This window comes from Cydia fagiglandana, chromosome 24, assembly GCF_963556715.1.
Source record: "Cydia fagiglandana chromosome 24, ilCydFagi1.1, whole genome shotgun sequence".
In the NCBI taxonomy this organism is placed as follows: Eukaryota; Metazoa; Arthropoda; class Insecta; order Lepidoptera; family Tortricidae; genus Cydia; species Cydia fagiglandana.
The window spans coordinates 1390591-1649215 of NC_085955.1; the positions used below are offsets into that span (position 1 = coordinate 1390591).

The 258625-nt window shown below is 39.8% G+C and overlaps 12 protein-coding genes, 3 long non-coding RNA genes, 3 other non-coding genes and 1 pseudogene across 24 annotated transcripts; 9 read left to right on the top strand and 10 right to left on the bottom strand.

Annotated features, from left to right (window-relative positions):
- Positions 1–2787: 2787 nt before the first annotated feature.
- Positions 2788–27683, bottom strand: LOC134676212 (serine hydrolase-like protein). The gene is made up of 7 exons (XM_063534534.1): positions 27247–27683; positions 9908–10024; positions 9187–9339; positions 8229–8331; positions 6818–6905; positions 5453–5550; positions 2788–4160 (listed from the first exon to the last, which is right to left on the bottom strand). The coding sequence occupies exons 1-7, from the start codon at positions 27299–27301 to the stop codon at positions 3851–3853; spliced, it is 924 nt and encodes a 307-aa protein (XP_063390604.1). The 5' UTR covers positions 27302–27683; the 3' UTR covers positions 2788–3850.
- LOC134676473 (uncharacterized) lies at positions 14250–17020 on the bottom strand. Its single transcript, XR_010099937.1, has 2 exons — positions 16627–17020; positions 14250–16008 (listed from the first exon to the last, which is right to left on the bottom strand). It is a non-coding gene; the product is annotated as an uncharacterized LOC134676473 (long non-coding RNA).
- Positions 22156–24892, bottom strand: LOC134676149 (uncharacterized). The gene is made up of 2 exons (XR_010099879.1): positions 24489–24892; positions 22156–23870 (listed from the first exon to the last, which is right to left on the bottom strand). It is a non-coding gene; the product is annotated as an uncharacterized LOC134676149 (long non-coding RNA).
- Positions 27684–29764: 2081 nt separating the features above from the next.
- On the top strand, positions 29765–35895 carry LOC134676572 (serine hydrolase-like protein; annotated as a pseudogene).
- Positions 35896–38694: 2799 nt separating this feature from the next.
- Positions 38695–46666, bottom strand: LOC134676321 (uncharacterized). The gene is made up of 8 exons (XM_063534697.1): positions 46408–46666; positions 45849–45979; positions 45403–45532; positions 44655–44809; positions 42463–42594; positions 41412–41528; positions 40173–40271; positions 38695–39534 (listed from the first exon to the last, which is right to left on the bottom strand). Exons 1-8 carry the CDS (start codon positions 46487–46489, stop codon positions 39409–39411), a joined length of 972 nt encoding a protein of 323 aa, XP_063390767.1. The 5' UTR covers positions 46490–46666; the 3' UTR covers positions 38695–39408.
- A 3498-nt stretch (positions 46667–50164) lies between these two features.
- On the bottom strand, positions 50165–58169 carry LOC134676294 (large ribosomal subunit protein eL32). Its single transcript, XM_063534668.1, has 3 exons — positions 57980–58169; positions 56361–56470; positions 50165–50364 (listed from the first exon to the last, which is right to left on the bottom strand). Exons 1-3 carry the CDS (start codon positions 58092–58094, stop codon positions 50185–50187), a joined length of 405 nt encoding a protein of 134 aa, XP_063390738.1. The 5' UTR covers positions 58095–58169; the 3' UTR covers positions 50165–50184.
- On the bottom strand, positions 57284–57408 carry LOC134676712 (small nucleolar RNA psi18S-841/snoR66). The gene has a single exon (XR_010099954.1). It is a non-coding gene; the product is annotated as a small nucleolar RNA psi18S-841/snoR66 (small nucleolar RNA).
- A 418-nt stretch (positions 58170–58587) lies between the features above and the next one.
- Positions 58588–87334, top strand: LOC134676316 (single-stranded DNA-binding protein 3). Its single transcript, XM_063534692.1, has 7 exons — positions 58588–59060; positions 62669–62878; positions 64204–64353; positions 69037–69213; positions 71064–71180; positions 77850–77954; positions 80570–87334. The coding sequence occupies exons 1-7, from the start codon at positions 58715–58717 to the stop codon at positions 80701–80703; spliced, it is 1239 nt and encodes a 412-aa protein (XP_063390762.1). The 5' UTR covers positions 58588–58714; the 3' UTR covers positions 80704–87334.
- Positions 87335–88718: 1384 nt separating this feature from the next.
- Positions 88719–111636, bottom strand: LOC134676247 (gastrula zinc finger protein XlCGF57.1-like). 2 transcript variants are annotated; one of them, XM_063534595.1, is made up of 2 exons: positions 111177–111636; positions 88719–91467 (listed from the first exon to the last, which is right to left on the bottom strand). In XM_063534595.1, the coding sequence occupies exons 1-2, from the start codon at positions 111424–111426 to the stop codon at positions 89921–89923; spliced, it is 1797 nt and encodes a 598-aa protein (XP_063390665.1). In that variant the 5' UTR covers positions 111427–111636; the 3' UTR covers positions 88719–89920. The 2 variants fall into 2 exon arrangements, with proteins under 2 accessions (XP_063390665.1, XP_063390664.1); XM_063534594.1 differs by lacking the exon at positions 88719–91467 and adding an exon at positions 96887–98873.
- On the bottom strand, positions 95908–96014 carry LOC134676711 (U6 spliceosomal RNA). Its single transcript, XR_010099953.1, has one exon. It is a non-coding gene; the product is annotated as a U6 spliceosomal RNA (small nuclear RNA).
- Positions 111637–112328: 692 nt separating the features above from the next.
- LOC134676543 (zinc finger protein 501-like) lies at positions 112329–118818 on the top strand. Its single transcript, XM_063534931.1, has 3 exons — positions 112329–112362; positions 113167–113316; positions 115390–118818. The coding sequence occupies exons 2-3, from the start codon at positions 113172–113174 to the stop codon at positions 116415–116417; spliced, it is 1173 nt and encodes a 390-aa protein (XP_063391001.1). The 5' UTR covers positions 112329–112362; positions 113167–113171; the 3' UTR covers positions 116418–118818.
- Positions 118819–119783: 965 nt separating this feature from the next.
- Positions 119784–130443, bottom strand: LOC134676145 (zinc finger protein OZF-like). Of its 2 annotated transcripts, none has more exons than XM_063534424.1 (4): positions 130328–130443; positions 129988–130188; positions 123670–123796; positions 119784–121974 (listed from the first exon to the last, which is right to left on the bottom strand). In XM_063534424.1, the coding sequence occupies exons 2-4, from the start codon at positions 130171–130173 to the stop codon at positions 120722–120724; spliced, it is 1566 nt and encodes a 521-aa protein (XP_063390494.1). In that variant the 5' UTR covers positions 130174–130188; positions 130328–130443; the 3' UTR covers positions 119784–120721. The 2 variants fall into 2 exon arrangements, with proteins under 2 accessions (XP_063390494.1, XP_063390495.1); XM_063534425.1 differs by having other exon boundaries at positions 130324–130426.
- Positions 130444–131567: 1124 nt separating this feature from the next.
- LOC134676573 (uncharacterized) lies at positions 131568–152333 on the top strand. The gene is made up of 23 exons (XM_063534964.1): positions 131568–131822; positions 132169–132328; positions 132507–133939; positions 134783–134904; positions 136251–136480; positions 136931–137077; positions 137993–138110; positions 139070–139202; positions 139509–139568; positions 139997–140056; positions 140952–141111; positions 142083–142259; positions 142555–142690; positions 142894–142986; positions 143208–143282; positions 143508–143582; positions 143783–143875; positions 144076–144168; positions 147660–147739; positions 147913–148035; positions 148463–148598; positions 150195–150406; positions 150719–152333. The coding sequence occupies exons 1-23, from the start codon at positions 131662–131664 to the stop codon at positions 152201–152203; spliced, it is 5562 nt and encodes a 1853-aa protein (XP_063391034.1). The 5' UTR covers positions 131568–131661; the 3' UTR covers positions 152204–152333.
- A 1461-nt stretch (positions 152334–153794) lies between these two features.
- On the top strand, positions 153795–172031 carry LOC134676155 (uncharacterized). Of its 2 annotated transcripts, XR_010099882.1 has the most exons (5): positions 153795–153918; positions 155367–155446; positions 158359–158479; positions 171359–171762; positions 171877–172031. XR_010099882.1 is itself a non-coding variant. In XM_063534433.1 (4 exons), the coding sequence occupies exons 1-4, from the start codon at positions 153899–153901 to the stop codon at positions 171459–171461; spliced, it is 324 nt and encodes a 107-aa protein (XP_063390503.1). In that variant the 5' UTR covers positions 153795–153898; the 3' UTR covers positions 171462–172031. The 2 variants fall into 2 exon arrangements, 1 of the variants encoding a protein (XP_063390503.1); XM_063534433.1 differs by having other exon boundaries at positions 171359–172031.
- Positions 160501–170783, bottom strand: LOC134676231 (uncharacterized). Its single transcript, XM_063534552.1, has 5 exons — positions 170459–170783; positions 167363–167568; positions 164755–165557; positions 163454–163573; positions 160501–162042 (listed from the first exon to the last, which is right to left on the bottom strand). Exons 1-5 carry the CDS (start codon positions 170649–170651, stop codon positions 161910–161912), a joined length of 1455 nt encoding a protein of 484 aa, XP_063390622.1. The 5' UTR covers positions 170652–170783; the 3' UTR covers positions 160501–161909.
- A 17352-nt stretch (positions 172032–189383) lies between the features above and the next one.
- Positions 189384–240060, top strand: LOC134676309 (uncharacterized). Its single transcript, XM_063534684.1, has 16 exons — positions 189384–189521; positions 189884–189971; positions 191114–191226; positions 193748–193847; positions 199316–199432; positions 200098–200274; positions 208471–208563; positions 209450–209545; positions 218584–218674; positions 227422–227636; positions 228780–228958; positions 230768–230873; positions 232839–232931; positions 236493–236593; positions 238133–238261; positions 239876–240060. Exons 1-16 carry the CDS (start codon positions 189406–189408, stop codon positions 240048–240050), a joined length of 1989 nt encoding a protein of 662 aa, XP_063390754.1. The 5' UTR covers positions 189384–189405; the 3' UTR covers positions 240051–240060.
- Trnad-auc (transfer RNA aspartic acid (anticodon AUC)) lies at positions 190937–191009 on the top strand. Its single transcript has one exon. It is a non-coding gene; the product is annotated as a tRNA-Asp (tRNA).
- On the top strand, positions 233466–234814 carry LOC134676325 (uncharacterized). Its single transcript, XR_010099901.1, has 2 exons — positions 233466–233951; positions 234679–234814. It is a non-coding gene; the product is annotated as an uncharacterized LOC134676325 (long non-coding RNA).
- An 11800-nt stretch (positions 240061–251860) lies between the features above and the next one.
- On the top strand, positions 251861–257847 carry LOC134676234 (dihydrolipoyllysine-residue succinyltransferase component of 2-oxoglutarate dehydrogenase complex, mitochondrial-like). Of its 4 annotated transcripts, none has more exons than XM_063534554.1 (3): positions 251861–252170; positions 255259–255385; positions 256113–257847. In XM_063534554.1, exons 2-3 carry the CDS (start codon positions 255272–255274, stop codon positions 257373–257375), a joined length of 1377 nt encoding a protein of 458 aa, XP_063390624.1. In that variant the 5' UTR covers positions 251861–252170; positions 255259–255271; the 3' UTR covers positions 257376–257847. The 4 variants fall into 4 exon arrangements, with proteins under 4 accessions (XP_063390624.1, XP_063390625.1, XP_063390626.1 ...); XM_063534555.1 differs by having other exon boundaries at positions 251861–252161; positions 255252–255385; XM_063534556.1 differs by having other exon boundaries at positions 251861–252153; positions 255252–255385.
- The last annotated feature ends 778 nt before the right edge of the window (positions 257848–258625 follow it).

The window sequence follows — 258625 nt, forward strand, 5'->3', positions numbered from 1 at the left end:
GATCAGAACGGAACTCTTCAACGACGCATAGTTCACGTTTGGCGATTTGTCCTCTTCGTTATGTTTGTTAAGCAAGATAAGTTTATAAGCTGCATTTTTGTCAATCTCGAGTTCTGATGATGGGATCCATGAGGAATCGAGGGAACTCCTCAAATCTTAAAGGCATGCGTATAGTGACTTTTGGATTTTCATTAGAAAATCAAGCATTTTCATTAAAAACTGTCGCATTTGATGAAGTGGAACTGCTGATGATGATTAGAACAGAACTCTTCAACGATGCATAGTACACGTTTGGCGATTTAGATTTTGACTTGGATTGGGACTGGGGCTGGGACCCGGACCCAGACTCGGGCCCGGACTCGGACCCGGACTGTGACTCGGACCCGGATCTAGACTCAAACCCGGAGTCGGACCTAGACCTGGATCCCGGCTCTTATCTAAACCTGAACCCGGACCTAACCTGACCTGACCTTGCACCAAACCTGAGTTCCACTAGGCACTGCGAGGGTTCAGCATCAGCTCTATCTTGGGTACTGCTTTCCCAAGTGCTCATCAAGACGTGTCGAATGACCAAAACAGCGTGTGTCTATGTTGCACCAAACCTGAGTTCCACTAGGTACTGCGAAGGTTCAGCATCAGCTCTATCTTAGTAACCACTTTTCCAAGTGTTCATCAAGACGTGTTGGATGACCAAAACAGCGTGTGTCTATGTTGCACCAAACCTGAGTTCCACTAGGTACTGCGAGGGTTCATCATCAGCTCTATCTTGGGTACTGCTTTCCCAAGTGCTCATCAAGACGTGTCGAATTACCAAAACAGCATGTGTCTATGTTGCATCAAACCTGAGTTCCAGTAGGTACTGCGAGGGTTCATCATCAGCTCTATCTTGGGTACTGCTTTCCCAAGTCCTCATCAAGACGTGTCGAATGACCAAAACAGCGTGTGTCTATGTTGCACCAAACCTGAGTTCCACTAGGTACTGCCAGGGTGAATAGACAGCAAGATTGAATGTTTACTTATTCACAGAAACTTGTTGTTAAATTGGGAATCGAATCGAAGGTGAGGTGGGTCAGAATCCAAAATTTTAATCATCGTGGTGGACAATAAGTTCCCTTTTTATTGATGATGACACATTTTTCGATTCTTTTTAGAAGGCATTGAAATGATGTGGTGGACAGGTGGATGACACTCATTACAGGTGAATGATGACAAGAAACCAGGTTAACGGCAACGGACACAGGTTAATGACGCCTCTCGATAACCTGTCAATATTTTTATTGGAATTTGTACTTATTTCTCGATAACCTGCTTCTACTATCGATAACCTGGAGACAAAATATCTTTCACCTGCCCTTGATATCATTCACCTGAATTTCAAACGCCTATGTCTTCTAAACTAATTGAAGGAATTGCTTCCCTTCCACATTTTCTAATAGTTTAAGTTGCGTTTTAACGATCCCAATAAAAAAAAATGCGAAAATGCAAAATTTTTGAAAAACATAAATTTTAACCTGGCGGTGCCAACTTTTTGAGAAACGACCTAAAAGCGCCAAATTACGCAAAATTATATTGAAATGACACCTGTGTATTGAATTTGAAGAATACTTTAACAAGGGTAGTTATCTGTATGACAATGCACCTAAAATAATTTTCAAATGTATCTATTATTTCTATACTTAACACGATAACGAATTCTACGTAAACGAAACCGCGGGCAATCCCTAGTACATATAGAAATAAATAAGGGAAGGTAAGTTTCCATTAGTGTACTGTATAAAATAACTATTTACCATTGATAATAATTTTATAAACGCTTTGCGTATTTTTAAGGGCACCGCGCTAACCGCTAGCCCGCGACCGTCGATCGCTGCCTCCTGCCACGGCGCACAGCGCGGCGCGCGCAAACGCCGCGCGTTTGAAATGTAACTTGATATAAGCTCGGAATGCATACTTACGTATCAGTATTTAGTGTCGCCGTGATTTTATATTTCTAATCTTTTGTGTGAGAAGTAAGATCTTTATTATGACCGTGTAATATTAACTCTACAAACTTTAATTCAATATTGGCTATACTGCTTAACGAGAAATCAATATCTAGACAAGCACATTGTCTACATTTCTAACTTTTTACATGTATACTAAGTTGATAGATAATATCGTAATTTTGCAATATCAGCTACTCTAATTCTGTATTTACATAATAATTCCTGTTTTTACGTTCACCAGAAAGCAGCTGTTCCAGATTTCTAAAAACCGAATAGTGTGAATAAATTAAAGTGTTATTGAATATGTTAAAGTTTTTTGTAACTTTAATTTTATATTTGCATAGTTATTTAGCAAAAATTGAAAATTTAAATATGGCCGAACGCTCCACCTAAAATTTTCTAACTTTTTACATGAATGTTATTTAACATGCTTACAATAACATATCAAAAAAGAAAAAACTTTAATGTTATCAAAACCCATTTTTGTTCCACCGCTGGTCTAACAGCGCCACACGCCGCTTATGGCTAGCCACCAAAATTGGTGTGGAACGGATGTACTTGTAGCCAGTGGCGTAGCAAGGGGAGGGCGGCGGGTCACCCATTTAGGGGTGACACCCGACCGTGAACATCAGTAGTGCCACTTAAAAAAGTTCGTAAAATCATGTAAAATGAAAGCGATGGAGTAAATCCTGAGCTATTTAACATAAATTACAATTACTCTTTTTAAATATATTTTACAATTTTGATTGAAATTTGGGGTGACACCCACAATTTCCGCACCGGGTGCCACCCATGCTAGCTACGCCACTGCTTGTAGCTACCTGTTGCAAAGCGACGAAATCGCGGAGTGAGCCTCGCCTGCCCATGCCCTAAATTATGATTTTCAGTACTGCACTGGCTGTGTGCGCGACAGCGGCGCATGCCTGGCGGCCAATTATAGTATATTTTTTGTGTTACTTTGGAATGTACCAATTACCGAGGTTTACTCTAAAACTACATCTTTCCGTTCCTACTACAAGTTTAAAGACCATAATGGTTTTGCACTTTTTCTAGATAAATAATACACAAATTCCTCTTAAACATCTTAAAAAGTAAAAAACAAAAATATATATTACATACATAATTTAGGAAACAAATCAATTTTATTAAATATTTTGATTTGTTTTTTAAGTAGTCATATATACAAATTATAAACTGCAAAACATGTCAAATATACTAAAAAAGTGACCTAGCGCCCTCCAGTGGCGGTTAATGTGTAATATTGTTCCTAAAATTTTATTTACAGTACATCTGGTGCTCCATTACGACACCCTGTGCTATAATAACCACATTACGTGACTACGTCGATAATTTAAAGGGCCATATGTACTGTAAAACGTACGATACACGTACGAACAGATAATTCGGGTTATTCCCACTAGTTACCGCCAAGTTCTTAACTACTGGGAATTTTTTTCCCACCTTTTACCACTGGTAACTACTGGGAAAAATAATTCCCACCAACTTGGTGGTAACTAATGGGAATATTGGGTATAACCCGATAATTACTATTTTTCGCACTTGTATCGTAAATAACTATTCTAATACAAATACAGGGTGTTTGGTACATTGTTTGCCAAATTAAAACGGCAGATAGGTTGAGTTTGCTATCATCTCATGCCTATCATCAACAAAATTGGCCATCGTTTTTTTTCTACTACGCAAGTAAAAATTTTAAATTTACGAAAAACTGGCATTGAAGTAAAAAAAAAACGTGCGCTAAATTAAACATTTCTAGGCCTGAGAAGGTAGCAAATGACTCAACCTATCTGCCGTTTTAATTTGGCAAACGATGTACCAAACACCCTGTATAACAACAACAGATATCACAGCTTAGCTTTCCTATCCAGCCCGTCCACTCCATACAGCAAAAACTGCTCAACAAACGCCGCCATCCTCTCCGGATGCATCACATGTACATCATGCTTCCCATCCACTGTGATTACTCTATAGTTTTTGTGTGGGTAACAAGTTTCGTCAAGCGCGAACGGGGTGGCTTTATACGCGCCATTCTCTAGCGACTCCGTGGCGACTATTGTGAGGGTGGGCGTTTTTAGGTTGGTGTACAGTTTTCGTAAGTGTTCGGATGTGTTCGGCGGGAAAACGACCGTTTTGGCCCGCTGGTCGTAGATGTATCTGTGGAAATACAAATACACAATATGGTTAAAGCCCGCTGTCCACATTGACATATACACGGTGTAACATGAGGAAACAGAATAATTTTAACAGCGTATTCCTGATCATATTTAGAGACAAAAATGTCCTATAAACTTTTTAGAAATTCGCCTAGTTTCAGGGATAATATTATTAAAAAAAAAAAGTTTTTATTGTTACATAGTGTTAAAGGCCTTTTTGATAGTGACGTTGCTGCTATGGGATGTAGTCTAAATATCCTTATTGATAGATGTCAAAAAGTGACAAGTAAAAAGGAAAAAAAAAATAGATTTGCAAAAAGTAGGTTTTACGAAAAAAATTTAAAAATCAATTTTAAGTGACAAGTTTACCAATAACATTTATTTTTTATGTACAAATACATTAAAAAAATTAAAAAAACAAAACAAAAATTTTTTTTTTGGCAAATTGGCAACTCATATTACATTTTTTCCTTCTTTTGACCTCAGAAATGCGTGGTTAAAATTATTCGGTTTCCTCATGTTACACCGTGTATCTAAGGACGGGCCTTACACCCTTACAGGCACTAAGAATGGGGCCAACACAGCGGTGTTACTCACACGAATTTGTGCCAATCGTGCAGTCTAACGCCACAACGCGATTGGTTGATGAGTTCGCATCACGCGCGTGATTGGTCGCAACTAGTTGCGTTAGCCCCCATTCGCACGGCATTTTCAACGAGCGTTAAAAAAGCGCTTGAATCTGCCCGCACTCTAAATTCGACTTAACGACCAAGGCTTAAAGTCGAAAATCCAACAACGCTTGATAAAAAGCGTCACCGCTGTCGTGTGAATACATAAATTTTTATCCATTTGTGTTATTCAAACGCTTTTTTAACGCGCGTTGAAAAAGCTCCCGTGCGAATGGGGCCTTAGACTGCACGATTGGCTTGAATTCGTGTGCGTGCGTAATATACGTACCGAGTACAGCGGCGGTGCCCTCGGATTTTTATTTTTAGGGTCCCGTACCCAAAGGGTAAAAACGGGACCCCATTACTAAGACTCCACTGTCCGCCTGTCTGTCTGTCACCAGGCTGTACATGAACCGTGTGTCACATGAACCGTGATAGCTAGACAGTTGAAATTTTCACAGATGATGTATTTCTGTTGCCGCTATAACAACAAATACTAAAAACAGAATAAAATAAGTGTTTATGTAGGGCTCCCATACAACAAACGTGATTTTTTTGCCGTTTTTTGTGTAATGGTACGGAACCCTTCGTGCGCGAGTCTGCACTGACAGTATGTCAAACTGACCTGACGAGCCCCTCCCCCAGCGGCTCGGATATCCTGTCGAGCACCATGCTCGCTGCCGCGCCCGTCAGACCGCGATTTTGCTCCAGCATTGACAGCGCCTGTCAATGTCAACTGGCTGTTATAATGGCATACCTATATATGTCGGCGGCCGATCATAAGATCAGGCAGATCGTAAAGTTCCTGAGTAATGTTTTGACGATAGTCACATTAAACCAATATATAGGTAGGATAGGTTCGTTAGGTTGCTTCGGATGCCCGAAGGGCAAACTGCCCAGAAATAGGAGCCCCGCGTAGCGGGGCTCCGTCGACTCAGGGAACGAGTCAAAGATTTTCACGTTTCACGATATGCCTAGGAATTTCACGATATGCCTGATCTTACGATCGGCCGCCGACATATACATGTAATATATAGGCATATATTCAAGTAATACGTAATTCTGTAGCGACTACGCCAACTGGACGGTAAACTGACGCAATAACCCTGTACAGTCGACTCTCGTTAATTCGAAACTTAGGGGACTTTCTAAATATTACGAATTATCGAGAGTTTGAAATATCAAATAGTTCGAAATTTTTGAGAGAAAAAATATGAAAGTTCGAATTATTGAGCAATAATCAATTAAGATTTATTAACTGCTATTTTTTTACAATATCAAAAGAGGTTAGAGGTACCTACATATTTACATGCACATACATAATGTGAATTAATTATTAGTCTTTGGGAAGAAGTCTCTAATATTAGTTTGCTTCAAAGCACATTGCTGAGACTGATCAATAACTTTTTTTTTAATCAGAAATACCTAGTATTTGCCGAAAATAATTTTACAATAACAAATGCTCGTGCAACAATGAACTTGAACTTGTCTCAAAATGTAGGGTACAAACACTTACCTCTGCAATCTGATAACTTTGAATTGTCGAGTGTTTCACGCCTATTTTGTTACGTTGCGATCATTTTTTTGTTCGAATTACCAAGTGCTTAAAAATGTATTGAGTTATTTCGAAACATAAAGAGATATTCTAGGGAACTCGTGATAACTTCGAATTATAGAGAGGTTCGAATTATCGAAGGTTTGAATTAACGAGAGTCGACTGTATTTGAATAAAATCGAACAGCCTATTCTATTTTCTTTTCAAACACATCATAGTCTAATAAAACATGGTCTTCTCTTCCCAGAGTGACACAAGCCTACGTCACAGCAACATGGCCGCTATATATAGCGCTATCGCATATTATCATATAGCGCTGTCGCATGATGACGTAGGCTTGTGTCAGTCAGGTGACCTAGAAAAGACGGGAAGAGAGTACCAGGCGGAGTATATTATTATACCATGAAACACATTAATGCAATTAAAATGGCTTACCTTTTCTCTCGTGTATTTCGGGGCATTCTCCTTCGGCGAGTTGTAGATGTGGTACTTCTGGTAATACCTCGTGAAGTAATAATGGTACCTATAAAAAACCATATATGTGTTAGTCATAACCACAGAATAAATAATAGTACTAGGTACAGAGGACTCACTCTCTAACAAAAAGCGTGATACGATCAGCACAGACATGGCCGCTAGGTGGCGGCAGCGCGGCTTATAGCTAGCCACCAAAATTGGTGTGGAACGGATGTACTTTTAGCTACCTGTAGCAAAGCGACGAAATCGCGGAGTGACCCACGCCTGACGCAACCTACTTTGTTTTTATTTAAGATTGACATTCCATAACCATAGCCATACCAGCCATAACCTAAATAGCTGCGACCTGGAAACCTATTCGACACGCCAAAATTATTTGCATCTCGTGGATTTTCGAGCTTCTCGCTACGCTCAAGAGTTCAAGACCCCAAACGTCAAATATATGAAAGCCTTGCGCGTCATCTTTTATACTATAACATGACCAGTGGCACAGAATAAATAATAGTAGGTAATACTAGCGTATAGAAATGACACTTCCTACGAAACCGAACTTTGACAGTGATTCAGGGATGAATCCCTGTTCCTTTCTAATTTATGGCTTTATCCCTTTCGGCTATTTCGGGTTGTCAAAATTCAAGTCATAATAATTTTATTTGTGGTTGTGCACGCAAAGGGACGTCTACACGAATAATAGGGTACGTATTTGACTACTATATAGTCAAATCAGTTTCTTTTTTCGTAGGTACTGTCGAAACGATTTCGCTACTATGGAATTTATATGAAACACTAGCAATGTGACGTCACAATCAAATTACCTACTCTTTATAATTTTATGCGGGGTTTAAAATATAAATGATGTCTAAAAATAACTGCTGTCCACGTTTCTCTATTCATCTGCTGCTTTATTTCAAGCATAGTGTAAAATCATTTATTTTAAATGCAGTCAAATACCTTATTGCTCGTAGTGAATGCTGAGCCGAACGGAGCCGAGAATGCCCGGAAGGATCACAGTCAGTCACTGCCAGTGGTAACAAGTCAATTGGTATCCAGACGGGACTGATCAAATCGGTCGATTTGAACAGAATAAAAAATTGGCATCTCAATCTCCAATATTCGATTTATGGTGATATTAGAGCTCCCTTAATTTAAATAATGCCCCAGAACGAAAATACTGGCCTCACAAATTGGTATTCTTGCGTCCGCACCTCATTTTATCGGTAAATATCGGTCATTATCGGCGGTTTAATTCTGGGAGTCAAATTGGCGTTTGCGTCCGAACGTCCTGATTGGATCGGGCAATTTAATCAGGTTGGCGAAACATTTTCTAGTCTGGATGCTCCTTAAGATACGAGAGAAAGGATTTACTCACCATGCAGCGAACTGGTCCGGTCGGACGGTGGAGTACGCCGGTGTGGGGTCGAAGTCCACCACGAACGACATCCTGTCAGGGTACGACAGGTTGTACACTTTACCTGCAACCATATTTTTATTCATTACCATAGTCTAATAAAACATGGTCTTCTCTTCCCAGAGTGACACAAGCCTACGTCACAATAACATGGCCGCTACATATAGCGCTATCGCATATTATCCTATAGCGCTGTCGCATGATGACGTAGGCTTGTGTCAGTCACGTGAACACGAGTAGACGGGAAGAGAGTACCAGGCGGAGTATATTATTATACCATGTTCATTACCTATCATTAATGAAATAAAATTAATAGGGTCAGAGACAAGTAAGAAACACTGACTACGGAGGGATGAATATCTATTGTGAAGATATTATGGGTAATTTTAATTTAAGGTTAAAAAAAAATATTCTATTTTTACAATTATTTAAGTATTTTTTCGGTTTTAATTTTGGCATGCGTTTTAGAAATCTCCCGTGCCCCGCATGCGGGCCCTATCAACCAATGAAGACAGGGGTACAATGAAGGCATGCGGGCCCTATATGGCATGCGTTAAAGGAATCTCCCATGCCCCGCATGCGGGGCCTATCGACCAATGAATGGCTTTGAGTGAGCGTAGCCTGGGCGTTCTTGCCTAGCATAGTCCCTAGTGGGCCATATCGATTAATGGATGACCTTGAATGAGCGTAGCCTGGGAGTTCTCACCTAGCAGAGTCCCTAGTGGGCCGTACCGACTAATGGATGGCCTTGAGTAAGCGTAGCCTGGGAGTTCTTACCTAGCAGAGTCCCTAGTGGACCGTATCGACTAATGGATGACCTTGACTGAGCGTAGCCTGGGAGTTCTTATCTAGCAGAGTCCCTAGTGGGCCGTATCGACTAATGGATGACCTTGAGTGAGCGTAGCCTGGGAGTTCTCACCTAGCAGAGTCCCCAGTGAATGCCCCATGAACCCGAAGGTCTTCCAGCGGAAGTGTCTCCGGACCACCTCCATGGCGTACACCAGGTCGTACACGGACATCATGACTCCGGGTGGGAACCAGTCTGAGTGGGCGTTGCCTGGCAGTTCCATGGCTGTAAATAAAAGCTTTAATTATGGCGTGATTCTAAGGGCCGGTACAGACGGACTGCAACCCGGTTGACTGGTAGAGAATGCCCTATGGCATTAAGTTCGCCTTTTGTACACAATTTTTTTCTTTTGTGCTATAAAGTATGAATAAATAGCCCGACTGCAACTTGTATGGGAATTGCACGCAGTTGGCGTGCAGTTCCCAATGTTCCCATACAAGTAGCAGTCGGGTTGCAGTCCGTCTTTATCGGCTCTAAGAATTATACGCGTCAGCAGGCGTTAGGCGTAGGGCCAATGGCCTCGCGCCCCAAAAATTTAAAAGTCAAAAATTTACTCTGTATAAGTAGGCAAGGGCACAAATTTTCTGTCGTTTTGTGTTTAGCAAAAGTTATCAAAATGGCGAAAATTGGGCTAGAGGACTGGGTCTATGCACTTAAAACTATTGTGAGTTCGCTGTGATAATGATTTAACGAAGTATTTTTTATTTTTACATTTTTTAAGCTTATCGCGAAGTCTGCAACTCGCAGAGTAATTTTTTCAACCATTTTTTTGTGTTGGTGCCTTGGTGCTTACCAATGTAGTAGAACCGGTCCGGGAGTCTCTCTATGATGGGCCTCCAGCTGGCCGCTGAGTCCACTGCTCCGTGCACCAGTAGTACAGGTGGGTTGAAGCAGGAGCCCCATGCCACAACTGCAACATAATGTAAGTCCTCCACTTTATATCAACACATAAACTTAAATTTAAAATACGTACACTGTTTCGTATTTTCGCTATTACACGCCATATGTGAGTGGGGAGATACTCCTGACTTCGGTCGAACTCGGCTCCGATCGGCTCAGCATTGCTCCGAGCAACTATTAGGGTTGGCACCACTTGACTTCCTTGTGCGTGCACGACCACAGATAAAATAATCAGTTGAATTTTGACAACCCTAAATAGCCGAAAGGGATATTGCCATATATTAGAAAGGGATAGCAATGATAGCATGATTCGACCCTGAATCGCTGTCAAACTTCGGGTTTGTAGGAAGTGTCTTTTCTGTACAGTAGTACTATTATTTCTTCTGTGGTAATAGAGTCCCGTTTTTAACCTTTGGGTACGGAACCCTAAAAACTACCCTCCACCCATACTACCCTTTCCTTATTTTTCCATCTATATTTCTTTTTGACAAATAACTTATTTTTAGTGTCCGACCGAAGGTTCGGTTTCGGTTTCGGCCAGTTTCGGCCAAAAAATCATGTTTCGGCTGTAGTTTCGGTTTCGGCCAAAAAACGGCCGAACCTTTCGGCCGGGCCGAAACTTACGAAATGGTACTTCGGAATAAGACTAAAAGTTGGGGAATAAGTAGGACAACAATATTAATACCTACATATTATACTGAATCATGTATAGGTACAGAAATTAATTGGTTTATTATAAAACACAATTCCACTAATCAGGGCGACGGTCGACGCAGTCTTAAAAGAGGCTGTCAATACCTATAACGCACACACTGTCTAATTGTTTCGGAGTGATGAGTGATTTTACCTCAATTTACTATTGGTTTGTGTTCCACATGTCCTCTACTTCAGCTTAGCCTTTCGCCTCGGTGCGCCATGCTCGGCCTGCGGTCTCGCTTTTTAATACAATGGACATTGGTTGGAGTCTGTGCTCAACTTTTTATCCTGAAGCCAAGCAGGGCTTTCACTTCGCATGAAAGTTCGCCTCACTAGGGCACTTCGGACTTTTAGGCCCAGGTGAAGATTGGTATCCGGCCTTGCAATATTGTTAACAAAAAATTTGCGCTCACGTTTTTGGTTGACCCTGTATCTACATCAGTGGTTCTTAACCTTTTCAGTCCGGTCACCCCTATGACTAACTAGGGAACCTGATTTTACCCCTCCTCCCATTGGTAATAAAAAATAAAACGTGTACGTTTGTTGTATTGTTATATTAGGTTAGCTTATTACCCCCGTAAAATACCAGTTTTACCCCCACGGGGGTAATTACCCCCAGGTTAAGAACCACTGATCTACATGTTAGCTTGACTGACGAATGAATAGTTATACCAAGAAGATTTTGCAATGATTTTGATAGCATACGCAGTGCGACTAGTGCAAATGTTATTTATACGTCATAATTTCATAGAAGCTTTGACGTTTATAATTGGAAATTAAACGAACTTACCTGTAAGTGAAGTTCTATTTCAATTATATTAGCTGCACAAACTTCGAAATGATAATTATTTACTTGTAGTAGGCGTAATATCATTCAGCCTCTGGCCATGTTAAGTATTCAGAGTACCTAAAATTTTAAAATTTCTCAACGAGAATTCAAAATTTTGTATCAGATTTCTGAACGCATAGTCGCGCCCCCGCGCGCGCGCCGCTTCTGTCGCCCTCATTTAGTTTAGAGTAACAAGCCAAGACATAATACTTTCACTGCCAGTGACCCGCTACCTAGGCAGGTTCTCTAGTCTTAGGCGCTTGTCGCTACAAAGCGTAAAACGCATATTATCAGCTTCGCTCGTAGCTCGCGCTGGCAGTGAATATGCCAACTGATATGACAGCTTGGCCCGCAACTCAGCAAAGCCAATATTATCTTAAACTTTGACAGGGATTTTTCACTATTAAAATCCCTGGTTGTCTCAGGACAACGCGGGTACTGGGCGGGAGGGATTATCATTTCGAAGTTTGTGCAGCTAATATAATTGAAATAGAACTTCACTTACAGGTAAGTTCGTTTAATTTCCAATTATTATTACGCTGCACAAACTTCTTCATGATAATTATTTACTTGTAGATGTTTAGAGATAAGTATTCAAAGTTTGTTTTGGCTTTGTATTACTTACAATAATGAAATCAATGATTTATGATTTAATTTTCAAAGTAGGTACCTTTTTAGTTATCATCAACTATTTTCAGTATATATGTATATTTAGTTAACAACATTATTTAGAGATCTAGTGATCATTATAGATATAGAGATCATTATTTCATCAAACTGCCTGTCATATGATAATTGAAACAAAATTAATTTGTTTCTTATTAATAGGTATTTCATTAATAGCACCAAGTACCACTTAAAACTCAATTATTATAGGACTATCAAAGAAATCAAATGTTAGCATGAGATGCAATTTTTAACGAATTCAACAACTATAAGCAACTCTTGATAGTGTGTTGCTGCTTACAACCTTTGGTAACACTTATTTTCTCATTAATTAGATAGTAGGATATATCTTTATATAATTATTAGAATTAGATGGAACTATGATTATGAAATTGAGCAAAATTATTAGAAGTGTAATGTTTTTGTAACTCCTAAACGATTTTTCTGCTTGTCAGCCTGAGCAGCCTTGTCAGGCTGCGCATAATGGGTTAAATGAGTGGTGGGATTAAAAAATATCAACACCACTATTTTTTAAGAGTAGGACTTAGTCCATCTACAAATCGTTTAGGAAGAGATTTTTTCTTTGAAATAGACATAGAATTTTATTGCTTGAGATGTAGTAGGTACTTATAGAAATTAGGAGTTAACATGCAATTTTGCATGAGGTTTTTGAAGGCAATAATATATAATCACTAACAATTTTATAATCTACCATCACGAATATTATCATTCATTTATATATAGCTAACCAATGTTTAGCTTAAGCAACCTTACTCAATTTCAATTTAGTTTTATCTTGAAAAATTAATTTTGAAGGTAGCAAAGGTTACTGTAATTTATAAAGCCCATAAAGGTCTTTATCAAAAATCAGAATAAAGTTTCATATTTTATCAATTTGAGGGTTTGCACGTTGCGTATAATCACAATGGCTAATAAAAGAAATAAAGTAATTTTTTACTTTTTCTGTCTGTACCTAATGAAATATTTTCATTAGTTGGTGACATTGTTGATAAGTAATTTAAGACTGATTAAGGTATCAGCTCACACTTTAATGTTGAGGTGGGTGTAATCTAAAAAACGTTCTTCCTAAAATGTTCAATTGTATCATTTGAGGAGAGCCTATTCCCCAATAAAAACCCAAGAACAGATTTACAGAAAATTACACTTCTATACCTAGCATAAGTAATGCTATTAAAACGGCAAGCACTTCTGGAACAGATACCATAAAATAATGTAATTATTTTCACAAAATATACACCAGTATTTCAAGTGTTTAGGCATCATGTTGCTTGACGGTGTTGGGCGCAAGGGATTACACCATACTGTTGGCCTCACCAATCAGAAGTTCCTCCTGTCTCCTCCTCCTCTTCCCTGCTCGTTCAGAGATGGCTGATGACACTCCCCGGATAACACTGGGATAACCATGTTGAAACTTGAAATCGGTTAATAGAATAAGTTTATTTAATTGAGAGCTGGGGCTCTACTCTTTACAATTATATGTAACATATACTCATAAATATTTTGTTAAACTGAGTAGTTTCAGTGACCGTGCCTTCTGGTTTTCCTATAACTTTAATACCTTAGATTTCATTTCAAATTAAAGAAAAGCATAGATAAAATATTTTTTATATTCATGAAAATATGAAAGCATCTACTTATGTAGAAAAAACTTCTGGGTTACTTCACCAGGATATATGTATAGCGTTCACATATTTCATCTGCACGGCTACCAATAACTCGATAGGTATATGAAGTTGCAAAATGTTGCAAGACATTTCAAATTTGTATTAAAACTTTGTATTAACTCTAAAATCCCCAGTTATCACTTAATAGCTTTATAGCACAAATATATCATTTAAGTAGAATATTGTAATGTCTTTTTTCGCACCACTGCAAAATGTTCCTAGCCATAAAAATACAGGATTTAATTTCACCTATTCAGTTTATAAATAATTGCGATAGCTGTGTTGTCAAGCTGTGCTCTCAGAAGCATCTCACAATCTGTTAAACCGGAAAGAAAGTCTTTAAACATAAAAGACCACCATAAGCTGAACAAATTTAATGTAATATATATTCTTTTTGACTCCTTCCATAATCCAACAGCTAACTCATTCTAATCTGCCGCCCCAGCGTGTCAATAAACTATTACTGTAAGTAAGTAAATATCTGCAGAAAGTATATTTATAAATCTTTATTTTAATGAGCCACCAAAAAATGTCACACTAGGTTTCCTTAAAATATATTGAATTTAGTATACTTAAGTATGTATTTTTGTCTTTTCAGCTCTTTAACCCTTAAAGCGTTTGTGTAAACATACAGATAGCCAAACTTATCCTATAACTATACAAACAACCAATTTATATTAGCAATGTACCAATTTATAAAGGGCTTTATCTTTTGATTAACTTTGAATTTTTTCCCTAGTAGGTAAAGAAATAAATCTATATAGTAGCCAGCTTTCTGAGGTACTAAGAAGCTAGTTCCATTTGATTATAACTCCACATAGGTAATGGTACCAAGACTAAAATTAAGTGTGTCCTGTATAAGTACCTACATAGTATAACATTTGTTATAAGGAGTATCAACAATAGATATATCTATCATCTAAACAGTCTGTGTGTGTATGTGATCTTAAACACTTCATAAAAGGTCTGGCACATATATCTAGCTAGAGAGATATCTAGTTTAATAGTCTAGGTATGTTAAGACTAAAAACTGAAATCTCATCTTTCCACATGAAACAGATATGTTTTCTACATTCAAGAAATCAAGTAAAACATCTTGGAGCTAGTGCTCATTTAACAATTTTGTGTTCTTAGTTTCTGGCAATTTTAATATCTTGTTAACTTAAAACCGCTCAGTTGCACTACCTAAATGTGCTTATATATTAATATATGGATCTTGCCTATAGGTACCTATAAAGTGAACATGATTTTATAAGGTCATCATAGGCATATATTTGTACACACAGTATATACCTCAGTCACATATTTTTCTAGTATTCGACTATCAATTTCACAGAAGTGATCATATTTCGGAATACTTGTAGGTGTTGGCACAGATAAAAAAGGAACTTTGTATGAGATAGACCGGACAAAATCCTTATATGTGAAAAAAGGTAGGTTAGGTACATACAATTAAGTAAACCACAGCTTTTAAGAATTTGTTCTAAATGAACACAGGCTGTTGTGATGTCGCTGTGTGCGACCACTGTGGCGACCACATTGTGACTGCAGAGAGGAAAGTCTTGCTCTGCTTCCTCTTCCTTGCTTTTGACCAGGGGTTTTTGTATATTGTTATGTTTAATAAATACTTTATTGTATGAAACAAATACAACAGCAAATCATACGTTAGAAAATATGATTGGTATTTGAGCCTTTGAAGTTTAAAGTGCCAGGCTTACGGGCTGGGCTGCCGGAGTTTAAACTTCTTCTGCTAGATTTTCTTAAAACATCACTTGTCAACAGCATGTTTAAAAGATTTAATAAACCTCTTATGCCATTTATTATGATTCAGTATTTAATTTCAAAAAATGGACAGAATCACTTAGAAGTGACAATACCTTCTTATAGCTGGTACAGTACACAATTTTTGAGAGCTAAATCATCACAGTCAGAGAACAGGAAACTTTATTTTGTACCATTTCAATACTTAGCCTCGTTCCCCACTGGCAAGAATCTCGCCAGCTGTAGGTTAAGTCTGTGGGTTCATCTTTGGAGGACCAATAATTTCTTACAGCGCAGAGTAGTTTTTTGTAATCTTGTCCGGGTCATACTTCTTTTATAATGTTCTTAATTATTTATCTGTAATCAAACAACAACACTATCCTATAAGGATTTTTCCTATAATATCCAAAATTCTGGTGCGTCCCTCCGACAATGTCAAGGTTTGCTCGCTTAATTCTTCGCTTGCTGACATTAGAATAAGTAAGTACCTTCTTAATTTCACCTACTTGAAGATGAGTATATATCAAGAGACGGCCTAATCTGGCATACCACATGATTAACTCATTAGGTTAAGAGCGGTGTCTAGTCTAACACGCCACAAAACCCAGTAGGTAAGTTTATCTAGCAAGACTTGTAGGTGGCTTATAATGCACCCTATTATCAGGTAGGAAATGAGCAATGTCTCAGTGTTGTTGGCAAGGAATATGTGACAATATCCCCTGGCTATTGGCAGTGAACGCACCTAGTGTAGTACGCCAAAGTTGCCAAGTGCGAATATCAAACAGAGATGTCTAGATTAACACTCCAAAATGATTAGCACAGCCATTTTATGCAGTTAGAAACAGAGAATAGCGCTACAGAATGCATATGCACATCATAACCAAGTACAGTCAGCAACCAGTTGGCTAGTTATAACACTCCAACGCACAGCACTAACACCAGATAAAAATAACTTAAACAAATCATATTTTTTACCTGATTATAATTAATGTTCCTTTTCGGAATATTATGTGTATTAAATAATTAACCGAATGCTGGCACTATTGGAGAGCGAGGCTTACATCTGGATACCGAGCGATATCTACTTCTCTACGCCGCTGGCGGAGATAGGGATCTAGATGATGCAGAATTGCAGACCTAGAATAGGTTGAAGACCATGATACATCGATCGGTATGTAACGCGTCTGGGCCTTTTCCAACGAAAGGACGCCGTATTTGGATTTGAACGCGTATGCTCTTGAATCTTCTCCAATCTTCTTATTTTTTCTTCTATTCCGCAATATTGGTAAATAAGATATACTATTTTATTTTCTTCTTTACATATTTCGTCCTTTATTTGATATAAATACTTTATTATTTTAATAGGACGTAATGGCCGCGGCTGCATGAAAAACGTCAATGAGGGCGACAGAAGCGGCGCGCGCGCGGGGGCGCGACTATGCGTTCAGAAATCTGATACAAAATTTTGAATTCTCGTTGAGAAATTTTAAAATTTTAGGTACTCTGAATACTTAACATGGCCAGAGGCTGAATGATATTACGCCTACTACAAGTAAATAATTATCATGAAGAAGTTTGTGCAGCGTAATAATAATAACACTTGCACTGCGTGTGTTATCAAAATGTTGCAGAATTATCTTGGTGTAACTCAAGTAATTTTCTTAAAAAACTGCTTAAGTAACATCAATTTCAAGGATATTGGGTGTTGACAGCCCCATAATTGGAAATTAAACGAACTTACCTGTAAGTGAAGTTCTATTTCAATTATATTAGCTGCACAAACTTCGAAATGATAATTATATATTTACTTGTAGTAGGCGTAATATCATTCAGCCTCTGGCCATGTTAAGTATTCAGAGTACCTAAAATTTTAAAATTTCTCAACGAGAATTCAAAATTTTGTATCAGATTTCTGAACGCATAGTCGCGCCCCCGCGCGCGCGCCGCTTCTGTCGCCCTCATTTAGTTTAGAGTAACAAGCCAAGACATAATACTTTCACTGCCAGTGACCCGCTACCTAGGCAGGTTCTCTAGTCTTAGGCGCTTGTCGCTACAAAGCGGAAAACGCATATTATCAGCTTCGCTCGTAGCTCGCGCTGGCAGTGAATATGCCAACTGATATGACAGCTTGGCCCGCAACTCAGCAAAGCCAATATTATTTTAAACTTTGACAGGGATTTTTCACTATTAAAATCCCTGGTTGTCTCAGGACAAGGCGGGTACTGGGCGGGAGGGATTATCATTTCGAAGTTTGTGCAGCTAATATAATTGAAATAGAACTTCACTTACAGGTAAGTTCGTTTAATTTCCAATTATTATTACGCTGCACAAACTTCTTCAATGATAATTATATATTTACTTGTAGATGTTTAGAGATAAGTATTCAAAGTTTGTTTTGGCTTTGTATTACTTACAATAATGAAATCAATGATTTATGATTTCATTTTTAAAGTAGGTACCTTTTTAGTTATCATCAACTATTTTCAGTATATATGTATAATTAGTCAACATTATTTAGAGATCTAGTGATCATTATAGATTATAGAGATCATTATTTCATCAAACTGCCTGTCATATGATACCCTTTGACCGCCGTTGGCATGTATACAAGACAACGATAGAACGATACACTGGCGCCGCTGTCTTGTATACAAGACACAAATTCAACCGCTCGGTAAATGTGAAAAAACATCAATTGTAGTATTTTTTACACTCGTGTTAATGTTTTAGGTCTTTGATTTTTAAAATAATTGCATTCAAAGCAGATAAATAAATCCGTTCTTTTATAATAAGGCAATCAAAAAAATTGCTCCAGTTTTCAACGTTTTTCATGTTCCTCGTCGCCGTTGTCTTGTATACAAGACAGCTAGGGATGGGAATGTTAACTCGATATGAGAATATTAGAGGTGCAACGGATAGTTGTTTGGCCAGATACCGGATATTCGGCCTGACCATCGGCCGAATATCTGGTATCCGGCCGCCGGATATTCGGCCAGCGGAGCTGCACCTACATTTCGGTTTTTCAGGTGCGCATTCTGCAGTTTTGACCTGTTTCTAAGTGAACGATCACGAGGACACATTTCTAGGTTCGAAATGAGTTCGAAGTCAGTGGAATCTCTAAATTGTTTTAAAATAATAAACAAGTACGATTATGTTATGACCGTGACTGTTTCTTAAATCCAATTTGTTTACTCCGAAATCAAGCAATGGTACTATCCGGTATCCGGCCGGATAATAGGGCACTATCCGGTATCCGGCCGGATATTAAAATACTGGCCGGATACCGGATAGTAACCGAATATCCGGTGCATCTGTAGAGAATATTCAAATTAAATATCAAGTGGCCAATCTGGTTTTATTTAAGCATTTGAACACCTGATGTTAAATGCCAATTGGTGATAACTAGTAACTAGAATACGTTAAACGAGAGAGAGACAGGCATAACTATAGCTGGAGTTCAGGGAACTTGTTCAGCTGTCCATAGTAGAGTCAGACAAGTAAATCTGTCCTTGTGGTCTATTTGCAGAACAAATGATTCATTTTGAGATGATAGTGTATACTGCAAAACGTAATTCAAGACCAAAAAAGTAAGAAATGTTGCCACTTTTTACTAGCGCGTCTTGTATTTATGTACAAATAAATAAATAAAAATACTTTATTAAATAGTAGGAGTAAAATTACTAAGGAATAAATTATCTGAGCGTGATTATTTATCAAAAGGAATTTACTATTTTACAAACAAATTATTGCAATGGCAACATTGTCGTACTTTTTTTGGTCTTGAATTACGTTTTGCAGTATAGTGGGGAGTGATACCCTGCAGTGACCGCTTCGCACAAGAATGGTACCTACAGGCGGACGCTCGGACTTGTCAGTGTCGCCTAACTATGAGAATGTTACCTATGTATTTGAAATTGACGAAAAATTATTATGGTAGGGAGGGTGTAATACGGGAACTGACAAGCTCTTCTAAGGAACATGTCGAATGTGAAACATGCATTCCCGAACATTTCTGATCCCCACCCTTTTCCAATATTATTGTTCTTCACTCATTGACAATTCAACCCACGTGTCATTTTCCCCAATGCAGTTCCGGTACATTCATATCATCGACACACGATGCGCGGCTCTAACCTAACGCTTATAAAGTTTACGTACCGACAAGCGCTTACGCCGTTGACCTAGAGACTATTATTACTTAATCCGCGCGGAAACGGTCCTTGTCGGTCTGCACTGCGGGCAGTCCATGCGCGCCGTTGTCATGTATACAAGACTTCTCGTAGAGCCTAGTGCGGTGATATTACGTCATGAATCGATATTGTTTAGTGGTTGTTTTTAATGATAAAGACCTTTATTTTTAACATTGTCGTGTGTAAAAAATATGTTAATTTTTGGCATTCTAGAAATAAATTAAAGTTGGTTAAGAACAAAGCCAAATTGAGAAGATTTTTACCATAAATTGTAAATATCGATATCACAATTTGCAATCCCTAAACTTTTTATTAGTTGTTTACTTAAAATTTACTCTGGCGTGTGAGTGAGCGTCTTTGCGGACTAGGTCCGGCGGCCAAAAGGTTAAAACAAAATTAATTTGTTTCTTATTATTAGGTATTTCATTAGTACCACCAAGTACCACTTAAAACTCAATTATTATAGGACTATCAACGAAATCAAATGTTAGCATGAGATGCAATTTTTAACGAATTCAACAACTATAAGCAACTCTTGATAGTGGGTTGCTGCTTACAACCTTTGGTAACACTTATTTTCTCATTAACTAGATAGTAAGGATATATCTTTATATAATTATTAGAATTAGATGGAACTATGATTATGAAATTGAGCAAAATATTAGAAGTGTAATGTTTTTCTTCCATCAATATTAACTCCTAAACGATTTTGCTGCTTATCAGCCTGAGCAGCCTTGTCAGGCTGCGCATAATGGGTTAAATGAGTGGTGAGATTAAAAAATATCAACACCACTATTTTTTAAGAGTAGGACTTAGTCCATCTACAAATCGTTTGGGAAGAGATTTTTTCTATGAAATAGACAGAATTTTATTGCTTGAGATGTAGTAGGTATAGAAATTAGGAGTTAACATGCAATTTTGCATGAGGTTTTTGAAGGCAATAATATATAATCACTAACAATTTAATAATCTACCATCACGAATATTATCATTCATTTATATATAGCTAACCAATGTTTAGCTTAAGCAACCTTACTCAATTTCAATTTAGTTTTATCTTGAAAAAATAATTTTGAAGGTAGCAAAGGTTACTGTAATTTATAAAGCCATAAAGGTCTTTATCAAAAATCAGAATAAAGTTTCATATTTTATCAATTACAGGGTTTGCACGTTGGGTACAATCACAATGGCTAATAAAAGAAATAAAGTAATTTTTTACTTTTTCTGTCTGTACCTAATGAAATATTTTCATTAGTTGGTGACATTGTTGATAAGTAATTTAAGACTGATTAAGGTATCAGCTCCCACTTTAATGTTGAGGTGGGTGTAATCTAAAAAACGTTCTTCCTAAAATGTTCAATTGTATCATTTGAGGAGAGCCTAGTCCCCAATAAAAACCCAAGAACAGATTTACAGATTACACTTCTATACCTAGCATAAGTAATGCTATTAAAACGGCAAGCACTTCTGGAACAGATACCATAAAATAATTAATGTAATTATTTTCACAAAACATACACCAGTATTTCAAGTGTTTAGGTATCATGTTGCTTGACGGTGTTGGGCGCAAGGGATTACACCATACTGTTGGCCTCACCAATCAGAAGTTCCTCCTGTCTCCTCCTCCTCTTCCCTGCTCGTTCAGAGATGGCTGATGGCACTCCCCGGATAACGCTGGGGTAACCAGGATAAGACGCTGTTGAAACTTGAACCCAGTTAATGGAAAGTTTATTTAATTGAGAGCTGGGGCTCTAATCTTTACAATTACCTATATGTAACATATACTCATAAATATTTTGTAAAACTGAGTAGTTTCAGTGACGGTGTCTTCTGGTTTTCCTATAACTTTAATACCTTAGATTTCATTTCAAATGAAAGGAAAGCATAGATAAAATATTTTTTATATTCATGAAAATATGAAAGCATCTACTTATGTAGAAAAAACTTCTGGGTTACTTCACCAGGATATATGTATAGCGTTCACATATTTCATCTGCACGGCTACCAATAACTCGGTAGGTATATGAAATTCCAAAATGTTGCAAGACATTTCAAATTTAATTTGTATTAAAACTCTAAAATACCAAGTTATCACTTAATCAGCTTATAACATTTATAGCACAAATATATCATTTAAGTAGAATATTGTAATGTCTTTCGCACCACTGCAAAATGTTCCTAGACATCAAAAATACAGGATTTAATTTCACCTATTCGGTTTATAAATAATTGCGATAGCTGTGTTGTCTTCTCTCAGAAGCATCTCACAATCTGGTAAACCGGAAAGAAAGTCTTTAAACATAAAAGACCACCATAAGCTGAACAAATTTAATGTAATATATATTCTTTTTGACTCCTTCCATAATCCAACAGCTAACTCATTTCTAATCGGCCGCCCCAGCATGTAAATAAACTGTTACTGTAAGTAAGTAAATATCAGCAGAAAGTATATTTATAATTCTTTATTTTAATGAGCCACCAAAAAATGTCACACTAGGTTTCTTTAAAATATATTGAATTTAGTATAAGTATGTATTATTGTCTTTTCAGCTCTTTAACCCTTAAAGCGTTTGTGTAAACATACACATAGCCATATTCATTAGCAAAACTTATAACTATACAAACAACCAATTTGTATTAGCAATGTACCAATTTATAAAGGGCTTTATCTTTAGAATAACTTTGAATTTTTTCCTTAGTAGGTAAAGAAATAAATCTATATATATAGTAACCAGCTTTCAGAGGTACTAAAGAGCTAGTTCCATTTGATTATAACTCCACATAGGTAATGGTACCAAGACTATAATTAAGTGTATCCTGTATAAGTACCTACATAGTATAACATTTGTTATAAGGAGTATCAACAATAGATATATCTATCATCTAAACCGTGTGTGTGTATGTGATCTTAAACACTTCATAAAAGGTCTGGCACATATATCTAGCTAGAGAGATATCTAGTTTAATAGTTAGGACTAAAAACTGAAATCTCATCTTTCCACATGAAACAGATATGTTTTCTACATTCAAGCAATCAAGTAAACACATCTTGGAGCTAGTGCTCATTTAACAATTTTTGTGTTCTTAGTTTCTGGCAATTCTAATATCTTGTTAACTTAAAACCGCTCAGTTGCACTACCTAAATGTGCTTATGTTGATATATGGATCTTGCCTTGCTGTACATATAAAGTGAACATTGTTTTTCTAGTATTCGACTATCAATTTCACAGGTGTGATCATATTTCGGAATACTTGTAGGTGTTGGCACAGATAAAAAAGGAACTTTGTATGAGATAGCCCGGACAAAAACCTTGTATGTAAAAAAAAATAAACCACTGCTTTTAAGAATTTGTTCTAAACGAACACAAGCTGTTGTGGTGTCGCTGTGTGCGACCACATTGTGAATGCAGAGAGGAAAAGTCTTGCTCCGCTTCCTCTTCCTTGCTTTTGACCAGGGGTTTTTGTATATTGTTATGTTTAATAATACTTTTTTGTATGAAACAAATACAACAGCAAATCATACGTTAGAAAATATGATTGGTAGTTGAGCCTTTGAAGTTTAAAGTGCCAGGCTTACGGGCTGAGCTGCCGGAGATTAAACTTTTTCTGCTAGATGTTCCTAAAACATCACTTGTCAACAGCATTTTTAAAAGATTTAATAAACCTCTTATGCCATTTATTATGATTCATTATTTAATTTCAAACAAGACCGAAGTGATCCCATAAGTGTTCCGTAAACAAAGTTTTGTACGGAACACTAAAAATGAACAGAATCACTTAAAAATGACAATATCTTCTTATAGCTGGTACAGTACACAATTTTTAAGAGCTTAATCATCTCAGAGAACAGGAAACTTTATTTGTATCATTTCAATACTTAGCCTCGTTCCCCACTGGCAAGAATCTCGCCAGCTGCAGGTTAAGTCTGTGGGTTCATCTTCGGAGGACCAATAATTTCTTACAGCGCAGAGTAGTTTTTTGTAATCTTGTCCGGGTCATACTTCTTTTATAATGTTCTTAATTATTTATCTGTAATCAAACAACAACACTATCCTATAAGGATTTTTCCTATAATATCCAAAATTCTGGTGCGTCCCTCCGACAATGTCAAGGTTTGCTCGCTTAATTCTTCGCTTGCTGACATTAGAATAAGTAAGTACCTTCTTAATTTCACCTACTTGAAGATGAGTATATATCAAGAGACGGCCTAATCTGGCATACCACATGATTAACTCATTAGGTTAAGAGCGGTGTCTAGTCTAACACGCCACAAAACCCAGTAGGTAAGTTTATCTAGCAAGACTTGTAGGTGGCTTATAATGCACCCTATTATCAGGTAGGAAATGAGCAATGTCTCAGTGCTGTTGGCAAGGAATATGTGACAATATCCCCTGGCTATTGGCAGTGAACGCACCTAGTGTAGTACGCCAAGGTTGCCAAGTGCGAATATCAAACAGAGATGTCTAGATTAACACTCCAAAATGATTAGCACAGCCATTTTATGCAGTTAGAAACAGAGAATAGCGCTACAGAATGCATATGCACATCATAACCAAGTACAGTCAGCAACCAGTTGGCTAGTTATAACACTCCAACGCACAGCACTAACACCAGATAAAAATAACTTAAACAAATCATATTTTTTACCTGATTATAATTAATGTTCCTTTTCGGAATATTATGTGTATTAAATAATTAACCGAATGCTGGCACTATTGGAGAGCGAGGCTTACATCTGGATACCGAGCGATATCTACTTCTCTACGCTGCTGGCGGGGATAGGGATCTAGATGATGCAGAATTGCAGACCTAGAATAGGTTGAAGACCATGATCCATCGATCGGTATGTAACGCGTCTGGGCCTTTTCCAACGAAAGGACGCCGTATTTGGATTTGAACGCGTATGCTCTTGAATCTTCTCCAATCTTCTTATTTTTTCTTCTATTCCGCAATATTGGTAAATAAGATATACTATTTTATTTTCTTCTTTACATATTTCGTCCTTTATTTGATATAAATACTTTTTTATTTTAATAGGACGTAATGGCCGCGGCTGCATGAAAAACGTCAATGAGGGCGACAGAAGCGGCGCGCGCGCGGGGGCGCGACTATGCGTTCAGAAATCTGATACAAAATTTTGAATTCTCGTTGAGAAATTTTAGAATTTTAGGTACTCTGAATACTTAACATGGCCAGAGGCTGAATGATATTACGCCTACTACAAGTAAATATATAATTATCATTGAAGAAGTTTGTGCAGCGTAATAATAATATGTGTATATAAAAGGGGTTTTATGACATTTTTTCAACGATTTTAACAAGTCTACAAAAGTTTCGGTTTCGGTTTCGGCCGAAACTAGAGCCAAAGCCGAACATTCGGTTTCGGTTTCGGCAAAAAAACATGTTTCGGTCGGACACTACTTATTTTTACCACACACATGACCTTTAACAAAATAATATTGCAATAAATATAAAAACAAGTAATAATGTTAGTAATGACATTGAAGAAAACATTAATATTCTCTTTTATAATTTATGCAAAGATTGTGAAAGAACATTCTAATCATTTTTATTTATTTATTTATAGCCTTATTTCAGAAAAGGTACTTTTATTAGGGTTCCGTACCCAAAGGGTAAAACGGGACCATATTACTAAGACTTCGCTGTCCGTCCGTCCGTCCGTCCGTCCGTCTGTCACCAGGCTGTATCTCACGAACCGTGATAGCTAGACAGTTGAAATTTTCACAGATGATGTATTTCTGTTGCCGCTATAACAACAAATACTAAAAACAGAATAAAATAATGATTTAAATGGGGCTCCCATACAACAAACGTGATTTTTGACCAAAGTTAAGCAACGTCGGGAGGGGTCAGTACTTGGATGGGTGACCGTTTTTTTTTTTTGCTTTTTTTTGTTTTTTTTTTTGCATTATGGTACGGAACCCTTCGTGCGCGAGTCCGACTCGCACTTGCCCGGTTTTTTTATACTATATCTACAGTTTTCCTTATTCTACATTCTACGGTAACCGCTTCTGTGTGCCTATGGGCAAAGGCCTCCCCCAATCTTTTCCACTCTTCCTTATTATGAGCTAACATTCTAATCATACTGCTGCATTTTTATAATAAAATTGTTACTTACATTGTAAGTAAGGGTGGTATTCCACCCAGTACCGTCTTTACCATAAAACACACGGGGCCATGCCCAGGGCCCCCATACCAGGGGCCCCGAAGGATAGACAGTAACAGTAAGATAAGATAAGATAAGAATAGCCTTTATTGACCAAAATAGAATTATTACATATTGCATTTAAATAAATTCACATTTCATTTATCATTATATTAGTTTTAATATCTTTCCTATCAAATTTTTAATAAATATATTTTAATGTCATTGTTTTTAGTATTTTAGTCTGCCTTCTTGGCATAGGCCTCCTCCAGTTCTCTCCACGTCTCTCTATCCTGTGCCGTCCTAATCCAGTTTACTCCCGCATGCTTCTTGATGTCATCTGACCACCTCATTAATGGTCTCCCTTCTCTCCTCTTTCTATCTCTAGGATACCATTCCGCCACCTCTCTATCCCACTTAGACGGTAACAGTATATTTATTTTATTTATTTATTTAGAAATTTAATTCAGGCAACAAGGCCCATATTACAAATACCTTACATATATTTACCTTATATTTGATTACCCATAATAAATAGAAGATCATAGTAGAAAAATGTTAGTTTAATTCGCTTTCTTTACTTTCCAAAAGAGGCCCCAAATTCTTACGTGTTGTTGTCGTTGAGCAACACGGAGTATTTGCGGCACTTGAGTGTAAACGGCGCTAGACAGAGAAGCATGGCGTTCCTTAGTGTCAGAGGCCAAAATCCACTTCGGGTCGCTGCACCACGGCAGTAAGTAAGTAAGTGAGTATACTTACTTTCTTATTAATAATTGCGAACATCTTAGTGAAAAATAATTTAAAGTTTAATCTTTGACACACACAATTGAAAGGAAAAAATCATTTTACATATGTATATGACGTAGCATAGGACTGCTCAGTATGGGGGAGGCTGGGGGAGGCCTTTACTCGTGAAGAGGTCCACCTATCATAGCGATATATAGTAATTAAGTTTTCATTTTAATATCAATAATAATGGAAATAAAGGTTTTTTTATTTTTATTTTATTTTTATATGTAAAATTATTTTTATATGTAAAATTATTTTTACATACTTAAAAATATATTACATATGAGTCGCTTAACTTCAAACTCGGGTAAATCCATCTGTCAGATTATGCGATTTTGGTATTAAGAAAACGTAATAGGGTAGATATTTGCTGAGAGGGTCCAATGGATTTACCGGAGTTTGAAGTTAAGCGACACATATATAAATTAAAAAAATGAATAAAATATTTACCACAAATTCTCCCCCAAGGTGCTTCGATAAACCATTCCTTTTCAGTGTCAAGCATTTTTTAATACACTATTTTATTTACACAGTATTTTTCACTAAAACAAATTGGGAATAATTATTCTCTTCCTACGGTTTAAAGCTCTCGTTCTACGTCCTAATGTTTCACTAATAACGAATCTAATCTTTTCGTTTCTACACTATTTATGTAAGAAATCCAAAGATAACAAGTTACGACCAATATTACTGATAATAAACACGAGACACTTAAAACAAATAATAATTTCAGTGAGACAGTAAACACACACTGAACACTGCTAGAAATGTAACTAAAACATGACTAAATCTCAACAAATGTAGCATATATACGTGTTGAAATCGTAAGCTACAAAGTAATTTATTCTGATTAAAATCCAGTTTGTCTCAAAGGACTTTCATCATTGGGTCACAGCACAATCAAAGTTAGTATAAAGTTAGGTTATGATATGACAGCTAAAATTTGACAGTTGCGCGTTATGTTACTGCTAGTAACGTAATTTTTCTTGTAGAAGTAAAAAAATGCGAACAAAAATAGATTTTATAAAGCTTATTTTAAGGTGTAAAATAGAAGAGCAATATTTATGGCTGTACTTAAGAAAATAAATATAAATTTTACACTTCAACTTCACTATATTTGCCTAACCCCCATAACAAAGTCTATGTATACTGTGTATGTATAAATAAATCTGTTTTATGAGACTAAATAATAAAAATGTAATAATTAGCCAAAGTCCAATTTAAGCATAGCTGCCCGGTCAAAAAGTATGCAGTAAGTAAGTAAAATAGTTAACTGTGTTATATTCTGATCTGTTTGTAATCATCTAAGCTTTACAGGCATCTAAGGGTGTTATTCCATCTGCCCTCTATCTTGGTATAATCTCATTGCATCTCACTCTCTTATTAAGCAAAATGTGAGACAAAATATACATTGGATAAACAAATTGGAAAGGTAGAATACCACCCGTATTTACCTACCTATTGAGAGTTCATTGAGTTTAAGTACGTAGGTATTTTAGTATTCGTATTATCATGAGACGTGATGACAATGACGTCAAATCTGGCTGAACTTTAATCCTTTATATAATGTTTATTTTGAATTGTTGAACTTTAAACATTCCACTACATACTATCAAATGTAAACTCGGTTATCATTATCATTATCACATTCCGAATCCGCGACATAGATAATCGCTTAAAAGTTGTTTATGTTTGCGTTGCGAACAAACAGAACAACATAGGTACTTAGATGCAAGGTTGGCGCCACGACGCCCGAGGTTTTTCCGGACCTATAATACCATCTTCATTCAAACCTTCGCGTACTTCTCATCTTAAATGCCAGTAATGCACTTGCTACCCCTGTGGTGTTGCGGCGGCAGTGTTCCTGAGTTATGGATGTTTTATGAGTATTTATATAATGTGTAATGTATATAATATATTGTAGTCTAGTACATACCCACAACACAAGCCTTATCGAGCTTACTGTGGGACTAGGTCCCTAGGTCGAGCCAGTACCGCCTTACCATAAGGGCACACGGGGCCCGTGCCCAGGGCCCCCATCCCCAGGGGGCCCCGAAGGACAGACTGTAACAGTATATTTGATTACTCATAATAAATAGAAGATCATAGTAGAAAAATGTTAGTTTGATTCGCTTTCTTTACTTTCCAAAAGGGGCCCTAAATTCTTATGTGCCTAGGAGCCCCAGCATAGTTTAAGACGGCCCTGGGTCGAGCTGTGTAGCTTGAGGGGCTACCGCGAAAACCGAAATTCGCAAATTGCGGGTAAGTACTTTCTCTTTTACTCCAATGAAGGCGTAATTAGAGTGACAGAGAAAACTGCCCGCAATTTGCGAACTTCGATATTCGCGGTTATAGCCTTGCTTTATTACTTAAAGCATTTTCAAGTTCAAAGAAAACAATAAAATATGATAACATGCGTTGTATAATATAACTGATAAGGCAATCTCGTTAGAAGGCGCTATTGAAGGGTGACCTTCCCCTGTGTCTCAAGCGCAAACTCATCGACATGTGTATCCTGCCTATCCTAACCTATGGTGCTCAGACATGGTCATTGACTGAGGCTTTGAAGTCCAAACTCAAGGTTTGCCAGCGAGCGATGGAGCGCAGTATACTGGGTGTTCGCAGGACTGATAGAATCAGAAACACGGAACTGCGCTCCAGAACTAGAGTTGTAGATGTAGGTGTCAAGACCGCTAAGCTTAAGTGGGACTGGGCTGGACATGTCTGCCGTATGCACCCTGAAAGGTGGGCCAAAATGGTTACGGAGTGGGACCCACGGAACACCATAGATGGTGCTAGCCGGAGTGCAGGCAGACCGAAAAGGAGATGGCGGGACGACTTGGACGTATTTTCTCCGGATTGGCGGGAGACTACAAAAGACAGGGTTGAGTGGAGGAAGCGAGGGGAGGCCTTTGCCCAGCAGTGGGACACTTAATCAGGCTAACAAAAAAAAAAAAAAGGCAATCTCATAAACTCAGTTGAATTTACGTAATTTTTTATGTTGTAAGTATTTGTAAGGTAAATGCGGTTTTGCAGGTAAAAAAGGTGGGCATAAGTTATGAAGATTTCACGTATATTTTATAAGGATTATACGAAAACGTAAGTACCTAAACAATTGTTTGGCAGAATAGTCTAAGGCCGGCGCCCTACTGCTGCGCACGCTATGTAGACGACCCACGTTTTAATACAAACAGTGGGCACAGTATAATAAAGAGTACTAACGTCCGTGGGCAAGCCCACGAAATTTTGTATAGGAACGTGGGTCGTGTACATAGCGTGCGCAGCAGTGGGGCGCCGGCCTTAGAGTAATGATACCTATCTCCTATCTTTATACCTATCTACAGTAGATTTATCACTACATAATATTTGTTTTATAAAGACAAAGTCCAAAGATTTTCATGATGTTTTCACCTATCAATAGAGTGATTCTTGAAGAAGGTTTAGGTGTAAAATTCATTAAGGTTTTGTGTAACCCATGCCAAGCCGAGGCGGGTCCCTAGTAGAACAATAAATAGGTGTAATTAATTTTTAAAATCATCCATGAGCATCTCTGCTGTGATCTGAGAAATTATAATGTTTAATACATCACAGGCAAATTAAGAACTTAATAAAACTGTATTGTATATATAGGTACTTAATTATTACTTATTTATATTTGTAAACATGATTACGATATCTACTTAATCTACTTTAATAGGTTTAACTTATGACAATTAGCGACATCTTTTGTCGAGTAGGATTATTGATCTATAATTATTTTAAATTTACAGATCGTTTAGGGCAATGCAGTTGGCAGAAAAAGAAATAACCATTCAAGCACCATGGGGCAAACTTAGAGGTATTTATATTCTGTATCCTGTAACATCTTCGCCACAATTCCTAATCTTTTCTATACAAATATTCTCCGTATATTTATTACATTTTTTCTTTGAAATATTGAAGAATAAAATTTAAAAAAATACAAAAAAAAATTACGATAAATTACCTTTGAATTACTTGATTACAACGCCATCAATTCAAACTCCTTCTGCTTTTAGTTTTAGTTATTATTTTTCCGTCAGTCGCCCGCGATATCTGGTGTCAAGTCGCAGTACTAATAAATCCGTTACTTGACGCTACATGTCGACTACGAAAATAACCCGCGTCATAGAGAAATATAGTAAGACAAGAGTGCTCACTCCATACATCAGTTTTGGTACCAAAAATATTAGTATTTTCATAGTCGACATCTAACATCGAGTAGCGGAATTATCATTACTGCTACTTGACAATAGATGTAGCGGCGACCGAAAAGTCTAATGCTCAACAATATTCAGCTAATATTATAAACGGATTAACCGGAACTCTATTTTCAGGTTTAATAAAATTTTCGCGGGTCGCCACTCGAGAGACATCTAGTATCGAGTAGCGGTACTGATAATTCCGCTACCTGATGCTAGATGTCGACTGTGAGAATACTAATATTTTTGGTACCAAAACTGATGTATGGAGTGAGCACTCTTGTCTTACTATATTTCTCTATGGTATGGTGTGAGCACTATACTTGTCTCTCTATGCTCAGGACTGACATGGGGTACGGAGGGCGACCCACCAGTCTCCCTTTGCCATGGTCGGATGGACGCATGCTCCGGATTCCGTCCTCTATTGCAGCTCCTGCCGCGTTGTTTCTACTATGTATCTGTGGATCTCCCGGGGAATGGCCGGTGAGAACTAAGAAACTTCAACTGCTAGTGCTTAGGAATACTTGTCTCACTAACGGGGTATGGAGGATCTACCTTAACTCTGCCACTGACGAATAGACTCTAGGTTTCACCCTCTGGTAGAAACGTTTGAAGAATATTTGCCAGCATACTGAATCGGAATACAAACGACGATTAGCGTGGAAGACGGATTTCCTAACGTCATTCCTAAACCTTTAATGATTTAAGGAGTGATTTCCAAATGTAGGTATTACTACGGCAGACCGCCAAGCCTTCGACACGAATCCGAGTGAAAATAATTTCAATGACGTTATAAACTGCTTTTGCGATACGTGTTACTTATTTTTTTGTGTTTTCTTCTTCTTCTTTATATTTAAGAGCTATGTTCTTGTCGGTGGAGCAACCTCCAACTTGTCCGGTCCTCTGCCAACTCCTTAACCTTCTGGTATAACACGACCGATTTTTGAATTTCGATCATTCGATTTCGTGTATTTTGTTAAATAATATCTCCACTACTAGGCATTTAAATTCTACTAATAAAATTGAAATCTAGTGGTCAATACCAATAGATTCCAAATTTCTATCGCTAATATTTAAAAAATTAGCATTTCGCCGTTTTCCACCGATATTCGAGTGACGAAATCGAGCGATCGAAAATCGGCCCCCTGGGGTTTTTCGCTCACTCGATTTCGTCACTCGAAAATCGGTGGAAAACGGCGAAATTCATTTTTTTTTAATACGAGCGATCGAAATTTTGAATCTAGTGGTATTGATTGACCACTCGATTTCAGTTCTATTAGTAGAATTTAAATGCCTAGTAGTGGAGATATTATTCAACGAAATGCACGAAATCGAGCGGTCGAATTTCAAAAATCGGCCCCTGAACCTTTTATTTGGTTAAAATAATTTATTGTTTTGTTATTTAAAACGTCCTGAATAAATTAATTTATACCAAGTTATACTATCGTGTGGCAGGTACTGTCAGGTTATGCGTCAGGGTCAGGTATGGGTTTGGGAGCTTAGGTTCGGATTCTACCAACTGCGACATGTCAGTGATACTCGAGTTGGACTTCAAGACTGTTTATTAATAATCTAGGGTGGGCGCACAATTATTAGTTATCGTGTATACAGATATGATGTGATATACCTACACCATGCTACAGTTTACATACATGCTTGTGCTACAGTTTACTGGACAAACTTAGTACCTATATACATAGATGGACACATAAACTTTTTGTAGTAGAGTCAACACAGGCCTTAAACTAAAGTCGAAGTTTTCAATTATTGATCACTATTTCTCGAATAATGTATTTGAAAGAAACTTGACACTTTTGGTCCTTGAAACTATCCCTACGGTGAACTCATTTTGAACATCTCACCCGCTTAGATGACTAACTTTAATTCCGATTCTACCCCCTTTGTCGCAGGAAAATTCTTCAACATAGCCTACCCTGGCCACATCACGCGCATTGTGGAGCTGGATCCAATCCCGGCCCATGAATGCTGCAGCCAAGACGTCAAGGGCGTCCGTCGGTGGTACCACTTACACTATCATAGTTAGGTACTATGAGCAGTATGGCAAGCTTAATGGAGAAAGAGAGGCACCGAAATATACTTACGAAAAGGTAGGGTATGCAATACCATAGAGAAATATTAAGTAAGAATACTTATTAGCCCTTCTTGTACCATTCCACCAACCCGGGGTTAACCGGTTAAACGTTGAGTTGCAATGGTTACACGTACAATTTGACACTGGGTTAACAGTTTAACCGCTTAACCCTGGGCTAGTAGGACTTGCACCAAATGGCCCTTAGAGTGCATAGAGGGCATGTGATGTGGAGGGATGAAAGTCATGTGACGAGAAAGGAATTACGAATGAATGCGGAGGGAAGTACTGGTAGAGGAAAACCGAGGAAAAGGTCGATGGACTGTGTGAGAGATGATATGAAACGAGCGTGAGTGAATGATGAGATGACGGGCGAGAGAGAGGTATAGAAGAAAAAGACATGCTGCGCCGACCCGAAATGAACGGAAATAAGTGCAAGCGAATGATGATGAGATGAGAGTGCTTACTCCATACATCATTCTTACCAAAACGTGGGTTATTTTGTAGTCGACATCTATCGTCAAGTAGTGGATTTATCAGTACCGCTACTTGACAATAGATGGGGCGACCAACGACAAGACTAATGCTCAACAATTTTCAGCTTATATTATAACCAGATCATCCGAAACTCTATTTTCAACTCCTTCTGCTTGTAATATTGGTTGTAAATTGTTGAGCAATAAACTATTCGTCGGTCGCATTACTTCTGGTATCTAGTTACGTCAAGTAGCGGTACTGATAAATCCGCTATGTACTTTACGCTAGATGTCGCCTACGAAAATAATAAGCATTTTGGTAAAAAAACTGATGTATGGAGTGAGCACTCTATGCTTACTTATTTCTCTATGGCAGCGGTCGCCAACCAGCGGCCCGCAAACCTCTCGCTTGCGGCCCGCGAACCTCCCTGGCTATTTTGTATGTAATACTGAAGAACGACAATGTTTTCTAAAGTCACAAATATTACCAAAGTGCGGCCCGCGTCATCTTTATGTGGCCCTTGGCTGCTAAAAGGTTGCCGACCGCTGCTCTATGGTATGAGTATAGAAATAATTTGGCTATTTATCTTATTTTCTCAGGCTTTGGATCTAGTAATGAAGGCACGTGGTCTACACAAGGAGGCCGCAGAACATGTGATGGAAAGAGTGCTAGTACCAGCTGAAGATGGCCTATTTAGGTAACATAAAAATTTTACAAATGTTTTGGGCACACCGGCCCCAATTTCACCAGGGTGACAAGTGCGACAATTGTCAAACATCACTGTTGCTGACGTCACAGGCATCCATGGGCTACGGTTACCACTTACCATCGGGCGGGCCGTATTCCTGTTTGCCACCATCATTGAATTATTAAAAAAAAGTTTATTATATCGGAAAAAAACAGATATTTCTCTTGCTAAGTTTATGACAATTGTCACAAGAAATACTACAATTGTAACGAAATTCCGACATATAACTCATTTCCTGTCAAGATTCACCGACAATTCTACAAATATGTCGACTAGAAAAAATAATTCTTGTTTCACAACATAATTGTAATATACAATTGTAGCAAAATGCCTGTCATGTTTGTATGTATTTCTATAGAAAATATTTTATAAAATTGTAATATGTCACCTGTCGCTTGACAATTGTCGCTCGACATATGTCACTGACAATTGTAGCCGTGGTGAAATTGGAGCCAGATGTCACGAGTGTTGCGATTGGCGAAAAATATATTGCTAAGACACTTTACAACTAATACTACAAGCAGAAGTGGTTGAAAATGGTATTCTGGTTATAATATTAGCTGAAAAGCCTGAAAATTGTTTAGCATTAGATTTTTGGTTCGTCGCTACATCTATTGTCAAGTAGCGGTACTGATAAATCCGCTACTTGACGCTAGATGTCGACTACGAAAATAATAGGCGTTTTGGTAACAGAACTGATGTATGGAGTTAGCACTCTATCCTTACTTATTTTCTACGCTCGTATTCTCACTAATAATACTCACTTACTTACTACGTTGGCTCAGCGACACAAAATGAGACTTGGCCTCCGACATAAGACAGCGCCACTTTTCTCGGTCCTGTGCGACCTCTCGCCTATAGCCCCCTCCAGACTATGCGCGTGAATCGCGGGCGAAGCCGCGAACGCGAGTGTGGAGTCGATTTCGCTGTCCGCGCGATTCGCGCACGAGTGTGGAGGAGGCTTATTGCTGACTCGAAGTTCGCGCAGGTCCGCCTCCACCATGTCGCACCAGCGATATCTTTTTTTATTATTATTATTATGAATGGGCTTATTACTCGTGGCCACAGACTAGCCGAGGCGTAGACGTGGCCTACGATGTAGCGAGCTCGCCCAGAAGGTGCCTGTTCACTCTTGATTTGAAGGTTGCCGGGTTATAAGAACACGGAAATATAATATCTGGGGCTAATAATACGCAGAAAGTTAATTGATATTTTTTTTCTCATGACAGATTTACTCACGATCAACGCCAAAAAACCTTCACCCGCATGCCTTTCTCCGGCGATGCTTACCGCGCCATCTATACTGCCACCACGACACCAACGTTCTGCGTGCTCGCTCAAGATTCCATAGACCATGGAGAGTATGACCAAACGTCGTTTGTAAAGGACCCCGCGTGCTGGCCGAATGGGAACTACAGTGTGAAGATAGTGGAGGGTGGCCATGATGTGCATATTAGCCACCCGGAGCGCATGGCGGAGGATGTTAGCCAGTTTTTGTTGAAAGATGTTAAAGCTAAAATGTAGTTGTAGGTTTAACGAAATGAAATACATTTTAATAGTTTTTTTGTAAGTTTTTTGATCCAGTACCCACCATATTCCTTACAACAACTTCATAGAGAAATATAGGTAAGACAAGAGTGCTCACTCCATATCCATCAGTTTTGGTACCAATAATATTAGTATTTTCATAGTCGACATCTAGCATCGAGTAGCGGAATCATCAGTACCGCTACTCGATACTAGATGTCTCTCATGTGGCGACCAACGAAAATTGTATTGAACAACATTTTACAACTAATATTAGAAGCAGAAGGAGTTGAAAATAGAGTTCCGGTTAAATCCGTTTATAATATTAGCTGAATATTGTTGAGCATTAGACTTTTCGGTCGCCGCTACATCTATTGTTCTATTACTTGTTGTATTGTTGTATCTAACAATAGTTTATAAGTCATAGTCGTAAGTACTAACAAAAACCGGGCAAGTGCGAGTAGGACTCGCGCACGAAGGGTTCCGTACCATAATGCAAAAAAAAAAAAAACAAAAAAGGCAAAAAGAAAACGGTCACCCATCCAAGTACTGACCCCTCCCGACGTTGCTTAACTTTGGTCAAAAATCACGTTTGTTGTATGGGAGCCCCATTTAAATCTTTATTTTATTCTGTTTTTAGTATTTGTTGTTATAGCGGCAACAGAAATACATCATCTGTGAAAATTTCAACTGTCTAGCTATCACGGTTCGTGAGATACAGCCTGGTGACAGAAGGACGGACGGACGGACGGACGGACAGCGAAGTCTTAGTAATAGGGTCCCGTTTTACCCTTTGGGTACGGAACCCTAAAAATGATCTCAGTTGGTCCTTAAATAAATGATAATTAATTAAATTAATTAATTGTCAAGTAGCAGTACTGATAATTCTGCAACTCGATACTAGATGTCGACTATGAAAATACCAACATATTATACAGGGTGATTCATGAGACGTGAGCAGGACTAATCCTGCACACTCAGTAACTGATAATTGATCGATCACCGTCGTATTTAGGTGAAACATTCACACTTTTTCCTATTTTTAACTTTTTGGCGAGGGCAAATTTAATTCTCTACAATCATGGTCACCCTACAAGACCCAATTAATAAACATAAAACCTCTTTAACCGTAATGACAGCATTATGATTACGAAGAAAATAAACTGTCAAACTTGAGTGAGATACGAGTTTTCAAAAGTAACCAGACCGTGATGACATTCAATTTGACACAGAATATCGGTAGTTTAGTATTCTAATTGTAGGGTGACCATGCATGTCGTAAATAAATTAATAACTTTTTTTTTCAATATGACTAGAAAATTAACGCTATCCTCGCTAATACTGATACGAAACAGTTGCTTATAATTTACGAAATGCGCAGTGCTAGTCCTGCTCACGTCTCCTGAATCACCCTGTATACTTAATATAATTTCGGTACCAAAACTGATGTATGGAGTGAGCACTCTTTTCTTACTATATTTCTCTATGACAACATTGATAAGAGGTGAAGAGAACCACGTGAGTTCATTACGATACAAGTGGGAAAAGTAGGAAATTCGCAACGAGTGGCGATAAATAGAAACACGGCCGAAGGGAGTGTTTTAAAAATTTTAATCGACTGTCGAATCGTTGTTCTGTACTTGTGTATGTTATAGTTTATAACGAATAAATGCGATGATTATGATAATTGCCCTAGAGCGGTAAAGTAGCACCATAATGTGTACTGTAATAGTACATTTCGATGCTAGTGCGGAAGGTATGTCATTACTTCACGAGTACCGAGATATCTTGCCACGAGCCGCAGGCGAGTGGCAAGACTCGGGACGAGTGAAGAATGACATTTCCGCACGTGTATCGAACGACGTTTTTTAATACAGTTGCGAAAAAATAAGAAAAACACTGTTAATCGTACACTAAACAAAAGTGGTAACAGTGACAGCTCGGTTAGACGTCGTCTTTAAGTATATTATATCTATGGGCGTTGGGCAGCTATTCCGTTCCATTCAGTCAACTTATTAAGAACGGAATTTTCAATATTGAATATTAAAAAATAAACGTGTTATAATGATGAAGAGGTAAGTAATTAAATATGAAATATGTAATATTTTTCGTATTCTTACATTAACGGTAGGTTTTTATGCTGATTACGACGTTTAAAGGAAACTAATATTAACACTCATCACTAAGTAGTCGTGAATTGGAACAAGTATAAATTTAAAAAAATTGGAAAAGTAAAAAGCACTAGCACAGAATAAATAATAGTACTACCGTACAGAAAGGAAGCTTCCTACAAAACCGAAGTTTGACAGCGGTTCAGGGTCGAATCATGCTATCCCTTTCTAATACATGGCACTATCCCTTTCGGCCAATTAGGGTTGTCAAAATTCAAGTGATTATCTTATCTGTGGTCGTGCACGCAAAAGGAAGTCAAGTGGTGCCAACCCTAATAATTGCTCGGAGCAATGCTGAGCCGAGCGGAGCCGAGTTTGGCCGAAGTCAGGAGCTTCGCACCCCTGGCACTAGTTCGAGATAACCAACTTTCCGCACGCTAAACAGCTACGTAAAGTAGCACTTTTTGAGCAACTGTATTAAAAAGATTATTCCTTCACCTCCACAAAGTATTTTTTAATATTAGATATTTGTCCTCCGGTATATAGCTGACAATAGATACATATAGTAAGGTATCAAGTAGGAAGTAAAAAAAACAGAGGCGTCCCCTTTATTTCTAATTATTCGGGAAGTAAATACTTTTTTACTGCAGCGATTTTGGTAGCCGTGCAGTGCAAGTGTCATTTTAAACGTCAAATTTCTATGAAATTATGACGTATACATAACACTTCTTTTTCTTCTTCTTAACACTTACACGGCGTGGGCTATCAAGTATCAAATCCGCTGCAGACTTTTATTGGTGCGACTATATATTCTTCTACGCTAATATTAGTACATACTTACCTGATAAATTAAATATTTATATAATTATCTAATGAAAAACTATTTTACTGACTAGATTATTACTTTAATATACTCGTTGTCAAATGTTTGGTACTTATTAAACCTAAATTTTACTAAAAACATTTTACAAATTGTTACGAATGTGGATGTTTTTAACTAGATCGGAAAAATATATAATACCAAATGTCAATACAATTTTCCTCGCTTTTACGTTAGGTTAGAGCTGTTAGAGCATTTATTTAAAAATTTGACTTAGTGGTTATTACACTAGATGTCGCTAGTGGTCAATGTAAAATCCTTAGGTCATAGCGCCATCTATTATATAGTATTGATAGATTGTGTTGTTGGGTGATGGTGTCTTACACAGTGGTGGAAACGTTTGATATAATTATGTGAAGTTCGAGTTCCGCTATGATACTTATGGTAGTACCTCCTCTTTTAATACAACTCTTTCCAATAACTGAGTTTATTACATGATGTCGCTAGTGACGATATAACCACGATAACTCATAGCGCCATCTATTGGATATTCCTGTGGTAACGTTCTCTCTAGAATTAAAGATGTCGTTAATAAATAACAGTTGTGGTTTGTTGGTGTTTTAAGCGAACTTGGAGCATTGCTTGCGTAATGGCGGCGGCGCGAGACGCAGCGAGGCGATGCAGCTCTTCGTGTTGGAGAGTTCCTTGCGCAGGCGCACAATGTCCTGCTCCGCTTGCCGCTTGCGCTGCAACCAGAGAAGGAGCTAAGAATCCTGCTCCTTTGGGAAGAAACTATATGAGATGGGATGAAAAACAAACTGAAATGTGTGGATCAAGTTAGAGTTAGACCAAGAAAAGTTTGCAGAGATTGTGATAGCCCACGCAGTACAAGTGTTATTTTAAACGTCATACTTCTAAGAAATTGAAGAACACTCGCGCTGCGTGGGCTATCATAATCGCTGCAGACTTTTCTTGGTCTAACTCTATCTCTAAACGACTGATTAAACAACCTACAGAAGTTGGAAAAATCAAGAATCGATTATTCTAATTTTGGTTTTGTTTTAAAAAGAATCATTTTTATTTCATTTGAAAGAACATAATCTTTAGCATAGTTAGACGACCGGTCTGGCCTAGTGGGTAGTGACCCTACCTGCGAAGCCGATGGTCCTGGGTTCGAATCCCAGTAAGGGCATTTATTTGTATGATGATACAGATATTTGTTCCTGAGTCATGGGTGTTTTCTATGTATTTAAGTATTTGTATATTATATATATCGTTGTCTGAGTACCCACAACACAAGCCTTCTTGAGCTTACTGTGGGACTTAGTCAATCTGTGTAAGAATGTCCTATAATATTTATTTATTTATTTTATAGTTTACATACCTTCTGCTCGTTGGCGAGCCTGATTTCAACTTGCGCGACGCGCTGCCGAAGTTCCGCGATGTCTCGCATCAAACGCGCTGCCGCTAGTTTGCTGTCAGCCTGGAATATTTATTTATTTATCTATTTAATCTTTTTTGCACATAAGGAAATACACTGTACAAAAGGCGAACTTAATGCCGTAAGGCACTCTCTACCAGTCAACCTTTAGGCAAAGCAGATAAGTTGTAGGCGGTGCAAAAAACATGTAGTATAGATAATACAATTAGGTACCTTTTAAATACACTAACATAAACATACATATATATAATATATATAAATAATATTGATACAAATACATATACCTACTTACATATACATATATTCAATTAAAGTCAATAAACACTTGCTGACCAAGTTATTTTTTAATACCACGTTGGTGGCAAGCATACGGCTCACCTAATGGTAAGCAGTCACCGTAACCTTTGGACGCCAGCAACTCCAGGACCATTGGCGACCCTTAACCACCACCAAGCGTTCCGGAAACTTCATTACGAGTAACTCTAGGGTGGTGGTTTTTCAAAGAAAATATCCTCTCTTGTTGTCTAAAGACTACACTGATCAGGGCGTATTTACCCTAGACCCTAAAACCAAAAAAAAAGGCGACAAGGGGCGGGGGCGACGCAAATATTCAAAAGCCCTGGGCACCCGTTCTTAAAATACTCCACCGACCCCATTCCTACCATGTTAGTCTTCTTTATACCCTGTACTCAGTTACCAAGCTTAAATGGAGCTGGGCGGGACATGTTGCCAGGCAGAGTGATGGCAGGTTGTCCAAAATGTTAACGGAATGGTTGCCGCTTACAAACAAAAGCAGTGCCTGGCGTCCGTTGGCTCGTTGGGTGGACGACATTCGGAAGATTGCGGGTCACTTCTGGATGAGATGGGCTCGGGACCGGGATATATGGCTTACTCGAAGAGAGGCCAATGCTCAGCAGTGGGTGATAAAAGGCTGATATGATGACTAGACGCATAGCTTTTTTAATCGTCTAAATTTGTACCAAACCACAGGAAACGCTCTCAGGAAATTTAACCTTTTCGACGCCGTGTCAAACACAAAAGCTGACACGCGGACGCGAACTTTATGCATATGCACGTAGGTCTATGTTGCTCTGTGGTCTGTGACCGATTAATCAGTCTTTGGCGTTGAACCTGCGGTGCGGATATATCGGTCAAAAGGTTAAAGGTTTGTAGGATACTTACAGCACGGGAAGGAGCGTTTTTGGCGACATTCCTGCTGACGAGATTGGGCAGCTCGGACACCGAACACGTGCTGAAGAGGCTATCAGAAGGCCCCGCCTTCGTCACACCTTGGATCGCCTGTTCGGAAAAAGGCAGGTTAAAATACTGTAAACTTTCTGAATAAATATTGCCTACCATGCAAGACATTGCCTCTCTCCCATTATTAAGGATCAGATTTGGTATAAAATCACCGTTTTTTCAAGCTATGCAATCATTGTCTAGTTAGAAAATGTTACCGGCGTTTAAGACAAGTACCTAGCTATCGTGTAATATAGGCTACATTCCTACTAGTCAAATCAGCTTCTTTTTTAGAACTGTCAAAACAATTTGCTAATATGGAATTTATATGAAAACGAATGTAGTGACGTCACAGTCAACTCACCTACTTTTTACATTTCAATCCGATTTATTAAATAGAAATAGTGCTTAAAAATAACTGCTGTCTATGTTTTTCTAATTATTATCTGGTGCTTTATTCCATGCACGGTGTGAAATAATTTATTTTAAGTAGAGGAAACATCCCTATTAGTCGTTACTGATATTGGCGTTAAAAAATTAAACAGTTTTTGAAAACAACGCCGCCAAAAATACATCAACATTTGATTAGTTAGAGTAAGGAAAAAATCTCAATGATGAAACTTATGTTTATTAAAAATGCTATAATTGCTTTGTGACTCTTCTGAGTCTGCTGATAAAACTTTTCTAAAGCTTTATGAACACCGCCATCTGTGTTTACTACAGTCTAAAGTGTACGGTCCCCGCGTGCTGCTTGTTTTGCAACTTTTTTTCAAGCGATGGCGCGTTACAACTTTAGAGACTACTAAAAAATATTTTATGAACTTTTAATGAACACCGCCATCTGTGTTTACTACAGTCTAAAGTGTACGGTCCTCGCGTGCTGCACGTTTTGCAACTTTTTTTCAACAGATGGCGCTTTACAACTTTAGAGTCTACAAAAAAATATATTTTAGACTCTTATTGAACAGCGCCATCTGTGTTTACTACATCGTACCTGCGCGACCGCGGTTCTGGCGTGCTGCACGTGATGCGCCTCCTCTTTCAACAGATGGCGCTTCACGTGCTCTATCTCCGCGGTCAGACCCAGCTTTTCCTTTTCGAGGCGCAGGTTCGATTGTTTCAACGCCTAGAATTAAACATGGTATCATTAAAAAAAAACAAGTGTGAGTCGGACTCGCCCACCGAGGGTTCCGTACTTTTTAGTATAAATTTGTTGTTAAAGCGGCAACAGAAATACATCATCTGTGAAAATTTCAACTGTCTAGCTATCATGGTTCGTGAGATACAGCCTGGTGGCAGACGGACGGACGGACAGCGGAGTCTTAGTAATAGGGTCCCATTTTACTCTTTGGGTACGGAACCCTAAAAACGTTGACTGGCGTCATATAACAGTAAAATAAAATTAACGAGTGCAAAATATTGTAGCCGCTATTTCTCGAAATTTGTGCTGAAGTAGATGGCGTAACGTATAGCGTTTAGCGCAAACGTTATCGCTTAACGTTTTTTTTTTTTTTTTTTATTATGCATGGGTTTACTCATGGCCACAGACTAGCCGAGGCGTAGACGTGGCCTACGATGGAGCGAGCTCGCCCAGAAGGTGCCTGTTCACTCTTGATTTGAAGGTTGCCGGGTTATAAGTATCGGGTCCTTTATGTGTATCCAAAATTCTCATAGTGCTATTTGTCCATATTAAATTGTCTTTCACCTGTTAGTATCTGATCCTTTCGCATTTTCTCAAAGGTTAGCTGGAAGAGATCCCTTTTAGGGATAAGTTCGCCTTTGTACATAACATTTTTATTTTTGTTTTGTTTTTGTCCATTTTATGTAAACCTGTTTATGTGCAATAAAGTGACATACATACATACATACATATAAGAGCACGGAAATATAGACGCCGGCTCCTTGCCGGTGCGCATCCACTCCTTGGCAGTGCGCATAAGGAAAGTAGAAGCAAAGCGCTTCGTGCGAATTGGCGGAATATCTACCAAGTAAGGATGGAAACCGGCCGTGCGTCTAAAAGTCCGATGGTAAAATGGGGACGGTGGAATGAGCTCGTGTAGCTCTTGGGCACACTCCCCGAAGTGCAACCTGTAGAATACCGACAGGCTGGCGACTTTCCGCCGATGGGCCAAAGTCTGAAGCTTAGCCGTTAGCTTCTTGTCGCCAATCATCCTCCTGGCTCTGCGCTCCACTGAGTCCAAAGCGGCGAGTTGGTATTTAGCTGAGCCATCCCACAGGTGGCTGCAATACTCCATACACGACCGGACTTGAGCTTTGTAAAGTGTTAGAAGCTGTCCAGGTGTGAAGTATCGCTTCACCTTATTTAGGACGCCCAGCTTTCTGGCCGCAGTTTGTGCTTTAGACTCAATGAAGATCACGTTTATAGGCCCCGTGCATGAACTATAGGGGGCAGCATGGGAGCCGTCAGATTTTTGGCGCGAGGCGTAAATGTGTCGATTATGCTTCCCATGTAGCCCACAAGATGGCAGAACCTTCTATGAACATATTATGTAAACGTACCGACGAGAAAGGTTGATAATAGCACTTGCTTTGGCAATGTATATGTACACATATGTTTCCGATTCAGGCCACAAGATGGCAGACCCTCCAACGCGCACGGTCCCTATCGGTTGACAGGAGTTACCGCATGCTTGGAGCCGTATAGCGCTATCTAGTTTTCCGACGCAAAATAGTCAAAACTTTTGTCCTAGTTCATATTGTAACGATATTCATTTATATTAAAGTTGGTCAAGCAGATCTTCTCAGTAGAAAAAGGCGGCAAATTAGACAAATGTAAGCGCGAAGGGATATCACCTTATAGAAAATTTGAATTTCGCGCCTTTTTTCTACTAACAAGATTTGCTTGACCATCTATATCAGGGGTCTCCAAACTTTTTTACCGGAGGGCCATATTGCGCCTCGAAAACTTACGCGGGCCACCGTCGGCGCCGAGGGGGGGTGGGGCGATCTGGTTGCTGGTGTTAGGGTGGAATCCCTGGAGCCTGGCTCCCGCGGGCCGGATTGGAACGCTTCGCGGGCCGGATTTGGCCTCGGGCCGGGGTTTGGAGAGCCCTGATCTGATCTATATCAACCGAGTTACCGCATGCTTGGGGTACAGCGCCATCTAGTTTTCTGAACCGAAACTTTTGACCTAGTTCATATTGTAATGATCTTCATTTATATTACCTTCAACTTTTCTTTCTTCTCGAGATGGCACTCTTCTACCCGCCTCTTCAGCTTCCTTCTTAGTTCGTCTAGAAGCGTGGAGAGTGTGAGTCTGTTCGACTCGAGCTCTGCACGTTGCTGCACGATCGTGTTTATTTGATTCAGCAGTTTTATGCCTGTAACATTTTTATGACTGTCCGTAATTTAAATAAATACAATTACAAACGTTTAGGGTTAACTGGTACAACCGGGAGTTGCCACGGTTACCAGTACAATTTGATACTGGCTTAGTGTTCGTTTATGTGGGCAAAGTTACAACCAAATTAAAATGCATACATTTGTTGGCCGTGGTTCGGGATGCCATAGTGATGCCTACAACGTTTCAACTACTCAGAACAACAACATGGCACACATAGAGTTACTATAAAAATACAAGCCTGAAAGTGTTATAATATTAATTTATATTTGTAATTTGTATCTTATTTAGAAAGAAATAAAGTACATAATACCATGTAAGTTATTTATATTGTAAATATACCTTTTATAATATTGAATTGTTGACATTATGATTTTAATTTCTATTGACCGCAACTTTGCCCAACACAAAAATTCTAAATTTATAATTTCTATAAATATTTTTTCTATTTAAGCAATCTTGTAATTTTTTTCTGGTATTGTAATTCTAAGCACTAACTAAATAAATATACAATTTTTTTCTTAGGTCGTAAAGTTTTCTCAGTGGGCAAAGTTGTAAAGCCTTGTTACTCACGCTGCTCATTATGTCGCAAGCGCTGCGCGGCCGGCTGGAAGCTGGCGGGGAACTCCGGGCTCGGCGCGCCCGAGTCATGGTCGGGGTACGAGCTCGGAGCGAACATAGGAGGGCTGGAGTCGGAAGAGTCCTGGGAAGTTGCTGCTATTTAATTTTACATTTGTGCCTATTTAGAGGGATGGGTCAAACAGAAAACTGTGTTACGTTTTTCCTGAAGACATGCACAAGAGTTAAGGGCTATAAAGGTTAATTTTCTTGTTTAACCCTTATCCACGTGAAAAGGTCCTTCTTTTATTTAGAGAACTATGATAAAATCATTACTTACATGCCCACAAGCTATTAACTATTGCCCACAGGAGAGAAAAATGTACGCGAACACACTTAGTTTTCTCTCCTGTTAGTGTGTAAAGAAATGACTTTGTTTTCTTACAAACATATCCACTTACGAGAGGCTTGTATTTGGGTAGTTCGTCGCTAGTGAAGCGCACCGAGTGGTGCGTGGTGCGAGTCAGCTTGTGCTGGATCGGGTTTAGCGTCTTCATCGCCATCTTGGAATCTGCGACTGGTAGGGCTGGCGCTGCAACACAGCGATTATTTCAGTGGGCAAAGTTACATAACAATAAAAATTTAAGAAAAAATTGTATTTCAATTGACTTAAAAGTAAATTGACTTACAAGTACCTAATTGTGACATGCTATTTCATTGTGGCTTGTATTGTAAGTACTACAAGGGAGTGGGCAATGTTGTATGAAGATTTCAATGAGTGTAATACCAACATTAACAAGTTTTTTATAAGGTGAAGGGGGACAATTTCGACTGCGCGGTAATTTCAACTAATCGAAATATGTTCCATGTTTTACATTATTAACTAAAGTCACACACAACACATACCTACAAGTTGAAATTATCCCGCAGTCGAAATATTCCCCCCTACACCTTACCTACAATTAAATATCAAATCTATTTACTTATTTAAAATAAAATAATCTGCTGTCGAGTGCCTACCTGGGATACGAACGTTATGAAATAAATATTGTGGGAAGTATTTAATCTTGACAACTGTTTGAAACCGTGCGAGTGATGACATCGATATTGGTCGTTTCCACTTGCATCTAAAAAATGATTTATTTGTGTCGCTTAACTTCAAACTCGGGTAAATCCATTCGACCCTCTCAGCAAATATCTACCCTATTACCTTTTCTTAATACCAAAATCGCATAATCTGACTGATGGATTTACCCGAGTTTGAAGTTAAGCGACTCATTTATACTCATGAATATAATTTTGAGTTGGTTATTGAACAGATATAGGAAGACATCAATTTAAAATTTAGGCAAACGCGGTCATTAATAATTTTATAAGTAACTTCTCCTAAGCAGGAATACGAGATATCTTTAGCTAGGGTATTTTAAGACTGCATTCGGTAACCGATAAAACACTTTCCAATTTCAGAAAGAGCGACCAATGACCTATAGCGTCGAATAGACAATCACGTTTCAAGCACATCTGACTTATAGCACAGAATAAATAATAGTACTAGGTACAGAAGACTCACTCTCTAAACGCGTCTGTCACGATCAGCACAGATATGGCCGCTAGGTGGCGACAGCGCCACGCGCGGCTTATGGCAAACCCCAAAATTGGGGCCGAACGGATGTACTTTTAGCTACCTGTAGCAAAGCGACGAAATCGCGGAGTGAGCCACGCCTGCTTATAGCCAAATATTATGATTTGCCAAGAATCCAATTAAGCTGTAACTCACCACCACTCCCTGAAGAGGTCGCCACGCTATGATAAAGTTTCACGTAAATAAGGCACCATGCAAATCCTTATACAGGCTGTCCGGAAAAATCGTTTGAAATGAAACCAGGTACAATATTAGAATGAACACAAAAACTACACTTTTACAAGTTTAGCGGGGGCTAGAAGTTGGAAATTGTATGATACCTAAATGTTATGATAGTGTACTTTATTTACTGTATATTATTGTTATTAGCGTATGTCTAGAACTAAGTACCATTTAAGTACCTACACAGAGTGCTGAATTCAGGGCTATAACCGCGAAAATCGAAGTTCGCAAATTGCGGGGATTTTTCTCTGTCACTCTAATTACGCCTTCATTGGAGTAAAGGAGAAAGATCCCCGCAATTTGCGAATTTCGGTTTTCGCGGTAGACGCTCAGTAGGTACTTACATACTTAATGTGATGGTTATCCTAGAAAGAAAAATGCCGCACGAATAAAAATAAATAATTTAGTAAATCGATTGTTCACATTAAAATATCCTACGGGCGAACGATATGGGTAATCTTAAAAACTGTTTAAATAGAATTCGTTTAAGCAAACTTTGCACCAACAAGAACAGTGCAAAGTTATTATTGTTATTAAACATCATATTTTCATATTAGAAATTTTACAGTAATTATAAAATTGCCATACTTTGTCATTGAAAATTATATGCAGAGTTAGCTTCGTCTGACTCTAATTAAATCTTCAGACAAAATTAAAAACTCCACGGCGTTTTGCATCACCCCGTATCCCTAACGACTCCGTACCAAGTACGGTCGTGTATCGTAAAAAATAAAATCATAACCAACTGTTTTGCCAATATTGTGCCATTCCGAATGGCAGTCAACTGTACGGAACCAACGGCGAAACTTCATCGCAATCGTTATACGGGTTATACCACAGACCTATATCGATATCTCGATTATTGTTCTGTGGGTTATACCTATAAATAAATAAAAATAAATATTACAGGACATTTTTACACAAATTAACTGAGCCCCACGGTAAGCTCAAGAAAGCTTGTAAGCTTGTTGTTGTTGTAGCTATAGAAAACATTATAACTAGTATACTCGACTATTACCATGCATATGGCAAAGTTGTAAATATTATACAGGTGTGGGCAATGTTACACCAAACCCAATATAGCACACATTAAAACCGCCTGTAGATTTTTCATAGCAACGTAATTACCCGTATGTGTAGTTTCCTTTCAAGAATACAGTTTTTCGTATAATTTTTGTTTTCAATATTTTAAATAAAAGTTGTTTCTACTTTATTGTTGACAGCAATATTAATGCAGCAACTATTGGTAATTTCCTTGGTTGTGCAAACAATAAATATATGTGTATACAGGATGTTTGGTACATCGTTTGCCAAATTAAAACGGCAGATAGGTTGAGTCATTTGCTATCTTCTCATGCCTAGAAAAACAAAATTGGCCATGGTTTTTTTCTACTACGCAAGTAAAAATTTGAAATTTACAAAAAACTGTCATAGAAATGAAAAAAAAGTGGGCCAAATTAAAAATTTCTAGACCTGAAAAGATATCAAATGACTCAACCTATCTGCCATTTTAATTTGGCAAACGATGTACCAAACAGCCTGTATACCTTAATTTGCTAATCAATGTGTCCACAACAATATTTTATTGGTCCTATAATAATAAACGAATTCGTCTTAACTTTAGGGAACAACTGCTCCCTAAATACAAAAACAAAAATACTTGATTCTAACTTATTACAGTTGCATTCCGCCGTCCCCTTTTGACAGCGATTCGGCAAAACTTAACTTATTAGCTTTTGTCACGCGACCACGCGCGCAGTTAGCTAACGATCACAATGTGACCTGCCATGCCGTGAGGCAGATACTGATGGGTACTGGATATGTGGATAATGACCTGTCTGCATAGAGTTAGCCCACGATAACTCTGCAGCGATTTTGATTTTACACATAATTTTGTAGCAGTTTGACGGTTAAAATGACACTCGGAACGTCTGTGCTATCTAAATCGCAGTTATCTTGGGCTGACCTTTCACGCCTTTTTAGTTTTTGACCTAATTGGCCATTTGATTGTCCGCTCTGAACTGGCTTTAAATCGGCCTACAGAAATACGATACTACTAGCGCCATCTGCCGACGAGTAGAAATAGTAAATACCATTATGTCTGAAAAAAGATACGCTGTGTCCATACCACAATGTTACCAAGTTATACATGGATAGGAAAGCTACAGTCGCACAAATAATTTATTATACTTTACCTTTCCCTGATCCTTGTCCAAAATTCCGAATTATCCGTTATATTGTAATCCTTCAATTCCGTTTCCCCGTTTGGCTGATAGCGCCAGGAGCGCGATGCCTTAAAAAAAGTCTGCAGCGGATTTGATAGCCCACGCAGTGTGTTATTTATACGTCATAATTTCATAAGATTGACTTGACACTTATCGGCTATCAAAATCGCTGCACTTTTTACGGCCTAACTCTAGGTCTCTGCCTCGTGGACACTATATAAAAATTTAACCTTTTTGACGCCGTGTCAAACACTAAAGCTGTCACACAGACGCCACGTCACCAAAGTGTCAAAACTGAAATCGATTAATCGGTCTTTGGCGTTGAACCTGCGGTGCGGATATATCGGTCATTGGCGTCCAAAAGGTTAAACGTTGTACAATACACATGCGAAAAGCATGAAATTTGCAACTCGTGTCGATTTAAAACACTCCATTCAGTCGTGTTGCAATAATTTATCGCCACTCGTTGCGAGTTTCCTACTTTTCGCACTTGTATCGTAATGTACAGTCGCCATCAGATATATCGGAGCGGCCAAGGTGCTCAAAAATATCTGAACACGCACTTTAACGCCCTGACAATAAAGGCATGTTCAGTTATTTGCGAGTTCCTTGGTCGGTCCGATATATCTGATGGTGATGGTACTAAAATATTTAGCTTGGTAATATAAGTATAAATAAAACAACAAAGTATGTAACTAAAGCATCAGTTTATTCGCTCTCCTGCGTACGCAGACGCGCGCTGGCGTTGGTGACGCGCACGGAGAGCTGCTGCGCGCGCGCGACGATGGCGGCGCGCTTCTTCGCGGAGACTGCGTGCGCGATCTCGGCGCAGTACGTGCGGTTCTGCATCATCAGGATCTCCAGCTCGCGCACGTTGTGGACCAGCACCTGGAATGAACACCGGCTGATTAGAGAAATTATCTCAAATTCTATACTATGGGGCTATTCATAAATTACGTCATTTCAAATTAGGGGGGGGGGGGTCTGGACATCGGATGACGGCAGCATGAAGTAGGAGGAAATGAGGTCATTTGAAGCATGATTTTTGGATGATTATAGGGGGGGGGGGTTTGAAAATCGTCAAAAATCGATGACGTAATTTATGGACAGCCCCTATACTGCAAAACGTAATTCTGGGCCAATAAAAGTTGAAAATGTTGCCACTTTTTTACTAGCGCGTCTTGTATTTATGTAAAAATAAGTAAGCAAAAGTACTTTTTTGAATCGTAGGAGTACAATTACTAATAAATAAATTTTCTTAGTGTGATTATTTATCAAAATGAATTTACTATTTGAGAGCGCTCTTACAAGAAAACTCGAAATAATGCAAAATTGATGATACTAGTCGACGAAATTCAGGACTTTGTGCTCATTATTAGAAACAATGAGTACTTGTTCCAGTAAAAGCGTCTTCTTATCTTTTTAAATATCGTTGTAAATATTAGAAAAAGGACTTATTAAATTAGTAATGAATTTTTTTCTGATGGTCGTTTCCGGAAAACCCCGTGAAGCACTGAACGGCAAGCTCTTATTTGGAAATGTTGAGAAGTTTACTCTGCTAAACCTGGCTATTTTGTATTACTAATACCCTGTACTTTAGGCATATCAAACGATATTTTTCCTACATGCCTTTGAGAAAGAGAAAATCAAAGTAAAACGAACTCAATTTTCTCTCCGAAACAAGTGTCAATTGCTACGAAAATCTACTTAATATCGAAGTCATTTTCATACTCAAGCAATCTGCAACGTTTGCTTATTCTGTTGGTATACATTAGTGTTTATGAAATTCTACTATAATTTTATGGCATTTTTTTGATAACTACTCTATATTACCGATGACGCGCGCTCGCCAGCTCAGTGCCGCGGCAGAGCTTGTACAGGTAGGACGTGTGTCGGTCGGCTCCGCACATTTTCAACGGCGACGACGAGGTTTTTTATCATTGTGTGCGGCGGGCGCCGTGTAAAACGCTATACTGTGTGCGTGTAAACCGCAACGAGAGACTTTGATCCTAGCACTGTTTTTATAGTATTATAATTTATTATGGTACATGGTATTTATTTGACTCAAGATAGTACTCAGGGTCTGATGATGGAGCCGGAAGGTGGTCACCGGTACCAATCAACCATGCAACTAAACCACTTTGTGTTTAGGCTCGTTTTATTCATCTCAACAAGATCTTTGACACAAGATAGTACTCAGGGTCTGATGATGGAGCCGGAAGGTGGTCACCGGTACCAATCAACCATGCAACTAAACCACTTTGTGTTTGGGCACGTTTGATTCGGCTCAACAAGATCTTTGACTTAAGATAGTACTCAGGGTCTGATGATGGAGCCGGAAGGTGGTCACCAGTACCAGTCAACCATGCAACTAAACCACTTCGTGTTTGGGCTCGTTTGATTCGGCTCAACAAGATCTTTGACTTAAGATAGTACTCAGGGTCTGATGATGGAGCCGGAAGGTGGTCACCAGTACCAATCAACCATGCAACTAAACCACTTCGTGTTTAGGCTCGTTTTATTCGTCTCAACAAGATCTTTGACACAAAATAGTACTCAGGGTCTGATGATGGAGCCGGAAGGTGGTCACCGGTACCAATCAACCATGCAACTAAAACACTTCGTGTTTGGGCTCGTTTGATTCGGCTCAACAAGATCTTTGACTTAAGATAGTACTCAGGGTCTGATGATGGAGCCGGAAGGTGGTCACCAGTACCAATCAACCATGCAACTAAACCACTTCGTGTTTAGGCTCGTTTTATTCGTCTCAACAAGATCTTTGACACAAGATAGTACTCAGGGTCTGATGATGGAGCTGGAAGGTGGTCACCGGTACCAAATCAACCATGCAACTAAACCACTTCGTGTTTAGGCTCGTTTTATTCGTCTCAACAAGATCTTTGACACAAGATAGTACTCAGGGTCTGATGATGGAGCTGGACTGTGGCCACGGGTACCAGTCTACCATGTAACTGAACCACTTCGTGTTTGGGCTCGTTTGATTCGTCGCAACAAGATCTTTGACACAAGATACTACTCAGGGTCTGATGATGGAGCTCGAAGGTGGCGACGGGTACCAGTCTATCACATAACTGAACCACTTCGTGTTTGGGCTTCGTGTTTGGGCTTCGTGTTTGGTTTATCACCTAGTGTCAAAGATCTTGTTGAGACGAATCAAACGAGCCTAAACACGAAGTGGTTTAGTTGCATGGTTGATTGGTACCGGTTACCACCTTCCAGCTCCATCACCAGACTCTGAGTATCACCTAGTGTCAAAGATCTTGTTGAGACTAATCAAACGAGCCTAAACATGAAGTGGTTTAGTTGCATGGTTGATTGGTACCGGTGACCACCTTCCGGCTCCATCATCAGACTCTGAGTATCACCTAGTGTCAAAGATCTTGTTGAGACTAGTCAAAAGAGCCTAAACATGAAGTGGTTTAGTTGCATGGTTGATTGGTACCGGTAACGAACTCCCAGCTCCATCATCAGACTCTGAGTATCACCTAGTGTCAAAGATCTTGTTGAGATGAATAAAACGAGCCTAAACACGATGTGGTTTAGTTGTATGGTTGATTGGTAATGGTGACCACCTTCCAGCTCCATCATCAGACCCTGAGTATCACCTAGTGTCAAAGATCTTGTTGAGACTAGTCAAACGAGCCTAAACATGAAGTGGTTTAGTTGCATGGTTGATTGGTACCGGTGACCACCTTCCGGCTCCATCATCAGACTCTGAGTATCACCTAGTGTCAAAGATCTTGTTGAGACTAGTCAAACGAGCCTAAACATGAAGTGGTTTAGTAGCATGGTTGATTGGTACCGGTAACCAACTTCCAGCTCCATCATCAGACTCTGAGTATCACCTAGTGTCAAAGATCTTGTTGAGATGAATAAAACGAGCCTAAACACGATGTGGTTTAGTTGTATGGTTGATTGGTAATGGTGACCACCTTCCAGCTCTATCATCAGACCCTGAGTACTGTCTTGTGTCAAAGATCTTGTTGAGACGAATCAAACGAGCCCAAACACGAAATTATTTAGTTACATGAGAGACTGGTACTCGTGGCCTCCTTCCAGCTCCATCATCAGACCTTGTGTATCTTCAGTGTCAAAGATCTTGTTGAGACGAATCAAACGAGCCCAAACACGAAGTGGTTTAGTTACATGATAGACTGGTACCCGTGGCCACCTTCCAGCTCCATCATCAGACCCTGTGTATCTTCAGTTTCTTGTAACTTGTTTCTTGTAAATAAGCGAGTACCTATAATTTCTTTCGAGTAATATATTTTCAAATGGGAGGAGGGGGGGGGGGGGTCTAACATCGGATGATGGTAGCATGACGTAGGAGGAAACAGAGTCATCCGAAGCATGATTTTTGGATGATTTGAGGGATGGGGGGGTCAAAAATAGATGACGTAATTTATGAACAGCCCCTATGTACATTTGCACTGCATTTAGTATTTTCGTACTTACCAAATAACAGTTTTAGGACTTTATAAGTTAAGTACAGTTAGTGTTGTTATGGTTGATTTCAATATGCTTCGCGAAGGATCAAGAATGTTTAATCCATCATTGTAGTGCGAGTGTGGTAGAAGGGATCGGAATACTGAGCTCGCACGGCCTGCCGCAGCGCTTAAAATACCTAAACTCGCTCAACCCCGAAATGTAATAGCACTCTTAACAAATTATTGCAGTGTCAGGCGTGGCTCACTCCACGATTTCGTCGCTTTGCTACAGGTAGCTAAAAGTACATCTGTTCCACCCCAATTTTGGGGTTTGCCATAAGCCGCGCGTCGCCACCTAGCAGCCATATCTGTGCTGATCGTGACAGACACGTTTTGTAAGAGAGTGAGTCTTCTGTACCTAGTACTATTATTTATTCTGTGGCAGTGGCAACATTGTCTTACTTTTCATAGTTTTAAATTACGTTTTGCAGTATAGTGGCTCTGTCAGCTGTAGACCTCGCCATAATGCAAAAATATTTATAATAGTTACTTTCGAGTAGTTATCATCACAATAGTCTTAAGTATAAGGACGGATCGCATCCGAAACACCACATTGCGCTCCAAAACTCGCATAGCTGACGTGGGGAAGAAGACCGCCAGGCTGAAGTGGGACCGGGCGGGTCATGTCTGCCGCATGCATCCGGATAGGTGGGCTAGTATAGCCACCAAGTGGATGCCGCAAAAGAAGCGCGGACGCGGCAGGCCCAGACGTAGATGGCGGGACGACTTAGATGCCTTCATGAGTGGCTGGCCGGAGAAGGCACTACAGAGTTGTGGAAATCAGGGGGAGAGGCCTTTGCCCAGCAGTGGGACACTACTATAGGCTAAGGAAAAAGTCTTAAGTAGCCCATACTGGAGAAAAATATGCCAATTGGAAAACGCTTTTTAAAAATAGTTTCTATTACTTATGAAAGCAGAAGACTGTAAATTATGGTATATGATTTATAATTGTTACATATTTGAAAGTGTTTTGTAATAAAAATACACGTCAAAATCGCTTACCTTCTTTCTACTTCTAAAAAACCGGGCAAGTGCGAGTCGGACTCGCGCACGAAGGGTTCCGTACCATAAAGCAAAAAAAAAAAAACGGAAAAATATGCAAAAAGAAAACGGTCACCCATCCAAGTACTGACCACGCCCGACGTTGCTTAACTTTGGTTAAAAATAACGTTTGCTGTATGGGAGCCCCACTTAACTCTTTATTTTATTCTGTTTTTAGTATTTGTTGTTATAGCGGCAACAGAAATACATCATCTGTGAAAATTTCAACTGTCTAGCTATCACGGTTCGTGAGATACAGCCTGGTGACAGACGGACGGACGGACGGACAGCGAAGTCTTAGTAATAGGGTCCCGTTTTACCCTTTGGGTACGGAACCCTAAAAATCAGACCTATATGATTTGTGTACAAATGAAAAAATAAAACATATACAGGGCGTCCCACGGCGATGCCACATGGAGGGAAAGTACCTTAAATATCATAGATAGCATATTTTGCTGAAAGAAGACTTCATTTTATTTTTAAAACTTAGTAAAGTTGCATTCATACTTTTTTAATTTTTTTTTTTTAAATGTATGGAAAAAAATTATCGCGTCATTGGAGGAAAAGTACCTTAATTATTGTAAATGAACATCTTACTGAAAGAAGACATTATTTCGATTTAAAAAAACAAGTTGAATTGCATTTTAAATAATTTCATGGTTAAACCGGGAATCGAACCCGCTACACGAGAAAAAAAAATACCTTGTAGCTTTGTCATACCGATCGAAAGGCTTCAATGTGAGAATTATTTTTTTGGTACAAGGTATTTTTTTTTTCTCATGTAGCGGGTTTGATTCCCGGTTTAACCATGAAATTATTTAAAATGCAATTCAACTTGTTTTTTTAAATCGAAATAATGTCTTCTTTCAGTAAGATGTTCATTTACAATAATTAAGGTACTTTTCCTCCAATGACGCGATAATTTTTTTCCATACATTTAAAAAAAAAAAATTAAAAAAGTATGAATGCAACTTTACTAAGTTTTAAAAATAAAATGAAGTCTTCTTTCAGCAAAATATGCTATCTATGATATTTAAGGTACTTTCCCTCCATGTGGCATCGCCGTGGGACGCCCTGTATAATATCAATTTTAGTTCGTTTTTTTTAGCATTAGAAAGAAGGTAAGCGATCTTGACGTCTTTTTATTAAAAATCACTTTTGATAAATACGTCACAGCAAATATGTTAGAATTATAAAACATATACAATGGTTTTACATTATTTTGCTTTCAAAAATATTTTTTAAAGCGGTTTTCAATTATTTTCCTTATAAACATGCATCAAGATTGTTTACCTTTTATATAATGCTAAAAAACGAAGCATAGAATTAGTGTACCTTGCGGAAACCATTTGGGAGCATATGACGGGTCTTCTTGTTGGAACCGTAGCCAATGCCGGGCATCAGGTACTGGCCCTTGAAGCGCCTGCGCACCCTGTTGTCAATACCTGAAATGTTACAACACCAGTGTTATTGAGTCCATGAAAAAACTAAGTCAGCAATATAAAAATAATGCTATATTTTTAAAGACACTTCAAAGGATTTTTTTAAATAATATTTTGATTTATAAAATGATTTTTATGGGTCTCTATTGTTTCCCAAATAGTTTTAAGCCATAATGTATTGTTTGTCCGAATTTTCGTTGGTCATAATTGGTTTTTCTCAGAAACGCGTAACTTTTCAGGATTGCCATAAAACAAACCTAACCAAACCTATCCTATCTATAGAATAACCTGACGAAAATCCTGAAAAGTTAAGGGTTTCAGTTTTATGACTAACGATAATATGACAAACGTTACATTATGACTTAAAACTTTATGGGAAACAAAGGGACCCCGATTTTTATTATACTATGTGTGAGATATGTACTGTATTGTGTAAAAGTTCTTACGTTTTGGCTGATGGGACAGACTTTTTTTTCTTTAATTTGCAAATAGGTTTATATTAAGTTATGAGAGTGACCTGCATATACATATTATATTCCTTGCAGATTTTAGCCAAATCCAATTCATAATTTCATATCATCAAAGATTATATACAAGCAAACTGAAACCATTTATTTTACAATTGATTTTTCTACATTATTTATTTAACCTTTATTGCACCAAAGACAACCCTACAGCACAAAAGGCGGACTTAATGCCATGAGGCATTCTCTACCAGACCTACGGATTATGTACCTAAGATAAGCTCCTATCTAAAAATAAGCTATTACCATAAAAAACGCAAATAAATTTGAATGAAATTATTGAAATAGTAAAAATGTGTCTACCACTATGACCAGATTAACTATGGAGTTATCCGGAATAGGGTTTGGTAGTTCTGATCTAGCAAGGTAACAAATTGTAATTATCATACATAATGAATAACACAGAGTGCCCTTGCAATAAACTCATAGAAAATACTAAACTTAGACACAATAAACCCATAGAAATATTTTACCATAACCAAGGTTTGAACCAGGGACCTCATGATCTAAATCCAGAGTATGAAACCACTGGACCAGACTGGTTGTTAGGCAAGAGGATGAAATTAGCAATGTGATTCTTTAACGTGAAAAATAGTTTAACAAGTAACAGGTTACGTTGACTATCTTTTATACATTGTTATATTATTATAACGGTTTTGAAGTTGTAAGGTAGGTGGAAATGAGTTTATTTCTAATATTACTCTATACAGTCTAAATTTAGGAACAGACTGGGATTTAATTTTAGCTAAAATTCGTATTATAGGCTACAGAAACGTCAGAACTCTTAATAGGATACAAAATATAACCTAACAACAAAATATCAGACATGCATTCTAGTTAGGTTAGAACAAAGTAAATAAATATAATTTAGTTCTTTTGCACATGAAACTGTCTTTAAATGTTTTTAACGAGTTATTTGGGCAATAAAGTTAGTAGGCAGGCATGGTCAAAGTTGGTATGGTTCAATGAAATTTTACACATCTCTTACCTCTCGGTTTACGCCAGTTACGCTTGAGTTTGTCATATCGGTCTGACTGGTGACGAATGAATCTTTTCGTCCTCTTTTTAACGATCGTAGGCCTGTATACTGGTCTGATTGCCATTTTGATATTTTTCACGCGAAACGCGGCAGTGAACCACGCGGTGACACGGCCGCACGAAAAGGAAGAAGGAATAGACAATTATAGACATTTATAGATTTTGAGTGCGTTTTCGATTACACCATAGGGTTTTAAAACAGCGCGTCATGCAATTCAACCTGAAAATTTAAAATCTAATTTAATGTTTCTTAATAAGTTTTACGACATATTTTATAGTAAAATACAATATAAATTTATTTTGTTTCGGTACATGGTTTACAATTTGCGGCTGGACAAAAAAAAATACCTTAATTAAAAACAAAAATTGGTTCAAACAATTATTTTATTCTAATTTTGTATTAATCAGGTAAAAAATGCATTATCAGGTTATCACTTCATTAAAAATAATTGTTTTAAAAATATATTTGCCACTGTAGGAGCGGAAATGCAATTTGTCTATTACTAGTCATAGACACACTTTTATGACAGCTCGCTGTTTACATAGAGAACAATCCGATTTCTCTATGCCACAGACGCCAAATGTCGCCATCGATCAATGACATTTTGTAAAGTTGAATTTATTGATATAAAGCGTTAATGTAAATAATAAACAATTTAATCATAAACGTCGACTTCCAGTCGATATGTATGCCAAGGGCAAAGGCTCTACGGTGCCTTCGGACGCTCAGGCTCGCGAGAAGTTGGCCCTCTATGTGTATGAGTACCTGCTTCATGTTGGGGCTCAGAAGGCGGCGCAGACGTTTCTCTCAGAAATACGATGGGAGAAGAACATAACGCTCGGGGAGCCGCCGGGGTTCCTGCATTCGTGGTGGTGCGTGTTCTGGGACCTGTACTGCGCGGCGCCGGAGCGCCGGGACACTTGCGAACACTCATCTGAGGCTAAGGCCTTCCATGACTACGGCTTTGTTAATTCTGGATATGGAGTGAACGGGATTGGACACAACGCCGGTCCGGCACCTCCTAATGACGGTACGAACCTTTATATCACTTAAAAACATCGTATTTATGATACGTTTTACTAACTTCGTCTCCAGTATGTAGGGCATAGTTTTTCTTATCACAGTGTGTAAATAGTGGTTTGTTCTGAGATAATGCGTGGTTTTTACAACATTGCCATGTTATTCATGGGTTTTTACAAGTTGTAATGTAAAAACATGACTTGTAATATCAATTTTGTGTGTTTGAAAGTAGGTAAATCATATTTTTAACTTTCTGTCTGTTACAAAGATTATGTCTGTTAAATAGATTTGCTTTGAAGTTTAAATGTTAACTTCTGCCTTGTGTACAGTCAACTGTAAAAATATGGGTTTACAAATCATCTCAAAAATATGTCCCATAACTCTTTATATCAGTGAATTAAGAACTATGAGACATATTTTGAGTAAGTAGTCTACTTCCATATTTTTACAGTTGACTGTACAGTAAATAAACACCTTACAGCAAAGGAAATTCAAAATATTCCTAAAAAAATACAAATATCAAGTTAAAGGCATGTTTTACCTATATATAATATCATTTATAGATGCTAAATTATTTTTTTAGGATGAAAGAGTCAAATATTGAATGATACTAATGAAAGGCAGGTGTATCATACTTTTAAATGTGAGAGGTAGTTCTTGTATTGTTTTTTTTATTTAGTGTTTTTCAAACTTGTCTATCACATGACCCCTTTAGTACAAATGAAATGTTTCGCTTATTATTATTACATGTGAATGCACAGGCAGCTTAAAGCTGATATGTGCACATCAATGTCCACTTGTGTTTTGTGATCTACGAAAGTGTTCATCGAGTTTGTTTTTAAAAGAGTTTATGGAGGGTGCACTGATCACTGATTCGGGTAACTGTTCCACACTTTTACTACACGGTTAGATAGGAAGTGTTGTCTGGGGTTGCTTGCTTATGCATTATTTTAAGGCTAGCAGAGACTTCGCCCCAGTTTGTAAACCACTGCTTTAGTGTAATGGGGTTGGCAACTATCAAAGTTTTGCATAGATTGTGCCATCATAGCTTGCCTCTTTCATCAAATTCTGAACTTTAATTACACCCCAAGCAAACTAGAACTAGGCACCCATATAGATCTCAATTCTTTTTCCGGTTAAATCAACAACAACAAATATTCTTAATATTGAACTTGGCTCTCATTTCACATTAATGTTTTTGATGGGAATACATTCTTCTTCTTCTTCATCGTTATCCTCACAGCTGAGGGTAGAGATGGGTAGGGGTGAGTAAATACTGAGTATTTACTCGGTATTTACTCAAAGCACCCGATAAATACCCGTATTTACTCATTTAGGTGGGTAAAAACGATTGCTTATAAAATATTCAAAAAGTGAGATTTAAGAACAAAATTGTCTTTTATTGAAGAGTGCTAACGTGTATTAACAATATCTATAAAATAAAAAGCATAGAGGGCGCTTAATTTAGGAAAAAAAGGTAATTATTAGTGAGAGGCAAATTGTGATAACAATTTTGTTTTAAATAAGAAGGTATTTACTTAAAAAATATGAGTACTTAAATTCTATCGATGTTCTAGATAAGTGCATGTCGCGCAAAAGTGCGTGTTTACGCGGCACTTACGACCTTTTATTAAGGGTTTTTTAAAGAAAACTCAAAAATGGCTCAACCGATGATGTTCAAAATATTGTTTTTTGTACTCTATTATACGGCTAATCTCCCGATATGTTTTCATATTTTTTCTGAACTTTGGTTCGAAAGTTATAGAGAGATAAACATTATTTTGGCCTTTCGAAACGGTTTTTTTCCAAAAATATTCAATTTATCCAAAAATGTTCTTAGAAACATTCCAGTTATTTTTGAAGACCCATTTAATGACGTGCAACACGTTGGTGGTTTATGAGATATTTTTTTGTGACAATTAGTTACATGTATGGAGTGCCCCTCTTAAAAATACATTTCTTACAATTTTGAGTACTTAATCCAGTAGCGGCTTACAAAATACACCTATATTTCAAATTTATATGCCCCTTTCAGCACTCTAAATAGTTTATACCCACCAATTTGGGTATAAACGAGTAAATACGGGTATATTGAGTAAATACTGAGTATTTACTCGGTATTTACCTGTGAGTATTTACTCACTACCCATCTCTAGCTGAGGGTCGTGACCACCATAAGTAGCTCTGTCTATAAGAAGCCTCCAGGCTGCTCTGTTCTGAGCCTGAAGAAGTACGGACTGTGTGCCACTATTAATTGCCTCCAGGAGTGGATCCGTCCAGCGAGTTGGAGCTCTGCCTCTACTTCTTGTTCCCTCGACACGGCCAATCATTATTATTTTCTCGAGGTTGTGTGATTCTCGTCTCGCCACGTGTCCAAAGAAAGAAAGAGCTCTCCTCAAGCAGGTTACAGAGAGAGGAGTGAGGACTTTTAGTTGGCTTCGGATTGAAGCATTGGAATACATTATCAACCAACATTAAAATAGTAGGTTCTATACAAAAACTGGACAAATTAAACTTTTTTATTTTTTACAAATTTTTAGCGATTCAGATTTTTTTCTGCACTTGTAGTATAAGTCGAAATTACATGCCAAATTTCGTAATTCTAGCACACTGATAGCACCCTATAAATTTTGTTTCCCTTGACCACAGAATAAATAATAGTACTACCGTACAGAAAGGAAGCTTCCTACAAAACCGAAGTTTGACAGCGGTTCAGGGTCGAATCATGCTATCCCTTTCTAATACATGGCACTATCCCTTTCGGCCAATTAGGGTTGACAAAATTCAAGTGATTATCTTATCTGTGGTCGTGCACGCAAAAGGAAGTCAAGTGGTGCCAACCCTAATAATTGCTCGGAGCAATGCTGAGCCGAGCGGAGCCGAGTTTGGCCGAAGTCAGGAGCTTCGCACCCCTGCCTTGACATCGTCGGAATATACGTTTATTACGGCATAAACGGCCGTATCTTTTTTTTACGTCAACTTTGAAGTTTCATTTTTTCACAGCTTCAAGGGACTGTAGACATGAGTACATGGTTTTAATTTCAACTCGATACCTTCACGCGTTCCCGAGATAAAGGGTCTTGCCAGACTGACGACGGACAACAAAGGGATCCTATAAAGTATAAAGCAGTGGTCAAGCCAAGCTTTTAGCAGCCAAGGGCCACATATTAGTGAACGAAGCTGATGCGGGCCGTACTTTGTTAATATTTGTGACTTTAGCAGACATTGTCGTTTGTCAATATTACATACAAAATAGCTAGGTTGGCTTGCAGGCCGCAAGTGAGAGGTTCGCGGACCGCATGCGGCCCGCGATAAAGTATAATGGTTCCGTTTTTTTCCTTTTGAGGTCGGAACCCTAAAAATAGCTGTAGGTGGCTTAACTTCGTTGGGTTCAATGTCCTAATACTGGTACAAATTATCTACAATGAAATTTTAATCATAATGAAATGCAATAGAGTTGCTTTTCTTTTGTTTCGTTCAATTGAAAACAAAGCATATTCAACTCTATTTCTTAATACCATTGATTCAAATATTACTGCCAATTTTCCTTGTACGGTGGGCCGGTAGAGACTAAAGTATTGTTAGTAAATAGAAATTATTCTCACCCTTTTATTGCAGGCATGGGCGGCGGAGGCATGCCGCCCGGTTTCTTCCCAAACTCCTCCCTCCGGCCGTCACCGCCCGCGCCTCACCCCGGCTCGCAGCCGTCCCCGCACGGCCCGCAGCCCCAGCTCATGGGCTCGCAGCCCTTCATCGGACCTTGGTACTCCAGCGGACCTCGCCAGCCTGTCAGGATGGGGATGGGCAACGATTTTAACGGACCGCCAGGTATGTTTTGTTTTATAAGTGGATAAAGCATTTTTTTATTGCGGGCCTTATTTTATTCAATAAAAGTTAGTACTACCAAAGATATACCTATATGTAATTTCGTATAAGATGAATAAAGTCTAAGGAAAAAACGTGCCTCGGAAATCAAGAATAAGTCATTCTCGGATAGATGGCGGACACACCTTTAGCCTATCCTCGGCTAGATGGCGTGACGACACCGTTTCATATTTAACAATTTTAACACATAGATATCAGTGAATGAACATGGGTCAAAATGATATAAAAATAATAAAATCATTTATCCATATATATACATTTTTTTTATATATTTCTTTTTGATAATTTTACGTTTTCATTTTGAGTTTTAGTCGTGTGTCGATAGATGGCGGTAAATGTACTGTGACTACAAAATTTACAATGACAGGACCCCTCTATACTATCTATTCTTTTTGGTACTACAGAGTCTAATGCACAGGGCTCGGAACCTTTTTCTTTTAGAAAACCCGAAATAGTCTAATATTTTAATTATTTTATGCTTTATACGTAGGACTGAATCGTGTTTTTAGGTAACAATTTCGTAATATTAAATTGTTCCAATTAAAAATTAAATAATAAACCAAAGAACGAAAAAGAACATAATAATATCGATTTTTTTGTATGAAGGAAAAACTGGTTCCGAGCCTTTGTAATCTAAGTCTCCAAGTCGTTTCTTCAGGGGTCCGGTTTTTAAAATAAAAATGAACCTCGCGGTATGTTTCTCCTTAAGGTTATTAAATAAGCAAAAAAATTAAATAGGTCCATTATTAGATTCGAAGAGCAACACTAACAAGAGACCATAGACTAGGAATCCTCTAGACCGAGTTTAGAGCAATTATTTCATGCAACCGATGATGCCAAAAATGCGGGAGTGCGCGGGACGAGGTGAGCGAAGTCCCGTGCCGTGATTGGTCCGTTCAAAGACACGGACGTCCCACAAAGATACTTTCGACTCGAACATGGAGTAAAATTACCGGATGCGTGGCAGAGGGGGTAGCGCGACTAACTCTTAAATTTACGACGATTAGACGCGGACCGCGGTCTGTCATTTGATGACTCCTGGTTTAATGAATAAAAAGACTATAAGGTTAGTTTTAACACATTCAGTGCCAAAAACCCGACTTGGGTATTTTAACTATTTTATGATTTCGTTTCCAGGTCGGAAGACCCGATAGTCGGGATCGTGGTAGTTTTAATGACGAAATTGTTGTGGCCTGGCGCGGACGTCTAGTTTGGTTGGGTGGCAATGTATGTGTTAAGACGCGGTGTTGAACTGGTGTGGTGTGCAGGTGGCGGTATGATGGGCAACTCGATGGAGCGCGGCGGCGGCGGCGCGGCGGCGCTGCTGGGGCCGCGCATGACGCCGCCGCGCCCGGGCTGCGGGCCCATGTCGCCCGGCGCCTACTCCGCCATGCGCGGCCCCCCGCCGCAGGGACCAGGTGAGTCACCCCCCCCCCCCCCCCCCCACACACACATGCCTCCCTAGTACAACTCGATGGAGCGCGGCGGCGGCGGCGCGGCGGCGCTGCTGGGGCCGCGCATGACGCCGCCGCGCCCGGGCTGCGGGCCCATGTCGCCCGGCGCCTACTCCGCCATGCGCGGCCCCCCGCCGCAGGGACCAGGTGAGTCACCCCCCCCCCCCCCCCCCCACACACACATGCCTCCCTAGTACAACTCGATGGAGCGCGGCGGCGGCGGCGCGGCGGCGCTGCTGGGGCCGCGCATGACGCCGCCGCGCCCGGGCTGCGGGCCCATGTCGCCCGGCGCCTACTCCGCCATGCGCGGCCCCCCGCCGCAGGGACCAGGTGAGTCACCCCCCCCCCCCCCCCACACACACATGCCTCCCTAGTACAACTCGATGGAGCGCGGCGGCGGCGGCGCGGCGGCGCTGCTGGGGCCGCGCATGACGCCGCCGCGCCCGGGCTGCGGGCCCATGTCGCCCGGCGCCTACTCCGCCATGCGCGGCCCCCCGCCGCAGGGACCAGGTGAGTCACCCCCCCCCCCCCCCCCCCCCCCACACACACACATGCCTCCCTAGTACAACTCGATGGAGCGCGGCGGCGGCGGCGCGGCGGCGCTGCTGGGGCCGCGCATGACGCCGCCGCGCCCGGGCTGCGGGCCCATGTCGCCCGGCGCCTACTCCGCCATGCGCGGCCCCCCGCCGCAGGGACCAGGTGAGTCACCCCCCCCCCCCCCCCCCACACACACACATGCCTCCCTAGTACAACTCGATGGAGCGCGGCGGCGGCGGCGCGGCGGCGCTGCTGGGGCCGCGCATGACGCCGCCGCGCCCGGGCTGCGGGCCCATGTCGCCCGGCGCCTACTCCGCCATGCGCGGCCCCCCGCCGCAGGGACCAGGTGAGTCACCCCCCCCCCCCCCCCCCACACACACATGCCTCCCTAGTACAACTCGATGGAGCGCGGCGGCGGCGGCGCGGCGGCGCTGCTGGGGCCGCGCATGACGCCGCCGCGCCCGGGCTGCGGGCCCATGTCGCCCGGCGCCTACTCCGCCATGCGCGGCCCCCCGCCGCAGGGACCAGGTGAGTCACCCCCCCCCCCCCCCCCACACACACATGCCTCCCTAGTACAACTCGTGGAGCGCGGCGGCCGAAACTGCCGAACTGCCGAAATACGACAACCTTCGGCGAAAGATAGATAGTTAAATAGAAACATCATTATAAAGTGGAAATCAAAAAGCAATACCTTTCGATTCCTTACATTTCAATAATTACATAAGTAATAATCATACATCGGACTCCAGCCCAGCGGGCATTTTCGTGGCATGTCAGAATGATAGGTAAGGTTCGCAAATCAATCAATTCACTTTCGAGTATTTGTACTTAGTATTTGGTACCTAGTATTTATAATGTGAAATTCCAAATATCATAGCAACTAACTGCGTTATTTATAAACGTACTTGGACTACACATATAAGTCACAATGGCGAAAAAGTTCGTTTGGCTTTATCCGTCACTCAGACAATTGCAGCTGCGAGAAAGGAACAAAACAAATGAGTTAACTGGGCATGTCAAGTTCTATGAACACGGCTCTAAGGCTGTACGTTAGTTAGGTACATTATAATACTCGTAAGTTAATTTTTTTTTGTAAACCTTACCTTGCCCTCAAACTGCCCCCTATAGTCCGACGTTTGGTAATAATACTTCACAGTCACAATTGCAATGTTAATATATAGCATTTATTTTCAGGCAACTAAAGCCCATAGATGGGAGTTTACAGAAAATAGTGTAGGTACCCAATTAGCGTGAGTTGTTAAAAGTTAATCACTATCAGTTTTGTGACGATAATTAAATTTTAATGAAAAGTGTAAAAAAAGGAAAAATTAACTGCCGTCACAAAACTGATAGTTATTAACTTTTCTTTTGGGTACACTGTTTTCTGAAAACTCCCAGATACATACCTTACAGACATACATTAAAAAAACCGGGCAAGTGCGAGTCGGACTCGCGCACGAAGGGTTCCGTACCATAATGCAAAAAAAAAAAAAACAAAAAAAGCAAAAAGAAAACGGTCACCCATCCAAGTACTGACCCCTCCCGACGTTGCTTAACTTTGGTCATAAATCACGTTTGTTGTATGGGAGCCCCATTTAAATCTTTATTTTATTCTGTTTTCAGAATTTGTTGTTATAGCGGCAACAGAAATACATCATCTGTGAAAATTTCAACTGTCTAGCTATCACGGTTCGTGAGATACAGCCTGGTGACAGACAGACGGACAGACGGACGGACGGACAGCGAAGTCTTAGTAATAGGGTCCCGTTTTACCCTTTGGGTACGGAACCCTAAAAAGGAAAAATTAACTGCCGTCACAAAACTGATAGTTATTAACTTTTCTTTTGGGTACACTGTTTTCTGAAAACTCCCGGATACATACCTTACAGACATACATTAATAAGCTTCCAAACCTAAAAATAATTTTGGCGTCACAAGTATTCTGCTGTTCGTTCAAGATGTGTGATAAGAGAAGATACCTACCACGCATTGGTGGAGTGTGCTCGGATCGGAGCCGATCGCAGGGCATTTGAAACGCAAGCCAAACTTAACCTAACTGACGTTCATCATCATCATCATCATTTCAGCCTATACGTCCCACTGCTGAGCACAGGCCTCCTCTCATGCGCGAGAGGACTTGGGGTATAGTCCCCACGCTAGCCCAATGCGGATTGGGGACTTCACATACACATTTGAATTTCCTTCGCAGATGTATGCAGGTTTCCTCACGATGTTTTCCTTCACCGAAAAGCTAGTGGTAAATATCAAATGATATTTCGTACAAAAGTTCCGAAAAACTCATTGGTACGAGCCAGGATTTGAACCCGCGACCTCCGGATTGAAAGTCAGACGTCATATCCACTCGGCCACCACTGCTTCTGACTGACGTTGGCGTATGTAATATATTGATGTCTAAACCGACATATAAGAAGACTATTCAATTGTACCACTTAGGGCTACTTGCACCATTAACTAACCCGGGGTTAACAGGTTAAACCTGGAGTGTCACCATGGTTACCAGTACAATTTGACACTAGCTTAACGATTTAACCGGTTAACCCCGGGTTAGTGGGATGGTGCAAGTGGGCCTTAATAAACAAATTGTTAAACTCTACACATTTATCATAATTATGTAATTATTATGAGGCCGGCATCATCGCGCAGCGACGAAGACCTTTTTAGGGTTCCGTACCCAAAGGGTAAAACGGGACCCTATTACTAAGACTTCGCTGTCCGTCCGTCCGTCCGTCCGTCTGTCTGTCACCAGGCTGTATCTCACGAACCGTGATAGCTAGACAGTTGAAATTTTCACAGATGATGTATTTCTGTTGCCGCTATAACAACAAATACTAAAAACAATAAAATAAAGATTTAAATGGGGCTCCCATACAACAAACGTGATTTTTGACCAAAGTTAAGCAACGTCGGGAGTGGTCAGTACTTGGATGGGTGACTGTTTTTTTTTGCTTTTTTTTTGTTTTTTTTTTTGCATTATGGTACGGAACCCTTCGTGCGCGAGTCCGACTCGCACTTGCCCGGTTTTTTTTAAATGAAGATTAAAAAAAAAGTATTCTGCTGCGTCACCATTTCCGGCTTAGGATTCAGCAGATTCCCACGGAGTCGCCGAAATGCCTTCGCCAGAAGTCGCGCTCGCGATGGTTTCCAGCAGCGGCCACCATATACCAAAACTGGAGGGCAGTGTGTCTCAAATTTATTACGCGCCCCCCTAATCAATTTCCCTGGCTGCATATGACGAAAATAAATAAGTTTTTGGCAAAAAAAAATGTTGTACAAGCTTTTATCGCTGACTATTCTTTTTTTCCACAGGCAACCATAGAGTAAGTAAGACAAGAGTGCTCACTCCATACATCAGTTTTGGTCCCAGAAATATTAGTATTTCCATAGCAACTTTCATAGTCGACATCTAGCATCGAGTAGCGGAATTATCAGTACTTTAAATAGCAGTAGTAGTGTGTGGCCGAGGGATCCTCTCTCGTATAGGGCTTTACAGCCACGAACGCAAGTGTCGTAACCAGGATGCTGCTTAAAACGTCTGACACAGATGATAAAGGCCTGTTATGAGTAGTACTGTCAAGTGACAATAGATGTAGCACCGACCGGAAACTCTAATATCAACAACATAAGACTTTCCGGTCGCTGCTACATCTGTTGTCACTTGACAGTACTACTACTGCTACTTAAAGTACTGATAATTCCGCTACTCGATGCTAGATGTCGACTATGAAAGTTGCTATGGAAATACTAATATTTCTGGGACCAAAACTGATGTATGGAGTGAGCACTCTTGTATTACTATATTTCTCTATGAGGCAACTAGTAGTAGTAGTAGTAGTAGTAATGTATACAATTTCAGCTCAATCGGAAATCGGGAAGTGGGTCAAATTTAGCTTTCTAGATTTGACCCACACTAAAAAACATACATACTAACAGGGCGAGTTAAACAAAAGCTTGTAATAAAAACACCATTCTTTAAAAATCGTCAAAAATTGATGACGTAATTTATGGACAGCCTCTCGGGAGAACGTTATGGGGTCGCGAACACTCTACCACGACATGAGTACTGGTGTGCTAAACTCTATATTTAACCAGGTATGCCACCAATGGGTATGGGTCCCCGCGGCGCCTGGGCGGGGGGCAGCGGCGGCGGCGCGGCGCCGCTCAACTACAGCGGCGGCTCGCCCGGCTACGGAGCCCCCCCGGGCTCCAACGGCCCGCCCGGCCCGCCCACGCCTATCATGCCCAGCCCGCAGGACTCCTCCAACTCAGGTGAGCGCAGGTGACAAGCGCAGCGAGGTGGCGGGAAACGGTACCGATTTTTTGGTACCGGTACCGATACCGAATTTGCGATTGTGACTTTTGGCAGTTACGCTTTCTGATGGTAATATTTAAAATAACTAGGAACATTTTCTCAGTGACAATGCCTTGTAATTTTGAATAAGGAAAAGGCAACTTTTTGTAGCTGTTTTGTGACATTTCAAACGGCTAGAATTAGCTTAGTTTGTTTTTATTTGTAATTATGGGCTTTTAAATTTTTCTACTAGTGTAGAAAAATTCTTCTGCCCGTAAATTCGTCTCCATACTAAATTTCATCTAAATCGCTTCAGCGGTTTAAGCGTGCAGTGATCATATACATACAAATGGAGACAGTTACTTCCGCATTTTGTAATATTATTAGAAATTTCTATCGCAAAATATACTTTTTATGGATGTGCACCATATTATATCTGTAATTTCTCATAATAAAACCTTTTTATAGTTGGCACTTTGTGCCCCTTGGGTTGGGATATGATTTCGGAAACTTTTCTGGTTTCGAATTCGGTATCGGTACCAAATCAGTCAACCGGTATACCAGCTTTACTGTGACTACTGGCCGAGCCAACGGCGTCTAACCTAACCTTACAACTATACCATTTATTTAGACATTTGCAGGTTTTTGTATCGTTACATCACTAAAAACAAGGTATTTCACTGTGGCACTTCCTTAAATGTATAATGATTTTCTAGTGAAAAGTTTTCGGCGTGATGTAACCAAAAATATTTGTAAGTAACACATTTTTTTTTTCATATTTATGTGTCAAAAGTCCTTAAATATCCGCGCCAAAAACTTTCCGAAAAAAAAATCAATTTAGCGTAAAGTTACCTATCATAAAATCTTATTTTTTCGTTCTGCTTGCTTCACTCTTGCTTAATCTTGGTTCTACACGCTTGGGTCTCTTCTGTATAACGCTTTTTATGTTGTTTTTAAGTTGTCCCAATTTTGTACATTACCCTCTTTTATGTTTGTATCGATTCTATATTTTCGATCAGAAACATTCATTTTGTTACTTACTAAAAATACGTAGTAATAAAAGATAAACAAAAATCGTACATTCAGCAGCAGAAGTTGCTAAGCGGGCGAGGAGTTCAAAATGATCTTGACGCGACTTTATTGTTACTAAGAGTGTGTCAAGGTAATTTTGAACACCTCGCTCGTTTATCAACTTTTGCTGCTATATTACACATTATTTTAGAAACAATAAAATAACTCCACTCAGTCTATAGAAATTATGCCTACATTGTTTTTTTTTTTAGTTTTATTATGACAATGTTTCTGGGCGAAAAATACCTGTGATTTCTTGTCTGTTAAAATAACTCGATTCAAAATAAAATTATTTCCCTTAAAATTTAGAAATCGACTTCTTTAATAAAATACTTGCTTTACTTTCAGAAAAATGCCTAAAATAAATTTTATCTAAGTCTATTTTTAATCGAGTTTTTAATTTTAAAATATTGAAAAATACTCATTTTTGTACAATTAAATAACATAGGCAAAATTATCATTAATTACTTGAAATAAATGTTTGTAATTGTCTTTTTTATAATTTTTGTTTCTGTTCATAACCTATCGCCCCGACATAATTTTGTCTATGTATTTATTCCATAAAACCTAAATAAATAATATTGTATTATGCCATAAAAACGATATCGAAACAAAATGACAGTCAATAAGTTTTAATAACTCTAAATTTTGCATATCACAAAAAAAAAGTTTATTTCGCTATCGTCTAAAGAGACGTGACGCGCTCGATACCAGAAAAACTGGTATCGGCCGAAACCGAAACAAGCGTTTACGGCAGGGGGCGACAACATGTATACACTGATGAAACCGGTCGGCGCAGCGCTCGGGGCGGAGTTCCCGCTGGCGGGGGAGCACCCCGCGCCCCCGCACTTACCGCAACCCCCGGCCACTGAAGGTTAATAAAACATAACCTAATATACGTTGCCAGGCGATAAGTCAGTCCTCGCCTTCAGGGCGTCTGAAAACGTAAAAAAACAAATTAAAAAAAAACAAATGTATAAAAATCGGTATTAGCCGAAACCGGAAAGTCCCCTGCCCGCGCTTTCAATAGTTATTTTCGTCAGTAAACGTCCGTGCGAGGACTGACTTATCATAAATATTCAAAACATATGACATAATTTTATTATATTATTTTAGTTTATTGATTTTTTTATCTTATCCGTCAGGCGTTACTTTGCGGAAATCCATATTAATTAAAACCAAAATATTACTCTGCGAAAAGATCTAGAAGATAAGCGCAATAAAATGTCATAGGTTTTGACTTTTAATTACATTTCATTGACTTAGCTCTATGCAATAGCGAGCTAAAACATGAATAGTACTAGTATCTGATTCAGTAGTCACTGAATGATTAGCGATTATAAGGTAGAACTGATCAAAGCAGGTCTACTCTTAATAATCATAAAGTTGAAGGTATATTTTGCAATAATTTTAGTTTAAAAACTTAAACTTATGAATGACTATACAATGGCCTGCTTTACTCAGTGTAAATTAAATTTAAGCCCGTCTGTTATAACCATAAGCGCCGTAGAATATACAGGGTGCTTCCTGTAACAGGAGCAATAAATTAAACTAAAGGCTGTACTCCTCAAACTGACCAACATTTGTTCAGCAACTTTTAAAAATTATGAATTCTTTAGACTTCCTCTTTTTCATACAAAATAATTATTGCCTTCAATGTACGCTGACATCAGTGTGTTTGGCGTTACTTGTCACGCTTTCAACATAACAAAATTTGCAATACATTGCGTCTTAGAATAAACTTTAAAGTGTAATAAAAATCAAACCATGAGTTATTTTCATAAGTTGCTGATCAAATGTTGGTCAGTTTGAGGAGTTTAATTTATTGCCTACAGTTTAATTTATTGCTCCTGTTACAGAAAACACACTGTATTACAAAAACTGCGTTTGTTTGATCACTTATTTACCCATCCATCCATCTCAGCCATAAGACGTCCACTGCTGAACATAGGCCTCCCCCTTAGACCTGCATGATGGGGGGTGAATGCCATAATCGCCACGCTTGGCAGGCGGGTTGGCGATCGCAGTCGAGTACACCGAGTTTGAGGGACGCTGCTGCCCGTCCACCGGTGGTCTTGGACGTAGTTTAAGGACATACCCGGGTCCACTTATTTACTATCGTTATTTAACTAATTCAGACAAACGTCGTTTTTGTAATCTGCCAATACCGTCATTTTTTTTTAACAAGACTACACAATATTACAAACAGAGACTGATTAAAGTTATAGCCAATTCTGATTTCCTCTATAAAAACTAATCAATTCACGCCTACTATAAATTTTTCAATTGATTTAAGGGTCAATCAACTATTTCTTGTTGTTATTCTGTGTCATCAGCCAGGAGACAATAGTAGCATAGGTTGTTTTTTTTTATTTTTTTTATTTAAGGTTCACCAACGGATAATACATCTACACAATTACATAGGAACAAGGACATTTAACATTAACAGATGCTTAGCCACTTATAGGTGACCACAGCTCACGCATGTACTATATCAAAGAGAGTATACATATAAACAACTAAAATTAACTTAAATTTACATAAAGTAGAGAAATATAAACAAGAGAACATGTAAGCATGCAGACATAGAATTAAAATACTTAGTAATAAAGTACCATGGGATGAAGAGCAGAGGCCATTCCTCTAATGTGACTTATTTAGATGCAAGACATTTGAGTTTGTTAGAAGAACTGCCGTACCATGTTCTACAAACATGCTTAGTAGGTGCCCCATTATGGAAAGGCCTACCAAAAAAATCAAGTTTGGTTCATTAAAATACAAAATAACTAGTATTTTAAAAGTGACCCAGGAGACCGTAATCATGGCAACTAGTGACAAGAAAAAGTTGATTCACCTTTAAATATAGCGCTTATTTCAACCCTTTTTCAAGTCACTTTCGAAAGGGGGCCGAAATTCGTTTTTTTTTTTCAGTATTATCGTATAGATTTTATTTGCTGTTATTAAACCAGTTAAAATAGCAAAGTACTGATAGATTTATTATTTCTATTCTATTTTACCCAAGCTCTTCTGCCTTCTACCGCTCTTCTGCTTTTTAAAAATATGTATTTTTATAGCTAGCATATATATACTAGAAATATCAAAATACAAGTAGTACAGAATGTAATACTATTTTTTGTTTTTGATCTGAATTTTGTGCTGAATTTTTTGCAGTATTTCTCAGTGAATGCTATAAGCTTATGGTAGATTTTTTCATAGAAATGAACAGAATTGCCAAATTTAATCAAATTCTGTTAAAACTCATTGAAATAAAGTCAATGAGTGACATTTTGGCTTGGATTTTTTAGAAATTCGGCACTTCTGAGTAAATTTAGTAGGAAAGGATTTTCTAACGTCACAGGCTATAAGTATTTTAATTTCATTTATTTATAGATTGAAAAAATATTTCTTATTCTTCGCTTTCGAGGTCTTGATAGGTACATATATATTATTGGAATACTTTTTCTGTCATTAGTTTTTCTATTATGTACTTATTGCGTTGAGTAGATATAATCTTAAGTCATTTAGTACCATTGGTAAAACTATTCCGATTATTATAACCTCAATCTTAAACTAACGTTAAAGCTATATTGCGATATGATTTGCATATGTGGAAGAAATCGTTATACCCATGGTTATACAGTAGAAAGCTATAAAAAATATATATATTTTGAATAACCTTTAGCGTCCCACGGTCCAAATACTAGTACAAGTTACCTGCAATCAAATTTAAATCATGATTAAAATGCAACAGAGTTGCATTTGTTTGTTCATTAAAGCAAAACAAATTCCTTTTCTATTTCTAATACCATTGATTCAGATTGGACTGCCGAATTTCCTTGTATGGTGGGCCGCTAGAGTTCAATACGTATAGTCTGTATTGTATCTTTAGGTATTTAAAAAAGAGTAAACAAAATCTACCCTCAAACGGCTTCTTAAGCCAGTTGAGGGTAGATAAAAACATTACATGATCAAAATTAAATAATGTATAGTTCGTTTTTTTTAGCATTAGAAATAAGGTAAACAATCTAGATGTGTCTTTTAATTGAAAAACATATTTTAAAAATAAGTTACGGTAAATATGTAACAATTATGAATACGTATTTTTATATTCTCCTTTTTTATTTTTAAAAAGCGTTTTTCGATTAAAAGACATGTCAAGATCGCTTACCTTCTTGCAAGTTCTTTCTAATGCTAAAAAAACGAACTTTAGGTTAAAGTCAGGTCGTTCAGTGACAGATCCAGGTGGTTTTATACTTGGCTGGTTAATCAATAAATGTTATAACTACTTGAAAATTTACAAATTATTTGTTTACTTTTATTTTAAGTACCTAAAGATACATAGGTTAGGAATATGATCAAATCTTTGTCATCACTTTCATTTTATTTGCTTCCAAAATTAATTTTTGTTTTGATCATATTTCTTTTTTAGAATTATATTTAAGTAGCATAAGAATGAAGCAAACTGAACACTTAGCCCTAGTGCCCAAAATATGCTGGCCTGAAATAAGTTACATTTTTATTTTTTCAGGTCATTGTTAATATCTGGTATAAATTAGTGTTTAGGGCAGTGTCCGACCGAAACTAGGTTTTTTGCCGAAACCGGAGGTTGAGTTTTAGCCGAAACCGAACCTTCGCCAAACTATTTTTATGCCGAAACTAAAACTTCGATCGAAAATTACCGAGAGTACATTTTTGGCCGAAAAGTTCGGCAGTCTTTTGGCCGAAACTGAACCTTTGGCTGAAACCGAAAACTTCGGTCTGACACTAGTTAGTGTTAGAAACTAATAATACCAGAATTATTAATATTACCCTCGCTATCTGCTCGCGGTGCGAATAGGTACATGGGTGGATCAACTCTTTTGAGTTTTTTTGTTGTTGTTTTGTCCCGCCAGCCAGTCGAGAATAGTAGCATAGTTTGTTAGAAGAAATGTTGTACTACGTTCTACTAATATGCTAAGTAGATCGCCCATTATGGAAAGGGCTTATAACTGCCATAAAAATCAAGGGTCTAAAAGTCACCCAAGAGACCGTAACCATGGCAACGAGTGATAAGAAAAAGTTGGTTCACCCACATACAATAACGGTGACATTGTGATTTTTTTATATACCTAATGTAACCGGTTCTTATTGCTCCAATACACTGGCAATAATTAAAAGCGGTCGGTGGACATACAAAACATCAACGTCTTAGATTTTTACTTACAGCTTTTAAATTGACCAATGTTTAAAACGAATATCATCCAAATTGTCTTCGTCTGCGTGAATTATGATAACGCTGGTTGATATCTCTATATTCTGGCTAGATAATCTGTCCTAAATCCTTCCCCAGGTCTCAAATTATCTCCATACCAAATTTCAACTAAATCGGTTCACACAATTGGTTGCTATTGGAGGAACCCAATGGGTTTTACAATGTATTAATGAGGCTAAGAATTGCACACGTACATTTCTCGCCAGCGGTGACATTTTTGCGCGGAACTCACAAGTTCAAAAAGTCCCAGTGTTATATGTTACTGTTACCACAGGGTGGGCAAATAACAGGTGTACATATAGATACTTTATTTTTTACTAGCGACCCGCCCCGGCTTCGCACGGGTTAGCAAATTATACACCTAAACCTTCCTCAAGAATCTTTCTATTGATAGTTAAAAACCGCATGAAAATCCGAACAATAGTTTTTGAGTTTATCGCTAATATACAAACAAACAGACAGATGCGGCAGGGGACTTTGTTTTATAAGGTGTAGTGATATTTTACTCAATGACTGCAAAATTAGAAAATAATAACAGTTTCCCACTCTGTTGTAACCGGCTAGTTAGTGCGGTAAAAGAAAACCAGGTTCTTTACAGTAAACAATATAATATGAAAATATGTACAATAAAATAAACTAATTTCTGTCAGTACTTGAACCTAAACCAAATAAATATCGTCACTGGCCTTAACGTTGTTGAATCCCATGCATTCTTAGTCGAACCGTACGATCAACTGTGGCTGCGGTTGCAGGAATCAGCTTTAGCAATGTAGGCTCCACGCAGCAAGGTCCACAGAGAGGAAAGCTTCAGCAGCAATTATTCAAATAATAAGCAGCAACAGTAGTAGCTCTTCAATTTAAAAGTAGAAGAAAGGGCTGGAACAATCGTACGTTCTTAGACTTGTAGTCGAAACCTAACCCAAGCCTTATTCCGTTACAAGAACCAGTGACGTGCATTACGTACAAATAAGACTTGGATTAGGTTTAATTTCAACATAAACCTAAACTTAATGCTATATATACAATTATACAAACTTTACCTGCATTAGTGGCAGCCCTAGTATTAAACTTTATCACTAATTATAATCATACAGTCGCATTAAAATAATAATTACAGAATTGTGCCATATCAGACAACATTTCCAAAGGAAAATTTTACGAAGAAAAACAAAAGACGGCGATACCCTTAGTTTTTTTATTTACAACCGGCCATTGTGCGCGGTGACTGTACATGCAGGTTTGCCATGTTACACTGTACATACGGCCAAATTCAGAAGCGGTGTCACAGTGTGCATCTACCGTTATTGTTTTGACGCCCGTGTCACGGTATCTTCACCGACCGCTTGATCTGGAAAGTTCACTGACCGTTTACCTATCTCGAGTCTGGCCAAGATGAAAATCGTTGTTAAAAAACGCCAATAGGGGATATTACTGCAATGTTCTGCCGCCAGAGTGCAGCACTAAGCTAGCTAGTAAACCATAGAGTAACTTATACATATTGTGCCTTAAACTGTTTTTTGTCAAGTTTTCACAGACAATAAAATATGACATTGATGCATCAAGGCGGTTTGTTAACAAGGGCCTACCGGGAAACGCGAAAATCCTCTCATTATCGCTCGAATATGCAGTGATAGAGAGGTTAGATAACGAAATTTCGATTTTCTTGTTTCGCGGTAGACCCCCAGATTGTGATGGATTGTGGTAGTAGCGCCCCCTACGCAGTTTCGCGTAATATTTCCTATTGAAGCTTAAATAATGTTTAAAAACAGTCACGTGACTCACCCAAGACAGTAATTTTTTCACTTTTAAATTTATTCTAAGCTTAATAGCATCGCTCACAGACGTTTCTGCTTGTTAAAAATTAAAATTAGTATGGGTCGCACATCGTACCTGGTGAATTTCCAATATGACTTGGAACTCCGGTAGCCGTTTAAGAAGTGTAACACTCTTACGATAGATGTCACTAAGGGTCCCCTTGACCTATAATATGGTGGAAAGATTTGCTGGCTGGGGATGAGGTCTTGGTGGCTCAGATGGCAGAGCGCTGGAGTATCGATCCAGAGGCCGTGAGTGCAAGTCTCACCCAAGACAGTAATTTTTCCACTTTTAAATTTATTCTAAGCTTAATAGCATCTTTCGCAGACGTTTCTGCTTGTTAAAAATTAAAATTAGTCACGTGACTGTCATCCAGATGCATTGTCCTTTACGTTTTGCGTTTGACGATTTTCATGTTGGCGGCCCCCTTGTCTTGTCATAATGTTGTGTGTCGGTGTGACGGTATGCTTGCCGCAGGCCTCGGCGGCGTGGACGGCATGAAATCGTCCCCGGGCGGCGTGGGCGGCGGCCCCGGGACCCCGCGCGAGGACTCCGGCTCCGGGATGGGGGACTACAACTTAAGTGAGTCCTAATATTACGAGTGATGAGTTCAGATGGAAACTAATGACGGTCCGTGTTCTGACCAAAATTGCAATACAGTAGAATCCGTTTATTATGACTCCGCTTATACTGACCAACCGCTTACTATGACGTAATTATTGTGCGTAGTTTGGTTTTCATATAAAATTCTTTGTGATAAATTCGGATAAGATGACTTCGCTTATAGTGACAAACCGCTTACTATGACCTAAAAATCCTATTTCCATGAAATTATGTCTGGTTACACTGACACATTCGCTGGTTTTCGTGGCCGTCACCACATCTTTCCCTGCGAGGACGTTTGGTGCGTTCGTGGCGTGTAAGATATTTTAGTTATAACACGTTGATATTTGTTGCAAGTTTAATAAAACTCATTTCTCACAAAGGAATTTGAGATTTGAAAACATAACAAAAATAAGAAGTTGTATAAGTATGTTTTATATGACATCCGCTTAATATGACGTGTTTGTCACTTCCCTTCGATGTCATTATAAGCGGATTCTACTGTATTTCACTTGGTGAATGGAAAACTTCTAACATGTCACGTTCTAACAAGTATGTAAGTGCGACAGTTACAGGCATAGTGACAGGCGATAAAAATGCAATCATGCTGTAGTAAGATTTTTTTTTTCTTGTGAACTTTAAAGAATTATGAAATTTAAAAACCGGGCAAGTGCGAGTCGGACTCGCGCACGAAGGGTTCCGTACCATAATGCAAAAAAAAAAACGGAAAAAAATGCAAAAAGAAAACGGTCACCCATCCAAGTACTGACCACGCCCGACGTTGCTTAACTTTGGTCAAAAATCACGTTTGGGAGCCCCACTTAAATCTTTATTTTATTCTGTTTTTAGTATTTGTTGTTATAGCGGCAACAGAAATACATCATCTGTGAAAATTTCAACTGTCTAGCTATCACGGTTCGTGACATACAGCCTGGTGACAGACAGACGGACGGACGGACGGACGGACGAACGGACGGACAGCGAAGTCTTAGTAATAGGGTCCCGTTTTACCCTGTGGGTACGGAACCCTAAAAAGGACCATCATTGTTTTCTCTCTAAACTCTCTTAAACCCTTTCAACGCCATGAACTGAAGCATCATGTTGGATTGTACCTATCTGTAGCTCCAAATACGTTTGTTGCATTGGGACGACTAGTGGCGATGAAAGGGTTAACACTGTTCATTGTATCGTATTTCTTGGTTTTATCAGGCATCTTGGTTTCCTAACAAGTTGTAATTGTACAACAATTATTAAAATAAAATATATTTGACTAATTTGTCCATATTTATTTTCCAAATACTTTATATAACTTATGAGCAGCAATTATTTAATATGTCTAAAGTAAACTAACGAAAAGTCTTTTATGCGTTATTTGTTAAGTTTTTTTTGTTGTTCTGCTAAATCCAACAAAATATACTTAAAATAATGTTATTATTGTGTTGTATATAAATATATCTTTTATAATATTGTTTTACAAAGGGGCAAAGTTGTTGTTTAACATCTCGTGCTAATATTAATACCCGAGCAAGCGAAAGATTCCAAAATTTAACATTTCGAAAAAAGATTCCACATCTTGAGCGTTGCGACGGTTTCAAGGCACGATGGTTAAACAAATTTTGCCACCGACATAAACACAAACCTTTTCACCACACCAACACAAACCTTTTCACCACACCAACACAAGGAAAATACTGTAATATGTCAAACAAAATCAAAGCAAATACTTTCATACTATTCAAATCATTTAAAAGTAAATTCTACCAGGAAACAACTCATAATTTGCATTTGATTACTTTGCCTCACATGTGGATAAAATGCAACATTCTCATCAGTTTTTGAACAATCAAGAGAGCCTTTACCAGCTGGTGTGGTGAAAAGTAATATTTATATAGCCCATGATTGTCGGAAGGGGTGCCATTTGGACAGGTCTGATATTCAATAACGACACAACATTAATAAAAAAAATACGCTTTTATGGAGTACTAGATGTCGGGACAACCCGAGGAAGATGATGATGATGATGATGGAGTACTAGATGGGAGGCCATATTATTATATGTTAACTTGCATATCTGACATCAATCCCTTAAACCTCTCCAAGTGGCGCCATCTATACATTCTATGAGGCACACGATATGTTTATTCTAGGGGTCGGAAACCGGTATTTGCACCACACAAAAGTACCTTTTTTTTAGTTCTTTGGTTTATTATTTAATTTTTAATGGTACAACGTAGTAATACAAAGTTGTGGGTTGTGGTTTTAAAAAAAAATACAGGTTCCGAGACCTGGGGACCGATTTTTGAATTTCGATCGCTCGATTTCGTCGAAATTTGGAATCTACTGGTATTGACCACTCGATTTCAATTCAATTAGTTGAATTTAAACGCCTTGTAGTGGAGATATTATTTAACGAAATACACGAAATCGAGTGATGGAATTTCAAAAATCGGCCCCCTGGTTTATTCATCCACCCTTCTCTAAATTAAGCCATCTGTATTCAATCAAAATTCACGTGACATCACAAATTCCAGCATCAAACCCAAACAAGCCGACCTTAGATATAAAATATGAATGTTAAAGGGTACTTTTCATAGGTTTCGGAGGGCCCGGCGGTGACCAGAACGACCAGACAGAGTCCGCGGCCATCTTGAAAATCAAAGAGAGCATGCAGGAGGAGGCGAAGCGGTTCGAGAAGGATCCAGACCACCCGGACTATTTCATGCAGTGAATTTGTTAACGGGCCGCCAACTTGCCAAGATTCGGTATCAATTTCGGTTTCGGCTAAAGAGGTGTGGGACAGCACTATTCAAAGTCATTTTTTCGGTATCAGTTTCGGCTAAAGCAGTGTTGGACTAGACTATTCTAGGTCATACATAGCTTCGCTAAAAATTTTGCTCCTAATAGTAATAGAGAACAGAGATAAATTTGATTTCCTCGTTAAAGCAAATAAAAAAAAAACATTTCTAAGGCAAGAGGTTTATTAAACACAAGATTTATTAAACAAAATTTTTATCAATCAGATATGTCTGCAAATTTATGCAATAAAAAGAAAAAACCTGACAAGTGCGAGTCGGACTCGCCCACTTTTTAGTATTTGTTGTTATAGCGGCAACAGAAATACATCATCTGTGAAAATTTCAACTGTCTAGCTATCACGGTTCGTGAGATACAGCCTGGTGACAGACAGACGGACAGACGGAAGCGAAGTCTTAGTAATAGGGTCCCGTTTTACCCAAAGGTACGGAAACTTAAAAAAACAAAGGAAAATCTCAACGCTTGCTTGGGAGTCTTATTTCAATTTCGAGTTTATTTCAATAAATGAAAAGTAATCTTTTAATTGTTTAAATAATTAAAAGATAAAAGTTTCGTCAGACATATTTGCAAAAATGTAAAAAAAGTCCCACAACTTCCTGGCCCCTGTTTCACCAACGTGACAGGTGCGACAATTGTAAAACATGACTGTTGCTGACGTCACGGGCATCCATGGGCTACGGTTACCGCTTACCATCGGGCGGGCCGTATTCCTGTTTGCCACCATCATTGTATTATTAAAAAAAACTTTATGATATCGGAAAAAAACAGATATTTCTCTTGCTAAGTTTATGACAATTGTCACAAGAAACACTACAATTGTCACGAAATTCCGACATATAAACTCATTACCTGTCAAGAATTACCTACAATTCTTCTAAATCTTTGACAATTGTCAGAAACTTCGCAGGAGAAATATCTGTTTTTTTCCGATGTAATAAAGTTTTTTTAAATAATACAATGATGGTGGCAAACAGGAATACGGCCCACCCGATGTTAAGTGGTAATCGTAGCCCATGGATGCCTGTGACGTCAGCAACAGTGATTTTACAATTCGTCGCACCTGTCACCGATGTGAAATTGGGGCCTGACCCCATTTTGACAAAAAAATATTTGTATGATCTCACATTTATCCCAAATGGTGGGTTGGCGCGATATCGTTAAACTCGGATCTGATAATTACGATATTGTGTAATAGCTTCGTCAAGTTACTTTGCTGGTTTATTTATTTTAACCCTTCACTGTTCTCGGGTCTTGGTCGGGTAACCGCAGTATTTTCGATGCGATTAATTTATTTTGAATCACAGTTTTTAAATATTAGTGAAATTGTACATTGCCTTACGCGTCAGGTGCCCGATAAAGTAATCCTTTTTTTGAATGCGCCAATAGAGGTCATCCATTAATTACATCACACGTTTAGAGGGGGGAGGGGGTCATGTCAAATGTGACAGCTCCCCCCCCCCCCCTGTCTTCTTTCCACAAACTTTGTGACGTCACTTTGACTTATTTAAATTATTTAATTCGCTGTACAGTTAAATAACAAGTGTTTGGAACGATAATCATTTTCATTCGTTTAATTTTCTCTCCTAATAGGTTTTGGGTTATAAAATTACAAATATTACTTTTTTCAGAAATGTTTTGATAAAATATTAATAACATGTAGCAACCTACTTAATTCGGTTTGCCGATTTCGTTGAAAAAATGTGACGTCACACCAGGGGGGGAGGAGTTTGCCAAATGTGATCAAGTATGGCAATGATGAGGGGTAAAAAAACCTACAAATTCGTGTGACGTAACTAATGGATGACTTTTTATGTTTAAAAACTGGTATTTATATTAACTTTGGTTTCGGCTAAACCTCTATCTTATCAGTTATCAGATTTTTAACCATGCAAGTACATGAGGATCGTTTAATAAACTTACTGTGGAAATAGTTTACCCGAAATTCGTTAGAAAGGGATCTATATCTGAATCCCTAAAGTATTTTCTCCTATTTGCATTCCCTAATATGGTTTATATAATCAGTTGTCCTAACACTAAAAACACTAATTTTGGTTTCCCTAATTATTGATTACTTATCCTAATGTTATTAAGCATATTTTCTTTTTTACGAGGGTCGCAGTTCTAACCCTAACCTACTTTTGTGGCATCAAGTTCTAAAACCTAACCATTTTTCAGAACCTTACATTATGGAAAATAATCCTTATGACAATTGATCGTTAGGGCATGTGCCCATTAGGACAAACCAGTTAGGGCAAGTGACTTTAGGACAAACGTTGTTAGGGATTCAGAATGACACCCGTTAGAAAATTGTTCGTGTATTAACACCATTTAGTTTATTTTTATTTCGAATAACATATTATGTAATTTATGTATGTATTGATTTTACATAGGTATTTTTTATCTGTGACGTGATTTCAAGTATTCTCATATTTGAAGTTGATTTTTATAATGTACTCTTCAGTTGTAGCAGGATTGTGATGTGTTAAAACGATTTAGTCAATGCAGCTAAGTTGTACCATTCACTATACAGGGTGGAAAGATAAGTCGGGCCCTGGAGGGAAACTACCTTAAATCCTTAAGCTGGCTCATTTTACTTAAAGGAGACATTCCTTTATTTTTAAAAAGAAACAAAAGTGCATTCAAAGATTTTCTAAAACTCGCTTGCCTCGCCCGGGACTCGAACCGACTAAAAATTCCAAAAAATAAAAACTCGCAATTTTATTCTACTAGTCATACAGTTAATGTTAATGATAACATTTCTCCAAGAAACATTAGGTCTTACACTCGTCTGTCGTACAAAATATCCATAAAATCTAATATTCAGTACTTAAGATTTTTTTAGACAGTCCAAAATGAAGAAAAAAGAAAAAACTTTGAATGCAGTTTTGTTTCTTTTTAAAAATAAAGGAATGTCTCCTTTAAGTAAAATGAGCCAGCTTAAGGATTTAAGGTAGTTTCCCTCCAGGGCCCGACTTATCTTTCCACCCTGTATAGTAATATAAGTAAAGAAAGAATAGTAACTCCATGCATCAGTTTTTTTACCAAAACTAGTGTTATTTCGTAGTCGACATCTAGCGTCATACACGGTGTAACATGAGGAAACCGAATAATTTTAACCACGCATTTCTGAGGTCAAAAGAAGTAAAAAATGTAATATGAGTTTAGGTTAATTTCGCCAAAAAAAAAATTATTTATTGTGTTGTGTTTTTCAATTTTTTGAATGTATTTTTTGAAATAAATAATATATGTTATTGGTAAACTTGTCACTTAAAATTGATTTTTACATTTTTTTTTCGTAAAACCTACTTTTTAAAAGTGTTACTTGTCACTTTTTGACATCTATCAATAAGGACATTTAGACTACGTCCCATAGCAGCAACATCACCATCAAAAATGCCTTTTACACTATGTAACAATAAAAACTTGTTTTATTTTTAATTAATAATATCTCTGAAACTAGGCGAATTTCAAAAAAGTTTATAGGACATTTTTGGCTCTAAACATGGTCAGGAATACGCTGTTAAAATTATTCGGTTTACTCATGTTACACCGTGTATATATACCTGAATTTATCAGTACTGTTAGTTGACAATAGATGTCTCGGCGAACGAAAACTCTAATGCTCAACAATTTTCAGCTAATATTATAACTGGATTAATTGGAAGTCTATTTTCAACCCCTTCTGCTTATAATATTAGTTGTAAATTGTTTTAGTAGTACATTTTTCGTCAGTAGCTACACTTGTGACATCTGGTGTCAAGAAGAGATACTGATAGTTCCACTACTTGACGTTAGATGTCGACTATGAAATAACGCGCGTTTTGGCAAGAAAACTGATGTATGGAGTTACCACTCTATCTTTACTTATATTACTTTATGGTTATACGGAAACCAGTTATAGAAAAAAAAAATGAAATGCCCTTCGCCTATGTATTGATGTACATAACTGAAAATTAACATTAAAACGGATTGTTTTGAAGTAAATTTTTATACATACATGCGACTTATAAATAGTCCAACGCCACTTATAAAGTATTTGGGCTATTGCTATCGTGTTAAATTATACCGGGTGTGGCCTGTAATATGAGCAAAAAATTAAACTGGAGGCTGTACTCCTCATACTGACCAACATTTGTTCAGCGACTTTTAAAAATAACTTGTGGTTTGATTTTTAATACACTTTAAAGTTTATTCTAAGAGGCAATGTATTACGAATTTTGTCGTTTGAGGCGTGACAAGCAACGTCAATCACAATGATATGGCGTGGCGATGGCGTCCATTGACGATAATATTTATTTTGTATGAAAAATAGGGAGTCTAAATACTTCATAATTTTTAAAAGTTGTTGAACAAAAGTGTCATCGTTTGAGGAGTACAATGTTTTAATTATTTGCTCGTGTTACAGGCCACACCCGGTAGATGCAGCTTATTTGTATCCCACATAACAAATATGTTCCTATATTATCTATCGATGTACCATAATCTGTAAAGATCTCAAAATTTGCGTTAAAAATATTTTTGACGTGATTTTTGTTGGTTTTTAGTCGCCCACTACTGGGTGAAAGGTTTATAAATATGTGTTTTTCACTATTTAACCTCTAGCCGCCCAGAGACCTATAAAAAGGTCTCCTGTTTCATTCTAATTTGAACTTTGTGTTGAAGAAATAAAATTTCATTTTGCTTGGCAAGATTTGACGTATGGGCGGCTAGAGGTTAAGCCTGCTACAATGGAAGTATCCTTTAAAGCGCACCGACGTTAGATTTGTGTGTACCGATAATATTTTTTAACTAAACATCTTCCACGTTTTAAATAAATTATTTAGAGTATTTCGTTTTAAGCTCTTAATGTTCCTAGATTTGTATTTTTTATTTTTTAAGTTCACCAAGCGGTTTTAGCCGCGAGTTATGAATTAGGAAAAATGCGCAAATATCCATCATAATATCAAATCAACGCTGAAAAATTATCGTTATTTTATTTTAAACGTATTGCGTCGATATTAAATATCTTTAAGTTTTATAAAGTGCACTTTTTTAACGTTGTTCTTATTCTAATTTAGAATATTCAAAGTAATGTAAATACAATGTTTTTATAACATCATTGTCATAATATGTAGAATGCGCATTTTTTCTCATTCCTTATATCATCTGTTTGAATTTCCGGAATACGGTTTCCGAAAAAAAAAACGGTTTCGGCGAAATAATTTTCGGCTAAAATTCAGCGTCAACGAGAGCTTACGAAAGGTTTTATTTAAGACGCGTATTTGCCGAAAATTGTTTTCGTATTTCGGATCTGCATTTATTCATGTTTATATGAAAATATGGATTGTGGAAGCTATTCTCACGGCTTATTATTTAGGTGTTGTCGAAAAATATACAACTGGCGTTGTCGAAACATATTCATAACACTTAGCAAACCTTTTTCCTTGTCTAACAAAGGCGAAAGTGAAAATGACGGATAAGGACAGCCGATTATCAAGGGTTTATGATAACGTCGCTAGAATTCATTATTCATATAAGGGTTTTGAAATTTATACATCGGCAGAAAATTATTTTCGCCTTACGCACTGTTGAGTTGACATCAGATTTACGATTGCTACGCGCTACGAGCTTAGCCGATAACATGTGTAAACCCGTATGTAGCGAAAAGCGACTACGGATTGAGGGCCCGTCTAGCGGGTTGCTGGCAGTGAATGCATTATGCCTCGCGCATCGCTTGCTGTTCAAATCTCTTATACTCTTTCCGATTTAATAGAAATTAAATTATTAGAAAACATCGAGACAATGAGATTTTCGGCGATTTGAATTCGGCCATAGCATTCAAATTATAAGTAGACGTTGTATGTTTTTCGACAATGCCTTCATCGTGGAGATTTTTATACGAGATAGCGCGGCGGATTTTTTCTGGTATCATGTGTAGAATAGGGTTCTTTTTTTCTCGGGGTGTATGGAAATCTGTATAAATTAGATTATTTCTTAGAGATTCGGCGACGTAGGCGTTAAGTTAGGAGCGTCGGCTCTGTCCATAGTTTGAGCAAGTTTGGGGTCCTTTAGTGAAACCAAAAAATTATAATCCTAAAACCGGTATCGGTTTTGAATCTCGACTGAATGCGGACATCACTATTTTTTATTTTTTTTAATAAATGTAAATAAAATCAATTTGAATATGGCGTAAGTATATTGAGTTTTTTTTTATAAAATTTTACGCGCCAAGAGAAAGTAATATATCAAGTTTTTAGCAAAATTTACACTAAACGGACCCAAAAATTGTAAAATAAATGCAGCGTTAAAAAAAAGAATAGTTTGTAAGAAATTAGATGTTAACTTAAAAAAAAAAGATTTCGACAATGCAATTGAATAATCTGCAAGTTTTTAAAAATAATTTAATTGGATTTTTTTAATTTAATCTTTTTAAAATACGTGTAGTGTGAGGTTGTATGTTGTTTTAAGGTATATTATTTCCTTCATTTTTGTGTTAGGCAAATGAATTATTTTTTTTCTAATCGATGTAATGTTTATATACTTAAATAAATAGTTATTATATATTAGATTAGTGGTTTTATTTTTGACATAAGAGACCATCCGATCCTATATCCCATGGGTCTCCAAACCCCGGCCCGCGGGCCAAATCGGGCCTGCGACGCGTTCCAATCCGGCCCGCGAACCTCCAAAGCGAGTGCCCACTGTCCGGCCCGCGGGAGCAAGGCTCCAGGGGTTCAGCATTCATTGAGAGTGGAAGAGTTCCTAACAGCAGCAACCAGACACCCTCCCCCGGCGTAAAAACCGATGGGTTATTCCCACTAGTTACCACCAAGTTCTTACCAGTGGTAACTACTGGGAATTTTTTTCCCACCTTTTACCACTGGTAAAAGGTGGGATTGTTTTTCCCAGTAGTTACCACCAAAATATTGTTAGAATTCAATACTAATAAAAACAGTATAAATAGTATAGTGTAAATGTAGCGTGCTGTAATACATAATTATGTGTCAGTTAGTGATTCAGTAAACTGCTTTAAAAGTGATCAAAAATATTAAGTTTTACCGGTATAAGTATAAAAACTAAAATAGACGAGTCTTATTCTAGTTAAGTAGAAATTAACTAAAAAAAATTGGAGACCCCTGCTATATCTGATAACACGCATTCTATTATGTCGGTCCGACATGGCTAAAACTATCGGAAGTGCCTTTCCGATCCCAGATGTCGGATGGTGCCTTTGAGAAAAACAGCTGCTAGAGAGTACTCTATGGCGTCGAATCCGCCTTTATTTATTGCATAAAGGTTTTTTATCTATAAAGATTTTTTATTTAATTAATAAAAACAGAAAAACACTAGGTGTTTTATACATTTTATCCGATATTCAATATCGGATCGGACAATATGAAAACACTCTGATACTTACCGCTATGCCGATTGATCTCTCCTCCTTCCTCGTGTTATCCCGGCATTTTGCCACGGCTCACATAGGAGCCTGGGTTCCGCTTGACAACTAATCCCATGATTTGACGTAGGCACTAGTTTTTACGAAAGTGACTCCCATCTGACCTTCCAACCCAGAGGGGAAACTAGGCCGGTTAGTCCGGTTTCCTCACGATGTTTTCCTTCACCGAAAAGCGACTAGTAAATATCAAATGATATTTCGTACATAAGTTCCTAGAAACTACGTTACGAGCCGGGGTTTGAACCCGCGACCTCCGGATTGCAAGTCGCACGCTCTTACCGCTATGCCGACTGATATACAATAAAAAAACTTTGAAACTGACCGACCGAGCTATTTCTGATTATTGGAGCGCGCTCCGTGTAATTCGCTGTTAAATACAAAATAAAACGAAACTGAATGTTTAAAGCATTATTTATTTTAAAATATGATTCTAATAGTGGTAGGCATTGGTATTTAGGAATAATATACCTATGAAATTATACAGTGTGGAAAGATAAGTCGGGCCCTGGAGGGAAACTACCTTAAATCCTGAAGCTGGCTCATTTTACTTAAAGGAGACATTCCTTTATTTTTAAAAAGAAACCAAACTGCATCTAAAGATTTTCTAAAACTCGCTTGCCTAGCCCGGAACTCGAACAGACTAAAAATTCCAATAAATAAAAACTTGCAATTTTATTCTACTAGTCGATACAGTTAATGTTAATGATAAATTTTCTCCAAGAAACATTAGGTCTTACACTCGTCTGCCGTACAAAATATCCATAAAATCTAACATTTAGTACTCAAGATTTTTTTAGACAAGCCAAATTGAAGAAAAATAGAAAAATACTTTGAATGCAGTTTTGTTTCTTTTTAAAAATAAAGGAATGTCTCCTTTTAGTAAAATGAGCCAGCTTAAGGATTTAAGGTAGTTTCCCTCCAGGGCCCGACTTATCTTTCCACACTGTATAATATTTAGACGTCTAATACATACTTTATGACATAGGTAAATTGCCTGCATGTTATAATAAAAAATATTTCGTGAGACAAAGACATATTAATATAGGTACATATAGTTGTTTAAGTACCCACAAGACGGCACCAGCCTTATTAAGCTTGTCGTGTGACTTGGCAAATTTGTTATAATTTATTATAGTATTTATGTAGTAGGTACTTAATTAAATTCCCATCATAATTTTGATATTTTTTTCTCATTGCACCCACAGTGACGTATTTCTTTAAAAATATATAAATAAATTATAAAATTGAGTAATATTGTCCTATAATACTTATTTATATGTTGCCTCAGTTGTCATCATCATCATCAGCCTACTCTCGTCCACTGTTGGACATAGGCCTCTCCTATTGCACGCCATTGAGCATGATTTGCGGCAACTCTGATCCAGCTCTTGCCAGCCGCCTTGGGAAGGTCATCGCTCCATCTAGTCTGAGGGCGTCCTACGCTACGCCGATGCGCGGTCTCCACTCGAGAACTCGTCTACCCCAACGGTTATCGATTCTACGGCTAATATGACCGGCCCACTGCCACTTCAGCTTGCTAATCCGGTGGGTTATGTCAACGACCTTAGTTCTCTGACGGATGACTTCATTTCGAATACGATCCCTCAGAGAGACTCCGAGCATAGCCCTTTCCATAGCTCGCTGTGTCAGTCTCAGTCAGTCGGGCTAGTCTCAGTTGTGTTGTGTGTATATTAGTTTAAGATGATTCAGCTTCATGAGTATGCTTTTTTATTAAATGTTGTTCCAGTCTACCTTTGTGTCTAAACAGTCTATCACACAAATTACATGAATACGAATCTTCCCCAGTGTGAATTCGTCTGTGCTTACTCAAGTAACCTTTAACTGCAAATTGCTTGTTGCATATGTCGCACGTGTAGGGCTTCTCCCCAGTGTGCGTGAGTTTGTGTGACGATAAATGCGCTACTTGGAGAAAACTCTTTTCACAAACATCGCAAGAAAACGGTCTAGTTCCTGTGTGGCTACGTTTGTGTCTTTCCAAATCTATGTTCGACGCAAAATTCTTATCACATATTTCGCATGGAAAAACCTTTGGTGTCGACACTTTTTCTGGGTGCGTTAACATCATGTGGTTGTCAAGCTGGTATTTCTCTGTAAAACTCTCTTCACACGTTTTACAAGAAAACTCTTTAACACTTAAGTGAACACGTGCGTGAGTAACCAATTTGTATCTATGATTAAACTTCGCTGGACATTGTTCGCAATAAAATCGTTTTGCTTCATCTCCTTTGTGGATTAGCGAATGGGCAGACAGATGTGCTTTCTCCTTAAACTGTTTATCGCATTCTTCACAGCGATACGGCTTCTCGTCAGAGTCGCTATGTGTGCGAAGGTGTCTATTGAGACCATTTGAAGACGGATAATACTTTTGGCAGACGTGGCACTGGTAACGCTTCTCCCCAGTATGCAGTAGTTTGTGCACATTTAAATGAGATTTTTGAGTAAAACCTTTTTCACATATATCACATTGGTAAGGCTTACTTCCAGTGTGAGTGTTTTTGTGTCTCAACAAATCGTGTTTTGACAGAAAATTCTTATAGCATATTTCACATGTGAACGGATTATCGCCCGTGTGAACTCGCATATGGTGACCGAGCAGAACATTTTGCGTGAACCGCTTGTGGCATACAGTGCATTCGTATGGTTTCTCGCCTGTGTGGACGCGCTCGTGACGGACCAATTTGTATTTGTGCGTGAATTTCATCGGGCAGTCTTTGCAGGCAAACCGTTTTGCTGTCTCACCTTTGTGAATTAGCGCATGAATATACAGTTGTCCCGATTGTTTGAATTGCTTTTTACAGATGTCGCAAGTGTGCGGTTTTACGTCGTCGTGGATGCGCTCGTGTCTGATCAATTGCGATTTCAATATAAACTTTTTGTCGCATACTTTGCAGGAGTATGTGTTCTCACCTGTGTGTATTCGTCGATGGTTATACAAGTGAGAGCGATACTTGAATTCTTTACCGCAAACATCGCAGCAAAAAGGGCCGTGGTAATTTTTAAAATGCTTGGTTAATTGAGCTTTGTTTGTTAACACTTTATTGCAGGTGTCACAAGTGAAAGTCCCTTTTTCACAAGTGAACCTTGGCGTTCCTTTTTCAACCTTGACCTTGACATTTGTATGTTTTCGTTTTTTCATCGCATGTGTTTTGTTTCCTTTAATATCTGGCTTCGCGTCGAAGTTATGCCCCGCCTGATGCTCCAGTTCAGCTTCATATGAAAGGACTGAAAAAAAAAGATAGACGTAGGTTAATGCTTAGATTTATTTGTGCGTTAGCTCAAACAGAATACATACGTAAATAGAACTGATACAGATGTAGAGTTAGACCAAGAAAAGTCTGCAACGATTTTAAGAGCACACGCAGTGCAAGTGTTATTTTAAACGTCAAACTTCTATGAAATTATGACGTATAAATAACACTTGCACCTTGCACTCCGTGTGCTATCAAAATCGTCGATTTGAAAAGATCCCGTTACACACCCTCGTTGTGAATGTTTTACACATCTCTGGTAGGGTTGCCAGATCGAAAGGCGCTATTATCGGGAAACAATATCAATTTTTCGGGATTTTGGGACTTAAATCGGGAAAAAAAAATACAATCAAATTAAAGTGATTGTATTAAAAACAACGATATTTTACATTATTGGCACTACGTCAGCTCGCTCGCTCGACGACAGTTCGGAGCTTGAAATTATTGTTTTATAACGTGAAGCTGTTTTTCGGGACAGTTTACACTTTGTCGGGAATCGGGAACACATGCTAAAAATCGGGAGAATCCCGCCAAATCCCGACCATCTGGCAACCCTAATCTCTGGTGTAAAACATTCAGAACGTTCCATATCCTCGCACCGTTCGACGGCACATCTCTGGTGGCCAGCCTAACCCTTTAAACGCCACGTCTATCTTGCGCGGCGCGTCATCGACAACCTATTCGGAATGCATGGTATAATTTATTAGTCAAATAAGTAACACATCATTACAGTAAGACCAAGACACTGCGAAACTACAAAGTAAAATACAAACAAAGAAACTACAAATAAAAACCAAAGACAAATTAAACATTAGATTTGGGCTACGACGTAACTGCATGGCTCCGTAATAATAATATACTCCGCCTGGTACTCTCTTCCCGTCGTTTCGTGGTCACGTGACTGACACAAGCCTACGTCATCACGCGACAGCGCTGTATGATAATATGCGATAGCGCTATATAAAATAGCAATGTTATTGTGACGTAGGCTTGTGTCACTCTGGGAAGAGAAGACCATGTTTTATTAGACTATGGTCGGTATGCATGAAGGTTGATATTGGGTTGTAGCCGCGCGCGTCAGTTGACGTCTTTGGCGCTATTCACAAGTGAATTCGAGCGTTTTCAAAAGGGTATTTGACTACTAGCCAAATCAGTTTCTTTTTACGAACTGTAAACGATTTTGCTACTATGAAAATATGAAACACTAGCATGTGACGACACAATCAAATTACCTACTCTTTATAGTTTTATACGGGTTTTAAAATAGAAATTGTGTTTAAAAATAACTGTTGTCTACATTTCTCTATAAACCTTCTGGTGCTTTATTTCATGCGTGTAGTAAAATAATTTATTTTAAATACAGTCAGATACCCTATTGTTCTTAGGTAAAAGAAAATATTGTGAGAAAACCGGACTAACCCCAATCAATAGTTTCCCCACTTTGAAAAGACCTAGTACCTTCGCTGTACAATTGTACCTACTTTGAAAAGAATGCTCTTCTTAGCATCGGAGCTAACAGTAAAATCATAAATAAAACCAGAAAATGTTCTAAAACAATTTATTGGGTATCAATAGGTCGTTGTGCAAAAAGAAGACATTTGTATCGAAATCGAATTTAATAATTTAGTGCAAATAACTAAGATCTCGTGTGGCACATATGTTACTTAAAAAAAAAGAAAAAACAGAGCTAAATCATGTTAAAGCTATACACATGGTGCGACATAAAATAGTACAAAAACTAAATAAAATGGAACTAAAAAAATCCATATTAATTGTTGCCGTGTTTAAGCATTTTACGTCAAAAATGTGACAGTTACGTAGGAAGTGGCGCCCTCAATAATTTTCTACAATTTCTTGTCGGACTATAATGATGATGTCTTACAAACGTATCAGTAAGATGCTTCAGCTTCATGACTATGCTTTTTCAAATGTTGTTCCAGTCTACCTTTATGTCTAAACACCTTATCGCACGAGTTACATGAATACGAAACTTCACCAGTGTGAATTCGTTTGTGTTTATTCAAGTAACCTTTAACTGCAAATTGCTTGTTGCATATGTCGCACGTGTAGGGCTTCTCCCCAGTATGCGTGAGTTTGTGTGACGATAAATGCGCTACTTGGAAAAAACTTTTGCCACAAACATCACAAGAAAACGGTCTAGTTCCTGTGTGGCTACGTTTGTGTCTTTCTAAGTCTATATTTGATACAAAATTCTTGTCGCATATTTCGCATAAATAATCTTTTGTTTTTGGAATTATTTCTCCTAAGTGCGTTATTTTAATATGCTTGTTAAGTTGGAATTTTGTTGAATACTTCTTTTCACAAGTATCGCATGCAAACTCTTTAAAACCTAAGTGAACGCGTGAGTGAGTAGCCAATTTGTGCCTTTGATTAAATTTCGCTGGGCATTGCTCGCAAAAAAATCGTTTCGCTTCGTCTCCTTTATGAATTAGCGAATGGGCAGCCAGATGTGATTTCTCCTTAAATTGTCTTCCGCAAATTTCGCAGCGATGCGGCTTCTCGTCGGAGTGGGTGCGTATGTGTTTATTCATCTGTGTGTTGCAGGTAAACTTCTTTTGACAAATTGGGCATGAGTAAGGCTTCTCGCCCCGGTGTGTACGGAGGTGTCTATTAAGACCAGTTGAAGTGCCGAAATGCTTTTGGCAGAGTTCGCAATAATATGGTTTTTCTCCAGTGTGTGTACGTCTGTGTTGGTTCACGTATTTATGGGACATAAATTGTCTGTCGCAAATGTTGCAGTAGAAAGGCTTATTAGTGCTATGGTAATATAAGTGCGTCACCAATTTCTTTTTGTTAGTAAATACTTTTTTGCATATATCACACGTATATGTTCCGTTTTCCTCACTAGCTTTTGTTTCAGTTGAAGGTTTGCGTTTTTCTAACATTTGCCTCTTTTTTCCTGGCTCTTCTATTTTTGCCTGATTGTCAGAACTTGTGCTAGCTTTGTTTTGCGTCTTCTCTTGTTTGCAAGTCCATTCTCCATGTGGTGTAACTGAAAAGAAAAAAATACTGCTTGTATTTTTGATATAACCACAAAACGAGACCTTGGTTTACGAGTATTTCACTGGCCCAGTGACCCAAAAAGAATCTTGACCTCTGACACAAGAGAGCGCCACTCTGCCCTATTCTGCGCCACTTCACGCCAGTTAGGTACTTCGAGGGCGGACAGGTCTTTTAGGGCTTCGTCACTCCAGTGATATCTGGGACACATAGACGGACGTTTTCCGCCCGGGTGCAATAAAACAATTTAGCGCTAGGTATTTTATTTGTTGAAAAACATCCGTCCGTCTATAACTCTTTTCTTTCTTCCTCGTGTTATCCCGGCATTTTTTGCCACGGCTCATGGGAGCCTGGGGTCCGCTTGACAACTAATCACTAGACTTGGCGTAGGCACTAGTTTTTACGAAAGATACTGCCATCTGTCCTTCCAACCCATACCAACTTAAGCCTTATCAGGATTAGTCCGGTTTGTTCACGATGTTTTCCTTCACCGAAAAGCGAATGGTAAATATATATCAACGGATATTTCGTATTCGTACATAAGTTACGAAAAACTCATTGGTGGGCATTTCTATTCCAAGTTGTATGTTGGATTTTTTATATTATTTCTACTCGGAATCACGGCAAGCTCTTTCGATTCAAATACGAGAAAAAATGTGTCACTAAAATTCATACAATGTTTTTGTCCGTTTTGTTACGGTCATAATCATAATATTTATTGATAATATAAATTACATGTCACATTTTATACAGTGTATAAAGATTATATTTAGGTAAGTATGTACATAATGTAATTAGGACATAGAAGGTTGTATTGAAAACCGTAATGAAACGGCCCAAAATTTTTGGAGACACTTTTTTGCTCAGTAAAAATGGAAAAACCATGATTATTCTGAGTTAGAATATAAAAATGCCCAATTCTATCACAGAAATAGGGTACGAGGCGGGGTTTGAACCCGCGACCTTCGCATTGAAAGTCGCACGCTCTTACCGCGAGGCCCCTAGGCCCCCTAGCGCTCTTAACCATGCGGCTATAATGTAATAGGTATAATCAAAGAGAATTTAGACTAGATTCATATTGTCAAAGTAAATTATATAGTCAGTAAATTTACTGCCATCTTTCGACACAAATGATTAACACTTTCAGAACTAGAATGTGTTGAATTTGTAAAATGTTAAAAAGTATCGCCATCTATTCGAGGATATGCCAAATGGCTCCTCTACACGATGGGCCAGCGCCGGCCAGTCCAAGGGACGCAGCCATGCGGCAGAATTAGATAGCAATATCACTTGCTCCCTCTAACGCATAAATGCGTCCCTTGGAGTGGCCGGCGTTGGCCCATCGTGTAGAGGAGCCAAAAGGCATGGTGCTATCTTTTCGAGCGATGGTGCCATACCTTTGGCCTACTCTACGATTTTGCGTGTCATTCTTGCGCAGGGGCCATGCTAATCTTCTCTGTATCGTTCCAATTTTAGTACATGTACTAGTGCATAGAAAACAGGAAGTGAAACAGGAAGTAGGCATGTACTTGCCGCCTTCCTGCCGCTTCCCCTAAAAACTTCTGTTGGCCAGTGGCGGATTTGCAGCCTTTGCCGCCCTAGGCCCCAGGCCCTGTAACCGCCCCTATCTCAGCACTCATCATATTGACTACATTTTGAGTTATTTCTTGTTATCTTCAGCGAATTTTTAATCACAATTTGCCGCCCCCAAAAAACTTGCCGCCCTAGGCCCGGGCCTACTTGGCCTTAGGGCAAATCCGCCACTGCTGTTGGCGAACATAAGTACTCGTACGAAGACCGGTTGACGACATGACGTCACACACATACGTCACGGCTCCCCGTTCCGCGTACCTACATTAGACTGCACCTTGCAGCCGTAGCGGCTACACATATCTTTATATAGATTCCCAAAAACCTAAACGTTACTTGTATCTAGTTATTAAGTTAATTTATTTAATCGTATGGCGCATATACATAAACATTTCATAATTATAAGTCCACATTCAGGGACCCGATCCACGAGATTGCGTCGGATGTTAACTTGAACAGATCTTCCGGAGAGCCAGAGAAAGAGTGTAGAGGGCAACGCCGAATGATGTGCTCTATAGTCTGAGCTTCCTGACCGCAGTCACAGAGAGCAGAGTCTCGCCATCCCCACTTGATTAAGTTAATAAAAAGAAGATAGTACTATCCTGGAGGTTCTTCATTACCAGAAAAGCTTAAATTGAAGAGTACATCGAACAACTTCCAATCACCAGTGCATAGAAAACAGGAGTAGGCGACTCGTTGTCATGGTTACGAAGAACGCATTAAAAACAAGAGTAAATTAAGTAACGTTTAATATTCATATAGAACAAATATAACAACTCGAATCTTATGGTGATAGAAATTAAATGTTACATAAACCCATCAAACTATATGCTCCAGAACTCGAATACTTGTGATGGTATTAATTTTTGGACTCTGTTTCTAACAATTATATTTGATTTGAAACTCGAAGTCCATATAAATAAAACAAATAAAATAAACAATTTCTTTCTCTATACATATATATGTAGCTTCATATATTATATGTAGTACATAGCTTCTTCTAGTCGGCTTAATCTGATCCGGCATCAATAGATCTATCGACACTTTTACTATGCGTCTGAATATGCCTTTTCAAATTCGATTTATTCTTGAATTCTCTATTACATACATTGCATTTGTGATGCGAGGCTCTAGCGTGGGCATATTCGTGTATTTTCAAGCTGTTTGCTCGCAAAAACTGTTTGTCACATATTTGGCAATTGAACTTCTTACCGTCCATATCATACTTATTGCCAGAATGTATTCTCTGTACATGTTTAACCAAGTAACGTTTAGTAGTGAACCGCGTCGGGCAATTTTCGCAGGCGAATGGTTTCTCCCCGCTGTGAGTCAGTTTGTGCTCCGATAAATGCCCTATTTGGGTATAGCTTTTATCACATAGGTTGCACGCGTAAGGTTTGAGCCCGGTGTGAGTCACCTTGTGTCTTACCAAGTAAGTTTTGCAACTAAAAGCCTTATCACACACATCACATACGAAGGCATATGTGCTGGTGATTTCTCGGTGAGTCCGTCTGTGATCAAGGAGGATTCTTCTTGTTTCGAATCTTTCGTTGCAAATTTCGCATGAATAAACATTGTCCCCTGTGTGTACTCGCAAATGCTCGACTAGTAGGTATCTTTGGGAAAATCGTTGGCTACACAAGTTACACCCAAAAGGCTTGAAGCCTGTGTGAACGCTTTCGTGCTTAACCAGTTGATATCTATGTAGGAATTTCTTCGAGCAAATATTACAATCGTGACGCTTTACTGCATCTCCTTGATGTCTTAGCGCATGAAGAGCCAACTGAGATCGCTGTTTAAATCGTTTTTTGCACACTTCACAAGCATGCGGTTTCTCGTCAGAGTGATTTCTCTTATGTTTCGTCAAAGAACCTGAACATAGGAACCTTTTCTGGCAAATTTCGCAACTGTAAGGTTTCTCCCCGCTGTGCGTGCGCCTATGTCGGGCAATATAAGCGTAACTAAACAATTTGTCGCAAATTTCGCAGTAAAGAGACGACTTTATACCCATGTGATTAATTATATGTTGGAACAGATTGCCTTTATTTGAAAATGATTTATTACAATAATCACAGATAAATGTATTTACTTGTATTTCACCTGTGTGAACTCGGATATGCGCTTTAAGGTGTTGCTTTTGCCTAAATCGCTTGTCACATATTCCACATATGAAAGGTCTATCTCCTGTGTGCAGGCGCTCATGACTGAGTAATATATATTTAAATAGGAACTTTTTCTTGCAATATTTACAACTAAACCGCTTCGCTGCTTCGCCTTTGTGTATTAGCCCGTGAAGAGTCAATTGTGTCTTTTCTCTAAAGTTGGCATTACATATTTGACAGATGTGAGGTTTCTCATCAGAATGAATCCGCTTATGTTTAGCTAAAGAACCGGAGAACGTGAATCGTTTCTGGCAGATATCACAGCTGTAAGATTTCTCCCCGGTGTGTATAGGCTGATGACGATACAAGTAGGTTTGATGGGAAAACGCTTTGTGGCAAATGTCGCAGCTGAAAGGCTTCTTGTCAGAGTGACAGCGCATATGTTGGACAAGTCGCTTTTTCGTTGGAAACGATTTTTTATCAGTGTCGCAGATAAATATTTTTTGTTTCTTTCTTGACCTCTTTCCGGGGGCACTGATATCGTCCAGAACTATGTTGGTAATTGTCTTTCTTCCCACAGGTCGCCCTCTCTTTCGCCCCTTACCAACCGCGGGCACCTCGGCACTTGGTTCATAGTTCTCTCGCTTTACCAAGAGTTCCCCGGGATCTGAAATGAAAACACTCTTTTCAGATACCAAGTGCAATAAATTTACAAAAGTGCACGTCTGTAGTAAGACAGAATTTCGTAGTTACGTCAGCGGGGCGAAACTGATAATTTCGGGCATTCTCGGCGCCGTTCGGCTCAGCATTGCACGGAGCATATATTAGCGTTTGCACAACTTGACGTCACTGTGCATACACGACCACAGATTGACTTGAATTTTGACAACCCTAAATAGCCGAAAGGGATAGTGCCATACATTAGAAAGGGACCGCGTGATTCGTCCCTGAATCTAGGAAGTTTCTTTTCTGTCCTTATTCTATGGTTATGTTATTATCGCAACCAATATATCCCAGCAGACGGCATTGAGCATTTTTTAACGAAGATACAAAGTATATGTAAAGTACCTAAGGACTGTATCGTTTATTATAAATACAGATAAAACCTGGTCTAACTGTTGACGTGTGTATTATTTTGTATTACTATGTTCTTAAGGTATAATCTGGGGGTATTTTTAAGACATATCTGATATAAGAATGTTTTACATTTATTTTATTTTAGGGACTTTATGATGATTTTAATACCTTCTAGCAAATGTAATTCGGACAAGCCTATTGAGCTTAATTTGAGACTATTTCACCGATTCCTTAGTACGATTTAAAGAAACAAAAGGTTAATATGCTGCCAAAATATGCCATCTAAGTGTCCTTTTCATGATTGCTCAATTGAACATCCACAGAATAAATGTGGTGTATTTTATCTTTACATGAAAACGACTTTTTATGCAACATTTTGGATTCCCGTCAATTTCTGACGCCAGGGAAATGACGGAAACAGCTAAAAGAATCTACCGAAATCCAAAGCCTAACGGACATTCATGGCGTTGAACCATGGCTAGAACAGGTCGATAGAAACGCTCCATGATGGTTATATTGTATACCAAAGTCGGGGTTGTCGTAAGTAACATGCCATATTTTCAAAAAGGCCACCAAGCACAGATCCAAAACTTTTTTTCCAACTAAAAGAAATGATTAGACTATGCCCAGATGTTTCGCTTTACGAATCATATGTAATTGCTGTTTACATAGTACGATTTTTTTTGTGTAATACTTATCTTGTTCGCAAACCGTAAATTTTCTTGTAGTATTTGTCCGAAATCGTTGTAGTTACTCGGGAGGATTGGGTAAATATTGTCCAAACCATATGCTTTACGTGATCTCCCAGGACGAAATGTTACTTATTATTAAAGCACTAATTAAACTATATGTGTAATTTTTTAATAAAAACATAATACCAGAAAAAACGGCTAAGTAAAGTTGTATTTATAATAAACGATACAGTCCTTACATAGACTATGTGCCTCATAGGCGTACCCAGTAATTTTTAAAGGGTGGGGCAGAAGTAGGGTTACGTGACTTAATTGTTCCTAAAAAATGTCAGCTTCTCGTCAGACCACAGACCAGGGTGGGGCAAGTTGCCCCACTTGCCCCACCGTGCGTACGCCTATGATGTGCCTAGTGATTTATGCGTGCGGTGAGGTAAAATCCCCCGCGATACCGCGAGCGCCCGCCAGCCCGAGCGCTGGCGGCCGGCGCACCAGGGAGCACTTCGGCGCAGGCCGGGGGATGCCGCCGCGTGTACTCTATCACAAGGGATTAGTGACGGCGCACTCGGGAGGCCTCGGCGCATGCCGGGGGATGCCGCGGCATGCCGGCGCCTACCGCCGCGGTATCCTCCTAACATGCTCCTCGATGCCGCGGAGTAACAATCCTCCGTGCTCCTAGGTTGGTCTCAAAGCATTTAAATTTATACCTGAAGGTAATTGAAATAGGGAAGAAAATACATTGATAATTTTAAAGTGATCTGCGCTGCGCTCCGCCGGTTTGCGCAGGCCTTCAGTGTTACTTGTTCGCTCTTTCCCACTCTTTATTCGAATGAGTCGATCGAGACGTTGCTTCTCTCATACCTCCCTAAGGGAGCCGAAGAGAGATATGAGATGCCTTTCCATCCTTGGTACGATTCTTGGCGGTTGCTATTCGCCGCCCGTAACGACGGGATGAGATGATGAGTGGACCGAGCCAAACAAGCAGCCTTTAAAGCCAAAGCTCATCTAAAAAGGGGCAAGCTATAATGGCGCCATCTATGCAAACCTTTGACAGTTGCCACCCCCATTCGTATTTTTGTTGCCGGCAATCGTTATCACACCAAAGCAAACAAACAATGGCGGCCGATTACAATACACAACAGTGCATTCTGTATTAAGGGCGGTAAACAAGAATTAGCGAGTGAGTGTGAATTGAAGCCCGAAGCAAGGCTTAATTAACACGAGTTCGTAAACATCGTAATACCTGTACCGCCACACAATGTTTTACGTCGCACTTGTGAGAAAAAAAAGGGAAAGAAATAAAACTTCACTATCAAGAAATAGGTTGAGACTGGGCACTTGGGCCTTGACCCTCAGACACAAAAATCTTAATAAAGGATATTTCTGGAAAACATGTTGGGGTGTCTGGCGACCTTTTTAGCATTAGAAATAAGGTAAACAATCTTGATGTGTCTATTAATTGAAAAACCCAATTTAAAAATAAGTTACGACAAATATGTAACAATTATGAATCTAATACGATGATTTAATTCTTCTGCTTTCATAAGTAATAGTTACTGATTTTTAAAAAGCGTTTTTGAATTAAAAGACATGTCAAGATCGCTTACCTTCTATGAAGTTCTTTCTAATGCTAAAAAAACGAACTATACCAGCAGGGTCATATTTTGCCCAAAGCCTCAGCTTAACCATACAGCGGGGAAATGCGGCCAGTGTCCTGGGGACTATGTCCCAGGTGACATTTGGGTTCGTAAAAATTGACTAAGTAAATATTGTAAATATATATTGTAACAAATAATAAATAAAATAAAATTTACAGTAATATGGGCTGAATATACATTGAAGTATCATTGTTCAAGATGGTGAATGCTTAGTAGTGAAGTTTTTAAAGAGAAAGAGAGTGTTATGGGCTTATACATCATAAATATCATAATCGTATCTGATGTGCTCGATGTGGCAGTAGGTATATCAATTGTTCGTGCTTCAGCTTACGACTGCTAAATTGATGTAAATATCTTTAGGAAACAGAGTAAAATATTGTTAACTTGGTATGCTAGAGGTGTTGCGAACGCAACCTTTATTTGCTGTATAAAACTAATGCAGAAGCTAAACGCAGCCGTCGGGCTCGGCTAGTGTTTGGAAGCTTTTTCTAAAGCACCAATAGGAGCGCTTCACATACCATGTATCGCGGCCAATTAGAGGCACTTAACCACCATTTCGTACATTCAAATTATGCAAATCACTCTTTCATCAGCCTCCACACAATAACCACATTACTTTTTTTTTTTCATACACACACACACATTACTTCTACATTTACCTATTTTAGTCAAGAGAACCCTTGTAAACTTTGGAAAATTATAATAGTTTACTTCAAATCGAAGCTTTTATTTGAGTCGTCGAGATCCTGACCTGCACGGCGGCTACAAGAGGCTCCCAACGAAAGATAGGCAGACAATTTGTACTTCTTACTAATTGTATGTTCGATATTAAACTTTCGTGAGACATACGTTTTCAAATTGATTAGACGACAACAGTTTCAGTCACTTGAATTTTTAGTCGCTATTGTCGACATGTTTCGGGCCCGTCGGGGGTCCTTCCTCAGGCTCCAGTGCACGAGTTGCAGTCGCCGTGAGCACTCGGCTCATGTATGTTATTTTTAATATGTCTCTTTTTGTACAATAAAGAGTTTACTACTACTACAATTTTATTTATTTATTTTAAACTTTATTGCACAAAACATAAAAATAATATACAAATGGCGAACTTAATGCCTAATGGCATTCTCTACCAGTCAACCATCGGGCCAAACAGAGACATGTAAAAATGGTGCAAGGAGAACAGAGGCATTTATTAAAAAAATAATTGGAGATTTCAATCAATAATTGAACAGACTTTGTGTTGGTTGCACCAAACCGCAATCGGACCTAATCAAAATCGCTGCAGACTTTTCTTGGTCTAAGTCTATATCCTTACAGGATGTCATGGACCGACTTACTGAATTGTATGTACCACCTTATAGTTCGTTTTTTTTAGCATTAGAAAGAACTCCACAGAAGTAAGCGTACAGTTTTTATCAGGCTCTTTTATTGTTAATAATTATTGAATTATCTAATGTAGCACGGTCAATACATATAATTTACTTCAAATTATTACCGCTAAAAGTGCCGGATTTGGAACCACAAGCTTACTTCTGCGATGTTCTTTCTAATGCTAAAAAAACGACCTATAATTATAAAATGTATGTACATGACTTTACAATCAATAAATGAAATGAACTGTCTGTCACCAATGTCACCAGAAGTGTTCACAAAAAATAATTGTATGGAAGATTTTGAAGAGAGGGACTTTTGACAGAAGCGCCGTGTGAGTCTGTTCATTTTTAGGTTATTTTCCTTTATAAATAACATCCTTTGTAAATTTCATCCTTATTTATTAACTTGGTTGAGGTTTATTTACATAAATTAGGTTATTAATACATTTGTTCTGATATAAAACTAGGGTAAGGCCTTTTTGGCCTTAGGGCCAATGGAGGGGAATGAGAAGGAAAAGCCCCCTGACGAGACCGATGGTAACTCTAATGTTATGGTAGGTATGGACATTGAAAATAATTCTAGAAAAAGAAACTTGCAAACATTAGACTTATCACCGGTCAGTAGTCCACAAGAACCGGCTCTTAAAAAAATTACAACAGACGTCCACAAAGAGGTCTCGGAACAGGTAACAATAGTAAATGAGGATGCCACCAACCCCCATGTAGATAAACAACGCGATGAGAATGCTAACCCACTTTTGTACAAACACCCTGATCTTGACACAGAAGGCCGAGGATACAATGCAGACGACGATGGCCCATTTGTGGTACACATCTCAAAGGAATCTTCTACTGACTCCAGGTCAACATTGAAAGCCATCTACGTAGGTATGCTCTTAACACAGGCAAATGTCACAAATATTAAGAAGGACGGGATAAAATCTGTAGGTCGCAATAGAGTTTCAGTTACATTCAATAAAGCCGTTGATGCTAACTCTATCTTAAAAAACCCTATGCTAGATAAATATAAACTATCAGCAAACATACCAACATACAACATATCTCGTATGGGTCTAGTTCGAGGAGTTCCAACAGATTGGTCCATGACTGATTTTGTTAAGGGTACAAATTTAATAGAAGGTAAAGGTAGGATTTTGAAAGCGCGTCGACTACAAAGGAAAGTGACCAAGGAGGATGGCTCTCCATCCTGGGTTCCAACTTCCAACCCAGACTGTAGTAGTTACCTTTGAAGGTCAAACTCTGCCATCTAGAATATTTGCTTATTATACTTCTCTAGTTGTGGAGGTATACCTACTGCCAACAATTCAATGCCGAAAATGCCTTAGATTTGGACACATCCAGACTCAATGTCGCTCAGATGCCCGCTGCTACAAATGTGCCCAGAAACACCCGGGTGATGGGTGTAATGTAGCTCCCGAACACATATCCTGTATTTTTTGCACTGCCCGACACTATGCCACTGACAGAAACTGCCCAGAACATCACCGACAAAAGACCATCAAACTGATAATGTCTGAAAGAAATATTTCATATGCTGAAGCATCCACACAAGTCCCAGTTGTAACTCGTAGACCCTATGCGGACGTTGCAAATATAATGTTTGGCCCCACAAGAGAATTTTCCCCCCCATCACAATCTCCCGTTGACTTAACAGACTTACCTTCTACCAGTTCTACCCCTCCCAGAACCTCTCACCGCAAGACAGTATTTTTGTCACCTCGGTCAAGACCTTCCTTATCCCCAGGTTATGACCAACAAGCCCATAACAATATAGTCCGACCCCCTCCATCCCAAACCCCTAATGGACAAGCCCTCAATAACTCATACACCAGAGAAACTCCTAATGAGGACCTCATGGAGCTCCTCCTTAAACTGTTAACGAATATCATCGCAAAATGGAGTGATATACTACCGAACGACGTTGCACCTTTAATGTTGACCCTAGTAGAAAAACTCTCCTTCCCTCACCACCATGGACCGCCAGGCCACATTTCTTCAATGGAATAGCCGGAGTATTATTCCTAAAAAACCAGACCTCATCCAGCTGATCAACAACCATTCTGTGTCTGTCGCGGCCGTCTCGGAGACGTGGCTTAGACCCGGGTCTCGGTTTAGACTCCCGGGCTTCTCATGCCTCCGGGATGACCGCGTCGATGGACGTGCAGGATGCGCTTTGTTGATCAAGCAATCCTACCCCTTCTCTCAAATTCCCCTACCTCCTCATGGAAATGAAATTAATGCCGTAGCTGCTAAAGTTATGGGCATTAATTTCATTTCAATATATATTCCTCACCCAGAACTTGACCTTATTCCTGAATTATCTTCGATCCTAACCTCTGTCCCTCCTCCTCATATAGTTTTAGGCGATTTTAATTCACACAACATTTCGTGGGGATCATACCATTCGGATGGGTTTTCGTCACTCTTGTTAGAAATCTTCGATGAAATCAACGTTTGCATTATAAACGACGGTTCGCCCACACATCGAGTCTATCCAGGCCAGAACCCACAATCCGTTCCCGACTTGTCAGCTTGCTCCCCTAATTTGGCCTCATTGTTATCTTGGACTGTGCTTCGTCAGTCCTATGGCAGCGATCACTTTCCCATTGTTATTTCCAAGCCCTCATCTGTTCTTCCATCCCCGTCTCCTGAACCGCTTCTAAAATACAGATTACAATCAGCTGACTGGTCGAAATTTTCACTTTATGTCGAAACAAAAATTAAAGAATGGGACTCTAACTTAAATGACAATACGGAAAATTACTCAAAATTCAAAAATTTACTTTTAGAAGCAGCTGATAAGTTTATCCCCCAGAAAAAAAACAAAAAGGATAAAATTCTTTCACCTCCATGGTGGAATGCTGACTGCACAGCTGCCGTGAAAGAGAGAGATGAAGCTGAACAAAGATTTAATGAATCAGGTGACATAGAGGACTTCATCAATTTCAGGAAAACCTCGGCCCGCACTAAACGCTTATTGTCCAAAACAAAGAAGAAGAGTTGGAAAGGGTTCTGTGAGAGCTTGTCCCCTAGAACTCCCCCATCAGTCGTATGGAAAAATATAAGGCGGTTCAGAGGGTCTTTTAAACCGGATGTCATATGTTCTTCTGACAGGTCATCTTGGCTTTTGGACTTTGCTGACAAACTGGCACCCCCAACTGCCCCAGAATTATCCTGCGTAGAGTCACCACCACTCCCTCCTACGTCGACCTCCTTTGACGAACCGTTTTCGGTTGCGGAGCTCAAAATAGCTTTGGATGGACCACGCAACACTTCACCAGGAGAAGATGGTATTCCTTACTGTTTCATAACAGAACTGAGCTCATTCTCACAGGAATACTTCCTTGGCATTCTGAATCACGTGTTTGACTCAGGAGAGATCCCAGAAGATTGGAAAACTCAAATTATCATCCCAATACTGAAACCGACTAAAAATCCACAAGAGGCCAGCTCGTACCGACCGATTGCGCTCTCCACTACGATGGGCAAGATACTTGAGCATCTAGTAAAGAATAGGCTAGAGTGGTACGTCGAGAGCAGGGGACTGTTAGCAAACACCCAATTCGGGTTTCGAAAAGGTAGGAGCACAATGGACAGCTTAAACATACTAGAGTCTGGCTAGCCAAAAATTGTTGACAGATATTTCGTTGTTGTATCACCAATTGTCTATGATTTAAAAAAAAGCTAAAAGTCAGTTGTCAATTGATGTCATTCATTCAAATTGTTTGCGGTTTATAAGGGGTTTATTTTAAATAAAATTAATAATTTCTATACTGAGCGTGGTTCGGCAACTATTATTTAAGCTCGTAAATAATTACGACAGTGTGCGAAGTCGATGTGTAGCGTTGTATAACGAAAAACTGCAATGTTTACAACTCCTAACCAAACGTAAACAAATTTGGAGGTTGGTGCTCTATAAATATTTTGATACTTTAAGTACTAGTTCTAACATTTGCCTATTACTTTGATTAAGTAAGTGAATTTATTAATGCCTGAATCTCATAAATAGGACAAGTGTATAAAGAAACGGATAAACTAAAAGTTCTGAAAAATATCTATAAAATATTAATATTTGAACGTAAACATATGTGTTTGTCGTTGACTGTACTTTAAATTGTGGTAGAAATTATGTGAGCTGACTTTGAGTGCACGTAAACGTTTATTTAACTTATTTCATTAGGTACCTTACTTGAGCACATAATATCAAAAATATTGTCTAGTATCAAAACTATAATTCCTACTACACAAAGTGTGACCAGTCCAAGATTTTTTGAATTTCCCGCCAAATCTTTAGGTAAAATTTCAGTAGCCAGACTCTAACCACGGATATCAGACTTTCGCTTTCTAACAATGAGGACCTTCTAGGATGTTTTCTTGATATTTCAGCAGCTTATGACAATGTCCTTCTTCCGGTGCTCAGAGCAAAAATGCTACATCTGAGCATTGCCGTGAAGATTGTACAAATTGTCTCCAATCTATTCATAGGAAGAACCATCAAAATCCGTGATGGCAGCTCTTATCTTTCTCCTCGTACACTGTGGCAGGGCCTTCCTCAAGGATCCGTTCTTAGTCCAATACTTTACAGCATATATACATATGATTTGGAACAATCTGTGTTGCCCTTCTGTAACATTCTACAGTATGCAGATGATCTAATCCTCTACACTTCTGCAAAATCTGTTGATACGGCGTCTGCAAGGTTGAACATGGGCCTGAGTTACCTGAAGGATTGGCTTGAAGAGCATGGTCTGTCTTTGTCACCTTCCAAGAGCTGTGCTGTGACCTTCAGTCGCAAAAGGAACATGCCAACTGCAGATGTTCATTATGGTGAAGAAAGCATTCCCAATAAAGAATCAACCAAATTCCTGGGTATCATCTTGGATCGAAAAATGAGTGGAAAACCTCATCTGAAATATATACAGGACAAGTGTGAAAAAGGAATCAATATTTTGCGAGCTCTATCAGGAGTTTGGTGGGGTTCTCATCCATATTGTCAAAAGCTACTTTATAATGCTATTATTCGCAGCCACATGGACTATGGATCCTTTATATTAGAACCATGTAATAAGGAATCCTTACAAAAGTTAGATTTAATACAGGCTAAATGCTTAAGAATCATACTTGGTGCCATGAGATCTTCCCCAAAAAATGCCATGCAAGTAGAATGTGTGGAGCCTCCTCTGGTGCTGCGTAGACAATATCTTGCTGACAGGTTCCTCATAAGAGCTATCTCCAACTCCAATCACTTGCTGATTACACGCTTGCGGGCTCTTGCTTCATTGGTCACTGAAAACCCATATTGGATGCATAAGGAGTTTCCAAAAATTATTATTTCTTATTCTAAATTAAACCGTATAAACCCCATATTATATAAATCAGGAACAAACCCCTTATTTGAAACAAAATTTGAAACTTTAATTTACACCCCTAGTGTTATTTTAGACCTTGGTATATTTAAAAATGACCCGGGAGCTAACAACAAATTTAAAAATCTTTTAGAAAAGTGGGAAGGCTACTTACCAGTGTTTACTGACGCATCCAAAAATGATCCCGCAAATTGTGTTGGAGCAGCAGTGGTGATTCCAAAATATAACATTGTCTTGATGTTCAAGTGCCCTCCTCAATCATCCATTTTTACCGGCGAGGCAGTTGCCATCTTGGAAGCTATTGCATATGCTGACTCTCACAATATAGCAAAAATGATCATTTTTACAGATAGCAGGAGTTGCCTGCAGGCTATTATGGGCAATCAGTTTAAAATGAAGGCAAAATTCCCCTTAATACTTCAGATCAAAACATTATTAAGAAAATGTGACTCAAAGGGGTTAAAAATAGTGCTCGGGTGGATCCCAGGTCATTGTGGCATTCCTGGAAACGAGTCTGCAGATTTGTGGGCAAAGAGAGCTATTGAGATGGGATCACCAGGTCACTACAGGATATACAGCTCTGACCTTCTAAGCCATGCACAGACTGATATGTTTAACACGTGGCAAAATCTCTGGAATTCTTCCAGATTGGAGGTAGGAAAACATTATGGCCACATTCAACCCAATATTCCACGTAAACCATGGTTTTTCAGATTCCGAGTCTATCCTAAATGGGTCACGTCTACAATTTGTCGATTACGCTTGGGGCCAGTTTGTACCCCTGTATTTCTTGCCAAGATACGGGTCCGGGATACGTCACTGTGCGAATGTGGGTTAGACGAAGGCACCGTAGATCACATTTTCTTCTCCTGTCCGAGATTCAGTTACTCTTTGTATGATGTGTTACCTTCAAATATTCCGCGACCCATTAACTTTTACTCACTTCTCACTCTAATGGACCCTCCCCTAACTTCTGTCATTATTAAGTATGTACAAGAACATAATATAAAACTTTAATTATTACAGCTCTTCTATCTATCTATATTTAATTTTTACGTTTTTTTCCTCCATTTCATCCGCTATGTTGCTTGCCTTAACAATCTGTCATCCGCTTTCCGCTCTTTCTCACTAATGTTGCTACTGTGTTAATTGTGTCATGTAATGTATTTGTCTGTGATGTCCACAATAATTTGTTTGTTTTAGGTTCCCGTCTATCCTTCCACAAAAATCAAAATTTTACCGAACATTCTCGTCTCACAAGTCAAAAGTCTATACCTCGACATTGGCAGAATCCACCTTGCTAAATTTAGCAAGGAGTAAAAGCCATTTAAAAAAAAAAAAAAAAATTGTATGGAAATTTATGTATGTCGCTGTTAAGTGATTGCTTAGTCCACTAAATGGGGTTGGTGCGACTGGCTTTTAATTGCTATAACCTCTAGCCGCCCATATGTCAAACCGTGCCAAGCAAAATTTAATTTTATTTTGTCAATACAAACTTCAAATTAAAATGGAACAGGAGACCTTTTTATAGGTATCTGGGCGGCTAGAGGTTAAGCTAAAACTTATAGCCTAAATACTGCCCTCCTAAGCCGAACAGCGCTATCTCAAAAACAAATGATTATAAAAATGAAATTCTCAGTAAGAGAAACTAAAGTATAAGCTAGCGATGAATTTTCTTATGAGATAGCGCTGTTTGGCTTAGCAGGGCAGAATAATTGTTACAGATTACGCAAGACATCTAACCTTCACAGAACATAGAAAGGAACATACCATGTTAGGATTAAAGTAAAGTAAATAAAGTAAATTTTTTTTTACTTCACTCAGGTTTGGTTGAAATTTAAGTTCTTTTCGCATGCTCAATGCCAGTCATAATTTTTGTAACATAGTTTCTTAAATTAGGTAGCTCTGTGCCTCTGTGCACAACTATCTTAATAATATTTAATAAATATAAACTTCAGAGTACTTTGTACCATGCTCCAAAATGACTTCAATAAAAATTTAAGTACTTCTCATAAGAATTTGATTTCTGCCGGGTACTGACTGAGCGAGCAGCCTCGCGAGGCAAATCCTCAGTATTCTCTAGCAGAGGCAGTAGCCGGGTCCACACAGAGCGAGCATACGTTCAAGGCAATTTCCTCAGCACACCTACTCTGGCTGTTTAGTGCGCGAGGAAATTGCCTCATATGCTCGCTCTGTGTGGACCCGGCTTAGGGTTGCCAACCGTACTATATTATATAGTATTACACTATATTTTGGCTCTCTGTACTATATACTTTTGGAAAAATATATAGTACGCTAAAATACTATATTTCCGATTAAACGTATATTACACTCATGTTTAGTATTTTATCTAAAAGTACTATATTTTTTTTAAATGTACTATATTTTTGATGCCTTATTCTGGAAAATACTATATTCCACCAAAAAAAAAGTTGGCAACCCTAACCCGGCTATTAGCACAACATATAATTACCTATACTTCGTTTTTTTTAGCATTAGAAATTAGGTAAACAATCTTGATGTGTTTTTTAATTGAAAAACACATTTTAAAAATAAGTTAAGGCGAATATGTAACAATTATGAATCTAATACGATCATTTATATTCTTCTGCATTCATAAGTAATAGTTATTGATTTTTAAAAATCGTTTTTCAATTAAAAGGCATTCCAAGATCGCTTACCTTCTTTGAAGTTCTTTCTAATCCAAAAATAAGGAACTATAGCTTAAGAGAAGGTTCGATGTTCAGCGCAACCTGTAACAGAATATTAACAAATCTACAACTCACCCCCAACAAATTCAATACTAGGCTGCACAGGCTCTTCCTTCATGTTGTCCACCTCGTGCTTGACCCCACGTCCATCATGACCATCAGACAGTCCAGCATCATCAGACAGTCCAGCATCACCAGCCTCGACCCCCCATTGGTCCCTTTCTTCTTTAATACAGTCTACGAATTCTTTCTGTTCGACATCTCTCTCCACTTTTATTTCTTTTATAAGCACATTAGTAACAGTTTCACGCTCATTTTCAGACATGTTTTGTCTTTTGGAGGATCTTTAGGTCAATAATTGTCGCTTATTCATAGTAGCGTACAGAAAGTATACCATCAAGTGGGTCATACAAAAGTTGGTTAAAACTAAAATCTGTTTTGCCCAGTTGGTTAAACCATCTAAGAAATTCGATTACTCCCTGCTTACAAGTACAAGGAATAAACATTGAAACTCGAACCAAAATGGCAGCCACGTAACGCAACCACGAAAACTAATGACATTGACATTACTGACAAACAGAAATACAGTGTGATTTTTTTTTTTCGTCCATCTGGACAGGCTAAAGCTCTAAGCCATACTGCCTTGTCATGAGTAGGTTTTTTTTGTCTTTTCAGTAAGTTTAATCCGGTAAACGTCTTCAGTAAATAATACAGTGTGAGTTAACCAATAGCTTTGCTCCACAGATAACATACACTTTGTACTTATACATTTCTTTTGATGACCCCTCTACACAGACAATCTTATCATCAGTTCAAATAAAGGCCCGTACAGACGGAATGATCAAATTGACTAATTTGGTCAGAACAGAAAGAGAAGAGTCGTGGTATGTAAGGGAACCATTACATTCTCTTTCCGCACAAACTCTATATGATAAGTTTTTTTCAGTCCTTTTTGCATCTTGCTTACTTGCTTTCTATGACTCTTGTATATTCGAGCAACAGAGAGGCAAATAAGGAAATTGAATGTAGATTTTTTTTATGTTTCGCGGTAGGCCCTCTGACCTGACGAGCGATAAAGCTCCGTCGAAAAAAGTGCCGATTATTGGTCCTGCATTACAGAGAGATTATAATCACTGGTGCATTATACGGCTGGGCATTAATCGATCGGAGTCCTGTCACTGTCAGTGTAGTCAACTGTCACTATCCATTATATACCTATCCCTGTTGGTCGCTGAAAAGAACGAGGTTGTAGAGCATCAAGGTTTGTGTTCTATATAGTGGCAATTCTTAAATGTTGGTGAACGATTCTATATACAGATAGTGTATAGATGCAACTAGTCAAACTAATGGCATGCGTTTTAAATAATTGTGGGTTTAAGTAGGTGTAACAAATACTATCGATTGATCAAATTGCATGTGATTATCATTTATCATTTTTATCAGTGACATTTGTACAAGATATAACTGATATGATATCTTGTACAAATGTCACTGATAATAAGTCGGTAGTAACCAGGAAAACTATACTCATCCTTTTCTTTTGGGTGCTAGTACTGCTCTGCTGAGGCAATTAGCGGTATCTTATGGCTCCTCTACATGATGGGCCAACGCCGGCCACTCCAAGGGACGCATTTATGCGTTAGAGGGAGCAAGTGATATTGCTCTCATTCTACCGCATTGCTGCTTCCCTTGGAGTGGCCTACGTTGGCCCATCGTGTAGAGGAGCCATCAGACACAAAATAGAACTGGTGCGCGATACACGGCCGACGTGAACGCTGCTTGCACTATTCTATACTATTCTATATAGCCTTTTATTTCCGATCTTCGGGTTCAAAAGTTTTTTTAAATGTTATAGTTTTTCTACAAAATGTCCCGCAGTTCGGTGTGCCTCTTGGCATAGGCCTCCTCCAACCTTCTCCACTGTACTCTGTCTTCTGCAACTCTGGACCAGTAGGGCCCCAAGGTTAAGCGGATATCATCTACCCATCTTGTTTTTGGATGTCTTTGTTTTCTACTTCCGTCTCTTGGGTACCACTAGTATAATATAAATTCAACATCATTTCAGAAATCATGGCCTCAGGGATGTCCTGTTCTGTCCGTCTTGAACGCATGCATGTGGACATGGAGCTCCGTACATACAGGATTGGTGACAACCTTTATGAGTTCCTGCATTTCCCCAGCTGCGAAGACACTACAGGAAAGGAAAAGACAAAGGGTAAGTTTAACCCCTGGAGCGCCCCAGAATTACCGTAGTATGGAACTCCTATACTAGTTACCAGCAAACGTTTCTGTGTAGGGCGCTCCACGGGTTAATTAAGCACACTTACCATACATACATTCCACCACCACCATACCATTCCACTGTGCTACAAAAATTTACCATATAAAATGTATTCTATTTTATTCAGAGATAGGGCTCCCCCACATCTAGCGTCTTTCGAGCGTCGGCGTCTACAACTCTATGGCTGCTGCTCGACGCAACGTCGACGCAACTGCGCGGCGACGTCATTTTCCATAGCGCTGACCAGACGCCGACAGACGCCGACGCTCGAAAGACGCTAGATGTGGCGGGGCCCATAAATACACATTCCATTCATGTTATATAGGTTATAGGTTTTCGCGGGCTTGGTTTCCGCAACTCGACGTCATAATATCGCGCCTATTTTGCGTAACGGGTTGGCGGCACTATTCCTGCCAACCCAACTCTACCAAGAAGCCTAGCAGACCCTTGACGTTGCCGACGACTTCTGGGAGAGACCCCGGTGAGCCGAGGTGTTGTGCCCGGTATTTTGCCACCCCTGGGCATTCGAGAATGACGTGGGTGGCTGTCTCCTCCATGTTAATAACTTAATAAAAACTTTTTAATCTCCGTAACACAAAGAAATTAAGAATAATTACACATCTTGGCTATCAAAAAAAAAAATTCCACACAATTTGCCATAATACAATTGTTTTTAGGGTTCCGTACCCAAAGGGTAAAACGGGACCCTATTACTAAGACTTCGCTGTCCGTCCGTCCGTCCGTCCGTCCGTCCGTCCGTCCGTCCGTCCATCCGTCCGTCCGTCCGTCCGTCCGTCCATCTGTCCGTCCGTCCGTCCGTCTGTCACCAGGCTGTATCTCACGAACCGTGATAGCTAGACAGTTGAAATTTTCACAGATGATGTATTTCTGTTGCCGCTATAACAACAAATACTAAAAACAGAATTAAATAAAGATTTAAATGGGGCTCCCATACAACAAACGTGATTTTTGACCAAAGTTAAGCAACGTCGGGAGTGGTCAGTACTTGGATGGGTGACCGTTTTTTTTGCTTTTTTTTGTTTTTTTTTTTTTGCATTATGGTACGGAACCCTTCGTGCGCGAGTCCGACTCGCACTTGCCCGGTTTTTCATTTGTGTGAGTTTGACGACCTGTCTAGTGTCTGGTCTTGTGGGTACATTGCGACTACACATGCCTATGAAGCTGATGATCTCGGGTTCAAATCTTGGGAAGGGCAATTATTTGTGCGATGAGCACAGATATTTGTTCCTGTGTGTTTTTTAGGGTTCCGTACCCAAAGGGTAAAACGGGACCCTATTACTAAGACTTCGCTGTCCGTCCGTCCGTCCGTCCGTCTGTCACCAGGCTGTATCTCACGAATCGTGATAGCTAGACAGTTAAAATTTTCACAGATGATGTATTTCTGTTGCCGCTATAACAACAAATACTAAAAATAGAATAAAATAAAGATTTAAATGGGGCTTCCATACAACAAACATGATTTTTGACCAAAGTTAAGCAACGTCGGGAGTGGTCAGTACTTGGATGGGTGACCGTTTTTTTTTTGCTTTTTTTTTTTTTTGCATTATGGTACGGAACCCTTCGTGCGCGAGTCCGACTCGCACTTGCCCGGTTTTTATGTATTTAAGTATTCATACATATTTATTTATTACATAGATCGATAGATTACTCTAAACACTTTATTATTACAAAAAGAAAGGAATAATGGAATTTTAAAGAAAAACTATTAATTAAAATTAGACTACCAGCGATTGATAATTGTTTTCTGTAGACTACATATTACATAAGATTGATACATAGTTAACATATAGGTATAGTTTATTAAATGAATATATGTCTGTACGGTATTTGTAATATGGGCCTTGTTGTCTGATTTAAAAATATTGGTGTCTAGTACCCACAACATAAGCCTTATTGAACTTACTGTGGGACTTAGTCAATTTGTGTGATAATGTCTATAATATTTATTTATTCCTGTGCGCTATTAATGTTTTCTACGGATTTCAGATCGAGATCAACTTAAAAACAAAATCAGGATAGCAGATGAATCTATAAAGACTGAAATTTCACTTGATCATCAGAAAAACAAAACCGAAATAACAGAAGAATCTATAAAGATTGAAATGGCCCTTGATCTTACAGAGATGCTATATCAATGTGCCTATTGTACTTACTCCAGCAACCAGATGGCACATTTACACCTTCATCAACTTCAACATACTGTTGCAAATGTCGACCACAAGGCATATTTACATGTTGATCAAAGTAAATATACTATCGAAAAAGTCGAAAAGCCTCACAAATGCTCCTACTGCAGCTATACTGCCTGTATTAAAAGCCTTATAAAAATACACGAGAGGATACACACTGGTGAAAAACCTTACAAGTGTAAGTATTGCAGTTACGCTAGTGCCACAAGCAAAGTACTAAGAATACATGAAAGAATACACACTGGCGAAAAGCCTTATCAGTGCCAATACTGTACTTACGCCAGTGCCAAGAAATGTGCACTAAATCTCCACGTAAGAACACACACAGGTGAAAAGCCTTACGAGTGTAAATACTGCGGCTACAGGGTTGCCAATAAAAGTCATATGACAACCCATGAAAGAATACACACTGGTGAAAAGCCATACAAATGTAACTACTGTAGCTACGCGAGTGGCCATAAAAGCGATGTAAATGTTCATGAAAGGATTCACACTGGCGTGAAACCATACACATGTAACTACTGTGATTACGCTAGTTATCTAAAAAGTACTATAAAAGTACACGAAAGAAAACATACTGGTGAAAAGCCATACAAATGTACTTACTGTAGTTATACTACTGCCCAAAAAGGGCATTTAAAGGCACATGAAATGACACATACTGGTATAAAACCCTACACATGTGATCAATGTGATTTTGGTAGTATGTTTAAAAGCAGCCTACTAGAACACAAAAAGGGCCACATGCACCAACCGCAAGTGACGGAAACTGGGCCCCTTTCGCAAGTGCCCGGTGACCATATAGATGTAATAAGCGGCAACTAAGATAATGAAGGCACTAATACATTTACGTACCAATGTCGGCGGCGGATCGTAAGATCAGGCATATCGTGAAATTCCTAGTCATATCGTGAAACGTGAAAATCTTTGACTCGTTCCCTGAGTCGACGTAGCGGGGCTCCTATTTCTGGGCAGTTTGCCCTTCCGGCATCTGAAGCAACCTAACAAACCTATCCTACCTATATATTGGTTTAATGTGACTATCGTCAAAACATTACATAGGCACATCACTATCTGCCTGATCTTACGATCCGCCGCCGACACCGATACCGATACGGGATATAGTACCGATGCACACAAAAAATGTGTTCGTGTGTTAGTCAATCCGAATAGAATAGAATAAAACTTTATAAAGAAACTTTTTAAACTTTTTTTTTTGTTTTTTTTTTTTTAAACTTTATAAGTAAATGAAACAGTCGCTTCTTAGCGATAATACCGCCTGTCGTTGCCTAACTTTCAACTGTAATTCATTTTCTGTGTATTTTTAACTTACATTTACATTTTTAAGGGCCACTTGTACCATTCCAATAACCCGGGGTTAACCGGTTAAACCTCGAGTTACCATAGTTACTAGTACAATTTGACACTGGGTTATCAGTTTAACCGCTTAACCCCGGATTAGTGGGATGGTGCAAGTTGCCCTTAGTTACATAATTCAGACCCAAGTGCAACAGTATTATTTTATATACGTGTATGTTTGACGCATCAAAAAGAGAAATAGAGATAGCTGCAAACCTTATTTTATTAAACATGGCACTCACTCTACCAATTATTTACATTTTAGAATTAGACATGTGTGTCAGAAACAAGTGCGAGTCGGACTCGCGCACAAAGGGTTCCGTACCGTAATGCAAAAAAAAAAACGGTCACCCATCCAAGTACTGACCACTCCCGACGTTGCTTAACTTTGGTCAAAAATCACGTTTGTTGTATGGGAGCCCCATTTAAATCTTTATTTTATTCTGTTTTTAGTATTTGTTGTTATAGCGGCAACAGAAATACATCATCTGTGATAATTTCAACTGTCTAGGTATCACGGTTCGTGAGATACAGCCTGGTGACAGACGGACGGACGGACGGACGGACAGCGAAGTCTTAGTAATAGGGTCCCGTTTTACCCTTTGGGTACGGAACCCTAAAAAAATATAGATGAGATGTTCAGAGGGCTACCATATAAACTAGAACTACCTACGCCAGTATTAAGAATATATTTACTGAGAAAGCCTTCATTACTCGGTCGTGAAATATTATATTCAAGTCCCGATTTTTATAAAGATTTTGTCACTGATTCTTTTGTTAGAATTAGATCGAGGTAAGTCTGCAACGCTTTTGATAGTACACGCAGTGCAAGTGTTATTTAATACGTCATAATTTCATAGAAGTTTGACGTTTAAAATGACACTTGCACTGCGTCTGCTGTCAAAATCGTTGCAGACTTATCTCGGTCTGACTCTCACATAGTAGGGATCTCTTAATATGTACTATAAAACTAGTTAAGAAAGTATTTAGTACTTAAGTTATTTTAATAATATGTACTTAGTTTAAGAAAATGTTTACCATTCCTTTTTAGGCGCCATGAGACTATTATTTTATAACTTAGTTTCAATACCACGATGTATTTTTTTTTAATTCGCTGCTTATTTTCGTAGTCGACACCAGTGGCGGATTTGCAGTCTTTGCCGCCGCTAGGCCCCAGGCCCTGTAGCCGCCCCTTTCAAGGCACCCAATTGACTACATTTTGAGTTATTTCTTGTTACCATCAGCGAATTTTTTGTCATAATTTGCCGCACTAGGCCCGGGCCTACAGTGCCTTAGGGAAAATCAGCCACTGGTCGACATCTAGCGTCAAGTAGCGGATTTATCAGTACCGCTACTTGACACTAGATGTCACGAGTGTCGCGCAAACATACGGATAGCAAAGTAAAAATTATTTATAATTTTATCAATAAATATCTCAATCTCAAACAAAAATTAAAAAATGCGACCTTTTGGAACACCGGTCCAATCGCTCTTAACCAGCTGAGCTAGGAGTTTCAAGTTGTATTGATAATTTACCAGTATGTTACCATTTTTCCTTTAATATGAAAATTCGGAAAATTAATACCAAAATATTGCTTTGGTAATCCGCGAAAAGATGACGTGCTAACCTGTTATACTTGCGTATTTTTTACATGCAATTTAATGTAATTGCAAGTATAACGGGTTAGCACTGGTTGACTAGCATGTTATCTTTTCGCGGATAGCAAAGTAATGTTTTGGTATTAAATAATATAGATTTTTGAAAAGTAACGCCTGATAAATCATTATTTGAAAATTCGGAGATTCAGAGATGTGATGTGACATTGTATCTTTAAAGTAATTAATAAATAATGAATTTTACAATTAATTTGTTTGTATCCCTCCCTCCCCCCATTTTTATATCCCACTTTTTAGTTCTTATAAATTTTCATGAAAACTGAAAGCTACAATAAAAAAATGTCTAGAAGTTTTTGGATATATATTGGACTTATAAGTTCCCGAATAATATTTATAGATTTTATCAGAGATATTTAAAGTATGGTAACAGATGTCATGTCTGTACCGTTTATAATTTTAAAACTCAAAATCATGCAAAATAGTTGACCATGTACAGGGTGGCCAAATAAGAGGTATACACTTTATTTTTGAAATTTTATTCTATAAAACATAAAAAATATTAAGTATTCCTTGTTAAATATAATATGTAGGGTCAGCAATTACACATGGAAAATAATGTCAGACAAATGTTCACCTCTAGCAGCATGGCAGATGCGAACCCTTTTCATCGCGTTTTTCATCACTTTTTCACACATTTCTGGCGTTATTTCAGCGACAGTGTTTTGAATATTTTGTTTTAATTGCTGAAGGTTCGTTGGCCTATTAGCATACACACGTCCCTTTAGATAGCCCCACAGAAAAAAGTCAGGAGCTGTTAAATCAGACGATCTTGGGGGCCAGTCAATGTCACCGTTTCACGAAATTAATCAACCGGGAAACGTTATTTTTAATGTTTCTATTGTGGCTCGTGGCGCGTGACACGTGTCCCCGTCTTGTAAACGCTCCATAACAAATTTGCCGTATCTACACAAAGTAATTTTCATGCAACAACTGTCATATTTGCCGCCAAAACAAAATGGGGGCAAAAAAAAGTTGTATACCTCCAAGTTGGCCACCCTGTACCTACTGAGTTGACATCTATCACTGTACCCATGCTGAGTGAAAAATATTATAGTGATCTGAAATATTATAGGGTTTCTTTAAATAAACTCTTATTTAATAAGAAACATTTATTCCGACTCGAACCAGACATAATCATAACCAGAGCTCGGCAGGGGTGAGCCATTTTGACGTCACTTATGTCAAGTGTAGATATTAATATAGATACACCTTAGAAAGAAATATTAAAATAAAGCTTTATTAATTATAATTAAGCTAAAATGACAATGCCTTATGTACAAATAAACTTTAATAGTAGCATATGGATGGATATACATATTATTTGAAGATGTTTACTAAAAAGGCTTGCTATAAAATTCATTTGTTTTAATGGCGACGTAAAGATCGTAGCGGAAAGGCAGCCTAAATAAAATAATTACTTTAGTTATTAATTTACACCACATATACCATCGAATGACAAGGCATGTCCATGTTGCGCAAACTCTGAAAACAGCTTACCCCCGCCGAGCTCTGATCATAACTGAATTACACAACTTACATGATACTAGTAATTATAGTATAGACAAGATATCCGGTCAACACTAAAAAGTCAAAGCAAGCGTCTGAATTTACATTTAAACAGCGTATATATATATTACATTTTTGAATCTTTTACTTTTTCGACTTAAAGTTATAATAAGGCGCTCCCATACAATTGAAGTTACGCCAGTGGGGAGACACTCCTGAATTCGGGCAAACTCGGCTCCGTTCGGCTCAGCATTGCTCCAAGCCATTATTAGGGTTGACACAACTTGACGGCCTTTTGCGTTCACGACGGCAGATAAAATAATCACTCGATTTTTTACAACCTTAAATAGTCGAAAGGGATAGTGCCGTAAGTTAGAAAGAGATATCATGATTCGTCCCTGAACCGCTGTCAAACTATGGTTTTGTAGGAAGTGTCCTTTCTGTACGGTAGTACTATTGTTTATTCTGTGACTTGGCACGCACATTTTTATACACACATGCATAGTTTTAAAATCGTAACTTCGATTGTATGGAAGCGGGTTTTTGGCGGCGCGTTCGTGTGACTCTTAAGGAAAAATATTTTTTAATTACTCTGGGGCTTCTAAGTTTTGTTCGTTTTCCTCAGTTTCTTCAGTATGCGTCTGCACATGTCTATTAAAATTGTATTTATTTCTAAAGACCTTATTGCATATATCACAAGTGTATACCAAGTGCCCTCTTTGGTGTTTCTTCAACTCCCTTTTGAGGGCGAAATGTTCGTTACACACTTCGCATGCTATGGTTTTGTCTCGCGTGTGAGTCGCTTCGTGCCTCCTTCTGACGCCACCCTGTTTGAATTGTCTCCCGCATACCCTGCAAGGATACGGTCTCTCGTTCGAGTGGACTCGTGAGTGTATAACCAAAGAGGGTTTGCAGCTGAACTTCTTTGAGCATGTTTCGCACGAGTAGGGTTTCTCCCCACTGTGAATTAACATGTGAGAGTTTAAGTGCGCTTTTTGGGAGAACTGCCGCTGGCATAAGTCGCAGCTGTACGGCTTGGTTCCAGTATGTATGCGCTCGTGTCTTACTAAGTCCGCCTTTGTTATAAAATGCTTGCCGCAAATTTCGCATATACGCGGTTGGTCACCTGTGTGTAATCTGTTATGACTGTCTAGTTGGAATTTTTGGACAAAGCTCTGCCCGCATGTCTTACACGCGAACGGCCTAACCCCAGTATGGTTCCGTTCATGAATCGTCAGCTTATACATATGTAAAAATTTCTTTGGACAAAACTTGCAAGGATACTGTTTCGCCTCTTCCCCTTTGTGTAAAAGCTCATGCAGCTTCAGTTGCGTTTTCTCTCTAAATTGCTTTTTACAAACTTCACACGAGAACGGCTTGTTTTCAGTATGAGTTCTTTCATGCTTGATCAGATGGCTGGAGATCCTGAAGGCTTTATTGCAGAGCTTGCAACTGTATGGTTTCTCACCAGTGTGAATCCTCTCGTGCGCAGACGCGTAAGTTTCACACGAAAACGTTTTGTTACATATACCGCAATGAAACGGTTTTTTATACTTGTGATAGTTAAGATGACCAATCAAATATTTTTTGACTGTGAATTTCTTGTCGCATAGATCACATTGATATTTCCCTGTTTCTTCAAGGTCATTGTTAACTTTCCCTTTTTTCTTTCTTTCCTTGAACCTCCTTCTGAACAGAGTTCCCTCGTGCATCGTGGAGAGTCTGGTTATCTGTAGTAACATGCTGTTGTCTGTGGGGCCCCAATTGGAGCACCCTAATTGGTCCGGCACAATGAATTCTTCAACCGGCTCTTGTTTGCAAGTGTTTTCATTGATTGCAGCTGGAAAATAATAATAAATAATTAGTGTTAGTTTTAATTTAGTTTATATTTAATTGTAAGTTATTTTATAAGGTTAGATTTAGATGTGTTAAAATGTATTTTTTTTGTGTAACAATTTTAATCAATAATAAATTAATAAAAAATAATTAAATATACAGAAAAAACTGAGAAATCAAAAACTGTCAGAAACCATATACAATCACTTTAGCACAGGGCTTCGCAAACTATAATATGGATGTGGGTGGCGCGAGACCTGTCATTGTGGCACTCTTTGGGGGAGGCCTATGTCCAGCAGTGGACGTCCTCTGGCTGATATGATGATGATGAAAAATAACAATAATACATCAACAATCCTTATATAGTCTCAGCTCAATTGAATAATGTACAGTAGGTCCTTAGCAGGTAGCCAAGAGGCTGTACACGGAGCCAGAGGAGACCTCGAACAAGATGGGAGGAAGAACTCAAACTCACAGCGGGCAACTGGAGAAGAGTGGCCCACGACAGACCTCAATGGAATGAGCTAGAGGAGGCCTTTGCCAAGCGGCACACTGAGCTTAAAGATATACTTTAACTCAGAACAAAGGGGCTAGATAGATAGGTCCTTAGCTTGCAAGATTTGACACGAACATTCATACAGTATATATAACCTCAATAGTTCAGAAGTTCTTGAGAATGTTCTCTGTTTACTATGGGGAATTTTCTGGTGCATGAACATTCCCCATACGAAACGGAGAATGTTCTCAAGAATGGCACAACTATATTCATACATACACACCAAAAAAAATTTATAATTTGTATTTTTAGGGTTCCGTAACCCAAAGGGTAAAACGGGACCCTATTACTAAGACTTCGCTGTCCGTCCGTCCGTCCGTCCGTCCGTCTGTCACCAGGCTGTATCTCACGAACCGTGATAGCTAGACAGTTGAAATTTCAACAGATGATGTATTTCTGTTGCCGCTATAACAACAAATACTAAAAACAGAATAAAATAAAGATTTAAATGGGGCTCCCATACAACAAACGTGATTTTTGACCAAAGTTAAGCAACGTCGGGAGTGGTCAGTACTTGGATGGGTGACCATTTTTTTTTGCATTGTGGTACGGAACTCTTCGTGCGCGAGTCCGACTCGCACTTGCCCGGTTTTTTTTAATTCACTTAATATATTTCTCTCTCTGCGCCTCTCTAGGTACCTCTATAGGTATCTCTGTTTGGCCCTATGGTTGACTGGTAGAGAATGCCATTTGGCATTAAGTTCGCCATTTGTACATTGTTGTATATATTTTGTGCAATAAAGTTAAAAAAAAACCGGGCAAGTGCGAGTCGGACTCGCGCACGAAGGGTTCCGTACCATAATGCAAAAAAAACAAAAAAAAAGCAAAAAGAAAACGGTCACCCATCCAAGTACTGACCACTCCCGACGTTGCTTAACTTTGGTCAAAAATCACGTTTGTTGTACGGGAGCCCCATTTAAATCTTTATTTTATTCTGTTTTTAGTATTTGTTGTTATAGCGGCAACAGAAATACATCATCTGTGAAAATTTCAACTGTCTAGCTGTCACGGTTTGTGAGATACAGCCTGGTGACAGACGGACGGACAGCGAAGTCTTAGTAATAGGGTCCCGTTTTACCCTTTGGGCACGGAACCCTAAAAACATACAAATATTGCAAGTTAAATCAAATTGTATTATCTCACCATTCCCAAACGCTACTCCAGGGCGCTGCGTAGCCCCTGTTCTGGGCACTGCACTATCTTCAGTTGTGTGGTTGCTGTATAAGCCTGATTGTTCAGTCTCACTCGCTCCGTACCAGTGTGGCTCCTCCTTTTGGTGTAAAATGAAAATGGTTTATTATATTTGTTACAATATACTATTGAATTAATTTGATGTGTTTATAATGTGTATTAATTGTTTTTTTTTATGTTAATTGATGTGACTAGTATGTAAGCGCTTTGGTATTACACTGTAATGCAGCAGTCGGCAACCTTTTAAATTAAATTAAATTAAATTAAATAATTCTTTATTTCAGGCCTGTGGCCCATAAAAAGTTGTTAGTAACAATGCCTTAGTCTATGTTAGTATACAAACATTTAAAATAACAACTAAATTACAATTAAAATAACAACTAAATAAATTCATATATTTTACACAAGCCCGAGCATTATTTGCCTCCATTTGTTATAAATGGGGCAGTCGAACCTATACGCAAACAGTCCCAGGATGCTGTTGCTGCTGCTTCGAACGCGACTGAGCAAGGAGGCCACTTTCTTGCGGATGATGGCGTGGAACCCGTCCGTGTGCGCCTCCGCGAACATAGCTGATGCGCTACAGCAGCCAAGGGCCACATAGTAGATAACGAAATTGACGCGGGCCGCACTTTGTTAATATTTATGACTTTGTAAGACATTGTAGTTTGTTAATATTACCAGGCCTATGGAACTCTCCGCGCGAGCTCGGATTTATACCTACGATTCTGCTCCCGTTCACGGTAGAAAAGCGAGCCAGTTGGTTGCCACACGCGCTCACGCATGCACGTCACCGCGCGCCGCACTGACAATTTTTACGATAGTTACAAGCTACGTAGATACTATTGAATTACTTTAATTAAACATATAGTGTTTATTACGACAAATGTACCTATAGTTACACATCTATTTGAAATAGGTAGCGAACTTGGTAAATGTTCATTTTATTGACAGTAAGATCTTAATTTTACACCGTAAAATAGGTACTCATTTATTATGCTCTGGTTCTTATAATGAATTGCCTGTAATCATGGGTTCTCTATTATTTTTCATTATTGTGTAACATTAATCTATATCTGATTTTAAATTACACGTTTTAAAACTAATTCTTTCTGGGTTTATTGCGTGGTTTATAAGACGGCGTAAACACTGCGGTCACTGCAGGGACATATGACCTTTTAAAATAAGTATTTCGCAAACACTACCCTAACCTAACGCATAAACGGAATGCTATAAATTAAATAAAATAATAAATAAAATATAAAATAAGCCTTTATTGCTGTGTAACATAATAATAATATAAGTATTAAGTTGCACTATGTTTTTTTTTTTTTATACTACACTATATATTTTATGTCTAATTCCTTAACTAAGTGAATCGGCAACCGGTTTTCGCTTCTTCCTTTTTACAGCTTGTCTTTCGACATAGGCCTCCTCTAAACCTTTCCATTTTATCCTGTCTTTTGCAGTTCGTCTCCATGTAGGGCCAGCTATCTTTCTTATGTCGTCTTCCCAACGTTTAAATTGTCCTCCTTCTTTTCTTGTCCCGTCCCTCGGGTACCATTCCGTTATTATTTTTGTCCACTTTTCTGTTCTTTCCCTTAACATATGCCCTGTCCATCTCCACTTTAATCGTTTGTAAACATATTGGATGTTTTTGAATTTAGTTTTATTCTTTATAATTTGTAGACTAACCTTATCTCTGCGTTTTACTCCTAGAACACTTCTCTCCATTCCGTTTTGACACACTTTTATTTTGTGTAGTTGTTGTTCGGTCAGTGCCCATGTTTGACATCCATACGATAAGCATGGGAGGATACACGTATCAAATACCTTCCTTTTCTCTTTGATGGGCATGTCTTTGTCCTTCATAATTTCGCTCAAAGACCAGAATCGTTTCCAGCTATTTGTAATCCTTCTGTTTATTTCTTTTTGCATTGTATCTTCTGGGGCTATTAGTTGACCTAGATATATGTATTCGTTCACATACTGTATTTGTCCATTATTTACTTTAATATCTACTCTAGTTGAGTTTGTCATCACCTTTGTTTTGGAGGTGTTCATTGAGAGACCTACCTTGGCACTTTCATCAGATAGCTGTTGTAACATTTCTTCTAAGTTACTTGGATCTTCAGAAAACAGGACGATATCGTCTGCGAAACGTAGGTGGTTAAGTTTTTCGCCGTTTATGTTGATTCCATTTCGATCCCATTCCAAGTTTCTAAAGACCATCTCTAATACCGCGGAGAATAATTTCGGTGAGATTGGGTCGCCCTGTCTGACTCCTCTTTCGAGTGGAAATTCTTCCCCTGTTCTTTCCAGCTTAACTTGGGCCGTACTATTCGAGTAAATGTTTTTGAGTATTCTAATGTATTTGGGCTCTACTCCCTGTATTGTTAGCGCTTTCCAGATGCTATCATGATATATGGTATCGAATGCTTTATTAAAATCCACGAATCCTAAGTAATAGACTTTATTATATTCCCTGTATTTTTGGATCACTTGTCTTAGGACGTGGATGTGGTCTATCGTGGAAAATTTGCTTCGAAAGCCCGCCTGTTCTTTGGGTTGATTTTCTTCGAGTTTGACCGTGATACGTGATAGTATTATCTTTGAAAATATCTTATAAATGTTTGCCATTAGACTTATTGGTCTATAGTTACTCATGTCTCCCTTGTCTCCTTTTTTATGTATTAGTATTATAGTTGATTTCATCCAATCTTTGGGTATGCTTTCGGTTGTTAGGATGTCGTTGAATATTTCTGTTAGTCTTGGTCCAATCACTGGTAACGTGTGTTTTAGTAACTCGTTTGTTATTTGGTCTGAGCCTGGTGCTTTATCTTGTTTTTGTGTGTTGATTGCTCTTATTGTTTCTTCCTGTAGTATATTTGGTACTGGTTCAGTGTCTGCGAATATTTCCATTTGGGATTCTTCCGGTAGTGTTGTTTGTTTTTGGTATAGTATTCTGTAATAGTCTGTGGCAATTTCTAGTATATCTTCTCTTTTGCTTGTACACTTTCCTTGTCTGCTTTTGATGTTTGGCATCCACGTTTTCTTTTTATCAAGTCGTTTTAATGCTTTCCTTAGTCCTCCAGTTTTTTCAATGGATGTTTTGATAAGGTTCAGTCGTTTATTTTTTCTATCTTGTCTTATATGCACGAGTATCTGTTTGCTTATTTCTGATATCTTTTCGCGAGTTTGCTTGTTTTTACCTTCTTTTAAGAGTTCTTTCCTCTTTGTAATTAATTGTTTAGTTTCTGGAGATAGTATATTTTCTGTTTGTTTGTTTTGATTATTTGTATTAACAATTTGCGTTTTGAGTATATCCAGAAGATTGTCGTATCGTTCTTGAGTCGTCTTGTAGTTTACGGTCGCATGTCTGTTTATTGTAGTATTCAAATTTTCAAGAAGTGACTCCTTGTTTCCAGTTAATACCAAGGCAGTTTTATACTTATTCTGAAAATGTCTTCTTTTTGGTTTCTGCTTCGTTGACAGTGATGCTCTTACCATTTTGTGGTCTGTATGGAAGTTAAGTTGTTGTACTGTATGCAAGTCTTTGAAAATTTTTCGGTTGTTGGTCAAAATAAAATCAATCTCGTTTTTATATTTGCCATTGGGTGATGTCCACGTCCATTTTTTTGTCTTCTTTTTCTTGAAGAAACTGTTTAAAATACTAAGTTTATTTTCTAATGCAAAATTGACTAGTCTTTCTCCGTTACTACTTCTTTGGCCATATCCATGTTTTCCTATTATTTGTTCTTCCCCTTCATTGCAAACCCCTATTCGACCATTGAAGTCTCCCATCACAATTAGGTTTTTATACGAGTCTTGAACGGTTGCTTGTAAATCTTCGTAAAATTTGTCCGTCTTCGTGTTGTGATCTGAGTTTTCAGATTCAGTTGGGGAATAAGCTTGAATGATGGTCCACATCTCTTCTCTATGGTTATGTGTTGGAAGTTTAATGTTGAGGAGTGCTATTCTCTCATTGATTCCCCTTATTTCTTCTATTTTGTTTGCCCAGTGACTCTTGATCAGGAAACCGACACCAAACTGTCCCTTGGTTTCTCCAATGTAGTGCATTATATACTTTCCTTTGTCTTCAATTTCTTCTCCGTACCGTCTCATTTCGCTGATCCCGATTATATCCCATTTCATATTTTCTATGGCCAGTTCTAGCTCCGTTAGTTTTTCTGGGGTCCGGAGTGTTCGCGTGTTCAGAGTCGCTATATATATGTCCGTGTTTGTTCCTTTTAGTTTACTTGCTTCTTCTTTTTCTTCGTTTGTTCCGTTTAGAGGGTCGCGGTCATTATCTCCCACGAGGACCAGTCGGCTTGGGAGAGTTCTTCGGTTGCCGTGGTTTAATTGTTTTTTGATTGAGTCTGTTCGAGTGAGCTCCCGTTTTTTGTAATTATGTTATGATTATTAGTTTTTGGTACTTTATTGGGCTGAGAGTGTGGCACTCTGATCTCCCCGGAAGTTGTACTAAAATTACTTGGGGGGGTCTTGGGTGGGGAAGATGGAACCCGTTTTCTTTTATCATTGTTCTCTTTCTTTTCACGTTTCTCCTTCACAATAAGTTTATCATTTTTAATGATGGCGTACTTGCCAGATTCTCTGGCTTCTAACATTTTTGGGATTAGAGCCTTCCTTTTTTCGAGGGTCTCTTTTGGGAAGTCCTCAGTTACACTTATATTCTTAGGGAAATTCTTTCTGTTTTTGAGGAGTTCCATTTTTCTCCAGCCAAGGGTGAGTACTAATTTTATTGGCCTGATTCTTTTTTCTTCCTTTTTCCCAATTCTTTGCACTTCACTGATCTCCCACCTATCCCAATCGTTGGACTTTATCGAGTTCTTATTGATATCATTCAGAATTGCCAAAACTATGTCCATAAGTTCTATATTTTCGTTTTCCTCTTCTTTTACACCAAAGAGTATTAGGTTATTTTTTCTGACATCAATTTCTAATCGCTTCACTGTAGATTTTAATTTTACTATTTCTGTTTTCATTTCTGCATTTTCTTGAATGATAGGTTTTAGTTTTTCATCAAATGCTAAGGAAAGGGATGTGTGGACTGAGTCGGTAATAATAGTGGTCTGCTTTTCTAGCTCGCCCTTCAGTCTATTCCAAAGTAAATCAAACTGTCCCTCCATTATATATTTTTACCACCAAAGTCGGGTAACTTTTCTACTCTGGCCACACTGGATGTCAACGACTGTAAAAAGGTTATAATTTCTGAACGCAGTTCGATCTGTTATGTTGTCTAAGCTGCCGCTTCTTCACTCTATGCCACTTTTTATTTTGACAGTGACAGGTAACCTCACTTCAGTAAGATCGATCGATCGATCTTACTGCTATAACTTATTGCAACTTAACTTGCTTAAACGTAGTTTTTTTTTTTTTAGCCTTTTTACCCGGACAATACATTTCTTGTTCATATATTTCCCTAATTCCTCTTATTTTATTTTTTTTGTGTGTCCGTTTGCCAGGTGGTAAAGGCCTCCTCCAATCTTTATGTTGTTGTTGTTGTTGTTTTATATGTTGTTGTTGTTTATTTCTTTTTCTTAAATGGAGGGTGTTGGTCGTTTTCCCCCACGGGGACCAGCCGGCTTGGTCCCCGTGGGGGACATGTAGTTATTTAACGCTATATATACTTTATGGCAAGTTCTAATGTTAGTTTCATAGTTTGATCAATCGAATTAGAAGACTGGACACGTATAAAAATTTCTACGCGTCACCCGTTGTGCCGGGGAGCGGTGCGCTGAAGGTCACTCCATTGTATTTTTGTGTAGGTATCAAACCGGTAGGTAGGTTTTCTTTGAGAGATAAGTATCTGTTCGTAAGAACTATTATATAATCTGTGATATTACATACAAAATAGCCAGGGAGGCCCGCGGGCCGCAAGTGAGAGGTTCGCGGGCCGCGGGTTGCCGACCGCTGCTGTAATGGTTATATATGCTAAAATAAATGTAATGAAATAGCCTATTTGCCCCCAATACATAATAATATATATTTGTTGTAATGAGAATATACAGATGTAGTGCATAATTATATTCCATAATATTTTCACAGAAACATACAAACATGTCTTGCTATTTCAGTCTATTTCGGTACAAAAAGTGCTGAGGTTGACTGAAGTACCATGACAAATACGAACGTTTCTGAGAAAATACTATAATGAACTATAATGGGTGTCGTGAAAAAAGAAGACACTGCAATGCAATATGATACTTGAAAACCACTTAAGATAATGTAATAAGTAAACATATTTACCTTTACACACACTATTTCCATCTTCACCTGAACTGTTTCAGATGATTCTCCTTCCATTCCCTTCTGTTCTGTAACTTCTTTCAATGGTTGCTGGCCTTTTTCTTCAGTGCAGTCTAACTCATTCTTAACTATTACTGTTTCTACCTTCTTTTCGTCATCTATAGACTCTGTTTCCTTCTCAGACATGTTTACTTGCTATTCCTGTTGAATTTGGAAATTATAATGGAGATTTCAAGACTTAAATAAACATTCATTTTCCTTACAAAGAAAATGGTGATTAAGCTTCAGAATAGTATGGATAGCAAAATGGATGGTTAAGAATAATGTTTTGTATACCTACTAGACGATGAAGAGTATCTTAAAAACCTATTTTTCTACATTAAAATTAAATAAGAGTTTTTACAGGAATAAAAATAGATTACATCGATTTTCGGTCACGAATGTCACTGTGACAAACGAATGAAATCAATACTATCGTTTACCCAATCGTATCGATCCACAGATTAGGTATCGTCTCCTCTTTATGATGTCCCCTCTACACAATCAATCTAAACAGTTATCGATCAGTATTTGCTACATTACTTCTGTCTGATTTTGTATTTATTTGATTAAAAATGTTATTAATTTAGTTAACGTAATTTTTTGACAATTATTTGCGTAAAATATAATATAAGTTTATTCTTTGCAGCGTACTGCAGATTTAGTATATCTTTGTTGCGTGCAACGGAACGTTAACAGTGAATTGTTTTCAATTATCGTAAAATTGTCTCATACATAGATATAAGAATATATACAGATGCCTTCCAAGCGAGCTGTCAGTGGGACCACTTTTTGTTTAGTGTACGATTAACAAAGCGACCCACTTTGCTGTAGCCATGTCGATAAAGTCATATCGATAAACTACCGACATTTCTTGCAATTTTAATTTTACTTCAAAGGTTTAACTATACCTAAAATGAACAAAAACGCTTTTTTTCTTTATTGTGGTTATCAGATCACAATTTTATAGTCACGCCCCAGGAGAGAACCAAGGGAAAGTTCAGATATTTAATTAAAATACATAAATACCTACTAGAATAGGTGGTCCGCAATAATTGAATTATTTTATTACATTCTAATATATTCAATTATCCATTAGCATTTCAATTATGTTTATGTTTAACGAAGATATTGAAGCTTCAATTAATCGCTATTTCGTTCCGCTGTGTAGCGTTTATCGATATATAACATGATTAAAATCGACTTTTCACATCCCTAAAAGAGCACACATATACGTTTTTACGCACACATGCACAACCTGGGTCGCCTAAAAAGGGGCCACTTGGATTTGAAGTCCATCTTGTCAACAGTATAGTTGTCCTTTTTTGACAAATGGCATTTTATAAGAGCGAGGAGAGAGAAATGATACTAGTTGCTGCGGCGTCAAATAGAACAATAAACGTAGGGGCCTTGGTCTCATAAGAACAAATCCTTAGCTGTGATTGGTTCAGTTCAAGGTAACTTAAAAATTTCTTGACAACGGAAACAATTTAGATTTGACATTTAATTCAAGTACGAAAAATAACGGTCAAATAGTGAATTGAAGCTAAGCGCTAAAATTATAATTGTTTTGTGTGATTTGAAGTGTTTTAATGTATTGACAAGAGAGTTATGTGAACGAGTAAATAATCTACAATGGAAGCGAACGATTTAATTGCTAAATTGAAGGCGGACGGGTCAGCCAACGATGTTCATGACTTGGACAAAGTTTACTCTGATTACAAGGCACTTTTAGAGAAATTACCATCAAAAGACAAGGGAGTTTTCTCTCTAAACGTTCTATGTATACTTTGTAGGTATGTGGACAGTCTTATCATTCTAATATTTTATGTATTTCTATCATATGAACGCTTTGAAAGTTTGGGTCGTGGTTTGCACCAAGCATCGTTGGTGGATTTGATAGATGAAACTTGTAAATCAAGCTTTAATTATATACTAAATATTATGTACAAAAATGGGGGCATTACAATTTATAAATTTATAAACATAGATTTGATCTACTTTTGTTTGAAGGACAGAGTCCTAAAGCCTAAGTCTTAGAATAAACCTTTATAAGGGCCTCTAGGACTCAGGAGAATCGATTGTAAGTACAATTATTAAGTATATTGATGATTATAATTCATTCTTTTTACAACTTTACAGAAATATTGACAAAGTTCCATCATGGCGCGACAAGATAGACTCCAAAGCGTTGCTGAACTTGTCCATAGACTGCGTGCGGCAGACGAGGGGCCTGGAGAAGCCCGAGCGAGTGAAGGTTCTGGCTTGCGTGTATCATATACACAAGTTCATTGTGAGACAGGTGAGCAATTTCTAGTATGTGCAACTCTCTTATAGTTTGTTTTTTTAGCATTTGAAAACGACTACGCGATCTTGATGTGTCTTTTAGTTGAAAAAAGCTTGTTAAATATCAGTAACTATTACTTATGAAAGCTAAAGAATGTTAATATTGCACTAATGATAATGTTCTTAAATTCCAGCCGTCCCAGCCACCACCAGAGCTGGTCCTCAAACTCTCCTACATGCCATTCGAGTACGAGCAGAACAACCTGCTCTCCGAATACTGCAAGACGTACTGGAACCTCCTCGCCGACCGACTCATGTTCATAGAAAAGTTCAAGACCGGACGCCGAGCCATCATCAAACTGTTACCAAAACTTATCGAAGACATACAGAAAATTATACACATGTATGACAGCGTACAATTCTGTAATACTATACTAGTGTTTCTATTAAAGAAATTACACTTTCTTTACAATACGGAGCATGCGAAAGAGCTGAACAAGAGTTTCGGAATGATATTTGAAAGTTTATCGTTAAAAAAAGATGTGAAATCGTTTAAGAAGTTAACTGAGAAAGAAATGCTGGAGCTGTATGTAAAATTCAGCGACTGCTTTTATGTTATAGCGGAAAATGCAACGAAATTGAATTTTCAAGATTCCGTATTGACTGCGGCGGTTCGTAGCTGTATTCCTTTCATCGGTCATGCTCCGGAGCTGTTCCACTGTTTACAGACATTCTACTTGAATTCATTCTGCTGTATATTGACCGATAATGATAATCCCAGCATCAATGAGACTGTGTTAAACAGTTTGATAATTTCTTGTGAAACTACGGAGAGATTGGGATATTTAAAAGCGATGAGAGCTACTTATCCATACATAAATCAATTATTAAGAGTATTTATCGAATATAATTTAACAAAGTTAACACTAACAGATGAAAGTCAAGAAACTTGCCTTAAACTGATAATTCTTTTACTTGATAAACTAAAAGATACTGAACAGTTGTTGAAATGCGATAACTGTAAGATTAAATCAGGTTTACACGACGCTTTGCGTCTATCGTTTTTGGCTAAAAACTTCGTTTCCGCCTGTCTTAACTCAAAACAGGATGTCAACATGATTCTACAGCCATATCTAATGATTATAAAAAAACAACACATAATATTAACCGATCTATGCCGCCTAGGTTGCTCAAATCATGAAAAATGCCTCCGTAAGCTACAAACTGACATACATAACACCGCTATACTTTTAAACAAGGCAGAAAATTATAACTCAGCGATACAACTGTTCGACTTATATTTAACGCATGAATTCCTTCACTTTAAAACGGCTCAGGACTTGAAAAATATAAGCCGAGCCTTATATAACAAGAGTATATGTGAGTTAGACTGTAGAATGTATGAGAGAGCGCTTATAGATGGGTTTTTGAGTTTAGTTTTCGCTCAGCCCGAAGGTCTTAGCTCGGAGAAGTATATGAGTCTAGTTATGGATGTGAAGGCTAAGGCTCTTAAAGGCTGTGACGATGAAGAGCTGCAGATGATGACGGTGCTAGACGCTTGTAATGTGGCCATTGAGACGAAATTGTATGGGAATTTGAAGCCGTTCTTCGGTCATTTAGAGTTCAAGTAAGTTATTTACAGATGAACCCCCTTATTCATAAACGTTTACTAAAGTTAACAAGCCGATAATAATCGTTTGTCCCTTTCCGACGTATAAGTATGATGGAAAGGGACAAACGATTATTATCGACTTGTTAACTTTAGTAAACGTTTATGAATAAGGGGGGTAGTAATTAACATGTGTTGTAAAACACTGATTTAAACTTTCACGATTATTTAACATTATGAAACTACACAACGGGACTTAATCGCGTATTTAAGTTTTAAGATTTACCTCCGACGTTTCGAGGACGGCGTTGTCAGTCTTCTCCGAGACCACGGGGACAACGCCGTCCTCGAAACGTCGGAGGTAAATCTTAAAACTTAAATACGCGAATAAGTCCCGTTGTGTAGTTTCATAACATGTGTTGTGTTCGTAACGTGTCTTGTTATTTCATTCAATCTGGGCCAGGCGAGGCTCACTCCGCGATTTCGTCGCTTCGCTAGAAGTACATGCGGCCCACACCAATTTTGGTGTCTAGCAGTAGTAGTTGCCGCGCACCGCTACTAAACTCACGCCTGGTCGCACTTGCGCCACATTGCGGTCATATCTGTCGTAACAGGCCGCGTAGCCAAGATGCCAATCGCTTACGCTCCGTAGCGATCGAAACGCAACTGTCACTGTCGCGCTAATATGGAAGAGTGATATTGACAGAGTGACAAAATTGAACATTCTGTACCTAGTATGTACTATTATTTATTCTGTGTATCGGTACAAATAGTACTAAGATTTACTGAACTAGCAAGACAAATACGATCGTTGCCGAAAATACGATGTACCTTAAGGATCTCACATATTGACTATTTCAGCACATTGCTCCACCACGAATTCACCCTGTATGGTCGTCTGTGGCCGTCGCTGTCGCCTGTGGCCGGCGTGTGGCGCGCGCTACATTACCTCTCTTCCGGCAAGCGACATGCTTGGATGTGCGGTGAGTCATGTTACTAGTCACCTTGTATGGTCGCCTATAGCTGTCACTGTCGCCTATAGCCGGCGTGTGGCGCGCGCTACATTATCTCTCCTCCGGCAAGCGACATGCTTGGATGTGCGGTGAGTCATGTTACTAGTCACCCTGTATGGTCGCCTGTGGCCGGCGTGTGGCGCGCGCTACATTATCTCTCCTCCGGCAAGCGACATGCTTGGATGTGCGGTGAGTCATGTTACTAGTCACCCTGTATGGTCGCCTGTGGCCGGCGTGTGGCGCGCGCTACATTATCTCTCCTCCGGCAAGCGACATGCTTGGATGTGCGGTGAGTCATGTTACTAGTCACCCTGTATGGTCGCCTGTGGCCGTCCCTGTCGCCTGTGGCCGCCGTGTGGCGCGCGTTACATTACCTCTCTTCCGGCAAGCGACATGCTTGGATGTGCGGTGAGTCATGTTACTAGTCACCCTGTATGGTCGCCTGTGGCCGTCCCTGTCGCCTGTGGGCGCCGTGTGGCGCGCGCTACATTGCCTCTCCTCCGGCAAGCGACATGCTTGGATGTGCGGTGAGTCATGTTACTAGTCACCCTGTATGGTCGCCTGTGGCCGTCACTGTCGCCTGTGGCCAGCGTGTGGCGCGCGCTACATTACCTCTCTTCCGGCAAGCGACATGCTTGGATGTGCGGTGAGTCATGTTACTAGTCACCCTGTATGGTCGCCTGTGGCCGTCACTGTCGCCTGTGGCCAGCGTGTGGCGCGCGCTACATTACCTCTCCTCCGGCAAGCGACATGCTTGGATATGCGGTGAGTCATGTTACTAGTCACCCTGTATGGTCGCCTATAGCCGTCACTGTCGCCTGTGACCTGCGTGTGGCGCGCGCTACATTACCTCTCTTCCGGCAAGCGACATGCTTGGATGTGCGGTGAGTCATGTTACTAGTCACCCTGTATGGTCGCCTGTGGCCGTCGCTGTCGCCTGTAGCCGGCGTGTGGCGCGCGCTACATTACCTACCTTCCGGCAAGCGTGCTTGGATGTGCGGTGAGTCATGTTACTACACCCTGTATGGTCGTCTATCTAAACTAATCTAAAGGTTAAGCTATTTCGGCCCCTGTTTTTCATAAATAAGTATACATCACTGGCTCAGTGACCCAAAGAGGATCTTGGTCTCTGACACAAGAGAGCGCCATTCTGCCCTATTCTGCGCCACTTCGCGCCAGTTGGGTAAGACCTGTCCGCCCTCGAAATTTCGGCCCCTGTTTTAACCGACGTAAACGGTTTTATTTTATATCATAAGTTATGATATGATAACAACCTCATAAATAATACGATAGCAATTTTTGTGGTTTTTTTTCAGCACAACCCCCCTCCCTAGACACCCTCTACTCCGTCATTCTCCACACGCCCACCGCCGTCCGCACAATCCACAGCGCGCACATCGCCGCAATCTTGTCTTCTATACTAGACAACATGGCGCGCACGGGCGACGTCAAAGTGAAAGTGACGGAGGCTACGCTGCTGTTCTTGAAGGCGGAGATGGATTTGACTGACACAGGTGTGAAATATGAATGGAAGATTAAAGAACAGGTGAGTTTTATATCTTGTCTATACTCAACAACATGGCGGGCACGGGCGACGTCAAAGTGAAAGTGACGGAGGCTACGCTGCTGTTCTTTAAGGCGGTGATGGATTTGACTGACGCAGGTGTGAAATATGAATGGAAGAGTAAAGAACAGGTGAGTTTTACATCTTGTCTATACTCGACAACATGGCGCGCACGGGCGACGTCAAAGTGAAAGTGACGGAGGCTACGCTACTGTTCTTGAAGGCGGAGATGGATGGCTGACGCAGGTGTGAAATATGAATGGAAGAGTAAAGATCAGGTGAGTTTTACATCTTGTCTATACTAGACAACATGGCGCGCACGGGCGACGTCAAAGTGAAAGTGACGGAGGCTACGCTACTGTTCTTGAAGGCGGAGATGGATTTGACTGACGCAGGTGTGAAATATGAAAGGAAGATTAAAGATCAGGTGAGTTTTACATATTGTCGTCTATACTAGACAACATGGCGCGCACGGGCGACGTCAAAGTGAAAGTGACGGAGGCTACGCTGCTGTTCTTGAAGGCGGAGATGGATTTGACTGACACAGGTGTGAAATATGAATGGAAGATTAAAGAACAGGTGAGTTTTATATCTTGTCTATACTCAACAACATGGCGGGCACGGGCGACGTCAAAGTGAAAGTGACGGAGGCTACGCTGCTGTTCTTTAAGGCGGTGATGGATTTGACTGACGCAGGTGTGAAATATGAATGGAAGAGTAAAGAACAGGTGAGTTTTACATCTTGTCTATACTCGACAACATGGCGCGCACGGGCGACGTCAAAGTGAAAGTGACGGAGGCTACGCTACTGTTCTTGAAGGCGGAGATGGATGGCTGACGCAGGTGTGAAATATGAATGGAAGATTAAAGATCAGGTGAGTTTTACATATTGTCGTCTATACTAGACAACATGGCGCGCACGGGCGACGTCAAAGTGAAAGTGACGGAGGCTACACTGCTGTTCTTGAAAGCGGAGATGGATTTGGCTGACGCAGGTGTGAGATATGAATGGAAGATTTATTTATTTTATTATTTTATTTATTAGAGATAAATCACAATTACATAATATTTTGATCCAAGAGCATCGTTAAACCAGCATGGTTTGTCTCGATACTCCATTCCGCAGTACTTAAATAATTAAATATACAATAGACACTTAAAACATTAAAGAGCAGGTGAGTTTTACACTTTGTTGTATATACTCGATAACATTGGTGGTCGGTTAGAGCGTGCAACTTACTATGCGGAGGTCGCGGGTTCAAACCCCGGCTCGTACCAATGAGTTTTTCGAAACATTACGAAATATCATTTAATCTTTACCAGTCGTTTTTCGCTGAAGGAAAACAGCGTGAGGAAACCGGACAATTGCTTTCGTAAAAACTAGTGCCTAAGCTAATTCTTGGGATTAGTTGTCAAGCGGACCCCAGACTCCCGTGATTTGTGGAAAAATGCTAGGACATTTTTTTTGTACTTATACATTTTTTTTCTGTTCAGAGCATAGACCCCGACTTGGTCCCTTGCTGCCGGACCCTAGAACAGGAGCACACAGTCCTCAAACCCGCTCTGCGAGGAGTGAAGATATGGACGGAGGTTCTGTCGCGACTGGACGACGGTGAGACACCAAATTTCACACGTTTTAATTGTTAAATAATAGTATTTTATGCAACCGTTGTTTAAGAGAGGTCAAAAAAGGCGAGTGGCGTGAGTAACAATTTGAGGCGAAGCAATTTTTTGACTCATTTAAACAACGTTGCATACAATACTGTTTCTACGACAAATCACTTACTTTGAAATAAAATTATACATTTAACGAATTCAAGAAATAGCAAAGAATGAAGAGTACGGGCGGGAAAAGGGAAAAGATGAATGAAATAAAAAAAAAAACTTGTCTATGGTTCACTAATCTGTCAAAGATGACAATTAAAATTAGGTTGGCAACAATGTATTTCATACAATATTTTTTAAGTGGTGATTACACGAAGTATCGTAAAAGTGCCATAAAGATACTGCGTGTATGCACAAATACATACTTTTTTTGGGAATAGACTAAAGACTTGTCTTGACAACTATAAGGTAGGGTTTTAAAGGTGCGTGCACGACCCTTTAAATGACAAATAAAAGTACGGGAGTAGAAAAAATAAATAATATAATGGAATTCATCATCACCATATTCATATTAATTTAATCATTGTTATGTGTGTACAATAAGAAAATCGAAAGAATCGAAATAAGAATATTACATATATTATGTTTCAACACAATCTGTAAGGGCACTCATCATCATATCAGCCTTTATTGGCCGAGCGTTAGCGAAGGTCTTCGTTTCAGCTAAGGCAAAAATCCTTTCGTTTGTCCGGATGTTCTCCTCTACGGGTCGCAATTCTCAACCGATTTTGAGTTTGTGAGCCGGTTCAATAATAACTATTTTTTTTTTCTCGATTCAGTTTTTGGAATTATTTCAAAATGGCGGAGCCATACATTTATTCAGTTTTAAACTATATATTCTTGCGAGGTCTACACCTCGCAGAGTACTAGTTTAATGAAATAATCAATGATTTACATTTATTTCAGTACCGCAAGATTTCCTGACATCGCCTCTGCTCGTGTTGCGTGTTATGTTACAGCAACTGTTGCACGTACGGAGCGTGTACGCGTTGCAGCTGGCGCATGTAGCACTGCGAGTCAGCCAGCATCTTCAAGACAGGTCAGTATTGTGTGTTGTATCGTGTTGCGTGTCATGTTACAGCAACTGTTGCACGTACGGAGCGTGTACGCGTTGCAGCTGGCGCATGTGGCACTGCGAGTCAGCCAGCATCTTCAAGACAGGTCAGTGTTGTGTGTTGTATCGTGTTGCGAGTCATGTTACAGGAACTGTTGCACGTACGGAGCGTGTACGCGTTGCAGCTGGCGCATGTAGCACTGCGAGTCAGCCAGCATCTTCAAGACAGGTCAGTATTGTGTGTTGTATCGTGTTGCGTGTCATGTTACAGCAACTGTTGCACGTACGGAGCGTGTACGCGTTGCAGCTGGCGCATGTGGCCCTGCGAGTCAGCCAGCATCTCCAAGACAGGTCAGTATTGTGTGTTGTATCGTGTTGCGTGTCATGTTACAGCAACTGTTGCACGTACGGAGCGTGTACGCGTTGCAGCTGGCGCATGTGGCCCTGCGAGTCAGCCAGCATCTTCAAGACAGGTCAGTATTGTGTGTTGTATCGTGTTGCGTGTCATGTTACAGCAACTGTTGCACGTACGGAGCGTGTACGCGTTGCAGCTGGCGCATGTAGCCCTGCGAGTCAGCCAGCATCTTCAAGACAGGTCAGTATTGTGTGTTGTATCGTGTTGCGTGTCATGTTACAGCAACTGTTGCACGTACGGAGCGTGTACGCGTTGCAGCTGGCGCATGTGGCCCTGCGAGTCAGCCAGCATCTTCAAGACAGGTCAGTATTGTGTGTTGTATCGTGTTGCGTGTCATGTTACAGCAACTGTTGCACGTACGGAGCGTGTACGCGTTGCAGCTGGCGCATGTGGCCCTGCGAGTCAGCCAGCATCTCCAAGACAGGTCAGTATTGTGTGTTGTATCGTGTTGCGAGTCATGTTACAGCAACTGTTGCACGTACGGAGCGTGTACGCGTTGCAGCTGGCGCATGTAGCCCTGCGAGTCAGCCAGCATCTCCAAGACAGGTCAGTATTGTGTGTTGTATCGTGTTGCGTGTCATGTTACAGCAACTGTACGGAGTATATACGCGTTGCAGTTAGGTTAGTATAGGGTTTTTGACGACTGACTAGTCAAATCAGTTTCTTTTTTCAAATTGTCAAAACGATCTTGCTACTATGGGATTTATATGAAACACTAGCATGTGACGTCACGATCAAATTACCTACTCTATAGTTTTATACGGGTTTTAAAATAGAAATGTGTCTAAAAATAACTGCAGTCTACATTTCTCTATTAATCTATTAATCTTCTGGTGCTTTATTTCATGCATGGTGTAAAATAATTTACTTTCAATACAGTCAAATATCCTCTTGTACAATGTAAATACGGCTGCAAAAGTGCATAGCCACTTTTGGCCACACAAAAAAAAAAACATAAGATGATTTAAACATGCGGGACAATCCTCATGGAATATCCGGTATCGTCTGTTCTGCTTTCGTCACGTATTGTACATTGAAAGCCACCGACGTTTGTGACGCATGTAGAATGGGTGACGAAAGCAGAATAGGACTAATAATTTAAGAACTTGACGAAAAACGAATGGGACGACCCAAGACGATACCGAATGTCCATCTTTTATGCAAATTGTCATGTATTTTTTTTGTCAATTCTATATTATCCTTAGTTTATTTTTTGTTTATTAAGTGAATTGTATGTAAATGACAATGTATGACTTTTACTGAATAAATGATTATGATATGAATACATATGAAAAGTTAAGAAATGTTTTTTTTTTCAGAGAGGCATACTTAGAAGCGGCTGGTGTCATACTGTCCCGCGCGTATAAGCCGAGCGAGCATCTACGTCGCATACTGTCTCTGTCTGCCGAGTGGGCAGGGCGCATGATGGAGGAGGATAGAACCAGGGAGGCGGCGCTAGTCTTCTTATGTGATGCTGCTGTAAGTAGTACCTACCTTTACCAGGCGTGGCTCACTCCGCGATTTCGTGATTTAGCTAAAAGTACATCCGTTCCACACCAATTGTGGTGGCTACTGGCTAGCCATAAGCCGCGCGTGGCGCTGTCGCCACCTAGCGGCCATATCTGTCCTGATCGTAACAGACGCGTTTTGTTAGAGAGTGAGTCTTCTGTACCTAGTACTGTTATTTATTCTGTACCTTTACATAGAGAGGTTAGATAACAAAATTTCGACTCTCTCGTTTGCGGTAGATACTTAGATTATGATTGTTACTGATTGTGGCAGTGGCGCCCCTTACGCAGAGTTTCGCGTAATTCTCCCTAATCTGATTTTGTACATTATCATTCTAGCCTTCATTTGCCCACTGCTGAGCTTATGCCTCCATTGGCGGATTTGCCCTAAGGCCAAGTAGGCCCGGGCCTAGGGCGGCAAGTTTTTTTGAGGCGGCAAATTGTGACAAAAAAATAGCTGATGATAACAAGAAATAACTCAAAATGTAGTCAATATGATGGGTGCTGAGAAAGGGGCGGCTACAGGGCCTGGGGCCGAGGGCGGCAAGGACTGCAAATCCGCCACTGTATGCGTCTCTTCATGTACGCCACTTATCCCGGTCCTGGGCTAGTCTCACAACAGTAACACACAACACAACACACACACAACACAACAGTAACAGTACCGATTTTGTACACAGATGACAATTGTATTGGACATAATGCATACGGCTTTTCAAAAACTACCCATTTAAAAAAACACCAGGCCCTTATTTCACCACGGTGACAGAGGTGCGACATTTGACAAATGTCACTGTTGCCGACGTCATAGGCATCCATGGGCTACGGTTACCGCTTACCATCGGGCGGGCCGTATTCCTGTTTGTCACCATCATTGTATTATTTAAAAAAGCTTTATTATAAAGGCCAGGTAAATTCTTTAAATTCCCTTTTCATCCACAGATATACTACCACAACACGAAACAAGCGGCCGCCTCAGCGAAACTCATCCGCGTGGTGCAATCCAGCCTCCTAAACGATATGGACTCTATGCCTATAGCAATAGGGCGTGTTTTAGACGCTCAGGCGCTCTATGGAGACCTCAGTGCGAGCGTCAACGCTCAAAGGCACTACCTCACTGTTGGGAACACTGGTGGGTACTTATTTAGATAACTATCGTGTCATTTTCAAGCAAAAAGGTACTTATTATAGGTGTATAACCTCTAGCCGCCCAGAGACTTATAAAAAGGTCTCCTTTTCCATTCCAATTTTAACTTTGTGTTCACAAAATGAAGACTTCATTTTGCTTGGCAAGGTTTGACGTATGGGCGGCTAGAGGATATTAAGGGAGTCACACAATTATGTTTATAAATCGACCTTATGACAACTGAAATGTGCCTTTTGCCTAAAAATGTCACAGTTATGGTCATTTTAGACACAATCCAGCCTCTTAAACGATATGGACTCTATGCCTATAGCAATAGGGCGTGTTTTAGACGCGCAGGCCCTCTATGGAGACCTCAGTGCGAGCGTCAATGCTCAGCGGCACTACCTCACTGTTGGGAACACTGGTGAGTACTTATTTAGATAACTATAGTGTCATTTTCAAGCAAAATGGTACTTATTATAGGCGTATAATAAGGGAGTCACACATTTTTTTTTATAAATCGACCTTATGACTACTGAAAATGTGCCTTTTGCCTAAAAATGTCATAGTTATGGTCATTTTAGACACAATCCAGCCTCCTAAACGATATGGACTCTATGCTTATAGCAATAGGGCGTGTTTTAGACGCGCAGGCGCTGTATAAAGACCTCAGTGCGAGCGTCAATGCTCAGCGGCACTACCTCACTGTTGGGAACACTGGTGAGTACTTATTTAGATAACTATAGTGTCAGTTTCAAGCAAAATGGTACTTATTATAGGCGTATAATAAGGGAGTCACACAATTTTTTTAATAAATCGACCTTATGACAACTGAAAATGTGCCTTTTGCCTAAAAATGTCATAGTTATGGTCGTTTTAGACACAATCCAGCGTCCTAAACGATATGGACTCTATGCCTATAGCAATAGGGCGTGTTTTAGACGCGCAGGCCCTCTATGGAGACCTCAGTGCGAGCGTCAATGCTCAGCGGCACTACCTCACTGTTGGGAACACTGGTGAGTACTTATTTAGATAACCATTGTGTCATTTTCAAGCAGAATGGTACTTATTATAGGCGTATAATAAGGGAGTCACACAATTTTTTTTTATAAATCGACCTTATGACTATACAGTAAATGTGCCTTTTGCCTAAAAATGACATAGTTATGGGTCATTTTAGACACAATCCAGCCTCTTAAACGATATGGACTCTATGCCTATAGCAATAGGGCGTGTTTTAGACGCGCAGGCGCTGTATGGAGACCTCAGTGCCAGCGTCAACGCTCAAAGGCACTACCTCACTGTTGGGAACACTGGTGAGTACTTATTTAGATAACTATTGTGTAATTTTCAAGCAAAATGGTACTTATAGGCGTATAATAAGGGAGTCACACATTTCTTTTTATAAATCGACCCTATGGCAACTGAAAATTTGCCTTTCGCCTAAAAATGTCATAGTTATGGTCATTTTAGACACAATCCATCCTAATAAACGATATGGACTCTATGCCCATAGCAATAGGGCGTGTTTTAGACGCGCAGGCCCTCTATGGAGACCTCAGTGCGAGCGTCAATGCTCAGCGGCACTACCTCACTGTTGGGAACACTGGTGAGTACTTATTTAGATAACTATAGTGTCATTTTCTAGCAAAATGGTACTTATTATAGGAAAATAAGGGAGTCACACATTTTTTTTTATAAATCGACCTTATTACTACTGAAAGTGTCCCTTTTGCCTAAAAATGTCATAGCTATGGTCGTTTTAGACACAATCCAGTCTTCTAAACGAGATGGACTCTATGCCCATAGCAATAGGGCGTGTTTTAGACGCGCAGGCGCTGTATAAAGACCTCAGTGCGAGCGTCAATGCTCAGCGGCACTACCTCACTGTTGGGAACACTGGTGAGTACTTATTTAGATAACTATAGTGTCATTTTCAAGCAAAATGGTACTTATTATAGCTCTATAATAAGGGAGTCACACATTTTTAGTGTTCCGTACAAAACTTTGTTTACGGAACACTTATGGGATCACTTCGGTCTTGTTAGTGTTCCGTACAAAACTTTGTTTACGGAACACTTATGGGATCACTTCGGTCTTGCAAATCAGTTAAATACGTTTTTCTCAGAGACCGTTTGACATAGATACCTAAAATTTGGAACAGTTATAGCAATTACCACCACTCATATTGTAAATAAGTCAAAACTGCTTATTTCTTATTAAAGGGGGAAATTTAGGGGGTTGAGAGGGGTAGGCTGAAACTTTTTTCATTTGTAAGAATCGTGTGGGGTACCATTAGAAAGCTTGCAAAAAATTGAGTCGATGGACTGATTTTGACTTCATTTTAGACTGCAATAGTTTCGTCAAAAAATGCATTTAAAGTTGCAAGTTTTCATACAAAAATTTTCACCTCTGTCCTGGCGATTTTCGCGAAAACTATAGCTAACAGGCAGCTGACCAGTCAATACCCAACTTAAAGAAGCATGGAGACGGCGGGAAAATTATCAGCTTAACTTTATCTTTATTAGTTTTTCAACTGCAGCTTGACCTTTGGTTGCTTAGGGCTAGCTAACTGATGCTTACACTGGTCAATTCATATTAGGCGAGAAACATCCTTAGTTAAAACTTTGGCATTGAAATTTATGACTTATGTCTCTGACACAAAGTTTAATTCTGCTTGCTTATTTTTGTGGGATATTTAATTTTATCTCAATAGCCTACTATAAGTATGAGAGAGATCTACAAAATACGACCTTATTATATTGCAAATAAGTTTCAATTTCGAACGGGCTTTCCAACCAATGGACTCCTACATCTCAAAAATCTGAAAAATTCAAATTAAGAATTCCGTTCTTCACTGTCGTTGTGTTTTTTTTTTCCACAATAGGACACATAGAGTTAGTAAGGCGTATAGAGATAATAAAGTCATTTAATATTTATGAACAGCTTTGGCCTCATGTATAGATTTTATTGAGAGTATCTGATTCGTCGAAACAATATACACAATATTCCTTTTCATTAAGTACCATTACATTTCTGTATTAATTGTATAATTATAATATCTATTAATTATATTCAGTACTTATGTATATTTTTGAACGGATCGGTGAGCAACAAGATTCAGGGCTATAACCGCGAAAATAGAAGTTCGCAAAATGCGAGCATTTTTCTCTGTCACTCTAATTACGCCTTCATTGGAGTAAAAGAGAAAGATCCCCGCAAATTGCGAATTTCGGTTTACGCGGTAGCCCCTCAGTCCTGTTACGAGAAAATAATTTTGGAAGACATTAATAGTATATGACAGTTAAATATCACATTTTTTAGAAACAAAGGTAAAATTGACGAAATATTTAAAGTAAGCCGATCTTGTTTTTTAGCAGTTCTAAATAATATTAAAGTCTATAGTCCGTTTTTTTTAGCATTAGAAAGAACTTCGCAGAAGTTCGCTTGTGATTCTAAATCTGGCACTTTTAGCGGTAACAATTTGAAGTAAATTATATGTAGGTACCTATTGACCATGCTACATTAGATAATTCAATAATTAGTAACAATTAACAAGCCTGATAAAAACTGCACGCTTGCTTCTGCGGAGTTCTTTCTAATGCTAAAAAAACGAACTATATATACATATATATATGGCATAGAACTAGAAACAAAATCAAATAAAAAATAATAATGAGTTCTAAATTCAAATTGAAGGAGTATACAATTAAGGTATTATAGGCCAAGCGCGCACCACGATATTAATTTTTGCGACACGATTTTAGAATCGCGCTGTAATATATCGCCTATATCGCAGAAAATTCACTGCGCGCACTGCGATGAAAAAGTCGACGATTTGTTCATTCTCAACATGGATTTCGTACCAGTCGCTTGTCATGAAACGTGTCTTTAATATGCGATTGCTGTATGACTTTGAGCATTTATAACACAAAGGTGATCCCCGTCTATTTCCATAATTAAATGGTCAACATCTAGCGTCTCATTTTGAGACTCCATTGGAGATGCAGGTGCCGAGATGTTGGGGTTTGTAGAGCGAAATGCCGACTGAGGTCCGGCCGGGGTGCGATTTTATTATCATAGTTCGCGCGGGGCCATACAACTCCGCATGCTGCAATCACTTTGCGACAATCGCGGAAAAATGTGACAAATCACAATTTTAAAATCGCTGCGATTTTTTTGTCGCATATGTGCGCACTAACATATAAACACATACGTTGCATTTCTGCGACAAAATTATCGCAGGACAAAAAATCGTGGTGCGCCAATCGTAAGGCCAAGCTTACTCTAAATTATTATAATACATCAAGCATTCGCGAGATGCTCGACTTCGGTATTCAAACACAAAGCAATAGTACAAGAATCTAACTAAATGCAAAGGCCGAAGGAGCGATTCGAAGATCTGAAGCGTCCGACAGACGCGCGCCTCCCGTAACTTTTCCAAGTATTTTTAAGTACAAGTGTCTAAGTCGCAAGATCCAAAGGCTGAAGTCGCATTGGGCCGAAAGCCCGAAGCATCCAGGAGGTCAGTTCTAAACACAGGTAATTAATACAAGTGTCTAAATGCGAAGGCCGGAGGCCGAGCTCCGCGTAGGGCCGAAGGCCCGAAGCCTGCAAGATGTCAGTGGTTAAACACAGAACTGACAGCCTGGACGCTTCGGGCCTTCGGCCCTACGCGGAGCTCGGCCTTCGGCCTTCGCATTTAGATACTTATACTATTGTTCTGTGTTTAAGTACTAACATCCTGGACGCTTCGGGCCTTCGGCCCTACGCGGAGCTCGGCCTTCGGCTTTCGCATTTAGACACTTGTACTATTGTTCTGTGTTAAAGCACTGACATCCTGGACGCTTCGGGCCTTCGGGCTACGCGGAGGTCGGCCTTTGGCCTTCATATTTAGACACTTGTACTATTGCTCTGTGCTAAAGCGAAGACATTTTGCTAAAGCTCGGCCTTCGGCCTTCGCACTTAGACACTTTGTACTATTGTTCTGTGTGTGTAGTTGAATACGGTATCCTAAAAACAGGCAAACAACCCCTGTAAAATGTAACGATGCGAGCGGTACGGCTACCATCAGTTTGGCATTGACATAAACGCTACCGTGGGCGTGAACGTAATTTACTTTCTATGCATCTCGCTCGTACTGACATATTAGTGCGAAAGAGATATACCTATAGGAAGTAAATTACGTTCACGATATCGTTTACGTCAATGCCAAACTGATGGTAGCCGTACGGAACACTAAATGCCTCGAGCTATCTCGGACTTGGCCAAATTATTTTTAATAAATCGACCTTATGACAACTGAAAATGTGCCTTTTGCCTAAAAATGTCATAGTTATGGTCGTTTTAGACACAATCCAGCCTCTTAAATGATATGGACTCTATGCCTATAGCAATAGGGCGTGTTTTAGACGCGCAGGCGCTGTATGGAGACCTCAGTGCCAGCGTCAACGCTCAAAGACACTACCTCACTGTTGGGAACACTGGTGGGTACTTATTTAGATAACTATAGTGTCATTTTCAAGCAGAATGGTACTTATTATAGGCGTATAATAAGGGAGTCACACGATTTTTCTTATAAATCGACCCTATGACAACTGAAAATGTGCCTTTTGCTTAAAAATGTCATAGTTATGGTCGTTTTAGACACAATCCAGCCTCCTAAACGATATGGACTCTATGCTTATAGCAATAGGGCGTGTTTTAGACGCGCAGGCGCTCTATGGAGACCTCAGTGCCAGCGTCAATGCTCAGAGGCATTACCTCACTGTTGGGAACACTGGTGAGTACTTATTTAGATAACTATAGTGTCAGTTTCAAGCAAAATGGTACTTATTATAGGTGTATAATTAGGGAGTCACATATTTTTTTTATAAATCGACCTTGTGACTGCTGAAAATGTGCCTTTTGCCTAAAAATGTCATATTTATGATCGTTTTAGACCACAGACAAAACATCCTCCAGACTTAGCATAGTCGCGCTACCCCCTCTGCCACGCATATGGTAATTTTACTCCATGTTCGAGTCGAAAGTGTCTTTGTGCGACGTCCGTGAACTCGTTCGTCGTTTGAACGGACCAATCACGGCACGGGACTTCGCTCACCTCGTCCCGCGCACCCCCGCATTTTTAGCATCATCGGTTGCATGAAATAATTGCTCTAAACTCCGTCTAGAGGATTCCTAGTCTATGTTTTAGACACAATCCAGCCTAACAAACGATATGGACTCTATGCCTATAGCAATAGGGCGTGTTTTAGACGCTCAGGCGCTGTATGGAGACCTCAGTGCGAGCGTCAACGCCCAGAGGCACTACCTCACTGTTGGGAACACTGGTGGGTACCTTTTTTAAGCCTTTGACCGTCCAAGACGTCATATAATATTTAAAACTTTCTCTCGCGTTTTGAATACATATTAACTCACATTTATGGACGGATCTATCGCGAATTTATTTTATTAGTTTTATTTACCGACGTTTCGACACAGGTTTCACTGGTCGTGGTTGCGGCTACATAAAAAAAAAACCGGGCAAGTGCGAGTCGGACTCGCGCACGAAGGGCTCCGTACCATAAAGCAAAAAAAAAACGGAAAAAAATGCAAAAAGAAAACGGTCACCCATCCAAGTACTGACCACGCCCGACTTTGCTTAACTTTGGTCAAAAATCACGTTTGCTGTATGGGAGCCCCACTTAAATCTTTATTTTATTCTATTTTTAGTATTTGTTGTTATAGCGGCAACAGAAATACATCATCTGTGAAAATTTCAACTGTCTAGCTATCACGGTTCGTGAGATACAGCCTGGTGACAGACGGACGGACGGACGGACAGCAGTCTTAGTAATAGGGTCCCGTTTTACCCTTTGGGTACGGAACCCTAAAAATAAATAAAGGTAATAAAATAAATTCGCGATAGACCCGTCTATAAATGTGACTTAAAGACATACATAGGAAACACCCATGACACAGGAACAAATATGTATTTGTGTTTATCACACAAATAAATGACCTTACCGGTATTCGAACCCAGGATCATCGGCTTCACATGCAGGGTCACTACCCACTAGGCCAGACCGGTCGTCTCAAAATCTCAATCATGTTTTGTTTGCGGGGGTTTTGAGAAAAAATGGTGCCATTTACTTTTTTCGAAAAACCATTAACTTTTGGGTTACACAGCGTGTTTGGTACATCGTTTGCCAAATTAAAACGGCTGATAGGTTGAGTCATTTGCTATCTTCTCAGGCCTTGAAATATTTCATTTGGTGCAAAAAAAATTTTTCACTTATAGAAGTGTTATAGTTTTTAGGGTTCCGTACCCAAAGGGTAAAACGGGACCCTATTACTAAGACTTCGCTGTCCGTCCGTCCGTCCGTCCGTCCGTCCGTCCGTCTGTGACCAGGCTGTATCTCACGAACCGTGATAGCTAGACAGTTGAAATTTTCACAGATGATGTATTTCTGTTGCCGCTAAATCAACAAATACTAAAAACAGAATAAAATAAAGATTTAAATAGGGCTCCCATACAACAAACGTGATTTTTAACCAAAGTTAAGCAACGTCGGGAGTGGTCAGTACTTGGATGGGTGACCGTTTTTTTTTTGCTTTTTTTTTTGTTTTTTTTTTGCATTATCGTACGGAACCCTTCGTGCGCGAGTCCGACTCGCACTTGCCCGGTTTTTTTTTCTGTCATAGGACAGTTTTTCGTAAATTTAAATTTTTTACTTGCGTAGTAGTAAAAAAAAACCATAGCCAATTTTGTTTTTCTAGGCATAAGTAGATAGCAAATGACACGACCTATCTGCCGTTTTAATTTGGCAAACGATGTACCAAACACCCTGTATAGTCCTCGTGATTCGTAGAAATAACCCAGAAGTTGATGCATTTTGGAAAAAAAGTACATGGTACACTTTTAAGTGAAAATGCCCTTATTTCAGAGAGCACCTGGTGCCTCCGCCAGCGCCGCTCGCTCTTCCTCAAGCAGAGCATATTCTCGGCCAGCCTCCGGGCCGTGTCACTGTCCCGCTCGCTCCGCCTGCGTCGGAGAGGGAGGGCCGCCGCCGCCTGCGCGCTCGCCTCCGCGTCCGCTGAAGCGAGGCTCGCGCTGTGTGTGGCCGCCACTGATCCTAGCCGGTGTGACGTGGCCAGAGTAAGTTCATAGATTTGAAATATTAGTGTACAATATTTAAAACAATAAATAGGTAAAACTAATTAATACTATTTTTTTGATGATCAGTTGGTTGATTAAAAAAAAAGTTAAATTAATTTATTTGTTTAAATATGAACTTTAATAGCGGTCAATAGAGTTCAATATCATATCCGTCAAATATGGCTTTGTATGCGGTAAACAGTTAAAGGGCCATATGTATTGTAAAACGTTGTACGATACACGTGCGAAATAACTGTTATCCTTTATTTCAATAATTGTTACAAATTAACTCATTATAAAAAATCTTTTCAGGCAACGATCGACCAACGGCTCAAACGCATCGTCGGCCTCCGATCCAACGAGTGTGCCCTCCAAGAGCCGATCCAAAACGACCCCAAAACCGCCCCCCTCACCCCCCAACTAGAGGCCGTACGCGACGCACGCATACCCAGAAAACATCAAACTAGTCCATCCATACCCATTGAGTATGTCGCCGCTTTCAAGACACCAGAGTTTTTTGACCATTCCACCAAATGCGAGTGTTACGTGTGCGAGACACCTTCAATATTCATTTTGGCGTCCCAATTGCTAGGTTTGGAAGCCAGCGTGTATTATAGAGGCAGAGAATTCGATGTCGCTAAGAATTACTTCAACGGTGTTTTAGAAAACTTCTGTAATGTCGAAAGCAAGATAAAAGCGGCCATGAGAAAGCTTAGAGAGAAATTCGAGAAATATGTCGTTGATATAATTGAGAAAAGTTTTGAAAAGGAGCTTTTTAATGTTGAGCTGGAGATTTTGATAGAAGCTGCGTATTTTGAGCTTTCACAGAAGAATTACGCTAAGTCTGACGATTATATATACGTGAGAATCAGTGAGATACTTCAAGCGGCTGACGTAGATGGTTACACTAAGAATGAAATCATGAATTTGATGACCGCTTCTGAAATTTTAAGGAAATCTGACAAAATACCAGACATAGTGACGGATATTGAGAATGATTTGGAAAATCTCAAACTTACACCTACTAAAGATATACTGAAAACGCCAGAAGCGAAGCGTAGTAAACCGCCTGTGTTCAACAAAGTGGTTGTAAATAAAGAAGAACTGCCAGATTTGAAATGTAAGATACCAGTTCTTAATTTCGACGAGCCAGAAGAACAGATTGTGCCTAAGAAGAAAATCAACTTCAAAATACCAATCCCGATAACTAGTAAACCTGTACTTGAAACTATAACTCCGAGACCCCGTTCCAAAGTAAATATATTAGTTACTGAACCTTCCGATGAAGATATAGATGTAGCCATGACTCCGCAGACGGATAAGTCGAAAGTTGAATTCTTCACCCCCTCCGAATCGACCCCGGATCAGTTTTTCACCCCCCAAACGTCAGTGAAAACTTATGCGAAGAAATCTTTGAGGCAGAACATTGTTAAGAATTTGGAGCAAGAGTTTTCTTTGAAAGAAATTCCGAAAGATTCGAAAAGACTTTCGAAGACTGTAAGTTTAGATGATACAAAAAACAAAGATGTAAAGAGACTTTCAAAGAATATAAGTCTAGAAGGTGACTCTAAAGAAAACGCTAAACCAAATATACCAAAACCACAAAAAATAGAGGCGTCAAAGATTCTAGAGCCAAAAAGAGGTAGAGTGGAGACTGGGTCTCTCCGGACCTTGAAAGACCGAAGGCTCAAGCGCTCCACCAGCCCAGGAACGCTGCCCAAAGAGGACCTTAAGGATAACCCGAGGACTAGGCTCAGGAAACCAGCGGTGAAGGTTGAGAGGGATGACAAAAAATAACAGATTGACAGCTGTCAAAAACATATAATAGGGACTATTTTTCAAGGTATTTCAGTGTGTTGTAAAAGTTTTAAAAGGGACTTATTCAAAATATGACAGATGAGTTAAGGGGCTACCCGAGGTTTTCATCGATTTTTTACATGTTTTGAATCGCATCTCCTTTTTTTGCACAACAGATAGAATTATAACTATTATAAGACAAATGGTTATCGGTTCTTTAATATTTTATCTCCGGTTTTGTCCACCGGATTTTGAAAGAAATTAATACTTATTTTTTCATGAATTTTTTAAACATTGTGTAAAATACCACTTTCGTATCTAGTTTGCTGTGAAGGATCTTACATGTACGAAATTTACATATTTGGGTTCGTCATTGACGTCTCGAAAAACGTGTCTAGGGTTTTCATTTTAAACTAATTAACACAAAAGTTATGGCCAGAAAACCAGTTTTTTACCCTAAAATTTTTCAACTTTGATGCCAAATATCTCGAAGACAATGAACTTTGAAGTAAATATTGGATACTATATTGCTTAAAGCCGTTGCTGTTAATATAATAAGCTACAAAAAACATTAGAAAACTAAGGGATTCAGATCGAAGGTCATTGGCGTGGGGGAGCCCCTTAAATCACTTATATTGGCGCAATTTCATTATTTGTGGCGTAAAAACTAGGTTTATGTATGTAATAATAATTGTGTTATTGCTAAGGATTTTATATCGTAAATTGTGCCCTAGAATTGTTTCCTAATTAATGAGAAATGTAATTGCTAAATATTTATTTTAATAAACCTTTTAAAATTATTGATTGTCTTTTTTACTTAAAGCTTTCATTGAAAAGTGCAAGTTATTTGTTTTCTGAACAAAAATTTCTAACTAAATGTATGCTAACCAGCTCTTGTATAGGTATATCTGGTCGACAGTGACGAACGAAAATATTTAATTTGGGGCTCCGTCAAATATTTCGCTTCCGTGTTCCGTCACCAAAAAAGTTTGAGAACCGCTGCCCTAGCCCATCAGCTGGCCTTGCTTGTGGACAGGCGTGGCTCACTCCGCGATTTCGTCACTGCTACAGGTAGCTAAAAGTACATCCGTTCCACACCAATTTTGGTGGCTAGCCATAAGCCGCGCGTGGCGCTGTCGCCACCTAGCGACCATATCTGTCCTGATAGTAACAGACGCGTTTTGTTAGAGAGTGAGTCTTCTGTACCTAGTACTATTATTTATTCTGTGCTGTGGATAACAAGCGCCATGTTGCGATATATCATTAAATCAAATAGAATCTTCACCCTAGTTCCAAGATAACTGCATGAACTGTGTAATTTTTTTGCGTAATGGTACGGAACCCTTCGTGCGTGAGTCCGACTCGCACTTGACTTGTCTTTTAATGTTTATTACTCCGAGAACTGAGGAAAAGTTCAAGAAAAATGCGATAGGGAACATTTTGCCAAAGAGACACTTTCGCGTCGCTTCCATAACTGGCGTCATTTCACGATATATCATTAAATCAAAGAATCTTCGCCCTATTTTCAAGATAACGGCATGAATCAGAGCAATTACATTACTAATGGTCATTAACTAATACCTATGACCGGGTGACTTGTTTTAATGTCATAACGATAAGTATAGAACGCAGTGATTATATGCTCTTCGGATAAGTGTTTGCTCGCGTTTAGTTTAGTGATATAATTATAAGGAAATGGACGTGCGAACGATACTGTAAGTGATTTGTTTGACCTGTGTGACATTTATTTTATACGTATGTATAAGTATTAGGTATACAGTGATATGCTTTTAATTGGTATCAACAAAATAATTAAACTAAACATTAAAATTAAAACTAAAACAAAACTGTCATCCGTGGGATGCCAACAAGGAGACCCCTTAGGTCCGGCCCTGTTTAGCTTGGCAATTCAACCGATCATCGAAAGTCTAAATAGTAGCTTTAATGTTTGGTATTTGGATGACGGCACCCTGGGTGGTGATGCCGAAGTGGTAATAAACGATCTTCAAACTCTTTCAGAGAAATTTTCTCAAATAGGCCTCGAGTTTAATTTTTCAAAATGCGAAATATTCTTCCCAGACGAATATATTCAAAAAGACATAACCCTATCGCGATTCCGTGCAATAGCACCAAACATAAAAAATATAGACAGCACTTCGCTTCACCTCCTTGGGTCACCCGTCCTGGATGAATCGTTTCCGGCATTTGTCAATCAAAATTATCAAAATTTTATTACATTTTCAGACCGCTTGCGCCAAATCAATGTTCACATGGCTTACACTTTAATTAAATACTGCCTTTTCGTTCCAAAATTTACATATGCCCTTCGTTGCAGCCATCTTTGGATGTACCCCGACCTTTTAGAAAAACTTGATGATGTAATAAAAACCACCCTTGGTATCCGTTTAAGCTCTACACAGAACCTGACTGACGGCAATGTGTGGAAGGAAGTTCGTAGGAACTTCTATCATGTCATAGTGTTAGACCTAGCTAAGTTTGCAGCGATTTTGATAGCACAGACTGTGCAAGTGTTATTTCAAACGTCAAAGTTCTATGAAATTGTGAAGTTTAAAATAACACTTGCACAGTATGTGCTATCAAAATTGCCGCATAATTATAGCTTGATCTATAACTCTATGCAACTGTAACACCAACCTAATTACAGGATGTTTGGTACATCTTTTGCCAAATTAAAACGGCAGATATAGGTTAGGTCATTTGCCATCTTCTCAGACCTAGAATTTTTTTATTTGGCGCACATTTTTTTTTTCACTTCTATGCCAGTTTCTCGTAAATTTCTAATTTTTACTTGTGTAGTAGTAAAAAAAAACCATGGCCCATTTTGTTTTTCTATGCATGAGAAGATAGCGAATGACTCAACCTATCTGCTGTTTTAATTTGGCAAATGATGTACCAAACACCCTGTATATGCATACCTATTTAACTTTTGTTTTGATAGCGATGTTTAGAAGTAGCCATTACTCAGAATTGAATGTACCGCTGACATAGACGGCGCTGAGTTTAGAGATTGTAGTCACACTTAATTTAGATTATTCGACCATTGTTTCCATCTTTTTCGACTGTTAAGTACCTACTAGCCATTACTTACTTTCAGACAGACAGAAATGAATGACTTGATCATTAGAATATGCTTTCTTTTTAGAACCGTCGTAGTTGCGTTGTGGGTGTGTGGTTCCGTATCAACACAAAATGAACAAGTTGGGGCCACAAACACTACCAGTGGTAAGTACCTATCATCATCATCATATGTGACGTTCCACGGCAAAAGGTACCTTATGCCGGCTGGCGCTTACGTCGCAATAATATTGGAGCGGCGTTAATAGTAGCGTTATAGTGTCAACCACCATAAGGTACCTTTACCCGTGGGACGTCACATATATATCGCTTGCAATCTATGTATGGTCTCATTCTATGGAACTTGCTCACTATGTAAACAAACCGCCATATTGAAATTGTCTCTGAATGATGAATTTACTAGTGACTTTTGCTTACATAGTTAGCAAGTTCCATGGAATGACACTTTACCTATACTTCGTTTTTTAGCATTAGTAATAAGGTAAACAATCTTGATGTGTCCTTTTATTGAAAAACACGTTTAAAAAATAAGTCACGGCAAATATGTAACATTATGAATCTAATACGATCATTTATATTCTTCTGCTTTCATAAGTAATAGTTACGTTAACGATTTTTAAAAAGCGTTTTTCAATTAAAAGACATGTCAAAATCGCTTACCTTCTTGCAAGTTATTTCTAATGCTAAAAAACGAACTATGTATAAGTATGTATTGGCCTGTAGGTAACTATGTTTGTACGGGTCAAAACTTGCAAGTTAAATTTGACCCACTCTCCGGTTTTCGATAAAGCTGAAAATTTGCATACAATATTATGGTACAGTCAACTGTAAAAATATGGGTGCACAAATCATCTCAAAAATATGTCCCATAGCTCTTATATCAGCGAATTAAGAACTATAGGACATATTTTTGAATAAGTTGGCTACATCCATATTTTTACAGTTGATTGTACCATCGAGCTAATCTGATGATTGAGACAGGAGGTGGCCATAGGAACTCTGTGATAAAACAACGCAACCTAATTGTGTTTGGGGTTTTTAGAATTGTCTCGATGAGTATCAGTTGCCTGTGGAAAGAAAAGTACAGTCAGCGATAAAAGCTTGTACCAAAAATTTAAATTTTAGCCAAAAACGTATTTGAGCTAGCTCTTAGGTTTAGGTCACACTTCTATATTTATTGTAGTTCGTTACTTGATCTCAGTAAATGGGACATTATCTATGAAAAGGGACCTTAACGTCGATGGCGGTTACTCCGCACAGCGTCGCGCGGCATTGTATTTATATCGGAGCATCGTTAATAATGGCGTAAGCGCCATCGGCAATAAAGTCCCTTTTCATAGATAACGTCACAAATGGTTTTGCCCTTGGAATGTTTACTGACGCGTTCCATATTTATAAATCATAATTTTCTAATATTGTATATCTTCACATATTTTCCTCCTTCAGAAGCAATTTTCCCTGTCGGAAAACCTAGATAAGCGAAAACTCATTACTCTCATTAGGGTCATCCATTAATTACGTCACACGATTTTCTAGGTTTTTTGACCCCTCCTTGTCACACTTGGTCACATTTGGCAAACCCCTCCCCCCTAGTGTGACGTCACATTTTTTTCTACGAAATCGCCAAATCGAATTAAGTATGTACCTAAGTATTATTAATATTTTATCAAATTATTTTTGACGATATAAATATTAGTAATTTTATAACCCAAAACTGCTTAGGAAAGAAAATTAAACGAATAAAAACGATTATCGTTTTAAAAACTTGTTATTTAAATGTACAGCGAATAAAATAATTGAAATAATTTTTCGATTACTGATGAAGTTAAAGTGACGTCACAAAGTTTGTGTCTCCCCCCTCCCCCATGTCACAATATGTCACATTTTCTTGACCCCCTCCCTCCCCCTAAACGTGTGACGTAATTAATGGATGACCCCTTAGAGATATGTAACTAAACGATATAGGCCCTATTTGACTTGTGACGAGTCACGTGGCTAATGGCTAAGCGATAAGTAGCGATGTCACGGCCGAGCTATTAAAGTTTGATCGAGTTTGCTATTGCAAATGAAAAGGATGTTCCTTAGCCTTATCTGCAACCATAGAGAAAAATATAGGTAAGGAAAGAGCTGTAGAGTCAGACCAAGAAAAGTCTGCAGCGATTTTGATAGGGGCTTGTGCACAAAAAGTAGCCGAAAACACCTCGCGTGATTTGTGCACGCAGACCACGCAGCAGAGTAATGAGTATTTGGGGCATTATCTATGAAAAGGGACCTTATTGTCGCTTAAGCCGCACAGCGTCGCGCGGCATTGTATTTATATCGGAGCATCGTTAATAATGGCGTAAGCACCATCGACAATAAGGTCCCTTTTCATAGATAACGTCACATTTGTCTGTGGAAACAAAAGTACAGTCAGCGATAACAGCTTATACCATAGTAGTTTATGTGACTGCTACATAATGAGAGGCATTAAAATACGAGTGTGGGTTTAAGAAACGAACGTTAGTGAGTTTCTTAATAGGATCACACGAGTGTTTTAATGCCTAATTATGTACAGTTACATACACTACTTTATCTAAACACATACTTAAAACTAACTAAAAGATAAACTGTACGTCAAATGGCGGTAAATGAAAACTTTTTTCAACATCCGTAGTTTTTTTAAATTTCTAAACAAAAGAATGAAGTCCCTATTCTCATGTCACTCGAGATCAAATATCGTGCGGTTTATATTTAAAAAACATACTAAATTGACGTTTCGTATCGATAACTGTTTTAATATCTATGGGTACTAGAATAGAGACCTACTTGAGTTTTGACTGCTGTTCCAAATTTAAACTCATAACCTACAAAAATCTATAACGTTATGTACATTAAAGTACAAATTTTTCTACTACCACAGATAAGGAAGTTCTCATAGTAAAATTGGTTGTAATAAAGCTTGTCATTTCCTACGGTTTCTGAACGCATTATAGAGCACTAATGACATGTGTGTAGATAAAATTTATTTTTTGCCAATAAGCGTATTTTTAAACGAATTAATTAATTTAATTCCCCAGAACCATCCAAGGAATGTCTAACCGCCAGAAACGTGACGGGTGTGTGCGTACAACGGAACAGTTGCGACTACAGCACGGCGGCCATTGATCTCACGCTCTACGCCCCACATAACTATACCAGGTACCTTCTATTATTACGCTATACACCCCACATAACTATACCAGGCACGTCCTATTATTACACTATACGCCCCACATAACTTTACCAGGTACCTTCTATTATTACGCTATACACCCCACATAACTATACCAGGCACGTCCTATTATTACACTATACGCCCCACATAACTTTACCAGGTACCTCGTGTTATTACGCTATACGCCCCACATAACTATACCAGGTACCTCATATTATTACACTATACGGCCCACATAACTATACCAGGTACCTCCTTTTATTACGCCCTACGCCCCACATAACTATACCAGGTACCTCTTATTATTACACTATACGCCCCACATAACTATACCAGGTACGTCCTATAGGGACCGTCGGAAACTGCCATCTTGTGGCCTGAATCGGACACATATGTGCACATGTACATTGCCAAAGCAAGTGCTACCCTCTACCGTTCTCGTCGGCACGTTTCCTTGTGCAGTAAGTTCTGCCATCTAGTGGGCTACATCGGAAGCATAAACGACACATTTACGTCTCACGCCAAAAATCTGACGGCTCCTATGCTGCCTCCTATAGTTCATGCACGGGGCCTATTATTACTATTGGCAGTGTGGCGACACCGACGCTCCTCCTTTCAGGTATTCTCGGCTCCGTTCGGCCATAAAGAAATATAGTAAGTGTAAGGGCTGAGTGGACGCTCGAGTTGAGCGTGCAGCGGGGCGGGGCGTGCGGCGTGCATGTTAAACAAATGCAAACGTATAGGAGCGGCCTTAGTGCACGCTGCTCAAATCACTTGTGAGCCTGACGCCACGCTGCACGCCCCGCTGAACGCTCCGCTTCGAGCGTCCACTCAGGCCTTACACTAAGACAAGAGTGCTCACTCCAAACATCACTTTTGGTACCAAAATTATTAGTATTTTCACAGTCGACATCTAGCATCGAGTAGCGGAATTATCAGTTTAAAAGACGCTAGTGTGGCACCTCCCCTCTCCTCGCCTCTTTAACCAATGTGTCCTGCCCACCATGACCTATGGTGCCGAGACATGGACGCTCACTAAGGGGGCTGTGCATAAAATCCGCGTAGCACAGAGAGCCATGGAGCGCGCCATGCTCGGTATCAAGCTTCAAGATCGAGTAAGGAATGTCGAGATCCGTCGCCGCACCAAGGTGCATGACGTGGGTTTCGTCATTACCAAACTAAAATGGAATTGGGCAGGACATGTTGCTAGGCAGAGTGATGGCAGGTGGACTAAAATGTTAACAGAATGGTGGCCGCTTTCAAATGAAAGAAGCGCCTGGCGTCCGTTGGCTCGTTGGGTGGACGACATCCGGAAAATTGCGGGTCACTGCTGGATGAGATTAGCTCAGGACCGGGACAAGTGGCGTACTAGAAGAGAGGCCTATGCTCAGCAGTGGGCGATAAAGGGCTGATATGATGATGATGAGTGTGGCACCTATTACTGGACTATCATAAGATTCATAAGTCAGTCAGTCAGTTTGTGGCATAGAAGAATCACTTGCACCATTCCACTAACCCGCGGTTAACCAGTTAAACCTGGAGTTACTATTACCATGCTTACCAGTATCTGTTTAAACGCTTAACCCCGGGTTAGTGGGATGCTGCAAGTGGCCTTAAGACATATATAGTGCCGTATTCGAACTTCAAGATATCCACAAGAGACGACACGTACTAGATCCATTCTAGATACGTTATAGTTTAGATATCAACTAGTTCTCTTTTGCAGCGCCATTCGGGCAACCAATGTCACTTTTACGTTAGATAGAGTAAGATATCTATTCGATGTGAATTGGATCTCTAAGTCATATCCTGTGGAAATCGTTCAAGAGTATCTCCAGAATCGTGCAAATGTCAAATTTGACAGGTTAGATCTTAAACATATCGTTATCGTATCTTGGTGATGTCTAAAAGATTTCTATTTCAAAATCCGAATCGGGCCCCTAAACTGTATCAGGAAATAACACCCGAAACGGGTTATGGATCTTTCGGAAATAATACAAAAATATAGGTACAAAAATATATATTTTGAAAATTCACATCAGTTCTACAATTACATTTATAATTAATAAACTCTCGGCCCGGCGACTTTGGGCGACCAATTCAAATTGATATTGAAAAAATAATTGAAAAAACAAAAGATATCCTCTTTTATAACAAAAAGTATCACAAAACCTAACTAACCTCCATTATTGAAGCTCTGGTAAAATCTGATAACATTATATTTGGCCCTGGGATGGTGTCACCAGTCTATAAAACAATATTCATTCGACGAAGCGCGCACCCGAGCTGCATACATCACCAATGTTAGTAGCTCGGTACTACTAACAGGGATAGCGTGTCTTATAGTAAGTCAAGTGTAAGTCTTGGGCAGTTGTGTGAAAGTCTGACAACCCTACTGTGTGTGTGTATTGCTTTTACGCAAACATCAAAGGCGTCGGTCCACTGTTACTTTTTACACTGTGGTGTCACTACTAGCTTACATATCGTCAGGTGACAAGCAAAAGTCACTAATTACTAAAAAAATTAAACAAAAATCGACCTTCTTTTAGTACTAACATGGTTCATTTTAGCTATGAACTTGTGGTGGTACTTAGTGACTTTTGCTTGTCATCCGGCGATATGGCAATAATGTACAGTCAGCAGCAGAAGTAGCTAAGCGGGCGAGGTGTTCAAAATGACCTTGACACGCTCTTATTCTCTCAACAATAAAGTCGCGTCTAGATCATTTTGAACACCTGGCCCGTTTAGCAACTTCTGCTGCTGACTGAGGCATTTGAATTACGCATTATAGGGAGGGGGGGGTAAGGGTCGCATTTTATAGGGGTTCAAATGACACCCGATTTGTGTCTAGGAGACGCGTAGTTTCTTTTTCTACGTGTTTGAAGTTACGTGTGACGGAACGAAATCGTCGGGTGACAAGCAAAAGTCACTAAGTACTATCAAAAAATTTAAGTAACAATGCACTTTATTACACTTGTAACACGGTTTATTGTCCAATAATTTCAATGGTGTTAGTTAGTGACTTTTGCTTGTCACCCGACGAAATACAGTTAGGTACGACGACGAGCGAAGCGAGGAGTGCTAGGTATCTTGCGTTCACAACACACCCGACTCGCTACGGACAAAGTGCTCAAAACCATGTATACGGACAAAGTGCTCAGAAATATGTATACGAAATTTTCTTCAGTTACTTGGTTCATGGACCTCAAAATACATAACCTCAAAACATATATTTTTTTGTGGTAACTATTGATTTCCTAACTTTTGGGACGGGGTCGGGGGGGGGGGGGGGGGTTCCTACCCCCCTGACCCTCTCTCCCTCCCCTCTCCCTATAATGCGTAATTCAAATGCAACCCCGCTGACTGTGCGTACGTCATGTCGGGACAAATGGAGACTAATACCCAAACGGGGAGTTAGTTTTCAAACAGTTTTGGTTCCTCCATGTTATTGCAGTGGTGGTGCCACCTGGCGGTCGCCAGCTGCGTGGCCGTAAACTCCGTGTCGCAGTGAGTGCAGCTCCAGTTAGGCTCGTTCTGATGGGCTTCTCTGAACATATAAATAAAAAAAATTCTAAGACAAATCAAAGACAATCTCACACAGATAGTGATCCAAAAGACTCGAGACTCGAGCCTTTGGAGCCCTTTTTAGGGTTACCCCTTTTTCACGAACCGTGATAGCTAGACAGTTGAAATTTTCACAGATGATATATTTCTGTTGCCGCTATAACAACAAATACTAAAAACAGAATAAAATAAAGATTTAAATGGGGCTCCCATACAACAAACGTGATTTTTGACCAAAGTTAAGCAACGTCGGGAGTGGTCAGTACTTGGATGGGTGACCGTTTTCTTTTTGCATTTTTTTTGCTTTATGGTACGGAACCCTTCGTGCGCGAGTCCGACTCGCACCTGCCCGGTTTATTATTTTAGGGCACGCCTCATCTCTTGACGCCTAAAAGGCTAAAAATCTATTTAGCTCTGGAGCTAACCTTATTAAGCCCCCAGAGTCTAGGCTCTTAAATAGAACTAGGCTCGGGGCCAAAGAGCTAAATAGGCTTTTAGCCTTTTAGGCTTCAAGAGATGAGGCGAGCCCTAAAAAAAGAGCTAAAAGGCTCGAGGAGAGAAAACTAGTGTGTTCGCGCGAACTGTACATTTTTCTTTCCTGTGGGCAATAGTTAACACCTTGTGGGCATGTAAGTAATAATTTTATCATAGTTCTCTAAATAAAAGGAGGACCTTTTCACGTGGATAAGGGTTACATAAGAAAATTTACCTTTATATATATTATTATAGGACATATATATATATATATATATATATATAAATATATATTATAGGACATTTTTACACAAATTGACTAAGCCCCACAGTAAGCTCAAGAAGGCTTGTGTTGTGGGTACTCAGACAACGATATATATTATATATAAATACTTAAATACATAGTAAACAACCATGACTCAGGAACAAATATCTGTATCATCATACAAATAAATGCCCTTACCAGGATTCGAACCCGGGACCATCGGCTTCATAGGCAGGGTCACTACCCACTAGGCCAGACCGGTCGTCTTATAGCCCTTAACTCTTGTGTATGTCTACAGGAGAGACGTAACACAGTTTTCTGTTTGACCCATTTATGTGTACCCACCTAAATATACCTTCAGAGTATGTGTACCCACCTAAATATACCTTCAGAGTATGTGTACCCACCTAAATATACCTTCAGAGTATGTCTACCCACCTAAATATACCTTCAGAGTATGTGTACTCACCTAAATATACCTTCAGAGTATGTGTACTCACCTAAATATACCTTCAGAGTATGTGTACCCACCTAAATATACCTTCAGAGTATGTGTACTCACCTAAATATACCTTCAGAGTATGTGTACTCACCTAAATATACCTTCAGAGTATGTGTACCCACCTAAATATACCTTCAGAGTATGTGTACTCACCTAAAATGTGCCTTCAACGCCCCTATACCCTGGACGCCGTGGTATGCCGTCTGACAGATGGAACACTCCAGCTTCAGCCAGTTGCTGTCCATGTTCGTAGCACTGATCTTCAGGCTTAACCTGCAGAAGAACAATTCTTATGTTAACTGTTACCAGTGGGGAGACACAGGAGTGTCTCATACCTTATAGAACGCCATTTATATTTGATCCTTATTCTTTCACTGATATGTGTTAAATTTGTAAATTTAAATATCAGTAACTTTTTAGCAAAAATTTCATTTTTGGTACAAGCTTTTATCGCTGACTGTACTTTTCTTTCCACAGGCAACTAATGCTCATCGAGACAATTCTAAAAACCCCAAACACAATTAGGTTTCGTTGTTTTATCACATAGTTTATATGGCCACCTCCGGTCTCCATCATCAGATCAGCTCGATGACACCATAATATTGCATTGTCACCCAAATTACGTATGTATGCAAAATTTCAGCTCAATTGGAAACCGGGAAGTGGATCAAATTTAACTTGCAAGATTTGATTACACACAGACAGACAACGGACAGGTGAAACTAAATAAAAGCTTGTAAAAAGAAAGCCATCTACTCGAGACTAGGCCAAACGTATGACGCCGTCGCTCGAAAAGATTGCACCATGCCTTTGGCGTAGTCTCGAGCAGATGGCGATACTTTTTGATATAAACAAATTTAAAACATATCAGTGAAAAAATAAAGATCATAGTCAAATGGCGTTCTAACAGTTTTACTCTTCTGTCGAAAAATGGCAGTAAGGGAGGACCTTTCAGGCATTCTCGGCGCCGTTCGGCTCAGCATTGCTCCGAGCAATTATTAGAGTTGGCACAACTTGACGTCCCTTTGTGCACGACCACAGATAATGTCTTTGACAACCCTAAATGGCCGAAACAGATAGTGCCATAAATTAGAAAGGGACAGCATGATTCGTCCCTGAACCGCTGTCAAAATTCTATATCCTTCCCCACAATTCAAACCTCCACAATCTCCATACAAAATATCATCTAAATAGGTTCAGCGGTTATTGATTCCCCATTCCCCATATAAATTTCTACCCCCCTTTTCATTCCCTTAAGGGACTCTAAATCTCTAAACCAAATTTCAACTAAATCAGTTCAGCAGTTTAAGCGTCAAAAGTTAACAGACAGACAGACACACTTTCACATTTATAATATTAGTATGGATATGCAAACCTCTTTAAATTATTCTTATTTTTATTAACCTGCCAAAACTTTCGCTCGGACACTACTAAACAGTTTTAGTAAAATATACCTTGATATATGGAACCACACCATCGGTGAAATCTTCTCCTCCAACTGCAAATCATACTTCTCCGATTCCGTATCAACATCTTCATACAGATATCTCACATATGGATATTCGCTCATATGAAACCTGAACGTACAAGGTATCTCCACCCTGCCATTATTAAATGTCGCTGGCAATACTTTCAAATCTTCATTTATGGTCTTAAATATCATATCTACGTCATGTTGCTGCTCTATATTATATCTATTTGACCGTTGTATTTTCTCTATAACTAACTTCAAATCTTTTCTCGCCACATCCCCTTGAGTTTTCGTATTTTTCGGTGTTTGCAAATGGGTGTTTAATCTCGGCTCCCTTTGAATCTGTCTTAGGTTTTTATTTATAAGCATGTGCTTAAAATTTGGCAGCATTTCCCTTTTATACTTAAAGCAGGCCATATTTATAGTAATATTGATGTAGCATGAGTTCAGCATGGATTGAAAAGTTTGTTGGTTAACACATATTTTTGATGGTACGTCAGAGTTTATATTAAATATTGATCCTTTGTATTCTGGATGTGGTTTTCGAAAGAACAGTTTATTTAATTGATCTCTGGAGCAATTTATTTCTAAGACAACATCCCCGGGGACTGCTTTGCTGGATTCGGGTATTTCTTGGCTCCGTTTCAGTTTCTGGGCCGCTTCTCTGGCGAACGGTTCAGTCGCTTTCAAAATGGTGGCGAGGTATTCCTTTAGGGATGTGTATTCGATGTCCAGCATTTTTTCAATCTCTTCGTGGTCATCCATGCAGCGGGTTTCATGCATTACCTAAAAGTTAAAAGTAAATAAGTTTTTGGCAAAAAAAAATATTTTTGGTACAAGCTTTTATCGCCGACTGTATTTTTTTTCCATAGGCAACTAATACACATCGAGACAATTCTAAAAATCCCAAACACATTTAGGTTTCGTTGTTTTATCACAGAGATCCTATGGCCACCTCCGGTCTCCATCATCAGATCAGCTTAATGAGACCATAATATTGCATTGTCACCCGATTTACGTATGTATGCAAAATTTCAACTCAATCGGAAACCGGGAAGTGGATCAAATTTAACTTGCAAGATTTGATTACACACAGACAGACAGACAGACAGACAGACAACGGTCAGGTGAAAGTAAATAAAAGCTGGTAATAATAAAAAAATACTAATTGTTTACGGGGCTCAGGTTTTCAGACCCTTATAATTGCTTGCTTGATTCTTTTTTAAATAACTTGTCAGATCCAAGAGTCTTTTGTATAGACTCGTGTCTTTTTTAGATAACGTTCAATTTAGTTATAAAAAAAAATCGAAATGCAATGTTTTCATGTAAAATTGATGTGTGAATATGAAGAAGAGAAGAAGAGGAAAAAACATTTTTATTCCATGGCTAGTGTTGTTTTGAGTTGCGTTTAAAAAAGACTCAATAAAAAACTCAACTCGTATAAAACTCAATATAAAACTCGGTTTTTTAGGGTTCCGTACCCAAAGGGTAAAACGGGACCCTATTACCAAGACTCCGCTTTCCGTCCGTCCGTCCGTCTGTCACCAGGCTGTATCTCACGAACCGTGATAGCTAGACAGTTGAAATTTTCACAGATGATGTATTTCTGTTGCCGCTATAACAACAAACACTAAAAAGTACAGATCCCTCGGTGGGCGAGTCGGACTCGCACTTGTTCGGTTTTTATTTTAGCAAAGAGTCTCGTAAAAACCAGTCTAGTTCTTTACATTTAGACTTAAAAGACTCAAGTTCTTACCAACACTGGTAAAGGAAAACAATATGAAGGAAGAAACGTGATAATAATAATTTCAAACTTTATACGTCCCACTGCTGGGCACAGGCCTCATCTCATGCGCAAGAGGGCTAGGGGCTATAGTCCCCACGCTAGCCCAATGCGGATTGGGGACTTCACATACACCTTTGAATTTCTTCACAGATGTATGCAGGTTTCCTCATGAGCTTTCATTCACCGAAAAGCTAGTGGTAAATATCATACGATATTTCGTACATAAGTTCCGAAAACTCATTGGTACGAGCCAGGATTTGAACCCTTATGTCCAGATTGAAAGTCAGATATCATATCCACCACATGAAGAAACCTCCATAGTCTGTAAGGCCTGCGCAAACCGGCGGAGCGCAGCGCAGATCACTTTAAAATTATCAATGTATTCCCTTCCCTATTTCAATTACCTTCAGGTATAAATTTAAATGCTTTGAGACCGACCTCGGAGCATCACGGAGGATTGTTACTCCGCGGCATCGAGGAGCACGTTAGAGGATACCGCGGCGGTAGGCGGCGGCATGCCGTGGCATCCTGCGGCATGCGCCGACGCCTCCCGAGTGCGCCGGAGTAGCGCCGGGACGACAGGGGAGAACTCGTGCACACTAGTCACTAATCCCTTGTGATAGAGTATACGCGGCGGCATCCCCCGGCCTGCGCCGAAGTGCTCCATGGTGCGCCGGCCTGGCGGGCGCTCGCGGTATCGCGGGGGATTTTACCTCACCGGTGTGCGCTGCGCGGCGTAAATCCTCCGCGGTGATCTGCGTTGCGCTCCGCCGGTTTGCGCTGGCCTTCAATCTGTAATTATTACCTGATCAAATTCATCCCACTGCGGCCAACTTTTCAAGAATTTCTTCAACACATTCATATATATGTCCACACTGATGAAGTGCAGGTTAGCGGGGTCCAGATCAAACTCCTTCTTCAGGATGCCGATGAGCTGGTTGTTCGTCAGCTTGGTGTTCTGCTTGCCGTTGTAGTTTATTAGATGCTTCATTAGTTCTAACAGGGGTTTTTCTGAAAATTAGAATAGGATAGAATAGAAATGGTTTATTTGGTATTGAAATATTTGAAATACATGCTTAACCTATAATACATCTTATTCTAGTATAAGACACCAAAATGGATGCCACCTTAGCATATGCCAAGGGGTCATCCATTAATTACGTCACACGAATTTCTAGGTTTTTTGACCCCTCCCCCCCTCCTTGTCACACTTGGTCACATTTGGCAAACCCCTCCCCCCTAGTGTGACGTCACATTTTTTCTACGAAATCGCCAAATCGAATTAAGTAAGTACCTAAGTATTATTAATACATATTTTATCAAAATATTTTTGACGATATAAATATATATTAGTAATTTTATAACCTAAAACTGCTTAGGAAAGAAAATTAAACGAATAAAAACGATTATCGTTTTAAAAACTTGTTATTTAAATGTACAGCGAATAAAATAATATAAATAAATTTTCGGTAAGTGATGAAATTAAAGTGACGTCACAAAGTTTGTGTCTCCCCCCTCCCCCATGTCACAATATGTCACATTTTCTTGACCCCCTCCCTCCCCCTAAACGTGTGATGTAATTAATGGCTGACCCCCAATGACTAATGTCCTTAGCCATGGCGCTGGTTTTCAGGACATCATTCATTCATTCAGGCCTTTAGCATCTTGACAGATGATTTATGCAGCGTCTGTAAGCGAGGAACAACGTCTCTCGTGGCTGTATAAGCCAATGCGGGACCGGCATTTGCGACCGCATTTGTGGCAGGTGAAGCTGGGAACCATGTCGGCATCATCAGGTGGATTGTGCCTCTTTGCGCGTTTTCGGGCAAGGTCTTGGAACCACGCGTTGTCATAACAAATATAAAATAAAGCAAAACAAAACTTAATGCAACATATGGGAGAAGAGATGACAGTTGAGTTAATTAATTGATAACAGTACATAATTAGTTATTATTTGTAAAGATGGCAGGCAGTGGTAACAAGGTGCAGTTAGGATGCTAATTTTTATGCTCTGTAGCGAACAAAAATCACTAAAATAGACCGGCAGAAGCGGAGATGGGCTGGCCACATGTTGAGAGACAGGCAGGAAAAATGGAGTAAGATCGTAACGGATTGGTACCCAAGAGGTTGCACACGGAGCCAGAGGAGACCTCAAACAAGATGGGAGGATGAACTCAAACTCGCAGCGGGCCCGAACTGGAGAAGAGTGGCCCACGACAGACCTCAATGGAACGAGCTAGAGGAGGCCTTTGTCAAGCGGCACACTGAGCTTAGAGATATACTCTAACTAGAACAAAAGGGCTAAATAGATAGATAGCGAACAAAACCTGTCTCTGTCGCACAAATATGGAAGAGTGATAAGATAGATTATAGATAGATTATTAAAAAAAAAAAAAAAGATTATCATATGTCCGTCCCATGGGTAAAGGTACCTTATGGCGGTTGGCGCTTATGCTATTATTAACGCAGCTCCAATATTATTGCGGCGCTATGCGACGTAAGCGCCAGCCGCCATAAGGTACCTTTTGCCGTGGAACGTCACATATACAGACACAAACAAACACAGACAACACACAGACAGAGTGAACAATTGACTTCTTGGCTAGGCAGGCTAATCGGTTTTTCAGGGGCAAAAACATACCAGTGCTAGTGAATTAAATATTGACTTGTGTTATCAGTATTGAAAGCAAGCTATTTCTAAACCATAATAACATTTTTTATTTAGATGTGCATGTGAAAACCGGTTTTTGGTTATAAAGCATATTTTTTTAAAGCAATTGTAGGCAGTGGCAGGCGTGGCTCACTCCGCGATTTCGTCGCTTTGCTACAGGTAGCTAAAAGTACATCCGGTTTGCCATAAGCCGCGCGTGGCGCTGTTGCCACCTAGCGGCCATATCTGCCCTGATCGTAACAGACGCGTTTCGTTAGAGAGTGAGTCTTCTGTACCTAGTACTATTATTTATTCTGTGGCAGTGGTGGATGTACCCTAAAGCCAAGTAGGCCCGGGCCTAGAGCGGCAAGATATTAGGGGCGGCAAATTGTACCAAGAATTTGCTCCATTACAACAATATGATGGGTGCTGAGAAAGACGCGGCTACAGGGCCTGGGGCCTAGGGCGGCAAAGACTGCAAATCCGCCACTGATTGTAGGGATATAACAATGTTTGGGATATAACTTTAATAAATATACTCTTTAGCCTTACCGCTGGTGGCCTAGCGGTAAGAGCGTGCGTCTTTCAATCCGAAGGTCGCGGTTTCAAACCCCGGCTCGTACCAATGAGTTTTTCGGAACTTATGTACGAAAATATCATTTGATATTTTCCAGTCGCTTTTCGGTGAAGGCAAACATCGTGAGGAAACCGAACTAATCCCAATAAGGCCTAGTTTCCCCTCTGGGTTGGAAGGTCAGATGGCAGTCGCTTTCGGAAAAACTAGTGCCTACGTCAAATCGTGGGATTAGTTGTCAAGCGGACCCCAGGCTCCCATGAGCCGTGGCAAAATGCCGGGATAACGCCAGGACGAAGAAGACTCTTTAGCAAGCCGCAAAAGGTAGTTTAAGTGTTGATTTTCAGACTGGCAGCTCAACAAAACACTACGAACGTAACGCGTCACCTCCTATCCTACGTACGAAAACTTAGATGTAAGGAACATTGTAAACAGGTTGCTAGGCTTGTGACGATTTGCGGATTAGTTCCTGATTCGCCGTATTCTTGTTTCGTCGGATTCCTGGTTCGCCGGATTTTCTTTAGGAAGTCACAATTCAGCGGCTCTTGTTTTGTCGGATTCATTATATGTAAGTGAATCCGACAAAACAAGAATCCGGTAAATCGGGAACTAACCGATTTGCGTAGTGCGTACAACCTGTAGTACAACTAAAAGTGTGATAATTAAGCTAACATTACCTTCGTCATCATTATACGCAGTAGATACGGTCTCTGCATCGTCGTAAGATCTCTCATCCATAGTCAACTCTTGTGCGCTCGCTTTATTAATCTTGTTATCGAGTACATGTTTGCCTTGTTCGCCATCAGATACTACTGAGCTAGCTGATGCTAGCTCGTCGCTCGAATCGTCCTCGACCACAATTAGCGACATTTTAAGTTATAAATTGTGAAATTCGCTACAATAAGCAACTTTATTCGCTTTGACTACTTTTTCTCCAAACACATCAAATAAAAACTGACAACCCAAGCAAAGCAAAACGTCAAACATCAAAACTAAAAAAAAAATTGTTTAGATACGAAGTATTTAGCCCGCAGGATACGCGAGTTAGAATCGATTTAATACATCGAACGTTGTAGAAAAGCATTTCGAAAACTCAAGTAAATAAAGAAAGTTAATAAGGAAAATGCAACCACGGACGTAGAGATAAAGAGTATATATAAAGAGAATAATAATATACACCGAAATCGGGCAGCAATGCGATATCTGTGGTAAATCGATTAAATAATAATCGACTTATATAAAATCGATTATTAAAAATGCATGGCAAGCAACTTCCGTCAGTAGAAAAGGCGGCAAATTTAAAAATTTTAAGTGCGGAGGGTTGTCCTTCCATGGAAAATATGAATTTCCCGCATTTTTCACTGACAAAGTGGATTAGCCACAGTATATTTCCCATCCCTAAACTTAGAGGAGGCCAGAAGACCTACCGCGAAAAAAGAAAATTGAAATTTCGGTACCTACGTCTTGCAAGGTTGCATTCAAGCGTTGTTTTTCGATTTTTCTAGGTTGGCGGTTGGCCCTCTGATCCCATATTGTTCATATTAGTTATTTTAAAGATAAATTTGTCTGGTCTTCAGGCCCTGCGCGACAGCGGAGGTGTGCTGCCCGCAAGCCGCCATTGTCCGCGTGGAGCCCCCAAGCAACGGCACGTTCGACAGCGACGAAGATGATGATGAATGACACTTCAGGGCTATAACCGCGAAAATCGAAGTTCGCAAATTACGGGCATTTTTCTCTATCACTCTAATTACGCCTACATTGGAGGAAAAGAGAAAGATCCCCGCAATTTGCGAATTTCTGTTTTCGCGGTAGCCCCTCTGAGATCAAGGACCTACGCACACTGGACATTCCGTCTGGGCCATGTCCAATTGTCCAACTTCCTAGAGTCAGGCCAGGCTAACTTGGCAGCAATAGCACAGACTGTACAAGTGTTATTTTGAACTTCTGTGAAATTATGATGTTTAAAATAAGCTAACTTAGAGTATATAACATCCGTATATATAGAGTATGTGGTTGATCATTGGCCGCCTATTTTCGACAGAGGGGAACGCCTGTTAATGGCGGCTCCATTGTTAATTACTCCGAGTAAGCTAAGCTCAATAAGCTGCATTGTCTATGGCAGGTCTACTCTACCTCGAAAAAAGATTGTGAATTTCATTGTATTTTTTTATTTTATTAGTTAAAATAAGTTTTAATTTAAAATACTCATGTTGTGTAAGTTATTTCTGTGATTAAAGATTTACTTAAGAACACGAAGTTTGATTAAAGCCCCTCATTCACACTCCTACCTTGTAGACCGCCTCGCAGGACTACGGCGTAGGATATAGCTCACACACCATCCTACTCTGTAGGTCGCCTCGCAGGACTAAGGAGCAAGAAATAGCTCACACACGGTACTGTTTTGCCGTCAATCACCAGTACCAGAGATATATATAACTCCGTATAAGATAAATAAAGTCTAAGAAAAAAACGTGCCTCGGATGTCAAGCAAAAGTCACTGTCGAATAGATGGCGCCATATACCTTTGGCCTATTGTCGTTTAGATGGCGTTGGCGACACCGTTTGATATTTAACAATTTTAACACGTATCAGTGAAAGAACATGGGTCAGTGTGGAACAATAAAAATTAATAATCATATATCCGTAAACATATTTTAATTCATTTATACATTTTCAATTTTATTTTAAGTTTTAATCGTGTGTCGATAGATGGCAGTAAATGTACCGTGACTACAAAATTTACTTTGACAGGACCCCTCTATACTATCTATTCTTTTTGCCAGTACTCAGTACTGAGGGCTTACCGCGAACCACGTTCGACGTGTTGCCTCCCTGTCACTCTTACGTACGAATTTACAAGTGCGACAGAGAGGCAACACGTCGAACGTGGTTCGCGGTAGGCCCTCTGGCCGCGTAGCCAAGATGCCGATCGCTTACGCTCCGTAGCGATCGAAACGCAACTGTCACTGTCGCACTAATATGGAAGTGTGATAGAGAGACATAATGGTTTTCGTTGTCGAAGCGATAGCGATTGTAACCTTGGCTAGGCCGGCTGCTTCATTTCTCACAAGTGTCGGTCTACATTACTCTTGAAAATGTTACGTGCAATTTAAAAAAAAGAAAATAGCTCTTCTGCTATGTATTTTTTGTTATTGGATAAAAATAAAAGCGTGGGAAAAGAAACTGCTAAAAATTCGCCAGAGAGCGTCATATTTGGTCATATTTCTTAAGTATTGGTATATAATTATTGTTGCAATGCCTATCCCTTCATTGTTTGTTGGAATGATTGGGTGATTTCTGGTCCCAAAAACAGCGATTTTCTTTATAAATTTCAAAAAAATGGCGCGCACTGTTGTCATACGTCAAACACCGTAGTCCGCAACGTAGGACGATAACCCACACGCAATCCTACGCGGCGGACTATAACGGTGGGCGGGGCTTGCAGGATTCGTAGGACCCAAGAGGCATCCTACTTGGGTTTGGAGGACGGCACGTAGTCCGCAACCCCCATACACAATCCTACCCAACGAGGCGGACTACGGGGCGGACTACAAGGTAGGAGTGTGAATGGGGGGCTTTAAACAATTTTTATTTTATTTTTGAAGTTTGACATTTTGCTTTGCTTGGCTTGACAGTTTTAACTATGGTTTTAACGTATTTATGGTTGGCCCATGTCTACAGATTCCCAATTCTATAGATTCTCTAATTTACGGATTCCCAATTTAACAGACAACCAATTATACATGTATGTATGTATGCATGTGTGTATGTATGTATGTGTTTGTATTGTATTGTAAACTTTGACATCGTTTAATAAATTGACTTGAATATATTTTTAGTAATATTCCACTAGTCATTTTGCGTTCTAGGTAGACCGTCTGCGAATAACCCAGTGAAATTATGACGATTAAAATAAGCTAAAGGTTCCTCTTCACGTTGGGCCAACGCCAACGAGGGACGCACCCATGCGGTAGAATGAGATAGCAATATCACTTGCTCCCTCTAACGCATAAATGCGTCCCTCGTTGGCGTTGGGGTTGGCCCAACGTGAAGAGGAGCCTTAAGCGGCATTGTCTATGGAAGGTAATTAACCTACATTAAAAAAAGTTCATTGTAAACTTTGTATTTATTTCTTAGTTTTAATTTAATATATGCTGTGTATTATTTATGTAATTAAAGATTTACTTAAGAACACGAAGGTTGATTATTTGATAAGTTAGTTTGTTATTATTAAAATTAAAAACTAATATACGGTCAATGGTAACAATTTGTAGTGGTCTTTAACATATTATACAGGGTGCTTCCTGTAACAGGAGCAATAAATTAAACTAAAGGCTATACTCCTCAACCTGACCAACATTTGTTCAGCAACTTTTAAAAATTATGAATCCTTTAGACTTCCTCTTATTCATACAAATAAATATTGTCTTCAATGTACGCTGACATCAATGTGTTTGAAGTTACTTGTCACGCTTTTAACATAACAAAATTTGCAATACATTGCGTCTTAGAATAAACATTAAAGATATTAATAAAGTGTAATAAAAATCAAAACATGAGTTATTTTCAAAAGTTGCTTAACAAATGTTGGTCAGTTTGAGGAGTACAGCCTACAGTTTAATTAATTGCTCTTGTTACAGAAAACACACTGTATAACTACAGAGTCTGTAGTACAGACAGTATAGACGCGTTGGCGACGAGAGATGGCGTGCTGGTATTATACAGAAGTTCGATTGGTAGACCTGTGGGTCGAAATCAGTTTATGTATTCGTGAAAGCCTTAAACTGCTGCTGCGATGGTCTTATACTGCAGTTTGATTTGTAGACCCATGATCAAAAGCAACTTTTCGGTAGACCCGTGGTATTAAGCAGGTGTTCGGTCTGCGCGCCCGTGGCAGGCCCATCCTTGGTAGATCCGTGGGTTGAACGCAACTTTAGGGACAGCATCGTAGCGACGGATGCGGCTGTAATGTCGGCGCGTGGTTCTACATACACCCATGGTAGACCCGTGGGTCTAAAGCAGCCAATCCTGAGGGACTGTATCGTCGTAGCGACAGATGCGGCGGCGATGTCCGCGCATTGGTCATATAGCGATGTACACCCATGGTAGACCCGTGGGTCTAAAGCAGCCAATCGTGAGGGAGTGTATCGTCGTAGCGACAGATGCGGCGGCGATGTCCGCGCATTGGTCATATAGCGATGTACACCCATAGTAGACCCGAGGGTCTAAAGCAGCCAATCCTGAGGGACTGTATCGTCGTAGCGGCAGATGCGGCGGCGATGTCGGCGCGTTGGTCATAAAGCGATGTACACCCACGGTAGACCTGTGGGTCTACAGGTGGTCTAATCGTTATTGCGCCACACGGCGGCGTCGGGAGCTGGCGCGCTGGTCGCGGCTGCGAGATTGGGATCTTTGGCGTGATCTGAAAAAAAAAACAAATTGTTATGAACTTCATTTTTTTTTATTGGGACCGTGCACGACGACAGCGCCACACAGCGGTTGCATTATAATTCAGTGCATTAGATACTCGTCTGATTAGACTTAATTTTGCCAGGAAAACTAGAGGTTAGTTATAATATTTCAAAACTGAATATAAAATCGGGGTATAGTTATTTTACCTACCACTTACAGCGAAAAAGACAGCAAAAAAGAGTAGAAATTAAAAAGTGGCAACACTGTAGTGTCGTCCGGTAAGCCCCCATTCGCAGGACAGCTTTTTCAACGCGCGTTAAAAAAGCGCTTGTATCTGTCCGTACTCTAAATTCGATTTAACGACCAAGGCTTAAAGTCGAAAATCCAACAACGCTTAATAAAAAGCACCACCGGCATTGTGTGAATAAATACACATGTATCCATTTGTGACATTTGAACGCTTTTTTAACGCGCGTTGAAAAAGCTCCCGTGCGTATGGGCCGTAAGGGACGACACTACAGTGTTGCCGTTTTGAAATTTCTACTCTTTTTTGCCAAGCTGTACCTAGATGTCGCTCGGGTGATTTAGGCTCTGCCTCGGTACCTTCTCTCAAAATCATCCTTCTGGCTGAGCGCAGAGAACTGTAGGCACTAGGTCGTATACTAGGTATTCTAGAGCTTGTATCATGTACTTATCTGACTTTTCATCAGAGAGTCCTTGTTTCATATGCAATCAGGACATTTTATCAGAATTTCTGTTGGCATAAGGACCCTTTTGTGAAGGAAAGCCACGCATTGTAGAGTTGTAGCACTTGTAGCATAGGTAGCTAAAGCCCGCTCCACACTCGTGCGTGAATCGCGGCGCAAAGCCGCGAACGCGAGTGTGCAGTCGATCTCGCAGATAAGGGCCCCCCCACATCTGGCGTCTTTCGAGCGTCGGCGTCTGTCGGCGTCGGTCCAGCGCTATGGAAAATGACGTCGCTGCGCAGTTGCGTCGACGCAACGTCGACGCTGCGTCGACGTCGGCCATAGAATTGTAGACGCCGACGCTCGAAAGACGCCAGATGTGGGGGGGGCCTAAGTAGTGCGCGAATCGCGGCTTCTTGCTGCGATTCGCGCATAGGGTTACCATCAGGTGGCAGGAATTTTCCTGACATGTCAGGAATTTTGGCCTTTTGTCAGGAATGGGGACGGAACACGAAAAAGTCAGGATTTTTTTAATTGATAGACTTTTTTATAAATTAATCCAAAAACATTGTAAAACAAAATGAGATCCACTGATCTTATCAATATCTTCGTAATTATTAATTAACAAATCATTACTCAAGCATACATACATAGATGTTTTAGAAATGTCTAATATTAGCACTTGCAACTACTAACACTAGGGCTGCTATCGGCTTAATCGGGTGGCCAGTGGCCACCGTTAACGGCTAGACCCCCCCCCCCCTACCCCCGGTCGTCGTCGTCGTCCGTCATCAAAAATATGAATGTCAGGAAAATTGTTCGGAAATCAGGAATTTTGTCAGGAAATTCTAAATTTGTATCCGGTAACCGTATTCGCGCACGAGCAAAGGCTCCTCTTCACGTTGGGCCAACGCCAACGCCAACGAGGGACGCATTTATGCGTTAGAATGAATGAATGAATGAATGAATGATGCTTTTATTGGGAACACACATACACAACATTAAAAAAGGCTTAAATCTAGGTAAAGTTGAAGTTACAGTGTTGCGAGAGGTTCCAAAAAGGATATAGCCCCCTCCAGGCTATGCGCGTGAATCGCGGGCGAAGCCGCGAACGCGAGTGTGGAGTCGATTTCGCTGTCTGCGAAAATCGACGCCACACTAGCGTTCGCGGCTTCGCACCGCGATTCGCGCACGAGTGTGGAGGAGGCTTAACACTCAGCGTGTGTCGCAGCACATGAGTAGTGTTACGACGCTGATTTTCAGTGTACCCATTGACACGTAAAACAAACACAAAACAACACGGAACATAAAAACAAAACCGAAGCAGAATACAACAGAATGTTAGAGGGAGCAAGTGATAATGCTATCTCATTCTACCGCATGGCTGCGTCCCTCGTTGGCGTTGGGGTTGGCCCATCGTGAAGAGGAGCCTTTGCTCGTGCGCGAATACGGTTACCGGATACAAATTTAGAATTTCCTGACAAAATTCCTGATTTCCGAACAATTTTCCTGACATTCATATTTTTGATGACGGACGACGACGACGACCGGGGGGAGGGGGGGTCTAGCCGTTAACGGTGGCCATTGGCCACCCGATTAAGCCGATAGCAGCCCTAGTGTTAGTAGTTGCAAGTGCTAATATTAGACATGATTTCGATTTCTAAAACATTACCTGGATGTCGCTCGAAGGCGTGATTTGGACGCTCTGCCTCGGCTATTGCCGGAATCGGCCTCTTGACAGCAGCACTGCCGTACGAACACGTAGCAGACGTAGCTGAAGAGCAGGAGCGCAGCCAACTGTACCGTACCGTTACCGTTACCGATAATGCTATCTCATTCTACCGCATGGCTGCGTCCCTCGTTGGCATTGGGGTTGGCCCATCGTGGAGCCTTAACATTTACCTGGATGTCGCTCGAAGGCGTGATTTGGACGCTCTGCCTCGGCTATTGCCGGAATCGGCCTCTTGACAGCAGCACTGCCGTACGAACACGTAGCAGACGTAGCTGAAGAGCAGGAGCGCAGCCAACTGTACCGTACCGTTACCGTTTCCGATAATGCTATCTCATTCTACCGCATGGCTGCGTCCCTCGTTGGCGTTGGGGTTGGCCCATCGTGGAGCCTTAACATTTACCTGGATGTCGCTCAAAGGCGTGATTTGGACGCTCTGCCTCGGCTATTGCCGGAATCGGCCTCTTGACAGCAGCACTGCCGTACGAACACGTAGCAGACGTAGCTGAAGAGCAGGAGCGCAGCCAACTGTACCGTACCGTTACCGTTTCCGATAATGCTATCTCATTCTACCGCATGGCTGCGTCCCTCGTTGGCGTTGGGGTTGGCCCATCGTGGAGCCTTAACATTTACCTGGATGTCGCTCGAAGGCGTGATTTGGACGCTCTGCCTCGGCTATTGCCGGAATCGGCCTCTTGACAGCAGCACTGCCGTACGAACACGTAGCAGACGTAGCTGAAGAGCAGAAGCGTAGCCAACTGTAAAACAAAAACCGGGCAAGTGCGAGTCAGACTCGCGCACGAAGGGTTCCGTACCATAATGCAAAAAAAAAACGGAAAAATCCAAATAAAACACGGTCACCCATCCAAGTACTGACCACGCCCGACGTTGATTAACTTCGGTCAAATATCACGTTTGTTGTATGGGAGCCCCATTTAAATCTTAATTTTATTCTGTTTTTAGTATAACCGGGCAAGTGCGAGTCAGAGTCGCGCACGAAGGGTTCCGTACCATAATGCAAAAAAAAAACGGAAAAAATCCAAATAAAAAACGGTCACCCATCCAAGTACTGACCAGTCCCGACGTTGCTTAACTTCGGTCAAAAATCACGTTTGTTGTATGGGAGCCCCATTTAAATCTTAATTTTATTCTGTTTTTAGTGGGTCAATTTCTGAACACGATTTTTTTTCTGTCCGTGATGAAAATCGCGGGTTAGCATCAAATAATACTTACCATTTTTTTTTTACATAAAGAAGCCACACTTTCACACCGGGTTCCATATGAATTCACTGATGAATTGGTTTTTAGAGTACACTTAAAAATACCTAAAGGCTCAAATTACTACTCCCGTGCCCTGTCCGGAATCTACTTTTGAGCATAATGAAAAATCCTACGAAAAATTCTACATTAGTATCACTAATTTAGTGTCAAATACTTAAACTAGATGATATTTACTATCACTGAGCACATACACTATTAACTTCATTGTGGTAAATAACTCGTGATCGAAGTTTAAATTTAGTCCGAGCGCGCGAGTAAAATTTCGTCGGCAAAACTCAAAGGGCTCTCACAGCCGACGTCTGTATCTGAACCGCCTCGTGTCCCGCCTCACCTGTACTGGTAATATTCGGCTGATTCTCAAGGCAAGCGGATGTACGTCAAGCCGCGGCGTGTTCGAGCAAATCGCATAAGTATTTCGGAATCCGGGTGGGCGACAATTTTTTTCTAATTTCGATGCCCCTTATAAATTTTATTTCCCACATAGCTTTTCAAAAACAATTGTCATATTTAGGAGCCCTTTATGTATCTTTATGTAAGCGATAACATAACAGTTTGGTTAAACACGATTTAAATTTTTGGCGAATATATTTATTACGAATTCTAATTTCCGTGCCCTAATTCCCATAGAATATTTACCTAAAACAGCTGATTAAGTGGCACGGGAATTAGAAAGTATTACATTTATTGTCAACAAATTTTTAATTGGGGGCACTGTAAGTTAATTGGCAATGTTTACGTCATATTATTATTACATATAATATATATTGGCATTGAATATATATTAATATATGTAATAATAATATGACGTATATCTTTCTACATATTTTACATTTAAGGAAATCTCAGAGAACGCACAAAAATCTATGAACGGTTTTTTAGTATAAGTACTATAGTACATACTTACAGGGTGGACCCGAATAACCCGGGCAATTTTAATACGTAAGGTAAGGTGGGGTAAGACGACACTGGGGTAAGACTATCACTTGTATGGAATCCTCGTACTGTTAGTCTTGCGCCACCTTACCTTATTCATTTATCATATTATAATATTAAAATATTATATAAACATAAAACTATTTTTGGAATTATTACATATTATAATACCCGTACCTAAGGTTACATGAAACAAAATGAATCAAATTTACAATGGTTTTATTTTGTAAATTTGACAGCTGACAGCGTAAGCCGTATAAAATTTAAACATCTGGGAGACCGAGCTTTGCTCGGAAAACATATACCTACCTAAAAACTCAAAAATGCGCGTTTTCCCAGAGACACCTAGCTAGATCGATTTTTCATCCCAGAAAACGCCATATATGATCAAATTTCATCGAAATCGTTAGAGCTGTTTCCGAGATCCCCGAAATATATACAAGAATTGCTCGTTTAATAGATTAGTTGTTATAAATTAGCTTTTCTAATAGGTACAAGAAAAAATAAATATATCCTATTCTTACTATATTATAAATGCGAAAGTATCTCTGTCTGTCTGTCTGTTATCTCGTCACGCTTAAGCCGCTGAAACAATATCATCTTGATAATACATATTTGGCATGGAGATAGTTTGAGGCCTGAAGAAGGACAAAGGATCTGGGGGCACGGCAGTGCCGCCGCCAAGTCGAGCAAAACAAAGTGGCACGGCCGTACCATCAAATCTCAATAACATTCTATCTAAATAACATTTAATTTGAGCATGTAGTCTAAGAATTAATACACTTTAAAATCCCTTAGTTTTGTCACTGGCACAATCACTCTCAATCAATATTATTTTAAGGTACTTCTAGCATACCCACAAGTTCCAAATTTGAAACGTAATTAGGTTTTAGCTTTTTAAGCCAATAAAAATCTAATAATACTGCAATATTAGTCACGTTCTAAAGATAACTGCACAATTAAGTTTGTAATCCTATAGAAATATATGCGATAACAACGTTACCTTTTAGTTCTTACAATTAGTAGGGAAAATAAAGGTACACTACGATGGACGATGTGAGTATGAATAAAGATGTATTATGATATGTATATACATAGTATCAGTATGGTATGGGTATGTTTACCCGAAAAGAACGACAGCCTACAAAAAGAGATGGGATCATTTCAATTCATGTAAAAAGATGCAAATCTCGCAACGCAGTTCTTCTACTCTACTACAAAAAAGTTTTGGGATGTAATGTGAAACCAAGTCGGTTATTTTAGTTAGTGCCAGGGGGTATTTTGTAAGCAAGTTTTTTTTAGGAAGATTATGATATTTTTGAGAAATTACTTAACCAACCTACGCTTTGAAGATTTTCCCGCAGGGCAGGGACACCCCGTATACCTATGTGTAAAGTAAGGCGGGGTAAGACTAACTTAGTTTATTTTGATCGGGGCAAGACTAACATTATGAGGATTCCATACAAGTGATAGTCTTACCCCGGTGATAGCCTTACCCCACCTTACCTCATATGTGTTCAAACAATTTTTTGGGTGATTAATTTATGAAGGCAGCATATTCGATTTCTTCAGATTAACTTACACAATAACTTCTTCTCACTGTGCCCCTATTTATTTCTTAGTATCATTTCCTATAAGACCATATACCAGATCATACACCTTGTACCTATCTACATGCAGATACATAATGACACTTTTTAATGAATAGTTTTGTATGTAAAGGCGGACAAGTTTAAGAAACTACTCAAAGTATTGTTTTGAAATATGTACATTTTACTAAGAAAGAGAGATTAGTTGCCATTAAAATAAAGGAAAGGATTAGTCATATACGTAGTTTTTAGTGTAACATACTTTCGTAGATTTGTCGTTCGAAACTAAAATTAAAGAAGGTAAATATGTCCGATGCCACTTCAGTATGGTTGCAGTATATTATTGTAGATTAAAATATACATAAATAATAGTTTTAAGTACCAAAATAAGTTAAGAAAACAATTCCCGTGCCGTGTTCTAATTTCCGTCCTAGTAAAATCTAATTTCCATGGACACACTAATTCCCGTGCCCTGACCAAAATTTTAAATTTAATAACTTTTATAGTTTTATGAATATTTTTATCCCATAAGAAAATTAATATTTATTATATTTTTTATCAAATTCTCAGCATATTTTTTTTTGTGTAATGTTGGTATTTCAAAATTCCATGGAAATTAGACAAAAATGCTCGTTTGGTGAAATTGACCCTAGTATTTGTTGTTATAGCGGCAACAGAAATACCTACATCATCTGTGAAAATTTCAACTGTCTAGCTATCACGGTTCGTGAGATACAGCCTGGTGACAGACAGACGGACAGACGGACGGACGGACGGACAGCGAAGTCTTAGTAATAGGGTCCCGTTTTACCCTTTGGGTACGGAACCCTAAAACGAAGTTTCACAGCGATTTAGGGTCGAATCATGATATCCCTTTCTAACTTATTGCACTATCCCTTTCGGCTATTTAGGGTTGTCAAAATTCAAGTCATTATCTCAATGCCCCTGTAGTGGGGAGACACTCCTGACTTCGGTCGATCTCGGCTCCGTTCGGCTCAGTATTGCTCCGAGCAATTATTAGGGTTGGCACCACTTGACTTCCTTTTGCGTGCACGACCACAGATAAGAAAATCACTTGATTTTTGACAACCCTAAAGAGCCGAAAGGGATAGTGCCATATATTAGAAAGGGATAGCATGATTCGATCCTGGTCAAGCTTCGGGTTTGTAGGAAGTGTCCTTTCTGTACGGTAGTACTATTATTTCTTCTTCTTCTGTGCCTGTACACAATGGGCCAGCGTGGGCGAGACTGGGGGACGCATTTATGCGTTAGAGGGAGCAAGTGATATTGCTATCTCATTCTATCGCATGGTTGCGTCCCTTGGACTGGCCGGCGCTGGCCCATTGTGTACTGATGGGGCCTTTATATGTGGCGTGCACGGAAAAGGACGTCAAGTGCTGCCAACCTTAATAATGGCTCGGAGCAATGCTGATCCATCAAGCTTCGCGATTGTTGCGCCATTAGAGTTCTAGCTAAATTGGTTGTTAAATAATTCATCATCTCAGCCATAAGACGTCCACTGCTGAACATAGGCCTCCCGCCCTTGGACCATTCGTACCGGTTGGAAGCGACCCGCATCCAGCGTCTTCCGGCGGCCTTAACAAGGTCGTCTGTCCATCTTGTGGGTGGACGTCCTACGCTGCACTTGCTAGTCCGTGGTCTCCACTCGAGCACTTTTCGACCCCATCGGCCATCTTCTCTGCGCGCAATGTGGCCTGCCCATTGCCACTTCAGCTTGCTAATCCGGTGGGCTATGTCGGTGACTTTAGTTCATCTACGGATCTCCTCATTTCTGATTCGATCACGCAGAGAAACTCCGAGCATAGCCCTCTCCATAGCTCGTTGAGCGAGTTTGAATTTTGAGATGAGGGTATGTTAAATAATTACGCTATAGAAATTCCAATTTAGCGAGAACCCTAAATGGCACAACAAAATGGTGTTCAAAATGATCGTGATGCGACTTTATTTTTAAGAGAATAAGGGCCCCCCCCACATCTGGCGTCTTTCGAGCGTCGGCGTCTGTCGGCGTCGGTCCAGCGCTATGGAAAATGACGTCGCTGCGCAGTTGCGTCGACGTGTCGGCCATAGAATTGTAGACGCCGACGCTCGAAAGACGCCAAATGTGGGGGGGGGGGGGGGGCTAAAGAGTGTGTCAACTTAGTTTTGAACATCTCGCCCGCGCTTAGCAATACGGTTGCCAGATCGAAAGGCCCTAAGATATATTATCGGGAAACAATACAAATTTTTCGGGATTTTGTGACTGAAGTCGGGAAAAAAAAATACATCAAATTAAAGTAATTGTATTAAAAACAACGATATTTTACATTATTAGCACTACTTCAGCTCGCTAGCTCGGCGACAGTTCGGAACTTGAAATTATTGTTTTATAACGTGAAGTTGTTTTTCGGGACCGTTTTCACTTTGTCGGGAATCGGGAACACATGCTAAAAATCGGGAGAATCCCGCCAAATCCCGACCATCTGGCAACCCTACTTAGCAACTTCTGCTGCTGACCGTATGCCAGCAGCTATGTTCTTGCAAAAAGAATAGATAGTATAGAGGGGTCCTGTCATCGTCAATTTTGTAGTCACGGTACTTTACTGCCATCTATCGACACACGATTAAAACTTAAAATAAAATTGAAAATGTATAAAATAATCAAAATATGTTTACGGATAAATGATTCTTTATTTAGACTTTAATTATCTTATTATACGGAGTTATATATATCTCTAGTTCTTGTGATTAGTCTTTAATTATACAACCTCTGTACTCAGGGCCGTCAGGGCATGCTGGGTGGGGCCCTTGGGCACATAAGAATTTGCAGGGGCCCTTATGGAAAGTAAAGATAGCGAATTAAACTAACATTTTTCTACTAGTATCTTCTATTTATTATGGGTAATCAAATATACTGTTACAGTCTGTCCTTCGGGGCCCCCTAACGATGGGGGCCCTGGGCACGGGGCCCGTGTGCCCTTATGGTAAAGACGGTAGTGCCACAGAATAAATAATAGTACTAGGTACAGAAGACTCACTCTCTAACAAAACGCGTCTGTTACGATCAGCACAGATATGGCCGCTAGGTGGCGACAGCGCCACGCGCGGCTTATGGCAAACCCCAAAATTGGTGTGGAACGGATGTACTTTTAGCTCCCTGTAGCAAAGCGACGAAATCGCGGAGTGAGCCACGCCTAGTACTGCCTTTTTTTTTTTTTTAAATTATGAATGGGCTTACTCATGGCCACAGACTAGCCGAGGCGTAGACGTGGCCTACGATGGAGCGAGCTCGCCCAGAAGGTGCCTGTTCACTCTTGATTTGAAGGTTGCCGGGTTATAAGAACACGGAAATATAGACGCCGGCAGGGAATTCCATTCCTTGGCAGTGCGCATAAGGAAAGTAGAAGCAAAGCGCTTCGTGCGAATTGGTGGAATATCTACCAAGTAAGGATGGAAGCCGGCCGTGCGTCTAAAAGTCCGATGGTAGAATGGGGACGGTGGTATAAGCTCGTGTAGCTCTTGGGCACACTCCCCGAAGTGCAGCCTGTAGCCTGTACTGGCTGTACTATACTTTTCTCAATAAATTATTATTATTTGATTCTGAAAGTGAAACATAGGTACCGTTTTTCTACAAATACCCAAGCATACCTTTATTATTATTACCGCAATTTAAAAAACCGGGCAAAAAAAAGCAAAAAGAAAACGGTCACCCATCCAAGTACTGACTCCCGACGTTGCTTAACTTTGGTCAAAAATCACGTTTGTTGTATGGGAGCCCCATTTAAATCTTTATTTTATTCTGTTTTTAGTATTTGTTGTTATAGCGGCAACAGAAATACATCATCTGTGAAAATTTCAACTGTCTAGCTATCAAGGTTCGTGAGATACAGCCTGGTGACAGACGGACGGACGGTCGGACGGACGGACGGACAGCGAAGTCTTAAAGGCCTGCTACACGGTCGCCGACAAGCCCCCAAACCGCGTGGCCTTGGTCTGTCCCGGACCGTGTAGACAGTTGTTACCAACAAAATTTCGTTTGACCTCCGGACGCCCTTGGCATGCGAGCGCGCGCCAGCGACCGCGGTCTGAGCGGTCGGTCCGGAACCGTGTAGCCGCCCGTCGCCGACCGCACTAGGCCATTTCGCTTGGAGGACGCGCCGTGTGCGCTCGTGTGGTTATAGCCATGCCATGGGTACTCAGTAGCATTTCTAAAAATTCATCAAATACTTTTCTCTTCATTCTCAGAAAGTTATGTATGGCCCCGTAGCGTAGTCCAGCAAATTCATCAAGTTGAAATGACTCAACAAATGTCGTTTTTTGAGCCAGCGTTTCATTCGTATACCTACCCTTTTCTTTTTTTACAAGCTTTTTATTAACTTGCAATATACCTAATGTAAGTATGTAAATATGTTTGTACGGGTCAAATCTTGCAAGTTAAATTAGACCTACTTTCTAGTTTCCGATGGAGCTGAACATTTGCATACATATATAAATCGGTAGACAATGCATTATTATGGTACCATATAGCTGATCTGATGATGGAGACAGGAGGTGGCCATAGGAACCCTGTGATAGAACAACGCGACCTAATTGTGTTTGGGGTTTTTAGAATTGTCTCGACGAGTATTTAATTAGTTGCCTGTGGAAAGAAAAGTACATTCAGCGATAAAAGCTTGTACCAAAAATGACATTTTTGCCAAAAACTTATTTTTTTGTCATTGCGCTAGTATGAGTAGATTATGAAATTTGGCGCCCCGCCAATAAGTTTTGCCGCCCCAGAAGTCAAGGAAGAAAAACAAAATGCAATCCGCAAGGTTAGGGGCCATTTTGTGCGCTTGCAATACGTGTTGTCCGTCCGCGAGTTCTGAACACACTGTGGTCTGCCACCGTCTAGCCAGCCAACTCAGACGGACCCACATACCAAGGACAGACCAGGGTCAGACGGTTAGTAGGCTTGTCGGCGACCGTGTAGCAAGCCTTTTAGTAATAGGGTCCCGTTTTACCCTTTGGGTACGGAACCCTAAAAGTATAAAACTTAAATAACTTGGCCTATACTAAATTACCGCACGTAATTAACTCCTAATGGAATCCATTAGAAAAGAATGAAACCACAATCAAAATTAGATCACGAATTAAGATAAGGAATGGCGCCTAGTTAATGACCTTAATTGAGGTACAGTCAAAAGCAGAATAGGGTCAAACAGATCACTGTTACGTCTTTCTTGTAGACATACACGAGAGTTAAGGGCTATAAAGGTTAATTTTCTTATTTAACCCTTATCCACGTGAATAGGTCCTCCTTTTATTTAGAGAACTATGATATAGTACATTTCGATGCTAGTGCGGAAGGTATGTCATTACTGCACGAGTACCGAGATATCTTGCCACGAGCCGCAGGCGAGTGGCAAGACTCGGGACGAGTGAAGAATGACATTTCCGCACGTGTATCGAACGACGTTTTTTAATACAGTTGCGAAAAAAGAAGAAAAACATTGCTAATCGTACACTAAACAAAAGTGGTAAGTGACAGCTCGGTTAGACGTCGTCTTTAAGTATATTATATCTATGGGCGTTTGGCAGCTATTCCGTTCCATTCAGTCAACTTATTAAGAACGGAATTTTCAATATTGAATATTAAAAAATAAACGTGTTATAATGATGAAGAGGTAAGTAATTAAATATGAAATATGTAATATTTTTCGTATTCTTACATTAACGGTAGGTTTTTATGCTGATTACGACGTTTAAAGGAAACTAATATTAACACTCATCAATAAGTAGTCGTGAATTGGAACAAGTATAAATTTAAAAAAATTGGAAAAGTAAAAAGCACTAGTTCGAGATAACCAACTTTCCGCACGCTAAACAGCTACGTAAAGTAGCACTTTTTGAGCAACTGTATTAAAAAAATCATTACTTACATGCCCACAAGCTGAGCTATTGCCCACAGGAGAGAAAAATGTACCTACAGTTCGCGCGAACACACTAGTTTATAATATAACTTTAGTTAGGGCAAGATGCATAATGGGACAGCGCCCCTTTCTCTCCTGAGCACAGAATAAATAATAGTACTACCGTACAGAAAGGAAGCTTCCTACAAAACCGAAGTTTGACAGCGGTTCAGGGTCGAATCATGCTATCCCTTTCTAATATATGACACTATCCCTTTCGGCTATTTAGGGTTGTCAAAATTCAAGTGATTATCTTATCTGTGGTCGTGCACGCAGAAGGTAGTCAAGTGGTGCCAACCCTAATAATTGCTCGGAGCAATGCTGAGCCGAGCGGAGCCGAGTTTGACCGATCTCAGGAGTTTCGCACCCCTGTCCTGAGTAAATTATCGATTGATCACATTATAACGTGTAACACTTAGGATAAGTTTACATTTTCATGTAAAATGTTTACAGGACGAAACCATAACACTGGCATTTAGACGGCGCGCGAACTTGCATGCGATTTTAGTTACATTGCTGACTGTTGGTTACGTCAAATTCAACTGACCGACCAAAACCAGCAATGTAATGAAACTCGCATGCGAGTTCTTGCATCGTCTAAAGCCCGATTTACGTTGCGCGTCGTCTAAATTAGACCTAAATGGGCCTTGATGTAGAGCCAATCTTCTAACTCTACAAGCCCTAACTTCGCAAACTCTACATCTTAAGCCCCCTCCAGACTATGCGCGTGAATCGCGGGCGAAGCCGCCAACGCGAGTGTGGAGTCGATTTCGCTGTCTGCGAACATCGACGCCACACTTGCGTTCGCGGCTTCGCGCCGCGATTCGCGCACGAGTGTGGAGGGGGCTTTAGTAAAAACTAATTCACATAGTTGCTACTGACTGTACTTTCAATCCAATACTATTAAAGGTTACATTACAAATAATATTTTTTCAGAATCAGTGTGTATTGTATACACAAACATACATACAGGTTAAGCAGAAAGCATTCTCCAAATTATATCTGGTTGACAATTACAGTCCTCTCCTCATCCAAGACTTGTAAGTAGCAAGTGACCTTTTTATGGCAACCTCGTTCCTTTGATTTACATTCTACATTTTAGTCTTATATGAGTGATCTTAAAATTAAAACCAACTCAAGAAGCATTAGGGCTAGGATTGCCAGATCGAAAAGCGCTATTATCGGGAAACAATATAAATTTTTCGGGATTTTGGGACTTAAGTCGGGAAAAAAATATACATTTAAATTAAAGTAATTTTGTATTGAAAACAACGATATTTTAATACATTATTGGCACTACATTCAGCTCGCTCGCTCGACAACAGTTCGGAACTTGAAATTGTTGTTTTATAACGTGAAGCTGTTTTTCGGGACAGTTTACACTTTGTCGGGAATCGGGAACACATGCTAAAAATCAGGAGAATCCCGCCAAATCCCGACCATCTGGCAACCCTAATTAGGGCTGAAGGATCAGGCGCTTTACCTTCACAAGAAGTAATGTAGAACAAAAATTTGGGAGATTTTCACCTGTGGCTCATGTTCTGTGTCTTTCTCCTGTGGATTCTCTTTATAGGCCTGTCCAGATGGGATCAATTTTTTTTGGGCGTGGGCGAAGTAGGCCAGCGCCCGGCCTCGCACCCCAAGGGAGGCCTCGCGCGTGGCCCTTTCGGGCACAGTGAAAGAAAAGGGCCTCGCAGATGTGATTTCGCCCACGGTTAGATCACGGCTACGCCACTGTACAATGGTTGTTGACTTGCGTAAAATGCCCAGTAAAACTAACGTCTCGCGAGTCAGAGGAGCTACCTACCGCGAAATTCGAAATTCGTAAATTGCGGGGATCTTTCTCGTTTACGCCAATGAAGGCGTCATAAGAGTGGCAGAGAAAGATGCCCGCAATTTGCGAACTTCGATTTTCGCGGTTATAGCCCAGGGTTTCTAGTGTGCGTGAAACAATAATACATTTCTTGGTCTATCTCTTTCAGCATAATGGCGCCTAAAAGAAAATCGAAGAAGAAACTCACCAGGCAATTGATTTGTTTCTTACGAATGAAATTCATGATGCAATCCATCTTCTCTGCTAGAACGTATGTGAAGTTCTGTCAGGAGACCACGCTACACGGCTTGAAGCATACTGTTTCTGAACAATTTCACTGGGTGGAGAGGTGACTGGAATTTTTATATTATTTTCTTGGAAATCATAGTGACGGACACGGGAATTTGAGTGACAGATTTGGCTTAGTTTTTTTAGGGGGGATTTGAGGCCAGTTAAGTTTTCTTTATAGTCAAAGAAGTCTAGAGTCTGTTCAGAACGATAACTAGAGTCAGACCAAGAATAGTCTGCAGCGGATTTGATAGCCCACGCAGTGCAAGTGTTATTTTAAACGTCAAACTTCTTTATTTATCTTATACGGAGTTATATACATATATCTCTGGCGGAAAGAGAAGAGAAGAGTCGTGGAATGGATTGAGCCCCCATACATTCCACGAATCTTCTCTATCCGCACTGACTCTAAGTATTTTACAGGCTGCTATGGTTCATAGTGACGTGCGCAGCGTTTCTCGGCGCGGTGTACTGCGCGCTGCGGCAGCTGTCCAGATACAACTCAGAGCCGGTTTGTTAAGCCTGTCTACCGCGAACCACGTTCCACGTGTTGCCTCTCTGTCGCACTTGTAAATGCGTACGTACCTAAGTGTGACAGGGAGGACACCTCGAACGAGGTTCGCGGTAGGCCCTCTGTCTACAAATTTTAGGGAAAAATTCATCATCATATCAAAATTTCAAAATTTTTGTAAACTTTCATGAGACATTTCTCATGCAAGTTTCCATTTGTAAGTTCCCGTCCAGATTAGAGACTACTCAATGTTCTTAAGCCCCCACCCCCCATTCTCACGAAAGCTTTTTTAACGCGCATTAGAAAAGCGCTTGAACCTGTTCGCACTCTAAATTCGATTTAACGACCAAGGCTTAAAGTCTAAAATCCAACAACGCCTGATAAAAAGCGCCACCACTGTCGTGTGAATACATTACATGGCTATCCAATCTATCCATTTGTGTCATTCAAAAGCTTTTTTAACGCGCGTTTAAAAAGCTGCCGTGCGAATGGGGGCTAACTGTTGACTACTGTTTCATTTAAAGCCGTGCGTGTGCGTGACGTGCACGTGCGGGCACGCTATAATGTTGGAGCCGCACCCGCACACGTCACGCAAGCGGTGTGCCGTCTCTCATAAGGATCTGTATACTACAACGCCGCACGCGCACGTGCACGTTACGCACACGCAGCCGGTGTGCACAGGCCTTAATATTCACGTCACTCATTGCCGTGTATTTCAAGTGTCACTATGTGTGCACGTGCAAATATGTGTAGATTTATTATAGGTACTAAAATATTTGTTTTATACCGCCATACCCTGCATACAATAAAGATACCACGTCGGTGGTAAACAAACATACGGCTTGCCTAATGCTAAGGATCACCCGTAGCCTATGGATCTTTTTTATTATTGCGCACTTGAAGATATTTTAAGGTTTTACCCTTGACCTATAATATGGTGGAAAGATTTGCTGGCTAGGGATGAGGTCTTGGTGGCTCAGATGGCAGAGCGCTGGAGTATCGATCCAGAGGCCGTGAGTTCAAGTCTCACCCAAGACAGTAATTTTTCCACTTTTAAATTTATTCTAAGCTTAATAGCATCGTCCGCAGACGTTTCTGCTTGTTTAAAAATTAAAATTTTAAGGTTCTTTTTATGTAAACAGGTGGTGGTGTCCCTCCGACGTGACTATCGCAGCTGGTGGACCGCGTTTCCAGCAGTCACGGCCTGCTTCCTGGACCGAGTGCAGCGGGCAAAGGCGCAGGACACCATCCAGATGTACGTGTAACGTTGCAGGTGTTCCAGGTGTTGACGTTTCCAGCAGTCACGGCCTGCTTCCTGGACCGAGTGCAGCGGGCGAAGGCGCAGGACACCATCCAGATGTACGTGTGACGTTGCAGGACTTGCAGGTGTTCCAGGTGTTGACGTTTCCAGGTGTTACAGCCTGCTTTCCGGGTCCAGTGCAATGGGTGAAAGGCCAGGACACCATCCAGATGTACGTGTGACATTGCAGATGTTCCAGCTGTTGACATTTTCAGGTGTTACAGCCTGCTTTCCGGGTCCAGTGCAATGGGTGAAAGGTCAGGATACCATCCAGATGTACGTGTGACATTGCAGGTCTTCCAGCTGTTGACGTTTCCAGCAGTCACGGCCTGCTTCCTGGACCGAGTGCAGCGGGCGAAGGCGCAGGACACCATCCAGATGTACGTGTAACGTTGCAGGACTTGCAGGTGTTCCAGGTGTTACAGCCTGCTCTCTGGGTCCAGTGCAATGGGTGAAAGGTCAGGACACCATCCAGATGTACGTGTGACGTTCCAGGTGTTCCAGCTGTTGACGTTTCCAGGTGTTACAGCCTGCTCTCTGGGTTCAGTGCAATGGGTGAAAGGCCAGGACACTATTCAGATGTACGTGTAACGTTGCAGGTGTTCCAGCTGTTGGATGTTTCCAGGTGTTACAGCCTGCTCTCTGGGTCCAGTGCAATGGGTGAAAAGTTAGGACACTATTCAGATGTTCGTGTAACGTTGCAGATGTTCCAGGTGTTGACGTTTCCAGGTATTACAGCCTGCTTTCCGGGTCCAGTGCAATGGGTGAAAGGTCAGGACACCATCCAGATGTACGTGTAACGTTGCAGGTGTTCCAACTAATTGTAGAAAATTATAAAATGCTTAAACATGGCAACAATTGACTACTTATGATTTTTTTAATTTCCATTTTATTTTATTTCTACGTTTCCAGCTGTTATACTCTTAGCCTGCTTTCTGGATCGAGTGCAGGGAGCAAAGGCCCAGGATACCATCCAGATCCGGATCTCCTTTTGCCACTATACGTTACTAGAGTCAGATCAAGAATAGTCTGCAGCGGATTTGATAGCCCACGCAGTGCAAGTGTTATTTAAAACGTCAAACTTCTATGAAAGTATGACGTAGAAATGACACTTGCACTGCGTGGGCTATCAAATCCGCTGCAAACTTTTTTTGGTCCGACTCTAGAGCACAGAATAACTAATAGTACCGTCCAGAGTCCGACCATGAGGCATGCCACAAAAAAACGCGGGAATTTCAGTACAAATCGCACCTGGCAATAAAATTACTATAGCCCGCTCCACACTCGTGCGCGAATCGCGGCGCGAAGCCGCGAACGCGAGTCTGGAGTCGATTTCGCATATCAGCGAACTAGACTCCACACTCGCGTTCGCGGCTTCGCCCGCGATTCACGCGCATAGTCTGTAGGGCGCTTATGAAATTAAACGACAGCTTGAAACTGACAGCTTAGGCCCCGTTCGCACGGCAGCTTTTTCAACGCGCGTTAAAAAAGCGTTTGAATGACACAAATGGATAACCATGTATGTATTCACACGAAGGCGGTTTTTAAGCGCGGCGCTTTTTTATCGAGCACTGTTCGATTTTCGGCGTTGAGCGTTGGCGTCAAATTGAATAGAGCATACGGAACTCCGTGTATCTGTTCTCACAAGCGTTAAAAAAGCGCCGGCGCTGCTGTCAGTTGGCTGTCAAGTGTCAATTTTTGGTGTCAATCGTCAAGATTATTATTAGTTTCACCTTAAAAATGTCAACTTATGCTTACAAATTCCTGAAATATTCGAGCTATATTCAAATAATACGTCGTAATAGCAAATAAAGTATGGCTTTGCTGAGATGCGTACGTGGCAGTACGACTCACAGGTGATTTTTAAGCGTTCATATGAACACAAATATTGGAAACGGTAAAAAAGCGCCAACGTCGGGTTTTAACGCAACGCTTTTTAAACTGTCGTGCGAATGGGGCCTTATGCTTACAAATTCCTGAAATATTCAAGCTATATTCAAATAATACGTCGTAATAGCAAATAAAGTATGGCTTTGCTGAGATGCATACGTGGCAGTACGACTTACAAGTGATTTTTAAGCGTTCATATGAGCACAAATATTGGAAACGGTAAAAAAGCGCCAACGTCGGGTTTTAACGCAACGCTTTTTAAGCTGTCGTGCGAATGGGGCCTTATGCTTACAAATTCCTGAAATATTCAAGCTATATTCAAATAATACGTCGTAATAGCAAATAAAGTATGGCTTTGCTGAGATGCATACGTGGCAGTACGACTTACAAGTGATTTTTAAGCGTTCATATGAGCACAAATATTGGAAACGGTAAAAAAGCGCCAACGTCGGGTTTTAACGCAACGCTTTTTAAGCTGTCGTGCGAATGGGGCCTTTGATAGGAAAAAAGTTGCCATATAAAGAATTAAAAAAAATAGCTTATGACACGACTCGCTGGTCAGACTCTATTTGAACTTTTCTTTCAGGTTGTGGAACGTGACGAAAGAGTCGGATCCGGACCGCTACCAGTACTACCTTGGCTTCATTGAGCTGGTTTCCGACGTGTCCTTCCGCACCAACTTGCAGGTTATGCACAGATAAAGGAACTCTTTGTACCATTATCACATCACATCATTGTAGAGCTATTTAGGGTCCTAGGTAAATTGGTTGTTCAATACTTCCGCTATGGAATTTCCCACCACCTCCTCATGGTCTTTCCTGGCTCACGCCGTACAGACCGAATCGTGGGAGCCGTGTAACGGTCCGGCTTTCCGTGCCCCGTTACACGTTGCTTCTGGACTCCCTACAAATCTAATAATGTCCCTGGCCTTTCTCCCGTATCTGGGCAGGCCACTATCTGAGCATCTCTTTTGCCCCCAAATTTGGGCTTGACGACAATCACGGCGCTCGACGTCGTCTCCACCGTTGTACCGCTGTCCTCAACTCCTCACTCTTCAAAGTGTCTTCGCTTGGTGTGCCAGGAGTGCGCAAACTAAACTTGCGCAGCGCTTCGAAGTTCTCTTCGCACTGATGTAGTTTAACACATGCGTGTAAGCAGAGCGTCTGTGGAGTCCGCCGTGGACACAGTTTTGGAGATTTATATCACTACGAGAAGATTAATTAAAATATAGCACATATACGAAACGTTATTTTATTTTCCACATACGACATTGACATAATATATGCATGACATATTATTTCCTTCTTTTTATTTAGTCACTAGTAAATAGTTTGAATACCTAAGAACAGCTATTAAAACTCCTTTAACACTTTCCCTTATTCAAAACTATTCCGAGGGCATGGCAAAGGAAAGAGAATCTTGGCCGCGGTAGTCCTTTGGTTAGAATATCAGCTGGCTGATCTGCAGTGCCAATTCTCTTGACTTCCATTGCACCTTCAGCAACTTGCTCTCGAACGTAGAAATGTCGAATACGAATGTGCTTAGTTCGCTTGTGAAACTCTGGGTTATGTGCCAAGCGAACTGCTGCTTCGTTGTCAACATATAGTGCAGGAATATGTTTGAGTTCAGTTAACTCCTGCATTACTCTGGTCAGCCATACCAGCTCTCTGGCTGCTTCACTGGCTGCTACCAGTTCTGCTTCGGTAGTAGAGATAGCAACCGACGCTTGTCGTTGACTAAGCCAAGATATTACACCTCCTGCATAGCGACAAGCCACGCCTGTAGTAGATCGGCTGGTCTCTCGATCACCTCCATGGTCAGCATCGCTGAATGCTTCGAGTATTCCTGGTTTATGCTGTCCATACCTGATTCCATAGGCAGACGTTCCTTTGATGTAACGCAAAATCCTTTTTACACCAAGCCAGTCTTCCTTGGAGGGGGATTCTAATTTTCGGGAGGCAACACCCACTGCAAATGCAATGTCAGGACGTGTTCCGACCATTAAATAAGCTAAAGCACCGACGGCTTCTCTGTACGGATACTTCACACTTTCGGATTCGACTTTCCCTGACTGAATAGTCGTGGTTTCCTTCTCGATGGGTGTCGTGACAGGGTTGCATTCTGTCATCCCAAAACGCTCCAGTATTTTCTTTGCATAGGCTTCTTGATTAATGAAGACAGAGCCATCCTTCTCTCTTTCGATTTGTAGCCCCAGGTAATACGATGCGGGCTTCGACGTGATCTTCAAACGTTTCCGTAAATCATTAAGAAACGACTGCGCTAAGTCTTCATCACTTGCGGCCACTAATCCGTCATCGACGTACAACGTGATCAATAGTTTCTTGCCGTTTGTTTCTTTACTGTATAGACAACAATCAGCCTCGCATTGCTTGAAGCCCATATCAAGTAAAATGCTTTCAAAACACGAGTTCCAACATCTTGGAGCCTGTTTTAAGCCGTATAAGCTTCTGTTAAGCTTCCAGACCTTAGGCGTTCCGTCGCTAAAGCCTTCGGGTTGTTGCATGTATATTTCCTCTTCAAGCTTTCCGTTGAGGAACGCAGTAGCAACATCAAATTGTACTAAATGCATGTTCTCTTGAGCGCTGACACTCAATAATGCTCTGACAGTCGCTAGGCGTGTGACAGGACTGAAGGTCTGATCGTAGTCGATTCCTTTTCTTTGTCTAAAGCCCTTCACAACTAGCCGTGCTTTGTATTTGTCGATAGAGCCGTCTGGGTTCCTTTTTGTTCGCAGGACCCATTTGCAAGGAAGCGCTTTTCTCCCTCTCGGTAGATCACATGCCGTCCACACGTTGAGATCCTTCAGTGACTGCATTTCACTGTGCATCGCTTTTCGCCATTCTTCACTGTCATTACGATCCATGGCATCAGCGAAATTCGACGGGTACGTTTCTGTAATACATACGTAGTCATTATGTCTTTCAGGATGTCGTATTTCGTTGCGATTGCGCAAATTGTAACGTGGTGTTTCGGCGTCGTAGTCGACTGCTTCAGTATCATCGTGATGTGGTTCGAGCTCGGGTACATGTACTTGATCTTCTTGGACTGGTTCGGGTTCCAAATTTTCTCCCTCAAGGTCAAGTTCATGATCGCTAGAGACAGCATCTTCGAAGTCTCCCTCGGGTTCGTCTGGTAATGGATTATGATGCTCTTCGGGAAGTGGAACCGGTTCCTCGTTGATGTTGTGGTTACCCATCGGCAGTCTTATTGTGTACTCCCTCGTATTTGTGTCGTTGTTTACACAAGCTGGGTGAACATCATTGTTAGGAAGCGGTCTTTCGTCGAAAGTGACATCACGTGAACGGACGAGCTTGTTACTTTTTCCGTCAGTAATCCATACCCGGTAGCCATCTTCATCGTAGCCGACAAGTCGTCCTTTTATGGCTTTTTTGTTCATCTTCTTCCGTTTCTGCTTTGGAACGTGGACGAATGCATTGCATCCTATGATACGCAGATGTTTGACAGTCGGTTTTTTTCCAGTCCAAAGTTCGTACGGTGACTTGTCTTTGTTGTTTGTCGGACCTGTTCTATTGAGAATGTACGCGGCCGTGTTTATCAGTTCTGCCCAAAGTTCTTGTGGCATAGATTCGTGCGCGTACATCATGGATCTCGCTGTTTCAACCAATGTGCGATTTTCACGTTCGCTTACACCGTTCTGCTCTGGTGTGTAAGGCATTACCAGTCGTTGTCGAATTCCATGGGAGTCTAGTATATCTCTAATCGACTTGTTGTCAAATTCGCCACCGTTGTCGCTGAGCAGGCATTTTACGGTATGTCCTTCATTCTTCGTCTGAGCTAGCATTAAGGCGAGCTTATCCTTAACCTCTGACTTGTATCTTAGGAAGTATACCATACGATAGCCTGTATAGTCGTCTTTGAACAACACGTAGTACTGGAGTTTTGAAAAGCTTGGTTGAAACGGTCCGCAAACGTCGGTGTGTATGAGTTCTCCTGGCGCGGTAGCTCGAGTTCTCGTACCGAATTTAAGTCTGTGAGCTTTCCCATATATGCAGCCCTCGCACAACTCCTTGTCAAGAGGAAGATCTATGTCTAGTTCGCGCTTGACTGTAGCCCTCACGTGCCTCTTGTTTTGGTGTGCGAACCTCTCGTGGTATAGTTGCATAGTATTGGACGTTGCAAAGACTTCAGCGGGGTTCTCAGGATGTACAACTTTTACATCTAATTTGTACAATCCACCTTCTTTCTCACGTCTTCCTATTAAGCACGCTTCGCCGTTGACATAGACGGTGCATTCTTTTGTCGTCGATACGAATTTGCTGTTCGGAATTCTGTCGTGGAGTGCTAGTACTGAGAATAAATTCTTCGCAATGGCTGGAACGTACCAAACATCTTGAAGGGTTGCTCGTTGTAGCTTCCCTCTTACATTTGCTTCGATAATAACTGAACCTTTGCCTTTAGCACGAATCGATTTGCCATCAGCCGTTGTTACAGTGTGGATATTGTCAAAGCATTTGAAGGTTTGGAATAAATCAGCCCGGTTTGTCACGTGGCTCGTGGCGCCGTTATCCACGTACCAGTTTTCGATGTCGGGAACGGTTGAAAATACTTCTGTGCTATCGATAGACAACAGGATCATGTTTGCAGATTTAGAGGAAGAATGTGTTGCTTGCGGATTACTGCTTTTCGGAGGCTTGCCGTCTTTGATCCACTTCTGACAGTTTCTCACTCGATGGCCGATAGCTTGGCAGTAGTTGCATTTCAACTTTCTGTCCTTCTTCTCTGCAGTAGACGTAGTGCCGGAATTTGAAACGAGAGCTTCCTGTTGAACTACGTTGTTACTCTGAAGAGCTCGTTCAAATGCACATAAATGGCTTGTAAGGCTTTCGATAGTTCGTTCAGATTTAGGCAGTAACAGCCAGCTGCTTCTGAAGGAAAAGTAGGTTTCGTCAAGCGTATCGAGAATCTTGCATAGGAGTAGCAGTTCTGGAAGCTCACTGGTTTTGTCCTTACTTATCTCCTGATTAAGCTGCGTCCAAATATTTTTTAATTTTGACATGTGTGTAGCTATGTCATCTGCCGGATCTTTATTAAAGCCGAAAAAGCTCATACATAGATTGTAAGACTTGTCTTCGTCCGTGCCGTCGAACAGTCTATGTAGCTCAAGCCATACGTCTCTTGCATTCGTGTACCTCATGACCTTTCGTAGTGTCTCTTCCTTCATATTGGTTGTAACGATCAGCAGTGCAGTCGCATCAGCTTTTACAAAACGCGCTAGTTCTGTCTTGTACGTGGTCACTGCATTTACATCTGTCAGACTTTCGGGTTCTGTGGGTTTTTTGAACGAGCCTTCCACTACTTCCAGCGCGTGCGGGACGGTTCGTAGTAGACTTACAGCTTTGTATTTCCAAGTATCCCAATTTAACTTCCCTTCCAACAAACCAATTTGTATTTTAGCGATATTCTCCATTTTCGTAGGTGGGACCGGATAACCTGATGTAGTTTAACACATGCGTGTAAGCAGAGCGTCTGTGGAGTCCGCCGTGGACACAGTTTTGGAGATTTATATCACTACGAGAAGATTAATTAAAATATAGCACATATACGAAACGTTATTTTATTTTCCACATACGACATTGACATAATATATGCATGACATATTATTTCCTTCTTTTTATTTAGTCACTAGTAAATAGTTTGAATACCTAAGAACAGCTATTAAAACTCCTTTAACACGCACGAAACCAACTCCTCGTGGAATACTGGGCCAACCGTTGTCCTCTTCAGCGATGGAATGTCTAATTTAGCTAGAATCCTAAATGGCTCTACAATTACGGAGCGTGACTGTATTCATTTTGATTTCATAACGCTCTATGGGGTGGCCACACGGTAGCCAGCAAAGCTTCCAGTCTAGCTTGAAGTGGATGAGCCTGATCAAATCGGTTTCATCTAGGGTCCACACGTATTACACAATTTAATCACCAATTTTAGAACCATAAACAAACGCACGTACAGATCCTAGCATTCCATAGACACTAGCTTCGAAAATTGCCATTTTTGTGTCCGCACCTCCTGATTTGACCGGGCAATCGAATCAGCGAGCCAAATTGCCGTTCGCGTCCGCACATGATTCGATCGGGCAATTATCTGACGTATTAAAATAACCAATTTGCAGAACTTCTGGAAATATCAGACCGACGATTCTGTGAAGGGAGTGGACTTGCTTCAATTAGCTTTGGATGTGCATCCCACATTCCCACTCAAGGTCATGGTTTCCAAGCAGGATAAAGAAGTAAGTACATAATAGCACAGAATATATACGCCCCCATTCGCACAAGAGCTTGAATACCAGCACTGTAAATTCGATTTAACGACCAAGGCTTAAGGTCGAAAATCCAACAACGAGCGCCACCGCTGTCGTGTGAATAAATACACATGTATATCAATTTGTGACGTTCCACGGCAAAAGGTACCTTATGGCGGCTGGCGGTTATATGTATACGTCGCATAGCGCCGCAACAATATTGGAGCGGCGTTAATAATAGCCTAAGCGCCAAACGCCATTATACAAACGCTTTTTTAACACGCGTTGTAAAAGCCCCCGGGGTAATGGGGGCTAAATAATAGCACTACCGTACAGAAACGACACTTCTTACGACACCAAAGTTTGAAAGCGATTCAGGGACGAATCGTGCTGTCTCTAATGTATGGCGCTATCCCTTTCGGCTATTTAGTTTAGGGTTGCCAAAATTCAAGTCTTTACCTTCTTCGTCGCGACATCTATTGTCAACTAGCAGTACTGTTAAATTCCGCTACATGACGCTAGATGTCGACTACGAAATAACGCGCGTTTTGGTAAGAAAACTCATGTATGGAGTTACCACTCTTTTCTTTATAATCCAATAACATTTTCATAATAAAGATCTCATCTTCTATATTACCATGATCTGTTTTTAGGTCCAATGGGTCCCCGTGATGACCGAAATGGGTATGTGCATGACCTTCAACTCGGAGTACGCGGTATACCAGTTCCTCCTTCCCAACGTGGACTGGTCTGTAGACCAGCTGCTGAAATGTCACTACTTGAGCGGGCAGTGCTTCGTGAGGGTGGACTCTATGAATAACGCTATAAAGGTGAGTTTTGATTGTTTAACATGTGCTACCTTCAACTCGGAGTTGGTACCAGTTCCTCCTCAACGTGGACTGGTCTGTAGACCAGCTGCTTAAATGTCATTACTTGAGTGGGCAGTGTTTCGTGAGGGTGGACTCTATGAATAATGCCATAAAGGTGAGTTTTGTTTAACATGTGCTACCTTCAACACGGAGTTGGTACCAGTTCCTCCTCAACGTGGACTGGTCTGTAGACCAGCTGCTCAAGTGTCAAGTGACTATTCGGCGGCCGGATACCGGATATTCGGCCGATGGTCAGGCCAAATATCCGGTATCCGGCCAAACAACTATCCGTTGCATCTCTTGGGATTGTTCATTTTTTTTAGACCCCCATTTTTATTTTATTTTCTGAAAATATAGGTTAATTTAAGATACCAATTTGAATGATTTAGTAATTCGTGGCTCGGTTGAATATTTATAATTTATTGAAAATATGAGATACGACTTCTCGTAAATTACATGTCGTCGGCTGATTAGGATAATGCACAAGCAACAACAAGCATTAAAAAAATAGTTGTCATTGTCAATTGATTGTAATGTCACCTGTCGACAATGTCAGTGTCACGTGTTTCTATAAATAACAATCGTCTGGAATGGAAAACTCGTTTATTTTGAATCATTAATTTCAAAATACCTACGCTATAAATTTGAGAAAGCTGATTCCAGAAATCTGCCTAAGTTATATAATATAACTTAGTTTTATTGGAGTATGTATCCATATAGCATCCAACTCCAACCATAACTTGGCTGAAATCAAGGGAGCAAAAATACAAATGTAAGTTACCTACATCATATATATTTTAACTGATTCGATTTGTAAGAAGATTGGATTCATAAAATCGTTACAAGCGTCCATTGCTAAAGGTAGCTTAGCACCCAGTGGGTGCTTTCTACCGGCTTGTCACCATTGTTTGGATATTGTACTACATCCCATATAACCATTCCAGTCGCAGAATCATCAAAGTGGTAACTAAATGTCAGATGTGTCGTAACAGAGTCCACACAATGTGTCTAGAATTGTTTCGAAACAAAGTGTCGTCGCCGTGTGTACACTTTTCCGTAACAAGGTGTCGACACATTTGTGTGCACTTTGCGTGCGGTTTGCGACTAAATCTGACAGAAAATTTGTGACAGCAAATGTCAATATAAAATACCTCTTGAAAACCAAGGTTTGTCAAACTACTATTAGTGTCTCGTGTGCTCGTAAGTAATTCTAGTAAGTCATCATGGGCGATGCAAATGAAAACCATATAAACACCCAACACCCGTCAACCTTTTACAGAAAAGTTTTTAAAGAAATGCAATAAGCTACTTAGGTCAGCCAACGAATGCTCCAAAACGTTGTAGAGGGAAATGCTCGGAACACAATTTTTGACTCTGTAACTTGGTTTGGACAAGTTAGGAGGTGAACATATCAAAAGTCCCCGGCCGTAGCCCTTGAGCAGGGGGAAGAGAGGGGGCTTTGATGGTCCCATTTTCCGGTTTTTCGATTATATCTCGGAAACTATGCATCTTAGCGACATGGCCACTTATACAAAATGAAAGTTAATTTAATTTGTTACAAGTTTATTCAGTCAATTTTTTCGATATGTTGAATAGTTTTTGAGATATCCGCTCTTGAAAGTTTATTTAGGGCTCTCAATATTATCTTGATATATCTACATCAGTGAAGGTGCTAGGCCGTGTATGGTATCGTTTTCGTATAAATCTGGGTTGCTGAATCCATTTAAGGTATCACATTGACACCATTCCACAAAATTAAAAAAAATCTTTTTAGGGTTCCGTACCTCAAAAGCAAAAAACGGAATCCTTATAGGATCACTCGTGCGTCTGTATGTCTGTCCGTCTGAATACACAAAATAGTTCTTTACCTATAGATGACAGGAAAACCTATTAGAAATGTGCAGTTAAGCGCGCGTCGGACTTAATGTACGGAACCCTTAATACGCTCGTCCGACTCGCACTTGGCCGGTTTTTTTTAAACTCCTCTTGACGCTTAACCGCTGAACCGATTTCGTTGAAATTTGGTATAGAAATAGTTTGCGTCCCGGAACAGGACATAGGATAGATCTTATAACCAAGCAACCTTTTGAAGGTGTGAAAAGTGGCGTGGAAATTTGTACGGGAAATTAATAACCGCTGAACCGATTTATATTAAATTTGGGATGGTCTACATCTTTGATTTAGTTAAAAATGATAAAAAAAACATGACTTCAAACCTAAACTTAAACAGTATTAACTTCAAGAAGTCAATTCTGAATTCCCCCCTACACCTCATTTCACACCTTTAAAGGATGATTTTTGAGATAACTTTTTATGTCCTGTCTCGGGACTCAAAATATATGTGTACTAAATTTAAATTAAAACTGTTCAGCAGTTTAAGCGTGAAGAGGAGTTTAAAAGAAAGTAAGTTTATATGTTTTTACTTTGGAATGGTGTCAATGTGATACCATAACTAAATTTGGTACTGCGCATTTATACGAAAACGATACCAAACATGGCCTCGTAGCTTTACTGTTGTAGAAGTCAAAATAAAATTGAGAGCCCTAAATTCTTATTACTTGACCAAACTTGTGTAGAAGGAAAAGGAAAAATAAAAGTCTTCGGCAGGAATATAAACACAAATATATATATTTTTTTTTTGCGTTACTATTTCAATCATCAAATATAAACATACCTTGATTATATTATTCTAGTGAGATCCTCATAGATAAACAAAAACATTTACTTAAAAAATTACAAGGTCGAAATGTCACCGAACTTGTGAGAGTAATATGTGAAAAATAAAAACTTTTATGACAAAAAAATCTGGACACAATTTAAGAAGCATCCAATTGCGTCGAGGAATCATCTGTATTTTTGCTTGTTTCATTACCTCCTCGCTTCTTTTTTTGTCCTTTGTATTCTGTAGCAATTTGTTAGATCTGAAAATAAAGATAACTTGCGTCGTCACGGATGTCGATTTATAGGTTTTAGGGAGTGCAGAATTCGAAAACTATGATCATTTTATATTCCAAGATGGCGGCTACGTATTTTGTCATAAAAGTCGTCATGGATATCGTTTTATAGGTTTTAGGGAGTGCAGAATTCGAAAATGATGACCATTTTGGATTCCAAGATGTCTGCCGTGCACTTTGTCATATAAGCCGTCATAGATGTTGATTTATAGGTGTTAGGAAAAGCAGATTTCGAAAATGATGACCATGACCAACAAAACGACATCCATATCGACTTTTAACATAGTGCATGGCCGCCATCTTGGATTCCAACATAGTTATTATTTTCGAAATCTGCGCTCCCTAAAACCTATAAAACGACATCCATGACGACTTTTATGACATAGTGCATGGCCGCCATCTTGGAATCCAAAATGGTCATCGTTTTCGAAATCTGCGCCCCCTAAAACCTATAAAACGACACCCATGACGACTTATATGACATAGTGCATGGCCACCATTTTGGAATCCAAAATGGTCATCATTTTCTAAATCTGCGCCCCCCAAAACCTATAAAACGACACCCATGACGACTTTTATGACATAGTGCATGGCCGCCATTTTGGATTCCAAAATGGCCATCATTTTCGAAATCTGCGTCCCCTAAAACCTATAAAACGACATCCATGACGACTTTTATGACATAGTGCATGGCCGCCATCTTGGAATCCAAAATGGTCATCGTTTTCGAAATCTGCGCCCCCTAAATCCTATAAAACGACACCCATGACGACTTATATGACATAGTGCATGGCCACCATTTTGGAATCCAAAATGGTCATCATTTTCTAAATCTGCGCCCCCCAAAACCTATAAAACGACACCCATGACGACTTTTATGGCATAGTGCATGGCCGCCATTTTGGATTCCAAAATGGTCATCATTTTCAAAATTGGAGCCCCCCAAAACCTATAAAACGACATCCATGACGACTTTTATGACATAGTGCATGGCCGCCATTTTGGATTCCAAAATGGTCATCATTTTCGAAATCTGCGCCCCCCAAAACCTATAAAACGACACCCATGACGACTTTTATGACATAGTGCATGGCCGCCATTCTGGATTACAAAATGGTCATCATTTTCTAAATCGGGGCCCCCTAAAACCCATAAAACGACATCCATGACGAATTTTATGACATAGTGCATGGCCGCCATTTTGGAATCGAAAATGGTTATCATTTTCGAAATCTGCGCCCCCCAAAACCTATAAAACGACACCCATGACGACTTTTATGACATAGTGCATGGCCGCCATTCTGGATTCCAAAATGGTCATCATTTTCTAAATCTGCGCCCCCCAAAACCTATAAAACGACACCCATGACGACTTTTATGACATAGTGCATGGCCGCCATTCTGGATTCCAAAATGGTCATCATTTTCTAAATCTGCGCCCCCCAAAACCTATAAAACGACATCCATGACGACTTTTATGACATAGTGCATGGCCACCATTTTGGAATCCAAAATGGTCATCATTTTCTAAATCTGCGCCCCCCAAAACCTATAAAACGACACCCATGACGACTTTTATGACATAGTGCATGGCCGCCATTTTGGATTCCAAAATGGCCATCATTTTCGAAATCTGCGTCCCCTAAAACCTATAAAACGACATCCATGACGACTTTTATGACATAGTGCATGGCCGCCATCTTGGAATCCAAAATGGTCATCGTTTTCGAAATCTGCGCCCCCTAAATCCTATAAAACGACACCCATGACGACTTATATGACATAGTGCATGGCCACCATTTTGGAATCCAAAATGGTCATCATTTTCTAAATCTGCGCCCCCCAAAACCTATAAAACGACACCCATGACGACTTTTATGGCATAGTGCATGGCCGCCATTTTGGATTCCAAAATGGTCATCATTTTCAAAATTGGAGCCCCCCAAAACCTATAAAACGACATCCATGACGACTTTTATGACATAGTGCATGGCCGCAATTTTGGATTCCAAAATGGACATCATTTTCGAAATCTGCGCCCCCCAAAACCTATAAAACGACACCCATGACGACTTTTATGACATAGTGCATGGCCGCCATTCTGGATTACAAAATGGTCATCATTTTCTAAATCGGGGCCCCCTAAAACCCATAAAACGACATCCATGACGAATTTTATGACATAGTGCATGGCCGCCATTTTGGAATCGAAAATGGTTATCATTTTCGAAATCTGCGCCCCCCAAAACCTATAAAACGACACCCATGACAACTTTTATGACATAGTGCATGCCCGCCATTCTGGATTCCAAAATGGTCATCATTTTCTAAATCTGCGCCCCGCAAAACCTATAAAACGACACCCATGACGACTTTTATGACATAGTGCATGGCCGCCATTCTGGATTCCAAAATGGTCATCATTTTCTAAATCTGCGCCCCCCAAAACCTATAAAACGACATCCATGACGACTTTTATGACATAGTGCATGGCCGCCATCTTGGAATCCAAAATGGTCATCATTTTTGAAATCTGCGCCCCCCAAAACCTATAAAATGACACCCATGACGACTTTTATGACATAGTGCATGGCCGCCATATTGGATTTCAAAATGGTCATCATTTTCTAAATCGGGGCCCCCTAAAACCTATAAAACGACATCCATGACGACTTTTATGACATAGTGCATGGCCGCCATCTTGGAATCCAAAATGGTCATCATTTTTGAAATCTGCGCCTCCTAAAACCTATAAAACGACACCCATGACGACTTTTATGGCATAGTGCATGGCCGCCATTTTGGACTCCAAAATGGTCATCATTTTCAAAATTGGGGCCCCCTAAAACGTATAAAACAACATCCATGACGACTTTTATGACACAGTGCATGGCGGCCATTTTGGATTCCAAAATGGTCATCATTTTCGAAATCGGCACTCCCTAAAAGCTATAAATCGACACCCATCTCGACTTTTATGACAAAGTGTTTGGCTACCATCTGCATGCAAGACATTTCTATTATTTTTACGTACATAAATGGCCCCCTGTCAACTTCCAACCGAGATTTAATCGATAATTTATTCGATTAATGTTCAGATTAATTCAATTTCAATCTATGTTAGGTCGACTAAACTAATCGTGATTAAAATTTGAGAATTAACTTTTTTTATTCCATTAATTAGTCGAATAAACAGTATCTATTAAGTCCCATCTCTGACCACGGCATTTTTACACTTTGAGAATATCTGAAAACAAATGAACACAAGGAGCCATTTTGCAAATCCAATAACTTTGTTATTACTTTTGACAGCGCGTGTCATGTGTCTACACAGAGTCGACACAAAGTCGAAACATTTGCGACTACTTTGTGACTGCAATATTTCTCAGCCTTAAACCATATTTATACATCATAATTAACAAGTTTCGTAGTATGTAAAGCGTTATTTCTGTTATTTAAGTATAGTATACGCATCGAAGTACTAAAAATGCATCAAATAATATATTTATGAACACAGGCACTGAGAAGTAAACAATTTCATTTCCGGCTAAACTAAAACAATTTGGTGGCGCGTTGATTATATTACACTTAGTTTATCAAATCACTCGAGCAGTTTAATTCCCCATAATAATTTAAGTCCTATTGTAATATAAATGCAAACAATATATAATTACGTCTTGTAATCCGTTTTAGAGATGGCGTATTAATGTCACTTATTTTTATTTAACTATTTTTCCATCTGACAGTTTCCATTTGACAGGAACAAAATGAACGAATGAACGAATGATTTTGGCATAAAGTAGTCGCAAACTAGTAACAATGTGTGCACACGGCGACCACACTTTATGTCACTTTGTGTCATGTGTCGACCCTTCCCCATTTCTGGTAACTGTGTCGACACGGCGACGACTCTGCGACTGGAATTGTGACCGAAACAGACGGTGTCGACACAAGATGTGTCTACACCGCGTCGTAACGGCGACTGGAAATGGTTGTATGGGATACTTATACTACTATATTAGGAACATGCCAATTTTGCTAATTATATCCTATTATTTCAGGTCATCGTGATTCCTATTTAGATACAGCTGTGAGATATGTAACTGCACTTGGGCCCAGAACAAAGTTGAGCATTTTGTATTGAAACGAACGTCATATTAATTATTAATCGTCGTAATACTTTACGACCGTAAATAATGCCTGGGAACAGAGTAAATAACAAACCATACACTTCTCTTCTGGATGGTCAACAAGAAGCCATCATTGTCAGATGCTCGTGCAGAACATGATAAACATACATTTAATGTAAAGTTACAATTTTTTTTTGGAAACATATATAACATATTTCCCAAAATAATAAAAAAGTAGGTAAACAAAAACATGTTTTATTATTCACAACTCTTTATTAAGTCTTGTCCACCATGATATCAGCAGCTTGAACTGCAACATGTACCTGGAAATTAGAAATTATATCTTTTTAAAGCAGTTTCAGGCTGAATTTTGAGTATGGCTATGTATTCTTGTATATTCCTTCTTTCTAGTAGGCACCATCTCTATTTAACGGTTTGCCTTTAGATACTCTGGCTACATTACCACTGAAAATCAATAGATACCACGACCCTACCAATAAAGTGAGCTTTTAAATACTTAATTGTAGTAAATTAATATTAATTTTATACTTACATCGACGTGATTCTCACAGCAATACTGTGTGTAACACGTGAAGTAGGTAGGTATTCCAAGTTTAATTCACGGCACCATCTTTCACGTCGTAGGTCTTCGTGGATTCGAACTATTATTTTTGTGAATCATTCCCACACATAAAAACAAGGTTTTTGATATATTATTAAGCAATGAAATCTACTGTTTAGGTATTAATTATAAATCAAATTGTAACAAACAAGCGCAGCGGTATAACTGAAAAATTTTGTTATGACAATCGATGACAATGATAACTTTGACAATACGTGAGTGACGGATTTATTTACTATGGTTCGATAACTTTTATTATGCAATGACTTTACATTCAGCCCAGGAGAAGGTCAAACTAAGGTCATAAGGATATTTGTTGAAATATCTTCAATCCTCAATTATTATATCGCAGCAAATGTCGGAAACTGTTTAAAAACCTTATATCTCGAAATGGTTTTCGAAATAGAACATTTGAAAAAAAATGAACAATCCTAATTGATTTATTTTGCAGTATTTTGTCCATTCGCCATTTGACATACCCAACGCTTTGTCGAACCCTACCGGGGAAGTTATGCCTGGCGAAGAATTGGTCATGGATTTCAAGGTATTACCTAATTATTATTCTATCATAAGTAATTGTAATTCGTTAGTTTGAATTGGTAGCTGCAGTTTGGTAGTATTGTTATTATTTTTGCTTGTAAACTTCAATGTTGACGTGTAATAAGTTTTTGGCAAAAATTTCATTTTAGGTACAAGCTTTTATCGCTGACTGTACTTTTCTTACGACAGACAACTAATACTCATCGAGACAATTCTAAAAACCCCTAACACAAGTAGGTTACGTTGTTTCATCACAGAGTTCCTATGGCCACCTCCTGTCTCCATCATCAGATCAGCTCGATGGTACCATAATATTGCATTGTCATCTGATTTATACATGCATGCAAAATTTCAGCTCAATCGGAAACCCGGAAGTGGATCAAATTTAACTTGCAAGATTTGATTACACACAGACAGACAGACAGAGTCAAGTGAAACTAAATAAAAGCTTGTAAAAATGCCATTGTGGCCTAATTTTGCTGAATAAATATTGAAGTTTAGAAGTTTTTTTGAAGTTTCGCAGGGGACATTGTTTTATTAGGGTCCACTTGCACCATTCCACTAACCCGGGGCTAACCGGTTCAACCTGGAGTTACCATGGTTACCAGTACAATTTGACACTGTATTAACGGTTAAACCGCTTAACCTCGGGTTAGTGGGATGGTGCAAGTGGACCTAGGTGTAGTAAGCCTGTAAGTAGTAGAAATTTTGTCAAATCTTTAATGGCTCCTCTACACGATGAGCCAGCGTCGGCCACTCCAAGGGACGCAGCCATGCGGTAGAATGAGATAGCAATATCACTTGCTCCCTCTAACGCATATATGCGTCCCTTGGAGTGGCCGGCGTTGGCCCATCGTGTAGAGGAGCCATATGAGATATTGCTGTGTCAGGCCGTGGAGATCCAAGCTGCGTCAGGAGTGAAGAATCTAAGACCGGAGCAGCGGCGTTGCCGGTACCCGGACGAGTGGATCAGCGACTCCATCCGGGTAACGTACAGCGCCATTTACTTCAGCGGCAATAATATTTTATTCTTTATTCTTTATTCTTCCATAATTGCATACATGTCATCATCATCATTTCAGCCTATATACGTCCCACTGCTGAGTACAGGCCTCCTCTCATGCGCGAGAGGGCTTGGGCTATAGTCCCCACGCTAGCCCAATGCGGATTGGGGACTTCACATACACCTTTGAATTTCTTCGCAGATGTATGCAGGTTTCCTCACGATGTTTTCCTTCACCGAAAAGCGACTGGTAAATATCACATGATATTTCGTACATAAGTTCCGAAAAACTCATTGGTACGAGCCGGGGTTTGAACCCGCGACCTCCGGATTGAAAGTCGCACGCTCTTACCGCTAGGCCACCAGCGCTATATAATTTCTTAAGTTTCTTGATAAATATTATTATACTTTCCTCGGACTTAATATAGGCAGGGATTCTATTATATAAAGTAGCCGCAGCATAATTTGGGCTGCTTCGAAACAATTGGGTACTAGATGCTTGTATTACTAGATTAAGTTCTCTTCGGCGACTTTGAATTCGTCTGAATATGTGTGAATTTTTGCGCACGAAAGTTGCTAGTTCTAGAATGTACATGCCAGATAATGTTAGGATTTCATATTCTTTGAAATACGGCCTACAACTGGCTGGGCACCTAATTTTAGCCAGTATACGGATGCATTTTTTTTGCATAAGAAACAGTTCATTTGCATCAGTGCTGTTCCCCCACATTATGATTCCGTAGCGCAAACAAGAATGCGCGTAGGCGTAGTAGGCTGACATAGCCGTCTTAAAACTTGTTGTTTTTCGTAAAGTATTTAATACAAAAAGAAATTTTGCCATTTTAGTTTTAATTATTGCAATATGATCTTTCCAGTTAAGACAACTGTCTAAAGTTAATCCTAATAACATACATTTATCCACTTCTTCTATTTTCTCATTATACATGGCTAACTCTATATTTAAAGGCGTTCTCTGACGAGGGTGAAATTGAATTAACTTGGTTTTGCTACTGTTTATTATGAGGTTATGGTCCAACATCCAACTATTTATTTCATTAAGCGTATCCTCTAGTCGAGCGTTATAGTCATCTTTAGCATCAAACTTAAACAAAAGGGAAACATCATCAGCGAATAGAATGCTCGTAGTATTTATAATATTGGGTAAATCATTTACATATATAAGGAATAAAATACATCCAAGGACGCTACCCTGGGGTATAGAGCCCTGCAATTGTATACAGTCCGATAGTACTTTTGTTATTTCCTTAGTGGAATGATTATGGTGTTCTACTTGCACGTATTGAATTCGCTGATTTAGATAAGACTTAAACCAGTCGTGCACTACGCCTCTGATTCCTATTCCGTATAGCTTCATCAACAGAATTTGGTGTGATACTCTGTCATAGGCCTTGCTGAGATCCAGTAGCAGTCCCACGGCGTTACTTTTCCCATCTATTATATTTAGGACTTCTTGTACATAATTATAAAGGGCAAGTTCGGTAGACCTGTTCTTTCTAAAGCCATATTGATTATCTTTTAGCATGTAATTTTTTTCTAAGAATTTGTATACACGCTCAAACATTACTTTCTCGAAAACCTTTGAAAACGTCGGTAGCAGAGCAATAGGCCGATAATTATTGGGATCTGTAACATCCCCCTTTTTGTACATAGGTTTTACTACTGAGATTTTCAATTTACTAGGAAAGTTACCTTCAGTGAATGATTGATTAATCAAGAAAGTGAGAGGTTGTGCTAGTTCCCGTGCACAGGTTTTCAATAGTGTCGAAGGTATTTCATCAGCACCACAACTTCTTTTATTTTTAAGGCCTCGAATTGTATTATATCTCTCATGTTCAGTTACTGGAGTCAGATACTGTCGTGAATAAAAAATAATTAGATTCTAAAGTTTGTTGTAGTGAATAAAAAATAATAAGGTTTTAAATGTTTAAATAATTAATAGGAAAAAATGCCTCGGATAAGATCCGCAGTAAAACATTGGACTATTGGAGTACAAGGGTCCTCTTGTTATTCTAACCTGGTTAATGGGAACTTGGTAGGATATTGAAAAGATAAAACCAAATATCTGACATGCAATTTAATATACTCCGCTAAATCATTACAAGGCACTCCGCTTTAGGGCGGGCGCTACTCAAAATACAATCTGTTTCTATAAGCCGTTGGCGGCTATGGAGTGACACTATGGTAAACCTTAATCTACGATCGCGAGACGGGCGAAACGCGGAGTTTTGGCCAAAACCTAAAACGAAAGTCTAGTGCACTCACGGATACCGGGTGTAGCTTTCATCCTGGAACTTAGCGTAGCAGACAGATCGACGTAGATCAGCGGCGGGCGTTCATCGAGCCCCAGCTGTGACAAGCTAAGGCGAGAACAACCCGCGGCGCTCGGACTTTCACGGGAAGGACCCGCACGAAGACACCTTGGAGTCGTCGGACGGCAGCATAGCCATCCGACACACGGCCTGCAGATCGAGGCCGCGTCCTACGGCGTAGAAGCAGCGTCAGCATGACGCTCAGCAAAATCGGGGACGCGCAACAGCGCGCCAGGGAACACGATCACCAACCGTGCTCATGACCATCGGCGACACGAGACGCACTAAGTAAATCACGCGCACAATTCACGCACAGCGATATACACACTTTACAAATCGGTCTCCCACCAGCCGGACCAGGCGGCGGAAGGAGACGAGGCAATTCCTCTTAATCTTTAATTAGAAACCATCTACATCCTAGCGTATTCCCATTCCAAGTCCAAGTGTAGTGACAGTGACAGTTCGAAATCTTCCCCTACCGGACACGTTGCGTTTCGATTCACATCAACACATTAAACGTCAAACCAACTTAAATCTTTTCTAAATCAAATGGTTCTCGAAAAATATCAATGCTCATTAATACTTGTAATATTTTAAGTGGTTAATAATAATTACTAATAATTATATTTTTTATTACTGTTTTCTACCTTGTTTCATTCAGAATATCTTCCTTCCGATGCGGTAACTAAACGCGTAACTTATTTTCTGACAGTTCACCTGTCAAAAATCTCAACTCATTAACACCTCCAAAATTGCAATTTATGTTTCATAAAAATTCCGAAAATGATTCTAAAATACGAATTAAATTAGGATGTGACCTACTTGAGCAGTTAGGGTAGACCGGGAGGATCATTTTGATATGCGTGAAGCCAGGTTTGGTCCAATAATCTCTGCACAATCTGGGTGACAAGTTCCGTTCGAGTGGCATACTCTTTAGACTTGTTTCTTCAAAACCAGTTAGCCAGGAGGCTGGATATGCTAATCAACCTACAGCTGAGAAGGTACATTACAGTTTTACATAAGTGTCATACTCTGGTGTATGTTATTCTGTTGGAAATGCGACACTAATGTTGTATAGGTCACGTTGTATGAGGAAGTATATGTTTAGTATAGGAAATTATGTAGCATCGCTACAATATCCCCTCTCTCGGCAAAGAGGTTAAGCACCGGTTAACCGAGGCAGCCGGGGTAACCGGAGAAAAATAAAGTAACCGGATACCTAATCAACAAGTCCATTAGGACGTTAATTATACATATTCGTTTAACATTAAGCTTAGAACCGTATTTACTGAGCATGCTAACCGTCATTAAAACTTAATTTACCTATGTCCATCTCTGGGACTGTAAATTTTATTTCTAAATATTAACTCTATTAGAAATCACAGTGCATGGCCACTACACTGTGGTTTCTGCAACCTAACTAAAAAATATTTTTTTTAATTCCAGTAATCCTAAATTGACTGGTCTAGCCACTATTTGACATAAATAATAATAAGCTAACTCCCTATTCTAAGGTTTACTAAAGTATTTAAATCCAATTTAAATATTAAGTATTTTCAACTATATTTATAAATTCTTACCATTTAGTATATTAAAAGTAGTCATATACCTAATGGAATACTAAGAATTAATATTAAGTTTTAATATGGCATGCCCTACTATGTGCATGCCTAAGACTACAAAATTAACTTACTAGTACCTTAATGTAATGTGGTAACTAGTTGCTAATTTATATCTACAAATTATATTAATAATAGTGGAGGCTAACTTGTAGCTCACACTCAAGTCAAATCCCAATGTGTAGCCAGCGGGCTTACACTAAGTGGAAAAAAAAACTTGGTTTTCTTTTTCATGTCTAAGTCAGTGAATTATATCCAATATAATTACATCACCCTGGACCCTTAGGGTGTGTAGTCACAAAAAAATTTGGTTTCCCTGGAAACGCTTGAAAAAAAATCTTGACCAAATGAGTCAAGGAGGTACGCGTACTCAAAAAAAATGGGTTGTTACCTGAGTTCACCCAAATAAAAAACAAGTTACTAACTTGAAAATACACCTTGTAAAATATAATATTGAGCATAATGTCACTGAACCAATGCTTTAAAATTAAATGGTAACTGATTTTTTCAGATTACCTTAACTACAAAGCGGTTTGCTCTAGCAGTCGGAAATTCGGAGGTTGTGTGACGAATCAGGAATACTACTCCAAATGGAATGCAGCATGCCGTTCAACAACATGTCCCTACCTTTAGCGAATACAAATGGTGCATGTTTCAGCAGAACTTTAAAAAATGCTATTCAAAGATAGCTGAAATTGAGGTTGGTTCTAAGACCAATTTCCTCACATTTCGAAAAAACAAAAACGAATATGAACATTTAAGTTCTATAAAATAGTTCTATTTAGAACTGAATAAGTCAAAAACAAAGAAATTTAGAGTGTCTCGTCTATCATACTAAGTCTGCGGAATGAAAAGTTTGAGTTGGTTTGAGAAATAAAAATGAAAAATATTTTAGTACTTTTGAAATGGGTGGGTCGGGCGGGTGGGTGTCCAACGCGGCACCACATGGTCGCGTATTAAACAATGAGGCATTAGGCATGGGTAGGGGTGAGTAGATAAGGTATCCCCCCCCTCCTACTTCATAAAATTCCTCTCCTTCCCCGTCCGGCATGTCGGTAGAAAAAAATGGTTTGCTTGTGTCAGGGTATGTAATAAAGTATAATAAATTGGTAACACTTCACTTTATACAGGAAGTGTTAAAATAAATTACCTACCTCTCAAATGGAGCATGGTGAAAAAATAATATGTGGCTGAGCGCTATGCTAATTAGTCATAGTGTAGCCTAATAATAATTGTAATAATTGATGAATTTGCTACCCTGTCACAAGTAAACTTACAAATTAATTAATATTGTATTTTTAAAACAAACAATTTCACTCAATTTTTTAAATATTAAGTTTTTTTAAATGACAAAAATTTTATAAATTTATGTTATCACTCTCCCAAGCTCACAGTAACCAGGCTATATATTGAATTTAAGCTTTCTTCGGGCGCCATTGTCGTGAATAAAAAAGAATAATTTAAAGTGGGATGGCATTGTCGTGAATAAAAAATAATTAGATTTAAAGTGGCGTGACATTGGTGTGTATAAAAAATAATAATGTTTTAAAGTAGAGTAAAAATAATAATGTTTTTAAATGTTTAAATAGTTAATGGGAGTGATGCCTCGGATAAGATCCGCAGTAAAACATTGGACTATTGGAGTACAAGGGTCCTCTTGTTATTCTAACCTGGTTAATGGGAACTTGGTAGGATATTGAAAAGATAAAACCAAATATCTGACATGCAATTTAATATACTCCGCTAAATCATTACAAGGCACTCCGCTTTAGGGCGGGCGCTACTCAAAATACAATCTGTTTCTATAAGCCGTTGGCGGCTATGGAGTGACACTATGGTAAACCTTAATCTACGATCGCGAGACGGGCGAAACGCGGAGTTTTGGCCAAAACCTAAAACGAAAGTCTAGTGCACTCACGGATACCGGGTGTAGCTTTCATCCTGGAACTTAGCGTAGCAGACAGATCGACGTAGATCAGCGGCGGGCGTTCATCGAGCCCCAGCTGTGACAAGCTAAGGCGAGAACAACCCGCGGCGCTCGGACTTTCACGGGAAGGACCCGCACGAAGACACCTTGGAGTCGTCGGACGGCAGCATAGCCATCCGACACACGGCCTGCAGATCGAGGCCGCGTCCTACGGCGTAGAAGCAGCGTCAGCATGACGCTCAGCAAAATCGGGGACGCGCAACAGCGCGCCAGGGAACACGATCACCAACCGTGCTCATGACCATCGGCGACACGAGACGCACTAAGTAAATCACGCGCACAATTCACGCACAGCGATATACACACTTTACAAATCGGTCTCCCACCAGCCGGACCAGGCGGCGGAAGGAGACGAGGCAATTCCTCTTAATCTTTAATTAGAAACCATCTACATCCTAGCGTATTCCCATTCCAAGTCCAAGTGTAGTGACAGTGACAGTTCGAAATCTTCCCCTACCGGACACGTTGCGTTTCGATTCACATCAACACATTAAACGTCAAACCAACTTAAATCTTTTCTAAATCAAATGGTTCTCGAAAAATATCAATGCTCATTAATACTTGTAATATTTTAAGTGGTTAATAATAATTACTAATAATTATATTTTTTATTACTGTTTTCTACCTTGTTTCATTCAGAATATCTTCCTTCCGATGCGGTAACTAAACGCGTAACTTATTTTCTGACAGTTCACCTGTCAAAAATCTCAACTCATTAACACCTCCAAAATTGCAATTTATGTTTCATAAAAATTCCGAAAATGATTCTAAAATACGAATTAAATTAGGATGTGACCTACTTGAGCAGTTAGGGTAGACCGGGAGGATCATTTTGATATGCGTGAAGCCAGGTTTGGTCCAATAATCTCTGCACAATCTGGGTGACAAGTTCCGTTCGAGTGGCATACTCTTTAGACTTGTTTCTTCAAAACCAGTTAGCCAGGAGGCTGGATATGCTAATCAACCTACAGCTGAGAAGGTACATTACAGTTTTACATAAGTGTCATACTCTGGTGTATGTTATTCTGTTGGAAATGCGACACTAATGTTGTATAGGTCACGTTGTATGAGGAAGTATATGTTTAGTATAGGAAATTATGTAGCATCGCTACAATACATAGACGTCATTGGTTTGTTTTGGCATCGCATCCATAACTATAACACTAGAAACAAACATAAACTTGCTGTGCCCGCCCACCGCCTCCGTAAGGTTAGTACGTCTTTCGTCGGGAACTGTACACGTTTTTATAACAAAGTCCCCACTGATGTAGTGGATTTACCACTTCATAAATTTAAGTCGCACATTAAGCACTCCTTGTTACGTAAGGCGTACTACACTGTAAATGATTTTATAAACGATAGAGATGCTTTTAAGCCGGTAGCTTGATTTCATTAGTATAATAAGAATTAAATAAATATTGTTTTTTTTTACATTGTGAATTAAATATGCTAGTGTTGACACAGTAGAATTGACACATGAGACAATGATGTTCTCGCTTGATTATATTGTTTAATTTAATTTTAGTTTTGGACACTTGGAGACCTTATACATCTCTAAGTACATATTTATTTATTTGATTTTTATTTTTGATTGTACATACTTACCTATATTTTTAATGTTTCTGACACTTAGAGACCTTTACATCTCTAAGTCAACTTAGGCTAGTAATTATGTGAAGCTATATTACTGTCTTTTTATGTAACATATGAGCACAAAATGCCGTGTCTTACAGCTACATGTTATTACTATTTTAATATTAATATAGGCCGGTAGCTTGAACATGTCATGCTCGCTTAAAAGTCTTTGCTTACGGTGGCGTTGTTGATCGGGTCGCCACTTTCCCGAATGAAGGTTGAGGGAGGCGATGGCTGAGATACGCGTCATACTCGTGAACGGGTGCTGTTTGTGGAGACTGGTCTGTTAAGCTAACACGAGCTATTATACTTAGTAACTTTTATTAATTAATTACAGTGAGACGCCTCATTCTGTTCTCGTATGTTTCTTTTCTTTTAATGAATGTATTAATTATACAGGATATTGACTCTTGGAGACCTTATACATCTCTAAGGATAACTTGATAAACTATATAATCTTATAGTTCTGACACCTAGAGACATTTACACCTCTAAATATTATAGATTTTTTTTGTGTGTGTTTTTTTATCTGTATTTTGTATGTAATTCGACATTAAGAGACCATATACATCTCTTAGTAATTGTAATACGTTAGATTGAATTGTTAGTTTTATTTTATAAAATTGTTGATGTTATTATTTTTGCTTTTATGTAAATTCAATGTTGACGTGTAAAAGTGCCCTTGTGGCCTATTTGCTGAATAAATGTTGATGTTGATGTTGATGTTGATGTTGGACTTGTCGGCCACAAGGTATGGGCACTAACGCGGCTTGTGAAGATTCAGAGTTGTCAACGCTTTTTGACAACGTATATACACCAGAGAAAAAATTATTGAAAGTGTTTGCTACCGTTTTTGGCGTCTCTGTGACGATGTTTTCCGACTCGGTCCTTATCTTGAGATTGCATCTTTTTCTCTCCCTCGATTTACCCTTTGGTAGTGCTATTATTTTATTTCGGTCCGAATGCCAAAACTGTCCATGTCGGACCGAGGGCTGGGAGAAACGCGCCGAAATGAGACCGGAGTGGCGTCATGACATTCAAGTCGGAACTTCCATGACGATAACTGGCTGGAGAACCTTAAGCAGAAAAGTCTTCGTCGTGCTCTACCACCTCCTGCTCTGCCCTGCTTATTGCATTTGCATTACTTGCATGAAAATCATCGTTTAAATAAAGAACTTATTCAAAGAGAACAAGATAAACAATTGCATGATATTTCAACTGCGATTACTGCATATGTTGTAAACACGGCAGAGCTGCTGCGGATCGCGTTTTGTGTGCGATCGATGTGGCAAGAAATGCCGCGCTGCTATAGGACTTTATAGCCATCAACGGCGATGCGGGACCCCATAAACACACAAGCTCCGCAACAAACATCTACAACAGATGATGTGGCCAATGATAATTATTTTATTTATTCTGTGCCGCTACTAATTTATTACCGATTTTGTAGGCATACAGCTTCGGGCTCTGCCAGATGCACTGCAGAAGTCGCATGGCGATCATGTTCTGCGGATGTCGACCGTTTTTCCATATCAAAGGAGGTAAATATACCAAACCACCAAACCAAACTACTAACTACTGACTAAATGGCGGACTTAATGCCAAATGGCATTCTCCTAGTTTGGAATTTGCCAAATGGCCAAAGTAAGGGGGAGTATCAATATAAAAACCCATACGATGTGGAGACCAAAGGGGTGACGCTAGGGGTGGCGACGCCTTTGGTCTCCACATCGTATGGGTTTTTATATTGATACTCCCCCTTACTTTGGCCATTTGGAAAATTCCAAACTAGGAGAATGCCATTTGGCATTAAGTCCGCCATTTTGTAAAGTTAAGCCATGAAAAGTCTGCAGCGATTTTGATAGACCTCGCAGTGCCAGTGTTATTTATACGTCATAATTTCATAGAAATTTGACGTTTAAAATAATACCTACTTACGTCGCGTTACTGCGTGGGCTATCAAATCCGATGAAGACTTTTCTTGGTCTGACTCTATATATTTTGGTGCAATAAAGTTTAAATAAATAACAAACCTCCAACATTGCACTCTCTTCAATCATGACATTTAAAAACTGGCCGTCAAAAAACACATCCGTCAAACGACAACTGCCAAAAAACCAAAAAATACAATCCCGATTTGCAATTTCACATAATATATTTCAAAATAGTGTTAACGTGCTTCGTATTTAATTTAAAATAGTGTTGTTCCGCCGCCATTTCGCGTTCCGTGTTTTCCAAGATGGCGAGGTGTGCGACGCGCACGGGATGGCGTGCATCGGGAGGAATGTTGAGATTCTCATCAACCTGCCAAAGAACCTGGCCAAATGCCCCTGCCTTCCTCAGTGTGCCGAGCTCAACTACTATTCCCATACAAAAAAGGTCGTTATTCGGTAAGTGCTCTGAAGTTGTATCCAGACGAGACAATTTTTCGCCAATCTGATGAAATTCTCCGATCGAACACAGCCGTGCGGACGCAAATATCAATTTGATTCCCCGATCACATCAGCAGGTGCGGACACAAAAGTGCCAATTTTCATAAGCGCCCTCCAGACTATGTGCGTGAATCGCGGCGCGACGTCGCGGAGCGAATATATCGCGAAGTTGACGTATGACTCCACACTCGCACACTTCACGGCGATTTCGCAGTTTGGTTTGCGGCAATATGGCGGAAAAGCATCAGCTGATCGAGTTTAACTGTTAGTTATCTATGGCATCATACGTGATTTAGCTGTTTTTCCATTTTGTTTTCTTGTGAAACCGTAAAATATAGCTGCTTAATATAATATAATCATAATACTCGTATAATTATCTTGCCACAGAAGAGCCAAAATAGTGTGTAATGTGGAGTCTTGCAAGTTCGCGCTTCGCGTCTCCTTTGACGCGGGCCGAAATACCGACAAAAAACGGAGAACAAGGCGCGAAGGCGTGAACAATCTGCGAAATCGACGCCACACTTGCGTTCGCGGCTTCGCCCGCGATTCACGCGCATAGTCTGGAGGGGGCTATAGTAGAATCAGGCGTGTCTCACTCCGCGATTTCGTCGCTCTAAAAGTACATCCGTTCGGCCCCAATTTTGGGGTGTGCCATAAGCCGCGCGTGGCGCTGTCGCCACCTAGCGGCCATATCTGTGCTGATCGTAACAGACGCGTTTTGTTAGGGAGTGAGTCTTCTGTACCTAGTACTATTATTTATGATGTGGTACAATGCAAATTGGTGATTTAATTTGTGTATACGTGTGGACGCTAGATGAGATCGACCAATTATTTTCCTGAACAAATCGACTGATTTCATCAGTCCCGTCTGGATACCCCTTGATTTCAACACCTCTTGAAGTAAGTAATAAACCGGGCAAGTGCGAGTCGGACTCGCGCACGAAGGGGTACCATAATGCAAAAAAAAACAAAAAAAAAAGCAAAAAAAGAAACGGTCACCCATCCAAGTACTGACCACTCCCGACGTTGCTTAACTTTGGTAAAAAATCACGTTTGTTGTATGGGAGCCCCATTCAAATCTCTATTTCATTCTGTTTTTAGTATTTGTTGTTATAGCGGCAACAGAAATACATCATCTGTGAAAATTTCAACTGTCTAGCTATCACGGTTCGTGAGATACAGCCCGGTGACAGACATCAGACGGACGGACGGACGGACGGACAGCGAAGTCTTAGTAATAGGGTTCCGTTTTACCCTTTGGGTACCTACGGAACCCTAAAAACGATACGTGATCGAATGTCATGAGAAGGAGAATTTCTTTCGAGAAAGAGTTTTTATATTGATACTTGCGTTTTAAACGACATTATTTGCAAATTTTAAATATTACAAACCGGAGCGCAGTGGTGTACCTAACTATACAAACTAAGCATGCGCCTGGTAATTATTGTAGAGCCCCCTCCAGACTATGTGCGTGAATCGCGGGCGAAGCCGCGAACGCGAGTGTGGAGTCGATTTCGCTGTCTGCGAAAATCGACGTCAAGCCCCCTCCAGACTATGTGCGTGAATCGCGGCGCGGCGTCGCGGAGCGAACATATCGCGAAGTTGACGTAAGACTCCACACTCGCACACTTCACGGCGATTTCGCAGTTTGGTTTGCGGCAATATGGCGGAAAAGCATCAGCTGATCGAGTTTAACTGTTAGTTATCTATGGCATCATACGTGATTTAGCTGTTTTTCCATTTTGTTTTATTGTAAAACCGTAAAATATAGCTGCTTAATATAATATAATCATAATATAATTCATATTTATCTTGCCACAGAGGAGCCAAAATATTGTGTAATGTGGAGTCTTGCAAGTTCGCGCTTCGCGTCTCCTTTGACGCGGGCCGAAATACCGACAAAAAACGGAGAACAAGGCGCGAAGGCGTGAACAATCTGCGAAATCGACGCCACACTTGCGTTCGCGGCTTCGCCCGCGATTCACGCGCATAGTCTGGAGGGGGCTTTACACTTGCGTCCGCGGCTTCGCGCCGCGATTCGCGCACGAGTGTGGAGGGGGCTTATGGGTTGCCTCCTGTGCCCACGGCTTCTTTATTAAATTGGGGCTTCTCTGGAGCCTTTTATCAGGATTAGGTAATACCACAGATTAACTAATAGTACTACCGTGTAATACTTACTTGACGTTTTATCAGGGCCCAGTTTTATAAAGTTACAAGTTACAAGTTTACAGGCGTTTACTGGCAACACTTGCTCCGTTTTTTACAATTTGCGTTTTATAAAAGTACTGTGTTACAATTTTACAGGTTACAGGTACAAGTGCCTGTAGCTCAACCATAGACGAAAATACGGGAGTTTTATAGTTTTAAACTCATAATCGAACAGGCGTTTTATAAAAATATTGTAAATTACAAGTGTAGATTGGTACACTTGTAACAAAAACTTACATACGTCTTGAGTCCTGTAACAGCACAACAGCAGTTACTTGTAGACTCGTTTTCTGAGAGATTTTAAACTTTACTCTTTATTGTTAAGCACCAACGCCAACGATTGTGCCAGGGCATGCATACTTTTCCATGCACTGACCTTATCAGTTTTTGTTAATGTATCTGAAATATATAGTAAATAGGAAATAAAGTGACAATATGTTTGATATTGATTTTATTGACGATTCGTTTTATTTTATCTACTAGGAAATGGAAAGGGATTATTGCCGATATTTGTCGTTGATTTATTAGCATTCGTCTCTTTATTTAAGTATAGTGCATTCACATTATGGTAAAGTGTACTATTCATAATTTTCGATACACACCGTATTTATCTTTGAGCCGCTACCGAAACGATACATTTTAATGTAAGAATGTGAAAGAGTACTTATTTACATGTTATTTACTTATTACGTAAATATTTCATTAAATCTAACTTAATCTGAATCTGAAAACGGCCCAAAAAGTATATCCTTGGCATGGAACGCCGCTCTCAGCCACTCGATTTTTCCTTCATTTCTGGCCATTTTTCCAGGAATTAATATTTTACAGCAAACAAAAACACATAATTTAGTAGAGAACCGAGTATCTATGACACACGTTTTTTTTAAAATAGTGATGTCCTTCACACCTGTAGATTCCACATCAAGGCCTGTTCACTTCCTAAGAAAGTTATGTCCCCAAATAATTGCGCATGTGTGCGCCTTAAGCTTCTATGTGTGCGTTGGCCTCCGGGAAAAAGTTGCGAGTAATAAAAATAAAAACATTTTTCTACAGCAACATTGCTCCCAACTCTGATTTAAATTATCACGAATTTTATACAATATTAATCATAAAACGGGACTTAAAACGCTTAAAACTTAATTACATGCGATTAAGTTTTATAATGAATATTTGATTCCAACTGTCTTTATCAATGTTCATAAAATATATGGAGGGTAGGTACGTCTACCCACCATAATAAAAAATATATTTGTCAATGACTCTGTCCAACTGCTGTGGTTAAAGTTCATAACGAAAATTTTATTTACTAACTCTTTAAATAATACATACAACGTGTACCGCTACGTACCACTTAAGACTGTAAGTCTGTACCTACATGGATTACAGCAATGCACATAGAAAATGTGCTAAATGCGGAGCAACGGCTGTTGAAGTAGCCAGAGTGAAATTTACAACTTTAGTGGGTTCAGAAAGGAACCGAGTCATAACGCATCTGGAAAGCGTATTAATTAACCGTGAAGAAATGTATGAATACAAGTTGGAAATCTGTGTAAAATGCCGTGTGTAAAGTGTAGTGTATCTGTGTGTAAAGTGTAATAGGTAGGCATGCCTAATGTTATTTGTATAAAAGGTACTTAAAACTTTGTGAATGCGCTTTATTAATGTCTATTTTTTTATTAAGTTGCCAGTTGCCAGTTTTCAGTGTGTAAAACATTTTTTAATAAATAATATATATAATGTTATAAACATAAACATGCCTTTTATTTAAATCAATTGATAATACCACAAACAAGGGGTAATATTTGCATCTTGCATATGAAGATAACAAATATGTTTATCAACAGAATTACTACCTACCAATACCCGCCAGGCTAAACCGGTTGTCAACTTTAGTTCCATAGGTACACAAAGACGGCGCCACTAGTATAAACGGTTGGGGACATTTTTTTGTATGGAGTTACCGTTCTTCTCCTAGTGAGTATTATATTCTTTGTTCCACATGTAATCGAGATTGACCGTGGTTCTTTACAACTGTAATTATTTATGTGTATTTATAAAACACCTGTAGCCGTTCACAGTGCATTACAGGTGCCTGTAGCCTGTACTCTTGTAACCTGTAACTTGTAACTTTATAAAACTGGGCCCAGGCCTTCCTGTGCACCGACACTATTTAGTACTATTAAGTAGCTAACACACTATCGCACCGCACCAAGGTCATTGTGGGACGCACCCATAAGTAAGAGGGAGAAAGAGATATCGCTTTCTCCCTTTTACTTATGGGTGCGTCCCACAATGACCTTGGTGCGGTGCGGTAGTGTGTTAGCTACTTTAGTTATTCTGTGATGGTACATCGAAACACGTGTTGTCTCATGTCTCTTTCTCCCTCCCTCACCGCTTTATCTCGGATCAGAAACGGATCGGATTCTGACGGCGATGAGGGCCCAGTGGCGGCTGTACGCATCAACCTGATGCCGCCGAAGCTACGTCTTCACAGGGACGTCATATTCACACTAGAGGACCTATTCGGTGGGTTCCAGGGATGATAGATTCTATGTGAAGTGGCTTAAAGTCGCGAATTGCACTAGTGTTATGCTGTGATGTGATAGAAATACCTGTGAGCGTCTCACCTTTTTTGTACTTGCACCTTTTTTGACACGCTTTCTGTGTGCGGACGTCAGTCTCGAAGTTAAGGAGGCATGGATTCCAAGTCCAACCCTACGGAAGAGGAGAGAATCAGACCAGATCCAAAAAATCAAAATCTAAAAATATTTATTGTATGGTTATGGGTGAGGTTTACAAAGGTGGTACAGAATATTTATGTTCTCCATATCCTGCCTTACAAAAGCGTACAATATTGGTAAGTTGTCTTAAGCCCCCTCCAGACTATTATATGCGCGTGAATCGCGGGCGAAGCCGCGAACGCGAGTGTGGAGTCGATTTCGCTGTCTGCGAAAATCGACGCCACACTCACGTTCGCGGCTTCGCGCCGCGATTCGCGCACGAGTGTGGAGGAGGCTTTAGAACTAACCTGTCCACTAGGTCCAGTAGGTGAATAGAAATGTTATTGCACACTAGAATGTCATGTGTATTTTAGTGAGTTTGCCGATGTCATACTTATTTCCTTGTGCCTTTGGATGTGAATGTGATATTTTTTGTGGCTTTGTATAATTTGAATGTTCTATTGTTTTAGAGTAAGTACCGATTTGTTTAATTTTTATGTCAATTTACTCCTTGAGCCCCCTCCAGACTATGCGCGTGAATCGACTCCACACTCGCGTTCGCGGCTTCGCCCGCGATTCACGCGCATAGTCTGGAGGGGGCTATATTTTATTTACTACCTGTCTTAAAGCTGTAGCAGACGACCAGACGGCCGTACCTTTTCTGAGCCCTTATCTGACAAAGCAATCAGTATATACCACTTTATTGATCTCTCTTGAGTAGGGAACTACGAAAGCACCCATGAGGCTGACATGTTCACCTAGAATGTCCAAAGCCTCAATATAAATCGGATAAAAAAAAAGGTGACATTGCAAGCTTCGTGACGAACTTCGTTACGATAATCGACAACGATTTGTCATACACACGGTTCGATTTATCTGCACAGTCGGACTGCACAGTTTTATCGCAACGATTTATCGTTACGTATGTAGCCGGCATAAGTAGACGGTCTGCCACCAAATTGCATTGCATCCCGACCAAGGTCAGGACCTTGGACCTTGGTTGGTTATGGTCTTAATCCCGCTCCACACTCGTCCGCGAATCGTGGCGCGAAGCCTCGAACGCGAGTGTGGAGCGGGCCTTAAATTTTGTTTTTTCTCCAGCATCCCTAGGCGGAACTACAGCCCTGTTTGTGGGCGCCAGCGTGCTGACTGTCGTGGAGACTGCCCTCTTCATCATCAGGCATGTGGTTGACTACTTGCTGGGCAAGAAGACCGGCAGGACCGAGGTGTTGGAGTATAAGGATTAGGCATTTAGGGCTGCTCGTGTTCGATAAAGAAGAGATTTGTCAGTACCTACTGATGATGATGTACCTAATGATAGTACCTAACCCAAAATATAGTAAAAATCCCCACGGGTGGGAAAAATACAGTAGTTAAGTAGTTAGAGGCAGGCGTGTCTCACTCCGCGATTTCGTCGCTTTGCTACAGGTAGCTAAAAGTGCATCCGTTCGGCCCCCATTTTGGGGTTTGCCATAAGCCGCGCGTGGCGCTGTCGCCACCTAGCGGCCATATATGTGCTGATCGTAACCGACGCGTTTTGTTAGAGAGTGAGTCTTCTGTACTTAGTACTATTATTTATTCTGTGTTAGAGGTATGATTCCCTGTAGTAAAGTCAAACTATTCCTTACCTATCCTATTAGTCTGACAAAAAAGAGTAGAATTTAAAAAGTGGCAATACTGTAGTGTCGTCCCGTTTTCTTAAAGTATAACCCCGGCTACTCACGTAACGATAAATCGTTGCGATAAAACTGTGCAGTCCGACTGTGCAGATAAATCGAACCGTGTGTATGTCGATTATCGTAACGATTTGTCATACACACGGTTCGATTTATCTGCACAGTCGGACTGCACAGTTTTATCGCAACGATTTATCGTTAAGCCCGCTCCACACTCGTGCGCGAATAGCGGCGCGAAGCCGCGAACGCGAGTCTGGAGTCGATTTCGCATATCAGCGAACTAGACTCCACACTCGCGTTCGCGGCTTCGCCCGCGATTCACGCGCATAGTCTGGAGGGCGCTTTACGTGAGTAGCCGGGGTAAGAATACTGGCACCTATATAAAAGCTGCGTTAGATACCTACTTTATTTAATTTAGATTATAATAAATAAGTAAATAAAGAATAATTGTTTTAAGCTTGTTTATTCTTTTATTTTCGTACAACCTACCAATAGTTTGTGAATAGGGTAAAGTACTATATTGCCGTCACCTTCGCAATTGAGCTTATGAACTTCAAATAAAGCTATACCGCAATGTTAACCACAGAAAATGACGCATATGACTAGATAGTAATTTCAGTGCCATGATTTGGGTAGTTTACCCTATGTGCTACAAATCATAAAGCCCGCTCCACACTCGTGCGCGAAATGTGAGTGTGGAGCGGCCTTAAAAGCAGTACTCACCTATCTACCTAAACTAAACGCAGTACTTGCATTGCATTTGACACAAATTGAAATTTTCTGTAATCTTTTAACATGTTTACTCTAATGTGGATTAAAATAAAAAATAAAAGCATTTTTACTGGAAGTGAGTAACTTTTTCTTTGAATTGAATCCTGAAGTAGGTATTTTAACTCCTATGTTTATTTTTCGACATGAGGTTATTGAGATGAGGTTGATGATATTGATATGAGGTTATAACCACATGGATTTGCATGATTATTTTACTAGATTTTAGAATCTTATAATCGAGATTACAGAATTATGATTTCAAAACAGGAATATCAAAACGCAGCCATCTGTCAAAAATGGCCCCTCCCCAATTTGTATTTATTTTCGATTCCTAACCTGTATAATATAAACAAACGAAACAAACACTAATATATTCGAACGAACGATCGAAAAATGTTTACAACGATGTTTAATATTATCTACAACAGTTTAACTTACACATTTTCGTTTATTTACTTCATTTTCTCTCTTATTTATATAGTTTTGCCGTTTGGTTTGGACGTTGGCCTGCTGGGCATAGGTGCGTACTATGGTACGCGCTTGAAGAAGCCTGATCCTGTGAATGTTATGAGCATATTCGGCCCAGAGCTTGGGTCTAAGGAGGCTGAAGCTAATCCTGATCAAGTGGTGCAGTGTATAGCTCATAGAGGCGCGGGCCTGGACGCGCCAGAGAACACTTTGGAGGCATTCAAATATGTGAGTTTTTATCGATTTTCTCTTTTAATTAATGTATTGCAGTTTGTTTAGATAGTAGTTTTCAGCAGGTTCGATTTATAAGTATGTTGTTTTGTTTGTATAATGATACTAATAACTCATAAATTGATTTTTATTGCTATGAATTAAAATTGCAAGTCTTATGTTTTGGCGTTAAAGTTCTGATCTTCTGATATTTCCATGGGTCTATTTTGGGTTCTAATTTGACTTTTTTGTATCCAGTAGTTAAGAAAATTATACAAACAGGTACAGTAAAAACCCGATTAAGAAGATTGTCAAAAAACCATGTCAAAATCTTATTTTAGTACTATGAAAACAACTGGCAGGGACAACTGAAGTTAGGTTAAAAACAAAATCGTTATTAAATAACTCTAGTAGACCAAGAAAAGTATGTTTATATTGTCTCCTAGTATCCATAGTACAAGCTATGCTTAGTTTGGGGCTAGGCAGTGGCGTAGCTAGCATGGGTGGCACCCGGTGCGGAAATTGTGGGTGTCACCCCAAAATTCAGTCAAAATTGTAAAATATATTTAAAAAGAGTAATTGTAATTTATGTTAAATAGCTCAGGATTTACTTCATCGCTTTCATTTTACATGATTTTACGAATTTTTATAGGTGGCACTACTGATGTTCATGGTCGGGTGTCACCCCTAAACGGGTGACACCCGGGGCGGACGCCGCCCCCCCCTAGCTACGCCACTGGGGCTAGGTCAATCTGTGTAAGATGTCCCCATTTTATTTATTTATGTCTGCAGCCATTTTGATAGCCCACGCATTGCTTGTGTTATTTATAAGTCATAATTTCATAGAAGTTTGATGTTTAAAATAACATTTGCACTGCGTGGGCTATCAAAATCGCTGCAGACTTTTCTTGGTCTAACTCTATTTAGGGTCATTGTGTTAGTTTACGTCCGGTGTCAGTTTCTGTCAACTTGACAAAATCTGAATATAAACCTTCATTGCTGCACAGGACTTATTGCATCTTTAATATCTAAACAATTAATCTATCTACATAAAAATTATATTACGCAAGAAGCAAATTATAAATAAAATATATTATTTACTAATCCGTCAAGCGGACGGAAACTGACACTGGACGGTAAACTGACGCCCTTATTTCCCAGTGTGTAGAACGAGAATGCAACTTTGTGGAGCTGGACGTGCGGGGCCTGAAGGATGGGCAGCTGGTGGTGCTGCACGACGAGGGGCTGCAGCGGCTCTCCGAGTCCAGCATCACAGACGTGGCCGCGTGCAACTGGGAGGACATCAAGGATATCGATGTTGGCGTCACACATCCTAACCGGTGAGTTTTAATTAGTTGGGCTTTCTTGGCTATGTGTTATATCATCAGACATAGAAGTTATTGTGGCAAAATAAAGTGATTGACAAAATTAACTATCGACATTTCTCTTATCGATGTAACTTTATCATCGATTTTAACACTGTATAATAACATAGCTATCGCGAAGTACACGACAGGTTCGATATCTTCTTTGATATTTTAATTGTTTTCTGTCCTTTGGGCGTTGTATACTAGAGTTTTTGTTTTATTTTCTAGTACACTAAATATAGTAAAAAAGAAATTATATATGTGCCAGTTTGTAATTGATTTGCATTCTTAAAATTTGTAGGTTATTTACAGCAAGTAGAAGTTACATCTTTTAATTATTAATCTGTCACAGACTTATCGATAGCAGATTTATCGATGTTTCATTTTCTCAAACACTCGATTATGCCACAAAAACTTCTATGTCTGTATATCATACATTGATGATGATGATGATGATGATGATGATGATAATGATGATGATGATGATGATGATGATGATGATGATGATAATGATGATGATGTGCATGATGATGACCTGATTATGACCATGATGATGATGATGATGATAAAGAAGAAGGTGATGATGATGATGATGTAGATGATGATGATGAACATTATAAAGATGATGATGATGTAATCATACATAGCTGGCTTAGGATAGCACAGTAGTGAGAATGCAACTTTGTGGAGCTGGACGTGCGGGGCCTGAAGGACGGGCGGCTGGTGGTGCTGCATGACAAGGGGATGATGATGATGGTATCATACATTGCTGGCTTAGGATATCGATATCAAGAATATCGATGTTGGAGTCACACATCCTAACCGGTGAGTTTTAATTAGTTGGGCTTTCTTGGAAGAAATACTGTGTTAAATGCGCTGGATCAACACAGTGTGTTTTCGTACAACATTGATGGCTTAGGCCATGTGTTTTCATACATTATGTCAGCTGTGGCCAGCAATGTATTTTTCTACACGTTTCTGTTTGCCCAGATGGTTCACTGGTAGAGAATGCCACTAGGCATTATGTCTGCCATTTGTACATTATTTTTATGTATTGTGCAATCAAGTTTTAAATAAATAATCCTTTCATGCAGTCTAATAAAACATGGTCTTCTCTTCCCAGAGTGACACAAGCCTACGTCACAATAACATGGCCGCTTTATATAGCGCTATCGCATATTATCATATAGCGCTGTCGCATGATGACGTAGGCTTGTGTCAGTCACGTGACCACGAAAAGACGGGAAGAGAGTACCAGGCGGAGTATATTATTATACCATGATAAGGCCAAGCGCGCACCACGATTTTAATTTTTGCGACACGATTTTAGAATCGCGCTGTAATATATCGCAGAAAATTCACTGCGCGCACTGCGATGAAAAAGTCGACGATTTGTTCATTCTCGACATGGATTTCGTACCAGTCACTTGTGGTGAAACAATATGCAATCGCTGTATGACTTTGAGTATTTATACCACAAATGTGATCCTCCTACTATTTCTATAATTAAACGATCAACATCTAGCGTCTCATCTTGTGACTCCATTGGAGAAGCAGGTTCCGATATGTTGACGCTTGGAGAGCGAAATGCCGACTGAGATCCGGGATGCGATTTTATTACCGCAGTGCGCGCGGGGCTATACAACTCCGTATGCTGCAATTCCCTTTGCGACAATCGCGTCGCGAGCAGTCGCGGAAAAATGTGAAAAATCACAATTTTAAAATCGCTGCGATTTTTTTGTCGCATATGCGCGCACTGCCTAACATGTTAACTTGTTCTAGGCAACGTTACAAAGAAGTGAAGCTGTGTTTGCTGGACGAGGCGCTGACTTACTTGCTGGAGAAGGGCGTGCGCTGCATCATCGACGTCAAGGGCGATAACAAGGAGGTAACGTCGTCAGTACCGTCTTTGATTAAAACCAAATATATTACTCTGCTAATTTTATTTATTAGGCTCACAAAACAAGTTACAGACATTTACAGAAATTACATTAATAAATAAGCTTATACTTAGTTCAGATCTGGACTATAATTCCAAGCATGTGTGCACAGAAGGATATGAACATTCAGTTAAAATATAACGCTAGAGGGATGAGATGTCAAAATTATATAAACAGTAGTAATCCGTGAAAAGATAACATACAATCAGTGCTAAAACAATTTACAACAAATATTACAAGTAGAAGGAGTTGAAACAGAGTTCCGGTTAATCCGGTTATAATATTAGCTGAAAATTGTTGAGCATTAGAGTTTTCGTTTGTTGCGACATCTATTGTCGACTAGCAGTACCTGATACATTCCGCTCCTTGACGCTAGATGTCTACTACGAAATAACGCGCGTTTATTTATTTTTATTGAAACTTTGGAAACAAACAGGCAAAATATTACAACAAAATAATTAATTTAGACAATACATAGCCAAAACAGTTTCTACTTATAAATAATAACGTTTATGTTTGCTCAGAAAGAAACTAAGTTTATGTAAGAAAACTGATGTATGGAGTTAGCACTATTTCCTTATTAGGGTTCCGTACCCAGAGGGTAAAACGGTACCCTATTACTAAGACTTCGCTGTCCGTCCGTCCGTCCGTCTGTCTGTCACCAGGCTGTATCTCACGAACCGTGATAGCTAGACAGTTGAAATTTTCACAGATGATGTATTTCTGTTGCCGCTATAACAACAAATACTAAAAACAGAATAAAATAAAGATTTAAGCGGGGCTCCCATACAGCAAACGTGATTTTTGACCAAAGTTAAGCAACGTCGGGCGTGGTCAGTACTTGGATGGGGACCGTTTTCTTTTTGCATTATTTCCTTTTTTTTTTGCTTTGTGGTACGGAACCCTTCGTACGCGAGTCCGACTCACACTTGCCCGGTTTTTTATATTTCTCTATGCCACTGATAGCAACTTGGAGAAAACTGGTGAGAATATGGGGTGAAAAGGGACCTTGTTATCGATGGCGCTTACGCCGCACAGCGTCGAGCATTGTATTAATATCGGAGCATCGTTAATAATGGCGTAAGCGCCATCGGCAATAATAGATAACGTCACATATAGTGAATAGAATCAGGCGTTACTTTGCGGAAATCCATATTAATTAAAACCAAAAATATTACTTTGTTAATCCGCGAAAAGATAACGCGCTAGTCAATCAGTGCTAACCCGTTATACTTGTGTATTTTTTACATGCAATTAATGCTCCCACTGCAAGAATAAATACACAAATAAATACACGGTGTAACGTGAGGAAACCGAATAATTTCAACCACGCATTTCTGAGGCCAACGAAGGAAAAAATGTATTATGAGTTTAGGTCAAATTCGCCAAAAAAGAAATTCTTATTTGTTTTGTTTTTTAAATTTTTTGAATGTATTTGTTCATAAAAAATAAATGTTATCGGTAAACATGTCACTTAAAATTGATTTTTACATTTTTTTTTCGTAAAACCTACTTTTCGCAAAGTGTTACTTGTCATTTTATGACATCTATCAATAAGGATATTTAGATTACGTCCCATAGCAGCAATATCACCATCAAAAAGGCCTTTTACACTATGTAACAATAAAAACTTGTTTTATTTTAAATTAATATTATCTCTGAAACTATGCGAATTTCAAAAAAGTTTATAGGACATTTTTGTCTCTAAATATGATCAGGAATACGCTGTTAAAATTATTCGGTTTCCTTATGTTACACTGTGTATAACAAAACATCACCAAAAGAACAATACTCGACACGTGTTTCAGGAGATTTTGACGGTTTGACGCCCGGCTCGGCGGATTAGCAAAGTAATATTTTTGGTTTTAATTAACGTTACATATAGTCCGTTAATTCTAATGATATTGTTTCAGGTTATAAATGGTGTCGTGAAGGCGTTTGATACTCGGCCCGCGCTCTATAAGACCGCGGCCGTCACATGCTTCAACCCTGCTACTCTCTACAAGGTACTACTTATAAGGGCTTGTGCACAAATCACGCGAGGTCCGATGGGGGAAGGGGGGTCACGAAAAAATCACGATAGATCACGTTGGAGGAGGGGGGTATAAACGACACCTCACGTGTATTTTTCTACAGTGAACGAAACTAAGAAAAAAAGCATACCACATAAGTAGATATGTACTTTTCTCGGTTTCTTTAACCATAGATCTTCACTCTGCACTTCAAAATAGTGAGTCTATTTAACGAAAATATAAAAATAAACACGATTTTCTATATACTAGACTATTTATCTTAAAATTAGGTCGAATGAAAAAATTTCAAAAAAATACACGTGAGGTTGTGTGTGGGGAGGGGGGTAGCCAAAAACTTCACCAAATATCACCAAGGGGGAGGGGGGTGGGGGGGGTCAAAAAGTAGCCGAAAACACCTCGCGTGATTTGTGCACAATCCCTAATACAGCGTTTCATTTAGATCGGTCAGTATGGGACAATTTGAAACTATAAGACATACAACGATCTCTTCTTAAGGGGCCCACTGATTAACCCTTTACCAGGCCAAGGGAAATATTCCACCCACATCTTATATCGGTTACCGTAGTCAGGTTTTAACTCCAAACCACCTACAAAATATTTTGTCAATCCCTGAAAATATTATTTTATGATCTTCATTCACAACACGCTTCTAAATTGCGTAATATATCTTTGGCAGCCATTTCAATTCACTTGAACGCTAATTTCAGCAAACTACGGAGAAATTCGAACACTTTCCATAATTTCTATGAAACAGAAGTACATAGATCGAACAATTTTTTGATATTTTGTAGATTTTGAGTGTTGAAAGCAAATGTAATCGTAAACATTGCTAAATATTCATGCATTATTGTGTATGACCAGAATTAGGATGTGGGTTGACATTATCCCATGGCCTTATTAGAGTTTAACTGTGTGGGAGCTATTTTTCCCATGGCCCGGTAAATTGTCTTGTCATGTCATAAAAACTCACGTAAGTAATAAAACAGTTTTTGTGTTCAACCTAGAGCGAATTCATGTACTCGTACCTAGCTATAAAATCTCCTTTTAAAGGCTTTCCCTGAAGAATTTCTTCTTGTAGATAGTATCATAAAATTGAATAATTGTGTTGCTTTTAACCAAAAAGTAATGAGGTAAGTATTTAGTATCAGCATTGCACCCGTGCGAAGCGGGGGCGGGTCGCTAGTAATAATATATAAGACGGCGACATACCCGACAAATGTCGACCGTACCGTCCCTCAGGATATATTATCGGTAGTTATTTTATTATACTTACAAAAAATAAATACGTACCGAGAATGCCCTTAAACGAATTAGGTACCTACTCGTATTTTTGATACAGCCTGTATACTTAAAAATAAATAACAAAAACCAAAGAGCCCCAAAATCTAATCGGGTCATGGGAAGAATAGTTCCCACACAGGCAAATTCTAGCCAGGCAATGGGATAGAGTCATCCCACATCCTAATTCTGGTCATATCACAAGGACGCAGGAGTATTTAGCAAAATATATGATTATATTACCTTACAATCATTAAAATCATGAAAATAACAAAAAATGGTTCTATATATCTGCTTGTGTTTTTCTTAAATTCAGTAAAGTGTTCGAATTTGTAAACAAACCACTAACATCACTGGTCAAGTGGATTTAAATGGCTGCTAAAGATATATTATTGGATTTTGAAGCGTGCCATGAATGAAGATCATAAAATAATGTTTTCAGTGATTGATATAATGGTTCGTAGGAGATTTGGAGTTAAACCTTGACTATTATAACCGATATAAGATGTGGGTGGAATATATCCCTTGGCCTGATCAAGAATATAATAAGACAAAATCTAGTATGACAGTTCATTACTTAGACTTCTTTATTTACTTTTTTATTTCTGGTTTAGAGGAAGATCTCCGACTTTCATAAATACATTTTTTACAAGGCGTTCAATACGGTTGCAACAGCATATAAAGTACGTATTAAGACACGCTGGTTCTTCGGGGCCTGGTAAAGGGTTAACAGTCCGCCGGACGGCATCGGCCTGTCAGTTAGAACAAAATTTTGACAGTTCCGAACAACTGACAGGCCGATACCGTCCGGCGGACTGTTAATCAGTGGGCCCCCTTAGGAACCATGTCATCGATTTTAGTAACAAGAAAAACTGCAATTGAACAAACTGCTTTTAGCGATAAGACCGCCTCTTGTTTACCTCTGCTTGTGTTTCCGTTTTCTTTTATTGAGGTGTGCAATAAATAGTATTTACAGTACATATGGTCCTATTTTCCCGCACTAGTGCGTAAAATAGCACTTTTCGTGCGATGTCAAAAGTTTAAAGGGCCATATGTACCTACCGTAAAACGTTGTACGATACACGTGCGAATAGGTAATTCGCAACTCGTGTCGATTTAACTCCCTTCGGTCGTGTTTTAATTTATCGCCATTCGTTTCGAATTTCCTCTTTTTCGCACTTGTATCGTAAATAACTATTTCATCACACTCGCTCAGTACCTAAATGTGGAATTGCACGCAGGTTTAGCGGGAGTTAAAGAAAAAGCGTTCTGCCTAGGGAGTTATGAAGTTTCTAGTGCCATAATGAACAGTTTTTTTGTATTTATACTTAATTTTTAAATGAAAAACATTGTGTGTAACTTAGGGCGTAATAATATTGCAAACTCGAGTCGGCAAGCCGTCGCGATTTAACTTACTCTCGTTTGCAATATTCAACTTACGCCCCATGTTGCACAATGTACTATTGTATTGTATTGTTATTTTTCACATCACCTATTCGAAAAAGGAGTTTTTCTTCCCCACTAAGAGGGATCAAAGTGGCACTTTTCTTCCCTGCTAGGAGGGATCAAAGTTGTACATTTCTGTTCTAGGTCACGATTTTTTCTTTCTTGCATACTATTTCTTTTTTGGTCAAATAATACATATTTTGAAACACAACAATTTCCTCATAGTTGATGTGAAAAGCAGTATGTGTAACACGGTATCAAAATTATTTCGTCTTTGGCGTTAACACTTGAATCCCTCGTTACGCTCAGGATTCTATGTACGCCCTTGACGGAAATATATCATTTTGATCCCTTGTAACACAAACTACTATTTATTTCACTGATTTAAACTTTCACGATTATTAAACATTATCAAACTGCACAACGGGACTTAATCGCGTATTTAACTTTTAAGATTTACTGGCTGGCTCAAGTTGGCATCAATATCTTCTAGCGGCGCGAGTTTTTCGAACTACCCGCACTTGGTCTTGTTTATCAGTTTGAACGTTTTGCGCACTAGGGATGCCACTCTGTCGACACACAACACTAACGATATTCGATTTATCGACTGTCGATATTCGTTTCCGTTTACATTTACTAATGACTGGATTCCATGTGGATGAGATCTTAAAACCCTCGTCCCGATTAAAATTGCAATGTTTTTTGATTTCAATGGCTTCCCGCACTTTTCTACTGTAGAAATGTTTAAAACTTAAATACGCGATTAAGTCCCGTTGTGCAGTTTGATAATACTATTTATTTGTTCTGCAGATAAGGAAACTGGACCCGAAGATAGTAGGGGCCATCAGCTACCGGCCATATTGCTTTAGTGCGCAAGATTATGACACGGAGCACGGCCCGACTAACCCCCGGTACGAATAGCAACACTTTACTGCACATAGGTGGACCTTATTACAAGAGGCATAAGGTCCAACGATGTACAAACTCCACTTTTGGGGTCCTATCTCATCGCATAATAATTGATTGTCATAATGTAATGTTACGCATAAATCTCTTTTCGCATATTTTTTCTTCAGCTGAAACAGAAAGTATTTTCGAAAATATTTTGCATAGGTTGTGTAGAATAGGGTAGGTTAGGTTAGGTTTGTGTAATTTGTGTTATAATTTTTCAGAAATGTAAATATTTCCAGTGCGATAGGCAGACACTCATATTGGCACGTCTGTGCATATTGAGTGATCAGCACATTTAATGTAGATCTTGCGCCTCCACTCGATAAGGGATTTTCTCTTCGATCACGTAGAATAAGTATATATAATGTTAGTATAACAAGTATTGGGGGATTAGAGTGTAGAAGCTGGAAGGTATTACATCTGTCAACCGGTATACTGTGTTTACTGAATCGCCCCTTTCCACCCCGGCGCTCTGCCTATTACAAAAGCACAATAACAATTATGCGAAATGAGTTTTATGTGTAACATTACATTAGGACAATTAATTATTATGCGACCCAATAGGAGCATTCCACGGGCTGTCCCGTACAAACGCATTTTATTTGCTGTGTTGCGACTTTTTTCTCGGCATTTAAAGCAGGCGATTGTTTTTCTGTGCATATTTTTGACCATTTGTCATAGAAAAAGAAACTCTTATACCTTTAAATCTTCAGAAACTTCGTGTTTGTACGGGACAACGGTAGACAATTTCATGGAATGCTCCAATATGGACCCCCCACTTTTAGGTTGGCATTATTTATTCACAAAACTAAATTATACCCCCGTGGCGTCAGTGGCACGGCAGATGGATGCGCCGTTTGGCGTTCAAAAGGTTAATAATAGCGTAAGGGCCAACCTCCATAAGGTATCTTTAACTTTACCCGTGCGACGTAACTCCCTAGGGAGTTATAGCTTGTTTGCACAAACCATAACTCCCGCGGGAACAATATACACCTTTACTCTTCAGTACACCTACATGAATAAGATCTTTTTCGAGCAAGTGTGATGAAAAATAATCTGTCCTTATCCGTGATTTTGACGTTTGTGTTTGTTAGAAAGGGACAAAATTTAACAGAGGCTTGCTAAGTTTCCGGCACCGTTTTCAATATAAAACAACCGCGAAAATCGAAGTTCGCAAATTGCGGGCATCTTTCTTTGTCACTCTAATTACTATTTCATCACACTCGCTCGGTAAATGTAGAACTGCACGCAGGTTTAGCGGGAGTTATAGAAAAAGCGTTTTCCCTAGAGAGTTATGAAGTTTCTACTGTTTCTAGTGCCATGATTAACAGTTTTTTGTCTTTATGCTTAATCTCTGTATCGCAAGTGTGATGAAAAATAATATTGCAAACTCGAGTCTATAAATCGCTCCGGCAAGCCGAGCCGTCGCGATTTAACTTACTCTCGTTTGCAATATTTAACTTACGCCCCATGTTGCACAATGTACTATTGTGGTTTAGGTTCGGTGACAACTTGCCAGTGCACGTGGTGCTCCGCTTCTTGGATCTGCTGCACTCTCTGCTGTGGCGGTGGACGGCGCGCTGGTGCGGCGTCAGCGCAGTACTGCTGCATAAGGACACCGTCAGCCCGTGAGTTACAGTGCTCGCAGGTGTATGGTTACAGCCTGGAGCTGCACTCGCTGCTGTGGCGGTGGACGGCGCGCTGGTGCGGCGTCAGCGCATTACTGCTGCATAAGGACACCGTCAGCCCGTGAGTTACAGTGCTCGCAGGTGTATGGTTACAGCCTGGAGCTGCTGTGGCGCTGGACGGCGCGCTGGTGCGGCGTCAGCGCAGTACTGCTGCATAAGGACACCGTCAGCCCGTGAGTTACAGTGCTCGCAGGTGTATGGTTACAGCCTGGAGCTGCTGTGGCGCTGGACGGCGCGCTGGTGCGGCGTCAGCGCAGTACTGCTGCATAAGGACTCCGTCAGCCCGTGAGTTACAGTGCTCGCAGGTGTATGGTTACAGCCTGGAGCTGCACTGGCTGCTGTGGCGCTGGACGGCGCGCTGGTGCGGCGTCAGCGCAGTACTGCTGCATAAGGACACCGTCAGCCCGTGAGTTACAGTGCTCGCAGGTGTATGGTTACAGCCTGGAGCTGCACTCGCTGCTGTGGCGCTGGACGGCGCGCTGGTGCGGCGTCAGCGCAGTACTGCTGCATAAGGACACCGTCAGCCCGTGAGTTACAGTGCTCGCAGGTGTATGGTTACAGCCTGGAGCTGCACTCGCTGCTGTGGCGCTGGACGGCGCGCTGGTGCGGCGTCAGCGCAGTACTGCTGCATAAGGACACCGTCAGCCCGTGAGTTACAGTGCTCGCAGGTGTATGGTTACAGCCTGGAGCTGCTCTGGCTGCTGTGGCGCTGGACGGCGCGCTGGTGCGGCGTCAGCGCAGTACTGCTGCATAAGGACACCGTCAGCCCGTGAGTTACAGTGCTCGCAGGTGTATGGTTACAGCCTGGAGCTGCACTCGCTGCTGTGGCGCTGGACGGCGCGCTGGTGCGGCGTCAGCGCAGTACTGCTGCATAAGGACACCGTCAGCCCGTGAGTTACAGTGCTCGCAGGTGTATGGTTGAGTGGCATGTAGCTTCTTCTAGCATCAGGTGATTTGGATGCGTTTTTTTGCCTTTTTTTCAGAGATGCACCGGATATCCGGTTACTATCCGGCCAGTATTTTACTATCCGGCCGGATACCGGATAGTGACCTACTATCCGGCCGGATACCGGATAGTAACATTGCTGAATTTCGGAGTAAACAAATTGAATTTAAGAAACAGACACGGTCATAATCGTACTTGTTTATTATTTTAAAACAATTTAATTATTCCATTGACTTGCACGCATTCATTTCGAACGTAGAAATGAGTCCGCGCGAACGTTCACTAGGAAACAGGTCAAACTTGCAAAATGCGCACCTGAAAAACCGAAATCTAGGTATAGTTCCGTTGGCCGAATATCCGGCGGCCGGATACCGGATATTCGGCTGATGGTCAGGCCGAATATCCGGTATCCGGTATCCGGCCAAACAACTATCCGTTGCATCTCTACTTTTTTTACTTATCCAAAACCGGTTCATTCGTTTCATTGCGATGAGGATTTAATTTTTTTTATTTGTACGTTTTAAAACTAACTGGTCAAATCTAAAACCAGCCCATTTCATAAACTGGCTCCTTGAAAGGTCATTTTTTTAATTTCCTTATTTTTTCAGATGCGAAGTCCGCTACTGGCGTACGCTCGGCGTGCGCCTGGCGGGATGGAGCGTCAACCGTCCGGTCGAGAAGCTGTACTGGCGTTGCGTGCTGCGAGCGCCTTATCTAGCCAACACGCTCGCCGGCGAGCGGGAGAGAGAGAAAGAAGTACAGGTATCCCTTGCTGACTACTAGTGTCCACAAACACACACACACACACACACACACACACACCGGCCGGTCGAGAAGCTGTACTGGCGTTGCGTGCTGCGAGCGCCTTATCTCGCCAACACGTTCGCCGGCGAGCGGGAGAGAGAGAAAGAAGTACAGGTATCCCTTGCTGACTACTAGTGTCCACACACACACACACACACACACACACACACACACACACACACACACACACACACACACACACACACACACACACACACACACACACACACACACACACCGGCCGGTCGAGAAGCTGTACTGGCGTTGCGTGCTGCGAGCGCCTTATCTCGCCAACACGCTCGCCGGCGAGCGGGAGAGAGAGAAAGAAGTACAGGTATCCCTTGCTGACTACTAGTGTCCACAAACACACACACACACACACACACACACCGGCCGGTCGAGAAGCTGTACTGGCGTTGCGTGCTGCGAGCGCCTTATCTCGCCAACACGTTCGCCGGCGAGCGGGAGAGAGAGAAAGAAGTACAGGTATCCCTTGCTGACTACTAGTGTCCACAAACACACACACACACACACACACACACACACACACCGGCCGGTCGAGAAGCTGTACTGGCGTTGCGTGCTGCGAGCGCCTTATCTCGCCAACACGCTCGCCGGCGAGCGGGAGAGAGAGAAAGAAGTACAGGTATCCCTTGCTGACTACTAGTGTCCACAAACACACACACACACACACACACACCGGCCGGTCGAGAAGCTGTACTGGCGTTGCGTGCTGCGAGCGCCTTATCTCGCCAACACGTTCGCCGGCGAGCGGGAGAGAGAGAAAGAAGTACAGGTATCCCTTGCTGACTACTAGTGTCCACCACACACACACACACACACGCACACACACACACACGCACACACACACACACACACACACACACACACACACACACACACACACACCGGCCGGTCGAGAAGCTGTACTGGCGTTGCGTGCTGCGAGCGCCCTATCTCGCCAACACGCTCGCCGGCGAGCGGGAGAGAGAGAAAGAAGTACAGGTATCCCTTGCTGACTACTAGTGTCTACACACACACACAAACACACACGGTAGAGAAGCTGTACTGGCGTTGCGTGCTGCGGGCGCCTTATCTCGCCAACACGCTCGCCGGCGAGCGGGAGAGAGAGAAAGAAGTACAGGTATCCCTTGCTGACTACTAGTGTCCACACACACACACACACGGTCGAGAAGCTGTACTGGCGTTGCGTGCTGCGAGCGCCGAGGGAGAGAGAGAAAGAAGTACAGGTATCCCTTGCTGACTACTAGGGTCCACACACACACACACACACACCCACACACACACACACAGAGAGAGAGAGAGAGACACACACACACACACACACACACACACACACACACACACACACACACACACACACACACACCTCGCTTCGCTCGCTCGCGGGGCTTATCTCGCCAATAAGCGGAAAAGAAAAAGATAACCTCAGGTAAAACTAGCATAATATTAAGGGTTATTTTGTAGTCGCTAGATGTCGACTCAAGTAGCTAGATTTATCACTACAGCTACTCGACTATGGAGCACAGCGGCAACTCTAACGCTCAACAATTAATATTATAACCGGATTAACCGGAACTCTATTTTCAACTCCGTCTGCTTGTAATATTAGTTGTAAATTGTTGAGCAATACACTGTTCGTCAGTCACGACACTCGTGACATACATACATATAATCACGCCCATTTCCCGGAGGGGTAGGCAGAGACCATGGATTTCCACTTGCTACGATCCAGACATACCTCTTTCGCTTCCTTCACTTTCATAACATCACTCATACACGCTCGCCGGTTTAGGGTGCTCTTGACCTGGCCTTTCTTCAGGATTTCCCCGATCTGATCAGAGAAAGTCCGCCGAGGTCTACCCCTCCCAACTCTCAATACCACTTCTCCCTTATACACATCAATGTGACGTTCCACGGCAAAAGGTACCTTATGGCGGCTGGCGCTTACAGCGGTTATAGCGCTGCAATAATATTGGAGCGGCGTTAATAATAGCGTAAGCGTCAACCGCCATAGGGTACCTTTACCCGTGGGACGTCACATATTTCTACGGTACATATATGTCATGTCATGTTACTAGATGTCAATTGACATCTAGTGTCAAATAACGGTAGCGGTACTGATATATCCGCTACTTGACGCTAGATGTCGACTATGATAATAATATACGTTTTGTCAGGCGTGGCTCACTCCGCGATTTCGTCGCTTTGCTACAGGTAGCTAAAAGTACATCCGTTCGACCCCTATTTTGGGGTTTGCCATAAGCCGCGCGTGGCGCTATCGCCACCTAGCGGCCATATCTGTGTTGATCGTAACAGACGCGTTTTGTAAGAGAGTGAATCTTCTGTACCTAGTACTATTATTTTTTCACCACACCAGCTTGGAAAGGCTTACTTTGCACTTCGAAAGCTGATAGCAAAGTTGCATTTTATTCACATGTGAGGCAAAGTAATCAAATGCAAATTTTGAGTTGTTTTCTTATGTTTGCTGGTTAAATTGACTTTTAAATGATGATTTTGGATGATAAATATTTAATAACATTCATTTGGATTTGATTTGGTTTCATTTTGTAATGATATTTTACATTTAATATTTGATTCGGGTTGGTGTGGTGAAAAATTTTGTGTTTCACTCGGGGGCAAATTTTGTTTAACCCTCGTGCTTTGAAACCCCCGCAACGCTCAAGATTCCATTTATCGAACCACTCGCTACGCTCGTGGTTCAATTTTGGAGTCTTTCGCTTGCTCGGGTATCAATATTAGCACGAGCGGTTAAACAACAATTTTGCCCCCTTGTAAAACAAATAACTAATTCTGTGGTTTTGGTAACCCAACTGATGTATGGAGTGGGCACTATATGCTTACTTATTTCGTTATGCCTTAGTGGACAAAATCGTATCATATATACGAATAAATGTCTCTGTGTTAGGACGGTAAATGTACGGGACTTGTCGATTTACAAGATGTCCGCTTTTACGTATAAAACGCTCACGCCCCGCTCGCGCCCCGCCCGGACCCTCCCCCCCATGCCTCCCCCTGTCACTCTCCTCCACTTCCTCTGCCCTGCTCTGTCTTGCTCTGTCTGCTGCCTTCGCCTGTGTGACGAATCCTTAAAGGCCTTTTTTATGCTGTGCAGGTGAACCGAACCGAGCGCTGACCGTGCCGCGAGCTCACTCGCCGGTGAGTAAGGTCCTTTAGGGGGGCGTTCATTAATTCCGTGAGGCATAAAGGCATAAAATATAAGTAAGGAAAGAGTGAACTCCATACATCGGTTCTCTTACCAAAACGCGAGCTATAGTTCGTTTTTTTCAGCATTAGATATTAGGTAAAAAATCTTGATGTGTCTTTTAATTGAAAAACACATTTTAAAAATAAGTTACGGCAAATATGTAACAATTATGAATCGAATACGATCATTTATATTCTTCTGCTTTCATAAGTAATAGTTATTGATTTTTAAAAAGCGTTTTTCAATTAAAAGACATGTCAAGATCGCTTACCTTCTGTCAAGTTCCTTCTAATGCTAAAAAAAACGAATTTATATAACGTATATTTTGTTCGCAGGTTGACACACAGAGGGCGCTGAAGACAGAAAAACAAGAAAAGGAATCATCTACTGATAAACCGACGTGTATAATGTAATTAATGTAAATGATTATCCCTTTACCAGGCTGACATTTCATAATTGACAATTAAATGTCAGTATTACTCATCAAAAATAGAACACATGTTTGAAGTGCCGTATGTGGGAAATATATATCCCTTCGCCTGGTAAAGGGTTATTTTTGACATAACATGAGGTTAGATCTGGGACAAGGGAAACTCTTGTAGGTATCCTCATACCAAAGAGAATAGAATGTATAGAGGCGGATTGTCAAAGTAAATAATGTAGCCACTGTAAATTTACTGCCATCTTTCGACAGAAGATTAAAACTGTTAGAACGCCATTTGACTTTGATCCTTATTCTTTCACTGATATGTGTTAACTTATCAGAGATGTGAAAAATACTTTATAAAAAGTATTTAAATACAAAATACAAATACTTCCTTGGTATACTATTTCAAATGCAAAATACAAAATAGTTTTTGAATTTGTATTTAAATACAAAATACGAAATAGGTATTTTCAAAATACTTATTAAAAATACAAATACTTTGCGCTAAAAGATACTCTGAGTAGGAATACCTAGTCTGAATTAAAAAGTATTACTGGGAATTTCCGAGTTGAAAAGACTCTATTTATTCTTTGAAATCAATCCTCTATCTAAAGTGCAAATTTCTAGTTGTTTGCTCATGTTAGCCGGTAGGATGTATGGATGATGGTTTTTAACGGCCAACTTTTAAAGCATTAATTTGTGATGTTTTACAGCTAGTATAATGCCTCTCGTTAGTGTGATGAAAACCTCTCGTTTGTGTTTCACCAGAGCAGAAAAGTTTGTTCTCCTCTCGTGCCTTGAAACCCTCGCAACACTCTAGATTCCATTTTTTTAACCACTCGCTACGCTTGTGGTCATGTGCGACGTTACTAAATAGATTCAACAGTTCCATGTTAAAAGAATGAGAGTGTCCAGGATTGTAACATCAGAAGAGATTGTAACTCCTACCTACATTACCTACTACCTATACTATAAAGTATTTTGTATTTTGAAAATAGAAAATATAGTCCGTTTTTTTTAGGATTAGAAAGAACTTCGCAGAAGTAAGCTTGTGGTTCCAAATCCGGCACTTTTAGCGGTAAAAAATTGAAGTAAATTATATGTATTGACCATGCTACATTAGATAATTCAATAATTATTAACAATTAAAAAGCCTGATAAAAACTGCACGCTTGCTTCTCTGGAGTTCTTTCTAATGCTAAAAAAAACGAACTATAGGTACCAAAAACTATTTCAAATAAAATACAAAATAGTTTTCTTTAAAAGGTATTTAAATACAAAATAGGTATTTTGCATTTTAAATACAAGTATTTCAAATGAGTCACATCTCTGTAACTTATTAACTATTAATATTAACGCCATCTAATCGACTGAAGGTTATGGCGCTATCGCTCGAAAAGATTGCACCATGCCTTTGAACTATCGTCGAGTAGATGGCGTTAATATTAATATTTAACAAGTTAACACACATCAGTGAGAGAATAATGATCAAAGTCAAATGGCGTTCTAACAGGTTTAATCTTCTGTCACAAGATGGCAGTAAATGTACTGTAGCTACATAATTTACCATTACAGTAGCTCTCTATTTCAAATTCTCTTTGCCCCGAGTAAAATAACCTGTTTCTCTTAACCCCACATGACCTTAAAAGAGAAGTATAGTTCAGTAGCTATACTGTCAGTACAAAAGGTTATTTTTTCATACAATTTCCATTGCGTTTAGTATTATTGGTATTAACCAATAATACTACTAGTTAATTGTATTTGAAAGCAATATTATTGGGGAAATAATTAATAATTATTTTATTTAGTAATAAATTATATGAATACATCCTCACAACGCTTTCAGAACTAGTGATAGGTCCCAGTTTAAAATAAATTATTATTTTTGATTATTTATTTATTTTACGTACATAATACCAAATGGACTAAATAGCAATATTAATATAGCCTTAAACAAATTAATATATAACATAGATTTTGTAAAGCAGAGGGAATATATTTCCCACCATATTTTGAACTTTATTTCAAAGTGATAGGGTTCAATTTTGCATGATGCCTGACACCCTTATGCCTTATAAAGGGTTCCGCCAGCAATTTTTGATCGAGCGTGCTCGTGTCGCCACCGACAGTAATTGTACCACGCGGAGTAAGGTTGGCATAGTTACGGGAGTTATAAATGTGCTGTAAAAACCAAATCAGATCTTTGTCTTATTTATCAGACTGTGGCGAAATGAGCTGGATGTGTAATGTCTTATATATCAGACTCTGGCGGTTAAAGGGTTAAAGGTTACGCTTTTTCACCATATCCTGTATTCCACTGCCAATTTTGTGATATTTTTTAGCCTTTTTAAAATAAATAAATGTCATATACGAAGAAAAGTGACCAAGGTCAGTGCCCAGGGCTGGAATCGAACTAGCGCCCTCTGCTATCGCGGCACTATATATAGTTCGTTTTTTTAGCATTAGAAAGAAATTGCAAGTAGGTTAGCGATCATGACGTCTTTTAATTGAAAAACGCTTTTTAAAAATCAAATACTATTACTTATGAAAGCAGAAGAATATAAATGATCGTATTAGGTTCATAATTGTTACATATTTTTAAAATGTTTTTCAATTAAAAGACACATCAAGTTTGTTTACCTTATTTCTAATGCTAAAAAAACGAACTATAAGACCTTCCGCCACCCGGGCCCCGGCGACAGGTCGAATTTTACCAAGTACATATATGCCTTTTGATCGCTGCTATTTTATACAAGTAACAAGCAATAGTAAACTTTATTTATATGTACATAAAGGTTCATTTTATATACTGCAATTTTTTTACGGCTATGGCCGACTGGCGGTCAAAAGGTTAAACTTTTTAAAAAACTCGCGTAGGGCATTTTAGGCCTACCACAGAATGCTTAGTCTGAATTAATTTTAAAGAACGAAAATGACTAGTGTAGACGAAACGATTTTTTCCCCGATTTGGGTCCGAATCTGTTGACAGATCGCATCGTTAGGTTAGACCAGCGGTCGGCAACCTTTTAGCAGCCAAGGGCCACATAGCAGTTAACGAAGTGGACGCGGGCCGCACTTTGTTAATATTGATGACTTAATCCGACATTATCATTTGTCAATACAAAATAGCCAGGGAGGCTCGCGGGCCGCAAGTGAGAGGTTCGCGGGCCGCTGGTTGCCGACCGCTGGGTTAGACAATGTCCGCAAATCTTGGTTGTCAACCCTTTGCCAGGCTGACAGTTCAAAAATGACAATCGAATGTCAGTCTTACTGATCGAAAATAGAACACATATTTGAAGTGCCGTATGTGGGAAAAATATATCCCCACTTGCACCATCCCACTAACCCGAGGTTAAGCGGTTAAACCGTTAAACCAGTGTCAAATTGTACTGTTAACCATGGCAACTCCAGGTTTAACCGGTTAACCCCGGGTTAGTGGAATGGTGCAAATGGGCCTTAGCCTGGTAAAGGGTTAAACTTATATGTTTTATTACAAATGATATGTTATAACTTAATAATTTTTACGTGTTGTTTGATTTATTTTGTAGACACATAGCTTTATATTTATTTTACGTTTTATATAAAACGCGATGAAGTATTATTTTACCAAATATAGTTATGATTATAATTAGTTTTGCACAAATTCTCGTATGGCAACTGATGTACAAAGTAATATAAGTTGTATGTGTGCGTGTTAGACATTGCGTTTGAAATAATGGAATAAAATTGTTTATGTACATTTGTTGTTTATTTTTTCGCTATTAACCTAACTGCTTGCAGAACAAAGCAATAGTCCTGACACTTAAGTGTGTACTGTCACAAAATAATTAATAGTACAGTCAGCAGCAGATATACCTGAGCGGGCAAGGTGTCCAAGAAAACATATACACTTCAATCGTCACAAAAATAAGGACATCTAAGATGTCATTTTCACGTAGGCTTTCAGTTCGTCACAAATACCTTAACTTCTGAGTTTTTCTTTAACACATACACCCTTATTTAATCACAATGACAATAACGGTTAAAAAGTCAGTGGTAACTAAGCAATCAAATTCAAGCTGCTGTCATTAATACCTACACGCACTGCCAATCACGTACGTCAGCAGCCAGGGTGCCACCAGTTGCTAAGCAGTTGTTATTTCAATGGTAACTAAGCATCAACATTTTATCTGATACTGTAGCACTACGAATTGACACCTCCTTTCTTAAAGAAGTATTTTATCGTTAAGTATCAAACTTATTCAATAAATAAGTAGGTTCTACTAGAATGATCGGTTTTTTTTATTTTAACTGTCATATGCGGCTGTTCTTCCAAACCGTTGATCATATTATATACCTATTTTAATATATTTATTTAGCCCACTTATTGTACTAAAATATACTATACAGGGTGGCCCATTTAGATCGGCCAGTATGGGAAAATCTGATACTATAAGATATACACCGATCTCTTCTTAGGAATCATGTCATCGATTTTAGTAACACGAAAAACTGCATTCATACATTTTAAAAAATGTGTACTCAGCTCGGGAATCGAACCCCGAACGTTTTGAAAAATAAAACTAAGACTATTACTATTTAGATATCGATTGTGTAGGTCTTAAGCAATAAATGTTACTATAAAACATGATGTCTGAAATTAATAAAATGCATTGTTTTCATATCCTTTAATTTAATTTAGTCAGTTTTCGAAGAGACCAGCATTTTTAGGGTTCCGTACCCAAAGGGTAAAACGGGACCCTATTACTAAGACTCTGCTGTCCGTCCGTCTGTCCATCCATCCGTCCGTCCGTCCGTCTGTCACCAGGCTGTATCTCAGGAACCGTGATAGCTAGACAGTTGAAATTCTCACAAATTATGTATTTCTGTTGCCGCTATAATAAGTAACAAGAAATACTAAAAACAGAATAAAATAAAGATTTAAGTGGGGCTCCCATACAACAAACGTGATTTTTGAGTAGTAAATATCAAATGGCATTCCGCACAGGAGTAATCTAAGTAATGCCCACTGCGGGTTCAAACCTACAACGTCCTGATAGAAAGTCGTACATACCTACGCTACATGTGACATTATCTTCAAAAATTATATAAACTAATGCGAAATTAACATAAAACCAGAAGACACAAATTAATAATAGAAATGAAACCCAAAAAAAAAAACAAAAAGCTGTATAATCTCTAGGTGCGTACGACTGAGATTTGAACCCGCGGTCTCTGCTTTGAAAAGCAAACGCCTGTTACTGAGACCACGACGTGCCTTGACAATTGGCTCTAAATTCGGCTTCAGTTAGCTTTTGCTATGTGTCATTCGTCTTGACGATTCTTTTAATTTAAAAGAAATAGTTTGCAGTAAGTTGACCGAGAGGCTCCTGTCAAATGGTTGAAGGGCAAAACGTGAGATAGATGTATGTGATGACAAGACTGTACTGCTTTCGATGATTGTCAAAACGCAAACCTGAAATTAGCATGGCTATCTTTTATTCAATATTCGACCATACTTGTATGCTTTAAAGTCTATTTTTCCATATTGTTCAGATATATTTGACACGTTGACCGCTTAGATACCATTGGTTTTTTGACAGCTAAGGTATCAATGACTTGTTGTTAGTGTAGAAATTAATGAATAGCGACTGTTAACATATTTGTGACACGTTGAGCGCTCACAAGTAAATACTACCATGACAGTCAACAACTTTTTGACAGTTTAAACGTTTACCTCTCTTTGAGCACCTGGAGTGTATAGCGACTTCTGCTGCTGACTGTACTACCGTACAGAAAGGAAAATTCCTACAAAAACGAAGTTTGACAGCGGTTCAGGGTCGAATCATGCTGTCTCTTTCTAATATATGGCACTATCCCTTTCGGCTATTTAGGGTTGTCAAAAATCAAGTGATTATCTTATCTGTGGTCGTGCACACAAAAGGAAGTCAAGTGGAGCCAACCCTAATAATTGCTCGGAGCAATGCTGAGCCGAGCGGAGCCGAGTTTGACCGAAGTCACGAGTTTCGCACCCCTGGTACTGTAAAGGTTTGCACGCGGTTTTGGGTTGTTTGCATTGTAGGTCAGTTAGCTAACTGTCACAAAACTGGCGGTCAAGAACAAGTTAAAATGAAAATGCCCCTAAATTAAGTGCTTTAGGCGGTTTTCAGTATCACACTGCCGCCTGTGATAAACACCTAAACTGAAAATCGTAATTCAAGACGAAAAGAAGTATTTAAGACAATGTTGCCACTGCAATAACTTGTTTGTAAAATAGTAACTTCCTTATAAATAAACACGCTAAGATAATTTATATATTGGTAATTTTACTCTTAAAAAAGTACTTTTATTTAAAACTGAAATAAATGTCATATAGTAAGAAAAAAAAAACTGGAGGCCTTGGTCACTTTTTCTTAGTATATGACATTTATTTCAGTTTATAAATTTATATAGTAGTGTTTCTACTTGATAAAAATAAATTAAAGTATTTTCTGAAAATAATTTAATTTGTTCAAATACTTCTAATAGTACCTTTATTTACTTATTTTTACATAAATACAAGACGCGCTAGTAAAAAGTGGCAACTTGCCTTATTTTTTTTGGTCTTGAATTACGATTAGGGGCTGTCCATAAATTACGTCATCGTTTTTTGACGATTTTTGGACCCCCCGCCCCCCCTAAAATCATCCAAAATCATGCTTCGAATGACGCCGTCGCTCGTCGTCGCCGACGCTCCTCCTACGTCATGCTACCATCATCATCAGATGGACATCAGTCCAGACCCCCCACCCCTAATTTGAAATCACGTAATTTATGAATAGCCCCTTATCAGTTATAACAAACTTAACCCTTTACCAGGCTGGCATTTCAAAAATAATAATTGAGTGTCAGTCTTACCATGTCTTACTCATAGAACTAGAACACATGTTTGAAGTGCCGTATGTGGGAGATATATATCCCTTAGCCTAGTAAAGGGTTAAGGCACAGAATAAATAATAGTACTAGGTACAGAAGACTCACTCTCTAACAAAACGCGTCTGTCACGATCAGCACAAATATGGCCGCTAGATGGCGACAGCGCCACGCGCGGCTTATGGCAAACCCCAAAATTGGGGTCCAACGGATGAACTTTTAGCTACCTGTAGCAAAGCGACGAAATCGCGGAGTGAGCCACGCCTGGTTAAGGTGCCGTAGGTTCAGAGAGCGGAGTTTTCGAAAAATCGTACCGCTTTTTTAGATAACAATACGGTTGCCAAAACAGTTAGCAATCTTGAGGATTTTCTATATAGTTCGTTTATTTGGCATTAGAAAAAGACTAAGTTGTCTGTGGAAAGAAAAGTACCGTCAGCGATACGATAAAAGCTTGTACCAAAAATGGAATTTTTGCCAAAAATAATTTTTTATCTTTACTGCTTTGTGCGTTGCACCGGGTGCATGTAACTATACCAGTTACATGCACCCGTTGCAAAAGTGCATGTCCACTATGAATTATATTAATTCCATTCAAGTGTAGGACCACCATATTCCACTTAGTGGAACACTCATTTATTGTAAAATAAGTGTTATAAAATGAATACAAAACTAAAATTAACTACAGCTAAAAATTAAAAATAACTATCAAAATTTTGCGCCCTTGGTAAGGTGCCCATCACGCAGGCAGCGTTCCCGCGCTGGACTGCTATGGTCAATCTTTGCGCGAGAAAGCTGCCCGCGCGAGGGTCACCTGTGGCCTGCCTTAGGCGTTTGCTGAGCTCCTTGTGGGGCCCCCCAGCCCCCCTACTCCACTAAGTAGTTTTTCAAAATTGTTTTTTTTTTTGTATGGATCTTTGCAATCGCACCGCCATCTAAAGCAAAACTTGTGAAGTTACTGTGCTACACTAGGACATGTATCCGCAGAATCCTTTACGTGTTTCACGAGATGGCGCTGTTTTCTATCAACATTGTTCTAGGAATATCATTAAATTTTGGATTCACCACCATGAGTATTAAATACAATTTTTATATTTATATTTTACCGTAATATTTAGCAGCAATTTTGATTGATATTGTGTTAAAAAACCACAAGCAAGTCATGAATCATGCTTATCTTTAACGATATGAAAAACGCCTTAGCGCCTTCATCACATTTTTGACAGATGGTAGCCAGCGCCGACGAAACCGAGCAACTGGATCAATCGAAATAAATGTAGGTCTCTTGGCCACACGACCAATATTTCGTTATAGCAGCGTCAATATATAAGTGAAGTATCAGTTCCGTTCATCCTACACACGTAACACACGAGCTACGCTTTAAATAACGCTTCAAAACCGATATGGACTCGATAATCTAACGCGGTGGTGCCGCCTTGTCATGGGACCGAGGCTTATGTAACATTTTTGTCCGTGAATTTAACCAATCTGTGCACTGATAATAATTGTTTACCCAGGTCAGGAGGTAAGGGGTGTGGTATTTAGTATTTATCAATAATACTTGGGCCACTTACGTATTCGTTGACTAACCTTGAAATAAAATCGCATGCTAAGTGCTTTAGCGGTGCATTGTGCATTGAAATCTTGTTAAATTTCAACAATAATGCAAATAATCTGCTTTATTTTTCCTTATTTCATAATTTTCAGCAAATTTTTCTCATACTTTCACTTCTGGTGTCACTGCTAGAAATGTCATCAGGCATTGATCCAATTTCGCAATTGTTTTTTTTTGTGAAAGGTTTTACTTTCTTTTTAATTGTCTATTGGCGTGATTTTGTTTTTTTTTAACACTTGTTGCAAAGTGCTATAAGTACTACTTTGCAAATTATTTTAATTTATAATTTTCCTTACTAACCTAGTAATAATAATGATAACATTTATTGTCACTATTATCAGATACTGTTGCTATGGTGTTATCATGAGATTTGTTTTGACTTAATATTGATTAACATATTTATGCAAAATAACATATTATTTCAATCCAGTTTTAGACAACTTATTATGTAAATTTTCTTTACAGATTATGTCATGTTTTTATTGCTTAATCAAAATGATTTGTCACAATCATGTGATGAATAGAGTATTGTTATATGATAGATTGTCTATTGTGTAACTACACTCACAGTTAAACAGCTAAGGGTATTCCATCTGTACAATTTCTTTGTCCAATGTATATTTTGTCTCACATTTTGCTTAAGAGAGAGACTAAACTGCAAAACATAATTCAAGACCAAAAAAGTAAGAAATGTTGCCACTTTTTTACTAGCGCGTGTTGTATTTATGTAAAAATAAGTAAATAAAAGTACTTTTATAAGTTGCAGGAGTAAAATTACTAATAAATAAATTATCTTAGCGTGATTATTTATCAAAATGAATGTACTATTTTACAAACAAATTATTGCAGTGGCAACATTGTCTTACTTTTTTTGGTCTTGAATTACGTTTTGCAGTATAGTGATCCAAAAGCCGTTGGAGCTCTTCTTTTTAGGGCTCGCCTCATCTCTTGACGCCTAAAAGCTAAAGGCTAATGACCTTATTAAACCCCTAAAACAAAAGCCTATTTAGCTCTTTAGCCCCCGAGCCTAGTTAAATTTAAGAGCCTAGACGCTTGGGGCTTAATAAGGTTATTAAATAGGCTTTTAGCCTTTTAGGCATCAAGAGATGAGGCGAGCCCTAAAAAAAGAGCTAAAAGGCTTGAGTCCTTTGGATCACTAAGAGTGACGCAATGACATTGGACCAAGATTTTGTACAGATGGAATACTACCCCGAATTTCATTATTTTGACTATTTCAATCTACTATCTGAAATCCCAACTTTCTTAATAAAAGAAAACCATTAACATTATTGAAAAAAAACAAGGCCATTTTCTGCCATGGCATTGCAATACTAAAAATACCTTACTAAGAATAGGTATGGAGAATATGTTGTATGACCTCACTACTGAGATAAAGAGATAGACATATGATATAACAATAATAAATTATTGCATTCTAAATGGCAATTAAATTAGATACTAATTAACAATTAATGTGATTGTTATAAATAATTAATCATCTCTAGTTTATTCTGGTTATAGTTATATTTGCTTGGTATTTTCCTATTGTGATTTGATTTCATTTTATTTTTAATAAATTCTAATAAGTTTATTTGACACCCACATGGCTATGAGTCCAATCAGTTAACAGTCAAAACATGTACAAAAAAAAAATTGAGCCGACAAATTTTAACATTCATGCTATGTCAAGTGTGATAAACTTTTCATTACTTTAGTTCCCTCACTTGTTTACATACAAATTATATTTACAATCGCCTTTGAACAAAATAACATTAATGATAAGATATACTATTACACTTATAATTGCTGGTGGTTATCTAACAGGGTGTTTTGATTTAATAGTTTCTGAAGTTGTGAATATATAGGTCATACTGAGCAGCTTTTACTTTGGGTAAATTGGGTAATGCTTTTTATATTTTATGGATCAGATGTTGATGTGTTTTATGGGAGAGACATCACCTACCTTTACCTACCTACACCTTACGTTTACACTAGAGATGCAACGGATAGTTGTTTGGCCGGGTACCGGATACCGGATATCCGGCCTGGACACTGGCCGAATATCCGGTCTCCGGCCGCCGGATATTCGGCCGGCGGAACTATACCTACATTTCGGTTTTTCAGGTGCGCATTCTGTAGGTTTGACCTGTTTCCTAGTAAACGTTCGCGCGGACTCATTTCTAGGTTCGAAATGAGTGCGCGTTCAAGTCAGTGGAATGATTAAATTGTTTTAAAATAATAAACAAGTACGATTATGACCGTGTCTGTTTCTTAAATCCAATTTGTTTACTCCGAAATCAAGCAATGTTACTATCCGGTACCCGGCCGGATAGTAAAATAGTGGCCGGATAGGCCGGATACCGGATATTAACCGGATATCCGGTGCATCTCTAGTTTACACCTTTACTTTAAACCTTTGTCCTTTGGCTCAAATAAGCACAAATTGCAGTTTTATTATTGGGGCTATCTACATTAAAAATAAATTAAGTTTCATTTATATTTCAAACTTTTTTATTTATATTTTGTAAACTAAAATCCACGTTTCTACCCAGTTTAAATAACAATAACAATATTTTTTATTCACAATAAAACTGAATAATCAATTTCAAATTTAAATAATCTCCAAAAACTGAAACGAAAAATCCTCTATAATTATGTCACTTGCTAACAAAATGCATTCTAATTTGAATCGTTATTTCGACAAATCAAAATATCATTTGTCTTGGCAAGTTTTAGGCAGCTATAATAGTTCGTTTTTTTAGCATTAGAAAAAAAGGTAAACGATCTTGATGTGTCTTTTAATTGAAAAACATGTTTTAAAAATAGGTCACGGCAAAAATGTAACATTTATGAATATAATACGATCATTTAAATTCTTCTGCTTTCATAAGTAATCATTACTGATAAATAAAAGATATGTCAAGATCGCTTACCTTCTTTCTAATGCTTAAAAAAAACGAACTATAGATTATAATTGAATATGAATATATATTGTTCCAGGATAAAGTAACACGTCCAGGATGCTCCGACGCTGCTCGAGCCACCTGCAGAGCCTGTACCGGCGGCAGCCGGCGCGGCTCCGCTCCACCAGGGTCCTCGCCCTGCCCCGCACCACCGTCGTCGCTACTAAGCAGGTAAAAAAACCGGTCAAGTGCGATTCGGACTCGTGTTCCAAGGGTTCCGTACATAAGTCCGACTCACGCTTGACTGCACATTTCTAATAGGTTTTCCTGTAGGTAAAGTACTATTTTGTGTACAAAATGAGACAGAGGTGTGACTAACATTTGTCCTTAGTTCATTTTCTATAATCCATTTGAATTCTCTATTACCAGTATTCGTTTTGTTGAGATTCTTGAGGGTTATTACCCTTACCTGGTTTGCAGCATTTCTGCTGCCCATCATGGCGAATACCTCCCTACCTAAAACTTGGGGCAGGTTCACCCGTACTATTGTGGGAACCTGTCCAAAACCACTAAACAGACACCGCAATCCATTACCAACACAGCTCTTACTGAAAGAAAGAGCAAACGGCCGCCCGTATCTCTAGCGAGGACCGTTTGACTCAAATCAATTACTCAATTACAAAAAAAAAAAAATTTTGAATTCTCTTCCATGCATATCTTTCTATGGCAATATCAACCCAATCCTCTCTCCCAAGTCGTCAAGACCCCAAAACTAATTAATAATACTAGTGGCAAATATCAAAATGATATTTCGTACATAAGTTCCGAAAAACTCATTGGTACGAGCTAGGATCTGTATCCGCGACCTCTGGATTGAAAGTCGGGCGTCATATACACTCGGCCACCACCGCTATCCTAAGCTAATAAATGTTAAACATAAACTTACGTTGAATTCCAGGCGCTCCCCCTGGTGTCCCACAAGCAAGTGGCGCCCCTCCACTTCACCAGCCCCCTGTGGGAGACGCAGGACGTCATGACGCCCAGCTTCCCCGACTCCGTGTCGGAGGGCGACGTCAAACTCGACAAGAAGGTCGGCGACGCCGTCGCGGCCGACGAGGTCGTGCTAGAGATCGAGACAGACAAGACCGCTATACCTGTCATGGCGCCCGCCCATGGTATTATTAAAGAGCTGTACGTAAAAGATGGTGAAACTGTTAAAGCGGGGCAGAAGTTGTTCAAGCTTGAGATTACGGACGCGGCGCCGGTTAAAGCTGCCCCTACACCGGCGGCTGAGCCGCCTAAAGCTGCCGCTCCACCGCCGCCGCCACCGCCGACGCCCGCTGCGGCGCCCCCACCACCACCGCCAGCCGCCGCCGCTCCTCCACCACCCCCTAAACCAACACCTCCCCCCGCAGCCCCTATCTCGTCCATCCCAGTTGCAGCTATCCGTCACGCGCAAGCGATCGAAACTGCCTCCGTTAAAGTACCACCCGCTGACTACAGCAAGGAAATCGCTGGTACACGCACGGAGCAGCGAGTGAAGATGAATAGGATGAGACAGCGTATCGCTCAGCGGCTCAAGGAAGCCCAGAACACCAACGCCATGCTTACGACCTTCAACGAACTCGATATGTCCTCCATCATGGCTTTCAGGAAGAAGAATTTGGACGCCTTCACTAAGAAGCACGGCGTCAAATTAGGCTTGATGTCGCCTTTCGTAAAAGCCGCGGCCAACGCGTTGATGGACCAGCCTGTAGTCAATGCCGTCATCGAAGGAAACGAGATTATATACCGCGACTACGTCGATATTTCTGTAGCTGTGGCGACTCCTAAAGGTCTAGTCGTACCTGTGTTGAGGAACGTTCAGAATATGACTTATGCTGATATCGAGTTGACCGTAGCAGGTTTAGCGGAGAAAGCTAGAGATGGAAAGTTGACCGTTGAAGAGATGGATGGTGGCACTTTCACCATCAGCAACGGAGGGGTATTTGGATCTTTATTGGGCACTCCGATCATCAACCCGCCTCAGTCAGCCATCTTGGGTATGCATGGAATCTTCGAACGCCCCATCGCTCTGAACGGACAAGTAGTCGTCAGACCGATGATGTACATCGCGCTGACATACGACCACAGACTAATCGATGGACGCGAAGCGGTCATGTTCCTGAGGAAAATCAAGCAGGGAGTGGAAGAACCGACCAGCATTATCGCTGGCTTGTAAAGTACTGGCCAGTTGTGATTGTGAGTTACCAAGACATAGACTCAGCTGAACTTTTTTTGGCAAAGGTAATGAACTTGCCAGCCAAGTTATTTTAACTTTTGTCATTTGACACTGCCAAGTCGTCATTTAGTCATTTCAATTTATTCTCCCAATTTTTTTGATCTAATAATTTATCTAAAGTAAAAAAATCATGATTGTTTGTGAGTGTTATTTATGTGTTGATCCATTTTTTATGGATAAATCCATGTTATAAACGGGTAAATTAAAAGACAAGGCTGAGTCTATGTACAATCGAATAGTTGGCGATGCTGGCAATAAGAGAATTGTGAAGATCATGTAAATTATGTTTATTAGTAGTACTCAAACTGGCACCGTGTGTGTATTTATTTTACGTACGCTCGTCCGTATGTGATTGTATTATTTATCATGTTTTAAGTAATAATATACGAAGCAGTACATTTCTCCTATGTGAGTGTGTCTTTTATTTATCTCAATAATAATCTGTAGTATATTGTGGAATGGCCTTTACGCCAGTTCTCAAGTCTTAAGTTTGAAGTTACGTGGTTTTGCCACTCCACGTCTGTATGTCATATCATAGACTAAAAGAAGAACACCTAAAGTTGGTCAAGCAGATCTTGTCAGTAGAAAAAGGCGGCAAATTTGAAAAATGTAGGCGCGAAGGGATATCGTCTCATAGAAAATTTGAATTTCGCGCCTTTTTCTACTGACAAGATTTGCTTGACCATCTATACTTACAACTTTCACAAAAAGTCTCATTCAGGGACTGAAAAGGTACCGTTAAAAACGGTTTTGACCGGTCTTTTTAAAGGTACCCGATCGTTAAAAGCAGCATTTCGGTACCAATATCAATCGGTACCCGTATCCAAACAAGCTTCCGTTCAAACGGTACCGTTAAATAAAAAAGTACCTTTAGGTGTTTTTTTATAGGTACCCGACCATTAAACTAGCATTCCATATTGATATCAATACTTTAGGTATCCAAATAAGCTTTAGCCCAAACGGTACCGTTAAATGTAGGCTTCCGTCCAAACGGTACCCTTAAATAAAAAAAACTTATAGCGTTTGATCTGATACCTCAATTCAAAGCGGTCACTCGCGAGAGCGGGAGGTAACGCGTGTCTCCATCTCACTTTTCACTAGGTACACGGATCCCAATGTGATTGTTTGTGAATTATATTGTCATCATCATCATCATCATTGACATAAAAGTCATCATGGGTGTCGTTTTA

Excerpts from the sequence above, each read along its gene's own strand:
- LOC134676212 (XM_063534534.1), bottom strand. The coding sequence starts at position 27,301 with ATGCTTGACACTGAAAAGGAATGGTTTATCGAAGCACCTTGGGGGAGA. Across the intron at positions 8,332-9,186 it reads TTCACTGGGGACTCTGCTAG|GTAAAGTGTACAACCTGTCG; the intron begins GTGAGAACTCCC and ends ATATGGTTGCAG. Across the intron at positions 6,906-8,228 it reads CCGGACCAGTTCGCTGCATG|GTACCATTATTACTTCACGA; the intron begins GTGAGTAAATCC and ends GGTTTTTTATAG.
- LOC134676321 (XM_063534697.1), bottom strand. The coding sequence starts at position 46,489 with ATGTCATCACTCGCACGGTTTCAAACAGTTGTCAAGATTAAATACTTC. Across the intron at positions 45,533-45,848 it reads TACCCAAATACAAGCCTCTC|GACTCTTCCGACTCCAGCCC; the intron begins GTAAGTGGATAT and ends GCAACTTCCCAG. Across the intron at positions 44,810-45,402 it reads CTTGCGACATAATGAGCAGC|GCATAAAACTGCTGAATCAA; the intron begins GTGAGTAACAAG and ends AAAATGTTACAG.
- LOC134676294 (XM_063534668.1), bottom strand. The coding sequence starts at position 58,094 with ATGGCAATCAGACCAGTATACAGGCCTACGATCGTTAAAAAGAGGACG. Across the intron at positions 56,471-57,979 it reads TAACTGGCGTAAACCGAGAG|GTATTGACAACAGGGTGCGC; the intron begins GTAAGAGATGTG and ends GTAACATTTCAG. Across the intron at positions 50,365-56,360 it reads TCCCAAATGGTTTCCGCAAG|GTGCTGGTCCACAACGTGCG; the intron begins GTACACTAATTC and ends TGTTCATTCCAG.
- LOC134676316 (XM_063534692.1), top strand. The coding sequence starts at position 58,715 with ATGTATGCCAAGGGCAAAGGCTCTACGGTGCCTTCGGACGCTCAGGCT. Across the intron at positions 59,061-62,668 it reads TCCGGCACCTCCTAATGACG|GCATGGGCGGCGGAGGCATG; the intron begins GTACGAACCTTT and ends CTTTTATTGCAG. Across the intron at positions 77,955-80,569 it reads GATGGGGGACTACAACTTAA|GTTTCGGAGGGCCCGGCGGT; the intron begins GTGAGTCCTAAT and ends TACTTTTCATAG.
- LOC134676247 (XM_063534594.1), bottom strand. The coding sequence starts at position 111,426 with ATGTCTGAAAATGAGCGTGAAACTGTTACTAATGTGCTTATAAAAGAA. Across the intron at positions 98,874-111,176 it reads TAGTATTGAATTTGTTGGGG|ATCCCGGGGAACTCTTGGTA; the intron begins GTGAGTTGTAGA and ends TTTTCATTTCAG.
- LOC134676543 (XM_063534931.1), top strand. The coding sequence starts at position 113,172 with ATGGCCTCAGGGATGTCCTGTTCTGTCCGTCTTGAACGCATGCATGTG. Across the intron at positions 113,317-115,389 it reads AGGAAAGGAAAAGACAAAGG|ATCGAGATCAACTTAAAAAC; the intron begins GTAAGTTTAACC and ends TACGGATTTCAG.
- LOC134676145 (XM_063534424.1), bottom strand. The coding sequence starts at position 130,173 with ATGTCTGAGAAGGAAACAGAGTCTATAGATGACGAAAAGAAGGTAGAA. Across the intron at positions 123,797-129,987 it reads TGGAAATAGTGTGTGTAAAG|GAGGAGCCACACTGGTACGG; the intron begins GTAAATATGTTT and ends TTACACCAAAAG. Across the intron at positions 121,975-123,669 it reads TGGAGTAGCGTTTGGGAATG|CTGCAATCAATGAAAACACT; the intron begins GTGAGATAATAC and ends ATTATTTTCCAG.
- LOC134676573 (XM_063534964.1), top strand. The coding sequence starts at position 131,662 with ATGGAAGCGAACGATTTAATTGCTAAATTGAAGGCGGACGGGTCAGCC. Across the intron at positions 142,691-142,893 it reads CCTCACTGTTGGGAACACTG|CAATAGGGCGTGTTTTAGAC; the intron begins GTGAGTACTTAT and ends CTATGCTTATAG. Across the intron at positions 142,987-143,207 it reads CCTCACTGTTGGGAACACTG|ACGCGCAGGCCCTCTATGGA; the intron begins GTGAGTACTTAT and ends GGCGTGTTTTAG.
- LOC134676155 (XM_063534433.1), top strand. The coding sequence starts at position 153,899 with ATGGACGTGCGAACGATACT. Across the intron at positions 153,919-155,366 it reads ATGGACGTGCGAACGATACT|AACCGTCGTAGTTGCGTTGT; the intron begins GTAAGTGATTTG and ends CTTTCTTTTTAG. Across the intron at positions 158,480-171,358 it reads GCCCCACATAACTATACCAG|GCCCTGCGCGACAGCGGAGG; the intron begins GTACCTTCTATT and ends TCTGGTCTTCAG.
- LOC134676231 (XM_063534552.1), bottom strand. The coding sequence starts at position 170,651 with ATGTCGCTAATTGTGGTCGAGGACGATTCGAGCGACGAGCTAGCATCA. Across the intron at positions 167,569-170,458 it reads TGCGTATAATGATGACGAAG|AAAAACCCCTGTTAGAACTA; the intron begins GTAATGTTAGCT and ends TCTAATTTTCAG. Across the intron at positions 163,574-164,754 it reads GTGTGGTTCCATATATCAAG|GTTAAGCCTGAAGATCAGTG; the intron begins GTATATTTTACT and ends GTTCTTCTGCAG.
- LOC134676309 (XM_063534684.1), top strand. The coding sequence starts at position 189,406 with ATGAAATTCATGATGCAATCCATCTTCTCTGCTAGAACGTATGTGAAG. Across the intron at positions 208,564-209,449 it reads AATTGGTCATGGATTTCAAG|GCCGTGGAGATCCAAGCTGC; the intron begins GTATTACCTAAT and ends TTGCTGTGTCAG. Across the intron at positions 218,675-227,421 it reads GTTTTTCCATATCAAAGGAG|TTTTGCCGTTTGGTTTGGAC; the intron begins GTAAATATACCA and ends TTATTTATATAG.
- LOC134676234 (XM_063534554.1), top strand. The coding sequence starts at position 255,272 with ATGCTCCGACGCTGCTCGAGCCACCTGCAGAGCCTGTACCGGCGGCAG. Across the intron at positions 255,386-256,112 it reads CCGTCGTCGCTACTAAGCAG|GCGCTCCCCCTGGTGTCCCA; the intron begins GTAAAAAAACCG and ends GTTGAATTCCAG.